We start from the raw sequence: 288,358 nt of genomic DNA on the forward strand, positions 1-288,358 counted from the left end.
TAAAATATATTGTGTTGAATCATTTTCTCATAAACTTTTTGTACAGTGTGCAGATTATGATATCATTATGTCAACATGTTGATAAGTGATATGTAAAGAATATCCATACAACAGCACTACTAAAATAAAACCAAAATGAAATGAAACGGAAACAAAGCATAATTTGCACAATTTCTATGCTGGCTAAAAGATAAGCAAAGCTAGGCATCTGTGCTAGTGTGGCTTATGCTGGGCTTGGCACTACAGAAAGTGCTTCTTCCCTCTCAGTAGAAGTGATCCGAGTGATACACATGGGGTCTTTGAATATATTAGAATGGGAGTGAATTTGAATCTGGCCATGTGTGTATGTTGGTCATGGGGAAATATTGTACCTGACAATTGTTTTGCCATACACGCGGCAAACTTAAGTTATGCTTATAAATTTGATATATACATGTATATACATGTATGTTTGAAGCATTGTCTTAATTAAGCACAATAAGCCCTCCATGCACAAACCAAACACCAGATATTGTTTGGTTCACTGCTTCACTAGAAAGATATCAGATGTATACTATTTTGGTACCCATGAGAGGAAATCCAATATAGTTGATTTCCCATTGCATTACACTTGGGCTATATGGAGACGGGCTTCTCTCTGTCTAGTTTATTTGGACTTTACTGTTAAATGCAATAATCAATAGATTTAAATAACCAGTTTTTTGCCTGAATTTTGCACATTTTATCTTGCATGTCTGGTATGATATTGTTTCTGGTGAAAATTGCAATTTGTTGTCACAGCTAAAGGACAGAGGAAAAAATCTTTGAAAGCAAGTCTTCAAACAGTTATGCCAGTTAGCTGTAACAGCAATTGCCAACCATCCCAATGGCATCAAATCTACACATGCATCATTAAGTTCTATGGCAAGAGCTTTCACAACTTTCTTTTATACAAAATAATGCACCTGAATGGGGTGCTACATCTTATGGAACATTTCCTTTGACACATGTATACTGTGATGCCATTTTTCCTATCCATGTCCATCATGTTATAATATGTTGACTATCACATGAATGCAAGAAGGCAGGTCTAGTTTACGTGCCAAACACGATTATCATGGCTACTGATGCGGTTCTTTGAGGCAAATGCTAATCTCTGACATTTAGAGCCATATTTCTAAAACAACTACATAATAGTATTTAAAATAGCCTAATTTTGTACTGTATACTTTTTAGTGACTGATATGGAAAACAAGATGGCTATTGCACTCAAGTTTATTCTTGGCATTTTTGGTGGGGTAGCCTTTTGTGGTGTCCCACAGTCCTTTTATTTTCAACTTGTTCCAAGTAAACCATGTCAAATTATGTTTCACGATGCAAGAGTAATTGCGACACTTTCAACGGAAATTTGCTGGAATGATTTGATTCGCACAAATCATCTGTGTAGGCTTTGAAAAGGTATGATAATCAATTTTAGTTGATTCACACAAATCTATTTCCCAGTCCAGGTTAACTAAATCTCTGTGAGATCAAATCTGTGAAGTCATAAACTTGCACATCTCAAATGACCATCACACAGTCTTTTATTGCATTTTCATCATTCTGGAGTGCTCGTTAGCTTATTGGTTAATCATTGCACATAACTATCTCTAAACTTGCAGACAAGAGGGATGTGAAATGGGTAAATGGTTGAAGAATTTGGCAAGTCATGGTTCAAATGAGGGACAAGCACCAGGCACAGAGAGCAAGGGAATATCAACCAATACTTTGCTAATTTCCCTGATCCACCTGTATAACCTTCTTGCATTCATGTACATATGTGATGATGTTATGTGATCATGCATTTACAACCATGCCATTTTGTGGGCTTCCCATGGAATCACTACTGACCAGCTGTAGATTATGACCACTAGACGGTGTTGCACCCTGCGACTTTAACCGCACTTCAAATACTTCTTCTATTGCCTTCTTGAAGCACAGGAAATTATAGTCTATCAGACCTGTACAAGAAAGAGGAGATTCATACAGGAAAGATAGAAATTAATGATGGGTATTATTCAACAAGTTACAGGTTGTGAGGCAGAAAGCCTTAACTCACAAAGGATTCATTTGTGAGTTGAGGCTTTCTTGTTCTATACCCTCAAAGTATATGAATTCAAAGAGTGCTGTTATGGTTATATAGGTGATCTGCTAACTTACATACATAAACACATACCCTCTATGCACAGGAAAACATAAACAGACAGGAATATGCTGGTAGCACACCCATGTGCAATGCACACCTCTACAAGTTAAACACTGGCAATCGTGGACAACGCTATACTACTTGGATTTTCACTCTCCAAATGCAGCCACACATTTTGAGTTTTATTGGGGTTGTCATGGACTGTTTAGGTTTTTACCACTGGAATGCGGACACACCCTATACATGTGAACATTGTTTGAAATGCACCATTATACTCTTTTTGATCTGGTAACACCATCTGTGTCTCCAGTTATACACACACTCACCTTGCCTATCAAAGTTGTCTTCTCTGAGTATACATACAAGCGCTAAGTATTTGTTGACTTCTTTTAGGTACAGTATTGTAGCATTGTTCAATTTGATTATTGAGCTGGATTCCGCATCATATGCGCTCCCTTCACCATCTTCACTTAAACTGGAATGGAATGGATAGAAAAAATGATCTGCAGATTACCCATGTACATAGGCGACTACAATGTTTAAACACACAGGTAAGGAACCAGTCTATTGACATGCTTCAAGAGGTAACAGCACTATACCATTTTTCACTCTGATGTGGCAGTATCGTCAGTGCATATTTCACTGGCGTTCACTCAATGCGCTGGCGTACACCCTGACACGTCACTGCCACATCAGGTTGCAAAATGGTATATCAGCATATTACCACTACACTGTTCAATGGTGACCCAAGCTTTTCGCACGGTATTGTGGATAACTTTGCTGGAGCAACTGTTTCTTCAAGTCCATTTTGCATTAATGCAATAAATTTCACATTGCCCAGTTTATTCACTAACAAGTTTTATCTATTTCCTTTTTTTGACAATTCTTGGTATTGTAGTCCCCAGTAAAGGATACAAGAATCAAAATCTGTTATAATAGATACTTACCCATATATACAAGAAACATCTATGACAACATCTATCATATCACAACATAATTCATAGGATTGCATGTCTACAGGAGAACTGTCTGTTGCTATGTAAATCTTGCTGACCACATCAAATAAGAATGCTTTCTCTATGCCGGAATTCTGAAAAGTAAAGAAACAGGTTACCGTAGGGCTAAAAAGAAGCTTAAATATCCAAGCTTTGTCTAAAACATTTCTATTCTTTATGATGCTAATTACCTTTCTTAAACTTGAGCAACCGCTAACAGCTGAGTTGACTTTAGGCAATTCTTACTCAACAACAGTCAGTCAAAAGACATGTAAAACTATTACATTTGCAATGACATATATGCCACACAAGTAAAAAAATGTTCTGGATATCTTAATGCGTATGGGTTCTCTTACAATGATAAACATGACTTGTTTTCCACATACATTGCACTCTCAATCACCATAATAATAATAATAATCTTGATGAACCGTTTTGGGAAACTTGATTACCAATTATCATGAATCAATGAGTCAACTTTCAGAAAGATGATGTATTAATTTTGTAAGGGCAGGTATTTAAGCAAGTAGATTAATTTAAAATTATGTACCCACCTGTTTGGCAACATGTCTAGATCAATGTGAGCAATTCAAATATCAGGCTTGTACATTGTGTGTTATTGATATTTGTTTGTAACTTTTAAGAATTGCTGGTTGAACTGGCTAGTGACATACACAGAAAACAAGCTACATGGTCAAACTGACCCTGTAGGTTTACACCGTTTATACTTACTGAAATGAGAATGTTGAGTAAGTTTTCTAATGTTGGCAGCTGAGGAATGAGTTTCTGGACGACTTTACTAAATGCTTCAAATATAGAGTGGTCATAGATACTGGTCAAATAGAAACTGAAACAAATCAAATGAAAACACAATGTTTAAAAATTACATTACATTAGGTGTGTAAGTATGACGGTGTGTATAGGTTTTTACCAGTCTCCCTCCTCCTGTGAAGCGTGATTGATTGCTGCGATAGTTAACCTATAGTAATTTATCATACTGATCGTATATATATTATATATTTTTTTCAGTCAAATCAAGCTTGTGATCTTGCTAACCTACCTAAGGTGAATACTTTCTAAACCAGCATCTTGTCAACCTACCTAAGGTGAATACTTTCTAAACCAGCATCTTGCAGATCATCATTGGCCCTTTGGTGTATGTCTCTCTGTGTTTCAATCTTGTGATCATCCGAGAGGCCATCTACTTTATGAATGAACACCTCAAATTTGATGTTGGGGTTCACCTTGTACGCCCTAGAAACTGTTGCATGTAGTTTGGTTAATGCATCCATGTAGTCATCCTGTGGACAATAAGACAATGGTTCAGATGGAAAACATAGTACCGTAATCTAAAGGCTGCCTACCTTGTCTTGTACCCTGTTAGGGTGAAACATATCGAAGGCAATCTCCTTTTCTTCATTATTGATATAGTCCTTAAATTAATTTCGGTTTACCCCGCACACTCTTATGCGTTAGATAAGAGCTATTTCATAGTTGGCAGTGGTGATACAAACCCACCCTTTTTATTTCAAACCCACCCTTTTTATTTTATACCCTTTATATCAAAACTCAGAAACCCACCCTTTCTAAGCGTGGTTACTAATCATAGATATTAAAGTGGTTAAAGTGGTCCAGGAGGTGCAGATTTGCATCCAAAGAGAATTACATATTGAAGTTTTAGATGACCAAACACTACAGAATGGGATTTCAATGTTTTTTGTGTTTCATTTAGTGCCATTCAGTCGGAAATTACAGTAAGCTTTGAGATTGCAATTGTTGACTTCTAAACCCACCCTTTTTATCAGTGACCACCCTTTATATTTGGACACACATTTTAACCAGAAATTTTTCAAACCCACCCTTTTATGCATTTTGTGGACCTCTCAAACCCCACCCTTTCTAAAGTGTGGGTTACCAACAGTGTTGGGTATGGTAGTATGCAGTTAATTCCAGAATTATTCCTTCATTTCTTGTAAATGTTTATAAACTAACCTGTGCATCAATAACAAACACTAATGCTCCACAACCGCCAAATATCGTCTCCGAGTCAAATGTTGGATCAAAGAAATCAATCTGGCCTGGGAAATCCCAGATTTGAAATTGAAGAAAAGAACTATTGTTGATATCTGTGAGGATTAAAATCATCAAAATTGGGTTATACATTGCAATAATATAAGCTTAAGGTGGGTTAGAGGGGAGTATGCCCTAGTGGTGATTGGACTCAAATATTGAGACTTAGTTGACACACAAGAGAAATGTTATGGTATAGATTCTCTGAAGGAGATCCCAAGGCTTGATATAAGAGATGCCATTTTTACCCCATGTGCATGATTTTTCTCAGGAGGTGGAAAATGCCAAAAACTTTCGTTTTGATATTATTAACCTTAAAGCCATAATGTGCGATCTTATAATTTGAAATTGGTTAATATTTTTTTTAATGTGATTTCGCTATATTTGTAATGTTTACACATGTCCCGAAACTTACACCTGAATGGAATCAGCCAAATTTGTTTTTGTTTGTAGGTCAACAGACAATTTCCGATATAATGTCATACCGTAATTCACACATCAAGTCCCCATAGAACTCCATATTAAACGCCAAAACAGAAAGCGGGGTTTCTTTTACTTTACCTTGTTAGTTCTGTTCAAAATGGACAGAGCCTCTTCTTAACTTTATGATTAATATTATTTCCAAATTTTGGGGACAAAATCAAAATTTGACAGAAATCGTACATTATGGCTTTAACTCAAGAACTGCGAGACCTACAAAATATAAATTCAATTACTAGCTTCCTTGACAGGTTTTTATGGCTAAAACTGGAATAAATGACTACTGCTATCCTACTAGCATTTTAGCCTCAGGTTAAACATTTATTTCTGATAGAAGCAAACTGCCACTCACAATGATCCTGATCTGTCAGTATAACTAGGGTTATATCACATAAACTTGTTCACCATTGAAGGCCTACAGGTTTACACTGCTTAGGCAGATTTATACTCACCATCTTTCATGATTTTGTTGGTACTTTCTAAAAATAAGGTTTCATTGGGTGACATCTTGTGGAAAACTACTTTTTGTATGGACGACTTTCCGCTCCTGTAAATGTTCAATATGATTGAAAACAAATTAAGGACCTTACATTTTATGATCAACAAAAACAACATGAATGTAAATAATAACAATATTCAGCAATAAACATCAATGACAACAACAAAACCATGCAAATGTGTATTGATGGAAATCAAACTATATCTTGTATTCAATAAATATTTCAAACAAGATCACCAGTTTTGTTTTGTTTTAAAATAAAGAAAACAAAGTTACATTCTCTTGTAATTCTAATGTTTTCACCAAATATAATACCTAGCATGCCATCAATATAATAAAATGAATATATTGTTTAGTCTCCCCTATATAGGAGTCCTCACAGTCAGAGTCTTTGCACTGGATGGCATAAACAATATTACTTTGTTTATTGCGGGGGGGTTTGTCCTTGGGATGCACTAGTTTCTGTCTCAAAGTATTGCCCGGTTTCAAGGAGGCGGGGATGTTGTGTTTCGAATATTCGCTTAAGCTTCTCCGAAACCCCAGCAATGTATGGGATGGTGATGTTCCTTGGACAAGTGCTCCTTGTGGCAGAGGAATCAGACGAGATGGATTTTGATTTCTCGTGAGGTTTGAGAGCTTTCTCAAATGTCCAGTTCTGGTACCCACAAGTACCTAACGCAGATTTGAGGTGACACAGGTCAATAGTCAACAACCTGGTCAGTCAGCCTGATGATGCGTCTTGGATGAGACGCGATACTGTCCAAAAATAGTAAGTCCAGATGAACAGATTTAATATTCATTTTATTATGTTTATCTACCTGGATGACTGAGAATATTCACAAATTTATGCCATCAATAATAAGTTTTTAGAAGTTTCAAGAACTACCTACCGTCTTAATCCCATGAGGAGAATCTTTGGTTTTGCATCTGCTGATACCGCTCCAGCCTCATCATCATGGTCATCTGGTCCATAACCAAATTCTTTTGGGAAGGAACCAACAACACCATAACTCCCTCCAAATCCGTCTTCATTGTCAAACGACTAAAAGATAAAATATATGGAAAGTAAATAGTAGAATGGGTGATAAAGACTGATGGTGTTTGTTTTTTATTTAAAAAAAAGTTTAAATACAAATGCTGTTCTACATTGATTTTTTCGCATCTTAAGTAATTAGATGTTATTTGCGGTCTGCTGTGTGAAATTATGCAAATCAGAAATCACTTTTTCTAGATCATTTTGGACATCACCATTTTATTGGCCATACCTACAGTATACTTGAAAAGTCTAGCCATACATTTTGTCACTGATACTATTACTAGTATTAGCTTCACATTCAAGGCTAGAGTTTATTGCTATTGAAATCTAGCAGAAAGATGAAGCACGACATCGATAAAGTGTTTTAAAAGCAATGGAAGTTCAGAAGTAAACACAGCCGATCACGACAGGCGATCATAAAAAAATGTTAAATATTAAAATTGCAGTTCAACTTAATTTTGGAACATTTAGGCAACCTTCAAAATAACTATCATCCAAATTTGAACATTGAATAGGGAATTTTGAATTATGTATCCTAGACAATATACATGTAGGTGCATTTAATAGCGGATCTTGGTTCCTACGTTAGTACATGATGTTACTCACATGTCATAAAAAAATGTACTCCGGTAATAAATGGTACAAGAATACAGAAAATAACATTTTTGCATACAATATAATATGTACTATATCGATGGAATATATGACAGTGATTGTTGAGGAATTAATTTGCTTGATAGAATTAGACCGTCTGACCAGCTAGTATTCTCCTCCGCCGTCAGTGTGAGGAATAACACAGTTCCAATAATTGAAACTCCCCGCTCCGACGGGGAGTTCCAACAGGTGCTGTGTATATGTTTGTATGTGTTTAATGTGCTACCCATTCACACACTTAGCCGTCGGTACGAAGAAATCGTTGCTCCAAAAATGATTGCAAATTACACATTTGTAATCATTTTTCACCACAAAATATGATATGAAAACACAGGTGAGCAATGTATGAATATATGGAGAGGTGTTCAGGTTGTTAATTATTGTCAATATTAATATTTTGCGATATTTATAATGAAAATAATTAACACTCTTGCCACCCTATGGCACCTTCTACAACTTGAGAACAAGTCCTCAAACGTTCGAAACTTGTAGTTACTACAACTGGGAATAACACGGGAAGTTTTGAGTTTTATTTCAACTTGTGGTGTAGGAAGGCGAGTGAATTTGTGATGAGGTTTTCTTGTTTAAACAATCCGATAGTAGGATACATCTATCTACAGGATTTCTGGGTAGACCAATCAAGACTGGTATCGCGCCCAGTGGTGCAGTATCACATCCGGTGCAGTAATAACAAAACACAAATACACGGCCCACCACCATATGTGCATGGCAAAGATAACGGTGATTAAAAAGTGCAGGAAATACAGATGAGGTCTAGAAGGAGGCTGGACCAGCTGCTGAGGAGACCTGGCCAATATACAGCTCTGGTATCCCACTGGTTTCAGCTTGGTTGGTGCATGCATTGAAGCTCTTGACTGTTGGTGATTGTATGGTTGTGATAGGTAGACTGTTCCATTTTGGTATTGTTCTTGGGTAGAAACTGTATTTGTAAACATCAGTCCTGGGTGTGATTATGGTGTACTGGTCACTGTGGTGGCTTCTGGTTTTGACAACTATTCTGCTAGGTTGAGTGTAGTGACTGGGCACTTCCATCTGTACTTCTTGGTGGTGGATTTTGTACATCATGGATAGCCTGGCAGATTCTCGCCTCTGTTCCAAAGATGGTAGATTGAGGTCTGATAACATGGCGGTTACACTGGTTTTTCTGCGGTAGTTGTTGGTGATGATACGAGACGTAGGTCTTACGCATGCACGGTGGTGTTCTTGAAATCATCTAGAAAAAGTAGAAACGCTTCATTCGCTGGTATCGTTTCAGGCTGTCTTACTTACTGAAGGTGGCCCGATGTACGGATGCACAAACATTTTGTGGGACCATGCGCATTTCCCAAACCAGGTTTTACAGACTAGACGCAGAGCAAATGAAGGGTAGCGGGACGCCGGGAACCCTGGTACATACAGATATATTTATGATACTTGCTTGTCAGTTGTAAGTGAATGCAATGAACAATGTGAATGAACATGATTGTCAAAAAATTGTGAACATTGTCATTGAATGCAATTTCATGAATCATGATTGATTTCATCATGAATGATTGGAATAACATTGAACTATTTTGTTACATCACTCTATTTACACGATTATATATTCAAAACATTATGACCAATGTTACCAATCACTAAAATCGACCAAGGAATCTTTTGAAAAGTATTCATTACGTTATTTACATTTTGCAACACAAAACAACACTCACCATTTTCACACACACTCACTGATGTCGATTTGTCATGTGATTTTAGGCTCGACCATAACACGATTTTAATTTTATTATTTCATTTATAAATGCAAGATTTAGATTATTAAGATTGAATACTATTTTTAGTTTAATTAAAATATTTAAACGATGTTTTGCTGTAAAATAGTACGAAAATAATGCTAAAATATAAACATAAATTCCAAGATATCGAATGAGCCAAAAGTAACCCTTGACCGGGTCATTATAAGGTCAAAGTTGATTTTTAACTTTTCTAAAAGACAAAAATAATATTTATCATTTATCACTTTTTTCATGCAGCATTTACCAAAAATCTGTTACATTAATAAAATTCTCGTAAAAACAGGTAAAAACTTTACTTACAAATGCTTAAATATATCATAAATTCTAAGAAACTACAAATTATACATATTTTTGTTTTCAATAATCTAGAAATGTTGCTCAAAGCCAAACCTGAGGTCAAGGACGTTTTGTTTTTCAGGGGCTCAAAAAGAAAACATTGACATCTGATGTGCAAGTGTTGTTTGTAAATAATACGACTGATGAAACATAATCTCTTTGGTGTAGGTGCTAGGTGTGGCAGTTCATTTTCCTGCAGCAGATATTTCTAATGTTCTAAAGGTTCACGGATACTTTAGGGAAAGCAGGCTGAGAGGAGACTCAGCTCAAGACAAGAGGGATCACTGTCACTGAGACTCGGCAAGATTGAGACTGAGAGAGAGAGGGAGGATCGAGCTCGAGTCTCGAGAAACATTTTCGAGAAAATCTTGACTAGGAAAGCTAGGAAAAGTCTGGGAAAGAGGATTAGGACCAAATCTCGCATTAATTTTTTACATGGCTCGTCTACTTGGTAAGTCAAATGATTGCAAAAGATCCATTATTTACTTGTCAATCTGCTTGTCTGCATGTCTGTGACTCGACTGACTGTCACTGTCACTGTGTTTAATGTATTTTTTTAAATATTTTAAATAGTAATACTTACTAAGTTATCAAATTAAACTTTAGCATGAAGGTTAAACATTCTTGTAATTTAGTCATGCAAACATATTTTTTATTCCTTCGAACAAGGCTTTATTTTGTTCCAAAATTCATGTTTTTATCGCTATTTTTGTTTGACATAAACTAAACAAACGTTCCAAATTTATAGTTACCGTACTACAAGTACAACTACTGCAGCCCAGCGGTCAAATACGACAGTATCGCGTCGCTAAATGCGATGCAATTTCTATCAACTGAGCTATGCACTTGTCCAAAAAAGTGCTATACATTATTTTGTAGCTAATTTCCAGTTTTCATGAAGCACACCTGGAATTCCCAGATAAAATAAATGTCCACATTGCACACACTAACTTAAATGCACAAAATCATAACATGTGTTCCTGGTGAATACCAAAAAGCAAAAGATTGGTGACCTTCATCAGCTATATTTCTTCGGGAATGAAATAATGTTGAGAAAATATGTTGAACAAAAATACCATTATACATATATGTAAATATTTCCTTGAATAGCCACTTTTTTCAACCAAGATGTTTCAATTTTGCTGATATTTCCATGCTATCTTGAGTAGTAAGCTAACCAAGGTACACGGGGACAGGACAGGTAAATGGCGAGTTAAGGATGGGTGAGTTAGAAAAATGCGAGTTAGTCTCAGTTAGATTGGCGAGTTACCCCCTGCAGAGATTAAAGAGTGGCCCCTGCTGAGAATACGACAAGTCCCATCAACAAGTTAAGATTTTTACACCAAGTCCCGCTGGCGAGTTAAGATTTACAACAAGTCCTGCTGGCGAGTTACGGCAAGTCCAATAAGCGAGTTAAGATTTTTACAGCAAGTCCCATTGGCGAGTTATGATTTCAAATACCAAACATGCCAAATGCTTTATAATATATGTTTAATTCTCACCATCTGTTGTTTTCTGCCATTTTTCAAGAAGGCTAATTATCACTTTGCTGGTTTTAAATAAATAAATGTAGCGCTTTATGCCGTAAACAGCCTCAAAGCGCTTTACATTTATTCTGCCATCATTATGCCGGAACCATGTTTGCCACCTACAAATGGCGCAGGGTTCATCAGTACAACGACTGTGACTACTGACTAACCCTTAGAACAGCTTCCCATTGCACTTGGGTGGGGTGAGGCAAGCGAGGTAAAGCGCCTTGTCCAAGGGCGCAACCCGGTAGTGGGACAGGGACTCGAACCCACGCACGTCGAGCAAGCTCTCAGATTATGAGTCCAAGGCGGTGACCACTGAGCCACCGTGTCCTCTGAATTAATGATGATTCAGGGCACCTACATTGTATGTTCAGGGTAATGTATTGGGTAACCTTTGAGCAAATAATAATTTTAAGCAGGAACCACTTGTCAAAGAGGCCCAGCAATGTAATATCAAACAGATCTGCAAGTATGGTGAGAGTACATGGATAATCAATTAATATTTACAAGGTAAAACATAACTTTCCAAATTGAAGACCTCACAGGAAAATCCTACATCAAGTCCTACATGTAACTCGCCAATGGGACTTGATGGTGTTGCTGTAACTTGCCGGTGGGACTTGACAGCATTGCTGGGGGACAGGTAAATGGCGAGTTAAGAATGGGCGAGTTAGATGAAAAGCGAGTTAGATTGGCGAGTTACCCCCTGCAGAGATTAATGAGTGACCCCTGCTGAGAATACGACAAGTCCCATTGGTGAGTTAAGATTTACAACAAGTCCTGCTGGCGAGTTACGACAAGTCCCATAAGCGAGTTAAGATTTTTACGGCGAGTTAAGATTTTTACGGCAAGTCCCGCTGGCGAGTTACGATAAGTCCCATTGGCGAGTTATGATTTCAAATACCAAATGCTTTATATTATATATATTTAATTCTCACCATCTGTTGTTGTCTGCCATTTTTCAAGAAGGCTAATTATCACATGCTGGGTAATTAATGATGGTTCAGGGCACCTATGTTCAGGGTAATGTATTGTAACCTTGGAGCAAATAATAATTTTAAGCAGGAACCACTTGTCAGAGAGGCCCAGCAATGTAATAAATATATCAATTAACAGATCTGCAAGTATGGTGAGAGTACATGGATATTTATTATAATATTACAAGGTAAAACATTACTTTCTGAATTGAAGACCTCACAGGAAAAACCTACATCAAGTCCTACATGTAACTCGCCAATGGGACTTGATGGTGTTGTATAACTTCGCCGGTGGGACTTGGCGGCATTGCTGTAACTCGCTTACAGGACTTGATGGTGTTGTCGTAACTCGCTTGCAGGACTTGACGATGTTGTCGTAACTCGCTTGCAGGACTTGATGGTGTTGTCGTAACTCGCCGGTGGAACTTGTTGGTGTTGTCGTAACTCGCCTTTAGCTTACTTCGTGGGGGGTAATTGACAAAAAACCTAATCTCTGTGGGGGGTAACTCGCCTTTTTAACTCGCTTTTCTTTAACTCGCCTTTTCTTAACTCGCCTAGTTACAGCTCCCCATTGCTGTAACTTGCTTACAGGACTTGATGGTGTTTGATGGTGTTGTCGTAACTCGCTTGCAGGACTTGATGGTGTTGTCGTAATTCGCTTGCAGGACTTGATGGTGTTGTCGTAACTCGCCGGTGGAACTTGTTGGTGTTGTCGTAACTTCGCCTTTAGCTTACTTTGTGGGGGTAATTGACAAAAACCTAATCTCTGTGGGGGTAACTCACCTTTTAACTCGCTTTTCTTTAACATGCCTTTATTTAACTCGCCTAGTTACATGGTCGTTAACATTTTGGTGTTGGTAATTGGCAAAAATCTGGTCGTAAACCCGGAAGTGAACAGGAAGTTTTACGGCAAGTCCCACCGGCGAGTTAAGATTTTTACGGCAAGTCCCGCTGGCGAGTTAGGCTTTTTACGGCAAGTCCCGCCGGCGAGTTACGATAAGTCCCATTGGCGAGTTATGATTTCAAATACCAAATGCTTTATATATATATTTAATTCTCACCATCTGCTGTTGTCTGCCATTTTTCAAGAAGGCTAATTATCACATGCTGGGTAATTAATGATGGTTCAGGGCACCTATGTTCAGGGTAATGTATTGGGTAACCTTTGAGCAAATAATAATTTTAAGCAGGAACCACTTGTCAGAGAGGCCCAGCAATGTAATAAATATATCAATTAACAGATCTGCAAGTATGGTGAGAGTACATGGATATTTATTATAATATTACAAGGTAAAACATTACTTTCTGAATTGAAGACCTCACAGGAAAAACCTACATCAAGTCCTACATGTAACTCGCCAATGGGACTTGATGGTGTTGCTGTAACTCGCCGGTGGGACTTGACGGCATTGCTGTAACTCGCTTAAATAGGACTTGATGGTGTTGTCGTAACTCACTTGCAGGACTTGACTTTTGTGTTAAAAAATTACTTTAAAAGTGCCAGTTATTCGCACCAAAACCAACCAAATACTAACATATAAACTGCGAAAAATGTGAAAAAATGTTAGTCATTGTCTTACCAATAGTAACACTAACCAACAAGTAATCATAAAGTCCATAAATCATCATTAAATTGGTATTATTGACTTGTTGTGGAACTACTTTCCCACAAGATAAAAACCGTCAAAAAACTCAAATTACTTAGAACTGTCGAACATCTCATTATGATTATAATTTATGCAGCGATAACAGGTGTAGCAGCATCATAGCGTGCATGTACAGACCCAGGTTGGGTGTTTGTACCAACTACTGAAGGTATGAGATTATTTTAACTTTGGAAAGAAACAGCGAGAACTTCCGAAAGTGTTTTCCAAAAGGGAAAATTTAGGAAAATATTATTAGATTAGAAGTACTTTTCACGTAATTTCAAAAAGCTATGCTTATTGTGGTAACAGAATATTTAGAAAGCAACAGGAAAATAAACAAATTAGCTGACAAACAGTCGTAATGTTGCAATGCCACCCCTGTAGCGACAAATGCAGTAGTCTAGATGAGGTCAGGTGACGTAGGTTGGAGGTGAAAGTTAATCGTACATGCACGATGCAACACGTTCATGAGCATACCATGGAAAATATGCACTGCCGTACCGGCATGTTTACATATTTTCATGCACAGCAAAACATGGAAACAAACGAAGATCGCTATTGGAATATTGAAGGTTTGAGAAATTATATGAAGTTTCTTGTGCTGTTGCTGGAAAGTGGCAAGTGAATTTAATTGAACAGAAAAGTTAGGCCTATATTACAGCATTTTATGGTTAAATATTTGCATCGCAAACGTGCGATACAGTGTAGCAATTTGTATCGCAACAGTGCTGGTTTGTGTAGCAAACTGTGATGCGATGCTGGCAATCACAGGTCCTGTAATCATGCATTATAAATACTAAATTGCCACCAATCTTTCACCCGATTTTTCAGTCCAATTTTAACCACAGATAGTCGCGACTATAGTCGTAGTCGCGACTATTTGCTGTCGACTAGGAAAAAAGTGATAGTCGCCCAACTCTAGACTTGAAGGTGTTGTCTTAACTCGCTTGCAGGACTTGATGGTGTTGTCGTAACTCGCTTGCAGGACTTGATGGTGTTGTCGTAACTCGCCGGTGGAACTTGTTGGTGTTGTCGTAACTTCGCCTTTAGCTTACTTCGTGGGGGTAATTGACAAAAACCTAATCTCTGTGGGGGTAACTCGCCTTTTAACTCGCTTTTCTTTAACTCGCTTTTTTTAACTCGCCTAGTTACAGCTCCCATTGGCGAGTTACATGTAGGACTTGATGTAGGTTTTTCCTGTGAGGTCTTCAATTCAGAAAGTAATGTTTTACCTTGTAATATTATAATAAATATCCATGTACTCTCACCATACTTGCAGATCTGTTAATTGATATATTTATTACATTGCTGGGCCTCGATCTCTGACAAGTGGTTCCTGCTTAAAATTATTATTTGCTCCAAGGTTACCCAATACATTACCCTGAACATAGGTGCCCTGAACCATCATTAATTACCCAGCATGTGATAATTAGCCTTCTTGAAAAATGGCAGACAACAACAGATGGTGAGAATTAAATATATATAAAGCATTTGGTATTTGAAATCATAACTCGCCAATGGGACTTATCGTAACTCTCGCCAGCGGACTTGCCGTAAAAATCTTAACTCGCCGGTGGGACTTGCCGTAAAAATCTTAACTCGCTTATGGGACTTGTCGTAACTCGCCAGCAGGACTTGTTGTAAATCTTAACTCGCCAATGGGACTTGTCGTATTCTCAGCAGGGGTCACTCATTAATCTCTGCAGGGGGTAACTCGCCAATCTAACTCGCTTTTCATCTAACTCGCCCATTCTTAACTCGCCATTTACCTGTCCCCTCCCAACAGTGTTCGAAATAAGCACTTATCCTCTTGTCCTCTTGTCCAAATATCACTGGGGACAACCATATTGAGATATGTACAAGTTTATCCTCTGGACAACCACTATATTTTACCTCTTGACACATTTTGGGGACAACCTGAAATGTTTTGAGGACAAGCAGAATGTATGCTTTAGTTGTCCTCAGGACAACCTCCATATTTTCCTTATTTCGGACACTGGTTCCCAAGTTCATAGTTCGTCATTTCAGTGTGAGTTTTAATCTTTCCTAATGATTTTAATGTGAATTATCATTTTAAAAATGACCTCTAATAAATGCAACTATTTGAGGAAATACGTTACGGTAGGGTGAAAACGTAATCTGGTTTTATTGTTTTTTGATTTGAAGTTTCTTTTTTTCATCTGTGGTATTCTTGCTGTTCTTTATGGTCATGGAGCTACTTTACCAGGTTTGCGACATTATTTTCAACCTGCAATCCTTGTGGTATAAGTACATTGTATTATGGCCATGTGTTGTTTTAACTGGTGTTCCCAATAGGGTGGTGTTGTTTCGTTAATTTTGAAGTAAAAAATTACTTATTTGTAAGAAGTAAACAACTTTAATCTGTTTCAATACTATCAAATGTGCATTAATTTTAAAGCCTGGAAATTTTTCCTTCATTTGCTACCATATACCAAAGTGAATATTCTATGATTTTAATTAAAGAAGTTGTGAGTAATTCAGTAAACAAATATGCAGTGTGGTGCAATTGGGATGTACGGAATTGGGATACGGTTTGCATGAAGTCTATGGAAGAAAATGTGCACCCAGTTCATCAAGGCTAAATAAGAACAATGAATAAATAATATTAATTAATATACTGTTGTAAAGCTATTCAGTTGTACTCTACATGTACATGTACTTTTAAACCAAATTCAATTGTTTTGTGTTTTTGTTAACGAAGTATTGTAATTAACTAATTAATTACCCCATAGACCAACAGTATATAGTTCCTGGGACACGGATCGTGCACCATCTTACATTGAAACACTCATAATTTCAAACTATAGACCCTATCATAGCAAAATTATACATTTTCTTGAAGGAAAAAGTATATTCTTCTCAAAAATGGTATCCATTTTCCAGTAGGGGCAAGTCTTAAAAGCAGTCCAAGCAGTAATATTCCTGTATTTTCCACTAATTTTTGACTGAAAATTTCGTAATATGTCATTCCGTGTATCAACTTACATCAACTAGGGGCAACCTTTTCAAAGTATACATAGGTGATAATAATAATAATAATTCACATGTACATGTACGTATACACAGTCACCATTTTGTGAAATATGAACATACATGTACATGTCAGGTCGAACTGGCCATCGGGTCATTGGACGGACGGGTTGACGTGCAGTTTTTGGATCCCGTCCTGGCTATAACCCTGCATGTAGCCGCATAAACACCATGGAAAAGCTTTAACTAGGCTTAGAAATCTTTTATAAATTATAATATAATTAACTTTTTATGCGCTATAATTACAAGCATTTAATGTAGTTACAACTGACATGTGTTGTTTTGGATTAATTACAATGTACATACTACTATAAAATACAAATAAGAATGTTCTGATACGTTCGGAGTCAAAAAGTGCCTGGGGCAGACTGCTGGGTGTGTACTTTAATTTTTATATTCCATTATAGAAGTTAATTTAAAAATGCATTTAAAATGTGTACAATAATATACTAGTAGATGCCAGTAAAAGCAATTATTCTGAGATCTTCAAATTTTACTTTCACTCATTCTAAATGCATTAAGAGTCAATCTCAAAACAGTTTGGTGGTACCAATATGGAAAACTGCTTCTGGAAAGAATACCAAAAAAAAGCAAAAACCCTGAGGACTGACCTACCCAGATTTTCCGCTTTGGAAATTTTTTTTTACTTCTTGCCAAAATCATGTAGCGGTAACCTAGTTCAGCCGATTTTGTTCCAAAATTTGTTGATTTTGGCTGAAAATGTTTGAAAAAATGCAGAACATTTTCATCAAAATATGTTTGCAAAAAAATCATCCAATTTTTGCCAAATTTTCAAGCTTTTGGTGAAAATTGGCCAAAAAAAAAAAAAAATCCTGACCAACCCTACTTGAAAAGTCTATTCGCCTGTGTTTTTTTCGTCGCCTCATATAGATGTTCAGTTGCATAGAACAGCTTCCAACTTCAGCAATTTAAAAAAATTTAAGTCTGTAAGTTTTTGTAGTTGAGCTGAACAATATTGCGTTTTGTTTTGTATCATGTTTGGATAACTACATTTCTATATTTTTCTAGCATATCAGGTCTCTCAGAGAAACCAGTACATTTGTATTGGTGGAATTTCCTGAATTACATGTATATACAATTAAATAAATATAAATAGAGAGGGCGGCCTATCTGCTGTGTCCTGGCAGGACATCAGTCAATATGAGACATTAAATATTAAATGCGAGGATCCAGAGGATACATGCCTGAGAAATATATAATAAATAAGGAAATGGAGCTCAGACAAACTGGCATTATAATAAAGGAGAGAAAAAATCAGAACGGTTCGGATTTGAACCAGCGTGCACCCACGATTGCATGTCGTTGAGTTCACCACCACACGCCACAAACATCCCATTTACATTATGCATGAGGGCCCTCATGCATATAATGTAAATGGGATGTTTTATTTTAAATTAACTTTTATATTATTATATGGAACTACATTTTGTTTATCCACATGGATATTTTTTTTTTTTCTAGCATTGAACAGGTCTCTCAGGGAAACCAGTACATTTGTATGTGGAATTTCCTGCATAAATATAACAAATAAATAAATAAATAGATATTTTGTATACCATGATCTTCAATACTTCAAGGATTAATTAAGGGGGTACTACACCCCTGGCCAATTTTGTGCCTATTTTTGCATTTTTCTCAAAAATTATAGCGCATTGGTGAAAGGTAAGATATGTATATTATAGGGGCAAAGACTACAACTACTGCACTGAAAATTCAGCAACTCAAGTCAAGTAGTTATTGATCAAATATTGGTTTCCCTCATTTTTGGCTGTAACTCCACAACTGTTGTCTGTGCTGAAATAAAATTTACAGTGCAGTAGTTGTAGTCCTTGCCCATATAATATACATATCTTACTTGTCACCAATGCACTATAATTTTTGAGAAAAATGCAAAAATAGGCACAACATTTGGCAAGGGTGTAGTACCCTCTTAATAAACTCTTGAACTTGATTTCCTGTGATTGTCATTGCAAGTTGTAATAGCGCCCTCATGGATACAATGTAATGATGTTTTATTAATTAACTTTTATATTGCACAACTTTATATTGGAATTAACTATCCATAAAGATATTCTTTCTAGCATCAGGTCTCTCAGGGAAACAAGTACATTTGTATTGGGGGAATTTCCTGAATAATAACAAATAAATAAATAAATAAACAGATATTTTGTATACCATGCTCTTTTATACTTTACAGGATTAATTTATGAACTCTTGAACTTGATTTTCTGTGATTGTCATTGCAATTTGTAATAGCGCCCTCATGCATACAATGTAATGGGATGTTTTATTAATTAACTTTTATATTGCACAACTTTAAAATGGAAAGAAGTTAAATCCTTATAAATACATGTATACCGGTACAGACATCTGTCAATAAAATGGCATGTATTTTGAATACTGCATGTACATGTAGTCATATTTATTTATTTATTTATTCGAACATATGATTTTACATCAGCGGGCGTTCATACAAAACATAGAACAAGGATTTAATTAACATGAATACATATAAAAAAAACTTTAACGTAAGAATTGCAATAGTTCCCAAATATACAATATATGGTTTGAGCATTGGCAATATTCTTATGTACAAGATGTACTACCTTAAGGTAAGATGCAGTTTCATTTGCAAATCACTTTGGTTAAATAGTTCCCAAATATCAAGACAATTATTATTTACAAGGGAATTCTCCAGTTCTTATATTCATCATTGCAAATATTCTTTTTAGTTCATTACAAAGGAATAAGAAGTGATTGGGGTTAGTTGGAACACTGGGTAAGTTGAAACATTGTATTTTTTTCTGACACAAAACATTAATTTGGTAAAATGTTGGCACCTAGTAATAGGTATTAGTAAGGGTCATCCACCAAATTAGCAACAGCACTGATGCCCCACCAGTGTTGGCTTGGGAAAGGAATATCTGTTTTTGACTTGCTGACTAATTTTATACCCCTCAGAAAAGATGCGTTATCTCCATGTTGTTTGAAGATTCAGGGATTATTTTTGAGTATCATAAGCACTAGTAGTAAGTCCCAGAATAATGTTAAATAAAAGTTTTATTGTATTTCTTATTTTGTGTAATGAACTTTGAAATGTAAAAATAGGCATCGGGGTTAGTTGAAACTTTTGAGGTGGGGTTAGTTGAAACGTGAAAATTGCATAGAAAAATATGGTTAAAAATTTGACTTTAAAAAAATTTGTAACATGTTCACCATTTCTTCAATATGGTTAAAAAGCAATAATACAAGCAAAAAGTGCACACAGAAAGTACTTTTTATAATATTTTAGGCTTCTCATATTTTTGTCCATGGTGACACTCGTCACCTTGTGTCCAAAGTTTTGACCAGCTCCCACATATTTATTTATTCATTTTTTCACACTGATTGTATGTTAAAGGGTGTCTTCAAGGGAAGTATAACCCTAACAACACAATAATAATTATTTTGAAATTTTTACAAGCCATGTTTCAACTAACCCCACCCTATGTTTCAACTTACCCCAGGGGTGGGGTTAGTTGAAACACTCTTTTTCAAATTTTCAAATTGGATTATATGAATAATCATAAGCAGGTCCAATAAAATTTAAGGCTGTATTTGTAGCATGTATGTATATGTTTATACTGATATGGTTAGTGTTTCTTGAAAGTAATCGGTTTGCGTTAAAAAGACGATTTTGTGAAAAATGTTTCAACTAACCCCAATATTGTTGGCTGGAGACCAATTAAATATATATTATGTGTTCAAGTGAAAGTGTGTTTGAGCGGAGTTTAAATTGAAGCGTTGTCTCGAGTCCAGGATGGTCCTTGAGGGTATAATAATCATGAATGGATGATTTTGAATTAACTTCTTCATGCCAATTTTTAAAACGAAAATATTAATGTTGTTTTGCTTCATAGAGCTGACCCAATGCAAATCATAGTATCCTTCAAGTAGTGAGGTTGCTAACTATCTTTTAGGGGGTACTACACCCCTGGTCAATTTTGTGCCTACTTTTGCATTTTTCTCAAAAATTATAGCACATTGGTGACAAGTAAGATATGTATATTATAGGGCAAGGACTACAACTACTGTACTGAAAATTCAGCAACTCAAAGCAAGTAGTTATTGATTTATTGATCAAATATTGGTTTTCCTCATTTTTGACTGTAACTCCACAACTGTGCTAAAATAAAATTTCCAGTGCAGTAGTTGTAGTCCTTGCCCCTATAATATACATATATTACTTGTCCCCAATGCGCTATAATTTTTGAGAAAAGTGCAATAATAGGCACAAAATTGGGCAGGGGTGTAGTATCCCCTTAAGTAGTACCCAGGAGTAATACTAGTACACAGTCAAGATAAAGCCAAGATGTAGACCACAAAGACGTAAAATGTGAGCAAAAAACAGAGGAAAACAATGAAAGTATACACCAAAAGCATTTCAATAATTAAAAGCAAATAAAACCAACATTTAAAAGAAAGCAAATATTCAAATTAACCAGAACTAGCAAAAATTGAATAAAACTAAAGACTTGAAATTAAACATTTATTGGGTTTGGAAAATGCACAAAGCACAGAATAGCAAAAGATGAATTAACAATTGCAAAATAAATTGAAGATCAAAATGCAAATGTAATAAACACACAAAAAAAGGAAAGTCCTCACTTACATGTAAGTAAACCACACCATCAATCTAACACCTTTTCAAAATATAACAATTAGATTGATACAATTCTGTGCTGATCAATCTTGTTAGCTCCAATTTACTACCGATTTACCATTATTTGCTACCAAAAACTTTCGATTGACAAAGATTAATGCCAGTATTTGAAATTTGGTGCATTTTCGTAGTTGCAAATTAAAACGACCACATACCCAGCAAACACAAAAATGTTTTCGACATCATTTGCAAAAGGTTAGAAAAAGTTGCCAGAAAATGTTTAAATGTCAGGTTATTTAATGGGAAGAATAGAAGATTCAAAAACAATTTTTGATAACTTACTGCAAACATTCTAACATCGTTAGTTAAAGGGGCATTTCGTGATCCACAGCCTCATCCCCCCACTTTTCCCAAAAAAGTTGAGATTTTTATACCACTGGATACCTCTGGCTACATAATGTTTATGTACCAAATATTTCTTGCAGATTAATTTGTTTAGCAAAATATCGCTAAATTTGAATTTCGCTTCTGGTGCACCAGAACGAAATTACAACACATTGTCTATGGAGCAGTGTAATACACATAATCATGCATAACTCGCAAAACGCAAAACATGCAAAATCGGAATCAACTGAAATTTTGGAAATAAGCTTTTTTCGTGGATATCTACTGAAAAATGTCATAAAAAGAGGATGCTAGGATCACGAAATCCTCCTTTAACTGTTGGACAAAATATTTGGCAACAAATGTTTTAAAACATTTTGAACACATTTAAAAAATATTTTTGTAGTGTATTTTCATACAGAATGTTTTAAAACATTTTCATGGCCTTCATATAACTCAACATTTTTTATTAAAACGTTTTTACCAAAAGTAAAAGCCCAAAATATAACCTGTTTAAAGCATAAATTTTTAAAAAGGTTTTGTGTTTGCTGGGTAATCACCATTGCTAAGCTCGCTTGCCCACAATGAGCCCTCGGATGAGCCCCTGTACCCATACAGAGCATGGTTTATTCAGTTGTAAATGTAATTTGAAATGCATATTGATGAGAATGAACGTTTTCAGCCCGGGTTTCTAGCACATAAAAGGGTGGGCATTATAGCGGTTGTTCCGGGCTATATGGCATGGTCACATCCCACATTTACCTCAGCTCTGCTTGGTCCTTATAATTTGCAACTTTTGAAAATGCACCAAATTTCATATACAAATTTCAATCCTGGTCAATTAAAAGCTTTTGGTTTATAGCAAATGTAGTATCAAATTGGAGCTAACAAGATTCTAAGTGAGGACTTTATTTTTAAAATGGCATCAAACTATTTTACATAAAGCAACACCTGGCATTTGCACTTGAAACTGCACAAGGCACATTATGCAATATGCAAAGTGAATTCAAAAATTCTTTGGGGTTTATTCTCCCCTAGCGCCAGCGGAAATGGAAATATGGGGTCTTTGAGAGCTGATGGCATATCCATAAAAGGGATCTTTGGGAGCTGTGAACCATCAAAATTAAGGGTCTTTTTTTTTCTGGTTCAGAATTGCCTGAAAAAGATGGAAATTGGAGGAAAAAGCAATTTGGGGTCTTAGAGCCGAAGTTATCATAATTGATGTGGTCTTTGAGCTCTCTGTTTGGTCAAATTCAGGGGTCTTTCTGAGCTGCAGGGTCACTTGGTGTTTCTGGGGAGCATACCCATATATTCATTTGTATTACATGCCCCGTACAGGGACTACCCTATCACTTGGAAAAGAGCAGGGCAAGTAAAACTTCAAATTGAGCAAGTGGATTTCCATGTGGAAATCCTGCCAGGTCTGGTGCATGACCCCCCCCCCCCTCTCTTTCAGGAAAAAGAAATTAAAGCAAGAAAAAGAAGAGTATAGTGAAGAGGTTATATGTGTGGCAAAGTTTTAGTTTCCCATGCAACAGCACTCAATTCAACTCAACAAAAACCACAAATTGCCTTCTCATCTGGTTATATACATATACACGTATGGAATTTTTCACAATAAAATTGTCAATTTGAGATTTGACACATTCCCACAGCTTAGAAGCAAAATGAATTGACTGATTTCCTTACTATTTTGAAAACAGAAACTTGAGATTCTATCTATTTGTATTTCACACTGAATGCAATTTTGGAAGAACTTGTCATTTGTATTCAACATCAGATGGCGAGTTAATTCAGTGGGGCCAGAGAGAGCAACATTCTCTAGTTCTGACTCCTACTCGCACCTCTACTCACTGCTATATAGGTTATATTTGATATATTCATACATTGCTGCTTTTACATCATATCTGATGAGGGAGGCATTTGTTACTCTGTTATTCAAACATTCATGGGTGGGAGAGGGTAGCCTATATTTCTTTTGTGGGTGACACTTTTAAGTCGAAGTTGTGTTTTTATCGGTTTGTGTTTATTACATAATTTATTTGTAATTAATTATTTGATTTGCTTATATTTCCTTTTATTTTTTAACTTTTTAAAATATAATTGTCTATAGCAAAACATGCTCCTCTTTTATAATTTACCCATACATCACATCACATGCCATATATGGTCATTTTTAAGTGAACATGAATCATTAGTTCTCGGAACTGATTAATGCTTACACAGTTGACCTAATTACCTTTCTAATTATTCAAGCATTTATAGTAAACCACATTCCATTTGATCCTCTCCCCCATCACTCCAGTGGTATACCGCATTTTCTTTCATAATAGATCATCCTCATCATCTCTGGTAAGTGCAGCAGCATCTTTCTTGTACCACGTGTTGTTGTCCTGTGGTCATATGACAACCCGACCGGCCAGCCAGGCAACATCATCAGTGAGTAACTGGCTTTCAGTCCCTACCGGCTTGTATTGTATCAGACGTTAATTCAGGTGCAAGGCTTTGGAGTGCTAAATATATGTCTACATGTCTGTACTCTAACACAGGTGAAATATATTCTGTGAAGACAGAGAGCTGACCGGCCGGCCGGTCCCTTGTTATCTTGGAAGTATTTCTTGTATTTGATGATGATGGAATATGTGATAATATTTCAATTTTGGATGATAGCATTGATGGTGAGTTATGTATTTTATTCTATTTTCAATAACAGAGTAAGAGGTAAATATATCACTGTCCCCTCAGGTGCCTCAGTGTTGTTTGTTGATGTGACTGCTTCTTCCTCTCCTTGCTTTTGAATATTATTTCCCTATTTTGAGGTCAGCCTGCCTAGTAAAGAAATCATTAAACATATATACATTAGCTGCCCAAGGTACAATTAGGTACAAAAGATAATGCTGGGGTGTGCGTTTGTAGAAATGTGCATGTATGCGCAAGCACTTATACCCCTTTATTGATGTTACAGGTACATGGATATGCACCAAAGAAATTTAGACATTTTATTTACAAACTAAATATAACTCCTGATATCCAGATATTACGGAAAATAATACACAGAACTTCGCTTTATTTACCTCTTTGGTATTTTATGATTTTCAAATAGAAATATTATTGCATTGATTGATTTATACCATGTTGAAATATTCACTCAGAACATCTGTCTACAATATTCCAAACTGAATATTGCATTCATACAAGGTGATGGCCTTCCAAAGTAAATTGCAATATCAATATTATTGTCAAAAAAACACCAAGACTAATGACTAGGATTTAATTAATTTGATGATGCAATAAAATCTTAATGTTGACAGTTTGTTTGATCTGATAGCATGTGATTTCTATGCAAATTGTCCAATGACATGCAAATATGATAAAACAATAAAGGTAATTTGCCTAGCCTTATTCGTGGTACATCTATTTGTTTTTGATGAGACATTCTTTGCTCAAAAGATAAAATTCTATTATGTCATATAAAAGGATATGTGATTCTCCAATTAAAGTCATGGAAATTTTGAACATATCAAATAAATAGGCCTATATGTTTAAATTCTTTATAGGTCTCGTTTGTGAAGGTTGTCTTTATATGTACAGGACTATCAATTTCTACATGTATCTGAATGGTGAAAACTTGGGATAAACTACTTATTTTAATTTTTAATTGTACAATTAAAATTAAGCCACATTCAATTCACTAAACTAGTTAAGGAATGAGAAGCATTTTGGTATTATCAGTTTTAAACAGAATGATCACCATTGAGTAGACCCCTATTATTTAAAAAAGTCTTTTTGATAGAAATGTTGTGGTTTCTGATTTATTGGTAATACTTGATTTCAGGATAACCTTCTGGCAGGTAATCCTCTTCCAATCTTGTCTGTCCCATACATTGTACTCCCATTGTTATTTGCTTGTTGGAGATCTATACCCGTGTCTTTTGGTATCAGGTCCTTCCATCTTGTTGGAGGGATATTCCTGCATGGTTACCTACATCCACAAATGTCTTGAATGTGCTGGTATGATAGATAGTCTTGGCATCCTAATATATTAATGTATTTAATTTAGTCAGATCATTGGCAATGGCAAACAATACTTGGTATGCATTATTTTGGCAGACCATGTTAAAGTGAAATACATTCCAGGCAATATTTTTTTGGGAAATGTATAGTCTTCCTGCAGTTGAGTTGCTCCTTAAAACTGGGATGATTGCGTGCAAAGCCCAGGAAAATGTGCAATAATTTTTACTCTTATTTTGGTCCATAATCAAAGTGAAGTTTGATATAGACAGGTTCAAAAAGAAGATGCACACAATAAGTTGAGTCAATTTCTGCCTGATAGCTGAGCTGGCCTACCCTGTATGAGCCATCTGAAGGGGGACACTCTGCTCCTCGTGAGCTCCCATGCCACCTGCCCCACATGACTAAAATACTAGTGCTGGGAAAACAAATCATTTAAAGCCATATTGCTGAGGAGGACGCCCTCAATATTTTTCAAAATTCTTTTTTTACACGATTATATTGTTCTTTATGAAACCAATATACCCTGCAAAAATCAAGACTCTAGGTACTCTGTACTACTGTAGTACTACTGTAGTTTTGTCAAAATCCGAGATTTTGAATAAAACACAGGAACCATCATTTTATTATTATGATAGAATTATTTTACTCATGCACAATATGTATTTGGCGTGCGGGGCGTTGATCTACACAACTAAGGATCGTACCATAACACAACGGGAGGAGTGATATGTATTGGCGACCGGCGCTGGTAGTAAATACAAATTATATTTGTATTGCCTTAGTTGTTTGGCTCAAAAATAAAAGGGTATATATCATGACAGTAAAAGCTAAAATTTTATGGCAAAGAAATGCTAATCTATTTGGCATGAAAATGTTATACGGCTTTAATGAAATTGTTAATTACATTTTGAAATTCAACATTTTCCTCATCAATTAATTATTGCTTGTTATACATGACCTTACTATTTCTCCACTCAAGCCAGGACTTCAACAGCATAACTGTTTGTCTCACATCCTTGTTGCCATGGTAACAGATCTAATGGGAAAATATTACAAAATTAACTGTATTCATTAGGCATTGAGGTTGTTGTTAAATTAGTGTAGAGCATGCTTGAAATAAGTTGCTATAGCATTGATATAAAGATAAAACCATTATCAATTGGTAGCTCACAGGCAAGTCACAAATAGTGGCACAAATCTGAAGCATTATAATTATGAGTGTACCATAGCGTACTTAACATCTCAGAGAAGGTATTGAATAATTGAAGATGATGCAAAGAACTCAATGCAAAATTTGTTTCAAATCCTAAATAATTGTAAACATACTGGCATTTATCGGTGTTGTCTGAATCTGTGAGATCATTAGGTGACCAATCTCTTGTTTTACAGCACATCGTTGGTATAAACCTTGTATTAAATTTTGCATTCAGGAAATAATCTATTGAAAGGCATTCCTGTCAAGAACGAACGTGTAAAGTTTGTTGACCCGATGATGCATGCATACATGGAGACATTGCAGTGCTAAATATTGATCAGTGTGTATGTGTGTACCAGGTTGTGTAGTATGGGACGTCGTTTTGTGTGTGGGACGTACGCTGTGTGAGGATTCAATCAGAGCTTGGAAATCAAATACATGGATGTAGGAGTGAATATTATCACATGGAATTATTATCACCGGCCGGGGCAATATAATGTGTTAATTCAATTGGATGGTCATTCCGCTATGCATGTATAACAGATTAGATAAAGATAACAAACATCGGCTACGCAGGATTTTATGATGTGTCCGCATCGACCCGCACAGGTGATGTTGTTTTCTGTTTTTAAAGGTTATTTTTAGAATTTTGTTAGTGGAATTTAAATTTATACAGATCAGATGTTCTCTGGGCATTTATTCTATTAAAGCAAGCACATATGGTTGTGATATGGCTTTAAAAAAAAATTACCAAGTGTTGTTGGTTTTAATGTGTAAATATTGATCTCTAGAGAAGGGGTATTCTTATAGAATAAATGATTCAATTTTAGAAGAAAAAGTCAATTTTGATAAAGTGTTACTAAAATACAATATTGGAACCAAATATTTATTTCAAGGCATGATTATTGTAACTTAGTTTTGTCTGAAACACATTTGAGCAAATTGGGTTTTTTTTTGGGGGGGGGGACATAATATTATAATTTACATAACTGAATGATTAACATAAGAATAACAATTAATAAACAGTATGATATTTTTTTAAGTTTAAGCATTATTTTACAATAATAGCGCTGCACATAATGCAATGCCAACTGAGTGAACACAGGCAACAAAAATAGATAATTGATTTCATTATATAAGGTAATTAGTTTAAAGGTAATGCATGGTTGACATTGTGTATTCCAGGTCATTTAAAGTAAAACAAGCTAATCAATTTCATTTCTGCTCCAGCCAACGTCTTTTAATATTTTAAAAACATCATTAAATAACTGATGTTGAGGTACATGTAGAAGAGATATTACTGGTTACAATCATTTATAATTGAATGAATTTCTGTGTATATATTTTGCAGCATGATACACACATCTTTGTGATTTGAAAAGAAACCTCATCATTGGGCAACAAAAAAAAGTGACTGACCCAGATTTTGCATTTTGGTGATCTTTTTGTTTTTGCTGTATGGATGTTTGCTGTTTTTTTGTTTGTTTTTTGTTGTTTTTTTAGTTTTTTTCAAAAGCAGGGGTGTGAGAGTTAAGATTAAAATTTGAATTTAGACTTAAGGGATCCAAAATGAGCGTTTATTGCATTTAGACAGTATTTTTTGTGGGACATGAGAGCACCTCAGACCTATCAATTGCATTCTGAATACTGAAGCATGTCTTTCTGATATCAAATAATTTTCATTTTTTAAAATCACAATATAATACAAATTTTATGACAAATTATAAAAATTTGATATTTTTCAAATTTTGATATATAACAGTCCTCGGTAAATTATATAAATCGAATGATATATTCTTAAAGTGTATGTAGCAGGGAGGAAAAGCCGACGGTCAATTGAAAATTTTGACCTTTCATATTGAAGATATGGATTTTTTTTCCCAAAAAGACCTAATTTTTTTGGGTGTTTTGGGAAAAAAAAATCCATATCTTCAATACTGAAAGGTCAAAATGTTCAATTGATCGTCGGCTTTTCATCCCACCTACATACATCGTTAAGTATAAATCATCAGATTTATAAAGTTTACTTCAAGTACTGTTAAATATCAAAAATATCAATTTGTAATGATTTGCCATAAAATGTGTATTAAATTGCGAATTTCAAAAAATGAAAATTATTTGATATCAGAATGACATTCTTCGTGTTCAGAATGCAATTCGATATGTCTGATGTGCTCTAATGTCCCAAAATAAATACTGTCCAAACGTTCATACCCCAGCCCTTAATGATCTTGATTTTTATTGCTTTTTCTGCACTTCCTCTGCACAAACCTGAGCTTTCCAAATTTCAGACTCTGTGGTCACTCACACCCCTGAAAAGTAGATTAATTTTGAAAGAACAAATGTGAGCAAAGCACTTGAAATAATTGCACAGATTTTGATGATTTTTAAAGGTAATTTGCAAAATTACAAAGCCTGACCAAGTGACCCTACTTGACAGGTCCATTCACCCATAATATAGAAAAGGTGTCTTTTCAGTGCATATTGCCTAGGCATTAAAACCCTAGCATTAAAAAGGTATGTTCTAGACAATGTGCATTTTGTTTTTAGCAACTAAAATTCATGATTTTTTTGAAGAAATTCATGAGGAAATCATGCCAAAACTTATGGCAAAATATCTGAAGAAATCATTTCCATTTAGTTTTACACACATATCTGAAATTACAAAATTTACCATCAAACTTACTGGTGATGGATTTGATCCGGCAAGGGAATTAATTGACATTCATTGATTTTTGGTATTAGTGGCCTTTTAAAGGTTGGAAGAAAGAAAACATGAAAAGTAATATGTTGAAAGCTCAGCCATATATCAGGCAATTAGGCGACAAAAAAAAAATGAAAACCTGTATGTTTTTTTGGTTTTTTTTTAATGATCCAAAAAATCACCAAAATCGGTCAATATTTGCAATAAAAATTGTTCCTGAAATTGTGGAAATTTGGGTCGGTATTCATTTATACAGGAAAATGTTTTCCCAATTTGTTCAAAATCAAGGTCGGTCGGGCCCATAGAGTGTATAATAATCATTATGGAGAAAAAAAGGAAAACAGGGGAGTAATGTGGGGGGGGGTCAGCTCACTCAGCTGCCCTCTCTGGCCTAAAATACCAGGGCAATATTGTCCAAATGATGTAGTGTACATCATCCTTTGGCCTGATTTTAGGCAATTAATTGTCCTAATTTTGACCCATTTTAGAGTTAAAAATTGCATATTTGGCACGATCCAGTAAAGTAATTTTAGTAGCTGATCAACGGGACGATTTGCACATTTTTCCCTCTTAGCTCAGTATCCCCGGTATACCCCTGTGAAGAAGTCACAATCATCAGTACCAGAAAAGTGTATACATGTAGTCTATAAAAATAAAAAATTCCTTTAAAAAGGAACAGGGCAAGCAAATGAGGAACTGTCAAGATAGTAGTTTCCCAATTCCTAGCAATAATACATTATAAATGTGCAATTATGTTGTCTTCATAGCCAGCCTGACAGTGTGCCATTAAGTATATCATTGAATGTGCAATTGGCAGTTCTCATTGAATGTACATATATTTCCTCTAAAAGTGCATTGACTGTATTACACTCACTGTATACTAAGTATCAGGTGGATACTACATACTGATAAGAAAATTGGATACACCGATTGAGTGTGCAAGCTTTCCTACAATGATAATAAGTGATTAATAGAATATTGCATTCTCAGGAGGTTATCATTGGAATGATAATGGCTGACTTGGCTTAGGAAGGTCTACAATGTCTAATATTAACCTACCATATTTAATCTAATTAGTGCCTCACCCCAAATAAGTACCCCCTACAGAATATTTTGAGTGACAAACTGTCTAAGCACCCCCTTTTCAATGCACCTGTACCCGGGACCTGTACACACCTGTACTAAAATTACATCAAGTGTGTGAATAAAATTTAACAATCTTTACTTGGAATTATGATGATTTTAGATACATTGTGTTTTGAATGTTTATGCATGTAAAATGCCAGTTGTATTTTTCATAATTTTAATTAGTGTTCCCTAGAAATGACTGATTTAAGTACACAGGTGCTAATTAGGTTGAATAAGGTACTCCAGTGAGATTTTTTAAAATGGAATTCAATGTTTGTGATTTTTTTTTTACAGTTCAGACTTAAAGTCCCATTCAGTGATCCCAGCGAATGTGTAAAAAAATGTTTTTTAAAATAAATTGCTTAAAAGTGAAGGATAAGTCATTCAAATTGTCATTTGAATTTTTGAAATGAAAAATTTGGCAAAAAATGAAGAAAACAACAGTATTGATGAAGTTGAAGTCCCATTCAAATACATGTAGCTAATTTATATACTGTCAGTATATAAATTACAGATTCATGTAAAATGTGTTAAATTTTGTCTTAAATACACAGCTTTCAGCTGAACCACTAACAGGCTATGTTAGCACATCTATGACAATGACAAAGGCACCGCAATCTGAATTTTGATAATTTTTACGATCGTCCAGATGAGCAAATCACAGAATGGGCCTTTAACTTTTTATATCCATGCATATGGTTTCAAATCAATAAATACATTTCAATCCGACGTGGGTCAAAAACATTTATGCAGACTTTTAATTTCACATATCTTAAGTTAGTCGCAAAATGGTGAAACTATAAAAACTGCAAAAAAATGTCATATAATGCATTAAATGGTAAGGGATGCACCATTAGATTCTCAGGGTGGGGGTAGGAAGTTTTTCAAAAAAAAAACTTCACCCACTACATGAGCACAAAAAAAAACTTTCCCTACCAACACACACACAAAAAAAAAATTCCCCCACCTAACTGTGTATAAATGCATGAAATAAAAAAATAAAAAAAAAACACAGCGAAAAATAAAAAACCTTCGCCAAAAAAAATTTCTTTCCCCGACCCCAACTTCCTACCCCCCTGAGTATCAAATGGTGCGTCCCTAATGGGTGAGAATTGAGTCTCTGTAATTAATTCTAAAATTTAATACTTTGGTTGATGTACACAATACATTTTGCTCTTATGTTTCTTCTCTAAATACTTTTATTATATCTTTGACCTAAGTTGAATAGGGAGGAGTATGAACAAACAGTTTGCATTTGAATTGGATAGTACAACTCCAGGTCCTATGTCTTTGTAATGATAATAAAAAGTGCATCATTGATAAAGGCAATTATCAAGGAAAGTGATTAATAACTGCCCTGGGATGTCCATCAGTGTACATGTATATACTCATTAATTTGAACATACATAATTGCATATAGGCCTATATTAAAAACTGTATGAGACAAAATTGACAGTAACTATATAGTTCCTTGAACTTCCTTGCAATGATACAAATATACAAAACAACAACTGTTACAGCATTACCAGCAGACCTGTTTGCAGGATTTCTTTTGTAATCTCCAAAATGTGGACCTTTTCCACCAAAACAATTGCTTGTATGTAGAAAGTAGACTTAACCCCCCCCCCCCCAAAAAAAGACTTTTTAAGGCTATGATGAACAGTTAACATTTAAAAGTGGCCCCTTTATTAATTTTTCATTCTAATTTGGTACCTCTTGAACTTTTTAACCCTGAAAAGTGGATTTTGATTTTCATCAGGGACTTTTTTGGGTGAAGTTCAGACCAGTATATACAATCAGATAAAAACTGATGGAGCCTGATATAGCAATCAGGGAGTTACCTACTGAAAATGTGTACCTGACATACATGTCCACCTTGACTAAAAACTTTGTACTTTGACACTTTAATGATACATTAGGCCAATGATAAATAATTGTATGGGTAGGGTTTCCTGATCAACCATAGCTCAGGACCCAGGCCCAAAACATGTTGAGGCATCTGAGAGACCAACCATAGCTCAGGACCCAGACCCAAAACATGTTGAGGCCTCTGGAAGCAAGTTGGAGCAACAATAACAAAGGTCGCCACACCTGTCACAACTTACTATCAGAGGAACTATAGAGATGTTCAAGTTTGAGATAGCTTGCATTGTTTATCACGCAAAAATAAATCACTATAAATGAAATGATTTTGTGATTGACCGACTCAACTTTTCCAGCAGCATGGAACCATAACCAAATTTATTTTTCCATGGCCTTACAGTGGCATGACAAGCTATGACACAGCATTCAAACATTTCACACACTTAATTTCACATTTACTAGATTTGTTAAAATTGTACCAAGATGCAGCGTAAAAACCGGTCTTACACCAGCTTAGGATTTGTGCGATCTTACACCAACATAGGATTTATAAGAAAAAGACGGACTCGTTCATTGAAAGCAATCAAAGTTGGTGGCTGCAAACAAGAGGAAGATAGTGGTGTCTGGCATGAGCTGAATAGTGCATTGGACTCTGTTGATGGTATGTTATTTTGATCAGATTGGGAGAGTTAATGCTGTGTTGTGATTCCTAATGAGTAGCTTAACCTGATTATTGTGCCATCTGGGAATAGGTAGTTTGTTTATTATGATGTTCAAAACACATACTCACTGGTAAATAGGCAATGTATGTTTTGAGATGCAGCCAAACAATTTGCAGATTCTTTATTTATTCTGTTCTATTCAAATCTTGTAAACTAAGTATTCAGTGTTGTTGTATTTTTCAGCAAAGTGTTTATTTTAACTTTGATCCAGTATTATTTTTAGTTGACTCGTTGTTTGCACTATGTGGCTGGAATCATAGACCCTATAAGCTATAAGCCTAATCTTCATCTCTAATTCTCTGTAGTGACAAAAATGTAGGCATTAATTTTAATGTGAGTGAGAGTAATCAATCTCTTAACAGCTCTCCTGAACATCCTCAGGAGAGTGATGAGTTGCTCACCTGAAATTCTTCAAAATCATGTTGTTCAATCTAGACCTACATCCCTACTCTGACAGCTCTCCTGAACATCATCAGGAGAGTGATATGGTGATTCGCCTGGAATTCTTCTAGGTCACTCAGTGATGTTCAATATTATCATGATTATATCAATCACCTATCTCTCGAGAACATCACCAGAGTTGAAGTATGTGTAGATCCCCTACAATTTTCTAAAGTCAAAGCCTGAAAATTTCAAAATGTTCACAATTATTAAGCCCTAATAGGCCTATTCATTGCCAAGCCTCGAAATAAGCAGGCACCCAGGAACCATTTACCCAATGGTAATAACATTTTGGCTCCTGGTCCACACCAAAATCAAGTGAACCAAAATTTTTTTTAAAACAAAAATTAGAGCATGGTAGTTGAACCGGTTTTTGTATTTAATGTGTGCATACTGTGCAATTAAAATCTAAATGACTCCTAGCTCTTTAAAAATGGCTCCTGGTTCACTAGATAATCACAGATCTGCTTATTTCCAGGCTTGTTCATTGCCACTGACCAATTACCAGTATTTCATGTCAGAATAGTGTAATTTATTCTTACAACTAATGTAGGAAAAATCTTTTGTATTTGATTATCTATTATAAATGGGTCCTGATGCAATTATTGTACTCTTTGGGCCGGTTTCACAAAGCATGGTCAGGTTTCCTTAGCCATCAGGCTTAAGACCAATTAGTCCTATACAGTGCTTACAATTTCATATCACACATCACCTAGAAATATCAATCAATAAAATGGATTCCTATTGGTAGGGCTAGCCTGCTGGCTTAGGAAGTCTGACCACTAGCCAAGCTTCAAGAAATCGGACCTTTGAGTTTAACTTTACCAGGCTACCAGGAAAGTGCCTTACCACCCTGGTTAAACTTTTCCTAGACAAAACAAACCATAATTCATAATGCCAAAATAGCTCAATCAGTTCCTTTTCAAAACTCCGCTATTTATTCATTAATATCAACTGAACCATAACAAGTCACCAGAGCCACACAAGCTGTGACAACCAGTGTTCAATACCTGTGTTACATAAAATAGCAACAACTCTGTGTACAACAAAAGCTAGCAGAGAAGTGAAACATTTCAAAGCTACCAAAATGCTTCAAGTTCCAATTTGGGCCACACCACCGGCTCGGAATAGGAGTAAGAGCATGGGAGTCATAAGGATTCTTGAACATTTGAAATCGTATAAAGACACAAGTAAATGTGAGAAGGAAGATGAGTATCAAAGGGATCGAAGATCGGCTAGTTTCTGTGTTATTGAGGATGGTATGTAGACCTATATGGTTAAAAATGTGGTACTGGTACTGGTAGTAGATTTCTATGCAAGTTTTATTTCCTGGAGTTTTGCCAACCTGCTTGCATATGCCTTTTATAAAGTGGAAATTTCACTTGGTTGATTATTTTGTTCAGTTTTGGATAGAGAATGTAAAGTTGTATATAGCATTTGCATTAGTCACGTCTACAACAAAGTAAACATTTTGACTATAAATAACCAAGAGTTTGTCATGGATTTTGGTGATTTTCAAGTGCATGATTAATTAATGAAGCTTTAATTAAAGCCATATTGTAACATTTTCAAACAAAATAGATTAGCATTTCTTTGCCATAAAATGTTAGCTTTTACTCTCAGATATATCCCCTTTTATTTTTGAGCCGAACAACTACGGCAAAGCAAAGAAAATGGGAATTTACTACCACTCCTTCGGTCATGTTGTGGTACGACCCTTTGTTGTGTATATCACCGCTCGCATTACGCCGTGTAATGCATTTCTGTGTGTTATGAACATCGTGTATGCATTCAACTAATAATTCCATCGTAATAATAAAGCCGGTTCTGGCGTGTTATTCAAAATCTCGGATTTTGACCAAACTACAGCACCTAGAGTCTTGATTTTTGCAGGGTATATTGGTTTAATAAAGTACAATTTAATCGTGTAAAAAAAGGAATTTTAAAAATTCAGTGAGGGCGTCTTCCTCAGCAAATGTTATAATATGGCTTTAAGTTGGGGGGGGGGAAGTATACTCATATATATAACTTATATGGGGATGGGATGTGTCACTCTATAGAGGGTCACTTTTTGCAAGAAAACCTTAAACATGAGCCCTGATTTGAGAAAAAGAATCTCTAAACATGGGTCCTGATTTGAAAACAAAATTGTCAAACACTGTCAAATCAGTGGGTTTTTTTTTTTTGTAAAAAAAAATCCCCAATCCTGAGTCCCTGTCCAAACGAAATTCAAGTACCCCTGCAGGGGAAACTACCATATCATGATTGTTGTATCACTTGTAGATTTTGTTGTGGGAGAGAATTTGGATCATTCTGATACTACATGTAGCATGTTGTGTAGCTTAGTGTGCTTACATTGTGGTTGCTATTTTCATCATGTTGATCTTCTACGACTTCTAGAGGCTAGAATTTGGTAAGGTGAAAGTATTTGGAACACTGCCAAGCCATTTTAAATGTGTTAAAGTGAGTTTTATACATGTAAACAGTTAGCACTTTTGTGCATTTCCAGAACCTGATCAAATAACTTTATACAGACAAATTACATCCTGGTTGATACTACCATAGGCAATATTAGTGATAATCATGTAGCAAAAATGTCATGAATATAAAACAATTCCAGAAAATGTTTTAATGTAAGACAAACAAAAGAATACTGACCAAAATTTTGGATTTTCAGAAAAAAAGTGTTTTTTTTTCTGTGTTAAAATCCTTGCTACTGAAATGGCTAAGACACAATTAAATGCAATTTAATGAACAAATGAATGGAAGTTAAAAGGAGGAAATGGGAGTTTGAAATATTCTGTGTTTGGCTTCTGGTTAAAGGCTTTACTTATAGTTTATATATGTACAGTTTTAATATAGAAAATAATTACAATGCAGAAGTTTGTGAAATTTGTGGTTTTGTCTAAATGCAGTATACATAATGTGAATTTCAAACGCTTCAGATCTGTATGTAGCAGCTTACTGCAGCTGTAACTCAAAATTTTTGTGGATCTCACACATCACAGGTTTTGAATAGAAAATTACTGAATTCTGATCAGTTCTTCCCGGTATGACTTTGATTGCAAGTTCATTAGCTCTCTTAATTCTATAAACTAAAATTCTGTCATTTTGTTTTTGTTTTTTGAGAAACTGTTGACCCATTGCAAGAGCTTGGAAGTGTGTGTAAAAGTAGGCTTATCCAATTTGTTACTGTTATATAGTTTGACCTGTATTCAATTAAACGGTTTTTTGTGTAAATGTACTGTACATGTATTTCTTTTCACCAAATCTTACTTGGGTCACACCAAAAATTGCCATTTTTATGTAAGCCTCTCTGATTTGATAACTTTTGATACAGGCTGGATGTATAAAAGTGCAATAGAACTTTGATTTGATCATAACATTCCCAATTGTACAACCTCATGTTGTAATTTCTGCATAATAGCAAATGTTAAATTACTATAATATATCCCTATGTAACCTTTGAAGCACCCTGTATCATTTGTGAAGTGTCCTGCATGATTTGCTGACTGGGGAAATTACGTCGAAATGGCAAAAAACAACTTTGCTCTGCAGGAAAGTATGGCATGATTTAGTCATTATTATACTAAAGGAGCAGTTTATATATAGATATCAATGAAATTCTTAGAAAGTAATTCCTTGGCTCTGTGCACTGTTCTGCAGGTATGAGCCAGTTGAGGTAAAAGATGATGTTGTAAGTCTTTGTAAGTTTTTAAAATACATTTTTAAGAACATGTTAAGGGATCTAAAATGAGCGTTTATTGCGTTTCGACAGTATTTTTTGTGGGACATGAGAGCACCTCAGACCTATCGAATTGCATTCTGAATACGAAGCATGTCTTTCTGATATCAAATAATATTCATTTTTTGAAAATCACAATATAATACAAATTTTATGACAAATTATAAAAATTTGATATTTTTCAAATGTTTGATATATAACAGTCCTCGGCAAATTATACAAATCTAATGATATATTCTTAAAGTGTATGTAGCAGGAGGAAAAGCCGACGGTCAATTGAAAATTTTGACCTTTCATATTGAAGATATGGATTTTTTCCCAAAAAGACCTAATTTTTTTTGTGTTTTGGGAAAAAAATCGATATCTTCAATACGAAAGGTCAAAATTTTCAATTGATCGTCGGCTTTTCATCCCACCTACATACACTTTTTAAATATAAATCATCAGATTTATAAAGTTTACTTCAAGTACTGTTAAATATCAAAAATATCAATTTTAATGATTTGCCATAAAATGTGTATTAAATTGCGAATTTCAAAAATCAAAATTATTTGATATCAGAATGACTTTCTTCGTATTCAGAATGCAATTCGATATGTCTGATGTGCTCTAATGTCCCAAAATAAATACTGTCCAAACGTTCATACCCCAGCCCTTAAAGAACCATTGAATTTGCAAGTGTGTGTAAGTGGTGAGGTATTTGAATTCCTCATAATTTTGACAATAAGTAAGGTCATAGCATAACTTTTTTCTGTGCTATTGTGAAGATCTGGAATATATTGTAACGCTCACCGGTAGTATACTTAACATGGTTAAGCACAATATTATGATGCACGGTCATAATAGTGCAATGCATCTAAGGGTCAGTATTAGTTAACTTTGGTTCCTATGGTAACTAGCAGAAACATGACCTGCTTATTATTACAAACTACCGGAGAAGTACTTGGGTCAATAGACCAATCACAAGATCAATGGATCTAGTAGTTTGGGATAATAAGTACGTCATTCTGCGCTTGCGCAATAGGTCCATAAAAGTGTATATAAAGGGACAGAAATTGCCAACAAGCATGCAATCACGGTTGCATCTCAACTGCAGGACAGTCAAGCCAGCTCCGGAGGCGGTCGAATACCACAGTCTACACAGTATCCAGTCCCTCGAATAGGAGAACCAGTACCGAAGACCTACTAGGCTAATATTACGGAGGTTCTCCCGGGAAGGATACAGGGCCGACAAATGGTATACACCCGCCTCCTTCGAGCCAGTACATATAAGAGTTCCCCATAGTCCACCAGTCTATGTGAAATCTCCCCTAATAAATAACCAAGATATAGCAATAGTAAATGCACAGTTTCCGCCTTCTTATTGTTGCAGAGTATTATTATATACATCCTAGTGTACCCCTACTTGTGGCCTAACCGCGAGGTATCGACGTTACAATATTAAGAATTATCCAAAATTAGCATCACCTTGAATTACTATCTAAAAGTGCATTAACTCATAAGTTATGTATACACTTGTATTATTTGTTTTATGATCAGACCATTGACCAAAATCAATAACATTTGATAAATTGGTCTGTATCAAGCCATGGTGAATTTTTGACAGATTTGAACCTTGGAACTCAAAATTGTTAAACCACACTCTTATCATTTGTAATTAGTTCAACAAAAATAGATGTTTGGTTTTATCCTAAATAAATAATTAACTTTGCTGTTATCGTTGTGAAGACTAGCCTTCATTATATTGATTTCAAAGAGTACAGGTTTGTCAAATGATGTCTGCATTTACTAAATATTGGCCATTTTGAATTATATCAATTAATTTGTTTCATCTGGACTTAGTGTCTTTGAAGCCAAGATGTTTTCAGAATCCTTCACAGAGGACGGTAAGTTTTTGATTCTAGTATAATCAATTAGGTCTGTATCCTAAATATGATACAGATGCTCACTGGCACACATGTGCCTGCACATGTACACATCAACCTACACCATGTCCCTACTATAATCAAATGTGGATGTTGGGTAAGCCTACATCATCTGTGCCTACATGTACATACAGTGAGGATGTATCTGACAGTGGGCACACCCAGGGACACACCTGGCCAAACTGCAGCAAAGTGTGGACCATCTAAGGGTATAAAGCATCAAATGCAATTTTATGCTATCAGCAATCCAATCATTCCAATACATGCAGCTATAAAAAAAAAAGGCGAGGATAGTCCTTCATCGCTGGTGCGTCGAAGTGTCCTTGTTTTGCACAGTAAACACACCCAGTGCTCAAACAAGCCATCTGCAGGCCCTCATCAATTTTCACGGGTCCAAACTCATGTTGAAAACTTTGAGGTTACTGATTGAAGTCCTCATTTGTGACACTTTGTTTGACATTAGACTTCCAAATCACAACATTAACAGGTATTATGCCATTGATGATGTTGAAGTCTGCATTTAATTTGTCGTGCTGACATTGGTGACAAAAATTTGCTGGCTTTGCTGGCCGGCAGGGCAGAGTATCAGTGGTCCTGCAGTGATTTTCACAAGTGTTTCGCACTGCAAGCATTGCATACCCCTACACATGTCTGTCTGTGTCCATGTAATTCTGCATGTACATGTAAGCAATCAATAATAAACTTGGAAGTCTTAACTCAATCAAATCTGTCATATGCATGAAATCATATCATCAGCAGTAGTGCGGAAAATGTTGTGAAACAAATTTCATAAAGTTCAACTCTTGACTTAAAGAAATAGACTGATTTCATCATCATCATTATTTATTAAATTTGGCCTTGCGTCATACACCCACACTGTCAAAGACAATAGGCCTATACACTGTATTTGCAATGTCTGCTTCCTCTGGTTAATGCATGGGACTCATAATTAGCTCAGCTTCTGAGTACAGATGAGTCCACAAAAACCATGACCTACACTCTTTGAGGTACTCATCAGGCCAGTGAATCCTGGTCTACACAGCGGTCATTGGACTTTTGCAATAAGTGGATTTAAGCCATCATGGTCAGTAGGAAGGGTCAGTCATAGGACTTCGGGGACCAGATGGTTTGTGCCCTAGTCACTAGAATTTTAGTGATCACTGGACTTTTGTCATCTCATGAAGGCTTGGATTAAGAGCGACATGTTTTGTCTGATACATTGTCTTGGTGCACGCCTCATTAATTAAGCTCTTCCTAATCGGAATTTACTACCAGCGCTGATGATGCCAATGCATGTCACTCTGTCGGTTGTGCTATGGTCCGGTCCTTTGATGTGTGTATGACCATCCTGCAGGCCATGTACGACTAATATTTCCATCGTAATGATAAACCGGCCATATTGCACCAGACGGTTTATTCAAAATCTCTGATTTTGACAAAACTACAGCATGTAAAAGTCTTAATTTTTACAGGATTGGTTAAATACTGAAGTACGTCTTACATTTGTGTAAAAAAACAGAATTTTAAAGAATATTGAGGGTGTCCTCCTCAGCAAATGTTATAATAGGGCTTTAAATTGACTTTGCACAACTGAATACTTTATTCTGATACACCCTGTATAGCAGCTGACAAGTGTATGTGTATTATAAAATCATAATGGTTTGCTCTAGTTGCTTAGACGCTCGGATAGCCTGAAATAGGGACAATTCTGCTATATTGTTCAAGGACTGCCAAACATTTTAAGCGCTGTCTGCCAGCCATCACATGTGTAGAATGCATCCACGTGATATGGCATCAGATGTAGGCAGGTTAAATGGGATGTTTATATGCCTCATATGGATTATTATTATGTTGATACTGCAATAGACCAGTTGATTATATGTCATGCGGTACCGCTGAGAGATGGCTTCATAAAAATACTACCCAAGCATTCATAATACATGTAGGTAAATATGGTGTACATATTAATTGAGGATTGCAAGATATATACTGTGTATCTGTCGTAATTGACAGATGGAGTTGACAGTGCAACAGGATGATATTTATAATGCGTAATTGATGAATTATATCAATATACTGCTTCCAGGTAGGTTAATGGGAGCATGTTGATATTAATTATGTGTGATTTGATTGTACACATGTAACAATCGGGTTTGATCTAAATCATTGATTCATTGTTAGACTCTGTGTTTAATAATTTGAGAAATGGTATTGTTTTTATACCAGTATAGACCATTGCAATTGATGTATTATTTACTTAGCATCATCTGAGTGATTTTGTATTATGTTTGATTTAGATGTTATTATATATATGCCAGTATATGCATTTTTCTCATGATTTGCATGAACCATAAAATATAGCTAAAATGAATGTGGACATTATAATCTGTGGGGTTAATATTTGAATCCTAGAAACAATGAAACTACTTTAATCATTCAAATGAAGATTTTGTTACCTCTCACATACATAATCAAATTAAGTCTATGTTTGGATGATGGATAGATGATGTTTGCATGTCTGCCGATATATTTGCAGGCATACATGTAGTATAGTAGTGATATTGATATCATCTCAGCTAAATATAGAAACAGATAGTGATAATAATTTTACCCAAGTTGTGCTATATGCTAATGGCAGCTAGTCGCTGATACCATACATTTTATTGGAGTGACTCATAATTGTTATTTCGATGAAGTAGGCGTATTATGATCAAAATAATTTCATCTCATCAGCTGTTACAATTACTGGTATTGATGATTCATAATTTTGTAGGGGGCCTATATTTTTGTATTTCTATATAGGCCTATATACAATTCATGTTTTTATGCAGTCAGTGTTCAATATTTCTTTCATGTAATAATCAAGTCATGTTACCCGGGGCTTAAGGCTGTGGTGTTTGCATCATAAAGCCAAGCCGGTTACTTCATGCACTTCATGTTTAAGCCGTATATGTGACATACGACATGATATGAAATCAAAGATGGTTTAGTCAACACATGACATAAATTTTGTGACATAATGGAGGTAAAGATATAATAATTGTGAAAGCTGAAAGTTTTCAGTGTTCATAATAAAATGTATATCATTATCATTATATTGGGTCAAAAAAAAAAAAAAGTGTATTACTATCAAGTGAAAAGAGCTAGAAAATCAAAAAGGTAAATGCAGTTCTGTAGGCTTCAAAAGTTTCTCTGTGTATTCATTATGGTCATGCACAAATTGTGTATGTATACATGAAGATGCATGGTGGTGATGACAATAGCAATGACCATGATGATGACAACAGTGATAAATGTTGGCAATGATAATGATGACGATAACAATGATAATGTTGATGATGATAATGGTAGTGCTTTTGATGATAATGATGACAACAATGATGCTATTAAAGTCAAAGCAATCTTTCCAATATATGTTTGTTCCTCTAGTCTAAGTTTATTTGTTGAATGAGTTTCATTACTTTCATATGATACATCTTTAATAAATAAGTAACCAACCCATGAAGTAGAACTATGTGTGCTATGAGACTTGTCATTAATATCAGTCATATTTAATAGATTTGTTTGCACAGACTTGACACAACACATCCTATATCTATCAGTGATGGATTAATGTTGATAGAGCTTGCTATCACCTGCAATATGCTTGGATGGATATAGCCAGCTAAAATTCTGTGAAATTAATAACAGGGTAGATATGACACAACATCCAATGGGGAATAACACAAAACATATAAACAAAGTTAAAAACCCGACGTTTCGAAATGAAAAACCTTTCTTTTTTCAAGGGATAAAATAAGAGACCTAGCTGCTCTCAATAAAGTGGAGACCAGCTCACAGAATTTTATTCTGTTGGTAAAAGTGGTCACTCTGGGCACATAGGACCATGCTCCAGCAAAACGTTCTGCCCACCATTATTGAATTAGCTGGCATTGAAAGTGTGCATTAACCAAACACTCAGAGAGTTCGATTTAGAATTTTTGAGTTGCATTTAGAGTTAGAGTTGCATTTAGAGTTAGAGTTGCATTTAGAGTTAGAGTTGCATTTTAGAACTCGAACTCATAAAAAGTAAACATTCCTCAGAATGCTAGTCACTCACTCGCTATTGTTATACAAGGCTCACTTAGTCATTTAATTAGGCACTGCACCAATCAAATTTGGTGATGAAAATTAGCAAAATTGTGAAATATCAGAAGAAACCCGTAATGCTTGATACTATATTTTTATTATTTTAAATCCTGGTGATAAACTTATGCTGGTTTCATACTTTCCTGCTGCTTTCCGCTTTGCCACTCTGAAGATGCTTTTGCTTCACTGCTCAGTCGCACCAGAAATGCTAGCGGTGACCACTGCAAGCCAATATATCAATCATTCTTTAGTGAACTAAATTAGTTTGAAACGTTAAAAAGTTAATTTCAGGTCTGTAAACATCAAGAATCCCACACATTGTAAATTATAAGTTTATAAAGCACAAGACAAATAATCTGGAGGTAAGCTATCCCGTATACTATTGTGCAGGGCCAGTATTAAGCGGGCAGTCACTTTTTGAGAAATTTGTTACGCTTTTCTTTATTATCTTAATTTAAATTTGGGCATATATTTGTGTTTTGGCTGCCCCACATTGTGATAGCTGCCCCACATTTTTCAACCTTGCTACGGCCCTGCTATTGTGCCCTTCAAAAGTTACATGCAAAATTCAAACATTGCAGATAAAATCATAGACAGTGTTCTCTCTACTATCTATATGCTTTAATATCGTTGGCATTTGACCCATATCGCTTTAAATTTGTGAAATATTCATGCAATGTCTCATCCAGTATACATGGACAAGAAATGGTGGTAGTTTTTAAATAGAACAGCACATTAGCCAATTGACTTTTTTTAAACTTCTCCATGACGTTGGATTTACAATATGTGTTATTGATGACCACTTAAGGACATCGGAGAAATACTTTGGGTAAATGTCAAAGAGAGGAAGTATTAGGCTGTGGTGCCTCGTTTATTATCTATATTCAATATTCATTGACATTTTGTACTACTGTTCTGTTAAATGTCAGAAGTATGAACAATCGCACAACATAGGATTATCAAGCCCATAACATGGCCTTGATAATACCAGTAATCCTAACACCCTCAAGACTGTGCACATGCCACACCCACAGCCAAGGTTTTTAATCTCCTTTAAAAAATCCAATGGTATCTGTAGCCTGTCGGATGTACATGTATTAACATGGTTTCAATTGCGAAAATAGGGGACTTAGTTTTCCCTTGGTACTGGTTATGACTTGCTAACTGTGGTAGAAATACATCCAAAAATACAGCATTTTAATTCTCCTTTTGGGTACTTTCTGCTGTGGATCTCATCATCACAATTGTCATAGGCAAATTGCTAGGCTAGGGAGGTAAATACAATATTTTGCTTTGACAAGTATACATCAGAAGGATGTGTCCATTTATGGATTTTATTGACTGTACACACACAGCGGCATGGCTTTAATAACAAGCGTCACTTGTTGTTTTTGTTATTGGACTGAAGATGAGCAAGTAGCACATGCTACAGCCTCAGCTTGTACACATAAAGTGCAAACATAGGTATCATTTGATAATATTATGGATCTAGCTCAGAATATAATGAATTTCTTTTGCTTGTCTCTATCTCTTCTTTCCTCCATAGATGAGGGTTTTATTAAACTCTGATTAAAGGTAAGTCAGGTAATTCATTTTGCCAGTGTGCAGCAGCTGAGTATTCTAGTCTATTAACCCTGCAGTGTGGCTGATGGCTGACTGTCACCAGCAAGTTTCAAAATGCAATTGCCAAATATAACATTTATGGTTTATTTTTAAAGAAAATAACAAAGTTGCTTATAATTAAAATATAATTATAATTGTGTAAATCACTTTTTATAACAATTACGCACACTTGACATTTCCATATTGAGTTTGCATTTATAGCAGCAGCAGTAATATTTTTGCATGTAATTTTCCAATTTATGGGCAAAACATTTTGCTTGGCTGAAACAGTTGATTTAATTAGTTGAATTAGTCAGTAATTATAGTTGAAAATTTGTTTTGGTTTGCATAGTACCTGTTGCATTGTTAATTATTTTGACACAATTGTTTCCTTTTCTACAGTATATGCTATGTACATGCATGTTAATGACAGTGTTTTTGTTGGGTTTTGGAATGGCTTGATTTTGTAGTATAAAAAAAGTCCCCAAATGTTCAAATATGCGAGTGTAGCAAGCAAAAAAAGCAGGTTTTTTATGCCTTTTTTTGTCAAAAAAGGTCAAAATTTTGGGAAGAAGGTCACTTTCACAAAATCCACCCCTACAAAAATGTCCACTTTTTTCAAAATATGCACCCCCAAAAAATAAGGCAACTTTTCATTCAATAAAAAACATAGCCACATGTACAATGTATGTAGAAACTCTATAAAATGCATGTAATTTAATTTATTTGGCTTGTAAATGGCAAAAATTATTTGTTTTTGATACTACTTAAGCCAATAAAGTCCAAACTTTGTGTTAATTCACATTAGCACGGGCTAGTCATGCATTACATGTATTTGCATCCAAAATGGTATCTTTTTTTTTTTTTGTGCCAATTATAAGCCAAACAAACTTTAGGTTTATACCAAACATATTTAATTGAATCATGTTCAGGAAATGTTAAGGTCTGAAACTGTTTTGTATGCAAATGCATGGGCTATAGTTCAAAATGATTACTATGTCTTTAAGGGGGTACTACACCCATTGGATTTTTTTGCGGGTTTTCTGCATTTTGTGGAGAAATGAGAAAAAAAAATTGGTCAAAGTGGTATGCAAAATGAAGGGGCAAATCTTCTCGCTTCTATTGGTGGCATCGGTATCAATGTAGCTTACATGCTTTTAAAGGTAGAAGCTCGGAAGAGGTACATAGACCTCGATTCACAAAATCGAGTTTCTTTAGAATTTCAGAATTGATACCGTTAATCCAATCACTCACACTTGTTAAGCATTTGTGACAGACGCTAAAAGTATACAAATTATTTTTGGGGAAATTAATTAATTATGCACAGCTTTGAAAACATTAATATGCATCAATTTCATGTTATCAATGAAATTAAACTTATTTCCCCTTTTAGTTGACAATGATATGCAAAATTTGTGTTCGCAAGGCAGCATATTTGTTTCAGGTTTGATAAGGTTGAAATTAAAGAACAGTAAATGCCTTGGTTTTCAGTATTAGGTGAATTTTTGCTCAGTTTTCTGAGGAAATACGGGAAGCTTACAAAACATGATTTATAATGCATTTGTAATGTGAATCGGTATGTTCACAATGATAACAGCTAAATGGGACACCCTACTAGTTCACGTGTATTAACAGTTTCAGTCACTTACCTGTACCGCATGCTGAAATCATTCCACTTTAAGAAAATCCATTATAAATCCAGTATAAATCCATGAAACTCACTGTATTCGCTTGACGAAAGACTTCCGCATACATTTTTGTACAGTCGCCATGATTTGGTTTTTCTAGCGGTGGGCGATTCGATACCATTTTGGTATCGGTCAATTTCGATACAATACTTTTTATTTTTATGGAACGAGGCCTATTGAAAACAAAAATAATTATTCAAAATTGAAAACAAATATTAAATAAAAAATCTTTCATTCTCTATTAGCGACTTCAGGTAGCGAATAAATTGTGTGTGGTAGGCCTATAGGGACCGTCGACCGTTCACAAACACTTGCTGGGGGGGGGGCTGAAGCAAAAAAATTCATCACACAAATTTTTCGGGGCCCCCTTTAGCCTACAGACCTCCTATTATTGACATTTAAAAGTGTATAGAAACTAGTTTACGCTAGGAATCCTCATTTCATACAATTTTTAACAATGTTTCACACACCCGAAGTTTTCGTGTTCTTGAGCATTGTAAAGTTGCAATGTTCGAATCCAATCAAAGTAGGCCTAATTGCAAATCTTTTACAAAATAGTTTACAAACACCACGGTTATATGTTATGAAAGATTTGAAACTATAGCCAATTTATTGGTTTTGTTTAATGTTTACAATTAATTTCAACACAAAAATTGTGTTAATAATGTTTTAAACTTAAATTGTCAACAGAAAGAGTCAGCTGATCATCAGGTTTTATGTCTTCTTTTAACATGAGTGGAAACAAAGGAACCCGAAGAATGTGCAAAGTTATTGACTTCGGCTAGCATCTTAAATTTAAACTCCGAGTCAAAAATAAGCTTTGTTTCATTAATTAAAAAGAAAGTTGTAAAGTTGTTGTATCTTGTTGGTAAAGTGAAGTTTGCTACTGGTTTTATTATTACCTGTGTTATGCGATTCGAAATCCCACAAAGAGTAAGTAAGTTCGTTATTAAATGTGGTAGGCCTCAGTACCCCCCTCCAATCCCCAACATAGGCCTACACATGGACTCAATAAAGGCGCGGATTCAGGGGGCTGACGCCCCCCCCCCCAAATAAATAAATAAAGAGAAGAGAAGGGGAAGAAAGGAGAAAAGAGAAGAGAAATGGAGGAAAGGAGGAGAGAAACTAAATTGCACGTAATTGAGTAGGCCCATGTGTAAATAACCGCACAGTCGGGACGATTGGAAGTAGGTCCTATAGAGGCCTGCGACTAGGCATTGCTTGAAGGCGGTCCTCGTCCTAAAAGCACGTGAAAATTACTGCATGGTCCGCCGATATGCAGGGCCCTCACATTTTGCCACCAAAGTCAAAAAATTAAGACGGACTCCATAACGACTTCATCGATTTATGCATGCTTTAGTAATTGCCAATCTCAAGTTTTGCAAATTGATTTCGGGCCCTTTTTCTGTTTAAAGCAATTGATTCAAATAGTAGTGTAAAAACAATGCACCTCGAATGGCTTCAATTCGACCTTCATTTTGTAAATTTTTCAAACTTCTCAGGGGGAACATCCCCTCAGACTCCCCAACTCATGTAGTGGATAAACATATGATCATTTTCGCTCTTCTTCCAACATTTGCAAATTTAAGCCCAATTTATGCGGTATAGGCTTACAGGGAAAACTTGTCCAAGGAAGGTTTCATGGACCATCATTTTACAAATTTGCGGCTTTTTCAAACTAAAATTTTACACACTAGTACCAAAATGGTCCACCAAATCACTTCAATTTAGTCTTCATTTTACCCTCCCCTCGTAATCGATATACAAGTGGCCATTTTCGCTTCTTCTTTCTCCTATTTATCTTTAAAACAATTTATAGGCCTACGATAATAGGGAATTCGAAACTTGCCAAGTGTGGACGGTCCACGAAAGGCTCTCACAAATTTTCGGCCGCCAAACTAAAATTTTACACTAGTATATAGGCCTTGGCATAATAGTGCCAAAATTGTCCACCAAATCGCTTCAATTAGATCTTCATTTTGCACACGTTTTTTTTTTTGTATTTCTGAGGGGGGAACACCTCCTCAGACAACCCCTGCGTCAGCGCAAGCGCGCTCCGCGCCATTTTTTTTTCATTTTGTTTTATTTTTTCTACAAATTCACCCAAACCCCTGACTGCTCTAGTTCGACAATGGGTACCAAAAGCTGGTATCGCCCATCCCTATGAAGATTGACTACGTACTCTCGCTAAATAAAAAAATCCCTTAAAAAGGGATGAATAAGCGTCCTTATCAACCAATCAACTTTTAAGACAAATAGGTGAAAAACGATGTTTTTTCATAATTTTTTTAATTTCACATGATCCGTGCATATATCGCCTAGCTATAAATGAAAAAATATTTTTTTAGACCAATCAAACCAATATATGGGTGTAGTACGCCCTTAACTAGGAGTCTGGGAATAGCATGGGAAATTAAAAGTATTGACTCTAGTGGTGAGTAGTTGTAGTGTCAATATTGTTAGTCTATACATTTAGATTGAATTAGAATCTTTGTGATTGGAAGCTACTTGTACAAAAGAATATCCTATTTTGAGCGTAATTATATCGGCCTGACTTTTAAAAGCCTGGAAAGTAGTGTTTTATTGAATTACTTTTGTAAACAGAAATAGTAACATACTAAAATATTTGAAGTCTTTCGAGTTGGAATTTTCAAATGTCAAATTCAAAATGGTATATTTTAGGTGGTTTTGCATAGGAAAATTCTACAGGTTTGAAGCAAAATGCTATTCAAGTTTTAGGTGGTACAAGCTGTATAAAAATGATTACTGCCTACCATTCTTTACTTTTACCGAAAACCTGCTTTTTCCAGATGCAACATTGGATTTATCTGAAAGTGATTTAATATAGTATGTTGTTTACAAATTAGGTAGCTCTATGTTACATTTTGATGTGGAGTCTTGTCCATAGTCACTGAAAACCATCACTGGGTAACAATCATTGTAAAACAGCCTGTATAGCAGTTTTTACAATCTAAGTAAAAGATGCCCTATGTCTTTTAAACCCTGAGAATGCAATGCAATATTTTTCAACTAAACATAATGCTCTGCATATTTCACAATTTCTCAAGCAATTGTTGATCATTATATGTAAAAAATAAATACAATTAAGAGAGACAGACTCAATGGCTCATGTCCCCATCACATGTGTGATGCATGTGATGAGCCATATTTAACTAAATTGTGTGGAACTTTTCTTGTATTATATTGTCTGCAACATGAAAACTTTCATATCTCAGGAGGTAGAAGTCAATTTCGATTGAGTGTGCAGTCTATTCTGCCCTCTTGAATCTTGAGTGGGCAAAAATATCAAATGTAAAAATGTGAGAATTGATATTGTATTACAAAGGACTTGTGTACGTTGATCTTGTCATATTTATCCACTGTCACCATTAAGCCATGTCTCATTTTACCTCACACCTTTAAGTATAGCAACAAAGCATTCTACAGCATCACGCATTTGAGTAGAAATATGGAGAGATTCAATAAGATTTCAGCCTAGGGGAAAACAATCTTGACATGCCTGAAATGCTTATTACAAAATCAGAAAAAGTTGAGAGCGATCAATAGTCTAAAATCATGTGACCATATGTATTGTATAAAGGTTTGATAGAAATATGCATGGTTACATATGGGTACCCGGTAATATCTGAGACTGAACGATTGGAAAAGTCTTGATTGTCACAACAACTGGGGACATGTTGATATTTAAATGCTTTTCGCCCACTTACATCTAAATTTAGTAATTCCTACAAATGTTGATGTAGTTGAGGAGTTCTTGAAAGGTAAACATTGGATTTAAGAACAGGTGGTTTTTAAAAGCATGGCAAATGTTGTCGTTGATCCAATTGTTGAAAGAGATTGAATCATTACTGTAAAGCATGAAATATTCATGTGCATGAACATTTAAGGAATTTTGCCAGTGACATGGATTTGCACAATTTTCATACTCGCAAATTCATTTTTTTTTCTTAATTTGTATAAATTTAAAAAAATGTTCCAATTTTACAAAAATTACATGCCACTAAACTGATGAGTCTTTTCAAAAAAAAAAAAAATTTGTGCTACAACAGTAATTGTTACTTTTAAACTTGAATTTGATGAGTGTGATGTGCATTATATATCTGGAAGCTTAAGATAGCAAAGTTGCTATCTTCTGAAGATAGCAAAAGTGCTATCTTCTGAAGATGGCAAAAGTGCTATCTTCTGAAGATAACAAAACGGCTATCTTCTGAAGATAGCAAAAGTGTTATCTTCTGAAGATAGCAAAAGTGCTATCTTCTGAAGATAGCAAAACTGCTATCTTCTGAAGATAGCAAAAGAGCTATCTTCTGAAGATAGCAAAAGTGCTATATTCTGAAGATAGCAAAAGTGCCATCTTCTGAAGATAGCAAAAGTGCTATCTTCTGAAGATAGCAAAAGTGCTATCTTCTGAAGATAGCAAAAGTGCTATCTTCTGAAGATAGCAAAAGTGCTATATTCTGAAGATAGCAAAAGAGCTATATAGTAGATTTGACAGAATATGTAACTGCTGCTCACAACTTCTGATCTATATACAATCTACCTACATGTATATACATGGACTGTGTAACTATTTCGAAATATTTTTAGAAGACATTCGGTCGTTAAATATGCATAATACAGACCACATGTGAACAACATACACTAACACACCCTCACACCCATCCCACACAAGCAGGCATACACAAGTTTGTATTTTGGTGTCTGATATTTGAATCTAATTGTGTCAGAGAATATCTTTAAGGCCACTTCCATATTCCTATACAAATGATAGTAATGGCCTAGCAGTATTGACCGTATACATATAATTTTGTTAAAATGACCTTTTTGCTGAATCCAGAAAATATGTAAGAAACTCAAACACAACAGTAGTCTTACTCTTTATAAAGTTGTAATATGCATTATATAATTGTATATTCTAATGAATTTTTCCCCACATTTATATTCACTTGTTTATGGGGGAGGGGCTCTTAAACATTGCAGCCAAACAACCTGACTTATTCTGACCTCTTTTATACATATATCTCGGTTATCTGTATAAAAGATTTTCAAACAAAGCATCTTTTTATGGTCCCGAAGAACACTGGAAGAACAACTCTTTGTTGTGTACAGACTGTACAGCATTGTTATGTACTAAAATATTTTCTTTACTTAGGACATTTACATGTTCAAAGAATTATTACATTTGCACTTAATATCCAGATTTTTTAATTTATCCAGCCAATGCTAGGTCCCATCATGAGGGTTGACTAGACTCTAGTCTGGAATATGTAAGTAGTATAAGTCAGGGTATAAGTTTGAGAGTTCTGAAGATAACTTGGTTTGCTTGATTTGGGATAAATTTACAATCATATTTAAAAATGCAGTGGGTAAAAACATTGTTTACTTCAGCTTAAGATTTTCAGTTCAGAAATTAACCACCAAAATCATGAAAATAAAAAACATCACAAAAATTTCTGGATAATTATACAGCAACTTCATTCCTTTCTTAGATACAGCTTGACAAATGTTTGTACTGTTTGCATTTCACTTAAGTGTCCACCGTAGTGCAGACTGCCAGGGCATTACGTGCTATTTTTATCCTAGCCTAAGTGGTGTTTTGTATTTTAACAAAATATCACTGACTGTGTTTATGTATTCTTAGCATTCACGTCTTGTGGGGTTATGCTCAGGACGGTATATTCATTGCGATTACAAAGAAGAATGTGTAGCAACTATGTTTTACAAATTTATAGTAAACTTATCATGGTTATATCATCTTCCTATTGTTATATGTCTGAGGATTTTATAGCAGTTGTCAGGCTGGAGGTAATGTGATACTTACACAGCAGTGTGAATAGATTAGGAGTATTCTGATATTCTTTGTAGAGATTTTCAATATTTCATCTTATATAGCCAGCTCAAAACAACAGGTCTCTCTATGTATCTAATCTTGGTCCTTGTCAATTAAACGTTGTCATTTTTGATAGCAATACACAAGGTCCTAGATTGCTGGTACTAGGATGTTGGCTGGGTGTGTGTTTGTTTGACATTAAAGTCACATTTATAGCAATCAATATTTAGATTCAACTCACATTAACTGAATGAGTCTCTAAACTATATTGTAAACATACAATTTTCAACAGATCCTGAGTACACATAAAAAACACATGCATTTGACATGCCTTCACCATGTTCACCTCTAAATTCAACATTTGCCCTAGTTTATATTTAATGGCTGTAATGTAATATAATGTAAGATTAGCTGATGTGGAAAATAAGTTGACCCAATTGTCAGACCAGGGACTCCCAGATGGCAGAAATCTAGCACTTATGCTAATGATTTGGACTCTTCTTTTATTAAACAGTATTAAAGCAAATCTGAGTAGGAAAGAAAAATATTGAAATAAAAATTACTAAGTGTTGGCATTCTGACATTTCTGCTTGTTACTTCAGCAAATTAATTAGTGGATGATTTAGTTTTTAGTTTAGATAGTTATAAATATAAGGGATCAAGTTAACCAAGTTGCTTTAAATAATCATAATTTCAACAGCACATTTAGGGCCCTCTCCATAAAAGCTCTTCTAAGTCTCTGGGGTTTATATTGAAGTATCGTCATAATCATTGAAAATAAGGTCAATGAAGAATTGTGGATTACTTTGTATATTTTTGTTTGTTTATATATATATGTGACCAACATTATACCTTTAGTAGATGATGATATGCAACCAATTTTTGTTTCTTAATAATAAAAATTGAAAGCATTATTATAAAATCGCTAACAAAAGTTTGTGTGATTGATATATTGTTTGTTGGATATAATATAAAATGCTACTACTGGTATAAATTTACCGTAATGTTTGTAATAAATGCCCGGAGGCGTTTGCATTCTCCTGAAAGGGGAAAAATATGACTTCCGGAATTCGCAAAATACAATTTTTGGTTTAAAATTCAACATGGTGGCGACCATACAGGTGCCTGCTAGTACAAATACTTACGATGCTTACATGCTGTGGCATGGAAATTTCCGCATTTCAGTCACTTTTTCTTTGTTAAAAGATAGGAGGCATTTATTAGAGGGGGAGTGTGTATTTTTATTTAATGGTCTTTGAATGCTTCAATAATACCACTTGTATGGCCTGAAAATAAGATTATTTGTTTGCCCATATCTGACCAACTAAAAATTTTGAAATTTCAATGAAGGTATTTATTTGTTATTCAAATACCAACCCTAATTTTGGAAATGTGAGAGAACACTATGTCTTCTATATATTAAAAAAAATTATTGTTTTTTCTTGTTGTTATGCCTGAATCTTAATTTCATTTTTGCCAACTTTGGGCTAATTGGATTAGATTGTGTCACATGTTAATTGTCTTCATTTGGCACTGCCCCAAGTTTACGCTACATGCATTCCGTATTTGTTCCATTAATCGCCCATAAAGCTTAACAAAGTTATTTTTGGTGGCGCAGATTTTTTGTTGGTTTATTGTTCACATAATTGCATACGTAAAAATAGCCCAAAATATTGATTTTATGTGTAGACTTTTCCGTGTTTGATATGCTGTTGATCCTGCACATAATGATATATGATCATTGTGTTGGATCCGGCACATAATAATGGAGGATCTTGTGTAGTAAAGTCGCTTTGTGGGCGCTTATAGGGGCATGGGCGATAAATGGAACGAATATGGTACCTAACATTTGCAGCAATTTGAAACTTAAGGGGGTACTACACCCATTGATTTTTTTTTTGCATTTTTTTTGCATTTTGTGAAGAAATTACAAAAAAAAAATTGGACAGAGTGGTATGCAAAATGAAGGGGCAAATCTTCTCGCTTTATTGGTGGCATCGGTATCAACGTAGCTTACATGCTTTTAAAAGTAGAAGCCAAAAGGTGGTACATCACTGATGATTTAAATTCACTTCATTTTGGAAAGCTTACTATCAACGGATTTCGTTAAAATTTTGGATATGTGTTGCTAACACGTTAGGGAAATAAAGTTGATATGTAAAATGGGAATAAGTGGTTCCTGATTTCTTTTATGACTTCATGAACTTGGTGCTCCACAACTATCAAAAAGGAACTGGTTAAAATGCTTCTATTTTCAATGTTGAGCTATATTTTGTATTTTTAACTTGCGACATTATTTCACTGAAACTTAATTAAGCCACAGGTAACAGGTTACCACAACCATACTGCAGCAATGTTGAAAAAATTGTATTTCTTGTCACCTATACCACCATATTGGGTAGTTTTCCGTAAGCTTAACGTTTGTGATTTTGGTAACTATTTTATATTTATTTGTGAAATCCGTCTCAACTCTAGGCATTCTAAATTGTACTCACCATTTACATCCCAAGGTATATTAGTATATCCACCTTGCACTTCTCGATATATATCCAGTTAAAGACAGAATATCAAAATTATTCCTCATTATGATATCACAAACTCCCACGTGTATTCAAAATTGATGCTTAAATTTGACCTGAATCAATTGACCTATAACCTGACATACGGTGACCTAATAGCCTTTTCTTCTCCTAACAACACATTATAATATTATTGACTAATGACTATACATCCATTGTGTAAGTGTTTATATATTTTGCATGCACCACTAGATTTTCTATAGAGAGTATAACAAAGGATTTAATGTATTCTATTCATGTACCCTACTTGAACATGCTGGATAGAATAAATCATGGTTTGTTATGAAACACGCATCTGAGTAACTAGGATACAGTAAACAAAATATATATAGGGCTAAAATGACTTACTACAATTGTTTAAAAGCACTTTTTTTCTTCTTTTTTTTTCATTTTTTTTTATTTCACATGATCCGTGTATATATCGCCTAGCTATAAATGAAAAAATATTTATTTAGACCAATCAAACCAGTATATGGGTGTAGTACGCCCTTAAAACTCTTTAATTTGAAAAGTTAATACAAGCTTTTACCCATGTTCCAGCATAAGTATTAAAGCATCTAAATCTACGCAATCATTGACCTGAAATGGACCCAGGTGTTGTAGCTGGAAATAGCATCAGAAGTAATTGGTTTTGTAATGTTTGCCAAATTTGACTCTAGTCAAATGACATTATGGTGTGAGAGGCTGGAGACTGAGGTTTGTGTTATGTCACACAATTTAAGATGTATGTCTAGAATAGTTGTGTCCACATGAAATGCAGTCAGAGTGAACTCAGCTCATCTCAAGTCCTCTAAACACAAGGTGTTTTCAGTATTATTTTCCTAACTGCCCTCAGACTGAGTCCAGTCAGACGGCAGGTCATGATCTATGCATTACGAGGTCACAGTTTCTATGCTCGCAATTTCTCAACCCAGTCACCGCGCTGATTTTTCCGAAGTTTGTCGAAGTAAAGGCCATCTTAAAACCATTTTCTGATAGTTATGGAGTAGTCATCAGTTGTATTAAAAGCCTCAAAAGTATGTTTGTAGGTTTTCCTTGTCTAATCATGCAAAAAACTGGTATTCATAAAATATTTCTGGAAAATAATTGCGTTAAGATAATATGTTAAATTTGAAGGTTTCATGAACTGTGCCCAAATAAACCGTGGACCTGACCATTTACAACCTTCCCCTAGAAAATAACCATAGGTAAATTGCTCATAAAACATTGATCTGTCAGTTAATAACAAAATCAGAAGTGTTCAACGGTTTTCATTAGGACAAAAATGGAAGTGAAAGTGTATAAAATTACGACTAGATCGGCTTTTTACGCCATATAGAATATTATGGAATCTGCACCCTCATAAACATGACAAAGTCGGGCAGTATCACAATGGATTTTTGTCTAATAAAGCCATTGCGACTTTATTCATGTTTTGTTGTAGCAGGACTGATATTACACACATTACCACGAGTCAATCCGATCGGTTGAATTCACGCCTGTATAAACTCCACGCATACGATTGGTTCTATGTCCTTGTCTACTACAAAAGCAATATTGATTGATTCCGTGGCTTCCACACAGACAAATTTTGACAAAATATTTTATATGCGTTTTTGGACTATTTTGTGTATTTGACTGTTTGCAACGTTGATATGATATGATTTTCATGGCTTTTGGAAGGGAATGGTGTAAAGTTTGTACACTAAAAAAACCAGAAGTATCTCTCTGCTGGAGGTATTCTTTAAGACAAACAAAACTACCTGACTTCGTACCCAAAAATTGAGCAATCTCTTTTGTTCCAAAAATCACATTTCTACAATTTCACAGAGGATAGACCAAGTCAGATGCACTCAGCAAAAAGAAACCAAGGCCTGTATCTGTGACCGGCCGGTTGACTGAGTCAGAGTAGACTTCTTTTAGAAGCTGTAGACTTCCATTAGAAGCTATTAGACCATAAGGCATTGGGAAGTTTGATTGATTTTGACTTGCTACACATTGAAGGTATGTGTCTCACTGTTTTCTGTTGGTGTTTCCTGTAAGTTTACTCCAGAGTAAAGGATTTACCTGTTAGCGACTAAGTGAGGGGTTTACCTGTCACCAACATGGTGGGATATGGAGCATCATCATGTCAGTCACTTACAGCTTACAATTCTTGTAGGTTCTTTCTCATCTGAACATGGTGAATATCAATCTGATCCCCTCATTTGTTCATCGGAATCAAGAACTCATCATCAAAATCAGACTTATTAAGTTACTTATAATGTTGAGCAACACCTTTATGCGTAGTCACAGCTTAGCGAAGAAGAAGTACCGTAGATGATTTCTCAAGTGATTAGCTTCACAAAGCTGTAAACCTCACCCAAAAGACAAAAATGACCAATATCATTTTGCTTCTTGCAAACAACTTTTTGCAAATGACAGCATTAGCCAGCAGCATGAGTTCAGTTTTCTAATAAGATGCTAATAAAAGTTATCAAAATTTACTGATTTACTGATTGTTTCCTTTTTTTTTTTTTTTTACAGAACCGCCCATTCGTAGACTGAGTCGTAGTGCCGAGAACCTCACTACAGGCACAGAGAGGCTAACATCAACACCAATTCATGGTCGGGCATCCCCACCAGCCCCAAAGCTTACACTGGGTGAGTATACTGTAATGATTCGCCTAATGGCGCACGAGTTAACTTTGCATTATAGTCAATTTAATGTACAAAAACAGAGCTCCCTCCTCTGAAAATGCTAACAAGAATTAAGAGTCTGTGCCCTTATTTGCTCGTGGAATTTTCATGGGAGGGTACTTTTAGTTTGTATCTTAGATTCCAGTTATGTCAAGGGAGTTCATATGTGCTATTAGGCAAATCTTTATGGTATTGTATTCATTCATCTTTATTTCATTCAAAAAACAAATAAAACAGCAACAACAGACATGTTGGTGCTTAGATTTGAATGTATTAACACCTGTCACACTCTGTCACACTCTGTCACATAAAATGAGTTTGAGAGCTGAAAGGCTCCCCTCTTTAAAGCCAACAGTGAAGGAGAACTGTAGTTGCATTGGTTTAGGAGATAGCAACTGATCAAAAAGAGCAGTAAATTGCCCTCACCATATCGTTTAAGGTGATATATATGGTAAGTTATCACTCCCACTTGAATCAATAGATACTTCCTATTTCTGGAAATTGATTTAAGGAGGAAAAGTAACATCATATAAGACAAAGTGTTAATGGTACTGTCCACTTCCAAATATTCCCATTTTTAAATGAAAGCCACACTTCTTCTTAATTTATTGTTCCAATCTATCATGGCTACTATATACATACCTTGTTAGGTTTAGTCCCAACTCAAAGTCTACACATAAGTAAAACAATGTGTGATTGTACAGGTTTATAACCCGGGTTTATAACATTAAATTGCCTGCTAGAAGTTCAGTTTATTTTTATTTTCACTGCACAGCTCTTTTCAGAGCCATCTGTATGTATAAGCCAGAGGTACATGTAGCTTACTGTATCACTTCAATGTCTCCACATTGTCTGTAGCTCTTTTCAGATAATTGTAGACAAGGTGAATCTACATGCCATAATCCAAAATACAATGTCCTACAGATAACAGGCATACTAATACTGATACACTATTGACAGTAGCTCTATCTAGTCAGAGCCATGGCAGAAACTCTAACCAGTCAAGATACACTGACGCTTAGATTTTGTACTGATATGCTCAATGCTCATGCTATGGGCTCGTAAATTGCACATTGAAATTGGAGGGAACTAGGCCATGTCTATGTTGACAATTTCAAACTTTCCCAACAACAAATTGAAGCTATCAGTTATAAACATGATAAAGTCAAGGTAAATTGGTTGGTCACACTTTTCAGTACTTCCTGGATTAACCAACCAATACCTCTTTCATTAGGGATTGGCCCAAACTATATAGAACTGGCTTGGCTCCTCTGATCACGATGCCCCACAAACAGTCTGTTTACCTTCACAACGGAAGCTAACATGCAATCATACACATACAATCTTGGAAATAATTGTGCGAACACTTTCAAAGGCCTAATTCAAAATGGTTCCCCTTCTACCCCTGTACAATGTTGGCATGCCCAATAGCCTAATATGCTCATTCACAATATCGTGTTTGGTTTAGCAAGAGGAGGGGGTATGCATATGATGAACATTGAGACAACTCTATTATTATGATTCTAGTTTCCAGTGACATATATCGTGCGCACTATACAAAAAAGAACATAGGAATTAGAGTAGGTGTTCACACAATTTTTTCCAGGATGTTAGGGGAAGAGGAGCAGTTACAGGACAAGTGCCTTGCTCATGGACATAACACAAACAGATGCACTAGGTCCCACCTGAACACGCATTCCCACAAAAGAACTAAACAGGAAATATTTATTTTCTTACAAATGTTTTTGAGGAAACCATGCTAGTTTACATTGTCTTGTCACTGGACTGTATCCTTGATTAGCATGTGCTGTTAAGTACCTACATTGTTTGGCATATTAGAAGACAGATTATACTATCTTATCATATCCTTATTATTTCATTCAAATACAAACAAGAAGCAAATATTACACACAACATTTGAATGTGATTGTAACTTTGATATCTAAATAAAAAAACCTTTCTGTTGTAACTGTTGGCTTTCTTACCGCCTCATTAATAAGATATCCCAGTAATTTGGATAAACTATTCAAATCATTAGTATCACCCTCAAATCAATTTGAAATCTCATGTCAGAAATAGATAAAACTTCAACCCAAAACTATTTATAGGTTAGGTTTTATTAACAAATACATCGCAGCCAAAGGCTGAATTGTGTTCCGTATTACACAAATACATCAATAAGTATATACATAAATACAACATTATACAAAAACAGACCAAGATGAGAAATATCAAAATGTAAGCAACCAAAAAACAAAAACTTTGGATGGAGTCTGAGGATAAAGAAGAAAAGATGGAAACCAGTTTATCCTAAACTCTCCCAATACAACAGTAGGCGTAGTATTAAAAACCGACAGCTGCTCACAATCAAAGGGAATTTAAAGAAGTAGCAAACCTGTATACTCTGATCAGCTCGGAATCGGCGGGAAATGTTAGGCTTTTACCACTACATCGAAAAATAGATCCACATTAAGAGTGATATAATTAACCTCTCTGGTCTATATTGTGTGTGTTAAAAAGTAGGCAAAGTATAGGACTTTAATTAATAATTTGTGATACTCCTGACGAGTTGTCACAAGACAATTCTCGAAAGAAAATATATTGATATTAATCCGCGATGTTATAAGGCCTGCCAATTACAAGCTGATCAAACTATATCTGCTTGATCAAATCACATAATATTATGTAGACAAAGGTCATCATTTAATTAATGAATCAATACCAAAAAATTTGATATGGAATTGACAAAAGGACTCCAGTATTTTTGACTGGGCAGCCTAATGTAATACATCCAATTGCTGTTTAACTTGCCATCAGCTGGGACATTAATGAGTTCATGTTGTTGCTAAGTATGATGGGATTGAATGAGTCATTGTGGTTGAGGGTGACTCTCCGACACTCGGCAGTTTCCACGGTAATACCTTGTTGCTTTTGATAGACAGATAATACAGACATGTATGCATACAGACATCTGTTTTAAAACCGTGGTTGATTCACTTTATGGAGATGTATATTTTGTTGGTAAAATATTTTTGGGATTACAGAAAAGCAGGGAAAGCAATATTGCTTAACAAAACATTTTCAGCGTTTTATCCTATTTCATAATATTACATATACTTCATTGAAACATAGAAGAAAGAATGTGTATTAATTTAAAACTCGTAGTCCAAACTCGCTTGATTTTTAAAATGAAAATGCTGAAATATTTCGCAGTATATTCAGTTACATGTGTACAGATGCCTGCATGCCGTGCTTCATGGAACTTGCATTAATTATTTATTATCCGCAAATACAGATGTAATCTGTCATGCATTTTATTGAACATATTGATTAATAAATTTTGAAAAATGACAACCAAATTGTAGCCTAGCCATTAAAATGCAGAGCAAGGCTGATAAAAATAGGCATGATTTATCGTTGTAGATGTGAACCTATGTATGCGTATTGTATTTTGGTTTTTTTTTACGACATTGCATAACTGGGCATTTACAGCAGAGACAAAAAAAAAGATCATTTAGAAACTGCTGACGGAAGCACCCAGAAAGCGAGTAACCTCCCTGCTAAAGCTGGCCTTTGATCTAATGGCTGGAATTTGGGCAAGAAGAGAATTCCATAATTGGGCTGTAGATGGTAGAAATGATCTTTCATGGTTTGTTTGCTCGAATCAGTGATCCTCAACTGGCGGCAAGCGTGCCACTTGTGTAGCATTGCTGCATTCCAAATGGCGCATGATGGCTAGTAAGGGGAAAAGTGCATGTACCTTGATTTTAAAACAAGAAATCAGGTCCAAGAGAGCCATCCTATAAGCCATTTTTAAAAGGCTAAAATCCAGGAGCTTCCTGAGGCAGCACTCTTGGACCCCATGGGAGAGTTGTCTATGGACCCCACCAGGGGCCTTTTAGGTAGACCTATGAATCCAATTTTGAGGTTAGGGCTCATATTGAAATACCCTACCACGTTTTCACACAGAAAGAAGACAGGATTCCCCTCGCTAAGCGCGCGCCTCAGGAAAGCTCGGTCATAAAACGGATGGATTATATGCATCAGTGATACACCCTGCCCAGGATTTTAACAAAAGAAGGCTAGCACAGGAAAGCTGCAGGATGGCGCACACCTTCCTGTGTAAGGGAATTTCAATATGAGCCCTTAGTTTTTTTGTATGACATGGTTTTACCCCCCCTCCCCAACATCTGTAATTTTCTTCTTCTTTTTTTTTTCAATTTTTTAAAAACATGAACAGGTTCCAGGTTTGTGGATTGAGAACCGCCCTTGTTTTACTTCTGTTACCCAAAGTAATCATGCAAGCCGGCAAGACTTGTTGAGAACCACCTTGCTTTGTTAGAAAAATAAATTATCATTTGAAAATAAAGAAATCTTCAATAAATTTGTTTCTGTGTCTGTCAGTAAAACAATTTTTGAAAAATTTAATTTTTTTCTTGTTACTGTTTTGATATTTTGTATTTACTCATGACGGGTAGTGAAATATGGAGACAATGTGACAAACAAAATGTAGAAGGCAAATAAATGTTATAAAGCCAAGGAAACAAGATTTTTTTTACCAGGTTCGCTGTCGCAAATAATAAAGGAGACAAGTAAAAAAAGTGATCCCCGTCTGGGATTTTTTTAGTTGACAAAATGTCATTGTTTTCCGAGTTATAAAGCCAAGTATTGAACACAAATAAAGTTCATAAAAACTTTCAAACCAAAATTAAACAATATCAAAAAGGTTGAGTGAAAAAGAGAAAGACACTCACAATAATTATAGTTACACATTGCAAACTAGGTGTATACATGTATCCCGGGCATGTATCTGTGTACATGTGTTAGTCTCTATCAAGTTAACATTGGCTTTGAAACATGTACTGAATCAATTCAGCATTAACCAATTAGCACTCATATTTCACACAATAAAAACGTATCAAAATATTTCCGTAGCAATAACAAGATTGCTTGCGTAAATAGTGTTGTTTATCTAGCAGAGATTGCAGCACCAAATTATCACCAACATTTCTATAATAATATAGGGCAGCTGTAGGGTCATAGGGACAGTTCAATCCCATTAATAATCAAGTGCTAAAATTATCAATTCAATTATCATTAGGAGCAGTATATGTCTGCAAACAGTGTTTGCACAGCCAGAAAATTGATTTCAATCGACCTCAATTGACATTTCTAGGTTGCGTGACTGCAGGGTTTGATTGAAATAGATATATTTTTTTAGTTTGCATTCACATTCACATTTATAGGGGCTGTGCAATAATTATCTCTCCTCCTGGCTGGTGTGGATAAATTTTAAAAAGGCCTGCCAAAAATGCTTGACTCCTCTCAACATGCTAAAGAAATCTTGCCCCCTCTCTGCCTGCCAAAAATTGCTTCCCCCTCCTCTCAGCCTGCCAAAAGTCCTTGGTGCCCCCCTAGCACACGCCAAAATTTTGTAACCATTTTACCTTAAATGGTCTATATTTTGACTTGCAACTCAACAAACATGCATATATACACACACCACACTCCACCAAAATGAGACATTATTGAAAGTTGCACTTTTTTTGTGGAAAACTTAACCAGTTTTACATTTTGGCCCCTTAAAAAAAACATGCCCCAGCAAAAAAAGGTCTGGTGATGCCACTGCACACACATATTGTGCACCTGTACACCTGCATTACCCACCCACGCTCTACTATGTGTAAAATATCAAAACCCAACTACGGACACATGCTTGAGGTGTTTTGTGCTATATACGTGGTTAAGATTTCATGATCAAAGTCAGGAGTGACCCAATGTTACACTAGAGATTTCTCATGTGTGTATCCACATTTATTGGTGTTTACAATTGCACACCTTCCAACACACCACACAAATACATATAGGTAGGAATCTAGCCGTCCCAGTACACACTGAAGTTTTCCTCTTTCCATCTCTCTAAATTCTTTCCTCCTGGTGAATGCTGATATGTAAAAATTAAGCAGACTTGCATTTACAAAGGAAATGTTGCTTTCCCATGCCATATTTTAGCGCAATCCAGAAAGCGCATTTCAGGCATGCAGTTGTGATCAGAATATAAATAGCATCAAAACAGCTGTGCCAACTATTAAACCTATTCCACTGTATCAGGCATTTCATAAAACTGTTTTATAGTGCCTCAAAGCTGTTTTCAAAGTGAGAAATATGAAAATTGGTAGTTGGTCACAATGAAATATGGTAAGACTTGCTCTGTTTGAGATGAGAGCCTCAGTAGTTTTGATGTCATTGCCTGACATGTATTGCTAAATTGATCATAAAAAAGTTGCTAATATCTCTGTCTGAAGTAGTGGAGAGATGACAGACAGACAGACACACAGACAGGCAGGCAGGAAGACAAGACTGAGACAGAGACACTTTAGTTCACATGTTTCAGAAGTCATCATGTAATGAAAAGATAAATCCTGAAAACAAACAAAAAACACAACTGATTGATATCTTAAAATTTAGTGCGGAAGCTTATTTCTGTTGAGATGCACCAGAACACAGGGACGGGTTAGGACAGTCAGGAGTTAACACCCTACCCTTCTCAAAACTGACTACAAGCTACATGTACAGGTATGACTCTTTTGTACATATCAGTATCACTGAAGGACAGGATTTTCTCATGGTTCATGCACCATACCTGGGGCGAGTGGTAGTTTGGAATCGAACCTGGGACCTTGTGCACCAGAACCATGAATTCTCAGCACTGAACCATGTTGTTCCAAAGTCGAAAAACAACAGCAATGAAAAACTGTGTAGTGTTTAAAAAATACCAGAGAAAAATGTTATATCAAGAGGTAACATTAGGACGTTCAGGTTTGCACAACGGAACATTTCAAAATGTCAGGTATCCTGATTTATGAACACCATTGCCTGTGCTTGAATAGGTTTGTGACATGAAAAAGCTATGTCTCATACTAAGGTGGTTAGCATATCCACTAGACAAGGTATAGATGACTATATTTGCATCATGTGAGTTAAAAATAGACACTCCTCCTCTATCTAGATCATCATTATGTAGCTTCCAGCAAGGCAAGGCAGTATGCTCCGCAAGTTTGTTTTCACGTCTCATGCATAACAGGCTGCCATGGTCATAATGGCTGAATTACCCTCAATATACGTACCAAATGACAATGTGTATACGGTAGCTAAACTGTTAAACTTGATTTGCTGTTCCAAATTTCTGAAAGTTTTTTCACAATGTAATTCAGCTTCTCATTTTCAATGCTCTTTCTCAAGATTCACTTTCTCAGAATGACAAGTAATATTTTGCTGTCTACCTACCATATATTACAATACCTGTCAAGCTCATAGTGGCTTGGATTCTTGCCCGGGGTTATCTTGCAGTCTTTAGCATATTTTCAGCTGTAGGTTTGCTCATTAAATGTTCCACCATACAAGAATTAACCAATTACCTCTATATAATTACATTATTTTTTAGGCACATCCTAAGAACCACTGTTTCATAACCTGGGAGGATATATGATACAAACTCTCAAAACTAGTTATGAGAACAAATATACTATCGATGAATGTATTCAACATAATTATGCTCAGATGAAGACCTTATGCAAGAAAGTTGTAAGAGAAATTTTTGGGGACTTTGATTTCTTAATGGAATATTAAGTAATGCACACATGTACTATTTAAAGCCATATGCATATGTATGCAAATCTTAGACGCAATTTTAATTAGTTGAAACAGTAACTGAATAAACAAATTGAAACACAAAAATCACTGAAAAGTTACTTTATGATGTTATTGCGCTGACAACATCGATTCCCACATTGACAGTCAAATGTCCCACAATTTCTTATGTATTATTTTACTCTTCACAGGCCTGCCAAGATAGTTGAGTTTACTTGTTTATTTGGAGAATTTATTCAGAATTTCATAGCAGAAATAAAACTCAACTATTTTAAATATTGTAAACATTGCTCATACTGCCCACAGGAATATGTGATAGTGATGTGTGCATTGACATTGGCTGTCATGATATTTTGATTAAATTTCAGTTGTATCCTCATGCATAATGAAGCATAAAATACAGCTGATAATCCTTGGATAGAGATGTACTCATTAGATGTCTCTCATACATGGATGATAAAATAACCTTCAAAAACTAAGATTTAATTGAAGTCTTCTATTTTTGTTGCAGGGTTCAAGGGCTTCTTCACACGCAAGAAAGAAGGGGAGATCTCTGGATCGGACATCTCTGCATCGCCGTTGTCTGCATCAGACACACACCCGGTTTCCTATGCGGATAACATCTATAACCCGCCGGAGAGACCCAGGGCATTTAATAGGGTCCTACAACAAATACGGAGCAAACCGGCCATGTAAGTATATTGGTAAATGGAAGTATTGAGGATTTGAAGGGAAAAAAAAGGTGAAGATTGAAAATTGGTGCAGGTATTATGGGCAAAATATCTAATTCTCGATCATGAGATCCAATGTGGATATGCACAGATAATAATAATAATAACAGGCTCTTATATGGCGCCCTTAACCCAGAGGGTCTCAAGGCGCTTATATTTACGTCAAGCATTCTATGCAGAGACCACACGCTTACAGATCAAACAGAGCTTTTGACAATTGACTAATCACATTCTTCGGTTCAGTCATTTAGTTTGCGCGATTGTGTTACTAGTATTCCACAAAAAGTATGGTGACGCAACAGTACGCAGCAGGTATGTCCTCTCATGATCGAGAATTAAATATTTTGCATATAGTATAAAACCTTGAAGTAAGCATCACTCAGAGTTAGGCTAGTATCAAGACAGGGATTATATAGCTTATGAAATAAAGATGTCCTCAATGAAGTCTTAACAATAGGCTAATTTGTGTATGCTTACAATACCAGCACTGTCAATTTGCAATGTACTGACACACAACTATCCTTGCTGATAATGCTGGAATCATCTGTTTTCTGTTAAAAATTACATGTTTTCTATCTAATATTTGTAGGTAGTATAATGGGCTTTTGTTTAAGTGCATGGGGTACTGTTAAAGGTGAAATTTTCATGCTACATTCATTATGTGGTTTTCAACTCTTTTAAGCTTTATGAAGTGTTTATATATGAAATGAGCAGAATTGAAAACAAGCAACATTTTTTAAAATTATTGTTGCAAAAAAAAAAAAAATTTAAACATAAGGGTCCGTATGCACAAAAGAGTTAGACCGGGTCTAAAGTTAGACCTGGTCTAAGTGGATTAGTTCCATCAGGAATGGTCCATTACTCCTATTTCCTTCCTAAAGTAGCTAGCAAATTCTAAAGATTTAAATGCAGAGTTCAAAAATAATACAAAATATCTTAAGCAAATGTAAAGGAAAATGTCCTTTCTCCTGGGACTAAATTCCACTTAGACCAGGTTTAACTTTAGACCCGGTCTAACTCTTTTGTGCATACGGACCAAGGGGATTTATAAAGTGCCTTTTATGAAGGAGCATTCACAGAAGCAAAGCGAGATAAGCAGCTGAGAAAAGAGAATGTGAACAATCATGGGAAACAGGTGAGATTTGAGAAGATGTCTGAAGGTTATTGCCTTGGTTATGGATATTAGTACATCGTTGGCAATTATTCTCTTCCTCATTAATTGCTGCAAAGACTTGGCACAATTTTTGTATGTGATTATCAATCTTTGACCTTGTATCCTTGCTTGCTCATTCAGGAGTCGATCCGATGGCAAAGTCTCCAGCAGTAGTAGCCTCTCTAAACCTTCAGCAGTTCGCACAGCATCAGATGGAACCAGCAGTGACAATGAAGTGCCTGCAATCAAAGAAACCAAAGATGACAGCAACAGACCAGTCAGGAGTCGAACCCCTCTCCCTTTTGTTGTCAACAAGGACAAGGACACAGACAGGTCTATCCAATATGACTCTGACTTGGTAAGGATAATCATGATAATATGTTGTATTAGGTTCATCTGGATTGTCAAGAAAAACTGTTTGATGGAATTCATACTATCAAATCCATTTTTTTCTTGGTGACATACAGAGTCTTAGCCAGAAATCAGAAACCACCCGTCCAAGCAGATACCAAAATTGGACCCACAAATATAAAACAACTTGTCTATACCCATGGAAGGGTCACTGGGGTCAAATATGTCCTGATTTGGCCTTTACATGTCACTCTGAATTAGTCTCAAGTTCATATCACCTTAAAATCATCTGTTTCAGAGCTATGACATCTGTAAAATCCATTAAATCCACCCATCTAGAATTAGATTAGCCCGTCTTAAAGACGGGTGGATGCATGGCTGGCTAAGACCTTGGTTACATACCTTGTTACAGTTTCATGCTGCACTTCATCAGACTGGCAATCTTGCTTCTTCTTTTCTGAAGTTGCTGCCTTTGGCAGTACCAGAAGCTTGTCAAAAATATTCGGTAGGAAATAGTTCCCTTCATCTCTGGTCATGGTGGGAGGATGCGAATATTAGATCAAGGGAGACCAACAGGAACAACAGACAAATTAGAGAGGCAGTTTGGATCAAGCGACAAGGGCAAAACACCATAAACAGAGATGAAGGGAAAGTCTTAATGAATATATTCGACCAGCTACTTGCGCCACCAATGGCAGCAACTTCAGGAAAGAAGCAGCAAAGTTGCCAGTCCAATGAAGTGCTGCGTAGCAGCATGAAACTGTAACAAGGTATGTCACCAACAAATGGATATGATAGTATGAATTTCCATCAAAGAAGATTGTCAGTGCATCATCGGTAACCAAAACTAGTAAAAGTTCCCAAATTAATACACACAGTTTTAAGTTGCTCCTCAAAATGATTCTAATGAATAAGAGATTGAGGATTCCAATTCTGATGTCATGCAACCTTTTTATTATCTGCTATTTTTGAACATGTGTGTAGATGGTAAGAATAATGAACATGTTAAATTGGAATATATGGTTACTTCCTGGATTGAAATTCTCATCTGCCCTGTGATATTGCTTTCAACTAGTCAACATCTGGATGATTTAGTAGTTTGTGCTCATGCAATTAATACAGCGCAGTATCATCTCCATTTTAAGACTCCAAACCACAACACACTCCAAAAATTCAAATTAATTCTTACAGAAATAGTACCATGCTTATTGTGATAATTGTATTGTGGTATATATATTTATTTTTAGCAATTTTCCTTTCAAAGTGTTCATAATACCTTCTCAGTTGAGAAGAAGCAATGTCATTTGATTGATAGATATTTGCTCTAATGGAGTTGATATTTTGCTCAAATAAGATTGTTAAGCATTAGACTGCTGATACGGACAATGCAATGCCATCTTCCTAAGTCAGTTCTTGCAGGGAAATATTCTCTCTTATATTTGAAAGTTAAATTATCAATGTCATTATGACAAATTTGTTGCAATAGTGTCATTTTGAATGCACTTATAATTAGCATGGTGTATGATTGGCTTGACTGCAACTAAATTGCATAAAACTTTGAGATTATGTCAACCAACTAGTGCAATCTATAAAACTAAGCATTTAAAAATCTAAAACCAATTTATTATATTCTATTTAGCTATTTTAAAAAGTCTTAGATATCTACAGAATTTGCAAGGAAACCAAGATTATTATTACACACTTTTGCTTAGAGGCCTGTGCATTCCATACTTACAGGGTTGCAAGTGTGATTTGTTTGTTTGTTTGTTTGTTTTGTATGTTGTTGGGGTTTTTTTTTTTTTGGGGGTCCTGCTTGTTTGCATGCTTGATACCTTGAATGCAGCACCTTCTGTTGAGTGTAGCTGAGTTGAGGACATATGAAAGCACATTAGGAACTCATATAATCTTGTCAAGATTTCTTAAATCCAGTTAGGAGTATTGGAATTGACTGCTGATGATGGCAGCTTCTTTCAGTTGTCAATTTCACAACTTTTTGAGATATTAAATTCAATTTTCAGAAAATCTTATTTGTGTGTTTGCTTTCTTGCCTATTTCCTTGTTTGTTATGTAGGCCTATATATATGCCAATGTGGACTTTATGGAGCGTGGGGTTAGCACCCCTAAAAATCAATAACACAATTTCATGAACCCCTCAAATTAGGACCAATCCCAGCAAATAAAAACAATTTTGCTTGTGTATTTCTCTTTTTTTTTAATGTTTAACATTGTCAAGTGACAATTTTGACCCCTAATCAATGGATTGTTAAACTAGATTGATTTAAATTGTAATAAACATATTACGTAATAAACTCAGTAGGTCACTTTTTCTCAATGGTATTGTTTTTCACAAGTGTGACAAGATACCATATGACTGAGTTTACATCATGGTCTGTTTTGACACTCTGTTCATTCATATTGAATTGAGTAAACATAGGATCATTTTGTAATCAATTTAGTGCACATGACTCCTTACATTGAACCTGTAACAAGTTTGTTGGTGTTGACTGAAGAAGCTATAGGGTTCATACATTATAGTTGAACTACCTTGATGTGGGGATATTATATTGGCCTTAGCAATGATAGGTTCAGGGGAAGTAGGCCTACACAGAGGCCTACAAGTGCCAGAACAGAGACGTTACTTGAAATCAACCTGTAGAAATGTTACATGGAAAGCGATGCCTAATAGGAATTCTAAACTAAAATATCAGGTAAATTTTCTGGGAGTTTGTATAGGAATGGTTAGGAATGCGTGTGTTGGGGGCAGCTTATGTGAGTTAGCATGTGAGTCGGGGTGTGTGTGTGTGGGGTTGTGTTTGGGGGTTGTTTGAGGTGTGGTTCTATTCTCACTGTGGAACTTGTATGAGTATATGCTGCTGAAAGGCTGTGGACTGTGTGATCAAACATTTTATCCTCTCGTTTTGTGTAACAAAACTACACAAGTAGCTTTAGAGACTTTGTATATAGTCTTACCTAAGTTACCTTGCTCCCAAGTTCTACACTAAGACTGAAAACATGACTCTGGTCCGAGTCATGTGCTGAGTCTGTTCTTGAAAGTAAGGATTTGGGAGTTGGTCTCAGGCCCTTCAACACTATTAAGAGGTGTTGAATTATTACATTGGTAAAATATATCTGAATCTGATAGGTACTCTCAACACCTCCTTCGGAGGTCAGACGAGAGGAAGTTGAGGGGTGCTTTCGGTTACTTATTCTCGTTGGGTGCTTTCTTCCTGGCTGAAGATGTGCTCAGCCACGGCTGTCTTGAATTGTGTAGATAGTTTAATGTCCACTAGTTGTTGCGGCAGGTTGTTCCAACTCTTGGTTGTGAGTGGGAAATATGAGTTCATGCATTGATCAGTTCTTCCTGTTAGTCTACTGTAAGATTGATTATGGCTGAGGCGTGAAGATTTGCGTTTGGACCGGCTGCACGAATTGCGTGTGCCGGGATGGCTACCTGATTGTTGACAATCTTATGAAACATAGATACACATGCGACTTTCCTCCGCAGGTGGAGTGGTTTCCAGTCTAGTTTCTTCAGAATGGTGGTAACGCTGCTGGTACGCCTGTAATCACTGAATACTGAATCTTGCTCCTCTTCTCTGGATGGTTTCAATTTTATCAGTCAACTCTTTGGTATGAGGATTCCACACTGTTGAGCAATATTCTAAGTGGGGACGGACCAGTGTCTGGAAAGCTTTTGATCTTAAATTGCTTGGACAAGATCTCAGGTTCCTTTTGATGAAACCGAGAACCCTACTAGACTTAGCGGTAATCTTGTTGATATGATTATTCCACTTAAGGTCTTCAGATATCTCAACACCTAGGTACATGTGTGATGATGTTTGAGCTAATATGGTGTTACCTAATTTATATTGATGAGTCTTTGGTTTCTTTGAACGGGATATCTTAAGCACATAACATTTGTCAGGGTTGAACCTGAGTTGCCAGTTGTCTTGCCATACAGAAAGGGTGTCAAGATCATTCTGTAGTGTTTGTGCGTCTGTGTCATTTTTAATGTTTCTATACATCACGCAATCGTCAGCAAAAAGTCTAATTGTTGACTTTGTGTTCAGAGGGAGGTCGTAGATAAAGAGCAGGAAGAGTAATGGGCCTAACACGGTGCCCTGTGGCACGCCCGAACGCACATCAACATAATTTGAATGCTCTCCATCAACAACCACCCTCTGTTTACGCTTTTGTCAAGAAATTTTTACCCAAGTATGCGTATTCGGTTATTCCATATCTGTCCATCTTCAGTAATAGCCTTTTGTGGGGTACCGAGTCGAAGGCTTTGCTAAAATCCATTATTATTGCATCTGTTTGTGTGTTTTTGTCAAGTGAAGTAGAGAAATCATGCACTGTTTGGAGTAATTGTGTCTCACATGAATGTTTAGCCCTAAAACCGTGTTGGCAACTCGTTAGTATTGAGTGTCTGTCCAGATGTTTCATTGTGTTGCTGTGGATGATGTGTTCTAAGATTTTGCATGGTATTGATGTGATTGACACTGGTCTATAATTAGCTGGTGTTGTTTTGTTACCTTTTTTGTATATGGGTGTTATATTAGCTGTTAACCAATCCTGAGGCAGGTTACCAGTAGATAAAGATTTGTTAAACACCAGTGTGAGTCCTGGGGCAAGCTCTTGTGCTGCCATTTGTAATATTCTCCCTGAAACTCCATCGGGTCCAACTGCCTTATTTGGCTGCAGCTCCTTTAGTAGTTTTTCTACTCCGTCACTGTTGATCACCATGTCAGGCATAACTGGGTAAGTGTGTGTGGTGATGTTTTTCACCCTGTCAATTGGATCCTCGTTGGTGAATACGGACTCAAATTGTCTATTTAGTATGTCTGCCTTCCCTTTACTATCTGATGTCAGCCTTCCATTCTCTTTCAGGCTTTGTATGCCAACTGTTTCAGTTTTGAGTTTCTTGATAAAGCTGTAAAATTGTTTCTCAGACTCAAGGCATTTGTTGCGCACATAATCAAGATAAGATCTCTTCGTGCTTTTGTTCACATCTTTCCTAATTTCTCTAAACTTCTCCCAGTCACCATCTTTTTGCGACTCCCTTGCCCTATTGTAGGCACGATGTTTCTTCCGAAGTTTACTTCTTATCTCTCTGTTGATCCACGGAGATTGATGTTTCTTTGTGATGTTTTTGGACATCGGTAAAAGTTACATCTTACCTGATGATCAGTAGCCTCACATACCTTGATCTGTTTGTAAGGGCATTCTTTCCTTCCTTCCTTTCATTCATTTATTTGATTATTGTCATAGATTTCTACATGCTAATATCAACTTTATATTGTGCTTTTATGTAATATGATCATATCAGAAAGTAAGAGAATTTTACAGTGTTTAATGTGTTAACTTTTTTTGTTCTTAACAGGGAGAGCCACTTGGCTCGCTTCCCAGCATGCAGTATGGCTCAGACAACGATCCCCTCGATGAGACAGACAGCGGTTCAACAACCATTGATCCCACAAGGACACGACATCACATTGAGGAGACATTACGCAAGATAGAACGAACCAAAGAGCTCATTAAAGCAGAGCAAAAAGTCAAAGACGGTAAGATAAGAATCATGACTCTTATTCTTGAATCAAATTACTGGAAAAGTGCACATTTTCACGCTGCATTTATTATAATGCGTTTTGGCTTCCAAGCAACTACCTTAAAAATAACAATGCGCAAATTATATATTCCTTTTCTGTATCAGTCTGTGTAAGCTTAAAATCACAAATTTAAATCAAATGGCTCAGTTAAAAACTGGCAAAATGCAAAAAATAAATTGTGCAAATATTTCCACTGCTATAGCAGTTGATTTCAATGAATAAATTTTTCAATTCTGAAATATTGTAGCTTCTAAAAAAAGTCTATTTCTAGTTGGACCCTTGGTTTTCACAGACTTTGCAATTGTGAATATTGAGTGAGATCAATTAAACTAAACGATACAAGTGCTTATGATTGGCTTTATTTTTGCTGAACCATGAAATGGTATCAGCCTATAACTGTCTATGTTACTAAGTTACTAGGTTACTAGGTCCCTAGGTCCCTAACTAACCTTTTGGTCTGAAATGGACATATCTCTAAATGCCACGAAGGTGTGACCCCATGAGTGGTGTCATATGAAAGAGAAAAACATAAAGAATATAATAAAAATATTTCCAATCGTCAGAGGTCATCCAGGGGTCACAGGGGTAAAAAAAGGTCATTTTAACCGAAAATGCTCCGATTCAGCTTAAATTTAAATGCAATGATCCTTATGACATTCTAAACATGTGCAAAATATTTTAAAATTTATTTAAGGTCATTAAGGGGTCAAAGGTCAAGTTTTTCAAAATGCTCCAATTGAGCTGAAATTTATATGCAATGATCCTTATGACATTCTAAACATTCCAAAAACATTTTAAGATTCATTTAAGGTCATTAAGGGGTCATAAAGGGGTCAAAGGTCAAGTTTTCAAAATGCTTCAATTGAGCAGAAATTTAAATGCAATGATCCTTATGACATGCTTAACATGTTTTAAATATTTTAAAATTCATTTAAGGTCATTAAGGGGGTCATACTGAGGTCAAAATTCAAGGTTTCAAAATGCCACGATCAAGGTATATTAAAACGGCAATGAATGAAACAGTCTTATTAAAATGAATACTATCCAGCACAGTATTGCTGCTTGATCAGATCGTCACAGTCACCCGCCTAACTTAGTGCCCTTGCAAAGGGCACAGTTGCTCTAGTTTATTTTATATTCTTTACTTTTCCTCTTTTATTAACACCACTCGGCCGGTCATACCTTTGTAGCATTTCAAGATTATGTCCATTACAGACTCCGGGTGACCATGGGGTGACAGTGGTATAGGCCTACCACAATATACTGCTGAAGCCACATGGTTCAGCTATGGTGCGGTTATCGCTCTAGTTACTTATATTCTGTAGAGAAATTTCAGTATTATTGGAGAGATAGGCCTCCTATACTGTTAACTATTTGTGCAATTTAATTATTTCCCTTTTAGTGTAAATTGTTCATCTTGCATTATTTAGCAGTAAACATTTACCCGTTAATATAAATTCTTAGAAATATATGACCATAATGGAAATCTTTTTAAAGCAATGGAAACATGTTAATATTTTTAAGTGTTACTGAAAATGACATTTGACATTTCAAAACTATGAACCAGTAAACCTGTTGCAGTGTTCAGAATATTAAATAAACCAAAATCATTGCATTTTATAAAGTTTCATCAAGTACAGTTTATTATAAATCGGCCTCAGATCTGCCGACAAAGCAGACATGACATCAAAAGAAGTGTTGTTGTAAGCAGTCATTGACTTTTAACAATCTGGTTAAAAAAAGGAAAGCCAGGTTCATTGCCTTATATTGGGAGATAATATGTGTCAGAAAATTGTCTAAAAAATACTTGATGGGTGAATATTCCCTGCACCTGTTTGCAGGGGCATTGAACCCTACCTATTGAAAATAACGGTTTAGTAATTAATAGTGTCAATACAGTATGGAGTTAAATTAATGCTTGATCATGTTTTATGTGCAAAGATAAATCCTGTTGGGAATAGTGTTACATAAAACAGGTTTCTAAGGCTTATGGGTGATGCCGACGAGGTCATCGGTAGATTCAAGTAATTAGTATTTCCCCCTTAGCTCATTGCATGGTTGATAATAGTAGCTCTTTTGACCATGCATAAACTATGTAATGTAAGTCAAAAGAATATTAAAATTAGCTTAACATAAGGTCACTTTATATGTCATAAAAAATGTTTTAAGAATACTTAATTATTAATTGTAATATTTTCTTGTTTATTTACAGATAATGTAACCGAGTACTTGGCCTTAGCAGAACATGCAGACAAAGTGCAGATTTTGAGAATAAAACAAGTTTTTGAGAAGAAAAACCAAAAATCAAATCAAACAATGGCACATCTACAGAAAAAGCTAGAAGCATACCATAAAAGACTAGTAGAATTAGAAATCAATGGCTATGTTGGTCCAAAGAAACCCAAGGAAGTATTACATGGGATGTCACTAGGGCTAAAGTAAGTAATCAGTGTGGGTAATCTGAGAGATACAGATGAATCCGACAAGCCAAACTAGCTTATGCGCCGCATGACAGGAGCGGTAAACACTGCAAGCCTATGATACTGGCATCGCGTAAAATGGATGGATGGTCCCCAGCTATGGCCACCAGTGAGGTGTAGGAATTTGGCTTGTTGGATTCGTCTATAGAGTTGGGAGTCGAGTTGAAATCTTGCTAAAGTGATCTACTGCTAATCTGATCCTGAAACCAAGCAAGTCTGGGTAATGTTAAGGGGTTCGTGCAATCCATCTGCTATATAGCTACCAATGTTACATATTTATATGCATATAATATAAAATGCAGAAATTATCAAATGTCTATAGGGCAGCTATTGCATATAGGGTCTTCTTACACTATCCAATTTTTCACCCTGATGTGGCAGTGACGTCAATGCGTTGAAGCAGCTGTTTCATTTGTGCATCTATGTGGTGTCTTTAAGCATGTGCATGTGTACACCAGTACTTCGAGCGAATGCTAGCGCACTGACTTCACTGCCACATCAGGGTGAAAATGGTACAACTGCTTGATGTTATTCTTGTTTCTGTGCAAACCATTTCAAGATAGTGATTACACCGGGGAAGATTGAGGGTCAAGGAGTTTCGTCAACCCGTCTTAACTTATTCATTTTGGACTAAAAAAGAAGGGAGGGTGAAAAAAGTGGAAACTATTGGAATCTTGTAAGAAGAATCAATATTATTATTAGAAGAGCAAATTCAAACCAATAATGTAAAAGAGCAAATTTTTAGCTCAAGTTGCACTAATTTGTGGCCCTTGTTTATTTTGTTTCAAGTAAACAAAATAAGCAATACCTGCACAGAATACAAGCTATACGCTGTCCGTTAGGGTTAATGTTTAGGATCGGGTTAGGAGAAGTTAGTGTTAGAATGTGTGAGTATTCTTGAGTTATTCTTCAATCTTAAAATAGGCTACAAACCAATAAGTAATCACACATTTGTCTCTAATAATGCTTTCAGACTTCAGACCTTATTTTCATTAATAAATGTCAAGAATAAGGTACAAACCAATAAGTAATCACACATTTATTTTCATAAATAAATGTCAAGAATCCAGGTATGCATGTGTGCCTCAAAATTGTAGTCCAGCCTTCACTGGCATATTTTAAATCACAAAGTGGTCTGAGATATAAACCACTTATAGGAGAATGGTTAGATTCAATTAGAACTTGCAATATGACCTTACTTTGTTCTACATCAACCATATCATGTTACCAAGTTCTGCATAGCCATATGGTGTGTGCTTAATGAAAATAAGTTGCACATTGGATTTCTATACTGGTGGTTGTTGGGTGAGGAAGGAAGTGAGCTTATTTTGTATTATTTTTGTTTGTAATTGGATATAGCTCTTGGATTTTTTGAACGAAACTGAAAATGTTTGCTTTCAATAATATGACAGGAAGGAGAAAAAAACACATGTTTTAACAAAAGCGTGTTCCTAAGCAACCATTTTTACCCAAATGGAATGAAGATCAGAATAGGCTATTCCAGTTGAAATCCATACACCCCCAATGGAAGATATGACCTTAATCTTCCACACAGGGAGTGAGAATTTCAAATATAGTACCTGAATGTGTGACTGCATTTGAAATCTATACTCCCTGCATGGGAGATTAAGGTCATGACTTCCATAGGGGGTGTATGGATTTCAATTGGAATAGCCCAATACACACATTTGATGTCAATTGAATATGTGGTTATTACAGAAAAGATGTTTCATTCATTGAGGGCAAAATAGTATGCCTCTGGATTATTTTGACATGCTGCAGACAAACATGTTTTTAAATATGTTTATAAATTGACTGCATTCTGCCTGTAATACACACGCAAAAAGCCACTTACTGTTCGCTTTTGGGCTTTTGGATAAATACCAGAGATACAGTGTATAGTGGATTTACCTTTGTATTACGCACATGACTATTCCGAGTTTGGATTCTTGGTCCGATTTCTCGAAGCTTGGCTAGTGGTCAGGCTTCCTAAGCCAGTAGGCTAGCCCTACCAATGTGGATCCATTTTATTGATTGATCTTCCTAGGTGATGTACGATTTGAAATTGTAAGTACTATAATATAGGACTAATGGGCTCAAGCCTGATGGTGTAGGAAGCCTGACCACTAGCCATGCTTTGAGAAACCGGCCCTTTGAGTTTATAATCTCTTGGTTATTATAGAAAAAACAGAAAAAGATGTGGTCTTTCTTTGCTGTCTTTTGCCAGAGATAAAAATGCTTATTATGACATTCCATTTCACTGGGTTTCAAATCAAACAATGAAAATACCATACATACAAATTGTGAATATGATGTTGTAGACATGCAACACGTTTTCCTTGACCATGAGATTGTCTTTTATTTTTTTGTTTATATAGGGGTGTAAGAGACAACATAAAAGAAGGAATTACAGGCCTATCAGGGTAAGTGTTACTGGACTGAAACTAATGTTTGTTTAAGAAATCTTTCAAACTTCTTTTTATACTACTATCTAAATAGTAGTGCTAGCTACTGTACCTTTTTACATACATCCCATAATATTCTTTTGCAGAGGGTTGTTTTCTCTAATTTCTGTGCATTTCAACTTTGAGCATGGTGCACATGTGAGAATATCATCGGCAGAAGTATGTACCGCTCAGAATACTGTATTATGGGATACAGTAAAAAAGGTCAATATTGGCTTTGACAAATGATAAAAGTTTGATGCATCCAAATGTGAATAGTAATAAAAAAGATGACATTTTTGCATCATCATCATAATGTATTGACACTTATCATTTCAATAATTTATTTAATCTATGCAACAAAATGTTCAGTTTTTATTAACTGTTATGTTAGGCATTTAACAAATATCTTGAATGTCCTTGTTCGAAGATGATTGTATTAATCTTGAGCAATAATAACATTGCATTTTCACTGGCATTGCATCAAGAAACATGTTATTTAAGCTACTATTAAGTAATAGCAAAGTTTGCCTGTTTCACACAAGAGTTATATATTAATGCATTTGCATTATGTTTAATCACTCTGAAGCATATTTACAGTTGAAAAAACTGAAGTTGTGCGTAAATGTTTAAAACTATTGCCTTTTTCAAAAGTTGCTGTGTCCATATTTTTCTCCTTCATAAAGTTACCAACAAATTTTATATTACAACCCCACACTTTACCATCTCATAATTGGTCATCAGAAACACCGTTAAATATAACTATATTAATTGACCAATCAGTGACCAATTGCTAGTTTACATAATCATGCATATTCATTTTTCTCAGGGGTATGGCCGACAAAATAGGTGGTGGGTTAACAGGTCTCCAAGAATTTGCCCACAGTGCAAGCAGGCAAGTTGACTCCCCTAGATTTAGTTAAAGGAGAATTAGTCGTTGCACCTAGATCAGTCTTGTCGCATGTGCTTGTTGCCATCCATTTACGGTATTTTTGTTCCATTTCTTAAAATAAAAATGCGCAAAAAATGTCTCCCTTGCAAGGTTGCTGTCTTAGCTAAATTAAAAAATAAAATAAAAACAAAACCAAGTGTACTCAATACTCATATGCACTTGTTCATTGATGTCATCAATTTTCCCTGAGCAAAAGTTTCAAAAGATGTAGAATTGGTTCTGCCCCTTCCCCCCTGCAAGTATGCATTGCATGCCATAATGGACATAATTGTGACACTGTGTTTCTAATTATTTGCAACATGTTGATCCAGGGTGCTGATGCACAGCATCATGACCCTTATGGCTTGTAATACAGAGTACACACAATGAATAAAGTTTTGCATGAGCCACGCATGTCAAATTTGATTTGAAAATCATCCTTATCTATGCACAAAAAAATTGGTCAAATTCCATTGATTCCTGGCATCGTAATTTCTTAAAAAAGAATCTCATTCAACTCGCCCCCTCCCAAGTAGTATCAAGGTTAAACTTTCTGTGCCAAGCGCTATGGGGAGTGCTGTTCAGATGGTTCTGAATGTGAAGTATAATGAGATACATAGTGGTGATAAAGTCACAGCACCTGGTTCACGGTTTGTCACCTAGCTTACATGGTGAACTATTGGAAGAGAGTCCACAGCGCTGCACACAGAAGAATTAACCTCAATGGTGTTAATTGCAGCTATGGGTGTGGTATGTTCAACTTACTGATGTCTCAATGGCAGCAAGATGGGTCCATTTGCTGCTGTATATATGATTGTATGTTCAGTAGAGCATGCTGCATGCACACTTTCACTTGCATAGGGCATGCACTGTGCATTGAGTGAACTCATAACAGGCAATCATATACACAGCAGCTAGATGGAGATACGCCTTTCTGCCGCTGAGCCATCAATTCAAGTTTTGAGTATGATTTACCCATATCAAATTTTGCACACTTGCATTTTAAAGCACTCGGATGAAAAGGTTAACTTAAATGCTGAGGGTGTTTTCCTTGGAGGACTTTGACATTCTACTTATTAAATTTGTGGTGTGGGTTTTGGGCTATCTGTCACAAACAGGATGTTTTGATGGATATGAACTCATTAAATTTGTTGAGCACTAAATAGGCAGGCTTATAACACCTTGGGTTGAAATAGAATGGCACAAATAGTTAGCCTAGCACCTGGTGTACTTTGCATATTGCCTGACTGATGCATGTGTTTTTGTAAGTTTGTGCAAGTTCAGATTTCATTGACATGTGCACTAATATAAAACAAGCATTTTTTGCATAAATAGAGTTGAACAAATAATAGGTATACTTAAAAGCTAACAATATCTTCAGATGCCAACATTCCAATTTGTTAAAATTTTATATTCTACTGCTATTATCATTTATTTGCTGTATATTTTGTTTCCATTAGTCAAAAATACCAGGCAAGTGTCATGCTATATAGAATAGGTAGTGTTTTTGAAGATGGATTAGTGAAAATCCTCACCATATCTTATTAGTTGTATAATTTTGTCAGAAACTATAGCGATAGTAGATTATATCATTACGAGATTGACACACTCTCAATGTCTGATTTGAATTTGTCTCTTTATTAAATTCATATCATGCATGAATTCTCTTGAATAAGTGAACATGTTGGTGCTCTTGTGCAGCATATCAATTATTTTTGTGATCACATGATATGTGGGGGAAAGAGGGGGCACACATGGTTGGTTAATAATACAGTGCGCACAGTGAATCCCAAGTTTGCCAATAATTCATGTTCCAAAGAGATGAATCCAAACTCATAATGATATAAAAATGCAAAGTAGATAAAAGAGAAAACATTGTTGGGTGGGTGACTGATTTGTTTGTTTTGTTTGCTTTGGATAGAGACCCATGTCTGCTTAATTTGGGGGCATTGTGGGTAGGGCCCTGTGTGGTAACGCGAAACCTGGGGATCCATCTTTCACATATTTACCAGTCTGGTATGGGCAGGTCTGTTTGGATTCTCTCGGTCGGGCTGACATCACAAAGGGGAAATAGCCTTGTAAAACCAGTGTGCGCATGTGCAGTTCCCCTTCTCGAGCTGGTTGCTATGCGCGCGCTTGTGCAAAGGGGACAATGTTCCCGGATGTCCGACCGAGTGAATCGGGCCACTTTACATTCATGCTGCTGTGGAAATAAATAAATAAGAAAAAAAATCAATGTAACATTTCAGGAAATGCAAGCCCGGAATGTTGCAAGTTTTCATCCATTTAAAATACTCCTCTCCTTATGTTAAACTGTAAGTCTCTGACACAGGTGATGCACTACACTGTTCCTATGTAATGATTGCAAGTTTGCAACAATTTGCGAGTAAGAACTGAATCTGACGAGTCGCTTCGGAAGTTCATAGACTCGCTATTCCTGGCTATTGACATAAAGGGACGGTTCGGTTTAGAAAATAAAACTTGCGGGTCGGAATTCATAGGTTTTATCTTAAAATGTTCGGGTTGGGTTCAGGGTTAGATGGGATGTGGAAGTCTGGGATCAGGGCAAAGAAAGTCCAGACCTGCAGGGCTCTAGTTGTGGATGCATGGCTACCAACAGAGGGAGCACTGGTGTTTGAATACGAACTGTTGAAAGGATAAGAGTTCTGGATTATAAGTTGAATCATCCTGCACCATGTTTGAGCAAAAGTGATTAGTACTTTTGATGCAAGCACAATAATAGTTATCAGACAGCACACAACATTTTCTTGCCTCCAGCATACCACCATTATAACATGTTCTTGGAGAAAGAATTGCATGGTGACCAGAATTACCTGGTAGAAATATTTTAATGTTGGTTTATTTTTCTTCCACATACCCCACAGCTCACCTCACAAACTGCAGTGATTCACTTTGGAAAAAGGAATATTGAATATAATTGTGATATCTCACTGTCCTGAGCAATTGCACTTTTTCCCGATTGTAATTTTGTGAAGCATGGAAATTAGAAGTAACCATATGACATTTTAACAACCAATAATATAATTAATTCAAATGTCAGTCGATTTCATCATGAAGCCACGTGGCCTTAACATCTTGAAAACATAAAACATGTTGAAGTCTCCCATGTAATACAATTTTGAGATAAATACAACAAAGCACATATTAACTCTCTCCACGCTGGTGTCGACTGCAGACGACAAGTTTCAATTTTTTTGAATTTTTCAAAAATTTCAGAATTGTAAATTGTCATGACCATATTTGAAATCAGCATGAAAAATACATTAAAATGAGTACAAACAAGCCTAGTATTGTTCATGAAAGTTCATCTGTGTTGGTATAAATCATGATTTTGATTTAAACTTTTGATCCAAACACAAGGAATTAATTCCTACCTCGGAATTTTCAGATGGTACTCCATCTTTCATCAGCGAGTGAGTGACTGTATCAGGTCGTGATCTTTTGACCTTTGACCTGATAACAGACTCGAGACTCCTGAGCCAACCAACCATCTCTCAACAAAGACGGGGCCGGTTCAAACTCTCAGGAGTCTCACGAGTCTGTTATCAGGTCAAAGGTCAAAAGATCACCGATGACCTGATACAGTCACTCACTCGCTGATGAAAGATGGAGTACCATCTGAAAATTCCGAGGTAGGAATTAATTCCTTGTGTTTGATCAAAAGTTTAAATCAAAATCAAGCCTAGTATTGGTTCAGAGGTTCTTAAGATAGCTCTTGATATTTTGAGAAAATTTCTCAAAACTTGGTCTTTTTATGTTGAAGCTTATGACTAGCACGCAGAGCATTAATGTATGTGGTTACTATTTCAACTTGCAATTTTACACTGGGTTTATGTACATGAAATAGCTAATTGCTTGCTTCCCTTTACATGTTTTGATTGCTTGTTATATTTGTGTTTGTGATATCAGTATAATTATTTTGCTAATTATTGGCTGACAGTACAAAGCTTGGCTTTAATAAGAATCATTATCATTTTGCTTTTATTAAATCATTGAATTTGTTATGTAAAACAATTGTGATAAAATCCTTGCTATAAAACTGTGGTTCAGAATTATATGTCCAACTTGAGCACATACATGTACCCTATGATAGAATGTGCTGAGTTTATCAGCACATCAAATTAGAGTAAATATGCAAAGATTATTGTATTTTTAGACAACTAGGTTGTTTGATCACTTAACCCAATTGTTCCACAGTCCAGGGATGGCATAATTCATATTTTTGTTATATTCAGGAGAAAATATATTCAGATGTTGATTTCATCTGATGTTTGAAATTGGTTACATTATTCTTGTGATTTGCTACTAACAAACTCCTCTCCCATCTTCATCATTTGGTTGTTTTCATAGTGGTGCTCTCTACCAAAATGGAACTAACACAATATTATGAAACCTTATACCTGGTAGGGTTTTTTTCCTGGCTTAATTTATGTCAGTTTTTAAAGCCTCAGATTATGTCAGAAAAGGTGGTATAAAAATGGTGGCAGTTCAGTTCAACAGTTTTGTGTTTTCCATGGAATGTATGAATAAAATGTGTTTTCATTAATTATGTTATCTTATACTGTTTTCCTTACAGTGCCGTGATTGCCAAACCCAAAGATTTAGCCAACAAAGTAAAAACAAAATTAGGCAGTGTAGATAATATAGACAATACAGGTGAGTCCTATGGAATTCATTTCATGTCTGCCTCTTTCACTTTCTATATCCCAACTGATCCTCTACTCATTCATAGTTTTCTTTGTCTCTCTTTTTGTGTGTTCTAAACTGAACCAGCAAAAATCATTCATTCTGTCTTGCGTAGGATTATGGTGATATTGGTCTTGAAATCATCACAACCCTGCAGAAGGTATCATTCATTCTTATGGATTACTTAATTCAGAATAAAACCTTGAGTAAATGACCCATAAAACAAAACCTTCTGGCTAATCCATATCGACTTTTCATGAATGTATATGGTTAAATTAATTGTCTGAATCAAGCATTTTGTGAAACAACCTTTGGAATGTTGCTTGGTTCCACAGAATTAGACAAAGAGAACTGGGATTCAACAGCCATCTTGATACAGGCATGGAGCAAAAAGTGGGGGTATTCAGTTTCCCTTGGGATGCGCTTGAGGCAATGCAAGCACGACATGGATGATGGGCACTTTTGAGAGATGCACAGATGTTCATCTCCGCACACCGTTGGCAAGGACCTGAATACCCCCAATTTTCTCTCCATAGCTGATGGCGCAATTTTGTGGCGATATAGGGAGTCCCGGTTCTCCTTCTCTAATTCTGTGCTTGTGGTTCTCATTGCATAAGATGTAAAAATCATTCATGTCTAAAATATCTGGATACATTCATGCCCCAAATCAAGTCAACATGAAACACTCACTTGACCCTATAAATTACATATCATATACAGCTCATACCTGTTTTTTTTTCTTTTTTCAAAGAAGGAAAACACAGAGATAAAGCAAAACATAACACCAGCAAATTTGATGTTGCAGTATATTTTATTGTTTTTTACTTCAACTTAAGCTCAGGACAATTTGTGTCTGGCCAGAATCATGAATCATTGAACAAAGGCTACTGCTTTAATCCCAAAACACACTGATACATGCAAACACTTTGATTTATTTTAGATCTACATTGTATTGTAACATGAAGTCTCCCAACATTTGCAATGAAGATTGATGGTGAATCAATGTCTTTCAATCAAATTAAACTCCAGGATTTTATCCATGTAACCTATAGGGACTTTCTGGTATCACCTTCATCTGACCACCTTTTTCATCCACTCACCATCCAACACTTAATTAAACATTGAGTGCCAATTCTTATTCAACATTAATAAGCTGCATAGCACTTTATTTCCTGCTCATCAATGCCTCAAGTATATTATCATGGTACAGTTTGGGTTGCAGTAGCAATCTTGCCATTACTCCCCATTCCAGAAAAATACAGCACTAATTATTAGTATTATCCTGTTAGTGCTTGCATTGCCTCAAGCACATCCCAAGGGAAACCGAATACCCCCACACAATGACTACAACACATTGTAAAATACTGCTTTCCCCCCTACAAATTTGTAATAGAAAACCTGCACTCCATGAATGATTTTACATGCATCGGGTGACTATAATCATGGTGTTTCATATCATACCATACTAATTATACCAGGTTTCAGCCGTGTTGTCACTCTCTACATCATTCTCATTCAGAGGGAGCTTGGATTTAAATGCAGTTGAGACAATCAATACTAAGATTCACCAAGAATTGAACAGGGCACCTGTGTTATCAAACTGCTTCATATAACCTCTTCAAGAATGATAAAGTGACATCCTGGCTGAAACATCATCATATTTATTGATGATATTTAATTATATCATCCCTTATCATATCATAGATGAAGATGATGATTCCGATCACCATCCACGATCAGACCACCACCACCATCAGCACCAGCACCACCGTGAACAAAACAAATCAAGAACTAGTTGGTACACACCAATGCCTGAGAAATTGTAAGTCAGTCTTTATTATTATATAGTTTATCCAAAACCAATGTATTCTGTTGTAGATGAAGAAGATAACCACCAACCCTATGGTCAGCAACAGCAGCCTCCCAGTGGTCAGCAACAGCGGTCCTTGTCACTCCCTGTTACAATGACTAAGTTGTAAGTCAACAGATACACTAACAGAACAGTTCTTGTTTGTCTATGGTGATAGCGTTTTTTGCAATAGATTTCAAGTGGTAAAGTTAGGTCTAAAATTTGACCTGAAGTATTTGACAAATTTCTGGAGGTACTACAGTGTTCATGCTATTGGTATTCTCTGTGGCCAAGTTTACCAAAAAAAATCAATTTGATTCAATTTTATATGTTTTCATCTCACATAACAAGTTGATAGGCTTTCTTGATGGGAATTCATAATAAGTTATAGTATTTCTACAAGTACACCATCGTCTATCACAGTGTCAGTACATACTTCATTGATTTATCACCATTTGTTACTACATGGTAAACACCACATGGTAAAACCTAGCTGTCTGTATAATGTACACTCTACCCTGGGCATGACCACTTACACAGGGATTAGTTGCAACCACTCACACAGGGACCGGCTGGCTGCACAGTTACTGTGATAACCGACAGTGTACTTGTAGAAATAATTCACCCAGGTTAAATAAGAAATTAATATAAACATGATACTGATGAGTATTCCTATTTGTTAAAGTAGGAATTGCCTTAAAACAAACCATGAAATACACAATTTGGTTCCATACTTTACGGCATATAGTGGTTTTTGTAAAAACCTTTATAAGTATTACACCCCTGGCCAATTTTTTGGCCTATTTTTGCATTTTTCTCAAAAATTATAGCACATTGGTGACAAGTAAGATATGTATATTATAGGGGCAAGGACTACAACTACTGTACTGAAAATTCAGCAACTCAAAGCAAGTAGTTATCGATTTATTGATCAAATATTGGTATTCCCTCATTTTTGACTGTAACTCCACAACTGTTGTCTGTACTGAAATAAAAAATTCCAGTGCAGTAGTTGTAGTCCTTGCCCCTATAATATACATATCTCATTGTCCCTAATGCGCTATAATTTTTGAGAAAAATGCAAAAATAGGCACAAATTGGCCAGGGTGTAGTACCTCTAAGCATCATTTGAATCATGTAGAAAAACAAATTACAGAACTGTAAATAATGACCATAAAAATGAATTTTGTTACAGAGATGGCGAGGAGACGTCGAGTATAGCCACTTCGAGTTCTATCGCCAATGGTGTCTTCCATGTAGGACGAGTAGAAGATGATGATGCAGATCATAATCATCATCACCATCCACTGGCTAGCACAGTGAATCTGTTGCAAGCCACTATGCAAGAGGTTACAGCTACAAATTCTAGATTACAGAAAACTATAGAAGAATTAAAGGTTAGTTGTGTTGAAACAAGTTGATGAGACAATTAAATATACATCAATGAAATTTAGACAGAATTTAATATGGAAGTTATAACCAAGAAACAGAAGTAAAATTAAAAACCAAAGATTAGAATTAACCCTAACCTGACTTAGTCTCACTAAAGCTCACTGTGAAAACTACTGCACATGCATTCCATGTGATGCGATGACGCAATGGGCCTAAGTCATATATACCCAGGGAATCGCTGACCTGGTCAGCATAACCCCTGTCGGTGATCTTCTGTGTGGCATGCGAGGGCTCCGAGATTCAAATCCTGGGGGTGCCAAGTGACTTCTTTGTTCATCTTCTCTCCTTTTTTGTTTCTTCTTTCCATTCTGATAGCAAAAAAACCATTGGTTGGGGTAGGGTTAGTTAACATGTTTTTCCTAGATTTACGCCTTCTTAACCCTAACCCAACTGAGTCTCACTCAAAAAACCATGGGTTGGGTTAGGGTTAAAGTTCTCCCAAATTTACGCCTTCTTAATCCTAACCCGACTGAGTCTCACTCAAGAAACCATGGGTTGGGTTAGGGTTAAAAGTCTCCCAAATTTATAATAATTTCTCTAGATGACTTGATTACAAGAGGAAAATTATTTGAATTACCAGTAGAATAATATTCTCAGCTAAGCAGAATCTTAAAGGATAGATTTTTGTGTATAAATGATGGCAATAGCCATGCCATTATCGACGAAAACAAAACAGACCTGACGACAATGCTGCAAATGCACGATTGAACAGATTTTTTGTTTTTAATTCTTTTTCGCACTATTTCAGAAAAAAGGAAAAAAATATATTTCCTCTTGCAATATGTACATTTCAAATGAATGTAAAAAACTTTGGGTTAAAAATGGAGAGGAAAAAGAGAACTATTACCGGGTATTGAACCGGGTACCTCATGGGTAAAACATAACGCGCTAATCAATTGAGCTATTTAGCCGGCTTCGTCCATGATGGAATTTTTAGAGCTTATATACTACCGCTGTAAAGCTGCAGTCTCCCGGGGAGTCTCCTCAGCAGTTAGTGTGGTTCGCTCTTTTCACAGAATGTGAATGACGCAAAACAAAAGTAGCTGTTGAGGAGACTGATTATTCATTCTTAATTCCCTACCCAGAAATCCAAGTACTTTTTAGTATTTAGAAATTGGTAGTTTGTAGAGGCCGATGTTTTCATGATTTCTCCGGAAATACATCGACTTGGGGCGCCAAATTTCAGGATAGTAATGAGAAAAATAGTATCTATTATGTGATACCAAAACCTCATCAACAATGAAAAATATCGGGGATGATGCTGTCGATCGGGTTACGGACCTTTAATCCACTGCTTATGTTCTCGTATATATGTTTGAATTTATGAAACAGGATCAGCTACAAAACCAGTACCAGTACTTTAACCAAGCCATCCAAGAAGAGAGGTATCGAGCAGAGAGATTAGAAGAGCAGCTGGCTGATTTATCAGAACTACACCACCATTCCTTAAATAATGTGCAACAAGAGCTTAGCGGTATAGAGGAGAGATTGGAATATAGGTCAGAGGAGAGGGCCAGAGATTTACAAGATTCAATAGAACAATGTGCAACAAGAGTAAGTAGTGGATAGTAGTTGATATTATTCAACGTTTCTTTTCATGAGATTCAAGCAATTAGATTTTTGATGAGTAGATCTCATAGATATTTTATGTTGACCTTGAAGAGCGATGCAAAAACTCCCAACTCAGATCACATGGACTGTGGTATAAGTTAATGAAGCTTTGTCTATAGACAAATCCAATTTCACACATTCCTACACCTCTGGGTCCCCGTCGGTTATATCCCACCTAAAATATGAAATGATGCGTCCTTGGCGGGGATTTTAAACTGTATTTCATCACCTGTGTTAAACGTAGACAATAGAATGATGAAAGTGTACAACACAATACAACATAACATCAATTTTTAAGCAGCTTGAATCCACCCAATTGGGTAGTCACAACACCAGTTTGGTGCGCCGGGGACCCAGTCATGACCAACTAAATTCTGACCATCACTTGGCTCGGTGGATTTGTCTGTATGTATTGCTACTAAATATTATTTTGTGATGGGTGGATAAACATCTTGTATGTACTGAAGTTCTAATTTTATATTTTGCTATATGCTTAATTGCAGGTATCCAAGATTGAATTAGCCCAACAACATCGAGAAGTGATAACACTAGAAGGATACCAGAGTGCTAATGCCAAAGCACTGTTATCCAAACTCATCAATGTAGTATTAGCCGTACTTGCCGTATTACTTGTCATCATTTCAACTGCCAATAATGCCATCTCACCATTCTTGTCATCAAGGTAAGCCTTACCCACACAAAATATGATCAAATAGCCTGCTGTGCCTAAGAAAAAGTCACTGTGCTTTTAACAATTTGGTTATTATGTAATTACACAAGTATAAGCCTGCCTTGAGCTATAAGCCCACCCCCTACTTTTCAATAATTCTCGAAACAAAGGTGCACTTTGGTATAAACCCAGTAGTAATTTTGACCAAGTTGTTAAACAAAATCAATGCTTTGCCCTCACATGTAAGAACAAATATAACAAAATATACCGTACTTATATAACATCAATATAGATGATTTGAAATTACTGGTACATCGGACATGAATGTTATACAAATTGGGAAGATTGTTTTTTTTTTGTATTTTTAAATTTTAAGTACTAGCGTCTCCCTGGTTATAAGCCCATCCCCATTTTTTGGAGTGAAATCGCACAACTATGGGGTGGGTTTATACCAGAGTGATGTTGTGTTTTATGGTCACTTTATCCATTGATCCTGTGTAGAGGAAGTGTAGCAGATCCAGCTTCCATTCACCAAATAAAATTATTTCTTCGCTAAATTCAGGCTAGACACTCAAATATTAGGATTTATGGGGGCTTTCTCCATCAAATTGAAATTGAGTTTATGGAACCCTGCCTTTTGCTAATTCTCATCATTGAAATTATTGCAGTTATTATTTTTTTTTAATGTGAAGCGCATAAGGAAAGCTAAGAAATTAAACCAGACCTTAGAAAGTCATTTTACTTTTAAACAAAGATTGTGCTAAAAATAAAATTTCAACCCATTTGTTTTGATTTGACATAAAAATCATTAAAACAATGATATGCGATATGCAACCCAGCTGTTAACACTTTTGTATATTTTTATTACACTATAGGGGGCGCTTTATAACAACACTTGTCATCTGTGTGGTTTTGGTCATCGTATGGCAACGTAGAGAACTCCTAGAAGACATTACAAGGAGCTTTGTTGAAAACTTTCAAAGTATATTCTATGTACGGACGGGATAAATCTTGCATAACTACCACTGAAGCATTTTGTGTCAACTTATTCGTCCTATAATATGGATTAATGCATTGATTCAGAAATGAGGAGTCATCAGCTGAACATCAAGTTGATAGTGAGCATGTAGCTGATCTTGTGTAAGAGGCTATTATGTTAAAGACCTGTATCATGCGGCTTCCTCACATGGCTGTATTGCATCTATGGATGAGCATCTGTAGTAGATCTTGTGAAAGAGGCTGTTGAAGACCTCTCATCATGTAGCAGTGTTGCTCTCATGGCTGCATTATTGGATCAATGGATGAGTGTGTGTGACGTAGTATTATCTACATGTCCTGGACCCAAAGTTTTCTACCCAGTTTATACAAAAAACATTTGTGGTGGATCGTATTAAATCATCATATACTTTGCGGCATATTGATTTAATTGTGTGTGTGTTTCTTTGGAAACCAAATTTAACAAAAACATATAAACACATTATGTGTGTGTGTAAACTGTGTATACAGCGCTGCTGGCAGCATTTGGTCGCTTTGTGATTGCACTACCTGTTATGTAGAGGGGAAATGTTTTTGACGAGTGCAATATTGGAAACTGCAGATGATGTATATGGAGAAACTGTGAGCAGTGCTGCTGGGCAGTAACAAATATGACTCTATGATTTGTGACTAATATATGGCCCTTGCAATGGGCTATTTGAGTTCAAATCTATACACCCCTATGGAAGACATGACCTTATCGTCCACACAGGGAGTGTGAATTTCAAATGGGGTTACCTTTATGGGTGACTCTGTTTGAAATATATATCCCCCTGTGTGTGAGATTAAGGTCATGTCTTATGTAGGGGACGTGTAGTTTTCAACTGGAATAGCCCAATATTTTGTATGCAGTAATTTCAGCAACCACAATGTCGGTCTCAACACTTTTCCCATTACCATATTGGGAACATATTAAAATATAGTTTAGGATTTTGGATGTTATTCCTAAATATACCAAACACTTTGTTCTCAGTTTCCATTTTTTTTTTTAATTTAGAAAAATATTTGTGGTCCACTGTATTATGATGCATATCAATCATATGGCTTATAGCACAACATGAGACACCTTTGAACTATGGACATTGACAGAAATTATAAATATGTTGTGAGCGCAACATTTTTTATATAATCTACACACTTCTGTGAAGTGTTGTGTGCTTACATTGAATGAAAGGGCATTATTATTAAACAGCTGTTTCCCAAAGAATTTTGTGAGGAGTTTTTCTGCACCTGGATATAAGTGAATGTAGAGTGAATAATTACCACTGTCATAATAGTGAAAGATAGGGTAAAGGATGTAAGGTTTGATGTTATTAACATGGGGATAATCTACATGGGAGAGTAGATCTGCATTAAAATCTGCCACTTCCATAGCTGACAGAATTTTGCATCATACTGCACTGTGTCGGTAAAGCTTATAGAGGCCTTGCATGTGACGTATCATCCTGTAAATATGCCGGACTACTCAAATGCATTCAACAAAAGCATGCTTGCAATCTACCGTGACAGTTCGTCTCACACACATAACCCTGCACTCCGCCATAACTACGTTGAAGGACACCGGCTCAAATCCTTTGTTTGGAGCCAATCGATAATTTCATGCAGGGCCTCTATTACCACAAAGATTTCCCAGCATGACTTCTACTGATCTTGATTTGGTATAATTTGGTTCACCTCAAGTTTGGTAGTGACGTCAATGCTTCTTCGCGGTTGCGATGCAACCGTGCCAACAAAATGCTCATGTACTTGTGTGTGCACACTTAAAGCGTTTAACTTTACGCGCGCGATTTGATACTGCGGCATGGGAAATATGCACATACGTCACTACCAAACTTGAGATGAACCAAATTATAGTGTCTCATTGATGCAGATTTACCACTTGTAGATTTTTGAATGCAGCTCAGTTCTTGAAAGTTGAACTACTTGTGACCCCTGTGTCAGAACTGTGTTACTTTTCCCATTTTATCCGTGATCTATCGACCTCGGTTAAGTGTTTGGGAACCCCTGATGTTGATAATGAAAGAAATGCATCTAATTATAAACATGAGTTAAAAGGCAGTACAGTGTGTGAGATTTATATCACAGAATTATACCATTTGCAAGTTGATTTCTTTTTCTTTTGTTGTGGAAGTAGTGAATATTCATTTCAAGAGGTTATCAGTGATTTGCAAAACCAGAACATCCTAAAATTCATTCAAATTCAGTTTTTGCATTTTAAGGAACAAGCATAGATTTGCTAATGGAGCGGTCATACGGCAAGAAAGCAACCTGATAGAGGCAAATCTGACATCAAAATGAAGATTTTAAGATTTGTACACAAATTTCTGATAATCCCGTTTATTGGTCAAAGTTGATTGCTAAAAATGCAAAAGATAGGTTTCACTTTTATAGTGCCAAATGTCATCTGTATCTTTAGCTGTATTTATTTAAAAATCTCTTTCATTTTTATTCCCATAACTTGGACAAAATTTCTTGTTAGGTTGATACAAAACCTATTCATACTACTCTACACTTTATATAGCAGATATATAGCCGATTCACTGAAAATGGAGCCATCATGATAGACTTAATTTGCATAGCAATGTTTCAGCTGAATTTGAAACAGTAGCAGAAACAGAATATTACCACATGCATAGTTTACCGTTGGGACTTTATTCAGATGTGTGTATGAATATGGACAAGGCTTGAGCATTATACATTGTACCCTAACTATTGTCACACAGTACAAAATGTTTGATGGTTCTTAACTGTGGAAATCTTTCATATAATGAAAGACAGAGATAAAAAAAGACTAAATCGCGTCTGACGTCAGGGCAAAGGTGCACTGTGATTGGTTGCCGACCTGCGCAGTACGGCATTATCTGTTTAGTTGTCAGAATTTTAGACGCGAACTAGTCTTTTTATACTGTTTTTCATTATAGTGGGAGGACTTGCATGGCTTTTGAAGAGTAAAAGATATATCTATTAATAAACTCAAATTAATAATGTTTATGTGCAATTAATGTTCCTTATTTTGATGTAACCCCATTACTTTGAACAAACTAATCTAGTTTGTAAAACCTTTGTAAAAAGGAGGAGCACTATGAGGAATTCATTTCTATTTTATTGCATTTTGGCTGTTGTGGAGCAGAAGTTTTTTGTGTTTCTGCCTTTAAAAAATGCAAAAATACTCAAAAACATTAAAAAGGTGCACTAAAATGTGAATTTTAAAAGTGAGTTCTCCCTCCCCATAAGCTTACTTATAATGTGAAAAGTAAACATGCAGTTCTGTAAATTATACTCATGGAGAGTTCCATTATATGAGGCTCAAATTGGACCAAACTAAAACATTGCTGTTCTTCACTTTGCTTCTTTGATGACCCAGGCAGTTAGGCATGCATGTAAATGCACAAATCGTTTAAGTCTAATAGGGTGACACTGTAGCAAGTACAGATAGTTCAGGGGTGTTGCTGACACAATAGTGTCATCATTCCAAATACATAGTATGTACCCCTTTATCAGTTAAATAAAACTAAAATGTATATACTAATGTGTCAAAACATTAAAAAATAATGACTTATTGTTAAAGACCCATTCAGTGATCCCAGCACAAGTGTAAAAACTCAAAATTATTTATAAATTGCTTAAAAGTGAAGGAGAGGTCATTCAAATTGTCATTTGGTATTTTTGAAATGCAAGATTTGGCAAAAAACGAAGAAAACAGCAGTATTGATGAAGTTGAAGCCCGTTTAAATATATGTCGCTAATTTATATACTGTCATTACAGATTCATGTAAAATGCCTTAATTTGTCTTTAAAATACACAGCTTTTGGCTGAACCACTGCCAGGCTATGTTAGCACATCTATGACAATGACAAAGGTACCAAAATCTGAATTTTGATGATTTTTACGATCGTCTGTATGAGCAAATCACTGAATGGGCCTTTAAACCAAATTCTCTATTACAATTGATTAATTTGCCTTTAAAAAAAGGGCACTTTTTTTCTATTCCACACTTCATTTAATAATAAAATGTGTGGGTTTTGGGTTGTTTTTTAATTTTAAAAAGTTACTGGAATGATACTGTTTTTACACATGTATATTTGCTGTTCATCACATTTATGGAATACCTTATGTCCATGCAGATTTCAAGGGTCTTTAGATATTACTGGTAAGCATTTAATTTGGGGGTTTAGAAAATTTGAAATCGTTAATTGTCAAACCTGATTATTTTAATATCATTTGCTAGACGCTAGTAGTAATCAAAAATGGCGCAAGTATTTGTATACCAAAATTGTTAGTACATATAATTTGCAGTTGTCTATGGAGGTAATTTTTGTGTGTAAATATCAAGCAACATATTTTAATACATTTGTGCAAAATATTTTTATAAAATAATCTTTGCTGAAATCATAGTTATTATCATACAAAAGTGTGATCAGTATTTGCTAATGTTATTTAGTTGATGTTGGAGTTTGTTAAGAACTAAATTAAAAAAGAAATCAGTGCATGCATGTTGAGATGTTGGTGAGTCTGATGCACAAGTCCCAAGTCAGACTCGTCAGCATCAAAGAACTAGGCTTTACACAAGTATGCGAACCAAATACATTCATTGTCTATTTCTCAAACAACAAATGTAGCTTAATAGAGGTAGTCATTGTGACGTCAACACCGCCATCTTGTGGGTACGGTGTGCCTTGTTGCTAAGACGTCACGCGATGTGACTTCCGCATAATCGGGGTCATAATGTCTAACGCATGACATGCAGAACGGCAGTACCCACAAGATGGCGGATCCCGCGGAAAAGGCTGACAGCCTCTATAACACCTAATCTATTTTTTATTTGTTGTTATAAAATAACGAATGTTTTGATTTCCATGATCCAGTGTATATTTGGAACCGAAGAGAGTATGAATAATGCAGTAGTACTGTACTTGTAATCCCATAATCATTCACTATGGCATGCTATTTTTCAGCTTGGCGAATTGGTGACATCAGTGCACATATCATTGGGCGCAGTTTAAAGGGCTAGACTGCTGGCATGCACACAAACATGTTTAACCCTAACACCCAAAAATCTTACAAAATCTTACGATGAAAAATTCTGCGCATGCATGAATCCCAGGGTCTCATGATAGCGCGCAATCACCCTAAGTGTTATATAAAAGCACGGAATTGCTGGCGGGCAGCAATAACCCATGTATCTACCGGTCCATGATCGTGTGGTTGGCATGCGGGGGGTCAAAGGTTCGAATCCCGGGGGTGCCAAGTCAAAATTCTTCTTCTCCTTGACTTTTTTGGATCTTCTTTGACTTCCGATCCCAAAAAGCAGGGTCCAGTGTTAAGGTTAATGATGCCACAAAGATGTGCGGGAAACAGCTGCCTTATTGCTTTGACATCTCCGACTCGCCAAGACATAAAATGGTATAGTGGTACTCTAAGTATCACACCAAAGGTAGTAATGCATGATCGTGTGTGTTCCCATAGAGAAGGGATTCAGCTGTGTATTGGGAGGAGATAATTAATTATTGTGCAATTTTAACCCTGGTTTTCTTTCTCTTAATGTTAAATATTAATACATGTGTTATCAAAAGGTGTTTTGTGTGTGTAGCAATGCACTATTTTGCAAGAGGATAAAAACAAATAATTAAGTCTGAGACTGCTCTTTGTAGCCAAAAGAATTTAACCCCCTGGACACTACTGATCATCTAACAGAACTTCTGATTGGTTGATAACTTCAAATGCTCATTTCAATTGCCAATTATGAGTAGGCTTTAAACTATTCATCATGGTCAAACTTGCATTTGCAGATGATCTTACTAATACCCTCACAATATTCATTTTGGCCAATCCGCAGGTAGTTCTCATGGGGTTAAGGACATTTTATGCATTGCTGTTAAAACAATTTATTTTGAATTATCCTATTGTGAGTTATGTTATACTGACATTGCAGCTTTGATAAGGTGGTGTGAAAAGTATTGTATGATGCTAGACCAAGAGTGAATGTAATCCATGTATGCACTTTCCCTTCTTGTCTTGGTGTCAGGTGTGCTTCTTATTGTGTTTCCCAAAATTGGACATGTAATTTTAATCAGATTGTGTTTACAGCTTTGGTGGTGGACAAGGAAACAAGATTCCTTTTCAAAAATTGGCTTATTTTAAGTGACCATCATTTACTTGGGCAGTGCTGCATGTGCGATCTACCGATAGTCGGTAATAGTATTAAGCCACTCCCAGTTCACAAATGATAAGTGTGTGCTCCGCCTAAAAGAAATCCTGCTTCCTAGTTTTTGCTAACCTGTATATTACTTGCCACCCCAACAATTCATTTAAAATCATTTTCAATAATTTGTGCAAATTTGATTGATTTAGAATTGCTAGTGCAATATGAAATACGTATTTGGATGCATACATGTACATTGCTGCATAAACATGCCAAATTATAAAAATTCAAAAACAAGCTCCCTTACTCCAACTCTTCTGTCAGTCATTTGAGGTTTGAAGATTTGTGGCATACTTCAAGATGTATGTTATCATTTAATTTTACTTCAGTTCAAAAACTGATGCATCAAGAATTTATAGTTTCTGATATGTATACTGTTGTAAAGCACAATGCATACTTTAAATTGTAGTACCATAAAAATTTGCCTTTGCCTTAGGGCAAAGTCCACATAGACTAGAGAGCTCTCTCCTCAGAAAATCCCAACAAGAATTAAGGGTTTGTGCCCTTATTTGCTGGTGGGATTTTTACAGGACACATTTAATTTGATTAAAATTCAACTTATGTCAAGGGAGCTCATATGTGTGACTCTTTATGGTATATGCATACAGGTTGATGTGATATGTCGGGTCTGGATATTGAATCTGTGGATGCAAAATGGACCATATGGAAGAACAGGGGAATACTTAAATTTTCCCCTGAATATGGACCCAGTATAAAGAAGAAATAAACAAACAAACAAACAAACCATGCAGGTCTGCAAGGATCTGGATTAATTCAGATCCAGATAGAGTCAAGTTCAAGTTCAAGTTCAATTTTATTAAATACAATCAGGCCTTTGGCCCATAGTATTACAAAATATTTTGCATTATAAAGCATCACAAATACACAAACAACACCACAAATTATTTTAAATAATTATATAACTTGTATGAGAAAAACAGTATACTGATGAATAATTTTTACATGTAAAGTATTACCATTAACATGATTAAGTTTTAACTACACTATTTCTTAGACTGAATGCATGATAAACAAATGCAGCTAAGCTTGCCAAAGTGTTCGAGTCTTGAGTATTTATTAAAGAATAAAACTTTTGACGGGTTGGACGATTCAAAACCCAAACAGGCAGGTATCTTAAACGCAAGCTGGTGAAAAAATTGCAAATGAGAACAAAATGGAATTAGTCCTCGATATCCCCTGTTTCACAAAGGACACAAATGCGACATTCTCTATCAATATTTTGAATTCTACCCGTCTCAATAAATAATGAGTGACTCGAACACCTCAACCGGCTAAGGGCTTTTCTATGAGATGAAATTTCAACAGAAAACAAATATATTTCAGGATTAAGGAGAGTTTTGAATTCTCGGTATGTACATAATTTATCAAGTGTGCAAACATCGGCGAACCACTCTTGCCTGGCTGTGTCTCTTAACCTGGAGTCAAATCTATAAAGTACTGGAATTGACCAGATCCTTTTTAATATATCAGATCAATTACAGATCCATTTCAATTTGGATCTATCTGAATCAAACCAAATTAGATGTATTTAGGCCATGTCTATCTAGATTAGATCAGATTTAGATCAATTTCAGTTTGGATCTAGATTACTACTACAGGTCCATATTGAAATTGAGATAAGATCAATATAGATCTGCTTCAGTATGATATCTACATCCGGATCCATATAAATCACATTAATCTGGATCAATTTGCACCATGTGAATAGATTAATGTAATTGTACACCACTGCAAAATCTTGCCTCATTGTAAAGATCACTCTCTTCCATCCAGTTTCATTGATTTAACATTTTAAGTTTAGTTTTGTATGGTTGATATCATCTAATTTTGTAATCATTTATTTTGGATATATCACTCTCTATAATAAGCTAATGTAATGGTGTGTTGCCAGCTTGCTCCACAAATGTGTTGTATTTGATGTTGTTAAATTTTACCAAGAGGCTGATAATTTTTGTAACTATGCTAAATGGGATTGTGGATTTAATAAGTGATAAAAAATGATCAATAACAGTTATATTAACATGGAGTCTTGGGTAGGTTTTTTACCATCTACAGTTTTGATAATTGTAATTAATATGTAAGATTTTAAATTTTATATTGTGAAATGATATGAATGGATGAGAAACATGTGTGGCAGTGACATTTCAGATCAGTTTCAAAATTAAGATATGTCCTTTTCATCTGATTATTTTCTGAAATAATTTCAATGTATGATAATTGTGAAATACAGTATGCTAAAATCACTGACTGATTTTCACAAATTTGGACAAGTTTAGGTTATGGGATGGGCGTTCATAATAGCATGGGTGATATTCTAATCAATTTCAAATATAAAGGAACAATTTCAGCGCTGTGCCATATTCTGTATCCCAACCATTTTGCCTGCCAGTGTGGGTCACTGCAGTTAAAGTTATGTGTCATTTCAAACCAAATGTGTGCAAGAATCCACCTTGAATGGATAAAAGTCCAAAGATGTATGCTTAGGGATAAAGCTAAGGTGCTATAACAGTTATGTCACTGAGGTCATGTGGGTCAAATAAGATCACACGGGTCACTAAGATGGTAGGCACACCACAGGCAGTATTTTTGTGTTTTCACTTCTGTGACATAGTTTTGTGGTCTCTGCTTACGGAAATTCAAGAAAACAGCAGATATTTTTATCTCAGAAGTTTCACTGAGTCTTTTAGGAAACATTTTCAAAGTATCAGAATCCCATCAGGTCAATGTGGAGAATACTAAAGTTTGTTCGGCTTATAATTAGCGAAAGATTTTTGTTTTTTTGTTACTGTGCACGTCCCAATTCTAGCACACATAAATTCACATAAGCATGTGTCAGTCATGCATTACGAGACGCACAACTAGCATAAGTGCTGTGCTCAGCTGCTATTCTATATCAATACACTGTCTTATTTTTTCACTTAATATAAGCTGAAGAAACTTTTAGCAGGGGTTCTTTGTGGAAAGTGAGTTTGGAGATGTGCAGCAGGTGCTTGTAACATTGTCAGACTCTTAGGATTAGAATCGGGTCGTAAATTGTAGAAACTGATTTATATGAGGGGTGCTTTTTTAAAATTTTATCAAAAAATCTGGAAAAAGTGTAAACTTGTTTTTGTTTTTATATCAAAATTCAAGTTGCAGAGTTAAAGTCCATAAAATGAGTATATTTGTGGTGTCTCTTTTGTCAAATTTGGACGGTATTTTCATAACCCCAGCGGCACATCTCCACCCACTCCACAACTAAGACCCCCAGGGATATTAGGCACTTTTATTTAATTACCAGACTCAAAAAGTACACTTAATACATTTCACCTTCATGCAGTGTGTTTATATATTTGACATGATCTGATCAATTCAGATCAATATAAGTAGCAAAAAGATATAAAAACGTCTTTACTTAGCAACCAAGTGGGTGACAGTTATGTGGGGATTTCAACATTGGCAAGTATAGCTACTGAGCAAGTTAAAATTGAGCTTAATTAACAATTATCAAATTTTCTGACTTTGGTCTAAGTGGATCAAGTAATATATTTATGGTACCAATTATTGAATTGGTACAAATGGGTACACTCACTTGGATATGATAGGCTCTCTGTCATACTGGTGTCATACATATTATAGTTATGTAATAGGCCTATACTAGTGTATGTGTTATAATAAATACCATGTATTACATTGCGGCATGTTCACACACACACATACTCGCAAAAAATCAGCCAAATTGGTTTTGTTTTTTTGTTCTTATCTCAGCCTCATTGTTTAATATGTTTTAGCATCCTGCCAGGCTGAGACACTACAAGAAACATGCACCCCTCCCTGCCTCCCCCACTACCATACACACACACATACCACATAAAGTTCAAGTATTAATATTGGACATGTTGCAAACTTTTGTATTTACTTTATATCATAATGATAAATTATTGTGCATAATACATGCAGATAAGTGTATATGTTTGAAAGAAATCAATTTAAAAGAGAGAGTTATACAAGTGTTGCCATTAAAATGCTACATTTAATTGATGTGTACATTTTTATTGTATTGCATATCTGTATATATGAGAGGTTGTAACTCTATTTATCCTCACACATATTAATAAAAATATTCCTTGTGAACATTGTCACATAATTTATGGTGTGTTCATGTGTGATTATTTCTTCCCCAATATCTAAAGGTGTTTAAAAATATAAATTCAACTTAAATTTCAAGTTTGTGAATGCATGCGCGTATTTTTTTGGGGGGGCTTTGGGGGCGCCAGCCCCCTGGGGTAAAAGCAGGGGGCGGCCAAAATGAAAGGGCGGCGGAAGATGAAGGGGCGGCAAAAACAGGGGCAGCAAAAACGAAGGGGGCGGCAAAAAGAATAAGTAAATAAAAAATGGCGGAAAAATTTGATAAAGCATAACAATTTTTGAAAAAATGGTACTATACATCAAAATGTGCTGCTTTTAGGGCGCTAGCGCCTGAGACTCTTTTTTGGTTTTGGTTTTTGTTTGTTTTGTTTGTGTTCTTCACTTTTTCAAACAACCGAGAAAAAAATTGGGTCAACCTCTTCGGGCTGTTGAGGAAGGGGCGGCAAAATTGGATTTTCTTCAGCCCCCCGGGGTTGGGGCGGCCACGGTACGCCACTGGAATGGCAGTAGGTTATAGATTCCTTCAATTTATAAATGTGACCAATGATGTAGCGTGGGTCATTATGTTATTACTGGGACTGCCTTTTGAGGAGAGCAAGAGCAATTGCTCTATACTGCTCTCCTTAAATCTGATATAGGAGAGTGATTTTTAGCTCTCTTCAGTTGGCCTTTCTCTCCTTACATTCTATTGTAGTTTGCTCTAAACAGCTCTCTTTGAAGGCTCCAGAAGAACTATTTAATGCTCTCCAGCAAATTCCTGTGCCCCTATGATGCTACGCCACTGAATGTGATCTTGTTTGGTCACCGGCTCTGCAAACAGTAACCTTTTTGACAGGGCATATTAAAAACTTCTCTGACACCCATCTTGAAATATTTCTTTCTGATGGGTCCTTGAACCTTGTATTAGTTTTCTGCATATCTCTTAACCAGTTTTCTGAAATGAGATTGAATCTGCCAAACATCCCATACCCACCTTTTTTTATTCCTTAAAAATATTTATATTTTGCTATATGAAATATTCTTCTAATGGGAAAATTCTATCATTCTTGATTTTTAGGAAACAAATAAAAACCATTGAATAAAGTAAACTTGAATATTCATAGGTATACAGGCGCGTAGTTTAGTGGCGGTGCCAGGAATTTTTTTCTGGGGGGGCATTGAGGGGGAAAAGTGATTTTCAGGGGGGGGGGGCACAATCACCAATTTTTGTGCAAAATTGCAGCAAAGTATGGAAATTTTCGTTTGGGTTTTTACTGGGGGCAACAGGGACAAGAGTTCTGACTGGGGCATTTACCCCTCATGACCCCCTGTGGTGTCGCCACTGACATAGCCAGATTTCTTGTTAGGTGGGATGGGCCACAAAAGAATTTTACACTATTTTGGCCTATATATGATAGGGTTAAAATTTGGTAGGAAGCAGGCAGCACTGAAGATACACCAGGCAATTTTTGGGAGCTTCTTTGTCTCCCCCTTTTCCTTTTCCTTTTTATTCCTTCCCCCCTTTCTTTTTCTTTGCCTCCCTTATTTTCTCTTTCATTTTTGTCAGGGCACTCTTCTCTTTCAATCCCCACCCCCTGACAAAAAATCAGTAGCTGAAATTTTTCTTCTTTATGTAATCCCTTTAATCACTATGGAATTTGCATTAAAATCATTATCTGGGATTAATTATAGGCTAAAATTCCCCCTTCTCATTTAAACATACCTTTTTGCCCAAAACTGATGATGCAGACTGAAAGTTGTTAGGGGTATTTGTTCACATAGGCTTAGGAACCGGGGGGCTCAGCCCCCTCAATAATTTTGGCAGGGCCGTAGCAAGCGGGGCGGCCGGAGATGCCATGACCAGCCCATTTTTTGAGAAATTTGGTATGTTTTTCTTTATATCTTTATTTCAATTTGGGCATATATTTCTATTTTGGCCGCCCCATATTTATGATGGTCGCCCCACATTTTTCAACCTTGCTACGGCCCTGAATTTTGGTGCGGGGGCTGGAATACCTTTCAGCCCCCCCCCCCCAATCCAAGGTGAAGTGTAAAAATTGTGATGAAATAGACGGAAAATTGGTCTTTGTGACCTATATTTTGCAAAATTTTTCTGACTGCGAGGGGGGAAACACCCCTCCCGCACCCCCAGTGTGGCCCACAAATCATTTTTTTTAGTTTCAGCCCCCCCCCATGTTGAAAATCTTCCTAAGCCAATGGCATACCAGAATACCGTAAAATTTGTTTGCGCCTTTTCCAAAAATTGATCATGATGCAATAGGGATGGAATATCAGTTCCTTTATTTGATACTAAGTAAGTTTCTATGACCTGATTTTCGTAGAACTCCCTTTCTACCCACCAGCCCCCCCCCCCCAACCCGGGGCACTCAACTTTGGAAGTGACGGGATGTGTGGACAGCAATTCGAAACTTTCGGTGAGAGCCTAGACACCGAAAAAGGGGGTCTTTCAGTGAGAAGGTTCCAAAAAGGGGGTCTTTCTGTGAGACTATGGAAAATCTGACCAAAAAGGGAGGTCATTCAGTGAGACTGGGAAAAAATTTGAAAAGTTGATAAAAAATTTTCAAAAATTTTCAAATTTGAAAAAAATAATGAAAAAATGGGGTCATTCAGTGAGAGATTATCAGAATTTTCCCCTCGCTCTCTCACTCGATCCGTGTGCCTCTCACTTGGCCCCTCTCCGCGCCGCTCACTCCCCTCCACAAGTTTCATTCTTTCCCAAACTTACTGGAAGAGTTGGTCAACAACTACTGGGAAGTTCATTGAACATGATGAATATAATTATTTTCAATTCCCCAGGCATGTCATTCACCCTCACTCAGGCTACCCACCCCCCACACAAAGGTGCCTGCCCACACACACTATCAACATCAATCTGCTGCCCCCGTGCTCAGATCACTCAAGTCAGGCGTGATAGTATAGAAAGCCATAGCTGCCAAATTCAAACTAAGTTGAATGCTTGGTGGAGTTTGGGTAACTGGGGTACCAATACCTTTAGGGGCTGTGCAATAATTATGAGCCTGGGGGGGCAAGAAATTTTGGCAAGCCGAAAGGGGGGGGGCAAGCAATTTTGGCCAGCCGAGAGCCTGAGGGGGGCGATTTTGGCACACCTTTCAGGGGCGCCCGTTAAATAAAACGCTCTAAAAAGGTTTAGGAAAACAGTACGGAAACGCTTTAATATGCAAATTTTCCTGCTCACTGCACTCGCAACATATATCTAGACCATTTAAGGTTTGCAAATAGGGATCCCCAACATTTGGCTTGTGCAAAAGGGGGGCGAGAGGGGCAAGCGATTTTTGGCGAGACATTTGGAAATTTAACCCCGGGGGGCTCATAATTATTGCACAGCCCCTTACTGAGCAGGGAGGGACCAAAAAGGGGCGGGGAAAACGGCCAAATTGGGGGGGATTTTGGCAGACTATTTTACCACCCTGGGGGTACACATTATTATTGCACTGAGTCACAATCTGCCCACACCGACCCTGGCATATTTTGCATTTGCCCGTAGTGGTATATAGGCCTAGGGCCTATGCATAGCATGGGGCCGGGGGACTTAGTGACTGTTTCCCCTGACATGTTGGAAAAGAAATCGGCCCAACCACCGCCCCGCCACTCTTTAAGCTTCTTTAGATTCTTCAGCAGCCTGGCAAAAAATCTGAGGTCACAATTTTACCGTCACTGCTTGCTCATTTGTCGGCATCAGGCCCGTACGCAGGATTTTTTGGGGGGGTGCTGATTTTTTTCCAAAGGGGGAGGGGCGATTTTGTGAAAAGTGGACTTTTCCCCTCAAATTTGGACCTTTTTTGACCAAAAAACCTGATTTTTTTGCTCGCTACGCCCGCAAGTTCTTAAATTTTGGCACTTTTTGTATACATTTGCAAATTTGGGGAGGTGCAGTCGCACCCCCACATCCCCCCCCCTGCGTACGGGCCTGGTCGGCATGTTACCAATTAAAAGTGCGCCTAAAGAAGAACAGATGATTGTGTTTTCAACTGATTGAGTGTCTTAGGTTTAAAGAAGAAGAGAAAATCCCCAAAACAACATGCATGCTGCATTACTCTTGGAGCCCCTACTGAATCAGCCAACGATTATAATGAACATTATTATCATGCATATTGCTGTTTTGGCAAGCCATACTTAGGTTCACCTTTTCGACACCCAGGGCATGTTTACAATTTACGTCAGCATACTCAGCAATCGAAAAGGAGTTCGTCTAAATGTCATCACTGACAACTTACTATTGTATGTTTACAGGTAGGTGGTAAGTGTTTGCAATGCTAAATTTCACTTTATGAATTCAATATGTACAACATGAGCATTTAGTGATCTCTCTCTGAAATTTATGAAGTACTGTGTGATCAGCTCAAGGATCAGCTTCTCGTTGGCAGCGCATGAAGGCTTTTGTTTTGGTGTGAATCAGTGTGCAGTGCATAGCTAAAAGCATAGCAGGTGGTATCAGTACATTGTAGTATTGTCCTACAGGAGTGTGCAACGTCTATGTGAATAGCATTTTTGTGTACATTTTAGTATACAGTAAGTAACAGTGCATGGTTGTACAATATATATTGTTGTTTGTGCTGTGAATTTAAGAATTTAAGTGTTTGAGCTAGTGTACTGTTGCAAATATAAATGAATTTTTAAATAAATCTATAAAATATAAATTTAAATATCAAATGGAGGTGAATCGTGAACTCGACCCGGACTCATCTGTCAGTCCGAGTACTGCAGTGATTTTTCTCTTGAAATTAGCATTGTTGCATGTTGGTAGTTTTTGATCTTTTGCAACAGTATACTAGTTTGGAATGTTCGAGTTGTGATCACTTTGAATCAATGTTGATACAACCGTTTTACAACATCGAAGTTTTGACGTTGAAATTTCAACCTGATTTCAACTAACCTCTAGGTTGAAATCGGGTTGAAATCAGGTTGAACTCCATTTCCAAATACAACGTGATTTCAACGTCGAAATTGATTTCGATGTCAAAATTGATTTGGATGTCGAAATTTCAATGTGATTTCAACGCAAATTCAACGTCAGATGTGCCCACTCAGACAGGGTCTAATTCTGCATAAAACCGGGCAACGTTATTTCTATAGATCTGCTGCATTCAAATTGCATTGTATTGCATCGTAATTTCATTTGTGTCTATACTAATTATGTTAACGCAACATGAACTCACATGTTTTCAAGCAAATTCGCCGCTAATCGGTGATCAAAAGCGATCGGAATGTTACAAAAGTATACAGATCGCATTCAGCTTACTTCATATGAGATGATCTTTGGAAAAATACGGCATAATTTGTCTTGGTGTTTGCGGAATGCCATGCAGTAAAATATTAATACGCTATGGCAATTCATGATTGACAACTAACAATCGGCGTGTCCTTCAGTATCCTCCACTGTCAATTTCTTATCCACTCACTAATCCTCACAAAAGCTTTGTGTTGATTACGTAATGTGTGGAGGCAAATTGCAATAAGTACAATGAAATAATGAGTAGGGCGGGCTCCGAGGCGGGTTTCTTCTTCATCTTACGTAACAGTATTGTTCTACAAAAAACCCGGAAGCTTGTCGTTTGGAGCTCTAGCTGAAATACAGCAAGATAATGTAAGATAGTAAATGTAAACCTGTATTTTAGCTAGAGTATCTCGAGCTATGCCCACTGGGCAAGTTGCTCATAACAAGATTTTGCATTTGCTACTCTTCCTCATATATTCCCATTATATCCCATTTATTTTTATACTGTCTAGCTATATCATCATCATTTTTGTTGTCATCATCATCATCATGTGTCATCTTCATTGTCATATGCTAGTCTGTGTCGTCATGGTACGGTATCATAAAATTGTATGTGATGCGATCAAGCAAAATCAGCCGCAATTACTGTAATTCAGAAATATTGATTTTGAGATACAGTCAAACAAAGGAAATATTTTTTTGTTTCCTGTTGACATTTTGGAACTGGAACTTCAATGGGATTTGCTGCAAAATCCAGCTTTGTAAATGCTTTTTAGGGGCTGTGCAATAATTATGAGCCCTGGGGAGGGTAAAATTGGGGGGCAAGAAATTTTGGCGAGCCAAAAGGGGGGCAAGCAATTTTGGCAAGCCGAGAGGGGGGGTAAACGATTTTGGCACCCATTCATGGGCGCTTTTATATAAAACGCTCTAAAAGGCTTAGGAAAACAGCACGGAAACGCTTAAATATGCAAATTTTCCTGCTACATCTTCGCCATAACATCTATCTAGACCATTTAAGGTTTGAAAATTGGGATCCTAAAAATTTGGCATGTGCAAGGGGGGGGCAAAGAATTTTTGGCAGGCCGAGAGGGGGGGCAAGCGATTTTTGGCGAGCCGTTTGGAAATTTTACCCCCCCGGGGGGGCTCATAATTATTGCACAGCCCTTACTAGATAAGAAACTGAAAATTTAATATTTTCAAGTTCTGACTGATTTTGCTTGATTGCAAGCCGATAAATGCCATTTTCAAGCTTTTTGTGTTAGACACAAACATCTGCTAGCTTTTAATTGACACCATACTTTCAAAAAATCCAATGTATCATGTATGAAACTATGAGCAAAGACAGCACAGTCATATTTTCTTTCTATTAATGCTCTTTTTTAGCTATATTTGGCTATTGGTTTTTTTGTATCTGAACTCTTCATACATGTATGTGATGTGATCAAGCAAAATCAGTCGGAACTTGGAAATATCAAATTTTTAGTTTCTTATAGGACAGTAAAAAGCATTTACAAAGCTGGATTTTGCAGCTGGATTTTGCAGAAAATCCCATTGAAATTGAATAACCAGTTCCAAAGATATGAGCAATTAAAGAGTTTCCAAAACAATAGGAAACATTTCGGTTTGGCTATACATGTATATCTCAAAATCAATATTTCCGAGTTCTGACTGATTTTGCTTGATCGCATTCCATATGATGTTGATCATATCATTTATCATCATCATCATTATTGTCATCATCTTTGTCATTGCTAATTATCATCCAAACCCAACCGCCTCAACCCCCCCCCAAAAAAAGTCAAAATAAAAAAGAAAAAAAAACTTTGAAATCGGCCGGTTTTTGAAGAAAAAATTCTTTAAAAGGGCCACCTTTGCCTCCCCGCACCCCAAATAAATCATGGCTCCGTTATCATAATCTCATGAATCATTGTTGGCGTCATCACTTAAAGCCATATTATAACATTTGCTGAGGAGAACGCCCTCAATAGTTTTTCAAAATTCTGTTTTTTACATGATTATATTGTACTTTATTACACTAACATACCCTGAAAAAATCAAGACTATAGGTGCTGTAGTTTTGTCAAAATCCGAGATTTTGAATAAAACGCCGGATTTGGCGCTTTATTATTAAGATGGAAATATTAGTCGAACGCGTACACGATACAACACAGTACGTGCATTGCGTGCGGGACGGATATACCGGTACATATCAAAGGATAGTACCGTAACACAAACCGACAGAGTGATACACATTGGCAACATCGGCGCTGGTAGTAAATTCCAATTCTTTGCTTTACCTCGGTTGTTTGGCTCAAAATTAAAAGGGGACATATCTGATAATAAAAGCTAACATTTTATGGCAAAGAAATACTTATCTATTTTGAATGAAAATGTTATAATATGGCTTTAATTAACCATATCACATTCAAGAATGTTGAGCATATCATTATCAGGCACGGATCCAGGCCCGGCGAGGGTAATTTTTTTTACTTAAAAAAAAAGTTTGTTGGGGGGAACCCTCTGTTTTTTTTACATGTTTTATGGAAGATATAAAGTGCATCGGGCAGGGCACTGAACATCCACATAAAATGGTCCACAGAATTTGACCTCTATTTTTAATCCTGCCCCCCCCTCCTGTGCATAATTGGATGCCCACTTTAGCTTCTGTTTTGGACACCTGTACACTATTTTAAGCAATATTAACAACAATAGTGCCAAAATGGTACATAAAATGGCTTCAATTAGGCCTTTATTTTACATTTTTTCCAAATACTGAGGGTACATCCCCCTCACACACCCTCTGCATGTACATGTATGTATAAGAAGTGCCCATGTTGACTTTATAGGAAAACATGTCAGTGATGTCAATTATTGATTGTATTGAATTTTACTTCATCAAGGTAATTTCTTAAGCTATTGTTTCAATAAAATTGGTGGTCTTTATTTATTATTTTATTTCAGCACAGACAACAGTTGTGGAGTTACAGTCAAAAATGAGGGAAACCCAATATTTGATCAATAAATCAATAACTACTTGCTTTGAGTTGCTGAAATTTCAGTACAGTAGTTGTAGTCCTTGCCCTTATATACATATCTTACTTGTCACCAATGTGCTATAATTTTTGAGAAAAATGCAAAAATAGGCACAAAATTGGCCAGGGGTGTAGTACCATCTTAAGTAGAATCGGGCATAGTTTTTGAACCTGATTTAGGAAAGAAACCAAGATATTACTGATTCTAATGCATATCACATTTATGCTATGACCCCTTTTATTTTTTTAAAAGCAAAAATGCAACTGCTAATCATGAAAGCCAATTTTACGCGATACAAGCTTGATATGCGCGAAAATGACAAAAGTGACCAACTCCTTTTCAAGAAGTTTTTCTGTTAGCCAAGATGTTACTGATTCCACTGCATATAACATTGTTGCCATGATCTCTTTTAAATTGCAATTGTATAATTTTTATTTTTACCGTCTGAGAGCTTTATTTTGAAAAAGTTTCCAATTCAGGGAGGGGGGGGGGGGGTACTCAATGTGCCTGAGAAAGTGGACCCATCAATGTACCAATTTTTCAAGAAATTTGGACCAATCAATATACCAAAAGTCAAAATTTTGGCTAAATTGAGGCAAAATTGGGCTAATTTCCAATGTTTGAAAAAATTTTGAAAAAAGGACCCATCCATATACCAAAATTGGCCTAGAAAAGGGGGTTATTGATATAACAAAAGGCCAAAAATGGTACCCATGTTTGCGGCACATCCCTGTATAGTCATTTGTACTGAGTACCCCCGGAGGGGGCATGTTTGTTTCAAAACAAAGCTTTCAACAGCTGTATTCGATCCAATCGTAATCTTTACGAGTTAATGGAGCAACATGCATCAATAGGTATTGGATGGGGAATTGTCAATGAAGTGTTTCTCCGATGGCTAAACGTAATATTTTAAAACTCGAAAACATTTGGTGTGGACTGAGAGGTCAATTGTTGATTCACCATGCCTGTGTGCTTCTTTCACTGCTTCTTTCACTGCTTTTTATAAGGCATCAGAGACAGCAACACTGACTGAGCAAGATGGGTTCAAATAAGGTTTTCTTGTGGGGTTAAATAGATGTGAGGGGGCACATCCCCATAAAACACCCTCTGCATCTCAGGATGCGATGGTGCTTCATGGTTACTCAGGCTACAAAAGCCTTGTATGTATGTACTCAAAAAGGTGGCAGCAAAAACTGTGCATGTGCCCCCTTTCCAAAATTCCTGGATCCTGATCATCCACCATTGTCATTAGATCAGTGACATAGCCAAATGTCATACATTGTAGCAATGTTGATGTGTACCACTCCCATCCGTACACACATTGTAGCCCATAAATCCCTCTTTCAACACAAAAAAGAACACTCAACGCTGATGGTAATTTTACAAGTTTTTCACATTACATAAGATATAGAATTATGTTTGAGATCAAATATAGCATGGATCGAAGCAATAAGCATATATTTTTGGCTCATGGTACACTGCGGGTTGACACCCCCCAATCAAAAAGCTATGGCTAATTATTCTCATGACATTTTTATTTTAACCCATTTTAAAAGCAACATAATTTTATTTTTGATTGACTTTGTCTTATCTTCGTATTCATCTGTTTTCTATATAAACAGCTGATAATTGTTGTACAATTATGTTCGTAGTCAGGCTCTTTATTCAGAGAGTGTCACTTACATATATAGATACATGTATAATGTGTTTTGTCTGCTCATTGTCTTCTCTTTTAAATTCAGATAAAAATCAAGTAGACACCAAACATCATGGCTGCAATCCCAACAGCTAGTTTCTTGGCTCCTAAGAGTTGCCATGACAACATGATTAAGAGTGGTAGATTATCACCAAGAGCATCACCATCATCACCGGTAGTAACACCTCCAGGTAGCCCCATGGCAGAAAGACAAAGTAAGTAACAAATACAAATAACTTAAAAGGGCATATCGTGATCCACAGCATCATCCCCACTTTTCTCAAAAAATTTCTTGCAGATTAATTTGTTTAGCTAAAATATTGTGAAATTTGAATTACGTTCCGGTGCACCAGAACGAAATTACAACACATTTGGCCATGGAGCAGTGTAATATATGTATAACTCGCAAATGCAAAATCAGAATCAACTGAAATTTTGGGAATATAAGCTTTTCTCTTGGATATCTACTGAAAAATGTCATAAAAAGAGGATTAGGATCAGAAATACTCCTTTAAATAGCTGAATGGGTGTTGCATACACAACTACATCAAATTAGAACCTGTTTTCCTGTTGTATAAATTTAGAACTGCAGAGTGTGACTTCATTAATGAGCAATTCTCAAGTCAAAACAGCCGAGGTAGCCCCATGGTAGAAAGACAAAGTAAGGAACAAAGAAATATATTAATAACTTCAATAGCTGAATGGGTGTTGCATACCCAACTACATCAAATTATAGAACCTGTTTTCCTGGAGTATAAATTTAGAGCTGCAGAGTATGACTTCATTAATGAACACAGTTCTTCTCAAGTCAAAACAGCCAATATTGTTTTCAAACGGGTAGTTTTTTGATGGTAACTCTGTATGCGCAATTGCGCAGTTACCAACTACTAATTTACTCAATGATCTTTTGTTTTGTTCTAATTATTTTCAGCTTCACCATTTGCTAAACACAGTCTTCTAAATAAAATCAATTTTGGACAAATTCTACACAATCAAATAAAACACAACAACATGCAACCAACAGTAACGACAACAGCGGGTAAAATCCCTCCTACCGTACCAGTAAACACCAACACCGTGCAGGATCCACCTGAACAGCCACGTCTAGATCGTAGACAGAGTGATTTCTCACCGGAAACTGTGGGTATGTCAGCATAGAACCATCCAGAATACAAAGTTTCTATTGGGCATTATACAGTTTCTGATGACTCTGTCAGCATATTAAAGCCAAAGGCTAACAACTCAATACTTTGTATCCTTGGCTTCAATTTTGATGAAGTATTTAAAAGTTGCACTTCACCTTAAATGGAACTTATGATATGGAATCCAATACAAGGACATTGTTCAAGACTACCTACCTGTGTGAACTTATGAACTATGTGTTTTGGCCTTTTGGGTACCAAGTTATATTTAACATGGATGTCAACAATACAGGTTCATGTACAGACTTTTGACCACATAATCAGATTCAGTCTGGTTCAGTTCTAAGGTGGTAATTTGAAGCATGGTAAGTATAGAAATGCTTAAAAGCAGTGAAGGTGTGCCATAAACTAGCTAAAAGCAATATAATGAAATCAACTCTCATACATGTGTTGAAATATGAATTATGCTAAACTTCTAGCCTCACAAAACAATGCAATTCATTTAATTAGCTACTTTAATAGTTACTTGACACTAACTAGTTTGTGTGACATCTCAGAATGTTAAAGTACATCTAGGTCAATTAGTTGTACGCATTTCATCTTCAAGGTTGCAAAATACATATTGTAGTGAAGGTTTTGATGAAATCTAGCCTTTCTGAAAGGCCTGTAGGTTATTTTTCCCACTAAAACCATTGTATCAGTAAACACTCAGTAGTTGGAAGAGTGCTGCTTGGACAGACAGGCACTGGGAGGAAATTCTGATGAGTTTTGTTACATAATGGCTGCATATAAGATGTTTTGAACAGTCTTACCAATGTATGTTTACAGTGGTGTGGTGGATCCAGGGGGTACCTGTTGCCCCTTTTAAAATTAAAAAAAATTATAAAAAAATTGTAACAATATTTTTGGCAATTTTGATCACCATTTTTGCAACATTTTGTGACTCTGAGGGTGTATCCCCTCAGGCATCCCCAGGATGACCAATATACAGTTGATGTAAAATTGAGCAAAGTCAGTCAGAATCTTTTTTTCATGAGTGGGTCCTCTTTCAAAAACCTGGATTCACCCCTGGTGTATAGTAATATACAGGGAGGCATAGTATCTTGCACAAAGTGTAGTTGTAAGTGTGCTGCATAACAAAAATTGTGTGCTTACCTTGAGGATTTTCTTTACCACTCTTTTGAGAGTTTGTATAGTTGACATATATAGGTTTATCTTCTCACAGCAAGATTCTTGCACATAAAAGTAGGAGGAAAAATAATTTGCCCCTCAAAGCATATAGAGAGAACAATTTTATATAATCGTCATATTAAATGTTACTTTTCTAAGGTCAATCATGATTCAAAAATAGTTTTCAACTTTAGTACCCGGTATAAAGTTTAATAAGTTGGTAACAACAACTTCTAACAAGAAACGGGTCAGCATTACTTAGAACTTAATTCAAGTTTTAAAATTCTTGTACATACAGTATTGATTCTAAAAAGGGATGGAAAATATGGCTTATTAAATCTGATTATGGTATGTAAAGATTGGTTTCAAAGCCCAATTGACTTAGCAAATGTTACCTCTGATTAGAAATTATGTCTTTCAAGATTAAAAGAGTCAATCAAATTGCAATGGTTGCTGAAGTTTTTACATGATGTTATTATAAAACCATTACGTATGTGCTATTATTGAAATAAATAGGAACAATTAAATTATACATTTGTGTAAAGCAAGGGCCCCATATCTTTTCTGTGCAGCATGATAGAAAGCCTCTCTGAACAAAGAAGAAAGAAAATAATTTATGGTTTTGCGGTCTTTAAAATTAAACATTCTTGTGTTACCGAAGACAACTTAAAGTTCTTGATAAATTAAGAATATAACAACTTGTCTTTTCTTTATATTATGTACAAAATGGGACCCTTTCAATCATTTACAACATACTCATCATTAAGACATCATGCTGCAAATTATGCATACAGGCACAAATTACAAATCAATGTAGGCCTATTCATTCGATTCAGCGAACAGTACAATATAATAGGAAATGATTATACTCTAGACTAGGTGAAATAATGGCAAAACATGTGTGCTGAGCCATTCTAATTTATATTGCCAATTTTTTAAATACATCCAACCTCCTTATCCAGACCTCTTTTATCTGGATATCTCTGTTATTGGAATGTGTGATCTTCATAGAAAAACATGTTTTTTAATGCTTTGAGACCTTAATTTCATGCTCTGAAGCATTTAGAAGGATAAGTATGTGGAATACAGCACTCATTACCATTGGGTGTTATTAGTATTACCTCATGGAGTAATATTTTGTTAAAGCCATAATGTGTGATTTGCTTCACAGCGACGCCCTCAATTTTACTCGGATTTCTACTTTTTGCATAATTATAATGCCCAGTGGTGTACTAAAATACCATGTATAAAAGACTAAGCCTGAAGTGCTTTAATAACAGTAAAATTTATTTTTTTTATAATTATTAAAACCGGGTCGACCCGGTTTTATTCAGAGTTCATCGATCGACTGCTTGCTAGCATCTCCTGTGGATGTCAGCTTATGTGTACACACGCGATGCTCCGTGTAGTATTACATGCTACGATCGGCGAGCGTAGTACACGCATTGTAGGCGTTGGAATGAAATCGCAATTTTCTTCATTATACCTCATTTGTTTGGCTCGAAAAGGGGATAATGTGATCAGTGAAAACAAACATTTAAATAGGAATCTATTCTTTATGCAAATCACACATTATTGCTTTAATAAATCAGTGCAGAATTACACATAATTCACTTATCCGGATTTTTCACTTATGTGGCCAATGCTAAATAAATGGTCCTATCATGGCTGGATAAGAGAGGTTGGACTGTATAGTGTACATGTACAAATACAATCAAAGACCTTCAATTGAAGATCCTTGATACAATACAGTGTTAATTCCTATAACCATTGATAGTTTTATAGATAGTATCATAATGATAGCTTTTGAGCATTGTGTAGAACAAGGTATATGTCCAATCTGCCTCAAATCTAACAATCTGAAATATTTTACCAGATAGTGGCTTTTAAAAGTATTTTTTTTCAATAAAAATCTACAAATTTTATGCAAGTTTGAACATAGATAGAGTAAATAATATACATGTGTAAGCATCCTTGTTGTATAAAAATCACAAAATATTGTTGTAGGAGTCACAAATTACATGTACATGTATATGTATAATCTAAATGTGTATAACATGTGAACTTATTGGCATAAATGAAACAATGTAAAATATAACAATGGAGGCTGGAGCGCCAGCTGTATGCACTTGTTTGACGTTAATTGTATTTATGTGACTGCAATATTATAAGGGGCAGTTGCTATATTTTGAAAATGTACATTACTTCACCTGGCAAAAGATGAAAACTGCCTAAATGAATGAAGGAAAAAAGAGCCAAGAAACACTTTTTGAGGATTTTAATGAACAAAATTGGAGAGGGTACTTGTGCAGAAATCTGTGTTGATATGAATTTCATCCATACTGCATGTTAAGAATTAAGCATTACTTGTAATGTGAAATTATCACATTACAATGTAATATTTTGAGATTTCTTTGTTATGTGTAATGTGAAATAACCAGGTGCTAGGGTATTTTTTTAAAGTTACCAAAATTATACACTTATTTGTTTACAAATTTTAATGTGCAAATTTTTGTTTTCATAACCAACTCAATAAATATTATTTGTTGCTGCATAGCTTAAACATATTTCTTATGTGGTATTACCCATAGACCAAATTAAAGTAATCCTTTCCACTGATCTCTTTATTACCATCAATGGACCAATTTAGTGCACATGTTAAAAAATTTGTTACGATTACAGTCTCTGAATGATCTTATTTTATCTCAGAATAAAAATATTTTATTTAAGTTTTATTTTGGGTTTGTTTTATAAATGTAATGGGAAGTATCATGTGCTTGTAACTTTATCAAAATTTTGATGTACAACTTTATGTACTAATATTTTTGTTTTTTTATTATTTCTGTTTTTTATAGCATGGTTATTTATAGTATTTTTTATAGCTTTATAGACCAATTTAGTGTACATACATTATGCGGGTTTTGTTATGATTACCAATTCTGAATTTGACATTTTATTTTAGCATGATACTCCCTAATTGTGGATTTCATTTTCTCTGACATACTGACTACACAAAAGTGGATAATTTCATAATTTTAGGGGTTTTTGGGGGTAAGCTCCGGGGGTAAGCTCTGGAGGGGGGGGAGATTTGGCAAGAGTTCTGACTGGGAGCATTTTCCCCATGTTCCAACTGTGCAATAACCATAAACACTATAAAACATCCAGTGTAATCATACACATGAGTCAACTCTTCAAACTCAAATATGTAATAAGAACTGGAAATAAATAATAATTAAACTTGCTCCAGGGGCCTGGATCACGACTGAATAATCAGACAGACTCAGTGATTCAAATGAACTATTTCCTGACTCCTTTGAATAACTCGCAATTATTTCCTGGCTTTGTATTTCTGTCAGGAAACCTCATTCCAAAATGACACATTCCAGCCCGCATTTTCACTGAACTTATAACATGGAAACAATGTCATAGTACTGTCTGTCTGGCGGTAGTAGCCCAATTCAAAAATCAAATGCTCATTTACGTGATTATGTTACAACATATAGCCTTTTGAACTTTGCTTTTATACAGCATATGAAATAATCATGATTTTGAATGTACCAATAATACATGTACTCATTAAATTACTTATTATGCATGACTATAGATATAAACATAATTTTGAAATAGATTGGGTTTTTAATGGGTTTGCCAGCCTATTGGACCAGTGGCGTAACTAGGGGGCACTGTGTGCGCATTTCAGCGCAAAATCAATTGAAAGAACATTTTAAGACCGATATTCAACTTCTAGTAACCAAAATTAATTAGTGGTAGGCCTTATTTGTCCAAAATTTTGGGCATGGAAGAATTGGGGAGGGGGGCATTATGTCACAACCCCTAGCTACGCCACTGCCCGCGTCTAAGATATTCTCGGGTGGTGGGATAGGGGCGCCAATTTTGTTTCTTGTCCCGGGCACTACCAGCCCTAGTTACGCCACTGTATTGGACACATATAAAACTGAACTAGCTTCAATACTTGTCCCATTGAACCCTTAATCTGTATTAGGGACACAGTCATGAAGTTTGTCTATGGTCACCTGCACACATCCATAAAATTGTGCAGAAAAAACTTTTTTTCCTCCTTTTTTTAATAGTTTTTTAAAGAAATTATCCAGCAAAATCATTAACAAGTCCGAAAATAATGGAAAATCATGAGAAAAAAAAATACACACCACATTCCATTTCCAATCTTCGTTGAAACTAGAGACAAACCTCTTTCTTTTTTTGTCTTATAGATATTTGTCATAACAGTGTATTAATCAAGCATTGTGAATATTCACTTATTAAATGTTATTTTTATTTCATTTTTGTTTGTGTTGTATGGACAAAGTACTGTAATTGTGTCCTACGTGTATTTATTGTAAAGAATTGTATTATTTGAAAAATTATGAAGTAAGTCCCTCTGCATGAAGGTCATCATGTAAGAGGACTTTGCATAAATGTATTTCATGTATACATCAGTATTAACCCCGTATAATGTACATGTAGTAGCTATTTTAAAACAAAAAATATGTTTTAAATTAGTCAGTTACCGATATAGATTGCATTGTACAGTATAATTGTCCCTGAAAAAGAAATAAAAGAGATCAATGAACCATTGGTTGTAGTGAGTGATTTGTATGTATTTGTAAACTAGTGTTGACACTGGAGGGAGGGGATATCCCATCACACCCACCCCCAAACTACCTTACCACCATTGTCAAAATAAAAAAAGGTCCACTTTTTAGGCCAAAAATATCAGTTTTTAGGCAAAAAGTGTTTAATTTCACCCCTAAAATGTCACCTCCCCCCATAGATGTATGAAAAAATTGTTAAAGCCATATTATAACATTTGCTGAGGAGAACGCCCTCAATTTTTTTTTTAATTCTGGTTTTTACACGATTGTAATGTACTTTGGTCAATAAAGATATTCTGCAAAAATCCAGACTTTAGGTGCTGTAGTTTTGTCAAAATCCGAGATTTTGAATAAAACGATGGAACCGGCGTTTTATAATTACGATGGAATAAACGTATCAACACGTAATAACACGTATGCACAGTACGTACACCGCGTGTGGGATACACAAACACACACCCTGAGGATCGTACCATATTACAACCATGGGAGTAACATGCATGGGCGCTAGTAGTAAATTCCAATTTTCTATGCTTTACCTCACTTGTTCGGCTCAAAATTAAAAGGGACATATCTGACAGTAAAAGCTAACATTTTATGGAAAATAAATACCAATCTATTTTTACAGAAATGTTATAATATGGCTTTAACACTAAAAGATCATTTATCCGACTTAAATTGGCCCACAACACACCATATTAGGTTAGGTATAGTTTGATCAGCTCGAAATAGGCGGTAAATGTTAGGCTTTTACCACTACGCCGAAAAGTAGAACCACATTAAGAGTGATATTAGTTGACCTGACTGGTCTTTATTTTGTGTGTTAAAGAAAATAGACAAAGTATGTAGGACTTGAATTAATAATTTGTGATGCTTCTGGCAAGATGTCACAAGAAAATTCTCAAAATAAAAATATGTTGATATTAATCCGCGATGTTATAAGGCCCGCCGATTACGAGATGATCAAAGTATAGTGTATTCTGTCTATCTGATATTGTTGTGAAAACATGCCAAACACAAAAGTACAATGATTACCAGTATGCTGTAATCACAGTGGTTAAAGTTGCAGACTTGATGTTGACTATGAGGTATGCAAACTTGAACTGGATCCAAGTAGCAAGTTTATTGCCCTCATATGACCAAATAATCACCTTCATTGTCTAGCAATATCATGGGTGAATCATTCATTGGATGCGTGGAATTGCTATGATACAAATATATATCATGCTTCAGTCTAGTTGAAAGATTTAAATCTTACACAGATAAGTTTGTTTATCCAATGACTGTCTTTGTTGGCAACAATCCCAAAAGACTATAAATTGTTGAAAGCAATCACAAACAACTTTATCATTGTTGACAGCAATCCCAAAAAAACTCTGATCAATCCCAAAGACGTTGTAATTGTTATGACAGGTATAAGGCTGGTTACTAAAATTTAATAATATGGAAGTGAACGCAACTGGAGATTATAGAAATTGAGGATATGGGATTGCTGTCAACACTATAAATAACAAAGTCTTTGAGATTTTTGTCAACAATGACAAAGCCTTTGGGATTGTTAACAGTGACAAAGCCTTTGGGATTCTTGTCAACAATGACAAAGTCTTTGGTATTGTCACAATGCCCAAGCCTTTGGGATTCTTGTCAACAATGATAAAGTCTTTGGGATTGTTAAAGGAAGTGTCCGGCAATCACAACATTATGTCTTATATGTTAGAAAAATAATTATTATGCACGAATCACATGGTTTTATTTAAAACAAACTCATATTAAGCATAAAAGCGAATAAAACAGCAATCTCTCAACACGCGATATTCAAAATTCCAGCGCCCAAATTTTCTAGAGCAGTGACGTCATGGTTATTTGTGCTCAAATGTCGTCAGGCTTCATTGAATTATTAGGACGTCATTGCTCTAGACAATTTCGGCGCGGGAAGTTTGAATATCGCGTGTTGAGGGATGGCCGTTTTTATTCGTTTTTATGGTTAATATGACTTTGTTTTAAATAAAACCAAGTGATTCGTGCTTGATAATTATTTTTCTAACATATAAGACACAATGTTGTGTTTGCCGGACACTTCCTTTAACAATGACAAAGCAATGACAATTCTTGTTAAAAATGACAAAGTCTTTGGTATTGTCACAATGTCCAAGCCTTTGGGATTGTTGTCAACAAGACCAACCCTTTGGGATTCTTGTCAACAGTGACAAAGTCTTTGGGATTGCTGTCAACAATTTTGTCAACAATGACAAAGTCTTTGGGATTGTTGTCAGCAATGACAAAGTCTTTGGGATTCTTGTCAACAATGACACAGCCTTTGAGATTCTTGTCAACAATGATACAGCCTTTGAGATTCTTGTCAACAATGACAAAGTCTTTGGTATTGTCACAATGACAAAGCCTTTGGGATTCTTGTCAGCAATTTGGGATTGCTGTTCCAACTTTGATGCCACCTGTGTCACTTTCAAAGAGGTCTTTGAGTGGTTTGATGAGACAGGTGTCCTTGATTACATATTTATTTGCTCTATATTGCATTCAAACCCACAAACTTCCTCTGACACTGAAGGAATTTATTCAGTGTGACATCACAAGGTGTCACTGTAGTTGGAACGTTTTATAACAATGATGACAAAGTCAGTCTTTGGGATTGCTGCCAAGAATGACACAAGTGTTTGGGATTGCTGTCAAAAATGATAAAATCTTTTGGGACTCAACCTAAACAACTAAACTTTTAAACCACCACAATTGACTAGTAGTAGCCCAAGTCACAAATTGATAAATAAGACGTAGTCTACCAAATGTCTAATTCAAATTTTACATTCTTGACGCTGAAATTGCAAAACACGCTTTGATCGTGATACCACATTTAATGTCTGTACCCCAAATTGATGATACTGGCAAATAACTAATTTTGCTTGAACTCAAAAGATGAACTTTTTGTCCTTTTGTACCATATTTCCATCAAGCAGACATGTAAATATTTTGTACATGATGGCATGGGGAATATCTCAGACTTTGATACATCAAGCAGACAGGTAAATATTTTGTACATGATGGCATGGGGAATATCTCAGACTTTGCTACCTCAAGCAGACAGGTAAATATTTTGTACATGATGGCATGGGGAATATCTCAGACTTTGATACATCAAGCAGACAGGTAAATATTTTGTACATGATGGCATGGGGAATATCTTTGCTACATGTACATCATGCGTCATGATTTTGTAAAATATCCGCAAGTTTCAATGATGAACTTTGATACTGTAATGTTTGTTGTTGAAAACATTGTTCAGTAGTCCTTCACCCCTAATCATTGTAGTGCAACTACATGATTTACTCGAGTTGTCCAAAGGGGTTATGTTATGACAGTGGTTAATTTGCTTTCAGTTTAAAATCTGAATTCAGAAAATAATAGATTTTCTAGAATTTTCGAAGTGTTGGTATTGTTTGTATAGTCCAGTCGGTTTAGTTGTTCACTTTTGGTGAGGGTATCAGAATAATATCATGTATAATCTGAAAGTGGTAGGTAGCATTGTGAATCGGCTGCTATGAATCAGGATTGTGATTTTCCGTGTACAGACCACAATGACAAACAAGATACTGCATTCAAATCCATTATGTAGATTAAATGTGCCTTTATTTTTCATGCAAAGATACATACACATGAAACATATATGCTTTTATTATTTCTTGCAATTAAACATTTAAATTACCGTACTGACGCAAGTATAGTCCTACCCCGTTTTTGGGTTAACATTTTTCAAAATTGGGGGGTGGGACTATACTCGAATTAAAAAAAAAAAAAATCATGTCATACTCTATTAATGATTTCAAAATACGTATGCGTAAAATTTTTTTTTTTTTAATTTTTGAAATTTTTCGAAAATTTGGGGGTGGGACTCTACTCGAAGGTTGGACTATACTCGCGTCAGTACGGTAATAGTTACTTAGTTGTGTTGAATTCTCAAAACCAAAGAAAAGATAAATAATTTCTTATAGACCACTTGACATTTGATGTCATTGCCTGGCAGTATGTGTGCGAATCATGGCAATTTCAATTATTATTTGCCCTGCAGTGTGCATACACATCATAGTTTGCTCAGGGCACGTGCATTTTAAATAGCCCACCACATTTCATATAGTACAAGAAAGCCATTGAACAGTGTAGCGGTTCATTCAATCATATCGATACACCAGTCCCTCGCCTTTGTTGATAAACAATGATGTAAAGTGGTCTATATTTTTAAAGGTAAACTGATATTGATATATTTCATAAAATATAATATTTTAATTTCCTTTACTATCCAAATAAAACATTTGATTAAATATATGATACTGAGGGTGTAACCAGGCCCTTGCCACTCCTATACACACTCATTACAAAACTGTGTGGACAGCATAAGGCATGAACTTTGTGTAATAATGCAGTAAAAAATAGCAGTAAAATGAAGCTACCACCAGCAATATAGCCTTCGTAAAACTTGCTAAGCATGGAATAACTTTGCAAGTTGGCCCAACAAAATAATAAGCCAATATCACTATTTCAGCTCACTCAATATTTGACTTAACTAATGTGATCCATTGCAATAAAACATGTCAGTTGCCTCAAAAATATAAATTAAGATAAAAACTGCTTTTTTCTTGATGACATCTTATACATTGACATCAGATGTTGAATATTTCGTTTATGTGACAAATATATCCAGATTTCTTTATTTTTTCATAAATATGTTAGTTTACGTTTGGAAAATTGAATACAGCTGCATGTGTATGTAATACTTGTACATTATAGACACTCATTGAGATAAAGCATTTGTGAAGATACCAAATTGTTGGAGCCAGGGGGTACACCCAGTCAAGTTCAAATGTTTATGTTATCATATATAGTTTGATCAGCTCGTAACCGGCGGGCCTCATATCATCACGGATTAATATCAATATATTCTATTTCAAGAATATCCTTGTGACATCTCACCAGAAACTTCACAAATTATTCATTCAAGTCCTATACTTTACTTTCCTCAACACATTATAGACCATACAGGCCAACTACCGTATTGTTTGTAATAAACGCCCCCCTCCAATGTTTCTGTTTAAAATTGACAAAAATGCGAACATTTCCATGACATATCGTGTAGTGTAGGTAAGCTTAAAACTTGCATCAGTCATGTCAGTCACGATCGCTAAATTGAATGAACAAAACCTATTATGACTCAACTCCCATCCATTTCATTGCCTAATTATGGTAGAATTTCACTAATTCCATGCACTTACAGGTGTAATTTTCTTGTATTCCCCACGAAAATATCATTTTCCTTGGGCGCCACCATCATGTATAGTGTAAATCCCTCCTTTTAATAGGAGCACCATCGGGAAATTGAACACAATTTTTAAGCTTTTATCACTGACAATTCACTTCCAATAAACGCCCCCCTTTTGGAAAAATGCAACGCCCCCAGGGCGTTTATTACAAACAATACGGTATATCACTCTTAGCTTGGGTCTATTTTTCGGTGTAATGGTAAAAACCTAATGATACCCGCCGATTACGAGCTGATCAAACTATATATATCATATTACATCTATTACATCCAAATGCTATAACAGCTGAGTCTGTGTCCCGCAGACTAAGCTTAAGATACAACCACATTTTAATATTTTCAGCTACAATATTCACATTTCAAATTCCTTCATGGATCTCATGATTATTCTGAAAATTAATTTTACAATAATTGATATTAGTTGTTTTCAATACTTCTCACAGAAATCCATTACACATTTCAATTTCAATAGCAAATATCTTGTTTGAAACTTTTACATTATTTAAGATTCATGCCAGTTTAAACATAATTAAAAGTGTTAACATTTCATATGTGATTTCCATAGCAGAAAATATCACCAGTGTCTAAAGGTTTATCACAAGAAACAGGCCAAAAAGAAAAGGGGTGCAAAAACTCAATTAATATTGATTGAGAAAATTTTAACCATTTTTTTGTTTTGTTCTGCATTCTCAAAATTCACAAGTTGGGTAATTATCATAGAAAGCATCATGACAGCAGAGTGTCCTCCAATAATGGAAATAATTCATAATGTATTATATCAGTCAAATAAAATCAGGTCTGCAAAAACAAATGATCCATTTAAGTGAATTCAATTAAATTCAATAGTGTGTGTATGGCTTTATTATTTATATCCACAAAATGAAATACCATAAAAACTACCGAGCGCTTTTGAAAACATGCAATTGTACCAAAGTCCAGCACTTTACCAACTGAGCTAATGGGGTTGAGACACAAGTTTGCAGGTTTACTTGTTCGTATGTGTAACAATGATTTGCTCAAAACCCTTTACACTTTTGTGGATGGGGCTCTTCATGTTTGCATGTTTCAAAAGCGCTCGATAGTAAGCACATACTATGCTAATTATCAAGTTTTTACGGTAATTAAGTTATGACATGATCTGATCCATTCATGCATATCAAAATGTTGTAAAAACAACTAAGCATGCTAGATATACAGGATTCCAATGGATTGTGAACAATTCTATTTTCAAAATCACCAAAATCAACTTAAGTGGATCAATATCATGTCATGTTTTAAAAGGGCATTTTGTGATCCACAGCTAGCCTAATCCCCCCACTTTTCTCCAAAAAAGTTGAGATTTTACCACTGGAAACCTCTGGCTACATAATGTTTATGTACCAAAAATTTCTTGCAGATTAATTCGTTTAGCAAAAATATTGTCAAATTTGAATTTCGTTCTGGTATACCAGAACGAAATTACAACAGTGGCCTATGGAGCAGTATAATACACATAATCATGCATAACTTGCTAATGCAAAATCGGAATCAACTGACATTTTGGGAATAAGCTTTTTTCGTGGATATCTATTGATAAATGTCATAAAAAGAGGATGCTAGGATCACGAAATCCTCCTTTAAGCATGCAAAATGTGATTCAAGTCCACACAAATTTTGTCAATTCTTGTCCCGTATACCATTTAGATAGCTGCTGCTCCTTGCTCATCTAACCCAGTCTCATCATCAGTAAGATGGAGATCATCTAACATCTCTTGAAGACTTATCTTAGGTGCATCTTCCTCCTCTGTATCACTCTGCTCAACAGGCACCTTGTTCTTGTCTGCAACAACAACATTACACATAATACAAAGTTATTTGGATACAAAAGTGCTATCCATGATACTTATTTAACCCTCTTAACAGACCCTTAATGGCGTAAATGATTGAAGCTGGGTTGCTATGTTTAATGGCGTACCTGTACACATTTATTATCCTAATATTTCGCCCCTAAATTGGTGTAACATCACTTTTTGAATCATTGATGGCAAAAAAAGACAACAGAGGTGTCCTTATTTAATACCCTAAATATTTGCCAATAAATGGTGTAACATCACTATTTTAACCATTAGTGTTATATCTATAGCCTACCATTGGCCCCTAATTAGTAAAAGTGTGGACAACCCTGTATGCTCATTATGTTTTGATGAAAGTGTGGTGAAATATTTGATCCAAAACACAATGCTTTACACCCAATATTTATTGAACTCACTATGAGTTTTAAAACATTGTACTCGGTTACGTCTCGTCCAATATTTTAAAACTCATAGCTTGACCAACAAATATGGGCTCAATCAATCGATCCAATTTTATATCAAAATTCCACAGTGACAAAAATTTTACCAATGTGAATCCATAGCAATTTCATATTCGAGTGATTACACTTGGTTATGGGCATCCATTTTGAAATAGAACCTATGATTGTAAATGTGACCCGGGTCTACCAGTACACACCCACAAGACCTGTGTTACAGAAGGAAACTTCAGTATAATGTGTACACAGATTGTTTTTAAATTTATAATCTTTAACTTCCAATTTTGGAATTTGCTAACACCTAACAATTTACATCATATCAATATGCGATTGTACTGTCACAAAATATTGTAGTTTTCAGCACCACTTCAATTGAAATATTTTGAGGTGCACCAACAACCTTTGTCCGATGAGTAGGACCTGATTTTTTTTATCCATAAACCGTCTATATTGCTCAATTAAGATGAACTGCGAAAGGACACAAGCCACGAAACCATGGACTTTCATGGACATCCCCAAAAGGACTGGGCACACCCTTCAAGGAGCTGTGTCACACGAGAGAGAATACATGGGATAATACAAGTCTAATCAAATAAATTGTGACTTACAAAGCGTTTCAATGTGTCAATAACACATCCAAAATAATCTTACCTCTGTAAATGTTAATGTTTCTTCTATATTCTGTGTCTTCTTCCAAATCCTCCAAGAAGCCAATGTAATCACTGAAAGTATTGAAATGACATCTTTAGTTTACAAAACACTAACAAACTTTCACTAGAAAATGTTGACAAGCTTAAATTTGCATTAGTTTTCTTCAATATCACTTTGTGGGACAATTTGTCAAAGTTCAATTAATGTGACCATATTTGACAAATGGGTTCAATACCACATCCAATATGGCACATCTGACATCAAAATTGAGGTTTCACCTTAATTCATGCATGAGAATTCCAGTCAAAAGTCTGGATGATTTGTGATGCAATTTTATTTATTTCCCGGCCATGTTCAGGTGTTTTTCTAATTTTACATGCTTTTCCAGTTTTTATTTCAACACTTTTTCATGAATGCGTATTTTTATGCCTGTTAAAGGGGAATATTGGTATGTTATCTTTCCCTGGGTAAGATCTGACAGCAGGCCAGACCATGGCCAGAGGGTAACATGAGTAGGTTTATTCACCTTGATGGCAAGTATAGTCTTGCAAATATGGGCTACTTTCCCCTAGGCAATCCAATATGCCATGAATTAGTAGAACTACAACTGGTACCTACTGGTCATTTTATACTCCTATTTCCATATCTGTTATTTTTATGTGCGCCTTACCTACAAAATATCTGAAACACCTAATTTCAAACCCTTTGTGCTTTAAAATCTAATTGATGCAATTTACATGCTTTTTCAGTTTATTTTTTCATGAATGTGTATTCTAATGCCTGTTAATTGGTTCAGGCATTCTGAAACACCCTAATTTCAAGACCCTTTACCCTAAACCTAATCAATGTCATTTAGCAGTGATTAACCATATGCATGCTTACCCATCAGCACTATCAGTATCCATGCGTGCATCATCCTTGTTTAGACCCTTGAGTTTCCAATTCCTCTTACGATGTCTACGTACTCTGTCGCCGTAGTGTTTCTTCACCAACACTACATCTGGAAGGTTGTCTGGGTTTATCTGGTGGCAAAAACAATGGTGATTACTTCAAAATTCAAGCTCAACTGGGTAAAAGATATAGTAGAAACCAAAAATATGCCAACTTGATACTGCTTGCTATTACAATCCTTTTATCTTTTTGTTTACAATCCTTTATTTTTGCAAGCTTTAGAGTCTTTGCATTGCAATTAAGCTTTATCCCCTAAATACCATCATTCACTACTTCAGGGTACCAGATTTTGAATATGGTCTGTGAAAGGCGACATTTGAAGCCAGCACAGATATTGCCAGTATCGTAGCATGACTCACTCTATGGGTGGGGTAGGGGTTCACCAACATGAATGGGGGGGCAAGCTTGATTGGAGGGGCACAGGCGATTTATTTGCAATCCCCTCCCCCATGCCCCTATGACACTAAGTCACCGACCATGAATAGGGGGGAACTGATTGGAGGGGCAAAGCCATTTATTTAATGGGCAATCCTCTCCCCAAGCCCCTATGACGCTAAGCTACTGCACATTGCCATTGGGCCTCTAGAATAGTACATGATGGGATATAAGGTCTAGGGTTGATTTGCTCTTAATTTACAATTCTTTAGATGTCAATTCCCTTGTCACAAGTTATGTGCAAAAATTCAGTTTTGAAATTTTATTGTTTAGATTTTACACATTCTGCCACTGATTCAGCCGATTTCTACACAGACAACAATCAAAAGCTTGCTATTTTGACCTATCAGCTTTCACTTTAGATATTCTACATCAAATCTTAATTTGGGATCTAAAAAAGTGTCAACAATAGTAATACTGTGTATCTAAATAATATAGGGAGCACATGCATCCTACATACCATCATTATGATCATTTATAATTACCTTTTCTAAGTTAGCATCATTAACATTGGTAGATGCCATATCAAAGCCTAGTACAGAGTCTCCAGCCTTCAAGATATGGCCAAGGTGAGTACGACAGTGATACTGTGAATCAGTTACTCCCATATCCTGAGCACGCATTACCCAAACATCTGACAACAAATGCTGTGGGGACAAAAACAGGTAAGAAGTATATGTTTGATAAAGCTTTTAAGTACTAGTATTATGATTCAAGATGAATAGCTGGGATTGATATCAATAAATAGGCTGTATTTTTGTACAAGTTTGCCTTTTGTTGTTTACAACTTAAAAGCAAGAAATTTGATGATGCAAGCAGCGACATTCCATATTGCCTGGAACCTATGACTTTCTGGTAAATATGCCATTGGCTCAGCTGTTGCGGGAACTAAGATTCAAGAGATCAAAAAAGGAACTGGGTGGACATTCCGGATCATCAAAATCCACGATGGAAGTACTCAAACACCAATGCAAATTAAACTTTGGGGAAAATATGCTGAAAATTGATGAAGGAGACGAACTTAGCATTTAAAATTTAGAAATTGATACCAGGAGTTTAAATTCCTTACAAACTACAATATTGACATCAGTCAAACAAAATGATGAAGAGGTAACCATAAAAAGTGGACAAGTGGAAATTATTGCTGCAGAAGATAATGAAGATACACTGGCATGTATGACAAAGGATGACAATACATTTGAGATTCCCATCGCCATTTTGCAAAAGGCAAATTTAACACCAAGCCTATTTCTGTCGATGATTCCTATGAAAAATGGAGCGAATGGGCTTTTATGCCATGTAAGCAGCCCCCACCACTTAACACAGTGAGTGAGTGAACTAGCTAGGTCACGGTCCAGTGAACACAATTCCATTCAATCTGAATTACAGGCATAGTTGAGTGATCACAGTTCTAATCATGCATACCAATGGTCTATTGTTCCATCTACTATGCTTCTATGTCGTATGTGTGAATGCGATACCAGATGAGCCACAGAACGAACTCAACAAGGAACCTGTAGGCCTACTATTTACACCAGTGCCAAGGCGGAATGTTACTGTTGTTAAAACTAGGGGTTCTTAAAGCAACCGATGTCGTACTATGGAAATTCATCTAGCTCATATCATCCGTACAGACAAGTAACTCTTAGCAATGATGTTCAAGAAAATCCAGGTCCTGTTTCTAATCCATGTGCTTCATGTGAACGTCCAGTAGCAAAGAACCATCGCTATGTTTTATGTGACACTTGCATGAAACCCTGCCATGCCCTAACTTGTGGTAGACTATCCCTAACCGATTATCAAAATATCACAAACTGGACATGCCCTCGCTGCTTGCTACATGAACTTCCTCGATACTTTGATGAAGAACCGGATGTCCATACACCAGGAATTCACAACTCTTTTTCTATCGCTGCTAACTTAAAATCTATTAAAGGTTTAAGAATTATCAATTTAAATATTCAGTCACTCTTCTTCAATTAGACAAAATTAAATTAATTGTACTCGAAAGTGATCCTGACATTATTGACATCACGGAAATGTGGTTACATGATGGCATAGACGACTCTGAGGTGCATATTCCCAACTACACGATGTCTCATAATGACCGTGCGGATGGGTACAGTTGTGTGGCGTTCTACATTCATAACAGGCTTGAGACAAATTTGATTCATCTGTCTCAACCTAAGCCATATAAGGTTGAAACCCTATGGATGAAATTAACCCTGCCTAACACCCGCCCGGTCCTTATTGGCATCGTGTATGGATCTTCAGTTTGCAATGAATATTTTGAGAACCTGGAATTGGTTCTCAGTGAAATTAGCAAACTTAGTGTGGCATCAAGAACACCTGCCTAAATCCTATGTCTTGGTGATTTCAATTGCGACATGTTAAAGCCTAATGAATGGGAATGGAAAAAGCTTCGGTCTATCATGTATACATATCAATTAACTCAAATTATTACCAGTCCAACCCGTGTGACTCAATATTCTGAAACATGTATTGACCATATCTGGACCTCTCGTCCAGAAATGTTTGTTAAAAATGGTGTCATAACTTTTCCATATAGTGATCATTCGCTTGTGTTTGCTCTGAGAAAATCACTGAAGCTTGTGAAGGGTCCTTTCCGCAATATAAAAGCAAGATCATATCGTTCCTTTGATACTAGTGCATTCATAAATGACCTAAAACATATACCCTGGGGTAAAATTGAGGTTTCGGATAACCCGGATTTAGCTTGGAATATTTTTGAAGGCCTTTTTATTCCAGTTTGTGATAGTCATGCACCCTTTAAGGTAGGAAACTCGGTTCCCACACGTCGGCAAGGAAAAAATTATAAAAAATATTCTGCCTCCTGGTGCACACCTCTTGATTTTTATGAGTAAACTACACATCCCAATGCTTGAAACCACAAAATATTTGAGCTGCTAATTTGCATCAATTAATGAATATCAATTAATTAGTTTAACCTTAATTTTACGACTAATAATTATTGCTAGCAAAAACTTCAACTCTGATTCCAACTTTTACTATTGGAAAAATTGTAAATAAATATTATCTAAAATCTCTCGCCAGCTTTTTCGCCCAAGTCCATTAATTACGTAATAGCACGTGTTTCTAGTCTGTGAAAATATTGATGTCATTAAAAATTTATTTCTGCTTAAAGAAGCTGAAAAGTAACAAAAGCTGGCGAGAGAATTTAGGTAATCTTGTTATGTTTAACTTTCAATTTAAAAAAAGGCTACATTAAGTCAATTTTTGTGACAATAATTCTGAAATTCCCCTGTTTTAGGCTTTTTTCACGGAAAACACTTTTGCGTGTATAATTGTCCAAATATTATGTAACAGGTGGCAAATTTCATTCGTAAAGAAAGATCTATTTATAACAATTAATCTCTGCTACTTTAAAAGTCTCTGACCAAAGTCTAATTCTTTCACTAGGTGGGGAAACATTATTCAGATAACGCCCTCAAAGTTCTGTAAAACTTTTTTCCGCTAAAACGGGAGTCAATAATATTGCCGTAATTTTGCTCGCTGCCGTTTTCTTATTCGTGACTCATGATGCGTGTTATCGCAATTGGAAAAAATTTGTAGGCGATGCCCGACGCTGCGTGGGCTCCTTTAGTTGTAGTTTCTACAGCGTTCAATGGGACAGGTCTGGCGAAATCATGAAATTACCAGACATGTAAAACCAAATAATAATGGTTCAGTTATAGAAACATGCATATCTCCACTTCATTTATGACTTTGAGGTATTGGATATTTACCAAATTGACTGGTAAGTTAATTGTGCGCACGTAAACTAGTGAAATTGGGAGCCAAATAGCTCCGTATTTTATACAAGCAGTGTGTGTGTGTGTGTGTGATATAGGGAATGCTGCACAGCTTAAGTGACATGACAAGACAAGAGCCGGCCGCTGTACATGAATGTGTGAATTGTGTCGCTCACTAGAAAGCACTGATAATTTCATATATTCCTACTGTACAACTCATAGCATTAAAAAAAAATTCCCAGAAAATTTGACAAAAATGTTCAATGAAACTACGGCTACGCTACGCAATGTTATTATATTCTATTCATGCATACACGATACTATTGTTATTGTGCAATATCAATGAGACGGCTAAGTTAGTGAAAATTAACATTTAGTTTTTTGCTTTTTTAGAAAGATTTAAATGATGCCCCGATCTGTAATTTGGGGAAGATATTTATTACAGGATAGGGCACAATTAAGGAAATTTTGAGGGGATTCGGTGCATGACACGATAGCCGACGATCCGACCTTAAGCAGATCAAGATCCCAAACAAACCTCCTCCCTGGTTTAATGAAGAGTATTAAAGATCTTCAGAGCTTAAAATCCAAGGCTCATAAAACTAAGTCTGAGAATGATTGGGCAGCTTATAAAGCAATACGAAATAAGGTCATCAATTTAGCTACCAAGCTAAAGAGGGAATATTTTGAGACCTCAATTAGGGAAGCTGGTACAGATTCTCGTAAACTATGGAAAACCATTAAGACAGTGATTCCTGCTTCTCAACATAAACCGATAAATAGCTTAAAGGTCAAAGATGCAGTAATTAATGATGGTGAGATAATTGCCAATGAGTTTAACAGCTTGCCAACATAGGCAAGGAGCTCGCTGAAGCCATCCAGGCTGACCCAGTCCTTGAGGATCATCCATGCATAGGTGCATCATCGGAAGCTAGACAGTTCTGTTTTTCCAGAATAACTGAGGAGGATGTTATAAACTTCTCAGAAACCTTGATGGTGGTAAGGCCACTGGCCTTGATAACATCAGCCCGAAACTCCTCAAGGTTGGTTATGAATATCTGGCTAAACCACTGGCTTATATCATGAACCCAAGTCTGGCAACCGGTATGGTTCCCTCTGCATGGAAAGTAAGTCGTGTGTCACCGATCTTCAAGGAGGGGGATCCCCTTAATACTAGCAATTATAGATCAATCTCTGTTATACCTGCTTGCATGAAAATCTTTGAAAAAATTGTTCACACCCAATTATACAACTTTGTTGATAGTAATAATATTTTGTCTTCGAACCAGTCAGGATTTAGGCCAAAGCATTCCACACAAACGTGTCTTGTTAATGTCTCTGATTATTTGCTTGATAATATGAGCTCAGGTCATTTTACAGGTGCCGTCTTTCTGGACCTTAAAAAGGCCTTCGACACAGTCTATCATAATGTTCTTGTTGAAAATCTTCAGAGTGTAGGAATGCATGGCGTAGAACTTGACTGGTTCTCATTGTATTTAAATAATCGTTTCCAAATAACCAAGGTGAGAGATCATTACTCTACCAAGGATCCCATAAATTTTGGCATCCCTCAGGGGTCAATCTTTGGCCCCCTGCTTTTTACAATTTATATAAATGACCTCTCTAACCACCTTAAGAGTAATAATAATAATAATAATGAGAGACTTAATAATAATGAGAGATTTAATATAGTACTGATTCCAAGGTCTATTTATATGCTGATGATACAGCCATTTTTGTAAAGGGTAAATCAGTCAAAGGGATTAATAGAACTCTTAATTCAGAGCTGGATCATATGTGACATGATCAAGGGGAATGAGTCACATGTCGACCCTGGTCGAAAATGAGTTTTACATATGTTTCTTAAAAGGACATTTAGAGCTTTCAGAAACTGAAAACCCCATGTTGATAAGACTTTTTGCGAAGTAACATCAATTTATCAATCGCAGAAAACAATATAAAACAAAAGAATTTAAACACTTTCTTTGCCAATATGTCAAAATCAATATTAGCGACATCCGACTCATTTCCCTTGATCGTGTCACATATTTCCAAATGGTTGCAGAATAACTACCTCACTTTGAATGTCAAAAACCAAATCCATGTTGTTTGCAACTCACACAAATTAGGCAGGACCAAGAGTCTCTCAATGTTTATATCAAAACGACCCCATCGAAAATGTAAATTGTTTTAAATATCTTGGCATTTGGTTAGACCCTCTCTCACTTGGAGTGTTAACACCGATAAATTGGCCTCTAAAATAACCAAACGTGTCGGTTTGCTTAGGCGTGTTTGCAATATCCTCCCGAGGTGGGGAACATGCTTGACTGCCTTTAGGGAAACAAGTATTTTAAGTACAGATTCTGCCTGAATCCCAATCACCCTGCCCACATCTTTAAATATTGGAGAGTCACACTGATTTGCTGCTAACACATGGAATTGGATGTCCAACATTGAATTAGTGAACCACATGCTTGGAAAGGTATACCCTTTTTCCTGAATTTTGGCATTTTTGACACCCTAAACAGGTACAGCGCTGTACTTGCCCAATGCTGAAAAACAACCCTTTTTACTTGTTTTTATACCCGAGCATGGTGTCCACCTTGAAATACAAGTCCCCCCCTGGATTGTAGATTCAATGTGAATATCAAATCAAGATACCTTCTGTGACCTTGCTCCTTCTCCCTTTACATGACGTCTATCTTTATCTTCAAGTCTCTCTATTTGTAGAACTATGTATTCTGTTAATTGCTTTGAATCGCAGATTGTTTGGAATGGACTACGCCAAAATGCAGGACCTGAGATCTCACCAACTGTTGACAGCAAGAATAGGTAAAACAGTACAAATGTTAATGTCAATTGAACTCACCTTGTCATCATGATAATGTTTAATAATTTTATCAACAATTAATTTAAATAAATTTTAAATCACCCAAGTTGATATTTTATCAATATTACTCATTCAAGATTATGAGTATATGTACAAGATACTGAATGAACACTGCCAAATATGGTTTTGGGATGAGTGTGGGATACTAAGTACCGATACCATGGATGTCCGAGGTTCCTAGAGTGTGTTTGTAGATTGACTGCACTTGACTGTGTAGGTTGAGTCCGTCTTGGATAGTAAAAACTTAACCATGTATTGGTATCTCATCAATTACAACAGATTGACATATATCCACATTACCTTGTAAAGTATTTGGATCCATGACTTGTGCAGTTGTTGTCACGCGAGTACATACACATATCTGACCCATGTTACCAAGGGAATGGCCCAGCTTTTTGGGAAGGCAAACTACATCATCCTGAAATTCAGAAGAATTCATTAATAATTGAAAAATTAAATATGATTAATATAATTATTACAGTTAACTTTGAATATTTATTACATTCCAAAGGTAACCTTTGAGGCGGACAACACATTAACCGATGGCCCCACATAAAAAATGTTGGTAGCAAATTTAAAAGCGTAAAACCAGAGATATTCGAACTTGTCAACTAGTATTTGTTGTCCATTTGTAATTTTAATATCTATTGGGACATCATATACCGTATTCATTCCAATAAGCGCCCAGGGTGCTTAACAAAGTCATTTTGGGTGGGCGCTTATTTTTTACATGGTTTGCTAATTTTATCCTAACAGGCGTTTATTAGAGACATCAAGTAGTACCCATAAATGGCTGATTTTATAGGATTTTGTAGATTTGAGAATGCCCCCCCCCCTCTCTCTTCTCTGCACCCATGGATCTGCTTGAGGCTATCACAACTTGGGACATCATCTTAAAATATGTTTTGAAACATCACTGCTTCAAAGATTCATTTGAAGTTTCTATCAAATATGTGCCTCACTTGTCAGCACACTGCTATAAATTGCATGTGAAATTCATGTTCAACCATTAATTCCTTACCTTACACACAGGCACAATTTCTACAGAGAATGTATGCTTGTAGTTGAATGTGTTACTATGTACATCATGAGAGAGCAACTGCTGGGAGGTCTTGTATCTGAAAATAAAAGGTTAACATTGTTTATGAAAATATTCTTTTACAATGTAAATGTAATTATCTCCAACTAAACTGAGCTCAAAAAGAAACTTATAATATTTTACAACGCGTGAATCACAAGGTCATATCTTAAAATACTGTCAATCAAAATGAACCAAAATTACACACAGGATTACTTTAATACTCTACTCAAAACACATGTCAATAACCAAGCAGTTGTCCAACTGACACAACAGCAAAATGCACTGTCATGGGACAGCTTCCTGGACTTCCTCCACTTTCACAGCCCAACATTTGGCACCCAGCACAAAAAATCTGTGAGAATGCACACAAGATCCTTGCACAGATGATAAAACGGTGCTGCTTCCTGCTTTTCATACACTTTTTTCATGAAACAGGGCTGGGCTGTGAATGTGTTCCAGGAAGCTGTTCCATGTCAGTGCATTTTGCTGTTGTGTCAGTTGGATAACTGCTTAGTTACTGACATGCGTTAAGAGTAGAGTATTGAAGTAAACCTGTGTGTAATTTTGGTAGACTTTGATAGACAGGATTTCAAGATATGACCTTGTGAAAAATTATAAGTTTCTTTTTGAGCTCAGTTTAGATGTATATTTTAAGTTGTGATGAAGATTCACAGGATTAACGGATGATTGCGGTATACCAGTGCTACCCTTACCTATTTGTCAAAAATATTCATGAATCACTGAAAAAGTACTACTTTTACACATAAAAATAGTGTTATTTCACTGCAGTGAAATTTTTGACATTTTGAGATTATGATGTGATATTTCTACCCAGTTAGGTTACCCTAATAGAGTAAGGTTTGAGTGATGTTTTATTTTTATAATGCAAAGCAATTATGCTGTATTATATAGAATGGCTTTGATATGAGTTCAACGGCTGGAAAAGAATTTGTTTTGTATCATTATATAAAACAAATATTGGCCGCCTATGTTTGTGCAATTAACATTGTGCTATATTTTTTTTTTTTACCATTGCACGCTCATGCAATCAGTATTTGCAAGATTTTACTATTACTAAGTCCACTAAATCAAGACACAGCTGTATGGTTTTCACTCACCTGCAAGGCACTACGGTCCTGAGGAAGTCCACCATCTTGCGTGCATGGTCAATGCATGAGTAGAAGAAATCCAAGCCTTCATCATGTTGTTTGATGTTCAATGTATTAGAGTGTACATTGTGTTTTAGAATCAGTTGCTCCAAGTAGTAGAATGTCTTCTTGTGTGAAGTCTAGAAGAGACAAATCATATGCAACTGAGGATGAGACTTTAGGCTTTTAATTTATGTTTATGACAATTAACGAGACTTTTAAAATTGAGAGCACTTTGGTTATTTTATTACCTCTCTCTGGATTGTGAACCCAATAATAGTCCCCATATCACAAATAATATTCTGTCTGCACATGCCTTGTGGCTTATAACCAAAGAGTTGACAACAGAAATGCCCACTTACTTTCTGGCGGAGTTGTACTACAGCTTTCCAGAAATCTTTAGCCTCAACCCTGTGACAATCTGTACACATCTGGTTCTGCACAGTAAACTCAACGACAAACACTTGCTCCAAAATGGCACCACCCATCACCTCCTTCTGAATTGTCAACTTGACTTTGATACGTTTGGAGTGTGGCTCTGTCCAAATAAAACCTGCATCAACCAACCGCACCTATAGGGTGGAAAAATTGTTATGGTAATACCGTAATTGTGTTTTTTTGTTATTTAAACTTACATGGCATAATTTTTACAAACCAGAAAGAAACATATACACCTATCCGTCTTCGCCATTACTGTGGTGTCCCCGATGTAAAACTACAGTGTCCCAAGATCGGGGGTTCCATCCATCATTTATTGTGTGCTATACAGAATCATACCCGGGATTTGTATACAACAGTCATGAGTATTGAATTAAGAATCAAATTTCCCGCTCTGGTACATCTGGGTTGCCATCAATAGAGGGCCAAATACAGTAAACACTTCTCGGATTGGTGTATATGTTCTCTTTATTGGACAACACACAAGTTACTGTATGAGTGACATAAAATTTGAAAATACACTTCCACATTCACTCGCTCACGCAGAAAAAGAGCCAATGATTCCTTTTTAAAGCAAATAAATCAAATGTGTTGCTGAGTGTGCACAATGTGTGCCATTGTGTGGATTTACTTCTTACCTTGGCTAGTCCCTTGATTTTCTTGAGACACAGTGCCAGTAATTCTCTTGATTCCAAAGCACAGGCTACCCATATTGCTGGTGGCTGCAGGTATCTACCAATGAAAAAGATAACAATATTCTTAATTGAAAGTGTTACTTGCTTTATCAAAATTAACTTTGCATAATAATAACTTAATACGAGTTATCATTTTGTCAAATTGGCAAGCTAGTACATTTAGACACATGAAAGAATGGAAAGTAGCAGAAATCTAGGATTGGTTCAACTATTTAGATTTAATAAGAAGAATCTATTAAGAACTAATCTTTGACCATGATATGCAGACTTTATTCAAGTCAGTTTCAATATACATTGTAATTTACAATATCCATTACCTTTCACAAGCTTTGCAGAAGTAAAGAGTTCCTTGTTTAGGGATTCCCTCTGTAATATCCACCTGTGTTCTCAGACAGGCTACACACATATTGGCTGGGTTGGGTGCAATCGGTATTCCACATTGGCAACACAGACTGAAAAGAAAAGACACCAAGAATTTATATACTGCTGAGCAATGTATAAAATGCAGTAAACTATCTGCATATAAAGACAACAGCAATCACCGCTTAGTGTATTGAATTTCCAGTTAGTGTATTGAAAACAAAACCTGGGTTTTACCTGACATTGACAACAAATTGAATTTTCTTGTAATGGCAACATCATATGGGGTACACTGAGCATGCGCAAATCGTAAAAACGTGGAGAATAGAAACTCTGTGGTATCTCATATCGTGTAAATGGTATGCTTAGGTTGAGTCGCTAGTCGCTTGGCCTATCTCGAACAAAATCGCCATGAGTAGCTTTTGATAAAAAGAGGATTCGCCGTACTATCACAGCAATTCTTGACACGAAGATATAGGGATGATGATGCTGTGTGGCATGATTGGTGAACTATAAACATGATAAAACGCCAGGGCATGTTAGTGGGGATTATGCACTTTCAGTTTCCCACGCGTGTGAATGGGATTTGGATTGCGTACTTTCTCTATGTTTAGTGAGCATATTTCTCCAATATTTTGAGAGGTGGACGTCGAATTTTCTATTCTATATTGTTAAGGCACTTGAAACTTGATTCTGAGTTTAGCGTCCACCGCCCGCGTTATGAATTTTGTGCCGCGTTTGAGATGTAAAATCTGAAAATAATTCATTATTTTGCAAATTACTACTAAACCAGAAAGAAAATTTGTTCTGCACAATTTTTAAACCCTTTTTTTTTGTATTTGAACCCTTCAAAAACTATAGAAAGCCTTGAGAACTATTAGATGAATCCATCTAAATATTTTAACATTAAAAATATACAGGTTTTTGACCCTTGCTCTATCCAATTATTTAATACCTTTGGGATACCAGGGTAGACAAAAGAGAAATCAACCTAGCCAAAATGTTTTTACCAGATGGACATTGTTGATGTTGTAAATAATTTAACTAGGAAAGACCCAGTTTTGACAAATTTGTGCCAAAAATTTATTTCATAATGTTCTGCATGATTGTTATTTTTTCTATAAATGAGTCAATCCCCCCCCCCCCATTTCCCCCCATCCTCAAATGTATATGGAGAGGTTAGTACAAATTGGAGTGAAGAAGACTGGCATGGTATACTTCGGAATACATTTAGTTTGTTTTAAAACTTGAAAAACAAAAAGCAAGATAATTATACTTTTATAAATGTTTACGTGTGTTTGTGACATAATATTGCGACTGGCGATACCCAATTAGAATGGACAAAAGCGCATAAGCATTGGTAAAAGGCCGCTGATAATGAAACCTTGAAAATAATGAATAATGAATAATGAAATAGTTGCCTCATTATGAGCTGAAAAAAATGGGACCCTAAACTCAACATCAAGTTTCAATACGGTAGCCTTATGTCTTTTGCCAATAGTATGTTTAAAGTTGTAATTTTGTGTTTTTGATCGCAAAGATCGGATATTTTTATTCCCGATTCGAATTCTGAACCCTTCACAAGGGTGCAGAATTTGCCAGAACTTTCACGATAATTTTGCCTTTTTGGACACTAAAAATTTGATCCTTAATTTTGTTTCAACCAAGTCTTAAATTACCAAGCACAATAAGGTTGGTACCACTTTTATATTGATGATATTATAAATTTCTGACCTGCGCAAATCGTTAAGTGTGTATTTCCCATTGACATCCAAAATGGCGTAAGCCAGTCCTGAAAGGAGTATTTCGTGATCCTAGCAGCCTCTTTTTATGACATTTTTCAGTAGTTATCCACGAAAAAAGCTTATTCCCAAAATTTCAGTTGATTCCGATTTTGCGTTTGCGAGTTAGGCATGATTTATGTGTATTACACTGCTCCATAGACAATGTGTTGTAATTTCGTTCTGGTATACCAGAACGAAATTCGAATTTCACGATATCTTACTTTGCGAAACGAATTAAGGGACCGTTCATTATTTCTACCGGAGGGGGGGGGGAGCAGACAGAAAGTCACTGCCGAAAACTATATGACCCCCCTTCTCCGATAATAAAAACCATATGACCCCCCCTCCGAGCTACATGAAAATCATATGACCCCCCCACCAACCAAAATAGAAAGTATTGCTGCATGCTGCAGAGGAGTGGGGTCTTTGTAATTTTGGTTACAGGGATGTGCCACACAGACCTTAATTGAATGCTGACTTTCTCGCATCTGTACCATTTTTCATCACCATGTATCAGTGATGTCAGTGTGCATTTCATTTATATTATAGGCACAGCTTCAAGTAGCTATAGTGGACACTTAAAGCGCCTCAACGCATCACGTCACTGCCACATATCAGACTGACAAATTATGCCTTTAAAAGGAATAAAAAGTAGTAAAAAGTAGAATAAAAAGTAGTATCTTACCATAAATCAATGATGTACAGTGGCATATAGATTTCTTTTTGACATGGGGGGGGGGGGGGGGTTGGAAAAAAGTATAGTGAATCCAGCACCTTTTGGTGGCAAAATAAGTTTATGGTTCAAATGCGCGCAAAGCGCTCGAAAATTTTTGATATTTTAAAGCTAAACTGATGAAATATGGTGCAAAAGCGGAATAAATGCGCGCGAAGCGAGCAGGAAATTTGCACTTTTGGGGCTAAAATGGGCAAATATGTGGTCAGAAACCTATATTCAGGCGTCAACATGGGGGGGTGATGATTGATGATTGTATGGAGCATCCTCCCTGGCAAAATATTGGGGGGATCTACGCCTATGTTGATGTATCAATTGGACTCAAGTCCACTTTTTGCCGGACTCGGACACCAACAGACTCGGTTCGACTCAAACTTGGACACAGATCCATGTAAAATGTGAAATGATTATCTAAAAATGTCAAAATAGATCTCAAATGTGATTCAAAATTTGTTGTCATAATGATGATGATGTTATTTTTCTATATATGTATTTGAATACATTGCCCAAGTTTACTGTCATGGTGGTTTAGGCTAGTCTTTGTAGTTTAACTAGGGTATGGAAATGACACCTGTGTGGGGTGGGGCCTTGATAGTAAAAGAACAAAGAAGAGTCTGACCACAGCATTACTGTGCAGCAGCTTGCAATTCTCTATTACGAAAATGGCAGTGTACATGTATATTTATGAAATATGGTTCAAAATTTCAGCAAATTTGTATTGTACATTAATTGGCAAATTAGAAGCAAAATCTAGAATTTTTCTCCATTTTTTGGAATGTTTTACCCAATGACCCATTTTTTCAAAATGATATAATAAATTACTTACTTTTGGTGCAAATTTATGTCAATTCACACCGTGGCATGTGAAAAACAGGTGAGGCCCGACTTAAGTCCGGACTAGGACCAAAGTGTCAGCCGACATGCAAAGCGCAAATTTAATGGTCAGGGGTCATGGGGCAATGTTCCAGATGGGGGTCCAGGGGCGAAGCCCCGAAGCTCTAGGATTTTGAGATGCAAAACCATCTGACCCCCCCCTTTCAATAACTAAAAACCATCTGACCCCCCTTTTTGCCTGACAAAAACCATCTGACCCCCCCATGTATTCTCCCGGCCCCCCCTCCGGTGGAAATAATGAACGGTCCCTAATTTGCAAGAAATATTTGGTACATAATATATAAAACATCATCATGTAGCCAGAGTTTTCCAGTGGTACAAAAATCTCAACTTTTTTTGAGAAAAGTAGGGGGATGAGGCTGTGGATCACAAAATGCCCTTTTAATATGTAGGTACGGCGTATAGGCATGCGATCACACCACCTCAATGCCTTCGGCAAAATATTTCCCTAAGTTCAGGTGTGCCATTTGCGCATGCGCGAAAGTAGTTTGATTGACAGATTTCACCTCTGACCTCGATCAGCTGTTTTTACGACAGTCATAACACTGACAGAAGTATCCAGTTGCGAAAATCGAATTATTTGCCTCATTTTAGCGACGTGCTTGGACTAGTTTGCAATAGTAATATTAGTATTCAATTCACTGAATATTTAGAGAAGCAAATGACATGATGGATAAGGACAGTTTAAGGCCACGGACATCGAATATACCACGAAAACTAGCTCGTTCACGTAGCGTTTCGTTGTCCCACTGGCCTACTACACGTAGATTGCCTGGCGATCGGAGTGTTATCGCCAGAGCACCTCGGACTACACGAAAACATGACGAGATTTGTCCCATTCACCACTGCATCACACAGATCTGTTGTTCATGCACTGTCATGACTGTACATTCATGATCATTGCAATACAGTGTATGTCGTGTATGTGTATACCGTTCTCCTGGCTGAGTATGTTGGGTGTGTTGTTTGTACCTCGACTCTGCAAGGTGAGTTTCTTTTTATAACTCATTAATTTTTTTAATGCACAAGTAAAACTAAACGACACAACATTAATTTTAACTGGCAGTGAGGATTCGCTATAGTATAGACGAATCCAACGAGCCAAGTCATGGTCAGGATTTGGTCGGCCATTAGGCCAAGTAAAATAAAAAACATGTTTCACGTCCGGTTTTCGAAAAAAAGGAGGAAGAGGGTCTTTTTATTTTCTATTTTTTATCGCAAGATTGGTGTAAATATCCAATACTTAGAGCTGTTTTAGCGTACAATCCGTACATAGAATAATGCCTGGAAAAAGGAGGAGAGTTACACCCCTCAAATGATCACAAAACCTTCCTAACGTGTTTCTTGTATCTTAACAAGGCTATAGAAAGCATCCTAACTTCCTAGACATATATTTTGAAAAGTTATAACCAAATTTCAAAAAATAAAAATATATTTGAAGAAACCTCAAAAAAGGAAGCGGGAGGGGACGTGAAACATGTTTATTTTTTTATTTGGCCTTATTAGGGTCCCTGCATGCACCAAACAGGTGTTGTGAGTGCCCAATTGGGTGGATTAAACCCGCTTAAAATTTGATGTGAGATTCTTTTGTGTTGTAAACTGTCATCATTCTTTTGTCTGCGTGTAACACGGGTGGTAGAATGCAGTTTAAAATATCCTTCAAGGGCGATCATTTCACATTTTAGGTGAGATAGTTTGGTCCCCGTCATGGCTATGGCCGCCATTAAGGTGCAGGAATGCGTGAAATTTGATTCGTCTATAGGAAAATATGATTTTGACTTCATCTTCAGTCTCAATCCCAACCCACAGCAAGTGAGCAAACATAAAGTCTTGATTTTTGCAGAGTATGTAGGCCTACTATATGTTTACAAAGCAATCGTGTAAAAACAGAATTTTGAAAAATATTCAGGGCTTTCCCTTAGCAAATGTTACAATGGCTTTAATTACAATGTCATACTGTATTGTCTTTCCAGAAACTGGCACACGAGAGGTCCATTCAGCAAGGCATATCTTCCAAAAATCTGAACTATAAACACACGCTGAAGCAAAGCACCTGCAACCTAACAGCACAGCTTTCCTTATTGAGGAGGATGTAAGTAATTTCATTTACAAAGTTGTAGCCAAGGGGTGCAGCACACCACACAAAATGCCAATACCTTATTCCTATGTGTTCCTATATTTAATTCTCAGGCACGACAGGTATATATGAAATGAAAGTGCCCTCTGACAAAAAAATAAAAGAGAAAATCAGAAGGGCAAAAGAAAAGAAAAGGGACAAGGAACCCTTTTCTACCGAAATTAACCTGATCATGACCGAAAATAGTGTAAAATACTAAATTTTTGCGTACTACGTCCCAATAAAGCCTTTTTAGAAGCTCAAAGACATACAACCTCTCTATGTATAATTGTATGATGCAACTTTTTTTGCAATGCAGAGTTTTTTTGTGTACCACCTAAGTTTTATTTTGCCCTCCTTACTAAAAAAAAAAAAAGATGGCTATGCCCATGAAACTATGCACGACTAGTAGACTTAGTAAATTACAGATTAGTGCTTTAAATCTGTCTCCGCTCTCACAGTTCATAAAAAGAAATTAAAATTGCAAAATGATTGCAAGTGACTACTTTTGACTTTATGACCTTTGACCTCACACCTATTGAAATAGCATATCATGACTCTGCTACAATAATTTATCATTTTGGAAGGAAAATCTAAAAATTTAAAAAGATAGTACATTAAGGCTTTAGGGAGTACTACACCCCTGGCCAATTTTGTGCTTATTTTTTGCATTTTTTTTTTAATTATAGCACATTGGTGACAAGTAAGATATGTATAGGGGCAAGGACTCCCAACTACTGTACTGAAAATTCAGCAACTCAAAGCAAGTAGTTATTGATTTTTTGATCAAATATTGGTTTTCCTCATTTTTGACTGTAACTCCACAACTGTTGTCTGTGCTGATATAAAATTTCCAGTGCAGTAGTTGTAGTCCTTGCCCCTATAATATACATATCTTACTTGTCCCCAATGCCCTATAATTTTTGAGAAAAATGCACAAATAGGCACAAAATTGGGCAGGGTGTAATACCCCTATAAGGCACACAAACAGCCTAGATACCATAATCCTGATAATAATGTGTAATAATTAATCATTGGCTATTATTTTATTTTATTCCAATTTCCAGGTGCAGCAGTACTACTGAGGATACTGGTTTCGTGAAAGACAAAGAGGATGATGGTTTGGAAGTCAACAGCTGGCATCTGTTATCTGTCGCATCACTCGCTAGCCGTACTATAGGGCTTTTTAAACACACTATATCCGAGAACTGCTAAAACCCACTAACCGCTCCACCCAAAAGGGGAATTAGCAGTCTGGGTTTAGCAGTTCTCTGGATATAGCCAGGTTTTACGATATAGCATGGTTTTGGACCACCACAGTCAAAAGGCCGTAGTAGGGCTATCACTCGCGTGCATTGAAAACTTTCCCAACATTATGTCAACAATTAAATTTTTTGAAGAAAATCTTTTCTGGAGGGTGAACATTTGATGAGAACTTAAATACTTGCATAGTAATTTATGTAGTGCATAAACTAACTAGTAAATGTTTGCTCCAATTATTAAAATAATAAGGACCTCAACAAATGACTCTGACATCATGTGATGTAATCGTAATGCATAGTTCCTTACAGGCTGTAAAAGTTGCATGGAATTATTGGAAATGTTCTAGGCACTTTTCTTTGGTTTGCCTCAAATTCAGCAGTGACGTCAATGTCTTTTCATGGCTGCGCCACACGAACCACCCTTTTTTGCTACACAATTAACTATACGCACACGATTCAATACGGCGCCCACTAAAATATGCACCTACGTCACTACTGAACTTGAGGGGAACCAATGTATAGCCAAGGTTCCCTAGTCCAAAAATACGGATCGCTAGTCCGAAAAAATAGGAAATGGTTCACAAGTCCAAAAATAAATAAGGTTTACAAGACCTTAGCAATGGAAAATCTGCAGCCATTAGGACTAGCGACCATTTTTTTCTTGGACTAGTGACATTTATGACTAGCGCACCTTAGGATTAGCGGATGCAGGATAGAGTAATTGTAGACCAAATTGTTTAGTAGCTGCTACTGGTTTACCTTCATCCCCGTAAATATGATGAGTATCCAGTCCACTAATCAAGGGTTTAGGACAGAAGGCCTAACTGCAATAGCTGCCCCATAGACATTTTGATAATTTATCTAAAATATGACACTTGGCAGCTATTGCAGATAAGGCCTCGTTAATGTCTGTTATTTATTAAATAAATAAAAGAAGACCCTACATGTAAACCCTTAACATAAAACTAAAATAAAAGAAGGTCCTACATGTAAACCCTTGACTTATAAATGCTTTTAAAGGAGTGTAAGTGTTCATAGTTTATTATTGGCAGACACTGTTTCTTTCATGAAAGCTGTGACTGTGCATCAATGCCTTCAGGAAAGACTAGCCGATGTCAGTCAATGCTACAATGTAGTCTTTTGTGAAGGCACCATATTAACACACAAGCTGGACTCGAATTTCAGTCAGGGCCATTGCCTGCAGTTTTTCAGTTTTGGCCTTTGTGCCCTGATCTTTGTTAACTTCAAGGTGTTCTTCATTCCTCTTGACACGTGGTGCCAAATGGCCTTGACAAAGGGTCCCCCCAAATGAAGGTCTGAACAAAAGCCTTCTCAAAAGACTAGTGGCTGCCAATAGACTGTAAATAAATGGTCTTTTTGCACTCATTATCTCATACTTCATTACTAAATGTATTTTTACACCTATTTCTCTGGTACATAATTATTAGAAAGACAAGAGTTCATGAAATAAACAAAAATGCATGGTGAATATGTAGCTTTGATCATTGTTTTAATTTATTTTGAGATCTGTAAGGAAGTGAAAAAATAAAAGCACTATTTTTTTTTTAAAAAAGTATGAAGAAGGAAGTCCAACAAACCAAAACAGTTGAACACACCTACTTAATAGATAATAAATGATGGGGATTTTTTTACTACATGTATCCTCTATTGTGTGATGGAAGATATCCAATCAAAAGTCTGCACAAAAAGTAACACAGCTGAAATATGCCTATAAGTTCAGAACTAGTAATCGTTTCCACAATATTTCTACATAGAAAGAAGGATGATTTATTTACGCTCATTTTGATACCCCATTTGTGAAATGTCGTTCAATACTGATAACACAGTACATAGTGCTTTTAAAGAAAAACCACAAATTTAAAAGTTGCCATTTACAGCAATCAATGGTTTCAATCAATGACTTCATATCAATACAAATAACCGCAACTTTCAATTCGAGGTATTTTTCTTTAAAAACACTGCTGTGTTGTTATTATTGAACGAGATTGGACTAATGGGGTATCAAAATGCGCGTAAATAAATCATCCTTCTTTCTATGTTGAAATATTGTGAACACAATTATTAGTTCAAACGCTACAGGCATGTTTATAACAGCTGCGTTACTTTTTGTGCAGTCTTTATTTTTATAATACAATTCAGCATATTCCCTCTAAGTGATTGTGATCTGGGACAAATCCAAAATTGGATCTAATCTATTAGAAATATTCAATCTAGAATTCAATCTTATTTGATTTTTAATCTAAAAACATTTGGATGGATTTAAAAAAATCTAATTTGAATACATCTAATTTGATTTTAATCTAAGGGGTTAAAAATCAATCTAAGCAATTTTAATCCCATATATTAAAATTGAATTAGATTGAATTCTAATCTATTGGATTGAATATTTCTAATAGATCTTAATAAATTTTCACACATTCTGTTACACCTAATTTATGAGTCCCGACTTTCAACACAAGTATTGTTCTTCAATTAGTGAGATTGAAGTGCGTTTCTGAATCCGGTCATTATTTCAGTCCTTTTTAATATTTCATTTGTTCCATGACTTCCATCTGCCTCCGCTGCAAAATGTGACATGAAATGGCTCACAGTGGCATTGGTTAATGGTGTCTGGCAGTTGGTTGTTACTTGTACAGTGTAGCTCTGACCTTTTAGTAGGCCTGAAAAAGAAAAAGAAGATTTTAGAAAATTTGTCAGGGTAAAGCTGGGACAGTGGCACAATCCCCCGCATGGGGCTGTTACAGCGGCTTGGTTTGAAATCCTTGCCCACCCACTTCCCCCAAATGAGCACATGCATCTGTATTCCCCAGCCCCCCCCCTTGGCGGTGGTGGCAGATTTACCCCCAGCTAGCTGTTCCCTTGATTGCAATGAAAGTGTAGTTTTGCCACTGGTGCCCCCAATTCCCCCTCCACCATCGGTTGCACACCACAGGGTTCATTTATGTGCCATATTAGGGGCTGTGCAATAATTATCGGGGGTAATAAAATGTCCGAACGACCCACCAAAATAGCTTGCCCCCCCCCCTCTCAGCCTGCAAAATAATCGCTTTCCTCCCTCTTTTGGCCTGCCAAAAATCTTTGCCCCCAACACATGCCAAATTTTTGGGATCCCAATTTGCAAACCTTAAAAGGTCTAGATATGTTGCGAGCACAGCGAGCATGAAAATTTGCATATTTCAGCGTTTCCATACTGTTTTCCTAAGCCTTTTTAGAGCATTTTATTTAAAAGGCACCCCATGAATGTGTGCCAAAAATTGCTTGCCCCCCCCCCCTCGGATTGCTTGCCCCCCAATTTTACCCTCCTTCCAGGGCTCATAATTATTGCACAGCTGAGCCCTTATAGGTATAAGGGGCTATCATTTTCTTCAGAAGGGGGGGGTCATGAATATACTGGGGGTCATAGAATTTTAAGACCAAAAATAGGGGGTTATAATTTTTGTAGCAATCAAAATAGGGGGTTATAGAATTATTAAGGGCTGGCGACTGGTGTAACTTTTCTTACACTTTTTTGAACAAAATGTGCACACAATCTTTATACAATGCAAGATTTTTGCGCTCTCCGTGCGCCTTCTTTACGCTTATGGTCAAAAATTTTAACGCGTTTCGTGTACTCCGCTCTAAAATTTTGACAGAAGGGGGGGTCCTAAAATTTTTTGACCCACGATAGGGGGGTCGTAAAAATTTTAGCCCGCGATCCGCGATGGAGGGGGGTCATAAAAAATTGACTTCAGTCACCGACATATTCATGACCCCCTGCAAGAAAATTACATCCCCTGAAAGGTGAATTCAGTCAAATTTTGCCATCAAACACTGCATCATTTTATATCAAATTAAACTCCTTGATTATAAAGAAAGCCAAAACTGAAAATCGCTTTGTCATAGCACTTTCCGTAGCAAAATTACATCTTGTCACAGATTGACTTTCATGATATCATCAAAAACATTCAGCCAACATTAGAAGCTTCAATTGGCAAAACAAATCAGGATCTAGGCTCATGATGGAATTTCCGGCTCATGACAGAGCAGCTTTTCTACGGTGCGGGAACTGCTATCAAAATCCCGCTAAAATTCCATGTGCGATTCTCTCATTACAAAAATAAATCATATATTTGGGTCAAGTGAAGTATTGACAACATATTCATATAGGTTTCCTTGACCGATCTTTTTCTTTACTGAGGAAAATTTACAAAATATTGTTGTATTTTAGCCTAGTCGTAAGAGATTCCCATTGAGTTTACATGTACGAACCTGTTATTCCCACCTAGACCATGCCAAAAACATGGCCACATTTCAACTCGATTATCTACCAAACTGGTCATAGATCTCCAACAATTTTTTGATATGACATAAATGAAAGTGTTACTTACCTAATGTATCCATTTTCAGTCGAGATCTATGACTGGAATTCCTGTAATTCGTTGCCAAATATTGGTATTTTCCTCATTTTGCACCACACAAACCAATGGAAAAAGTTACTTCCGGGTTGCCGAGAAGGCAGGGAAAGTAGGCGGGGCTTGTGAGAACAACTTCTAGAATCGTTTGAGTCGGGACGGTAGAAACACCGAGTGCATTAAAAGTAACGAACCCAATGTGGTGGTGTGGCATGCGATAGGACTGGCAAGCGAGTCTCACCTAGGGCATGTCATGTGTCATGACTCATGCTAGCTCGTTCACGTAACGGTTTAGTTGTCCCGCTGGTCTATCGGAGTGTTATCGTCACTCGTCAGAGCACCTCGGACTAGACTCATGCATGCATGCCGGTACTCAAAAATGTTCATTCATTTAAGGGATCTAAAATGAGCGTTTATTATGCGTTTGACAGTATTTTTTGTGGGACATGAGAGCACCTCGGACCTGTCGATTGCATTCTGAATACTGAAGCATGTCTTTCTGATATCAAATAATTTTCATTTTTGAAAATCACAATATAATACAAATTTCATGGCAAATTATAAAAATTTGATATTTTTCGAATTTTTGATATATAACAGTCCTCGAAGTAAATTATATAAATCTAAAGATATATTCTTAAAGTGTATGTAGCAGGGAGGAAAAGCCGACGGTCAATTGAAAATTTTGACCTTTCATATTGAAGATATGGATTTTTTTCCCAAAGAGACCTAATTTTTTTGGGTGTTTTTGGAAAAAAATCCATATCTTCAATACGAAAGGTCAAAATTTTCAATTGATCGTCGGCTTTTCATCCCACCTACATACACTTTAAGTATAAATCATCAGATTTATAAAGTTTACTTCAAGTACTGTTAAATATCAAAAATATCAATTTTAATGATTTGCCATAAAATGTGTATTAAATTGCAATTTCAAAAATCAAAATTATTTGATATCAGAATGACATTCTTCGATTCAGAATGCAATTGCATGTCTGATGTGCTCTGATGTCCCAAAATAAATACTGTCCAAACGCTCATACCCCAGCCCTTAACTTAAGACGAAATTATAAATATAAAATTGCATTATAATTTCTGCACTATCCATGTATCATCATGATCATGTTCTGGTTCTGGTTCTGGTTGATTACTCCAACTAAGCGGGATCCCGCATCAGCGCCAGCGTCGGAGGAGGTGACCTAAAGCTAACTTGAGGTGGAGTCGGTGTCGTCAAAAAGGTCGCGGAGCCTTGATTTAAAGATTTTTGAATTTGGGGCGTCGAAGATGTGGTGTGGTAGGTCGTTCCAGTGCTTAACGGTCCAAGGAAAGAAGCTGTTGGAGTAGATGGTCGTTCTGGTTCTCGGTCGTTGAAATGAAGAAGGATGGGTGCGTTTTAGTTGTCGTGTAGGTCAGGTCAGGTGGGGTTCCCAATCAACATCCACTAGTCCACCGTTGATTTTGAACATCATAGCAAGTCTAACGATGATACGTCTGGTCTCAAGATCAGTCCAATTCAGGGATGAAATCATAGCTGACACGCTGGACTCACGTGAGTAGTCGTTGAGACACATCCTTGCAGCTGATCGTTGAACCATGTCGAGCTGATGCTTAGCTTTTTTGGTGCTAGGGTACCACGCGGTGGTACCATATTCCAATTTTGGTTGGACAAGGGACAAATACATATACAGTCTTGATTTCACGTCCGGGGTACAGGATTTGAAGTTACGACGAATAACACCTAAAACTTTTTTGCATCCTTTTGTAACTTTGCTAATGTGAGAATTCCATTTAAGGTCGCTACTAAAGGTGATACCAAGATAAGGATGGCTTGATGTCACTTGAAGAACATTTTCACATAGCTTAAATTATAAGGGGTGATTGAAGTAGATACAGACTTTAAGGTACATATTTCGAGGTGCATAACAGACACAAAATTTGTGTCATAACAAACACCAAATTGGTGTCGATGACCTGACATGCATGCATTCTTTTGTGATGGTCTTTCAATTTGTGCCGAGTGTCCTTGGCATACTTGACTATGCTTCAGTGGTCATGAAAGGATTCAATAGATAACCTCTGCCCCACTAATCCCCAGCTATTGTCTGAAATTGCACCTCGGAAGATATATTATAACAACTCAGTCCCTCAAATGATAGTCATATAACGACCAAAAGATAAATGACTGACTATCATTGAGGACTGAGTTCCGCAGTCTATGATTAGGGGGGTCACATCATTCTTTTATCTACAATATAAATGTTTGGCATTAAGTTTTTCAGAAGCATTTTGCAAAATGATGAAGATAGCAATTTAAATGGTTCAAATTGGATAAAGCGTTTTCGAGTTACGCCAATTTAAAAGTTCCGAAAAATGGCTGTTTTTTCAGCATGATTTTGATAAAACGCATGTTTTCGACAATATGGCATGTTTGAAGACTAAAAAAAGCAAAATTATATGCTTCCTATGTCCGATTTTCACTTAAAGTTGCTGTATAACTGAGTCTTTCAACATAGATATGTCAAGAGGTACATCATTTGCTTCAGTTTTTGAAAAAGATTACTCCAAATATGGACTAAAACACCAAAATCAAGGATCGTCGCACTCTCATTTTAACCCCTTGCAGAATAAAATTGCAGATTTACGACAATCTCAGATTAAAAATATGAATTGTGAATGGCTGCATTTACACTAAGCCAACTCTAACCCTTGGGTTGAAACACAAAAACAACAACAAAAGCTTCATGTGCATCAAAATATTGTGAGAAATTGCCTCCAAAGTGGGAAAAATCTAGAAAATCAAGGAAATTGCCGCTCAATGTAAAAAAGTGCTACAGAATGAAACAGCAAGTTACGGACACCCTCGGAATAAAAATATCAACTTTGTACATCCATATTCAAGGTAAAACAACTCTAGGACTTCAAGTTGGACCACTGCAGTAGATAAAAACAACAAGTTGGTCATAATATGTTGATAACTACACTCCAGAAATGGAAAAATATGAAAACTTCACAAGTAAGGTCAACAATTTCTATGGGAAAATACACAGGAAAATGGCCAAAAAACAAATGTTTCAATATATTGCCATTTTTAACCCAACATCCTAGAAATTTCTTGTTTACGCTCAAAAGAAAGATATTTTTGTGGAGATTCAGGAAAAGGAGTCTCAATTTGATTGCACATGTGGCACACAGTAGGGTAACTCATCATCTACAGTCATCATATCAAAATTTCACCCTTGGACAGCGTTTCCTATGGGAAAATACACAAGTTTCGGGCAAAAAAACATCAAATTTTCAAATTTATCGTAGAAAAAAAAACAAGTTGTGCCAAAATAAAGATACATTTCTCATGGTTCAGAAAAAGTAACTTTAAAATTCACTACATCGTTGGCACCGGGCCGAAAAACTCACTTTCTAAAGGCAATTTCTTAATTTCTTCTGCGGATCCAGACACTGGTCTTTGCTGATAAATAATCTGGTGCTTTCACAGAGCATAGCCGTGTAAAATTCAAAAGGTCAATAGACCTAAAAATATTTTTTTTGTAACTACACATATACTAAATAAATATTTGAAAATGTTTAGGTCTCTATGAAGAAAACAATTTGATATTTTTTTATGCTCAAAACATGCCATTGTTCATTTATGGGTCGTATGCAGACACCTAATGAGCTAATGTGTGACCCCCCTACTATGATTGAACTTTTGAAGGTAACTTTTTGGATGTAAAATGCATTGTGTAACACTTTTCTGTGTTAAAAGACATCAACCAGTCAGAGCTCCATTTGGTTAAGGCATCCAAGTCACTCTGAAATAACTGCGTATCTTGATCAGAGTTAATTTCCCGATATATGAGAGCATCATCCGCAAATGTTCATGTGTTGATGTTCTGCCTGCATGGCCTGGTTGTCATGGTTGTTGAATTCGACAGGCATGAATATGATGACAGCTGTATCATTCATAATTTGCATCGTTAATGGTTTAATTTGAACATGATAAGAATTTGTAATGGTCTTTAAGTCTGTAACTTACATCTGCCCTTGAGTAGGCTGCTGCTGTTGATCCATGTACTCCATTATTGCTGAAATAAATCGTTGCTCACGAGCCGATCCAATCCACGTTTATCAATATCAGTTGTGCAATATCACCGACTGACCATGTAAACAAGAATTCCTTTTAAACGTACTAGAGGGCAGCAAATAAGTTGTGGCTTTAACAGGGGGGGGAAGGAGGATTATGGCCTGTTGACTAACTGAATACTACTATCGCGGATTCAGGGAAATATGATTGCACAAATACGCAAATTAACGTGGTGTAGGGATTTTTTGAGCACCATCGTTAGAAATATAAAAACAAAGAGAAACATAGACATTCATTTGATCTGCCCCATTTCATTACATTCTGAAATGACTCTAAATTAAAACCATAGGAAGAAAAAAATAAAATCTAAATTTTAGCCATATATATTCCAGTATCTATGGGCCGTTTTCTAGAAAATTTACCTTTTGTAATAACCTCATGGCGTCAAAGTTCACTCACAGGTCCGGTCAATGTTGCTATGTAAGCGATCCGTTGAGTCTGTTATTGAGACTGTAAATTGTGTCGATATCGATTACCCCGGCAGCAGACGACGTTCGCAGGAACCTGAATCTCGACCTACTCCCCTTAAATCTTTATCACGTAATGAATACGGAATAAATCACAAACATTAGGGGACTAGATCGGGTTGGAGGTTATTGCGGATCCTTCATCAGTTTTCGGCTGTGATATTCATGTAGGGTCCTATATCATAATTAGGCCTATTATAAATCATATTACATTACTTTTCAGGGGAGTTCTTGAATTCTATCTTATTTATTTATTATATATTTTATTCATAATCCAGGGTAGCACAATTCAACCAAATAGCTGGTCTAACGGGGGCCCTGCGATACATTTACACAACATTAAAATGCAACAATTATCAACATGCAATTTATATAAAATAGGCCTAGCCGGACTGTTACAGTAGGCCTATACAGAAATGCATACAATTTTCAAAGTAAATAAAACACATCATTAACAAGTACATGCTCAGAATCTTGGATTCTAGGCCTATACCTCCAAATCAGTAGACATAGGCCTACTCCCTGTACTAGCTGTAGGCTAGAAGTATTAACCGGAGGTCAGTGGAGGGGGGTACGGGCCATGAATAGGCCTAGGCCTATATAGGGGGTCATAAAAATATGGGGAAGGGGCGATTTTGCACTAAAATAGGAGGTCTTGATAGCCTATTTGGGATTGGTACTAGGCCTATAATTGGCCTAGGCCTAAATATTGTTTGAAAAATTAGTTGATTTACAATCAAAAGGCCTACAAAACTTTCGCGCGCTTTCCAAATGGACTTTAGGCTTAGGCCTAAGGGAACAAAAGAGACCCATAGGCCTATTATAGTTCAGATGTTTAGTTATATAGGCCTAGGAATATAATTAAACACCTGAACTTTGTGGAATCTAGGTCTATTATAGGCCTAGCTAGGCCTATAGGGGCCTAATAATTAAACGGGAATTAAACGCCTGAACTTTGTGGAATCATTTGTGCGCGGAAGGGGTGTCATAACAATTTTCAACCAGAGATAGGGAGTTTCATGGGGCCGTAATTTGTTTGAACCGGTCATTGTCTCTGGTCACCGACACATTTTGGGATTTTGAGCCAGAAATGGTGCAATTTGCTCATAGGACCATTGCATTGTATTTGAACGATTTATAAAAATAATCTATAGGCCTAAGCCTACCACTCATGTCCCCTCTCCCGGTGTGGATGAAAAACTGATAATCTAAATCTCAAAAATGGGGGCCGAGCAAAACATATAGGCCCATTGCAACGTTTCCGTACTGTTATAGGTGCCATGCCCCATAAATGTGTGCCAAAAGTTTCCCCCTCATTTCAACCTGCCAATAATTCCCCCCCTTTTTTTTCTTGCCAAACAAACCCCCACCCCCTCCATTTTATCCTTCCCATGGCTCATAATTGCATAGAGCCCCTAACCATTTGTTTGTTATTTCTAATTGGAGCGATGTATTAAGTAATTATCATAATCGGCTCGGGTATCTGGAGAAAGGAAGATTGGGATGGGGACAAGTTTTGCCGAGAATAAGTTTGGTATAGGCCTATGAATAGGGATGGGGTATGAACGTTTGGACATTATTTATTTTGGGACATTCAGTGGCGTACCGTGGCCGGTTTCAGGCGCTAGAGCCCTAAAAGGAGCGCATTTTGATGTAGGCCTATAGTGCCATTTTTTTTCAAAAATTTGTATGCTTTATCAAATTTTTCCGCCCTTTTGTATTTACTAATTCTTTTTACCGCCCACTTCGTTTTTGCCGCCCCTTCTTCTTCCGCCGCCCCTTCATTTTTGCCGCCCCCTGCTTTTACCCCGGGGGGCTGGTGCCCCCAAAGCCCCCCAAAAAAAAAAAAAAAAATACGCGCATGACATTAGAGCACATCAGACATCGAATTGCATTCTGAATACGAATGTCTTTCTGATATCAAATAATTTTGATTTTTTGAAATTCGCAATGTAATACACATTTTATGGCAAATGATTAAAATTGTAATTAAACAGTACTCGAAGTAAACTTTATAAATCTGATGATTTATGCCCCCCCATGGATTCATTCAGCGAACCCTGTCAAGCTTTTGGTTAAACAGGAGCCTAAATAAATTGGGCAAAATTTGGGGATAATTGCACAATTCTGGTTGACTCAAAAGGATAATTTGGTGAGAGCTTATCTAACATTAGTTCAAAACTATTTGAGTGGGTCACTGGGTGACAGCAAACAAAAAAGAGGGTCGGTCATTGAATGAACATTAATTGAAAAATGTGGGTCAATAGGCCACACATCACCGTCACCTATTTCAGGGAGTGCCCCCCATATCAGTGATTGTCCCCCGCATTGTTCTACAAAATATTAAAGCGGCTCGTGCTTTGATTTGAAAGGCCTACAACAAAATCATATCTAGTGATTAACCTCTAACATGTCTAATTTTGGAGAGTTCTACTAGCCATGAGACAATTACTATTAAAGATCTGTAACACATGCTTTTTTATTAATATTATTTATTGTTCACATTGTAGCTTTTCATGATTTTTACAAATTTCAATATTTATGACAATATCAGGTATAACATATTTTATTATTGTATGTACACTAGAAAAATTTTAATAATGATAAAACCAGATTCGAAATAATTATTCTTACAGACCGAAAATTGAAAAAAATTGAAATGTCAGATAAAAATGCAATTATTGGAAAGCCTGACACTTGACTCGTTTCAGTCTCCCATTTGTTTTTTATCAGTCGAGATACACACAGGGGTCGAAGCCAACCAATTTGCATGTACTATATGAACGATAATTGTACAAGGATTACTTGGCGACTTAAAAATTTGAAGAAAAAATTCGCCTTCGGCTTAAAAATCCGGTAAAACTTGAAAATGTATGAAAATTCAGCTCAAAATCCAAGATGGCGGCCGTAAAGTGAAAATTGTCAGAAGAAGAAAACTAAATCGAAGCCAAGCCATTAACATGTCTGACATGATAGGTAATTACATACAGATTAATTAGGGAATTCAAAAAATGAAGAAAAAATTAGTCTTTGGTTTCAAAATGCACAAAATGGCAAAAATCCAAAATGGCGGATATACGAATAAATGATCAGGGCCAACACCTGTGTTATACAATACATGGCAGATTGGTTTGTGTGGTGCTGGGACCATGTATCAAAATGATTGGTACCATCAGTTTATGGATGAGTCTGACACATCAACATTTAACTTGAGATCCAAATAATTTGAAAATTAACTGCCATAAAAAGTCATAAACTATACATTCTGGACATTTCAAGAGTTTCCAAAGTTGCATTTGGAAAAGGCAGGCTGTTCGATAAATATCCAAATTGACGGGTACCACATTTTGATAGAGCCTGTCGTGTGGGCCCTGTTCTTACCAATGGTCAAATCATCAACATTACTTCCAAACTTCTGTAGAGTTAGAACATCCAAGGCATCATCATTGATCACTAATCTTGCCGTAAAATGGAATGAACAGGACCAATGACATTGCCTTGAGGAACACCTTACACCACCATTGTCTTAATATGAAGTTGTAAGTTTTTTTTTTATTTATACACTTGGAGTTGCCTTCCAACATTTTCTAAATAGCTGTTTTTGCTGTTTGTTTTGTAGTTGAGTCACTAAACTTGAGTCTCGAGTATTCTTGAGGTTGAGACAAGTCTTTTGGTCTGAAAATTGAGAAGAATCATAACATATTTAGTGAAGGCATAGACTTTGTGCTGAAATGCATGAATATTTTCCAAACTTGGACTTTTCAACAACAAAAATTGACATAAGGCACTATAAATGGTACATTACAAACATTTATACAATGTATTTTCATTTTGAAAACATTTCACAACCACATCAACTTACAGGTTTAATTTTAATTATTGCTACTACATAATTATTTACTTGTACCTGAGTCCACTTCATTCAAGTCTGAGCCGAGCCCAGTCCATTTATATTTGAGTCACAGCCAACTTCAGGTCCAAAAAAGCTATGACCTACACCGCACAGTTGACACTTGAAAAACTCAACCTATAACAAGAATACAAACAACAACTAAATGTACAAAACAACCATGATAATTAGTAGAGAGGCCACATTTTTTGTACATTATTTTTAGACAAAGGTGCCAGCCAGGTTAGAATTAACCATTAGGCGACGAAAAAAAGAAACCCTGTTCTACGGGCGGACAGACCTTTCAAGTAGGGTCGGTCGGTCTGCCTTTTTTTTTTTTTTTTGGAAATGACCCAAAAATCCCCAAACTTTTTAAATAATTTGCAATTTGAGAAAATACAAAAAAAAAAAAAAAAAAAAAACATTTTGTTCCTGAAATTTCCGAAATTTGGGTCAGCATTCATTTGTACAAGAAAATTTTTTTCCCCAATTTGTTCAAAATCTGGGTCGGTCGGGCCCGTAGAACAGGGTTTTCTTTTTTTGTTGCCTTAGAGACTCATCCTTCTGTTTAACCCGGCTGGCATTTCCAAATGAGCTGAGATATTTGGGTTGAAAAATGCAGTTTGTGAATTTGTTAGCTTTTTTTTTACCAAAAATGTCACTTTGAAAGTAAATATATATTCACATTTGTTATGGAGCATACATGTCACACGTGTGACAGTGTATTCAATATTTGTTAACAAAAAAAATGCATCTTTATATCTTGATGCAACATTTTGGGAGAAATGCATTATTTTGATGAGTTTGCATAATTTTGACCAAAAAAAATAAAATTTAATTTTTTTTAAAGATATTTGAAATAAAAAGTATACCAATAGACTGGTATGAATGTGTACATCAAAAAAGTCAATAATGGCAACTTCCTGAAACCAAAGGTTTTTGACCTAAGACCTCTTGAAAATCAAATGTCAACATAAAATCGTTTTGGGCAGTTTTGTCATCAAAAATCAACTGAAAAATGGTGGGAAACATGGTTGCTATCCCGGGTTGCTATGGTAGCTGAACAACCTGTGACTTCTACAAATATCCTGAAATTGTGGTACCATTTTTAACATCAAGAACATCAATTGTAGTTAGAGCTTTTGTATAAATTGTAGGCCTATAGCAACAAAACAAATTTTTAGCAATTTTCACCCAAAAATTGCACTGGCAATTTACAGCCAAAAACAAGCATTTTATGCCGACCTTTGATTTTCAAGAGGTCATAGGTCTAAAACATTTGGTTTCAGAAAGTTGCTACAATTGACTTCTTTGATGTACACATTCATATCAATACAGGTATACTTTTTACTTCAAACATCTTTAATTTTGTTTTTTTCCATAATTTACCATTGTAAAATTAACTTTTTTGGGTCAAAATTGTACAAAATCACCAATATAATGTATTTCCCCCAACTATTACATCAAGATATATAGATGCAATTTTTTCATTAACAAAATATTGAATATATGTAGGGATGTAGCTACAGTGTGGGGTGGTGGGTGGCACTGTGGCAGAGCCCACCACTCAGTTTTGGAGCACACCAGTCAGCTGCAACTTTAGCACTGGAGGCCAACATTGCACTTTTTATTGGATTAGTCAAGAATTTGGTCCATTTTGGCAAAAAATTGCCAAATATGCAAGATTTTCATTAATAATAATAATAATAATAATAACATAGACTTATATAAGCGCATTAAGCGAAGGCATCTATGCGCTTTACAGCAGGCAAGATAAAAGCCAAAAAAACAGGCATACGATAAAAACACTAATAATAATTACAAGAGAAAAACTAGCTAAAAAGTACATATTAAAGCAATTACAAGCTACAGTAAACACAAGAGAGATTATTAAAAACAACCACCGATAATATAATACATGGCGGCGAAATTGGCAACGGGTTGCACAAGAAACATTGCAAAAACATGATTACGAAGAATTATACACAGTTTTAAAAATATGAGTCTTTAAGCGTGATTTGAACTGAGTTGCAGATTGTGGAGTCCTGAGTAGGAGAGGAAGCAAATTCCATAGCTTTGGCGCAGCCGACGCAAATCCTCTTCCGTAAGTGACAGTTCTACCAGGAGCTTCTTGGAGAAGATGAAGCGACGACGAACGCAAAGTTCGATTAGGTTGATACTCCGAAATTAGCTCCGAGATGTACACGGGTGCCTGACCGTGCAGGGCTTTATAAGTCAGAAGCAGAAGTTTGAAAACAATTCTAGCATGAATTGGCAGCCAGTGTAGCTTGCACATGACAGGGGTGATATGGTCACGCTTCCTACTCAAAGTGATGACTCTAGCCGCCATGTTCTGAATGCGTTGCAGCTTATTAAGTTCTTTATTGGGAAGTCCATATAGAACGCTGTTGCAGTTGTCCAACCGGGATGAGATGAACGCATGCACCAGTTTCTCGGCGCTTGCTTGATCCAGGTAGCGACGAATTTTGCCTATTTTTCTGATGGCAAAGGATGCGCTTCTACACACGCTGTTAATGTGACTGCTCATAGAAAGAGTATTATCAAGTAGGACTCCAAGATCACGAACTACCTCTGAAGGAGATACGATAGTGTCACCAATGTTGATGTCTCACGCTTAGCAACGTTCTTGGCAAACCGTGATTTGACATGAAGTAACTCCGTCTTAGAGTCATTAAGCTTGAGTTTGTTATGTGCCATCCAAGTACGAATATCTTCAATACAATCCTCAAGTTTGGCCAGTGCTCTAACACGATTTGATGGAGTAATAACGAGATACAATTGCGTGTCATCAGCGTCGATAGACTGCAGAGGCCATGCTTCCTGATAATGTCCTCAATTGGAGCGGAATAGAGTACAAACATTTCAGGGCCAACAACGGAGCCTTGAGGGACGCCCCAATCAAGTCCAGTTGAATCGGAAACCTCACCATCGATGATCACACATTGTTTTCTGTTTACCAAATAAGACGCAAAACCATTCATGAGCCTTCCTGACACACCGTACCTTGAACGTAGTCTACCAAGCAAGATATCGTGATCTACCGTGTCAAATGCCGCGGATAGGTCAAGTAACACGAGGATGGCTTCACCGTGATTATCCACAGCACATAGCAAATCATTGGTCACACGAAGTAAAGCGGTCTCAACGCTGTAAAACTGCCTATAGGCAGACTGACTGTTGTTGTATAGGTCGTGTTCTTTGATGTACGCTTGGAGTTGACTCATGGCGGCACGCTCAATAACCTTCCCCAGAAAGGGGAGGTTAGATACAGGCCGAAAGTTATTTAAGTCTTCGATGTCGAGATTGGCCTTTTTGAGCAAAGGGGTAACAAGAGCTTCTTTGAGGTTGGCCGGAAAGACCCCCGTTTGAAGAGATGTATTTACAATCAGAGTGATTGACGGCAGCAGTTCAGGTAAGTACTCTTTAATCATGACGGCAGGTAGAGGATCAAGGGGGCATGATTTTACACACGACTTCTTGATAATGTCGAGGACTGCATCACAACTCAGTGGTTGAAAGTGTTCGGCTACTCTGGCAAACAATGTCAGAATTAATATCTGTCATGGGAGTGGATTTGACAGACATATCATCCAGCAAATTCAGAACTTTCCTGATCTTCTGGTCAAAGAACTTACTAAAGCGGTTAGCCAAATCTTTCTTAGAGCTGTGTGAAGGGAGAGCTTTAGCAGGTTTGTAAACAGTCAATCTGCTCACAAGCTTAAACATCTGACGAGTGTCACAAGCGGCGATTTGAGTACAGTGATAATCAGTCTTTGCACTGTCAAGAACTTTCTTGTACTGGCGACATTGATCCCTGAACGCGTTCTCATCTACAATAAGCTTAGATTTTAACCACTTTCGCTCAAGTTGTCGTTTCTTGCGTTTTTCATTCTTGATCGAGTCATTGTACCAAGGTGCTTGTGGTCTCAGGGAGACCTCACGAGTCTTGAGTGGCGCATGATCATCCAGAAGAGTATTGAGAGTAAAATGCCACCCACAACAAAAACTATCCTAGCTACAACCCTGTACATCTGACATGTATAATTCTCCACAGCAAATATGAATTATGAAGTTCATACTTAATTTAGTTTCAAAGTTAAAGCTATTTTAATATTCACATTTTTGGTAAAAATGGTACTCACAAAAACTGCCTTTTTCAACACAAATATCTCAGCCCATGTTACTTTTCAGAAATAACAGCCAGGTAAAATTATAAGATCGGAGTATGTAGATAAATTTTAACACCATTTAGAAGCATGAAAACCTCAAAATCACTGGCCTCTCTAAATCTCTTGTAACTTGTTCCCGAATGGTTTGAAAAATAGGGTGGGCTATAGCCAAGGTGGGCTTACCCGAGTGGTTACGGTAATATAACAATTAAAATTCACCTTTCACAAAATATCAATAGAAAATGTATGCTGAAGACCGAAGTTCTAGTTTGCCATTTTATTCAGCAAATATTCAGTTTACTTTTATTGCCTGAAAATTAATTTGTTATAGGTCGAAAAAAATATTGGTTCTCGTCCCCGCCAAATTGTTTAATTTATTTTTTAAGACTTGGAATGCTTTAGAAAAATGTTTTAGGTACAAACAAGTTTACTAGAGAACAAGGATCACTTCCAAGTTTTTTTGTGGTACTCTAGTGGCCGGGTTTGTCCCTCAGAATCTCACATTTGAAAAAAGAAAGAAACAGGGCCTCCTCCTTTCCTCAAGCACTGTTGGAAAAGACAGAAAACTACTAACAATGCTAATTTTACATTGAAGAAGAAAACTAAACACCTCCCTCCCTGAATCCCTCATCAATTCATGAAAATCCTCTGGACGAGAACCAAAACATTAATTTTATATGGCCAAGTTATCATTTCTATCTCAAATTACATGATATGAAAGACAGAGGATATAACAGTTCATTGGCTTAGGAAGATTTTCAACATGGGGGGGAGGCTGAAACTTGAAAAAAAATTGTTTGCCACACTGGGGGGTTTCAGTCAGAAAAGACCAGGTCACAAAGACCCATTTTCCCTCTATTTTATCACAATGTTTTAACTTCACCTAGATTTATTGGGGGCTGAAAGGTATTCCAGCCCAGCACCAAATTTATTGAGGGGGCTGAGCCCCCAAGCCACCCCCTTCCTAAGCCTATGCAGTTCATGAATGTGTTACTAGTACAATGTAGTATATCACAGACATAACGTATTATACTTTGTACTTGTAAGATCATACTTTTTATGATACCAATTCCAAACATCTTGGACAAAAGTGCAGTGCATAGTGAATGAGTGATTTCACTGATTTGTGAACACACACCTCTAATGGTACATATACATGCATCACAGTACTACCAGTGCAGTGCCCTAATAAGTGTACATATAGCTCAAGAAACCATTAAAACCATGTATTTATAGATGTGGAAATAATTTTACATTATACAAGTTGGGTCAGGGGCGGACTTCATGTATTTTTGCAGAGCGGCGCTTGACTTGGCTCTAGCTCCCTCTATTGAAAATTCCTGGATCCGCCCCTGAGTCGGGTCAAATGGTCTTAGAGTCAAGTCCGAGTCACCAGAGTCTTGAGTGAAATCATTGAAGTCTTGAGGCAAGTCATTTGGAGTCGAGTCAATCCAACTCAACTCAACTCCAATGACTCGACTTGTTACAAGTCTTTTTTAGCAGTGCTCCTTCCCATTCAAAACAAACAAAGTTTAATAATGTTTAGGAAAGAGAACCATAATCTTTGTACTGATTTCCAATTGTAGATCAGCGTTGTGGGTTGATTTGATCTTGGGCAACTAATGTCATAGGTGACTTCCACTCTGGTACGATATCCAATTGCCAGGAGTAGATGATGCTGGAGGGGGGGGGCACAATTTTTTCCGGGCCATCCGTCTCTGGTTTTTGTTTGTTGCTGTAGGCCAGTTTCTTCCAGACGTGCAAGTTCATATTCTGTAAAATGAAATAATTAAAGACAATACTGTGATACTTGTAATATTTGGCTATTCCAGTTGAAATCCATACACCCCTATGGAAGATATAGGTCACCAATTCAGGTAACCCTATTTGAAATTCACAAATCACACTCCTTGTGTGCCTCGTGGAAGATTAAAGCAATAATCAGGGGTGTGAGTGACCACAGATAAAAGAGTCTCAAAATTCTGAAATTTGGAAAGCTCCTATAGTTTTGTACCGAGGAAGTGCAGAAAAGAAATAAAATCAAGATCAAAAGTCTGAATTCAGATTTTAATCTGAACTCTCACACCCTGAATAATGCGCAATTTCAATCATAGATTCTTATTTGCTCCCATACAATGTTAGTTTTAACTTCGAGCCAACAAATGAGGTAAAACAAAGAAAATTGCTATTTCATTCCAGTGCCTGTAATTATCATCAACTGGAATATGGGTATGCACGCGCACATATTTATGGGTAAGCACACATTTTTGTGTACGCATGTACATGCGCAAGTGTTTGTTGACTACGCACACACAAGTGACTCCACTTTGCAGGTACGCATGTACGCAAATATTTGCGGGTACCCGCACGCACGCAACTTGTTATGCTAGTGCTACTCACTGCAAGTGATATGCTAGCCCGAATGCAAAGCAAAGTTAAGGCAAGTCTAACATGCTATGCTAGAGAAATACTTCACTTTAGTTCAGAATCAGTCTTCAACACACCACTATGTACTGTGGCTCAAGAGCCACGATTTACAAAATGTATGGGCTGCAGGCAGTGACTTCTCATTTGAACTGTATGTGTCATGTGCGTGGACTAGTACGGCCATAAACACTTGCAAACGCATGTGCGTACCCATAAACAATTGCGTGTGTGCGTACCCATAAACTATTAAACACTAATTGTGTGCATAGACTGCTGCCCTCAGTCGTCAACCGTCTGGATTGACGACTGAGAAAACTACGTGGAAAAAAAGTGACGGATTTTGCAACAGGATTCCTGTGGCATAGAGCATGCGCAGTTGTGTCCAAATTGACCTTTTGACCGAGTTTGTTGTTTTTAGAAGTTCAGAGCGCGATCTTGTCACAGCGGCGCTGTACAGCGACGCGATACGCGAGCGCCGCTAGTCAGTCGCGCTACGGGCGCACAACTGAAGTCGCATTGAATAGTTTTCAGAAGTCCGTCATGATATTGGCTGTAAGATAATCAGTCGTCACTACGAAGCATACACAGTACATGCGAAGTGTAGACGGCTGATTGGAATTAGTCTATTGTGTGCATACCAATAAACGCACACATGTGTGCGTACCCATATTAACACTTGCAAATACATGCGCATGTGTAGTTTTTGTGTACTGTACCCATAAAACAGTTGCACACGCATGTGCGTGCGTAGTTGCGTACCCATGGCCATGCCAAGCAATCTCCCATTTCATGGTTTATTTTAGTCGAATGACGGAATCCCACCAGGTATATTATTCATTGTATAGTATACTATAGCTACTTACTTACCGAACATTCATGTCAGAAGTACTGTCATCATGATCAGCCCATGCCGCCATCGCCATGATGGCCATGTCCATGCTGATTTTTAAGCCATTTCAAATGCAGCCATCGGTCGGCATCCTGGAATGGCCGGGGATGCATGCATTGCTAGTCATTGACATTGCCATTGCAGTGATGGTCTGGTGTGCAAACATGCAATGCATGTGTCGTACCCGGGGTGTCGTAGAGTCTTCTTCCTGGTGTTCTTCTGACATGTCTGAAGTTAGCTCGTTCACGTAGCGTTTTCGTTGTCCCACTGGCCTACTACAACGTAGTTAATAACGTAGATTGCCTGGCGATCGGAGTGTTATCGTCAGAGCACCTCGGACTAGTCTGAAGTTAGCATGATTAATAGTATGAGTATCTGGAACTCTTGCAGTTATCTCAACTAAAAATACACATAATCCATATGCATGCATGCATGACATAAATATGGGTATATTTCTGCACCCTTGGCCGGCATTACATCCTGAAAGGATCCTGCTGAGTATCGACGTAAACGTAAACCCCCGGCGTAAACCGTATTCACGCAATGATCGCCATTAACAATGTTTTACATGCATGACAGCTCGACAGTCATGTTGCATGTCATTGAATTGTATTGAAATTGTATACGAAAATTGTCAGTTGCCGGTTCGCTTTCTGCAGTGATTTGACGACCTTTTATGGGCAAAATCTCTCAAAATCAAAGAGTTGCGTTGTGCCCATTTTGATCTATGTCCCAAAATCTTTACATATACGAAGTTTTAAATCATGAACATCAGGCAATGTTGACTTTTTTTGGAATTTAAAAACTGTGTTTTCCGACGACAAAATGGCGGCGTTTTTACCAGAGTTTTTCCGATCCAGTCTGGATCATCCAGACCGGCCTGGCAAAATCTGATCACGATTATCGATTAGGACCAGGGAATAAATAAAGGGTTGCCAGTCATCAAGAAATCCTCCGTCCCCCCCTGGGCTTTAACTAGTAACAAACGCACGGCGCATGCGCGAGCCGGGAAATTCAGTTTTGGTTTTGAAACGTAAACAAGGCCGAATATCAAAACAACTCCATGCAGAAAATCACTTCTTTTTATAAAACTAAGCAAAATTACAACAATTACTTCAGGGAATATAAACACCAAAGTCATATCTACCACATATGTCAAAAAGAAGTTGAAAATTCTTCAGATAAGCGAGAAAGGGTCGAATTTTCGGTCAAAAAAATTTCCAAAAAATCATATTTTTTTGCCTAAAACTTGGCCATAACAAAATTCCTGTACACCACCAATTTCATGATTTTGTTCTCAAAATTAACTGAGTAATCCTCATAGTGTTTTCAAGTCAATTCCCCGGGAGACGGAAAAACGGACATATAGAAAAAAAGATATTTAATTTTATTTAATTTTATCCACAAATTGACACTTGAGTTCGGGCGTTGCAAACGTGCCATATATGTGTAGGGACCGAGTCTACAGCAAGCTTGAACTTCCCGGCTCGCGCATGCGCCTTGCGTTTGTTACTAGTTAAGTTGTGGCTCCTGGCTAGCCTATCTCCGTCAGGCCCTATCGCGGCGGCGTCCTACTTTACCCACAATCCTGTTCGTTTTTACCCATAATCCTGTTCGGCCGCGAATAGGGCCTAGCCTGAATCCTTCCAGGCCCAGAATTGCGGCGTCTTTATATTACCCACAATCCTTCACGTTGCCTTATTCAGGGCCTGAATTCGTAACATGAAAAATTTTGGTGCACTTTTTTTCGTCTGGAGCCAGAATTCTGGCTCCACGAGCATGCGCAGTAGGAAACTTTTTCTCATAGTCTCCAACACCGCCAGTTTTGTTCCGCTCAAACCATTGCAGCTGAGGCCCGGGTTGAGGAGACTATGTCATGAATAAGTAATGAGTTTGCGTCATAGCTTGCATATTGTCGAAATCTGGACAATCATAACTGCAGCCAGCGGTGTATAGACAGCATTAATTGATTTTTGCGGGGACTTTTGGAAAAGCAACAGTTTAAGTTTTAAGTTTAATATTTTTGTTTTCAATTTACTTTCATTGCCACAAATCATTATCATTCTTATTCTTTAATATTCTTCTTATTACCATTATTAGTAGACCTTTTTCCAAGGGGGGGTTGTGAAAAGTGGACTTTCTTCCTAAAATTTGGACCCCGGATTTGGACCTTCTTATTTAGACCAAAAGTTCGAAACTTGAATTTTGGCTTGTTACGCTCACAAGTTGTGATATTTGGGGACTTTCTTTTTATACTTTTGCAAAATTAATTTTTTACTTTTTGGTTAAAAAGAAAACCAATCACAAAATGCCCTTCTCTCGACTTTCACTGTAACTGATTCCCCAAAAACCCAGAAAAAAAATCACGCTGTACATGTAGTCCTACTACTTTCAACCAAGGTCCAGGGATGTTGTTTCATATCAGTCTCTAAATATTTCAACAAAACTGATTGCAGAATTTTGCCCTATGCCTTCATTAAGATTTCTCAAAAGCAACCGCAAAAAAATCGGGTTTATATAAAGGGCATTCAACGTTTTAATAAATAAATTCAACTTTGCACTTAAAAAAAAAAAACTATTGGACATTTAAAAATGTTTTTCTTTTTTGGCAGAGTTTTTCATGTAAACACGTCTTCATGACCTTATGTTCTTAGGGAGTGTTCATGACTTCTTTGGTGGGGGTGTAAAATGTGGGGGATCAAAAATATTGGGTTCTAAAAGGGGAATAAAACCAGTCCTTAATAGCGGAGGCCGGGATAACAAAATTGAGGGTAAAAGTCCGGGGTAAGATGTACCAGAAGGCATGCACATTTTAATTCTTTTAATTAAAAATTGTGTTTCATTTTATAAATTCTAACATTTACAAGTTTGTGTTTTTTACTGGAAAACGTATCACCGAATACATCAAATATTGATTAGTCCTGAAAACACACAGATACCGGCACATGTTATATTTCTTTTCATTTTATTTTTCTAACACATGACTGATACAAAAAAGGATAACAACTTGATATGGTCAATAATGTTTAAACAAACATCAATTTATTTTAATTGAAAAATACACTAAGAAATGTTGCATTAATAAAAAATCCATAAAAAATTGGAGGAAATAAAACTGCTTTTAACATGAAGTACCTGATATCCAGATTACTCAGTTTACTTATTTTTGAAAGTTGCCACGTCCCCAACTTTTGTCCAATCTGCAACCCTAATAAACTATGACCAAAGAGGCCCAGCCAATTCTGAACACCTTTTCATGAAATTGAACATCACTCATCACTGTCAGGGCCTAGATTTCAACGAGCATCACAGAATCGATTCTCGTAATGATTCTTGTAAGATTCGGTGCGAGAATCAAAATCTCTCTTTGTATCATACAGTAAGTGCAGTGACTAGGATGGATTTTGATTCTTGCAAACCAAGGCGAAATCTAGGTTTCGACTGTGCTGATTTATACAGAGCCCTCGAAGTGACATGGAAGAAAAAAACGGGGTCTGAGATAGCCTTGAGATAGTAACTCAGAGTCCAAGATAGTAATTCGAGGCCCGACTTAGTAACTCGGGGTCTAAGATAGTAACTTGGGGCCCAACTTAGTAACTCGTGCCCAAGATAGTAACTCGTGCCCCGAAATGGTAACTCTGGGTCCCCAAACTACTAGTCAGGGCCCCAATTTACTATCTCGGACCCGAGTTACTCTTGGACCCGAGTTACTATCTTGGACCCAAGTTACTAAGCCGGACCTCGATTTTTTTCTTCCATGTCACTTTGGGGGCTCCGTAGTCAGTGCAGTTGAAATTGCTGCTTTTGGAAGTAAGGCATTTTGTGATTGTGATCCACAGCATCATACCCCCCCCCCCCACACAAAAAAAAAAAAAAGGATTTTTATACCACTGGAAACCTCTGGCAACATTATGTTTATGTACCAAGAATTTCTTGCAGATTAATTTGTTCAGCAGAAATATCATGAAATTTGAATTATGTTCTGGTACACCAGAACAAAATTACAACAAATAATCATGCATACCTCGCAAATGCAAAATCGGAATCAACTGCAATTTTGGGAATAACCTTTTTTGGGGGATATCTACCTAAAAATAATATAAAAAGAGGATGCTAGGATCACTAAAATTGAAAATTAACATTATCTAATTATTGTCCACTGTTTAATACATACAGGTACATGTATAACCTACACCACATCCCTCTCTTCTAGGTTATTTATTATTTATTTATTACTATAATTCATAGTCTGTAAAATGGGTACATACATGTACAAAAGTCATACGTAGCTTAACAGGGTAAGGGACAGTTATTGGCAAGTTAAAAATGGGCGAGTAAGAGCGAGAGAAAATGGCAAGTCAGATAAGTTTAATATCCCTGGTCCCTGCAGAGGTTAAAGATTGATCCCTGCTGAGAATACGGGAAGTCTCGCCATTGAGTTAAGATTTTTGGCAGACGAGTTACGACAAGTCCCATCGATGAGTTAAAATTTACGGCAAGTCCCATCAGCAAGTTATGGCAAGTCTTATCAGCAAGTTAAGATTACAATTTGATTTAGGGTAAAATGGATTTTTTCTCATCATCATGAACCTCAACTATAGAAAAAATATTAAATTTGTGTACATCGTGGAACATTCAACTACGCTTGTTACTCCGCAACTAATCATGCTAACTACACGCGCATACAATGCTACGCGTCCATATTAGCGAGGCTATCTGCGTACAACTGCTTACTACGCACAGCCACGCAAAGAGTATGTTCCACGATGTACACAAATTTGATAATTTTTCTATAGTGAAAGCCATTTTCCATTCATCATTACGGCATTCCTGTAACTCTCTTACAGGACTTGATAGCGTTGCTGTAGCTCGCCGATTTGATCGTGTTGTCGTAAATCGCCATTTGGACTTGATGGCTTTGCCGTGACTCGCTGGTGGGACTTTGATGGCTTTGTCGTAACTCATCTTTAGCTTACTTTGTGGGGTAATTGAAAAAACCACACCCTAATCTCTGGGGGGTAACTTGCCTTTTCTTTAACTCGCCTTTTTTTAACTCGCCTTTTTTTTAACTCGCCTTTTTTTAACTTGCCTAGTTACTACTGTGTCCAGTATTTGTTGACTTAATTGTAGTCCACATTATCATAATTATATATTATGAGTTCCACTGTGTGGTAAAACATGTTCCAAATTAACAGTGATGGCTAGTGGCTACCAGCCAGCTAGTCCACTAAACCTAATTGATAGGTAGGCGTGAGGCCGTAACAGCCATATGTTGACAATGTCTTTTTCTGTCGATAGTTTTCCCTCGAAGTTAAATTCGCTTGATTTTTAGTTGAAGTGCCGTTGAAGCTATGGAGCATTTACCTGTCTCTTGCTTAAGCTTGTTGCTGCAGGTGGTTCCTTCCAATAAGTTCATATTTCATCTGTAAAGAAAAATAACCAAAATATCAATTAAAATATTTAGATTTTAATATTGAACAACCTACAGATCCCCAAAAGTGACATAGAAAGAAAAAATATCTTTGGGCCTGAATTAGTAGCACGGGCCTGACCAGGGTTGTCACCAGGACCCAAATAGTACTGGTTAGCATAGCGAGCGAAGCTCTCGCGCCTCGCACTATCTTTTTAGTTGAACGCTAGGGATCGGGGAATAGGCTTTGAGGGTACCACCCCCCTAAAAAAAAATTTCTTCCTCTTTTTATGATGAAATATCATCATCCACTTCCGGAAATATAAAAAAAAAAAAATTGAAAAAAAAAACTTAAAAAAACCCCAATTTAGTGAGTGCCATACGGCCCAGTCCAGCGTGGTGACAACCCTGGGCCTGACTATTAATAAGGGGCCCATGCTACTAAGCATATGTACTAAGTCAGATACTATCTTGGGGCTTGAAGTTACTATCTTGGGGCCTGAGTTACTAAGCCAGGCCTTATGGCCTAATCCTTTCATCAACCAATATAGCAGTTACTCATGGACTGTCTTTTGGAACTTGAAGGAGAGCAATAAATAGCTCTTCATGAGCCTTCAAGGAGAGCCGTTTCACATGTCAAACATCACTCTCCTATATCAGATTTAAGGTACTACACCCCTGGCCAATTTAGTGCCTAATTTTGCATTTTTCTCAAAATTATAGCACATTTGATACAAGTAAGATATGTATATTATAGGGGCAAGGAGTACAACTACGGTACTGCACTGAAAATTCAGCAACTCAAGGCAAGTAGTTATTGATTTATTGATCAAATACTGGTTTTCCCTCATTTTTGACTGTAACTCCACAACTGTTGTTTGTGCTGAAATAAAATTTCCAGTGCAGTAGTTGTAGTCCTTGCCCCTATAATATACATATCTTACTTGTCACAAATGCACTATAATTTTTGAGAAAAATGCAAAAATATGCACAGAATTGGGCAGGGGTGTAGTACCTTAAAGGAGAGCAGTAGAGAGCAATGCTCTCACTCTCCTCAAAAGGCAGTCCCTGGTTAATCATAGTACATGTACATACCAGCTTTTTGTTGTACCAGTACTGTTGAGTTCATCACTATACATTCTGATTAAAAGCCACCACCTCCTGAAAACAGTTGCTGCAACGTAACTGTACAGTTCACATCAAGTTGACATCACTGGTATCACCTAGTTGGGAAAATTCAAGAAACAAAATATTAAAATGGAGAAACGCTTTTACAAGAACAAACATGTTTCACTGTGCCTCCAGGTTTCTGAAATTGGGCTGCTCCATGCTGCAAGCCCCAGAGTTACATATATGGGAGGCCTAAGTACGGTACCAATTCAAAATATATTTATGGAAATTGTTTTACCATTTATTTGCACACAAAAGTAAACTGCGGATTTACTGCGCACCTTTTAGATAAAAATTTGATCATTGCATCTGTGTGTGACTTGTATGGCATGCGAGTTGTGTTGGAGATCAATGGTGGTGCATCCGTAGTGTACGTAGCACACGTATTGCAATTTGGCATTTTGCCCATTCATGCCTAAAGGCTAAACTATGATCAGCTCATCATCATGTGTGAGATGGGAGTCAGGACTAACTATAAAAAAAAGCCCAAAATTTTCCGCTTTACAAATGTCAAATTCCGCTTTTTTCCGCCTTGTAAATTTTGCGATAAAAAATTTTCACAAAAAAAAAGCCTTACGCCTTAACATTGGAGATTGTCAATTTCGCACAAATAGCATTTGATTTAAGCATTGCTTGCGACCACCTGCATGGCAGTGCGTGCATGCCATTCTACATACACAATTACACATATCAATACCATGTTGTTTCTTGTTACAAGTCTTATTTGTTCCACCTTATAAAAACCGAACAAACTTAAGGTGCCCTCAAAGATCATGTTGTCCGCACGGGGTTGTCTGCATCCCAATTTAAATGCATGAATGTCACTCTCCTCAAAAGGCAGTCCCTGGTTACTCATTGTACATACCAGCTTTTTGTTGCACCAGTAGTACTGTTGAGTTCATCACTATACATTCTCATTAAAAGCCACCATCTCCTGAAAGCAGTTGCTGCAACTGTACAGTTCACATCAAGTTGACATCAGTATCACCTAGTTGGGGAAATTAAAGAAATAATATCTTAATGGAGAAAAGTTTTACAAGAGGGGCCTCTAGACTTCTCGCAGAATTCACATAATCATGCGCCAGTCCTGGATTACACAACGCACAACTAGCGTAAAGCATTCATACACTCCTATCAAAGCAGCCAATCAGAAAAGTATGAAACATGCATTGATTGTGTATATTGTGCATTCTCGTAGTCTACGGCAGTGTTTCATGCGTGTTCGTGTCACATAGGATTGATTCATTTTTCGGGCGGGTTTATATTTGGTTCTAATTTCCAACATTTTGAGTGATAATTTGTTACATAAAAAAGTTAAAATTATGTGTTTTTTTTCTTGTCGTATATGACATGCGCTTATTTTGGGGGCTTTGGGGCCCAGCCCCCAGGGTAAAATCAGGGGCAGCGAAATTGAAGGGGCTGCAAAAACAGGGGTGGCAAAAACGAAGGGGGCTGCAAAACGAATTAGTAAATAAAAACGGGGCAGAAAAATTTGATAAAGCATACAAATTTTTGAAAAAATGTTGCTATACATCAAAATGTGTTGCTTTTAGGGTGCTAGCACCTGAAATCTTTTTTTTTTTTTTTTTTTGCTCTTCACTTTTTCAAACAACCGGAAAAAAATGGGTCAACCTTTTCGGGCTGTTGAGGAAGGGCAGCAAAATTTAATTTTCTTCAGCCCCGGGTTGGGGCGGCCACGTAGGCCCTACGCCACTGTATGAAATAGATTAATAAACACATATTACTTAGGACCTATTGCTCGAGAAATTAGGCAAAATAATGCACTTGCGCTGATGTCGATTCGCTAATTTTGTCTTCCCCTTTGGGGCTCATGCATTAGACGCACCAGCATCAGCGCATATGCATTATTTTTCGAGCAGTAAGTAATACGCATTCATAATTACCTATAATTATTGAACCCCAGGCCTTGCCGTTTGACTTTTTTTTTGTGAGCGATTGCTCGCCACCGCTCGCCCTCCCAAAAATTTCTAGTGAGCGATTTTCCACTCGCCATGGACACTAAATATTACTCACTGCGAATCTCACAAAATCAGCCAGCGAATTAAGTGTTAAAACGATTAATAGAAAGGTACAAATATTAGTGCCTTTCGCGTGCATTTGAACGTGAATTTTAAAACCGAAACTCTTATTTGAATATACCCCAAGTGTATTGTGAAAATTCAACCATTCGCGGACTATCATTCGCGTAGGCCTACCATCAACGACTCGGCTTTAAAATCTAGACAGCAATGCCTGGCGCTCAATTGCTTGCATGCCATATCAAATCAATTGTCATTGATACAGGTTGTTTATGACTGATGTTTTTCGTGGCCTGATCCCGGGCCTGGCCTAGCCTACAATATAAGAGTGAATCAGTCATGAGTCACGACACTGCTCTTGTTTACGGTGTAAAAGATGGCCTTATAAACCATGCACACTACACGTGAAAATAATTGAAATAACTTCAGCTTTTATACTTACATTGTTTACCACCAGTGCCACTGCACCGCACCGTGAACGTCGAGGCTGTGCATAGTCAGTGCATCCATGTCACTGTGGTCTGAGACTGAGCGGGGTCTGTGGCGACGATATTTCCTTCTCAAAATCAAGTTAAATATTGCGATCTGACGGTGTGCAATGGACTCAATATGTTACAAAACCACAAAAGTTTCACCATGATGACTAAAAATCGTGCAAAGTTGATTATTTTGGTTTAAAAATGGGAAAATTGTAAAAACTACTAATGGCGGACGCAACAGAAATTTTTTTAAACATCAGCTACCAAATTTGCTGGCAAAGAGGTTTATTCCCTGCATCGGTACTCAGCTGTTTGTTTTCAAGCTCGCTTTATGTGTAGCGAACAAAAGCTACCCAAATCAGCCAAATGTCGGGCTTTAATCAGGGCTCCGTTTGTCTTTATATTCCCATGGTAGCATCATGAACGAAGAATGGGGCACAATAGTAGCTGAAAGCAATGACGTAATCAAAATCTACTAAATATTCATATTTTAGCATTTTCACTGCACCAATATTGGATTGTTGAACGATTCAGTCCTCACCATCAGCACAACCCGATGACCGTGCGTAGATGTTGAAAGGACTGGAGGATTTAGTCTAAATAGGGCCTGACAAAACTTGTGTGTTAAAAAGTGTAGCACTTTCTGGCAGGATTCCTGCCATTTGAGCGTGCGCAGTAGTGTCCTGTTTTGTCATAAATATCAGCGGTACAGGTTTATTGTGCCGGGATCGTGTCATAAACTGTGTCGTTGGTGATCGTAATTTAACCATTTAATCATGTATTTCATGATTATTTTGGAGGAATCGCTGCATTTATTTGTTCAGAATAGCTTCATCATCAGTAAAAGGGCATGCAGAACCCCGGTGCAGAACCGGCCGGGTAAGGGCTTGTGTTTTCAGACACAGACATGATCATGTAGGCCCGGGCATCATGGCATGTAGGCCGAATGCAAGTTTTCATCTACCGTCAAGTTAGTCAGGTATTAATTATGGATGAGTATCCGAGATCTGCAAGAAAGCTTATGCACAAGTATGCAATATTATCGGGTTTCTGATGCCTGGCCCTGAGAATACTGACTGCTGAGACTGATCATGCCGAGGCCGCAGTGCAGTGTGTAAAAATATTTACTCACAAAACTGAGTATAAGCTTCAGCTTATAATAAATTACTTTAAAAGGGAAAGGATTAGGGCCTATGAATATGATGTCATCCCGGATGTTTAATATGTGTTTGTCCAGACCGACTTGTTTTCAACAAAAATATTATTGCCATTATTGGTGTCCATAGGCATAGTTCTACCATTTTGCAACCTGTGAGGCTGTGATGTGGCAGTGAGTAGATGTCAGCAGTGACATGACTGCGCATTTCATTGCATTTGGGCGCAGCTTCAAGTTCAAATAGCTAGCGTACCATGAAATTGCTGGTGTACGCCTGCACACGAGTAAGGACACCACATAGATTGCTGATGTGTAAGTGAAAATAGCATCACTGACACATGGGTGAAAAATATAGCCTAGGAGTACAGGACTCTTTTAAATTATACTAGGCCCCTATAGTGTCTGTGACTACTATATGGCCTAGGCCTAGTAGGCCTATATACATGATTTAATGTTAAAACTATGATATGTGATGTACGACTGCACAGCTAGGCCCGACATTTAGGCCTGCGACCGAATTCAAATGATTTTTGGAGTTCTTGTAGTTGTACATGTATGCCCTAATACGAAAGTAAAACTTGTGTCACAATCGTTGATCGTCGGCACCACACCGCATCGCAAAGCAACACAAGGTCCGTTCATACTACCACCGTATTTGCGATGCGTTGAGTGCGACGAGTTGCGGTAAAAAGTAATCGATATATCGGCATCGCAAAGCAACGCATCGCAAATGCGATGCGGTGCGTTGTCGCACTGCATCGTACTGCAAAATACTGCATTGCGATATCGCAATGAAGTTAAATACATTTTAACTTGGAAATGTGACGAGTTGCGTTGAGTTGCGGTAAAAAGTAACGGGTAATCGATATATCGGCATCGCAAAGCAATGCATCGCAAATTATCCGGTGGTGGTATGAACGGACCTTGTGTGAGTACTGTGGATCTGGTCACAAGGATTTCTTCATTTCCCTTGGAACTAATACCCAAAAAGTGAGCGCTCTAAGTAAAGGTTCGTTCATACTACCACCGCATTTGCGATGCGGTGCTTTGCGATGCCGCACCGCATCGTACTGCAAACTACTGCATTGCGATATCGCAATAAAGTTAAATACATTTTAACTTAAAAATGCGACGAGTTGCGGCAAAAGAATTCGATATATCGGCATCGCAAAGCAACGCATCGCAAATGCGGTGGTAGTATGAACGGACCTTTATACTAGAGCTAGCCTCAGCTAGGGCTAGGCCTATGTCACACCTTTTTATGGTACGGTACATCATGATCTTATCATGAAGGTCCGTTCATACTACCACAAGAAATTTGCGATCGTTGCTTTGCGATGCGGTGCGGTGTCAAGACTGCATCGTACTGCAAACGATATCGCAGTAAAGCTAAATACATTTTAATGTGATGTAGTATCAGGTAATTCAGGTTTCTGATGGTATAAAAATCTCAACTTGGGGATGAGGCTGTCAATCGGGTCACAGACCTTGAATATGTCAATTGCACAAGATACGGTATGTGTTTTAAGGGTTTAAATGGAACTTCTAGCACTACACTATGCACTAGTGGTCAACTTGCATAAGTTGGTGGTGGTGCAATTCCACCCTTAGTAGCTTAGGTTCCGCTCTTCTATCCTTTTACGTGCCTGATGGATGGTCATATGTCTACGGAGCCCCAAGTGACATGAAAGAAAATAAAATCTCGGACCCTGGGTTACTAAGCCGGGCCCCGAGTTAGTAAGGCGGGCCCCGAGTTACTAAGTGGGGGCCCTGAGTTACTATCGCGGACCCGAGTTACTAAGTCGGGCCCCGAGTTACTATCTCGGACCCCGGGTTACTAAGTCGGGCCCCAAGTTACTTACTCGGACCCCGAGTTTCTAAGTCAGGGCCCAGTTACTAAGTAACTTGGGGCCCGACTTAGTAACCCGGCGTCCGAGATAGTAACTCGGGGCCCTGACTTGCTATCTCGGACCCCGAGTTACGTCAAGGCCCCGAGTTACTAAGTTGTGGCCCCGAGTGACTAAGTCGGGCCCCGAGTTACTAAAGCGTTGCCCTGAGTTACTAAGTCATTTAGTAACTCGGCCCGAGTCATGGCCCAAGTTACTAAGTTGGGGCTCATAAATAGCAGCTGCCTCTTCATAAGTATTCAGGACTCATTGTGTGACTAGTTCTGTGGTGCGAGCACTGAACTAAAATCTTGGTAGGGGTGTGCAGTGCAGAGTAGTCCCATTACATAACTTTAGGAACTGAATTCAGACAAAAAAGGAGCATCTGAAGGGGTTGGAGTGTTGTTGTTTTTGTCACTTTGTATGATCAGGGAAGTGATGATATATTGTAAGAGAAGAGTCAATCTGGTCACAACATTAATGATTTCTTGCATGTTTTTAATAATAAAATGCTACTTTTTCTTTGTTATTATTAGTGGTGCAGTTTGATCCGGTTGTGAAGTGTGCACTTTTTTATTGTTTATTTCTTAATCATAAAACTTAGAAAAGATAAAACAGGTGTTTTAATTCTTTTTCCTTTTTTATTCCTGTACTTGGGACTGGTGGGGGAAAAGACACACGACAGAGATGTAAGCCACTTAAAAAACTCCTGTGAAAGGCATGAAAATTCCACGAAAAAGAACCAAACCAAAACAAACCCAGGAAATTTCCGAAAACTTACATCTCTGGTACAAAGAGAATAACCACCAGCCCCTGCTCTTAATCAACTACTGCTCATACAATCAAATCACACATTATGAAAGTTATTTTAAAATTAAATACGGTACATGGAGATGATCTGTGTCCAGAAGAAAGTGAATGCACATGGCAAGAAGCACGGACAGCCAAAAAGCTGGGTAATGATAAACACAGATCAACCCAATAGGTGCATTGACATAATAATAAGGCTGGCATTTTTGGATGGGCTCGCGGGTACCCGCCCGAGATTACACTGCCCGGTACCCGAAATTTAATTTTTTTTTTTTGTTTTGCAGTGTCCCTGGACCTAGACGTAAATGCTAGGATCATTCATGGTTGACCCAAAAAAAAATTTGCACAATGTTTTGTGCATTTTTCAAATTCAATGCATTTTGATATCATTAATAGAGTATGACATGAAAACAAAGTATAAATTTTCATATTAAAAACACAAAACATCGTCAACCATGAATGATCCTAGCATTTAGGTCCAGGGACACTACAAAACCGAAAAAATAAACTTTTTTTTGCAATTTTGGGTACCCGGTTACCCGCCCAAAAAATGCGCCGGGTACCGGGCAGTAAATTACCCAAAAATGACACCCTACATAATAAACAACAAAATCATGAAGAATAATCATTATTCATAAGAAAACAACACCACCCAGCAGGTGTTTTAATTCTTGTAACTCTACATGCATTGCGATTATGATTCACAATGTATGGATGTAGAGTTACAAGAAATATAACACCTGTTTTTGTGACTGAACATCTACAATGGGATTGGTGGCAATTTTTTTGGAATCTTTAATGTAAAATCTGTAACTTCCGATTATGAGCATGAAATCTGCCATAGTCTTGTTGGACTTGGATTCGAGTCTAGGCTCAGACACAAATGAATTCGGAAGTGGCTGACTGACCTGGATACAAATGGAATCGCTCTGACTCAGATGACTGAGATGAGGTGGACTTGGATAAAAATCTGACCCAATCTTTTATTTCATTTATTTTGATGAACCCTGCAGGATACTGTTACTGTTAACATCAGTAAGGAAAACTACGGTATGAATTTCACTCCTGGAGGAATGTGAATTAAGAGTTACAAAATCGCTTCTCTTAAACAATGATTGTGAATGTTACAATTGGTCTTTTTCATATTTTCAGTTCAGCAAAATGCCAGCACCCATTGCTTGCTAATCATTCATCTATTGTTGCTGTAGGCAAAACTTGTTATAGTTGAAATCCATCTTCTTGATCTGCAAAATAACAATAAAAAAGAACGCTAAATCAATAAAAGTAAAGAATATTGATATGCAATCATGTACGGTATTACAGCATGTTGGCTTTCAAAATCGTAACACATTCCAATTTCAAAAGTTGTTGAAATAGGCTTAAAAAATTGCTTGATTGGCGTAACCAGATGACCCATTTAGCTGAACTTTTCTTCTTTTAAAAAATTTAATTCATTTATTTTTCATTTTGCTAAAAAAAAAAAAGCCAGGATCGGGACTCTTTTGGGGGTCGGTCGGGCTACGCCGATCAAACATTTTTTTAGGCCTCATGCAGAAGTGGTACGATGAGGCCTCATGAAGGCCCCTCATTTGAACAGTTAAAATGTTGTTGTTTTTGCACATGTAACAACACCATTCATGCATTTTACACTATTTTTGCCCATGATCAGGGTGAATATTGGTGGAAAGGAGCTCCTTGCCCCTTTTCTTTTTACTTTTCCTTTGCCCTCCAGATTTTCTCTTTCATTTTTTGTCAGAGGGGCAGTTTTTTCTTTCATTTTTTGTCAGAAAGGTAGTTTTTTCTTCCATTTTTTGTCAGGGGAAAGCCTGGGGCACTGTGCCCCTCTGCGGGCATACTCGGCCTACATTGGTTATTTGATTTACATTTTTGTCTTAATAAACACAAAACATTTTGGTCTAAATAACACAAAACTTATGACCTGTATGCATGACTTCCAGTTCAAAATTCAATATGGAAGTGATCATATCTTTCTCTCACAATGTTTTTTGTTGTTTAATTTGTACATACCTGATAATTGATTGTCATCTGAGTTGTGAAACTTCAAGTTGCTGAACACTATACAGTATACAGTCATGTTGTGTACTGAAAAAACAAACAATACAAAACATTTAGTAGTCTTGGTTTATTTACATTTAGGCCTATTTTTAGAATTCATAAACATTGACCATAGTATTTTTTTTTACTTGCTTCAAGTTTGATAGTTAACATCAGTTGGGTCTACTTTCAGTGTGCCACCTCCAACAGACCACCATTGTATGTGTACGCTCTGCGGCTGAAGGATTAGGTTGGCGTACCGTACCGTATTTGTTCCATTAACCGCCCACCTACATAATTTGTAGTGACTTTACATCAAGCAAACTGATAATATTACAATATTAGTTCTGCCCATGCAAATCTGAAACATATGACACACCACGATGATAGATGAATATTTTGGACCTTTATTTACATATTCTTGGCCTAAGAAATGTAAAAAATCAGCGCCCACCCAAAATGATTTTAAATGATTTTGTTAAGCGCCCTGGGCAATGGAACGAATACGGTACCTGTGATTTGATAATTTGTTGCAATCACCAAAATGCGCACACTATTAAGACCCTACACCTTGAGTTTGGTGACCTGGTTTCAAAGAGTTCCAAATCAATTCAGAGCGGTGTCGCTCTGACGTATGAGAACAAAATACAATTGTTGGAGTGGTGCTGCACGGAAAGAGTGCCATTCAGAGTCATGCCACTGCCGCTCAGTGGTGTGCCGCTCAGCTTGCAGACAAGTACAAATGGCACGGTGAAGCGTCATGCCGCTGAGCGGCAAAAAGTATGAAACCCCCTCCAGCATTAGGCGAAAAAAATAAGACTCATCTAGCTAGCATCCTGTTGGGCGCAGTGCTTACGCTAGTTGTTGTGTAAATGCAATGCGTGACTGGCGCACGCTTAATATTAAATGTAAATTTACGCAAGCGTGAGTTGGGACTTTATTGACGCACGCAACAAAACCCGAATAATTTCCGCCTTATATATAAAACTAGATTTCGCGGTTCTCGGGTTGGGTGGCTCTTGTGACTATCTCTCATTACCCAACACCCGTTACCCATATAGGCCTACTTGCCCTGACCTTTTAAACTACTAATAGGCCTCTGCACGTGTGCCGTTTTGGAATCCGATGAGATGCACCTGCACGATTAACCACACTGTAATGCTTTCCGATGCTCGCACTTTTCGCCCATGACGCCTGTGGGTATACTCCAGCGCACTACGCGATAGCTCGCCGCGATACGCACCGCGAAATAATGCCACGCAGCGACGCGATAGCGCAGGACAGACGGACGGACACGCCATGATTAGTATTATGATGCCAGTATTAAACAAACCAGCAGTACAACCATACAACGTCAACGCTCAACAGCTGAAGTTGTGACAGTTCAGACTTCTGTCCGAGTAAACTTACCACAAACGGCACAAATCTCAGACTAAGAGTATTCACCCATTCATCTCTGGTATGTCAGGTTGCAGTGCAGGGCGGTGGAGAAGTATTTTGACGATCAGGCTCATATCATTTCACATTTTCAGGAGCACCTGCAGTTTTCAATACACATTTATGTGCATGTGTGTATACTGTATAGCATGCATGCATTGCATTGTCATGATTGTGCCATCCCCGGTTACGATATTTGTCCTTATCAAATATACGTAAAATTGAGCACTGTATATGCCCAAGTGGAGTCCAGGTGTGCCCACTTACTCAAAGTTTCTACACGCTTCATTGAAATTCAAGAAAGATTAGTAAAAGTTATCTTTTTAGGGAAATTACATTCGAAATTTACATCTAAGCGACAGTAAAAATAAACTGAGCCAGCGCAGCACGACGTAATTTCGGTCTTATATGCTTGAAAATCCATATTCATGAAGTGACGTTTCATGACGTAGGGGCAAATTCTACTGCTACACTCTATGCGCTATATTTTTGTCAGTCTCCGAACCGGCACAGAGAAGCGGCCGTGCGCATAGGTTAGGTGACTGACGGATTTAGTCTAGCTCCTGGCTCCACCCAGGCTGGCTCCACCCACTGCCTGGCTCAGAGCCTGCAAACTAATTGGTTCGGGCTGGGACTGGGTCTGGGTGAACAGAAAAAGATGTATGGATGTGCCAGGTAGCTTAGGTAGGCCTACTAATGAACTTTTTATTTTATTTCATTAAAAATGAGAAAACAAAAACAACACAACAAAAAAAACACACAAGAAGAGTCTTTCAAAAAAGACACAATTCACGGATCAGGTGTATAGTAATTTGTTCTTTAACTTTCCATTTTCATATCTAACCTACTCTGCACTGATCTGACAATAAATTAGTGATTTGAGGCATAATGACTCCTACATCCTGACTCTGGCTATATAACTCTCCATCCAGCAAGAAACTCATTATCGCTATCATAGCTTATTGAAATTCAATTAATATAGGCCTACCATGCAGATAATAACCTTGGCCCAATAATTATTTGGGATCCAATTTAGATAAGCAAACATTACTGGGTAGATAACAGGAATTAAGTTTTGTCAGTTGGAAGGAATTGAGTAAATCGCCTGTATCAAAATAGCAGTGTATTTTTCATATATGCAGTAATATGCTCAGCCTTAGGCCTATCACAAAATAAACAATAGCATTGACCTTACCCACCAATCAGTAAAGCCTATTATAATCATGTGATGGCTCAATCCAATAGTAAACATGCTTAGAAAAAAGGCAAAAAAATAGTCCTGGCTGCCATTGTCTCAATACAAGATAAGATGTGCTAAAAAGTCCTCGTTTAGCATTTCTTTGCCATAAAATGTTAGCTTTTACTGTCACATAGGCCTATATCCCCTTTTATTTTTGAGCCGAACAACTACGGCAAAGCAAAGAAAATTGGAATTTACTACCAGCGCACATGTCGCCAATACGTACCACTCCTTCGGTCATGTTATAGTACGACTTTTTGTTGTGTATATCACCGTCCCGCACGCCGTGTACATACTGTGTGTTATGAACATCGTGTATGCGATCGACTAATAATTCCATCGTAATAATAAAGCGCCGAATCCGATTAAAATTATTCCAAATCAGCCAAAAATGTCAATTAAATTAACCATTAAAATGAGCAGAAATTATCATAATCATGCATAAATTTGCATAATTGTGCAGAAATATACATAGTTATGGGGATAGAAATCTGTATATGAATGATGTAAATTTAAGGGGAAGCTGCACCAGGATTTTTGTGAAATAAGGGTATTTTTGTCATTTGATGTTTTTTCTAAATTAAAAATCTATAGAGTTTGGGCCTTTATTTGCTTTTTATTTGATTCAAATCGGACATTTGGTTCAGAAGTTGCAAGTAATCAAAGGGAACAAAGTGACGCGAAAAAGTCGCGAATTGAATTTTGTCCTATACTAATAGGCCTACACGTAATGTATTTCTTATGTATTGTATTGTTTTCAAGAGGCGATATTTAAGGAATTTCCAGCTAAAAATTAATTTCTGAATAATGTAGGCCTAATATGTTTATTGCCTATAAAGAGTGCTAATAATTAGTATAAATGTTATTGTTGACAGAAACATGATTTTATAATATTTTACCTGCTGATAAGCTTAACCCATCACCTAAAGATCATAAAAAATGACAAGATATTGGCATAATCATGCATAAATTTGCATAATTGTGCAGAAATTTACATAATTATGGGGATAGAAATCTGTATATGAATGATGTACGCATAAAAATGAATAAAAATCAGTCTAAAATGTCAATTAGATTAAAATTTAAAATGAGCAGATATTGGCATATTCATGCATAAATTTGCATAAGTGTGCATAAATGAACATAATTTGGGTCTAGAAATCTATAGGAATGGTGTACGCATACAAATGATTCGAAATCAGCCTAAAATGTTAATTAAATTAACCATTAAATTGAGGCAGAAATTATCAAAATCAAGCATAAATTTGCAAAATTGTGCAGAAATTTACATAATTATGGGGATAGAAATCTGTATATGAATGATGTAGGCCTACGCATAAAAATGAATAAAAATCAGCCTAAAATGTCAATTAGATTAAAATTTAAAATGAGCAGATATTGGCATATTCATGCATAAATTTGCATAAGTGTGCATAAATTAACATAATTTGGGTCTAGAAATCTATTGGAATGGTGTAGGCCTACGCATACAAAATTATTCCAAATCAGCCAAAAATTAGCAGGAATTATCATAAGCATGCATAAATTTGCATAATTGTGCAGAAATATACATAGGCCTACCCAGCAAACACAAAACGTTTTCGACATCATTCGCAAAAGGTTATAAAAGGTTGTCAGAAAACGTTTAAATGTCGGGTTATATAAAGGGTATATTAAGAGTATAAAACGGTTTCATAACCTTAAAAAACATTTTTTGATAATATACTGCTCAGCAAACAAAAATGTTTTACAGAAAACGTTTAAATGTCGGGTTATATAAAGGGTATAAAAACGTTTTGATAACATTCCAAAAACATTTTTGAAAACTTGATACAAAACATTCTAAACAGAATGTTATTTTAGGAGATTGATAAAATATTTTGCGAAAAATGTTTGCCCAAAATATTTGCAATAACGTTTTAAAAACGTTTTCATGACCTTTATATAACCCGACATTTAAATGTTATTAAAAACGTTTTTACCTAAACCAAAAGCCAAAATATAACTTATTTAAAACGTGTTTAAAACGTTTTTGTGTTTGCTGGGTAGTTATGGGGATAGAAATCTGTATATGAATTATGTACGCATAAAAATGAATAAAAATCAGCCTAAAATGTCAATTAGATTAAAATTTAAAATGAGCAGATATTGGCATATTCATGCATTAATTTGCATAAATGTGCATAAATTAACATAATTTGGGTCTAGAAATCTATAGGAATGGTGTACACCTACAAAATTATTCCAAATCAGCCTAAAATTTCAATGAAAATTAACCATTAAAATGAGCAGGAATTATCATAAGCATGCATAAATTTGCATATTTGTGCAGAAATTTACATAATTATGGGGATAGAAATCTGTATATGAATGATGTACGCATAAAAATCAGCCTAAAATGTCAATTAGATTAAAATTTAAAATATTCAGATATTGGCATATTCATGCATAAATTTGCATAAGTGTGCATAAATTAACATAATTTGGGTCTAGAAATCTATTGGAACGGTGTAGGCCTATTATTCCAAATCAGCCAAAAGTTTCAATTAAATTTACCATTAAAATGAGCAGGAATTATCATAATCATGCATAAATTTGCATAATTGTGCAGAAATTTACATAACTATGGGGATAGAAATCTGTATATGAATGATGTACGCATAAAAATGAATAAAAATCAGTCTAAAATTTCAATAAGATTAAAATTTAAAATGAGATATTGGCATAATCATGCGTAAATTTGCATAAGTGTGCATAAATTAGCATAATTATGGGTCTAGAAATCTATAGGAATGGTGTACACCTACAAAATTATTCCAAATCAGCCTAAAATTTCAATTAAATTAACCATTGAAATGAGCAGAAATTATCATAATCATGCATACATTTGCATAATTGTGCAGAAATTTACATAATTATAGGGATAGAAATATCTGTATATGAATGATGTACGCATACAAATGAATAAAAATCAGCCTAAAATTTCAATTAGATTAAAATTTAAAATGAGCAGATATTGGCATAAATTTGCATAGGGCGTGCATAAATTAACATAATTATGGGTCTAGAAATCTATAGAAATGGTGTACGTATACAAAATTATTCCAAATCAGCCTAAAATTTCAATTAAATTAACCATTAAAATGAGCAGAAATTATCATAATCATGCATAAATTTGCATAATTGTGTAGAAATTTACATAATTATGGGGATAAAAATCTGTATATGAATGATGTACACATAAAAATGAATAAAAATCAGCCTAAAATGTCAATTAGATTAAAATTTAAAATGAGCATATATTGGCATATTTATGCATAAATTTGCATAAGTGTGCATAAACTAACATAATTTGGGTCTAGAAATCTATTGGAATGGTGTAGGCCTACGCATACAAAATTATTCCAAATCAGCCGAAAATTTCAATTAAATTAACCATTAAAATGGGCAGAAATTATCATATTCATGCATAAATTTGCATATTTGTGCAGAAATTTACATAATTATGGGGATAGAAATCTGTATATGAATGATGTACACATAAAAAAGAATAAAAATCAGCCTAAAATTTCAATTAGATTTAAATTTAAAATGAGCAGATATTGGCATATTCATGCATAAATGTGCACAAGTGTGCAAAATTAACATAACTTGGGTCTAGAAATCTATTGGAATGGTGTAGGCCTACGCATACAAAATTATTCCAAATCAGCCAAAAATTTCAATTAAATTAACAATTAAAATGAGCAGGAATTATCATAATCATGCATAAATTTTCATAATTGTGCGGAAATTTACATAATTATGGGGATAGAAATCTGTATATGAATGATGTACGTGTATGCATAAAAATGAATAAAAATCAGCCTAAAATTGCAATTAGATTAAAATTTAAAATGAGCAGATATTGGCATAATCATGCATAAATTTGCATAAGTGTGCATAAATGAACATAATTATGGGTCTAGAAATATATAGGAATGGTGTACGCATACAAAATTATTCCAAATCAGCCTAAAATTTCAATTAAATGAACCATTAAATTGAGCAGAAATTATCAAAATCAAGCATAAATTTGCATAATTGTGCAGAAATCTACATAATTATGGGGATAGAAATCTGTATATGAATGATGTACGCATAAAAATGAATAAAAAGCAGCGTAAAATTCCAAATACATTAAAATTTAAAATGAGTAGATATTGGCATAATCATGCATAAATTTGAATAAGTGTGCATAAATTAACATAATTTGGGTCTAGAAATCTATTGGAATGGTGTACGCATACAAAATTATTCCAAATCAGCCAAAAATGTCAATTAAATTAACCATTAAAATGAGCAGAAATTATCATAATCATGCGTAAATTTGCATAATTGTGCAGAAATATACATAGTTATGGGGATAGAAATCTGTATATGAATGATGTAGGCCTACGCATAAAAATGAATAAAAATCAGCCTAAAATGTCAATTAGATTAAAATTTAAAATGAGCAGATATTGGCATATTCATGCATTGATTTGCATAAATGTGCATAAATTAACATAATTTGGGTCTAGAAATCTATAGGAATGGTGTACACCTACAAAATTATTCCAAATCAGCCTAAAATTTCAATGAAAATTAACCATTAAAATGAGCAGGAATTATCATAAGCATGCATAAATTTGCATATTTGTGCAGAAAATTACATAATTATAGGGATAGAAATCTGTATATGAATGATGTACGCATAAAAATCAGCCTAAAATGTCAATTAGATTAAAATTTAAAATGAGCAGATATTGGCATATTCATGCATAAATTTGCATAAGTGTGCATAAATTAACATAATTTGGGTCTAGAAATCTATTGGAATGGTGTAGGCCTACGCATACAAAATTATTCCAAATCAGCCAACATTTTCAATTAAATTTACCATTAAAATGAGCAGATATTGGCATAATCATGCATAAATTTGCATAAGTGTGCATAAATGAACATAATTATGGGTCTATAAATCTATAGGAATGGTGTAGGCCTACGCATACAAAATTATTTCAAATCAGCCTAAAATTTCAATTAAATTAACCATTAAAATGAGCAGAAATTATGATAATCATGCATAAATTTGCATATTTGTGCAGAAATTTACATAATTATGGGGATAGAAATCTGTATATGAATGATGTACGCATAAAAATGAAAAAAAAGCAGCGTAAAATTCCAAATACATTAAAATTTAAAATGAGTAGATATTGGCATAATCAAGCATAAATGTGCATAAGTGTGCATAAATTAACATAATTTGGGTCTAGAAATCTATTGGAATGGTGTACGCATACAAAATTATTCCAAATCAGCCAAAAATGTCAATTAAATTAACCATTAAAATGAGCAGAAATTATCATAATCATGCGTAAATTTGCATAATTGTGCAGAAATATACATAGTTATGGGGATAGAAATCTGTATATGAATGATGTAGGCCTACGCATAAAAATGAGCAGATAAAGGCATAATCATGCATAAACTTGCATAAGTTTGCATAAATTAACATAATTTGGGTCTAGAAATATATAGGAATGGTGTACGCATACAAAATTATTCCAAATCAGCCAAAAATTTCAATTAAATTAACCATTAAAATGAGCAGAAATTATCATAATCATGCATAAATTTGCATAATTGTGCAGAAATTTACATAATTATGGGGATAGAAATCTGTATATGAATGATGTACGCATAAAATGAATAAAAATCAGCCTAAAATGTACAATAAGATTAAAATTTAAAATGAGCAGATATTGGCATATTCATGCATAAATTTGCATAAATGTGCATAAATGAACATAATTTGGGTCTAGAAATCTATAGGAATGGTGTACACCTACAAAATTATTCCAAATCAGCCTAAAATTTCAATTAAATTAACCACTAAAATGAGCAGGAATTATCATAATCATGCATAAATTTGCATAATTGTGCAGAAATTAACATAACTATGGGGATAGAAATCTGTATATGAATGATGTACGCATAAAAATGAATAAAAATCAGCCTAAAATGTCAATTAGATTAAAATTTAAAATGAGCAGATATTGGCATATTCATGCATAAATTTGCATAAGTCTGCATAAATTAACATAATTTGGGTCTAGAAATCTATTGGAATGGTGTAGGCCTACGCATACAAAATTATTCCAAATCAGCCAAAAGTTTCAATTAAATTTACCATTAAAATGAGAATGGATTATCATAATCATGCATAAATTTGCATAATTGTGCAGAAATTTACATAACTATGGGGATAGAAATCTGTATAGGGAGGATTTACGGGTACGAGTGTAGAAATCAGTCTAAAATTTCAATAAGATTAAAATTTAAAATGCAGATATTGGCATAATCATGCATAAATTTGCATAAGTGTGCATAAATTAGCATAATTATGGGTCTAGAAATCTATAGGAATGGTGTAGGCCTACACCTACAAAATTATTCTAAATCAGCCTAAAATTTCAATTAAATTAACCATTGAAATGAGCAGAAATTATCATAATCATGCATAAATTTGCATAATTGTGCAGAAATTTACATAATTATAGGGATAGAAATATCTGTATATGAATTTGTGCTCTATATCATTCATTATTATTCTTGGTAGGTTTCCGCCTCACACCATCTGTGTTTCTACTGCCTTAACTTCTTTTAGTGTATTAAACCCTCTTGTTTTTGTGTTAAGTGTTTTCGTATCCATATAATTGTTGTATGTTGGTATTTTATGGCAGAAAAGTGTAATAATTGCTGTAAATTGATTTTAAGACATCATTCTCATATATCATGTACTTCTTGTAATTATTTATATCATACCCGTTGTGTTTATACTGATGTTGACAATCACCTAGATTGGTTTTGTTTCAAATGTACTGGTAACCTTTTCCCTTTTAACCATTATGAGTTCAGATTTGCTTTATTTTGTTTTGACAATACAATTGAGTTTAATCGTATGCTTAGTTTGAAATTAAATCCTTTAACTTTGAAGATATGTTTCGGACATCATCCAATGAATCTATTAATTTGAATGAGCACACAAACCCTCTCAATAATTGTTCTTATTTATTTGACAACGATATTACCTGTTCAGGTGATAATGATTTTTCAATTTTGCATTTCAATTCACGTAGTCTCAACAAAAATTTTGATAACATTCATAGCTTTATTTCTGGACTAAGTCACACTTTTACCATTATTTCCATTTCAGAAACGTGGTTAAATGATGACAATTTTAATATGATTGATATTGAAAATTATGTTCTCGTTAATGTACCCCGACAAGGTAGAAGAAGTGGTGGCTCTGCTATTTATATTCATGATTCAGTTGCTTACCGTGAAAGGGAAGATCTTAAATTAATTGTTGAATCATCTGATGACATCGACCACTCTGAGTCTGTATTTATTGAAATTTTAAATTCTGTTAACAAAAATATAATTGTGGGTAATATTTATCGTGCACATCGTACTAATGTAAATATGTTCCTTACTGACTTGGAAAATTGTGTTGCTAAATTGTCGTGTGAAAATAAGCAGTGTTATATTTCTGGCGATTTTAATTTTGATCTATTACAGTATACTAACAATAACACAATTAATGATTTTCTCAATATTTTTTACAATAATAATATGCACCCACTGATTGACAGGCCTACTAGAATAACACCCACTACCGCTTCTTTACTTGACAATATTTTTACAAACGTCCTCACACACCAAATAAAATCTGGTATTTTCGTTAGAGGCTTAACTGATCATTACCCTATTTTTCAAATTACCAAATCTATTCCACTTTCACACCCACGCCACCACCAGCATACTACATATCGTTTAATTAATCAAAATAGAATCCGAAATTTTCAGAATCATTTAAAACTGGTTGATTGGAATTTTGTTGAAAACATAGGTTCTTGTGAGCCTGCCTACATGGCTTTTCTTAATAAATTTTCTGATTTATATAACATTCATTTTCCTTGAAATCGTCTCGCTCTAGTAGTTCCAGTAGTCGTCGAACTCCTCGCAAACCGTGGATTACAACAGCTGTCCTTAAATCTATTGTTCGAAAGGAAAAACTTTACAGAAAGTATGTCGGTCATCCAACAGAGTCTAATAAAACGAATTATCATGTTTATCGCAATCGACTGACTTCTATCATTAGGTCTTCCAAAAAGACTACTACGCTGAGAAACTAGAGAATTGTAAAAATAACTCAAAACGAACTTGGAATATTCTAAATTCCATTCTAGGTCGCCAACATAGGCTTGATCTTCCAACCATGTTTAACATCAATAACGTTTCAACTTCGGATTCTCAGCATATTGCAGATCATTTCAATTCATATTTTGTTAATATTGGATCTAAATTAGCTAGCAAAATTCAACAACCAAATACTGATTTTCGTGAATTTTTAATTAATGCTCATTCTCCTGTTAACTCACTCTTTTTTTCACCCACCAACTTCGATGAAGTAGTCAATCTTTGTATGGCACTGAAGCCTGGTGCAAGCTGTGGTCATGATGAAATCAAACCCGAGGTTATTAAAGCAGTCAGCACCTTAATCGCAACCCCACTTGTCCACATTTTTAATTTATCAATGTCTTCTGGTTTTGTTCCCCACCAACTCAAGATCGCTAAAGTTGTTCCCATTTTTAAAGATGGTGATCGCCACGATTCTTCCAATTATAGACCAATTTCAGTTCTTCCTGCTTTTTCAAAAGTTCTTGAGCGTCTGGTCCACAAGAGGTTGTACAATTTTATTTCCCGATTTAATCTACTTCATAACTCCCAATTTGGTTTTCGTTCTAACCGTTCCACATCTATGGCCATCATGGAAGTCTACAATAAAATTGTTAACGATCTCGATAACAAAAATCACGCCCTTGGTATCTTCCTGGACCTCTCGAAGGCATTCGACACGGTTAACCATGATATTCTTTTTTTCAAAACTCGCTCATTACGGTATTCGTGGGAATGCCTTCGATTGGTTCAGGAGTTACCTTACTGATAGGTCCCAGTTCGTTAACTTTAATCATCGTAAATCAATTCATTTGAATACAAGTTGTGGAGTTCCACAGGGCTCGATCTTAGGCCCTTATTATTCATTTTATATATAAATGACATTGTGTTTACAAGTAAATTCTTCTCATTTGTCATCTATGCTGATGACACTAATTTATTGGCTTCACATAAAAATCTCCATCACCTCATACATTCAGCTAATATCGAACTTACAAAAATTTCCACATGGCTCAAAGTAAACAAACTTTCCCTTAATATTAAAAAGACCACGTATATGTTATTTAAAAACAAACACAACACGCGCTTAACGTATCCAGACACCATGTCAATAAATATTGAAAACAAACCTATCTCAAGGGTCTCTCACACAAAATTTCTTGGGATAATTCTTGATGATTCTCTAACATGGCATCAACATAACACTTATATTACAAATATTGTTTCGAAGTATTCAGGTATCCTTTATCGTCTTAAACACATACTTTCTGGCTCAACGTTATTTTCTCTTTATTCTAGTTTGGTTTTACCACATATTCAATATTGTAATATCATTTGGGCCGACAAGAATAATTGCAATTTACAATCTATTTATCTCAAACAAAAGAAAATTGTCCGTTTAAGTACCAACTCACATTACCTTGCACACACACAACCTTTGTTTAAGAGATTAAATACACTTACAGTCTTTGATATTTACAAATATCAAATTTCCCTCTTTATGTATAAGTTCAAAAGTGGCTTACTCCCAAATATTTTCACTGATTATTTTAAGAAGAGTAATACCTTCCATTCTTATGGAACCAGGTCAGCTGAACTGTATAGACCTCACAACTTCAGAACAGATCTTGCAAATAACACAATTAAAAGACAGGGTCCATTAAGTTGGAATGTAATTGATCTCAATATTCGTAACTGTAACACCGTTAAATGTTTTAGTAACCTGTATAAAGATTATCTTGTATCACAATATGAGTTGTAATTAGATTGCTTCGGATTTATCTATTGATCATGTTGATTTCCAATAAATATTTTCTTGACTTGTGTCCTCGTAAAACCATTATTTATTATCATGATTATACTGCCATTTGCCAACATACTTGTCTGTCTCACCTGTGTTGTCCTGTCTCGTTTTGCACATTGTAGTTTTGTCGCTTTATAATGTCTCTTGTCTCTGCACGTAGTATTTAAGTTAGCTCTCTCATAAATTTCTTTCAGGGTGGCCAAACTTGTACGAGCCTTGTGCTCTTTTTTGGTCATCCCTCCATTAATTGGGTTTGTTTCGATTTATATTTATATGATAAACTTATATGGTAAATAAAACTGAAACTGAATTAAATTAACCATTAAAATGAGCATAAATCATCATAATTTCAGAGCAGGAAATTAATCATGCATAAATTGTAATTGAAATTTACATAATTATGGGGATAAAAAGCTGTATATGAATGATGTACGCATACAAATGAATAAAAATCAGCCTAAAATTTCAATAAGATTAAAATATAAAATGAGCAGATATTGGCATAATCATGCATAAATTTGCATAAGTGTGCATAAATTAACATAATTATGGGTCTAGAAATCTATAGGAATGGCGTACGCATACAAAATTATTCCAAATCAGCCTAAAATTTCAATTAAATTAACCATTAAAATTAGCAGAAATTATCATAATCAAGCATAAATTTGCATTTTACATAATTATGGGGATAGAAATCTGTATATGAATGATGTACGCATACAAATGAATAAAAATCAGCCTAAAATTTCAATAAGATTAAAATAGAAAATGAGCAGATATTGGCATAATCATGCATAAATTTGCAAAAGTGTGCATAAATTAAGATAATTATGGGTCTAGAAATCTATAGGAATGGTGTACGCATACAAAATTATTCCAAATCAGCCTAAAATTTCAATTAAATTAACCATTAAAATGAGCACAAATCATCATAATCATGCATAAATTGCATAATTGTGCAGAAACTTACATAATTATCTATAGGAATGGTGTACGCATACAAAATTATTCCAAATCAGCCTAAAATTTCAATTAAATTAACCATTAAAATGAGCATAAATTATCATAATCAGGCATAAATTTGCATAATTGTGCAGAAATTTACATAATTATGGGGATAGAAATCTGTATATGAATGATGTACGCATAAAATGTACGCATAAAATTATGAAGATATTGGCATAATCATGCATAAATTTGCATAAGTGTGCATAAATGAACATAATTATGGGTCTAGAAATCTATAGGAATGGTGTACGCATACAAAATTATTCTAAATCAGCCTAACATTTCAATTAAATTAACCATTAAAATGAGCAGAAATTATCATAATCATGCATAAATTTGCATAATTGTGCGGAAATTTACATATTTAATGGGATAGAAATCTGTATATGAATGATGTACGCATAAAATGAATAAAAATCAGCCTAAAATGTCAATTAGTTTAAATTTAAAATGAGCAGATATTGGCATATTCATGCATAAATTTTTCATAAATTTCAAAATAAATTAACCATTAAAATGAGCAGGCTGGTATTATCATAATCATGCATAAATTTCCATAATTGTGCAGAAATTTGCATAATTATGGGGATAGAAATCTGTATATGAATGATGTATGCATAAAAATGAATAAAATCAGCCTAAAATTCAATTAGATTACAATTTAAAATGAGCAGATATTAGCATAATCATGCATAAATTTGCATAAGTGTGCATAAATTAACATAATTATGGGTCTAGAAATCTATAGGAATGGTGTACGCATACAAAATGATTCGAAATCAGCCTAAAATGTTAATTAAATTAACCATTAAAATGATCAGAAATTATCAAAATCAAGCATAAATTTGCAAAATTGTGCATAAATGAACATAATTATGGGTCTAGAAATCTATAGGAATGGTGTACGCATACAAATGATTCGAAATCAGCCTAAAATGTTAATTAAATTAACCATTAAATTGATCAGAAATGATCAAAATCAAGCATAAATTTGCAAAATTGTGCAGAAATTTACATAATTATGGGGATAGAAATCTGTATATGAATGATGTACGCATAAAAATGAATAAAAATCAGCCTAAAATGTCAATAAGATTAAAATTAAAATGAGCAGATATTGGCATAATCATGCATAAGTGTGCATAAATTAACATAATTATGGGTCTAGAAATCTATAGGAATGGTGTACGCATACAAAATTATTCCAAATCAGCCTAAAATTTCAATTAAATTAACCATTAAAATGAGCAGAAATTATCATAATCATGCATAAATTTGCATAATTGTGCAGAAATTTACATAATTATGGGGATAGAAATCTGTATATGAATGATGTACGCATAAAAATGAATAAAAATCAGCCTAAAATTTCAATTAGATTAAAATTTAAAATGAGCAGATATTGGCATAATCATGCATAAATTTGCAAAGTGCATAAATGAACATAATTATGGGTCTAGAAATCTATAGGAATGGTGTACGCATACAAAATTATTCCAAATCAGCCTAAAATTTCAATTAAATTAACCATTAAAATGAGCAGGAATTATCATAATCATGCATAAATTTGCATAATTGTGCAGAAATTTACATAATTATGGGGATAGAAATCTGTATATGGTGTACGCATACAAATGAATAAAAATCAGCCTAAAATTTCAATAAGATTAAAATAGAAAATGAGCAGATATTGGCATAATCATGCATAAATTTGCAAAGTGTGCATAAATGAACATAATTATGGGTCTAGAAATCTATAGGAATGGTGTACGCATACAAAATTATTCTAAATCAGCCTAAAATTTCAATTAAATTAACCATTAAAATGAGCAGAAATTATCATAATCATGCATAAATTTCCATAATTGTGCAGAAATTTACATAATTATGGGGATAGAAATCTGTATATGAATGATGTATGCATAAAATGAATAAAAATCAGCCTAAAATGTCAATTAGATTAAAATTTAAAATGAGCAGATATTGGCATAATCATGCATAAATTTGTATAAGTGTGCATAAATGAACATAATTTAATGGGTCTAGAAATCTATAGGAATGGTGTACGCATACAAATGATTCGAAATCAGCCTAAAATGTTCATTAAATTAACCATTAAATTGATCAGAAATTATCAAAATCAAGCATAAATTTGCAAAATTGTGCAGAAATTTACATAATTATGGGGATAGAAATCTGTATATGAATGATGTACGCATAAAAATGAATAAAAATCAGCCTAAAATGTCAATAAGATTAAATATTATAATGAGCAGATATTGGCATAATCATGCATAAATTTGCATAAGTGTGCATAAATTAACATAATTTGGGTCTAGAAATCTATTGGAATGGTGTACGCATACAAAATTATTCCAAATCAGCCTAAAATTTCAATTAAATTTACCATTAAAATGAGCAGAAATTATCATATTCATGCATAAATTTGCATATTTGTGCATAAATTTACATAATTATGGGGATAGGAATCTGTATGAATGATGTACGCATAAAAATGAATAAAAATCAGCCTAAAATGTCAATTAGGTTTAAATTTAAAATGAGCAGATATTGGCATATTCATGCATAAATTTGCATAAGTGTGCATAAATTAACATAATTTGGGTCTAGAGATCTATAGGAATGGTGTACGCATACAAAATTATTCCAAATCAGCCAAAATTTCAATTAAATTAACCATTAAAATGAGCAGAAATTATGATAATCATGCATAAATTTGCATATTTGTGCAGAAATTTACATAATTATGGGGATAGAAATCTGTATATGAATAATGTACGCATAGAATGAATAAAAATCAGCCTAAAATTTCAATTAGATTAAAATTTAAAATGAGCAGATATTGGCATAATCATGCATAAATTTGCATAAGTGTGCATAAATGAACATAATTATGGGTCTAGAAATCTATAGGAATGGTGTACGCATACAAAATTATTCCAAATCAGCCTAAAATTTCAATTAAATTAACCATTAAAATGAGCAGAAATTATGATAATCATGCATAAATTTGCATATTTGTGCAGAAATTTACATAATTATGGGGATAGGAATCTGTATGAATGATGTATGCATAAAAATGAATAAAAATCAGCCTAAAATGTCAATTAGATTAAAATTTAAAATGAGCAGACATTGGCATATCCATGCATAAATTTGCATAAGTGTGCATAAATGAACATAATTTGGGTCTAGAAATCTATAGGAAATGTGTACGCATACAAATGATTCGAAATCAGCCTAAAATGTTAATTAAATTAACCATTAAATTGATCAGAAATTATCAAAATCAAGCATAAATTTGCAAAATTGTGCAGAAATTTACATAATTATGGGGATAGAAATCTGTATATGAATGATGTACGCATAAAAATGAATAAAAATCAGCCTAAAATGTCAATTAGATTAAAATTTAAAATGAGCAGACATTGGCATATCCATGCATAAATTTGCATAAGTGTGCATAAATTAACATAATTTGGGTCTAGAAATCTATTGGAATGGTGTACGCATACAAAATTATTCCAAATCAGCCTAAAATTTCAATTAAATTTACCATTAAAATGAGCAGAAATTATCATATTCATGCATACATTTGCATATTTGTGCAGAAATTTACATAATTATGGGGATAGGAATCTGTATGAATGATGTACGCATAAAAATGAATAAAAATCAGCCTAAAATGTCAATTAGGTTTAAATTTAAAATGAGCAGATATTGGCATATTCATGCATAAATTTACATAAGTGTGCATAAATTAACATAATTTGGGTCTAGAGATCTATTGGAATGGTGTAGACCTACGCATACAAAATTATTCCAAATCAGCCAAAAATTTCAATTAAATTAACCATTAAAATGAGCAGGAATTATCATAATCATGCATAAATTTGCATAATTGTGCGGAAATTTACATAATTATGGGGATAGAAATCTGTATATGAATGATGTACGCATAAAAATGAATAAAAATCAGCCTAAAATTTCAATTAGATTAAAATTTAAAATGAGCAGATATTGGCATAATCATGCATAAATTTGCATAAGTGTGCATAAATGAACATAATTATGGGTCTAGAAATCTATAGGAATGGTGTACGCATACAAAATTATTCCAAATCAGCCAAAAATGTCAATTAAATTAACCATTAAAATGAGCACGAATTATCATAATCATGCATAAATTTGCATAATTGTGCGGAAATTTACATAATTATGGGGATAGCAATCTGTATATGAATGATGTACGCATAAAAATGAATAAAAATCAGCCTAAAATTTCAATTAGATTAAAATTTAAAATGAGCAGACATTGGCATATTCATGCATAAATTTGCATAAGTGAGCATAAATGAACATAATTTGGGTCTAGAAATCTATAGGAAATGTGTACGCATACAAATGATTCGAAATCAGCCTAAAATGTTAATTAAATTAACCATTAAATTGATCAGAAATTATCAAAATCAAGCATAAATTTGCAAAATTGTGCAGAAATTTACATAATTATGGGGATAGAAATCTGTATATGAATGATGTACGCATAAAAATGAATAAAAATCAGCCTAAAATGTCAATAAGATTAAAATTTATAATGAGCAGATATTGGCATAATCATGCATAAATTTGCATAAGTGTGCATAAATTAACATAATTTGGGTCTAGAAATCTATTGGAATGGTGTACGCATACAAAATTATTCCAAATCAGCCTAAAATTTCAATTAAATTAACAATTAAAATGAGCAGAAATTATCATATTCATGCATAAATTTGCATATTTGTGCAGAAATTTACATACTTATGGGGATAGGAATCTGTATGAATGATGTACGCATAAAAATGAATAAAAATCAGCCTAAAATGTCAATTAGGTTTAAATTTAAAATGAGCAGATATTGGCATATTCATGCATAAATTTACATAAGTGTGCATAAATTAACATAATTTGGGTCTAGAGATCTATTGGAATGGTGTAGACCTACGCATACAAAATTATTCCAAATCAGCCTAAAATTTCAATTAAATTTACCATTAAAATGAGCAGGAATTATCATAATCATGCATAAATTTGCATAATTGTGCGGAAATTTACATAATTATGGGGATAGAAATCTGTATATGAATGATGTACGCATAAAAATGAATAAAAATCAGCCTAAAATGTCAATTAGGTTTAAATTTAAAATGAGCAGATATTGGCATATTCATGCATAAATTTGCATAAATTTCAATTAAATTAACCATTAAAATGAGCAGGAATTATCATAATCATGCATAAATTTCCATAATTGTGCAGAAATTTGCATAATTATGGGGATAGAAATCTGTATATGAATGATGTATGCATAAAAATGAATAAAAATCAGCCTAAAATGTCAATTAGATTACAATTTAAAATGAGCAGATATTAGCATATTCATGCATAAATTTGCATAAGTGTGCATAAATGAACATAATTTGGGTCTAGAAATCTATAGGAATGGTGTACGCATACAAATGATTCGAAATCAGCCTAAAATGTTAATTAAATTAACCATTAAATTGATCAGAAATTATCAAAATCAAGCATAAATTTGCAAAATTGTGCATAAATGAACATAATTTGGGTCTAGAAATCTATAGGAATGGTGTACGCATACAAATGATTCGAAATCAGCCAAAAATGTTAATTAAATTAACCATTAAATTGATCAGAAATGATCAAAATCAAGCATAAATTTGCAAAATTGTGCAGAAATTTACATAATTATGGGGATAGAAATCTGTATATGAATGATGTACGCATAAAAATGAATAAAAATCAGCCTAAAATCAATAAGATTAAAATTCAAAATGAGCAATATTATTGCATAAAATGATAATATTGGCATAATCATGCATAAGTGTGCATAAATTAACATAATTTGGGTCTAGAAATCTATTGGAATGGTGTAGACCTACGCATACAAAATTATTCCAAATCAGCCAAAAATTTCAATTAAATTAACCATTAAAATGAGCAGGAATTATCATAATCATGCATAAATTTGCATAATTGTGCGGAAATTTACATAATTATGGGGATAGAAATCTGTATATGAATGATGATGTACGCATAAAAATGAATAAAAATCAGCCTAAAATTTCAATTAGATTAAAATTTAAAATGAGCAGATATTGGCATAATCATGCATAAATTTGCATAAATGAACATAATTATGGGTCTAGAAATCTATAGGAATGGTGTACGCATACAAAATTATTCCAAATCAGCCTAAAATTTCAATTAAATTAACCATTAAAATGAGCAGGAATTATCATAATCATGCATAATTGTGCGGAAATTTACATAATTATGGGGATAGAAATCTGTATATGAATGATGTACGCATAAAAATGAATAAAAATCAGCCTAAAATTTCAATTAGATTAAAATTTAAAATGAGCAGATATTGGCATAATCATGCATAAATGAACATAATTATGGGTCTAGAAATCTATAGGAATGGTGTACGCATACAAAATTATTCCAAATCAGCCTAAAATTTCAATTAAATTAACCATTAAAATGAGCAGAAATTATGATAATCATGCATAAATTTGAATAATTGTGCAGAAATTTACATAATTATGGGGATAGAAATCTGTATATGAATGATGTACGCATAAAAATGAATAAAAATCAGTCTAAAATTTCAATTAGATTAAAATTTAAAATGAGATATTGGCATATCCATGCATAAATTTGCATAATTTGGGTCTAGAAATCTATAGGAATGGTGTACGCATACAAAATTATTCCAAATCAGCCTAAAATTTCAATTAAATTAACCATTAAAATGAGCAGAAATTATCATAATCATGCATAAATTTGCATAATTGTGCGGAAATTTACATAATTATGGGGATAGAAATTTGTATATGAATGATGTACGCATTAAAATGAATAAAAATCAGCCTAAAATTTCAATTAGATTAAAATTTAATATGAGATTGGCATAATCATGCATAAATTTGCTTAAGTGTGTATAAATTAACATAATTAATGTAAACTGGGCCTAGAAATCTGCATTATTTTTGAAACACTGAAGATGGGATATTTATCCACATTTAATGCATATTATTCTAAATTGGAGGCGACACATAAGAATCACAATAGGATATTATGGCAAGTTTACATAAATTTTTTTATTACATAAAACAAGAGTAAACATAGTTAGCATTTGAAACATTTACATACAAATATGGATATGGTATCCATTTAGTTTCCTATTTGGGACCGTGTGGTACTATTATGTGCAGCAGGAAATGTGTGGAGAAACATGATTTCATGTAATGAACTTCTTTTATAGTAGCCGTATCTACAGTTATGGAGGCTAAAAGTCAAACATCTACCAAAGAGTAATTATCACCCTTAATGAATTACCATTATTCCAAAACGGTTGATTGTATGCCAAATATGAGAAGCAGAATTTATTTCTGTGCATTTATATGGCACCTCATTTAGTGCAATGATCCCAATAGTTGAGAAATGGTACAAATGCACTCGTACGGTGATGGTGATGGGTTCAATGCACACCCACCTTCAGGGTTCCTGCATTTGACACATCAATATCTCAGTACATATGCATTATTTTGTACTTGTTTTATACAATTTCACTCTCAACAAGTGATACATGTTTATTAATCTGAACAATGAGCATTCTATTCAATAAATACAGCAATGTTCAATGCACGATTTAGCAACATTTCATTAATTAGACGTTATAATGATGTTAGACGTTATACTGTGCATCACTGGTTTTGCAGGTATTGTGAAAAATCTAAAATTTTGCTTTTGGAACCGAGAAATATTCTGATGGGCACAACATCGAAGGATATTCCAAGGTCCAAGCAAAATGTTTCTATTTTCACAAAACCCTAAAAATAACTGATGTAAAGTCATTCAACTCAATCATAACACTCAGTCGCTTTCAATTTATTTGATTCCATCTGAATATTACTGTATTTTAAAAAAACTACAATTTTAACTTTACTTTTAATTTTCTTTTTCAAAATTGAATAGCTGACGGTGCTTTACATGCAATGGACATGTGCAAATATGATAGTTGTGTGCATGCAAATTGTGTCTTTGTTTTGTTTCAGTCAAAATCAATCATTACTGCAAAAAAATACTGCCTTGAATAAAAAATAAAAAAATCTTGTAAATGTGGAATCTGGGGGTTACACTCTAAAATTCAAGGATTTAAAATAAATCCTAATGTCTGTATGCACAAAATAAGTTAGACCTGGTCTAACTATGGAGATCAGACTTAGGGATGGATCACTTTAATCTTTTCTTTTCCTCCTTGATATACAAAGGAATGAGGTGTGCAAGTACCAAAAAGTTCCTTCTCCGCAGAACGAACCTCCATAATTAGACCAGATCTAAGTTATTTGTGCATATGCTGACGTTCCTTTTCAAAACCACCCTAAATCAGCATTTTCTCTCATGCGGATGCTTACAAGTATTATTTTGACACAATCTGGTTAAACCAGGCTAAAGGAGGCAAGTTTGAAACAAACTAGTTGTTAATTTATCATCATCAACTTATTGCATTACCGGTATGCCAAAATCCATGCGACAAATACCATACCTGGTTAAAAGATGTGACCATAGTCTGACACACTGCTAGTCCAACATGTTGCTAGTCTAACACGCAGCTAGTCTGACAACACAAAAGTCCTATACTCAGAGGTGTGTCAGATTGAAAATGAAAAACACTGCGCTAGTCCGAAAATGAAAACTAATGTCAAATACTGTGCTAGTCCACAAACTGGGGCATGCCCACATCATGTACCTTCGTCCCGGGGTCACTCCCATTGTGGCCTGTACACCATCCGCGATAATCAACTTTTGAAAAGCACCCTAAACAAGGATTTAACCCTTGGCTATAACGACACCCTAAACAGGGATTTCATTCCTAACATCAAATTTCATACCCTAAATTTCATTTCCGCGTATTTAGAAATTGCAATTTTGCTACCCTTTTTTCCAATTTTTCATGTTTTTGACACCCTAAACGCGATACGCCAGTATCGTGCCTACCCACTAAAAACGACCCTTTCTACGCGTTTTCATTATCGCGGATGGTGTACAGGCCACAATGGGAGTGAACCCCCGGGACCTTCGTGCAAGCCGCATTTTGGCATTGGGAGATAAAGTGAATGTGTGAGGGAACAAAGCTGAGTGACAATTATATAATGCTGTCTGAAAAACACTTAACTGCACCAGTCCAAATTTAGTAAACACTGTGCTAGTCCAAATCTGGGAACCACTGCTAATCTGAATATTGAATCAGACTAGCGTAATGTTTTTCAGATATGGACTAGCTAGTGCAGTGTCAGACTGAAGAAGTGTTTTCTAGATTCAGACTAGTTCAGTGGTTTTACTTGAATGCTGCCTTTGGCATAGTTGGATTAATGATCACATTATACAGGCCCGTAGCCAGGATTTTTTGTGGGGGTGCTGATTTTGAAAAGGTGGACTTTTTTCCAAGGGGGGTAATTCTGTGAAAAGTAGAATTTCTTTCACAAATTTAGACCTTTTTTGACCAAAAAATCTTTAAAAATCGAAATTTGTGCAAATTCTTAAATTTTTGGACTTTTGGTATACTTTTGCATATATGGGGGGGGGGGGCACCCCCTGGCTACGGGCCTGCACATATAGGCCTAAAAATCAAAACCAAAACACTAACCATAGCCAGGATATTTATTTCCAAAATGTGAACTTTTTCCCCAAAATTAATTGCATGCATGCAAAGAACTGACTTCATGCACTGCCCTGAAATTATTTTGGAACTTCTCAGACATTTTTACAGGGGTGTATTACATGGCTATGGGCCTGCAGACCATGATTGCATTAAAAAGCTTTAAAAGGAACCAAGTTCAAAATATTAACAATTTACGTCAAATGCAAAAGCCATTGACAACTGCATGACAATGATGTTTACTGCTCTTGCTTTTATGTCCAAACATTAATGCCATAATATATGATATTGGTAAAATTTAAATTCTGTTATTCTTTGTCATATATTATGAAAGGTTTTCTGGTCAAAAGAACAAGGTAAAATGAAAGAAATGCCACTTACTATCTTAACTGTATTGTTCTATGGGGGGTTTTAATTAAGACTAATTACAAAACTGTTGTTTTCCTGCTAGTCCAATGGAATTGGCTAAATATCAGGTTTGAAAAAAAAATTAGCAGAATTCATTTTAAAAGATTGTACATTATGGCTTTAATGTATAAAGTTGTAGGAACTAACAAAAATATGTTCCAAACTACTTCTTTAAATAATACTAAAATGCTTTTAAAAATAACAATTCTAGTTTACTATACATTTAAAGCTGTATTCAATCATGTTTCACTGTTGTTCAACACCGATTAACAATGATGCGTCTGTGTCGTGCGTGGTTTACTTTGGGGCAGCTTTAGCTCTAAGTAAACCTCGCAGACGTGCATTGTTAATCTGTGATAAACAACGGTTAAACATGATTGAATCCCTTTCAACAACTAAAACAAGCTAAAGATTGTTTAATTCACATGATTCTTTCATTCGGAATGCCAGCTTGTCATTGCCACTCAACCTTACAATCGCCGATTTCTTTGTTGATATTGGCAATAAAACTACAGCATAAAGCGGTAATGTAACTCAAAAGTTCCAGGAATGACAAATTTTACGCACTCGTGCATAATGCGTACGATTAACATTGCGTTTGCTTATACGCTACTGGACTGGATTCACAGTCACCTTGGCTCCTGTACAAAGGTATAGATAAAGTTGTTGAAGACTTGATCAAAGCACAATGATGAGAATGTCAGGAAATAAAATGAAGTGGTGAGTTGCTAACAAATCTGTATTGTGATCAGCTTACATATAAACAGTTCACAGGTTCTATAAGTTCCCTTAAGACTCTTCAGAATAAACTTGCTCATAAACTTTAAAAAATAATACAAATTATAGTAATCTCTCTTTATTGAGGGTAAAAATAAATTATTGGTGGTCTGTTTTGTTTAACACATGGTCCAATTCACAATGTCAAACATGTTTGGTACATTTAAATCTCACAAAGCATGCAGAATGTATTCTACAGTATGTCAGACCTGCTGGATTGTTTGAAAGTCGCCTGCTATATATTCATTTCTTTATGCTGGTCACTTGTTTGATCCAAGTTAGGGAACGTTCATAAATACTTTGGTAGGGGGGGCTGGAAAATTTTGATTTAGGTATGTCAAAACTTTTTGACCCCCCCTCTGTCTGTATGTTAAACTTTTAGAAACCCCCCTCTTTATGGACTGAAAACTTTTTGACCCCCCTTTTGTAAACACCCAAACTTTTTACCCCCCACACACACACACATAATGAAGGTATACTAGTACTTAAAATACTCCACTCTTGTTTCCACTATAGGTAATGCTTTATTTTACTAGTACAGTGGATTAAACTTATACAGTTTCAACCTTGTTACAAATTCAAGCAAACAGATCCGCAATAAATTAATCATTTATCAGTGTCACTCTTACAGGCCTTATTAGGCCTAAATTGTCAGGACATCATAAAATATAAATAAATTGCTTTCAAATAAGGTCTCAAAAGTTATTGCATGGATGTATCAGGGGTGTATCCAGCTTTCTTGGTGTGGGGGATGACATTTTGCGGCACAGACGAAAAACAATTGCAGTTGCTTTACATACATATATACCGGAGCTTTAAAAAAATGCTTTACTGCGAGCGTAAAGTGCAAACATTTTGTATTTTACTCTATTTACGCCTATGATCGGGATTAAAAGAGCTTTATTAGACAATGTGCTGCCGTAGCGTACAAATTTGTATTTAACTTTTGGACCCCCCCTTTATGGGTGTCAAAACTTTCTTGACCCCCCCTTTTGCCATGTCAAAAACTTTTTGACCCCCCCTTTTTGGAAGGTCAAAACTTTGTTTGGCCCCCCCCCTACAAATTTTCCAGCCCCCCCACCAAGGTATTTATGAACGTTCCTTAGTTTTGGTCAATCAAAACTTGATTTGACTTGATCTTTTGGGTAGTCTCATCAGATGTTCCAACCACCTTGGTCTCTTGGTTTGTTTATGTCACTCCATTTGCTGCCATGGCCAGTCTCTTTCTCCTCTTTATATCATCTGGTGTCCAGATGAGTGCCTAAATATTTGCATTTTTCCATGCAGTCTTACCATTCCTTTTTATTTTGTATTGTTCAACCTTGTGTACTGACAACTCTTACAATGATTAACTTCAGAGCTTCTCAGCACTTCAGAACTTTTCACTTTCCACTTTTTGCAATGATTAAGGCACCTTATGCATGATAGAAAAACCTAGAAGTTTGCAGAAAATTGCTGACTACAATGTAAATCACCCTATAAGCCAGGCATCTCTGAAATAAAACGCATTTTAAAAGCTTAGTCAAATTTTTATATTTGTATAAGGATTAATAATCAAGGCCATATATTTTCTGTTTTTAGCCTTTTTTAATGTATTTAAGAATCTTGCCACTTTTTCATTTTTGTTCCGCAGGAACGATATGCTCAGATTGATCAAAACACCCAGTACCAGTTCTCATCATATCCTGTTTGTAAAACTTGCTTGAAGCGTGAATTATATGTATGAGAAAGAGACTGTAAAGAGGTAAAATGCTGCCTCTCGTACACTAGGTTGTCAAATAGTTGCTTGGTTTAATAGTCATGAAAGTGCATGGAGGCCAGGAGATGTAGCAGAGACAATCACCTCAGTTTAGTATGTAAGAAGGCATCTCATTGGTTCTGCTGTTTTACATCACAATGGCCGAGTTCTCAGTTCATTGACTCTTAATCTGTATTAACGTTATTGGATCTTGGGATGTGACAGCAAAGTAATGACAGAAATACAATACTCTCATACCCAAAGCCAACTAATATTTTTTACCATTTGAATTTTGTAACTTTACCTTGCAGATATTCGGCTAAATTTATAAACTGGTAATGATTTATGTGTATTTACTTTCACGAACTTGCCCTATTAAAATGAACAGTGAGTGCACTGCCCTTTGGTGGGAGCTCACCAAGGAAATTGAGTCCACAAGCATAGTAAACTGCATAGGCCTACATGCACTACAGTATTTTTGTGAATGAAGATTGAAGTAAATATTCTAAAATACTTTATTTTGTAAATCATTTAAACCATATGGTTTCATTAACACCGTTCACTATAAGATAATTCTTGAAAGTTCCACACAAGATTTCAAGTCTTCCACAGAATATATCAAATTTAATTCTACTAATTCTAAGCCAGCATTCAGCATAGACAGTTCTCACTCTGGTTCTCTCTACTCATATGCATTCAGCTAAAAAGATCTCCTCAAGTTCATAAGGTCGTTGTCCGAACTGGGCTAGGTACGTTGTCACAGCAACTAATGGATTCTACCACTTGTTTGTTACGCCAGTGCACCGGTCCCACAACATGCCATTTAACAACTGCTTTATTGCGTGTTTCTACACCCCATGCAAGTAGTTCAGCTAAATTATATCAATGTTAATCGTTTCCATGAGTCAAGAAAGAGTAGATTTTGATTTATTTTCAATACCAGTAGGCCATAGCGGAACGTTGTCCTTTTTAAGGACTCTTCTTGTTAAAATTCTTGTTTGCTTGGAAGGTATCAAGGGTATCAATCTTTGTCAATTTTGAACTTCTGGTAGCAAATGTGGTATAAAATTGAAGTTACAAGTTGCATTTAAGCACACAACCATATGAATCAAATTGTCATTTAACAGAGCAGCTGTATTCAGGTAGTTAAATCCGAGGTCAAAATTTCAACATTTTTGTGGTCTGCTATAGGCCGACCCATATCAGCTGGTTGTTCAATGTTTGATCCAAATTAATTTTTGTCAGCGACAACTCATTTTTTTCTTAAGTTGTTTTGCTGGTGTTTCTTCGGATAGTTTCATTTGATGTTCAAATCACTTTGGTGTTCTTGTTTTGCTTACTGGTTTAGTGTCATAGCTCACTATTATAAAGAGAACTGCTTCATTTGAAAGCAGAGAAGACACATGTTTTCATGACTATTGATATTTTCTTTAAATTAAAAAATTAGTTTGTGATTTGCTGCTATGGCCAGTCTCTTTCTCCTCTTTATATCATCTGATGTATCCAAATGAGTGCCTAAATATTTGCATTTCCCCCATGCAGTCTCACCTTTTTATTTCGTATTGTTTAATATCTTCATGTATAACCTTGTGCATTGACTCAAATAAAATGTAGATATTTATATAGCGCTTTATGCCGTAAACAGCCTCAAAGCGCTTTACATTTATTCCGCCGTTATTAGAATATGTCGGAACCACGTTTGCTGCCTACAAATGGCGCAGGGTTCATCAGTACAATGACTGCGACTACCCCTAAATAACCCATACAATGACCGACTTAGCTTCTCAGCACTTTGGAACATTTCACTTTCTGCAATGATAAAGGTCAGATGAAGACAACTTATGCATTATAGAGAAGGTCCCGAAAATTTTGCAGAAAACTGCTGAAAAAAGGCCACACATCTCTGAAATAAAACACATATTAAAAGCTTGGTCAAATCATTATGAAAAGTCAGATCCTGTTAACATTTGTTTAAGGATTAAAATTAAAATTAAAATCAAGCCCAAATAGTTTGTCTTTTAGCCTTTTCTAATGCATTGCTTTTAGAATCATGTCACCTTTTCCATTTAATTATGTTTACTTGGAAGGTATCAGGATATTCCAGTTTACAAGTGTGCAGACATCAACAATTTTTATTTTCTATCATATATCATACATTTGGATACTTATTGCTATAATAAGACTGCTTTGTTTCCATTTTAAAACTATTTTGACTTTGCAAACAGCTAATTGACATGGTATAATTTTCAGTATTTTTGCTATCTACTGCTGATAGCAATGACAAATTACACATATCACTAGATCGATGCATTACTGCATTACTGCATTTTTTCACTTTATTTACAAATGTTTTTATGTATTGAATAATAGAAAGTAAATATTAAAATATTGCTTGGACTTGAAAAACAACTGCATGATTCTTGTGGGTTTTGTTTTTTATTTAAAGGGACTGGGGAAGATATTGTGTTTCTCTTTAATTTATAAATTATCACTTGCCTCATTAACTGATTTGTTGGATATTTCAACAAATTAGAATTGTATCAAAGCACAGTGTTCTGATTTTAGTTTGGATGTAATGATTTAGAATTTATATATTTTACTCCATCAGCGCTAAATTGAATATATTATGCAAGTTTATGCATGTACTATGTATTAGGTATGGTTTGCATGTTAGTCACTTGGAAAGCAACCTTTATCCAAATCCACATCACCCCTGTGTTAGATTTTGCAAATATCTTCCGCAGGGGATATGAATTTCAAATGGAATGAACACATTCGGCAGGAGCTCCATTTGGATTTCATACACCCTGTGAGAAAGATTTAACCTTAATCTTCCACTGAAGGAGGATGAGTTTCAAATAGAGCTGCTAATGTACATGTTTCTGGCATTTGAAATTATATTCCCCTTGTGGAAGATATTTCCAAAATCTTCCACTTTGACACAAAAATAGGAAAGAATCTTATAGATTCTAAGCCTAAAAAGCCTGAATTGAAAAAGTTGCAAAGACTATCTCACCAGGAATTCCACAAATCATTCAAACAAATGATCAAGGTTAATGGATACCGCCTAACAGAAAGATGCCAATGTTGCAGTTCTTCGATCCAGAACCTATGAAATTTCTCTGGTAGAAAGAATGCTGCAAGGCAAAAAAATACAAAGCTTGTCAGTAGCCATAGTAGAAGTACATTTAATACAAGACAGGCTGATGATTCCAATATAATTATGTGTTGTTGCCACTGAGTATGTAAATATGTAAACATTCCAAAGTTTGCTCGAGGTACATACAGGCTTTCTCCATATTTCTCCATGGATGAGGAAGCTATGTGCAAAACTTGCTATTCGCTCACCACAAAATTTTCCTTTCCCTGCACAATTTCATTTCTCAAATTTGAGGTTTTCCGTGCAATTCTCTATGAAATGCAAATGAAAATGATCATTTTGAAGCGTCACAGCCATGCTAATCATTTGCTAATTTGTATCGTACAAGTGTTGCTATTACATTTAAAATCCAAACCTCCTGTGAAAGATTTTGTAAATATCTTCCACTTGACTTACTTACTTGACTTATTTTCGAGTGGTGTCCTCAAACTGTGATGGCTTTGCTGTCCTGAATTCTGCTGCTTCCAATCGAGTGTCATCTTTCAGAATGTTTACATAGGTTAAGAGTGGGTCTTCCAGGTTTCCGCCTCCCATGCTTGGGTATCCATTGAACCATTTTTGATGCGGGCTCCCGACTTCTAGAACAATGGCCAGCAAACCGGATTCTTCTTTTCCCTGATCTTCATCTTGTGGCTTATTTTTGGAAGATCTCCAATAGGTCTGCATTTGTCATATGTTACTTGGAAGATCTCTAATAGGTCTGCATTTGTCATATGTTACTTGCGCTTAGGTATTTGAAATCATCGACCCTGTACTACACCGTCATTTGTTGTGATGCTTTCTCTCTTGTTATTGTAAGACATGAACTTTTGTTTTACTTCCATTCATCTTCAGGCCCACTATTGCAGCTGAAGTCTCAACTCTGTGAAGCAGTTCTTGTTGTTTTCCTCAGACAACAGTGCAATGTCGTCAGCAAAATCAAAGTCTGTCACCACCACCGGTACAACTCTCTTGCTTCACCTCGCTTCCAGGTGGAATCCTAGCTCCTCTTCGCTTCCATCAATAGCCATTCTCAGTGCAAAGTTTCCACATTTACCTCCACAGTCTACATAGAAAAGAACATTAAAATTTGTTTAAGACCTGCTGCTCATTTTTGACAAAAAGCAATTGTCAAAAGTTTTACCATTTGAATATATCTTTTCATTCAACTTTTAAAATCTTATTAGATTTATTGGAATGACATGGTCATATCAAATCAAAGGCACATCTGTATACTTCCCCATAAACTGTTAAGCCTCCCAGCACTTCAAAGCATACACTTTCTGCAAGATAAGGGTCAGGAGAATCTAAATCTAATCTAACAAATACTCAATAAAAATTGCAAAAGCGACATCAATTTAAGAAAAATGGCTATGATGATGAAAACACAAATATTTATATGTGAATACAGATTAAACATTAAGTTACACATTTGATGATACTCTCATGGACTGGAATATATTTCAGAGGATGATATTGTCTAGAAGTTAGTTTAGACTTCTGATGCATAGAAAACCCATAGAGTCTTATAAGATTTCTAGAGTTGGGCGACTATCACTTTTTTCCTAGTCGACAGCAAATAGTCGCGACTACGACTATAGTCGCGACTATCTGTGGTTAAAATTGGACTGAAAAATCGGGTGAAAGATTGGTGGCAATTTAGTAATTTATAATGCATGATTACAGGACCCATGATTGCCGGCATCGCATCACAGTTTGCTGTACAAACAGGCACTGTTGCGATACAAATTGCTACACTGTATCGCACGTTTGCGATGCAAATATTTGACTGTAAAATGCTGTAATATAGGCCTAACTTTTCTGTTCAATTAAATTCACTTGCCACTTTCCAGCAACAGCACAAGAAACTTCATATAATTTCTCAAACCTTCAATATTCCAATAGCGATCTTCGCTCGTTTCCATGTTTTGCTGTGCATGAAAATATGTAAACATGCCGCACGGCAGTGCATATTTTCCATGGTATGCTGCATGAACGTGTTGCATCGTGCATGTACGATTAACTTTCACCTCCGACCTACGTCACATGACCTCATCTAGACTACTGCATTTGTCGCTACAGGGGTGGCATTGCAACATTACGACTGTTTGTCAGCTAATTTGTTTATTTTCCTGTTGCTTTCTAAATATTCTGTTACTACAATAAGCATAGCTTTTTGAAATTATGTGGAAAGTACTTCTAATCTAATAATATTTTCCTAAATTTTCCCTTTTGGAAAACACTTCTCGGAAGTTCTCGCTGTTTCTTTCCAAAGTTAAAATAATCTCATACCTTCAGTAGTTGGTACAAACACCCAACCTGGGTCTGTACATGCACGCCATGATGCTGCTACACCTGTTATTGCTGCATAAATTATAATCATAATGAGATGTTCGACAGTTCGAAGTAATTTGAGTTTTTTGACGGCTTTTATCTTGTGGGAAAGTAGTTCGACAACAAGTCAATAACACCAATTTAATGAAGATTTATGGACTTTATGATTACTTGTTGGTTAGTGTTACTATTGGTAAGACAATGACTAACATTTTTTCACATTTTTCGCAGTTTATATGTTAGTATTTGGTTGGTTTTTTTACAAATAACTGGCACTTTTAAAGTAATTTTTAACACAAAAATATACTTGCATTAGTCGACTTTTGGTTTTCAATAGTCGTAGTCGCGACTATCAGTAATAGTCGCGACTAACGACTATTGGCAACTTAGTCGCCCAACTCTAAAGATTTCATAGATAAAATGCCGACTAGATCACCCTAGCCCGAAACATTTAGCTCAGTCAAAGCCAGATCCTACTCATTTTTGATACAATCCAATGTCCAGGCCTATATTACGACTAAACATTAACCCAGAGTCCTATAAGATTTCATAAATAAAATGCCAACTAGATCTAGCTAGCCCAAAACATTTGAAAAGCTCAGTCAAAGCCAGATCCTACTCATTTTTGATACAATCCAATGTCCAGGCCTATATTACGACTAAACATTAATCCAGAGTCCTACAAGATTTCATAGATAAAATGCCGACTAGATCACCCTAGCCCAAAACATTTGAAAAGCTCAGTCAAAGCCAGATCCTACTCATTTTTGATACAATCCAATGTCCAGGCCTATATTACGACTAAACATTAACACAGAGTCCTATAAGAGTTCATAGATAAAATGCCGACTAGATCACCCTAGCCCAAAACATTTGGAAAGCTCAGTCAAAGCCAGATCCTACTCAGTTTTGATACAATCCAATGTCCAGGCATATATTACGACTAAACATTAAGCAAATTGTTACTACTAAAAATTAAGCAATTCTTTGTTTTTAAGCCTTTTCAAATGTATTTCCTGAATTTAAAGTTTCCCATTTTAAGTTTTGTCTGGAAAGTCATATCAGGAGATTCCTATTTACAGATACACACCCTTGTGTTTGTTCATCTTCAAATTGACTGAAATACTTTGAATCAAAATACAATCAAAGAAAGATTAGTAATATTTCTGCAAGCATTTTTGGTCTGCAAAATATAAGACAAATGATTATGCTTTTTACCTCATCCGGTTTTGTCCATTTATATAGTAAAGAGAGAGCATTGGGACTATCATGCTCCTTAGGTCATCAGTCTTCTTGAACACTGTTGAGGTGTGTAGCAAACTCCTTTATTTTGATGCCTTAGCAAAAGGTGTGGAAAGATGCCTGTAGGCCCTAAATGAAAGATTGAAAGAAAAAAGCAATATCAAACAATGTATTCTTTTTATCAGTATATTTCTACCTACCATGCTGGCCCAGATAGCTTTGATAAACAAAGCAAGAAATGGAAAAAATAGTGCAAGAGGAAGGAGAGAAGGCCACTCCCGAACACAATTTTGTACAATTTTACTCTTAGCCCTTACTTCGTGAGAAAGGAAATTGGTATTCCAATCTCAAGCCCAGATGCAAAGGCTGTGGTGTTATACCCCCTATGGGCCTGCCAGAAACCCCTCTCAGCCTGCCTAAAGATCCCCAATTTTAACGACCCATGGCTCATAATTATTGTACACGTAAAGAACATGCATCATTGGCTTAGTTATGAGTACACAATTAAACAACTTGTTTTCTTCAATATGAAAGGTCAAAATTTTCAATTGATCATCGGCTTTTCCTCCCAGCTACATACACTTTAAGAATATATCATTACATTTATAAAATTTACTTCGAGGACTCTTATATATCAAAAATGTGAAAAATATCAAATTTTTATAATTTGTTATAAAATTAATTTGTATTATATCGTGAATTTAAAAAAAAAGAAAATTATTTGATATCAGAAAGACATTCTTCGTATTTAGAATGCAATTCGATATGTCTGATGTGCTCTCATGACCCATAAGAAATACTTTCAAACGCTCAAAACGCCATTCCAGATCCCTTAACTTACTTACTTGACTTATTTCGAGTGGTGTCCTCAAACTTTTGTTCTCCATTGCTATCCTGAAGTCTGCTGCTTCCAATCGAGCGCCATCATTCAGAATGTCTACATAGGTTATAGTGGGTCTTCCAGGTTTCTGCCTCCCATGCTTGGGTATCCAATGAACCATTTTTAATGCGGCTCCTCACTTCTACTGATCTTGTGGCTTATTTTTGGAAGATCTCCTAGGTATTTGAAATCATCGACTCCTCTAGTACTACACCGTCATTTCTTGTGATGCTTTCTCTCTGTTATTGTAAGATATGAACTTTTATATAGTAAAGAGAGAGATGCTCCTTAGGTCATCAGTCTTCTTGAACACTGTTGAGGTGTGTAGCAAACTCCTTTATTTTGATGCCTTAGCAATAGGTGTGGAAAGATGCCTGTACGCCCTAAATGAAAGATTGAAAAGAAAAAAGCAATATTAAACAATGTATTCTTTTTATCAGTATATTTTACCTACCATGCTAGCCTAGATAGTGTAACAAAATTTGGGCTGAGTAATTAAGACAATATAGGGTATTTTTTCGCACAGAATTTTGACGGTTAATTTAGATAACGAATTAAAGGAACTGCATGAGTGTGACTGCAGTATGATTTTTAAAGAGGACTAGCCTGTGTTTAGGGAGAAGTATGCTCCGCCAATCATTAAACTTGGTCATTTTCTGTGTGGTTTGCCTGAAAAATCTTTATGATCTCTTCCCGCAAAATTAATAGGGCTGCTAAAGGACATGTCTTGAGCTTTCCAAATTTTCTTGTTTATTTATCTTTTCGCATGGTGTCCAATCCATCATTTCTGCAATCATGTAAAACCCGCATTGTTAACGATCAGCTGTTTCTTAATGTGTATTATTTTTATGTTATTATAGTGTTATGTGCCCTGAAAAGTTTTTTGGTAGTATGCTACTTACTGTAAATTGTAAGGTCATCAACTTTGGTCACTAATTAATATTATTTTGTTTGGCTGAAAGGTTTATGATTGTTTTTGGTTGAGGATTATTAAAAATAGTGATCTAATTGTGTACACAACCAATTTATTTAATTAATAGCAATCAGCAGAATTTGATTATGCATTGTTTTGTTTTGATATTTTGAAAGTTTATTAGTTTTGTTGTTTGGATATGTCATTTTGAAAGACATGATTATGGTAGGACTTTAAAATGTTCTACAAAGTGACAACATTTCTAAATTTAGAAACTTTTATTAAGGTCATCACTTGATCTTAGTTTATCTATTATTTTGTGTGTTTTTTTTTTATTAAGGTATACTTCCTCATAAATGTGTTGGAAGTGACAAATGTTGTTTTCATTTTGGAAGTTTACTTGTATTGCAAATTATTTGTGTTTCTTTCCCCAAAAATGCATGAGTTGTTCCAAGTTCAGTCAAGGTTTGTTTACATCAATTTTACCCCAGTCATGCTTTAAGACATGTGCCTATCTCATGCTCTCTGCCTGGTGACTGATTATGTAATGTGAGTTGACCTTTCCACTTTCTAGTATCATGTTGCTCTTATTTGCATAGGTCACCCATCTCTTTAACAAGGTCAATGCCACTCAGGGCTTATGGTTTTTGTGTGCTTTGGTGATAATTAAATTCGTAGTAGAGATTTAATAATTAGCATAATGCTCCCTTTGTTTTTGACCTGGTATGTTTGTCAGTCTAGCTCTGGTCTCCAACATGCCAGTTCCTTGCTAGACCACCTCCACCACTTTGCATTTGAGGACTTTTCATATAAAATAAATATATTGTTGTCAACAAATAGCTCTGTGTCATCTGTATTATTCTTCATTTTATCACCAAGTAGTATCGTTTTATATCACCATCAGTTTTTACAATGGAGACTTTATTAAAGAGATTACAGCAACTGGAAAGCAAAGTTAAAGAACTGGAAAATCAACTTGTGCATCATCGGCCTTGTAAATGCAGGAATGCAAAGATAGTGCATGATATTGTGACTCCTATTATTTCTATGCCATCTGATAATACACCAGTACCAACTGCAAGAAATGTTGAAGGAGCTGTGAAATGGTATAATGTCACCAAAGGCTATGGATTCATTACCAGGACAGATAATGGACAAGATGTGTTTATACACAAATCGGAATTTCTAAACCGAACCCAAAACACCAACGTGCTAGTGTCGGACAGGGAGAAATAGTCATGTTTGATATTGTCAATATTTTGGGACGGACTCCGGAAGCAGTGAATGTAACTGGTCTTGATGGCAAACATGTAAATGGTTGTAAACGACCGCTAAAACTGTTTCACCAAATGATTCATCAATGTGCAATACAAAACTTTCAATATCTAATTCAACAGTTGAACTTGAAGCTCCAATCACTTCATCCACCACAGCTGTTGACAAGTGTACAGGTAGGACCATGGAATCATCACTACCACTGAGTTTGGACATTTCAACTCCACCATCTGGGATGCCCATCTCCTCTCGTTCTCTGTGCAAGATTTCCTCTGCAAATGACTATCATCGTGAACGTGAACCACCACGTGTATCATCAGAATCTAAAAACTCTATTCCGGTCTGGAGGACATTTGTTTCACGATTTTCATCTTCGCCACTATAAATATATGCCAGAGATAACATGCTGAACTATAAAATATACCGAATTCATTTTTATACTGACTTTTGACTGAAAAATCGGACTATAAATTGCTTTTATTGTTGATATGAACTTGGGATATATACTTTCGTTTTGTTTGTGGGAAGAAAAGGTTTGTTTTGTTGGTTTATCTTAATGTCTGTTCAAAATAGTTTTGCAGCTTTGAAGTGATCCAAAATTTCACTTCAGATGACCCTGTTTACATTTTGGATTTATCTTTGTTTTAATATTTGTCTATGTGCACGAAAATGTTTTGGTGTAAAACCACGCTAAAACTAGCCAATTTCTAGAGTGTAAATATTTGTAATGTTTATTTTTGCCTCAATTTAAATCTGGTTTTAAATAACCAGCCCACGCGCCGACCGCTCGGAACCCCCATTCTTCTACAATAGCTTTGATAAACAAAGCAAGAAATGGAAAAAAATAGTGCAAGAGGAAGGACAGAAGGCCACTCCCGAACACAATTTTGTACAATTTTACTCTTAGCCCTTACTTTGTGAGAAAGGAAATTGGAATTCCAATCTCAAGCCCAGATACAAAGGCTGTTATGTTATACCCCCTATATTGGGCCTGCCAGAAACCCCTCTCAGCCTGCCTAAAGATCCCCAATTTTAACGACCCATGGCTCATAATTATTGCACACGTAAAGAACATGCATCATTGGCTTAGTTATGAGTACACAATTAAACAACTTGTTTGTTTTCAACAACAACATCTTCTATGAACATTTTTACATACCTTAAAGTCAATTGCCTTTAGTGTATCTATTGGTTAACTGCATGTAGAGTGCTATAACAAAAACACGCATTGGCCACAGTTGTTGAATGCTGTGTTGTTCACTGCTGCATCATACTCTGCCGTATCAAGCCAGTCATCTTTGTCATCTTTTTATAGATTGTCATCTTCATCAATACTGGGATTGCCTGCCTGAGGAAATTAAACCTGTAATTTCAAATAATAGTTTTAATCTAACTAGACATGACAAGTGAAACTAAGTATTACAGGAAATTTGGAAGTAATGCATCATATAATTTTGCGTTTTCTATTGCAAAGATTAGTTAGTATTTAATACTAAGCAAGCTCGGTCCCTGTGTGTGATTGTGATTTACTAATAACATATTAACATTTATGTATAAGTACATTTGATAACATAACCACCTTAAATGCTGCTTTCATGTTACACAGTGTAACATCAGGGGTGTTCAGAAATAAATTTTGCTGGTATGGCCCGATTTACCTTTTGCTGGCACCTGTGCATGGCAACATAATTGCCACCCTGGCTAATTGGATTGAAGACATCCCTCCCCCACAACAACCCAGGTTTTTTCCAAGCTGTCCCACTTACCAGGAAAAAAGCACACGAAAATTTGAAAAAGTGTGTGCGTAGTGCACGAAAGTTTGCTATTTCAATGTTAAAATTTGGAGATGAACCAGACTCACCGAGTCAGTGATCAAAATTTCCAAATCTTCCACTGATCTGCTACTAATAAAAAGAACATTAACAGGACAAATGTGCATGAAACGCGCAAAAAAATTGCAATTTTAAATGCTGAAATTGTGCCAAAGGCGTTTTACAACTATAAATTTGGTTACTTTTGTCCCGTTATTTTGATCCAGCCAAGGAGGTTTTTTCAGGCATGAGAGGAGTTGCCCTAGCACTCATAATGATTAAGGCTTACATATAGAAAGGATGGAATTATTATATTTTTAAGATTCATGTTTAAGTTTGAGATGAAAAAAAAAAAAGGAATTTCCAATGGGACGCCTCACAGATCTACTGACAGAATGGCTTTACCAAGATAAATGCACTTTATGCAATTTGGCATTTTAAAACCCTAACACTTTTGATAAGTTAAAGAAGATACGAAAAAGGAGAGAAGATGAACAAAGAAGTCACTTGGCACCCCCGGATTCAACCTTTGACCCCCTCGCATGCCAACCACATAATTACGGACCGGTAGCTACACAGGTTATCACTGCATGGGCAGCAATTCCATGAGCATATAACACTTAGGGTGATTGTGTCATCGCAGACCCTGGATTCACGAATGCGCCTGGCCAACATTATTGTAGGCCAACAATATAGCGGCCCAAATTACAAACTTATTGTAGTTTTTATCCCCTCGCTCTCATGGTGAAGTGAGAGACACTCATACTCTAACCCCTTGTACCACACCCCTCCTCCCTCCTCCCTTCTCTCTTCCTTTCTCTTTTCCCTTTTTTCGATCGCCAGGGGTGTCAAGAACACTTTTCATACCTTTTTATATACCCTTTGTATATATAACCCAACATAACAGATGTTTTAGAACAATGTCGAAACCGATGTTTTCTAGGTATGTCTTACCTCAGTTTCTTTTTGTCTTGACCTCCTCTTCAATCTTGATCATCTTTTGAACAGGCAACAGTGATGTACATGTAGCGGGTTTACCAGAGCTTGAGAAAGGCATGGAAGTATATTGGTTCTCTACAACAGTGAAAGGCTGTATCCACTGATGGGGTTCAGGAGGGATTCTCTCTTCTATTACTACTTCTAGTTATGGTATGTGTTGGGTCATACAGCTTCACTTCATGATTTCTGTTATCATATTTCTGCTACATGAAGGAGTCCAGCACCAGCAGTTGTATTTTGTTGATATTCAGTGTACCTGCAAAAATCCCAAAAATGAGACAATGGTTGAATTAGTTGAATGAATGGATACTTTTAAATCATGTGACTTCACAAGGGTTACAAGACTAGTTGAGTGGATCCAGTGTTAATAATATCCTTCACATATTTAATGAATATGGAGTGTTTGATATGACAATGTAGTGACACAGAAGCTAGCTCACAGATTGTCATCTGGAATCTTAGTTTAGACCCAGATACCAGGTTATTCAAGTTCTCTAACCCCATATAAGACACACACGCCTACACCCAACCCCCCACACACATCTAGACCCAAATGCCAAGAGCAAAATTGTACAGATTTGTTGTGAATGAACATTATTTTCCTTGCTCGCTTCCTTCTTTCTTTTCTTTTCATGCTTGACAGCTTGGTTTGAGTAATAGCCTGGTCCCATCAGGACCAAAGCATGTGTTCATCCAGACTGACTGGTTAAACAAACAAACAAATAAAACAAACAAACAAATATCGCACCCTCTAGTTAATTGTGACCAGATGTAAACAAGATTTTGAGCCGAACAAGTGAGGTAAAGCATAGAAAATTGGAATTTACTACTAGCGCCCATGCATGTTACTCCCACGGTTGTAATACGATACAATCCTCTGGGTGTGTTTATGTGTATCTCGCACGCCGTGTATGTACTGTGCATATACATGTTCGACTAATATTTCCATTGTAATAATAAAACACCGGTTCCATCGTTTTATTCAAAATCTTGGATTTTGACAAAACTACAGCACCTAAAGTCTTGATTTTTGCAGAGTATCTTTATTGACTAAAGTAGATTACAATCGTGCAAAAAACGGAATTGTTATAATATGGCTTTAACATAAATTGAAACAGAAAACATCTGTACCAACTGGTCTTTGTTTTGTGACGGTAAATTTTGTATGTTTAGATCAAGTCACAATCGTATGCCCGAAAACCACTTCACGGCAGGTGCATAGTCCAGCTGCAAGTTGTTCTTTTATAAGGTTACATCAGGAAATCCAAATTCATTCAAATTGATGTCAAATTCTTTCTCAACATTCCTGATTTAACAAAATTTTGAATTTTGACCCCTGTATTACCTTAAATATCCCACGGATGATAATAGTTGTCCCAAATGTGCAAAAGACTACCCCTTACCCTAACTTGCATATTTGGTTTTATTGTACATGGTGGTTCCGATTCATTCTGCATCACCCAGAACAATAATCAGCAAAAGAACATGTTTCATAAAACTGGCATAACCATCATATATGGCTTTCTTTGCAGCTGGACTACTGAGTCGGGAACACTTAACGGATACAAGACGAATGTTGAGGGCCCTGCTCCTCAAGACAAGACACCCCATGGCCATTGGCCCAGCTTACAAAGGCTCAAGAGGGTCACAGACGTTAGAGAACACGCTGTGCATCTGTTTATGTTCTCGCCCACACCATAGCGGGTAACCAAGTGGCACAGTCCCCTCGGAGGTGACATAGACGAAGGACATCGTGTAAACCAATCCCTCGCTGGCACTATGACATTCAATAGAGGCATCGTACTTCACGGCATCTTCCCAGACAAACGATACAAACGCTAACATATATTGTATAGGAGGGATGCACGTACCATAGCAATGTACTAATTTTGAATTTGCTTATTTTTTTTTACTTTTACAGTATTTTCTAAATTTGGGTACATATTGACAGCTAAATAACAGCCTTGCTTCAACTAGAATTCCTAAACCAAATCAATATAATTGAATACCTAAGTGGGAGAAGGGCCCAACTTCATCAAAACTGTTTTTGAGATATTAAGAAAAAACTTAAATATTTGTAAAAGTTTTATAGGCGGAATGTTTTCATCTTCAAGGGACTTTTAATACATGAACATACAATATTACATACATTCAAAATTATATATGTTTCCATGGCAATGTACAGTTCTTAATACAAGCTGAAGTTGGGCCCTTCTTCCACTAATATATTATAGGTGCGAGTTCCGTAAGCAGATGTGTTATAAATAGCTACAGAAATTTGATAATCATCCATTAATTGCACAAGTAGAAGCATGAAAATATGTTAGCAAGAAAGTTTATTGTAGTGAAAAGCAGATTTCTTGGATGAACAAAATTCCTCTTTAACCCAATATTTGTGGAAGATGGGCCAAACTCCATGGAGTTGGGCCTTTCTTCCATGAAAACCATGATTAAGTGTACATGGAAGACTATTTAGAGAGTGGATTTTGGTTCATCTGTCACACACAAGGAAGAACAGTTGCAGGCAATAAAATGCTGGGTCTAACTCATTTTTGTAAAAAAAATTGAGTTGGGCCCTTCTTCAATTCAGGTATTGTGCCCAACCTCAAAATGTCCGAAACCTTATTGTGCATGTACTATGATAGTTGTCGCAAAATAAAATGCAGTTCCTAAAGTTTCATTATTGATTTTGTGTTATCATTAATCAAGTCACCATCCTCAACACCATCCCCAAGAGTCATATCACCTTCATCATCACCCTGACAAAACATTCTGACATCTTGTTCCAACTTGCCAATTTATCTGTGAGAGATCCTTACGAAGTCTCCATAAGAGCCAGTAAGATTAATCAAGACAATAGGATATGTTGTTGAAACTGGTATAGAAGAGTCTTGTATCACAGACAGGAAACTCAGAGACTAACCCAACCTGTCCAAGCTATGCATAGGAGAATAACATCAGCTGAAATGAGCTACAGGGAACCATGCTCACACAAGTCAGGAATCTCTTGCGCCGATGTGCTTGCAGCGCACACTTATGCACTTGCAGTGCACAGATGCCCTTGGCTCGCACTAAGCACTTGCCCCTCACAAACCAAGCCAAACTGAGCTTCTGACAAAGGCCAGGTAAGGGTATGGTAGGGGTACCTGATCAGGATGCTGGAATCTAGTGGGTAGTCCCACATTTGAGACCAACATTTACAGGAATGTTGCTGCCGGGGGTCTCAACTTTGGTTTGGGTAGGGATGAGCGGCTGATACCTCAAAAAGTACCCGACCGTAAACCAAAGGACTAGAAATTCTACCAATTTTTTATAAATTTTCGCAAATTTGTGTAAAGAAAAATGTGCACTTTTTTGAGAAAATTTTGAAGAAAAAAACACCCATTCAAATTTTCATGAAATTATGGCCATCAATAAACCAAAATGGCTGAAAACCCACCTAAGTCTAAATGGCTGAAAATGTACCCCAAATCTGTCGTACATCCCCATACCCTCATTTCCAATAAGACCCTCCCTCTTGGTTTTTGCTGTTCAAATGGGTCATGTTTTTCATAGAAAAACGACTAGGTGCCAAAAACATAAAAATTCTACGCCGGGCAGTCGGACTTGATGACCAAGCACTACGCCGGGCAGCCGGACTTGATGACCAATGAAGATGGTGGGATCTAGAGGGGTGCCCACACTTGGGGAAAACATATATAGGGATGTGCTATCCAAATAGGTTTATTTGCCAAAACCTTGACATGGATCAGGCCCATACACAGAATTTGTTTGGGGGGGTGCTGATTTTGAAAAAGCATACTTTTTCTCAAGGGGGCGAAAAAGTGGACTTTCTTTCCAAAATATGGACCTTTTTTTGATATGAAACCCATAAAAAACCTGATTTACATGTAATCTGTAATTTATATAGGCCTACTGACAGCTACATGTATTTGAATGGGACTTCAACTTTGTCAATACTGCCGTCTCTTCATTTTTTGCCAAATTTTTCATTTCAAAAATACCAAATGACAATTTGAATGACTTATCCTTCACCTTATTAACAATTTTGAATTTTTTTATATGATTGAATTCACTGAGATGCAGAAAACCATACTCTGAATCAATTCTTGAAGAAATTGTGTGCAGAAAAATAATCAATTCTGAAGAAATTGTGTAATCATAGGGCCAACACACTAGCTACTAAAAACTTTTTCTTTCATTTATTTATTGGATTTTGGTCTAATTGTAGCTGAGAGTTTATATTTTCTGATATTTATTTTTTTCTGAGGAAATGGTGTTCATTGTCAGATATACACCCTATATGCATATTTTTGATTGGTAAAATTGGAAAAATTATGCATGTGAATAAGTAACTAAAATTTACTCCAGTCGGCATTATTTAATTACCAATTTTACGATTAAGGGGGTACTACACCCCTGGCCGATTTTGTGCCTATTTTTGCATTTTTCTCAAAAATTATAGCGCATTGGTGACAAGTAAGATATGTATATGATAGGGGCAAGGACAACAACTACTGCATTGAAAATTCAGCAACTCAAGGAAAGTAGTTCTAATTTGCAATTCAAGTTGCATAATTCCACAACTTTGTGCTGGAAAAACTTGCATAAAGAGACAATGCCCATGATTTTGTTTCAAATGGATACCGATAGTTGTTAGTTTACATCTTAGCTTTACATTAAGTGGCAAATTTAATATCCCAGATTACTGAACTCACAGAGGTTGCCATAAACATTTTAGAGAAGAATATACTGCTCCCGTGTGTATCATTCAGCAACGCCAAATTTGCATATGCAAATTAGGAAATATGGTGGTTTGGAAAAGCTTCTCCTACCTTAATCATTCACTTACCAAAAATAGTTTACATTCATTATACTATTCAACCTGTGCTGTTAATATACATGTTCTGCTGCTATACATTAAAAACAAATTTGCACAAAGGCATTTTGCATCATTCCACAAAGCTTGCCCTAGAAGCTTAATTCATTTACACAAAACCCGAAAGAATTAAGCCCATAAATTTGAAATCTTGAATTATAAATTTTGAAACATGATTTAAAATAACATATATTTTGATTTCAATCAATCTACACTTTAAAAGTTGAATAACAAGTAATTAAATAACAAATAAATATAAAAAATATATTTAAATGCTGAAAGAATCCATGTGTTTTGTTTCTTTGTTACTTTTTAAACGTCTTTCTGACTGTCTGCTTCTTCCGTTATGTACAAGATACACCAAAGTGCAGTTGCACTGGGTTGCAGAATTGTACAGATAAAAAATATCTGCCAGGGATCGCTACGTGGACATTTCTGCAATGACCCCTGAGGTATGTGCATCTAACTATGGTGGGGTGGGGTGCAGCACTTAAATATACCTCCACTCCCCTTGCGTGACAGGTAGTACTGGGTTACGTCGTACCAGTAGCAATTTCTTGACCTGACCGATCTCGATCGACTGTGATTCTACCTGGGTCTGTTAATTATTTTGAGCAACATTGGGGCCTATGTGTTTTAATTGTATTTGGGAAATAAATAAACATAATAAAGGTATGGCCATTTACTGCTACATGCCAAAGGCAACATGCTAGTGAATTCATCTCCCAACTAGGGCAGGAAATGTCAGTATCCCTGCACTTAGTAACCCCTCAAAACTTTGTATCATTCCACAAAGCTTGCCCTAGAAGCTCAATTTATTTAAACATAACCCGAAAGAATTGAGCCCATAAATTTGAAATCTTGAATTATATATTTGAAACATGATTTAAAATAACATATATTTTGATTTCAATCAATCTACACTTTAAAAGTTGAATAACAAGTAATTAAATAACAAATAAATAAAAATATATTTAAATGCTGAAAGAATCCATGTGTTTTGATTCTTTGTTACTTTTTAAATGTCTTTCTTGCTGTCTGCTTCTTCTTCTTGCATTATGTACAAGATACACCAAAGTGCAGTTGCACTGGGTTGCAGAATTGTACAGATAAAAATGAATGATCTGCCAGAGATCGCTATGTGGACGTTTCTGCAATGACCCAGAGGTATGTGCATCTAACCATGGTGGTGTGGGGTGCAGCACATAAATATACCCCCACTTCCCTTGCGTGACAGGTAGTACTGGGTTACGTCATACCAGTAGCAATTTCTTGACCTGACCGATCTCGATCGACTGTGATTCTACCTGGGTCTGTTAATTATTTTGAGCAACATTGGGGCCTATGTGTTTTAATTATATTTGGGAAATAAATAAACATAAAAGGTTTGGCCATTTACTGCTACATGCCAGAGGCTACATGCTAGTGAATTCATCTCCCAACTTGGGCAGGAAATGTCAATATCCCTGCACTTAGTAACCCCTCAAAACTTTGTGAAAAAACTTGACATGTGTTTCGTTTAGATACCTTGAACAAAAATGTGGCAATTGCGGTAACCACAACAGGAAGGTAGTGCATTTTCAGTTTTTTGCTTTTCAGATTAAAACCGCTGGAGCAATTCAACTGAAAGCATAAACAATCAGACCACGCCCGGGATCACACCCCTTTCAATGAATGCTTATTATTGTTATTTAACATGTTCTGAGTATAAGTACTTCAAGTTAATAACTTTTATACAGAGCTATAAATACAACTCAAAGCATGAAGAAATCAAACCATGCCCTCTAAATTGATAAGGTTTTTAAATGTTCAAAGTAAATTGTATACAATGAATACTTATTACTATGATCTGAGTATATAAGTGCTTCACCCCCAAACAAGAACAGTTATCACAGACTGGATGTTTTTGAAATGAGATGCCTTGGAGTTTCCTTTTTCAGGGTTTCTTCAATAACAGCTGTGGCATATATCATTAATAATAAACATGTATTCCCAAGCTGGTTAAAAATTGCTTATTTTGAATTATCTTTTAGGTATTGAATTTAAAATTTAAAGCAAACATTGCTGAACATTAATGAAATTTTTTGGCCTTGGGTTGTTGCAATCCATAACAATACCCTTTGCTCAACTTCAACAAAGACTCATTCAGTGAATAATTAAGTAATTTTTCCTCTGTTCTTCCATGAGACCCAGTGAACGAACAATTAGCAGACCACATAGATAAAGAATTAAGCCCATAAATTTGAAATCTTGAATTATATATTTGAAACATGATTTAAAATAACATATATTTTGATTTCAATCAATCTACACTTTAAAAGTTGAATAACAAGTAATTAAATAACAAATAAATATAAAAAATATATTTAAATGCTGAAAAATCCATGTTTTTGTTTCTTTGTTACTTTTTAAACGTCTTTCTGACTATCTGCTTCTTCTTCTTGCGTTATGTACAAGATACACCAAAGTGCAGTTGCACTGGGTTGCAGAATTGTACAGATAAAAATATCTGCCAGGGATCGCTACATGGACATTTCTGCAATGACCCCTGAGGTATGTGCATCTAACCATGGTGGGGTGGGGTGCAGCACTTAAATATACCTCCACTCCCCTTTATGCGTGACAGGTAGTACTGGGTTACGTCGCACCAGTAGCAATTTCTTGACCTGACCGATCTCGATCGACTGTGATTCTACCTGGGTCTGTTAATTATTTTGAGCAACATTGGGGCCTATGTGTTTTAATTGTATTTGGGAAATAAATAAACATAATAAAGGTATGGCCATTTACTGCTACATGCCAAAGGCTACATGCTAGTGAATTCATCTCCCAACTAGGGCAGGAAATGTCAATATCCCTGCACTTAGTAACCCCTCAAAACTTTGTATCATTCCACAAAGCTTGCCCTAGAAGCTCAATTTATTTAAACATAACCCGAAAGAATTGAGCCCATAAATTTGAAATCTTGAATTATATATTTGAAACATGATTTAAAATAACATATATTTTGATTTCAATCAATCTACACTTTAAAAGTTGAATAACAAGTAATTAAATAACAAATAAATAAAAATATATTTAAATGCTGAAAGAATCAATGTGTTTTGTTTCTTTGTTACTTTTTAAATGTCTTTCTTGCTGTCTGCTTCTTCTTGCGTTATGTACAAGATACACCAAAGTGCAGTTGCACTGGGTTGCAGAATTGTACAGATAAAAAATGATCTGCCAGAGATCGCTATGTGGATGTTTCTGCAATGACCCAGAGGTATGTGCATCTAACCATGGTGGTGTGGGGTGCAGCACATAAATATACCCCCACTCCCTTTGCGTGACAGGTAGTACTGGGTTACGCTGTACCAGTAGCAATTTCTTGACCTGACCGATCTCGATCGACTGTGATTCTACCTGGGTCTGTTAATTATTTTGAGCAACATTGGGGCCTATGTGTTTTAATTATATTTGGGAAATAAATAAACATAATAAAGGTTTGGCCATTTACTGCTACATGCCAGAGGCTACATGCTAGTGAATTCATCTCCCAATTTGGGCAGGAAATGTCAATATCCCTGCACTTAGTAACCCCTCAAAACTTTGTGAAAAAACTTGACATGTGTTTCGTTTAGATACCTTGAACAAAAATGTGGCAATTGCGGTAACCACAACAGGAAGGTAGTGCATTTTCAATTTTTTGCTTTTCATATTAAAACCGCTGGAGCAATTCAACTGAAAGCATAAACAATCGGACCACGCCGGGATCACGCCTCTTTCAATGAATGCTTATTATTGTTATTTAACATGTTCTGAGTATAAGTACTTCAAGTTAATAACTTTCATACAGAGCTATAAATACAACTCAAAGCATGAAGAAATCAAACCATGCCCCTCTAAATTGATAAGGTTTTTAAATGTTCAAAGTAAATTGTATACAATGAATACTTATTAATATGATCTGAGTATATAAAGTGCTTCACCTCCAAACAAGAACAGTTATCGCAGACTGGATGTTTTTGAAATGAGATGCCTTGGAGTTTCCCTTTTTCAGGGTTTCTTCAATAACAGCTGTGGCATATATCATTAACAATAACCATGTATTCCCAAGCTTGGTTAAAAATTGCTTATTTTGAATTATCTTTTAGGTATTGAATTTAAAATTTAAAGCAAACATTGCTGAACATTAATGAAATTTTTGGCCTTGGGTTGTTGCAATCCATAACAATACCGTTTGCTCAACTTCAACAAAGACTCATTCAGTGAATAATTAAGTAATTTTTCCTCTGTTCTTCCATGAGACCCAGTGAACGAACAATTAGCAGACCACATAGATAAAGATGTGGTCAAAGAGCAGACATCATATGTGACACAGACGTCATGTTACATGTCACTACAGCCCAATCCGAGCTCCTCAATTTCCCAATCTTGCCAAACATTCAGCAGATTAGTTACAAAACTACAAAGTGAAGCTGCAGAAATGGCCTACAAAATAGCTCCTTAGATTCAACACAGGGAAATGCAAAACTATGCATTTTGGAAATGTCAACCCAGAAGTTAATTACATAATGCATGGTTTTACACTTGGAAGCCATACAGGAAGAGAAAGTCCTGGGTGTTTATCTGACTAGGGACTGCAAGTCGAGTGTACAATGTACCAAAGCAACCCAGAAGGCACTAAGGAGGGTAGCAAACAAGTTTGATGTAAAAGGAGAGCCACAGTTTACAAAGGCAGGTTCGTAGTGTTATGGAGTATGCCTCATTATGCTAGATGAGTGCCTCAACCACCACCCTGAAGCTCCTTGATCGACTTCATACAGAGCAAAGCATTGAGGATTATTGGTGTTGTCGAGCAGCAGGCAAGAATGGATCTTAACATCCCTCTTACATCACAGACAACAGGTGGCTGCTGCATCTGTGCTCTACAAGATGCACACCAGCTTGTGCCCACCAGACTTGAAAGCATTGCTGCCCAAGCATTATGTGATCAGACGAGCCACACGCACCAGTCTCTCAATGCCAAGTCATGCACTGACTGAGCCAGTCTCAAGAACCGCAGAACTTTCGTCCATTTTGCAGTCCATGTTTGGAATGGACTCCCAGACAGTGTAGTTGGAGAGATCACTGATTATGGAGCTCAATCCGTGTACATCAACATCTTTCAGGATGATGATTTAGTAGAGGGTTCTTGTCACTCTCCTAAGCTGCTGTGAATCATTGATTAGCCCATAATGATTACTAATAATAGTGCCCTGTTGCCTATATAAGGCCATGAATTATCTGCGGGTTAAACATACATTCAAATTCATTAACAGAGACGGTGTCACCAACAGAGCTTACATCACACCACACCTGGAATACTGTGTTCAAACTTGGAGTCCTGGATTAAAGAAAGATCGAAACACAAAAAAAAAGTTCAAAGGAGAGCTACTAAGTTGGACCCAGATATCAGAGACATCGGATCCACGAGGAAGAAGTGGTTAGTGCACTTTCATATCCCAATGTTTAAGGCAAAATTAGATATTGGATGAGAAGGATGTCTTCAATAACATCTACACATAACATCATACACATATGCATATTACGTCGACATCAGTAAACCATGTATTCCCAACCTGGGTAAAAATGTATATAAAAAATCTTAGGGTATTGAATTTTAAACTTAAGAACAAACATTGCTGAACATACTAATGAAATGTTGGCTATCATGCAGACAAAAGGTGTTTGCTGTATTCAATGTTAAAATGTAAGAATGTGTTTGTTATCTAATATTGCAATATCATCCACCAGTGCAGCATAAAGATATGTACTTGAGGAAGCCAACTATCAAAGTGGTGGGTTGCCATTTGTGTATGAATTAATTCATGTTTAAAAACGTAGAAATTCAAGTTGTTTATTAAAGAGTCATCAAATTTGAATAAAAATTACTAACCAGGGTTGTAGCTACAGTGGGCTACACTCAGTTTTGGAGCCCACCACTCAGCTGCAATTTTAGCACTGGAGTCCACCACTCAAGAGGCCAAAATTGCACCATTTGAGTGAATTAGTCAAGAATTTGGTCCATTTTGGCAAAAAATTGCCAAATATGCAAAGTTTTCATCAAATGCCACCCAGCACCAAAAATATCCTAGCTACAACCCTGTTTCTAACCAAGTGCTAATGATCACCTCAATAAGATTACCCGTACATGTATGTAAATCATACTTTTGAAGGGCATCTTGGCCAGAATAGCAGTGGGCGAAAGCCCTTTGGCCAATTTTCAATTTTGGCCAAATATGCAAAATTTTCATCAAATGCCACCCAGCACTAAAAATATCCTAGCTACAACGCTGTTACTAATCAAGTCCTAATGATCACCTCAATAAGATTACCCGTATATGTGTGTCAATCATACTTTTGAAGGGCATCTTGGCCAGAATAGCAGTGGGCGAAAGCCCTTTGGCCAATTTTCACTGTCAGTAGATTTCCCTATTCCAATGTTGCGTACTTTGAAGTTTGATACATTTTGTGTATTCCAAAGTACTATCAATCCTTAAAAATAGTGTTTCAATGACTATAGAACTGTGCATGCAGTGAGGATGATTGAAATTTATTTATAACAAAATTGATAGAAACGTTCATGAAGATAGATTAATTTCAAAGGCAGTGATTATGATTTGGTGTAGAGTGGACCTAAATATCCCGTGCTGTGTGACTTTTGGCATTGTCTATGCATCAAAATACTGGGCTATTCCATACACCCTCTATGCATGGTAGACATGACCTTAATCTCCCACACAGATGCAGGATGTAGATTGAATGGAGTTTTTTTTTGACATCTTAATTTTTTGACATCTTAATTTAACCTGGGTAGAACATTTTTAAAAAACACTTTTCTCCCAAGATGCCAAGGGTAGGGTGTTTGGATCAGGCATATTTTTTTTGCTGCCAAAGACAGCGGACTTGTTTTTTTTCTCCTAATTTTAATGTACACCTTTATACAGAGTTGGGTGGGAACATTTTGTTTTACTCATCAGTTGAGGCAAAATTGTATTTTTCATCTCACAAGTGAGCGAAGGCATTTAGGGCCTACCACCATATTTAAATTGTATAGCCTATGGGAAACAAACATGTTTTTAAGGATGTTTTGCTTTACTCTAGAGTATACATTAAACACTGATTAAGTGATTTGCATGTTTCTATCTGTGCTTTATAGACTGCCATGACACACAGCCTTAGATATACAGTGATGATTTAATGTAGTCGAGTGGACCTAAATGGCCCAGGCTGTGAATTTTGGCAGTCGGAATCAGTGCTTAAAGCATACTCCAGGGTATACCCATCATAAAGCTATATTTGATTGGTGCAGAAGCAGCATTAAACAATAATGACAATAACAACTTTGATGAAGATTTGGAAATCCATGTTTAAAGATTACCATGGTTACCTCATCTTCCTTGATATGAATTTGAATGAGTAACAAGTTACAAGAGATTCAATGTTTGGTGCGAAGGAGTTTGGTGTACATCATTTCAGAAATTGTGAATGGTGAATGATGAAAGGTTCCAAGTTCCAGTGATGTTCTAAAGTCTTGGGCAGATGGTTGAAGAGGTGCAGAACTCCAGTCAATAAATCAATATTATGCAGAATTCCTATCTTTTGATTGCTGCTAGAACTGGCTCACAAAACATCAAAGTTCACAATCATGCATGGGGCGCCTGCAGAGGTCTGCTCTTCCCCACGCTATCAGTTCAAATCTCAAGATCTTGGTGAGACTGTAAAGTTGCCAATGAAAACGGTGATGAAATGGTGATATTCTGTAGTTTTTCAGTTCAGTTCAGTGTTATTGTCAGTGAGTGTTTTACTTCATAATGGATGAAATTGAATTCATCATCAGGATAGTCTTCAGGATTTGTAAGTTTTCACTCCAATTTGAAAAATCTTGCAGTAATTCATCCTTCATAAGTTCTGTAGTGGTACACTAAGATTGTTAGTGTTGCCCTTCAAAGATGAAACCGTTCATAATTTGACAAGGGTCTTCAATTCTCAAGTTTTTTAAACATCAGCATCCAAAGTTGTGTAATTATTGGCTATCATGCCAGTTCAAATCTCAAGATCTTGGTGAGACTGTAAAGTTGCCAATGAAAACGGTGATGAAATGGTGATATTCTGTAGTTTTTCAGTTCAGTTCAGTGTTATTGTCAGTGAGTGTTTTACTTCATAATGGATGAAATTGAATTCATCATCAGGATAGTCTTCAGGATTTGTAAGTTTTCACTCCAATTTGAAAAATCTTGCAGTAATTCATCCTTCATAAGTTCTGTAGTGGTACACTAAGATTGTTAGTGTTGCCCTTCAAAGATGAAACCGTTCATAATTTGACAAGGGTCTTCAATTCTCAAGTTTTTTTAAACATCAGCATCCAAAGTTGTGTAATTATTGGCTATCATGCCAGTCAGTCCTTTTTTCCAATGATGACTACACCACAGCGTATCTCTCCTGTCACAATAATATCCCAATTAGAATATTTCACAAGCTCTACAAATCATGCTCCCCTTTATACATGGCTATATGCAACGGCTTCATTGAGTCACTGCTATCCATTCACAATGGTAATTCCTATCAACACTTCACCATTCACAGAAAGCCACCAACTGCTTCTTTGTTGTATGTCATTATTGCTTTTAATTCACAAGTTAATTAAAGATGGACAAATGTTGCTGCACAAAATCATGGACTGAGAAAGGTGCGACAGCTTTGACAACAATGTGTCTTTTGATGTTTTTTTATTATAATTATATTTCCATGTAAGGCCAAAAGTCAGTATCTGCACAAATCAAATGCAAGCTTCCTACTAAGGGACGCACCATTTGATTCTCGGGGGGGGGGTAGGAAGTTGGGGTCGGGGAAAGAATTTTTTTCGCCGCCAAAGGCAAGTTTTTTTTTGTTTAATTTCATGCATTATACACAGTTAGGTGGGGGAAGTTTTTTTTTTTAGTGTTGGTGGGGAAAGTTTTTTTTTCCTCATGTAGTGGGTGAAGTTTTTTTTTTTTTTTTCAAAAACTTCCTACTCCCACCCTGAGAATCTAATGGTGCATCCCTAATAGTTTTTTTCTCACTTGAGTCTATGATTACAACATATGGTAAGATTCAAACTACATCATATGAGGAATATTTTTTCATAACATCTATAATACCATTTTTCACCCAGATGTGGCAGTGACGCTAGTGCACATTTCATTGGGCACAGCTTCAAATTGCTAGCTTTCGGTCAAAGCACTGGCATAGACGTGCACATGCTTAAAGATGCCGAATAGATACGAGCGCTAAGCAGCCGTCTCAACTCATTGACATCACTGTCACATCAGGGCGAAAAGTCATAAATATAAGTAAAAATATTGTGTGACTTAATGGCATTTTAAATCATTTTAAATCATGTATACCCAGCATAAAGCTGCATGTGACTGATCCAGAAGCAACATTAAACTTCTGCATGACAATAATAACTGACTATTTGGGAGAGTTAGAGAATTCTTACCTAAGGCTTGAACACTCACAGATCATATTCTCCCGGCTGATGGTGCAGTGCCCACTTGGGCCTTTTTTTTTTTTTTTTAAACAGCAGCCAAAGTGCTTCTTTGTTGTATTTAAAAGATTTCACCTTGTTTTAGTCATAAGTTAATTAAAAATTTACACATTTTGCTGCACAAGCTCATAGCCTGAAAAGTGCAACATGTTCAACAACACAAGTTGTATGGTATAATTTTTTTTTTTTTTATGCAAGGCCAAAAGTCAGTACCTGCGCAAGATCATGGACCTGAGAAAGGTGCAACATGTTTGACAACAAATGTGTCTTTTGATACATATATTTCCATGTGAGGCCAATAGTCAGTATCTGCACAAATCAAATGCAAGCTTCCTACTTATATTTATTTTCCTCACTTATGGTAAGAATATTCAAACCACATCTTATAAGGAATATTTTTTCATAACATCTATATAATTTTTCACCCTGATGTGGCAGTGACTTCAGTGCACCATTTCATTGGGCACAGCTTCAACTTGCTAGCTTTCGGTCAAAGCACTGGCATAGACGTGACAGGCTTAAAGATGCGAATAGATACAAAGCAGCCGCCTCAACTCATTGACATCACTGTCACATCAGGGCGTAACGTCATAAATATAAGTAAAAATATTGTGTGACTTAATGGCATTTTAAATCATGATACCCAGCATAAAGCTGCATGTGACTGATCCAGAAGCAACATTAAACTCTGCATGACAATAATAACTGACTATTTGGGAGAGTTAGAAATTCTTTACCTAAGGCTTGAACACTCACAGATCATATTCTCCCGGCTGATGGTGCAGTGCCCACTTGGGCCTTTTTTTTTTTTTAAACAGCAGCCAAAAGTGCTTCTTTGTGTTGTATTTAAAAGATTTCACCTTGTTTTAGTCATAAGTTAATTAAAAATTTACACATTTTGCTGCACAAGCTCATAGCCTGAAAAGTGCAACATGTTCAACAACACATGTTGTATGGTATAATTTTTGATGTTTCCATGCAAGGCCAAAAGTCAGTATCTGCACAAGATCATGGCCTGAGAAAGGTGCAACATGTTTGACAACAAATGTGTCTTTTGATACATATATTTCCATGTGAGGCCAATAGTCAGTATCTGCACAAATCAAATGCAAGCTTCCTACTTATATTTATTTTCCTCACTTATGGTAAGAATATTCAAACCACATCTTATAAGGAATATTTTTTCCATAACATCTATATAATTTTACACCCTGATGTGGCAGTGACTTCAGTGCATATTTCATTGAGCACGGCTTCAAATCGCTAGTGTTCGGTCAAAGCACTGGCATAGACATGCACATGCTTAAAGACGCCGAATAGATGCAAGCGCAAAGCAGCTGTCTCAATGCATTGACGTCACTGCCACATCAAGACAAAAAAATGGTAAATATGGAAAAATGAGTAAAAATATTGTGTGACTTTTGGCATTATTTTTATGGACGATTTGAATCATTTAATTTTGAAAGCACTTTAAATCATGTATATCCATCATAAAGCTGCATGTGACTGATCCAAAAGCAACATTGAACATTAACTTCTGCATGACAATAATAACTTCGATAAGGGTTTGGAGAATTTGCCTCACAGAATATTTTTACATTTTTTTTCTTTTTTTTTGGGGGGTTTTTTTTTTTTTTTTTAATTATTTTTTTTTTTTTTTTCTTTTTTTTTTCTTTTTTTTTTTTTTTTTTTTTTTTTTTTTTTTTTTTTCTTTTTTTTTTTTTTTTTTTTTTTTTTTTTTTTTTTTTTTTTTTTTTTTTTTTTTTTTTTTTTTTTTTTTTTTTTTTTTTTTTTTTTTTTTTTTTTTTTTTTTTTTTTTTTTTTTTCTTTTTTCTGTTTTTATTTTACATCTTATTCTGCATGCATATATATATTGACTATGCCAAAGTGCCAACAACTACACGATATCTTATCACCAGTAAACCATATCATTACCACAGTTTGAAGAATAATCTATCTTGTAGTATTTCTATGCAACAAAGACCATATTTTTGGTATACCTTTCAACAATCAATAACATTTTTTTTTTTTTTTGAATGTGATGTTACTGTATCAAAAATGAAGTTTAAAAAATACCCAAATTCACAGTGCACAGCACTGTCTTGAGTGTGTTAACAAAGGAGATTAAAGTATGTATCATATAGGCCTACCCATACAATGCAGTCAGTTTCAAAAAGAGTAGGGTGTTTACCCCTAACTGTCACAATCACTCCCCTTTTGCTCACAGGGAGCCTTTAAGATTAGCATTTTTTATTAGGATACCCTTCTGCATAAGCAGAAAAATCAAAATAAATTGTAGTAATGATTAAATTTTACAACCATCTGTTTGAAACACTACTGCATAATGAACTTCGGAGCAAAAAGTGAATTAGATCCCCTACTTCAGAAATTTGGATAAAAATAGAAGACTATGCTAAGCTTTCCAATATTGAAGTGATCAATTTTACAGGGTTTGCCTAGATGGTAAACAGATCAATGAACATTTCTGAAATCCAAATGTTTTGATGATTCTTCAGAGAAAAAAACATGAATTTTACTATAGAATTTGCCTCCCCCATCCTGACATACAATGCAACCCACTACTTTGTTATTACTGATGACTCTTCAAATTGGAAGATGAAATATCTAAAACGTGAGTGCGACCTGTAAAACATAATTTAACAATAATATACTTGTAAAAAAGCTTTAAAATGTTTGTATTTGGGAAGCTGACCACAGTAAATCATTCAGTCAACAGGGTTACATATGTCTATCAATGAACATGCACACACATCACATGAAAAGACAGGTGACAGCTGGAAAGACCATTATAAGCTACCATGGATGCTGGGTAAATAGCCAGGAGTGGATTGCTCATTAGTATACCTGTGAAACCTGTGGCAAAGAGTGCTTCTCAACATGGAAGGCCTATGTTCTCAAGCAGCAGCCGGCCAGCACACCAAATCCACTGCATGAAGGCACAGGAGAGTCCAAAGGAGTAGTTGGCGCTCAGGTCTGCACTCCTCAAGTTGAGGTCAAATTTTGAGCTATGGTTATTGCATGGAGTACACTGAACTATGCCATTTCATGGAAATGAGATTTCTACCATACATGAAATTCATTCAGATTTTACAAAAAAATCCACTGTCACCATCCAGGATTTGAACCTAGGACCACCAGTTTTGAATGAAGCTGGTGCTCTACCAACTGAGCTAATGGTTCAGTGATTTTATTTTTATTTTTAAAAATCCAAATAAATTTTATATGTGCTAGGAATCTCATTTCCATGAAATGGCATAGTTAAGTGTACTCCGTGCAACAACCATTTGACCTCAAGTTGTGGAGTGCAGACCTTAGAAGCGCAAAATACTCCTTTGGACTCTCCTGTGCCTTCATGCAGTGGATTTGGTGTGCTGCCGGGCTGCTGCTTGAGAACATAGGGTAGGAGGTAGGAGATATACAGAAAATGAAGCAATATTTCCAGAAAGTTATCTGACTCCACAACAAAGTTAACCATGGCACAACAAGGTAGATAGATAGGCTGGGAAAGAACCAAAAATGGACATTAGATGGAACAAACTCCAATAGTGCATCCAATTTGAAGGCAATGATCCTGTGTTGGTAGCTTCAAGGGTTCTAGCTTTGAAGCCAGGCCCTTATGCACTCTATTTCAAGAGACTTAGAGGTCATGTAGGGAATAGCTTTTTCTGGAGGATTTTATCATTTGCCTCTATGATCGGGTTGATCCCACGCCGGGATCCCACGTGAGCCTAAGGGCCCCAAATGTCAAAAAAAACAACAAAAAGGGCCAGTCATTTTCTTCAGAGCTCAGAGATTGTGCACAGATTGTATATACCTAATAATCATATTGTTATATAATATATATGAGCCCCATATGTTATTATGGGCCAAAACAAAGGGCCAGTCATTACTTAGTAAATAGAGCAGCTACAAATGCCCTATGTTGCACTGATAGCATACATTGTATGAGCATTATATCTTAGCATATGTACATGGACCACAGAAGTCAAACATAATTGGGCCCAGAGTCAAAAATGTTAGAACAAAGGGCTGGCTGTTTCTCATAAATAAAGCATCTACAGCGCTCTAGTATACTTATTGCATGTGAGCATTATATGTCCTTGTATGTACATGAGCCACATAGGTCAAATATATGGGCCCCAAATATTAAAACAAATGGCCGGCCATTTATAAAAGTAGCTTTGGGGCTCAGTTTTGGTACACTGATAGCACTTGAGCATTATCAAATACAAAGCCCTCTAGTTTTTCCTCTTTTTTAAGAATTATAAGAGTCTGGAAGTATCCCAAGTAATGTTTCACATGAAATTAATGAATTAGTTATTTATAACTATAAAAATCATGAACTTGAAGCACTCATACTCAGAACATGTAATGATTTATAAGCATTCATGTAGCAACATCCAAATAAAAATTTACACTATATATTCTTCGGACATTTAAAATCTTATAGCAATTATCAATTACCATTACTCCCAGGTTGGAAAAAGAACATTGTCATAATAATAATTAATAAAACGGTATTTATCCACGCTTTCTGAATACTCACATCCCTCAAAGTGTACCATGGGTCGATATGCTGCCAAGCTCTTAAGCTTAGGGCAGCGCAAGTTGACCTCACCTCAATGCTGAGTGTGACAGGCCCTGCGCTTTACGAAAAGGCCTGCAACTTTTACATCAGGGTTTTACATTATATTTCAGGTATATTTCAGGTATATTATATATCCCATATTTAGGCACTATTTCATGCTTTTTTCACAAAGTTTACAGGCTAGCTTCTTGAGTGGCATCTCTGTGCAAATGTTGGTATTACTCAGTATTTTGCACCCAAGGCTGTAAATTAATTTACAAGAATTTGACAGTATATGACCAACCTGAATTATATTGACCTATTTCCCAAGTATGGGCCTAATTAAAATGTTTATTTCGCCAATTCTTAATGACAAGGGTTTTTTTTTATTTTGTTTTTTTTTGCAACAATGGGGCATGTAGAATCACCATTGGATGGTGGTGTAAAGAGTAAAAAAAGTCAATAAAATCAAAACAGATAATGTATTCTTTCAACATCGTAAGTGTAGATTGATTACAGGAAATAATTATCATAAATTATATTGGTCCTAAAATACAACACCTCAGTGCAGCTCTAAGGTGCCCCTAAGTCATCGATTTCAATTTCATTTCAATGGAAGGTGGTAGGTACTTGGATGGGGCCAACAGTTCAGCGATCAGGAAGATACCTCTCAAGTTAAACTCAAAGGTGGTGACCTGTGATACTACAACATCCGTTTCACAGGTCAATGATCTTTTACCGCCAGATGATCAGTAGCGCTGATAATGCATTTAGGATTGGATGTGAAAATTTCCCACTCAAAAATAATCCAGTTGACTAGATTATAGTTCATATATCATTATTGTTTACTACCTGGATGACTGATAATTACCGCTCTTTGATATTGTAAGCATTAGCGCTGGTGCTAACTATCGGCGTTATTAAGAGCCAATCCCACACCTCCTACCTAATGCCAATTATCGGTACCTAGTGCCAAATAGTGTGATGAAGTGTTTTAGCGCTTTATAACACCATGCAATTATCTGTACCTAGGGCTCATTAGTGTGATGTAGAGTTTTAGTGCTACTAACACTAATTATCGTTACCTATATGCTAATTAGTATGATGTAGCGTTTTAGTGGTAATAACACTAATTATCGTTACCTAGTGCTAATTAGCGTGATGTAGCATTTTAGCGCTAATAATGCTAATTATCGCTACCTAGCACTCTGCCACTAATTTGATCAATTGAAAATGCTCCGGTCAGTGGGCGTAATTAGCGCTTATAAAGCTAATCAGTGTAATGTAGCATTTTAGCGATAATACCAATCATTAGTGGTACCTAGCACTTTGATGTTGATTTGCCCTAGTAGCTTGATGTAGCTTTTTAAAAGCGCTAATAATACATGCTATTTAGAGCTGCACCGCTTTCTTCAACAGGCCCTGTGCTTAACGAAAAGGCCTGCAACTTTTACATCCGGTTTTACATGTCCAGATATTGCTTGTCTGGTACATCATCATTTTTAGGCACTATTTCATGCTTTTTTCACAAAGTTTACAGGCTATCTTCTCTGTGTAAATGTTGGTATTACTCAGTATTTTGCACCCAAGACTGTAAATTAATTTACTACAATTTGACAGTATATGACTAACCTGAATTATATTGACCTATTTCCCAAGCTATAGGCCTAATTAAAATGTTTATTTCGCCAATTCTTAATGACTTTTTTTTTTTTTGCAACAATGTGGGGCATGTAGAATCACCATTGGATGGTGGTGTAAAAAGTATTTAAAATAAGTCAACAAAAACAAAACAGATAATGTATTCTTTCAACATTTTAAGTGTAGATTGATTACAGGAAATAATTATCATAATTATATTGGTCCTAAAATACAGCATGTTCTTGAGAAGCAATTTTGAAATGTTGGGATAGCAATATTTCATGTTTATTCTCCATGCTTAAGATGTGAATAAGAAAATATTGTTATTTTGGGGGGTATTTTTAAGTCATAAAAAGTTCATATACAACAATGTCAGATGTGAAAATACCCACTGATCATCCAGGATTTGAACCTGGGACCTTCGGTTATCAAGCCGATGCTCTTCCAAATGAGCTAATGACCAGTGAATTTTTTTCTTGTCATTGATGTACATGGTATTTTGGACCTAAAAATATCCCAAAATAACAATACTTATTATAGCACATCAAAAGCATGGAGAATAAAAATGAAAAGATTGTGATCCCAACATTTCAAAATTTCTTTCCTAGGCAGTAGGCATGCATGATGAAGTCTAACGTACAACACCTGTTGCTCTACAGGTGTTCCTATTTAAAGATTATAAACTGTCCAAAAGCTGGAAATACAGGGGCATATGGAAAGAGCTTGACGATGAAATGTCTCCCAGGTTGGAAAAAAAGGCACCACTAGAAAATCTTGAAGCTTTAAACCACCCTCTACCTCTATGCACGCCGCTGGCTGCACTGTTCACGGCACTTACAGTTAGCAATCATTATGGTTTTACCAGACTGGCCAGACTGATTGTTTCTTTTCCCAATGTTCCGATAGCTGTTGATTTCATACTCTTTGTAACATTAATAGAATATTGGGATGTATTATAGAAAGACATAATTATTAATTATTTATCACATATTTAGGCACTATTTCCTGCTTTTTTCACAAAGTTTACGCTACCAGGTACTACTTGATATATGCGCTGTTTGTGCATGCATCCCACATGGTGTGATGACGCAATCGCCCTAAGTGATATATAGGCACGGTTTCGCTGGCCAGCTTAAGCCCTTAAGACTTGTGGCAAAGTGTCACCGACCAGTATGTGCTGGGCATACGAGGGGTCTCATTTCTTGGTTTGCTCTCATTGTTCGTGGCTTCGGAGAGTTCATGTTGCAAAAAAGCCCTAGAAGGCTAGGGTTATTAAGGCCCCCAAAAGTTTTTTTTTCAGAAACCTGCATGGCGAGTGTGTGAAATTGGATTTGCGGCATAGACCTACCGCATAGATCACTGTTTGATTTTTTCAGTTACAGCAGCCACACATGTACTAACAGCACAAGGTGAATTGTATAATAGTTAACTATTTTTGGTAATTAAATGATTAAGGTAGGAGAAGCTTTTCTACACCATCCTAATTTCCATATATGCAAACTCTGTGTTGCGGAATAATGTACATAGGAGCAGTATTTTCTCCACTAAAACATTTTTGGCAAATTGTGAGTTTAGTAATCTGGTAAATAAAACTTGCCACTTGGTGTACATCTTAGGATGTAAACTAACAACTATCGTTATCCATTTGAAAAAATCATGGGCATTGTCTCTTTATGCCAAATTTTCCAGCACTAGGTAACATTGTGGAATGATGAAAAGAGAATTGCAGGATGGGACATTATGAAAGATTTGCAGAATTATGCTCAATATTTGGCTATACAAAACATCTTATAAGAATGATTTATTTTAGTTTGGGTTCCTTTTTAAATCATTGCATTTACTTATTGTTTCTAAGGATTAATGTACATGTACACAGATGATCATCTCTTACACACACACAAGCGCGCCATACAACGTTAGTTAGTCGTGTGTGCGTATACCAGTTAATCATCCATGCACAAGAATTTTTGGGAAATTGCTGTATTCCGTAAATTAAATTTGGGGGAGGGGCAATTAAGGTGTAAGTGCATGTTGGATACACAAGTATGCATATACAATTAGTCCATGATATTAATCATTTGATAATGATTTTTAAATTATTCTTATGAGACCTTTTGTATTGAACAAAGTAGAGGGCATTCATCGCCTCACTCCAGAATTTAAGTTACATGTGTGTAAAATTATAATATTATTGGCATTTACAAATTTTCTGCTATAGATTAGGTACAAAGTTAATAATATAATAGTTTAAATTACAATCAATTTAAATTACTAATAAATATTTATAAGATCTTCATTCAATCAAAATATTTTACAATTACATCATGAAGTACATGCCTTTATTAATCTTGAACATTTTCAAATAAATGGCACAAAGAGTTTCAACATTTCCATGGAAAATTATTCCCCATAGGGTTATGCAGGGGGCAAAATTTATTAAGTGCTATTATCACTTCTAATAACCGGGGTCTAAATATTTTCATTTTGATGGGGGTAGGACATGTGCTAAGATCTTCCTTTTCTTAATTTTAATTTTTTGCATACATGCAGGTGTCATATGTTAGACTTAATCATGCAAAATAAAACTGACCTGAATGTTCTTGGTAAGTAAGTAATTTTTAAATGTTGGAATTGCAATCTTTCATTTTTCCATGTGGTTTTTGATGTAGATAAGTATTGTTATTTTTGGGTATTTTAGGTCATAAAGTCCATATAACAATGTCAAACATGAAAATAAACCCCTGACAATCCAGGACTTTAACCTGGGACCTTCGGTTTTCCTACCGATGCTCAACCAAATGAGCAAATTGATCAGTGATTTTTTCTTGTCAAAAACTGATGGAATTTCATAACAATACTTATCTACATAAAAAAAACATGGAGAATAAAATTGTGAATTGTGATCTAAGGCCATTTAGGGGTAATGATCCCCTTTAAAAGGCTAATTATCATTTTAAATGTAAAGTAAAGTTACTTTAGCTGCATACGTTGCATAAACTTGTTGCCTACGTGGCTTTAGAGACAAAGGGATTGAAGCCCTAAGCTCTATTATTCGATAAGGCTAATTATCATTTGTTGCATTATATGGTTTGAGAAACAAAGGGATTAAAGCCCTAAGCTCTCATATTCAAAAGGCTAATTATCATTATTAAAACTTGCTTAACTTGACTTAACATGCTTCCACTTTTTTAATGGCTTCAAAATTAAAATTTTAATAGGACTCAACATTTTCATGGAACTGCAAGATTGTACTGTAATATGCAGTGCAACTACTTATAATGTTACCAGGTAACTTTTTAAAGATACTTGGCCTTAATAATAAAACACCAGTTATTAGATATACTTTGAATTGATAATAGGACTTGGTGAACTTTACCCCCTGCATAACCCTATGGGGAATACTTTTCAATGAAAAATTAGAAACTCTGTCATTTATTTTTATCCCAAGTCTAATGTTTTAAAAAGTGACACCAATCCTACAGTCAATCAACAAACAACCAGTATTTCATAGCCAAAATTATTAAAAAACAATACTGATATCCAGAATTTGAGAACTTTTGCAGCCCTAGCTACGAATCACTAACACACTACTTTTTTCAGTTAAATTTTCGGGCGGGTCCCTGTCAACTTTTTTTTATGCAATATTATCTCTAATTTATAATATAATATTATTGTTGTATTCCTTTATAAACTGCATTTATATCTTGTATTGTCCTGTTGTTTAATATGCCTCATGGATGTTTGAGCCTGGTCATGTACCTTCTCAACCCTCCTGTCTGGCCTTAGATGTATTCTTTTCTATAGAGCTGTTTTGATGTGTATTATGAATAAAATTGAAATGATGAAAGAGTACCATAACATATTCTGCGACACCCACATACAAAGTCATAAATCAAGGATAACATTATTTTTTATCAAAGTGAGGCATAACATTTATTTTCAAAGAACTCCCTAGCCTCCCCGATAATATCTAATGGTGCGTCCCTAAAACCCACGCCTATTCACATTTACCAATCAAAAGAAAATATAGTTTTGTAGTTTCCTGTATTTTTGTACAAGTTACTTTTCAATTGAGGGGCTCATTAACTCCACATTGAGAGTAGTTCTGCATGAGTGATCAATAACAATTGTGTTATTTAATTTGTTCCTATTTTGGGTAAGGGCTCATATTGAAATTCCCTTACACAGGAAGGTGTGCACCATCCTGCAGCTTTCCTGTGCTAGCCTACTTCTTTTGTTAAAATCCTGTGTGATTATAACACTGCAATTAGCCACTTAAATTAGGAGCGCGTTTTCCTGGATAAGATTTTTATTCACATTTGTCAAGCTTGAAGTTCTGGTGTTTTTATGGTCATCAAGTGTGGCTGCCCAAGCGCAGAATTTTTTAATTTTTGTCACATGAACCCTGTTCACATTAGGAAATTTTCTTCTTTCGACGAACCTCGAACGAAGATTAAAAATAGTTTTTTCCTAATGTGTACGCACTTTTCTTCCTTCAACGAAGATTAAAATTGCTTCGTTCAACAAAGCTAAAAATGTTGTTTCGACGAAGGAATACTTCATTCGACGAAGCTAATTTTGTAATGTGTACGCTCGTTTCATTCAACGAAGGAAAGTGAGCATGTGACAAGTGACCTTCGCCGGTTTTAATAATAACCGGGCATTAATAGCTTCGTTCGAGATTTGTTAATTTTCATGAAATGTGTACAGTGCAATGTCTTCATTCGGTCTTCGTTCAGCGTAATGTGTATGCATGCTTAATTAGTTAATCAAGATTAACTTATCTTCGTCGAATGAAGAAATTTTCTAATGTGAACAGGGTCCTAGTTGTTTTCCTATGAAAACATTGACGACCTATTTGGACAGCAAAACCGGGGGGGGGGGGTCTTATTGGAAATGAGGGTATGGTGATGTGCGGCAGATTCGGGGTACATTTTCAGCCATTTAGACTTGGTTAGATTTTCATCCATTTTGGTTTATTGATGGCCAGAATTTCATGAAAATTTGAAAGGGTGTTTTTTTTTTCAAAATTTTCTCAAAAAGTTCAAATTTTTCTTTACACAAATTTGCAAAAATTTATAAAAAATTGGTAGAATTTCGAGTCATTTGGTTTACGGGCAGGTACTTTTTGAAGTATCAGCTGCTCATCCCTACCCAAACCAAAGTTGAGACCCCCCCGGCAGCAACATTCCTGTAAATGTAGGTCTCAAATGTGGGATACCCACTAGATTCCAGCATCCTGATCAGGTACCCCTATCACATCCCTACCAAGCCTTTGACAGAAGCTCAGTTTGGCTCTGTCTGTGAGGCGCGAGTGCAAAGTGCAAGCCAAGCGCATCTATGCGAACCGCAAGTACATTAATGTGAGCCACAAGTAATCAACACAAGAGTATCCCGACAGTGTGAACTCAGTTCACATGTAGTTCAATTCGCCTGATGCTATCCTACTACACGGCTATCCCAGGTTAGGTTAGTCTATGAGTTTCCCATGTCTGTGACACGAGACGATCTCTACCATTTTCAAGAACACACCTTTGCAGGATCAATCCTCCTGGTTCTTGATATCGACCAAATAAGGTACTCTACCAGACAAATTGGGTTATTGGAAGAATACATCAGAATGCCTTGACATGGATACCGAATAATGATGATACATGATAATGATCCGACGATGAGAATCAGATGAGAACTATCATGATGATAAACCAAAATCAATAATGATATTTCCTTCACCACAGGCAACACTGGATTGGTGACAAATACCAGTGGCAGTAAGATTCATAACTGGCCTGACATAAATACAACCCACCCCACTTGTGGGAATCTTTGGGGCTGTGCAATAATTGTGAGCCTGTGGGGAATTGGGGAAGGAAATAAATTTTGGCCAGCTAAAAGGGGGAAACATTTTGGGCAAACCTGTTGGGGGGGGCAAGCATTTTATGCACACTGTTTGGAAATTGTAGCCCCAGGTCTCATAATTATTGCACAGCCCCTAATAGAACCCCATGAAGTTGATGAAAGAAAGAAATAATAGAACTAGAGCTACTATGGCTCACAAGCCACGAATCAGGTGATGGCTTCTGATTGACCTCATTAAACCTTTGACCTTGGGTAAACTCAGGTTGACTACTCATGCTCTCTCAAATCAATGATAATCCACAACCAGGCTTACTTTAACATTTGACCTTTTCTGACCTTTGACCTTTGTGGTTGCACACTCCCAAGTGTCTGGGATCATTTTCTGCAAATTACAGCCTGAGCAGAGCAACTTAAAATTTGACCTGACCTTTGACCTCAGATGACCTTTATGGTTTCATACTCCCAAAATGTCAGGGATCATTCTGATTGACCTCATTAGACCTTTGACCTTGGGTAAACTCAGGTTGACTACTCATGCTCTCTCAAATCAAGGATAATCCACACCCAGGCTTACTTTAACATTTGACCTCATTCGATTTTCTGACCTTTGTTTTGACCTTGGATGACCTTTGTGGTTTCACACTCCCAAGTGAAATTACAGCCTGAGCCGAAAGCAACTTAAAATTTTACGTGACCTTTGACCTCAGATGACCTTTTATGGTTTCATACTCCCAAAAGTCACGGATCATTCTGATTGACCTCATTAGACCTTGACCTTGGGTATACTCAGGTTGACTATTCATGCTCTCAAATCAAGGATAATCCACACCCAGGCTTACTTTAACATTTGACCTCATTTGACCTTTTCTGACCTTTGACCTTAGACCTTTGTGGTTCTGACACTTGAAAGTGAGTTTGACAAAAGAAGAAGTGATTCGAGGGTTTCCCAATATACAGGTGGTGCAATGCACCACCTACATAAAAATGGAGGAAAAGAAGATGCAGTAGCTGCAAAGGCAGCCAAAGAGAGGAGAAGAGAATGAAGCTATGTAAAACAAATTGAGGTTCTTCATATAATACCACTCGGGATTGTTCAAAAATACTTTGGTGGGAAAGGAGTTTTCAACCTTGGGTTATCTCTTTTGTTCTCTATTAAAGTCCAGACCTAATTTTTTTTTTTTCATAATTTTGATGTCTAGGCCTAATATATTTTTTTTTTATCATTTTGATGTCTAGGCCTAATGACTTTTTTTTTTTCATAATTTTGAATGTACACCATGCACTTATAGCATATTCATATAATTCATATATTTTGTTAAAACAATAAATTTAATTGTGTCCTCTATTAGGCCTGCCAGTTTCATTCTGCCAAATTTTTAACCTAGCCATTTAAATGTATTAGTAATAAACCAAACTAACTTGGGTCGGGAGGGAGGGGATGGTAAACATTATTTTTTATTTTTTACACAGCCTTGGGCCTAAATTTTTCATTCAGCTACATTTTGAGGTTTGTAACTTTGCTGTTTATTAAAAATGTATAAGTAATAGTCATAAACCAACTTAACTAACATTGATCTTATTTAACTTTATATTTTTGATATCTAGGCCTAATAACTTTCTCTAAATTTCAATTTGCACCATGCACTTATATAATAGTGAGCCTGTAAACTAATGACTTGAAATCAATCCTTTTTTTTACATTAAAATCCGATTTTGTTTTATTACTATATATACTAGTCATTGATGTTAACAATACTGACTGAAAATACGACTTAGGCCTATATTAGCAATTTCCTGTAATTTGCTTGATAGGCCTATAATGCCCTAGATGATCCTATTTGAACAGTGCTTTCAGATTTTGTTTGTTAAACTATTTTCTGTTTGTTTCCCTTTCTTTTATTATGTTTTCTTTCTTTTTTATTTATTATGTGTTTTATTTATTTATTTTTCATTTACCTGGAGGTCGGGGAGGGATGGTAAACATTATTTTTATTTATTTATTTTTTTTACACAGCCTTGGGCCTAAGTTTTTCATTCAGCTACATTTTGAGGTTTGTAACTTTGCTGTTTATTAAAAATGTATTAGTAATAGTCATAAACCAACTTAACTAACTTTGATCTTATTTAACTATATATTTTTGATGTCTAGGCCTAATAACTTTCTCTAATTTTCAATTTGCACCATGCACTTATATAATAGTGAGCCTGTAAACTAATGACTTGTAATCAATCCTTTTTTTTACATTAAAATCCGATTTTGTTTTATTACTATATATACTAGTCATTAATGTTAACAATACTGACTGAAAATACGACTTGGGCCTATATTAGCAATTTCCTGTAATTTGCTTGATAGGCCTATAATGCCCTAGATGATCCTATTTGAACAGTGCTTTCAGATTTTGTTTGTTAAACTATTTTCTGTTTGTTTCCTTCTTTTATTATGTTTTCTTTCTTTTTTGTTTATTATGTTTTATTTATTTATTTTTCATTTACCTGATACTTTTGTAATTTTCAGTTTTTCATGTCTAGGCCTTCTCAGGGAGATAGAGTTAGAATGAGTTAGACCCAGCATTTTATTGCCAGCAGACTGTTCTTCCTTGTGTGTGAAAGATGAGCCAAAATCCACTTTTTAAATAGTCTTCCATGTACACTCAATCCTGGTTTTCATGGAAGAAAGGCCCAACTCCATGGAGTTGGGCACTTCTTCCACAAATATTGGGTAAAAGAGGAATTTTGCTCATCCATGAAATCTGCTTCTCACTACAATAAACTTTCTTGCTAACATATTACATGCTTATACTTGTGCAATTAATGGATAATTTCCAAAATTCTGTAGCTATTTATAACACATCTGCTTACTTAACTGACACTTGCAGTATATTAGTGGAAGAAGGGCCCAACTCCAGCTCCTATTAAGACCTGTACAGTTGCCATGGAAACATAAATTATTTTGAATGTATGTAATACTGTATGTTCATGTATTAAAGGTCCCCTGAAGATGAAAACATTCCATCTATAAAACTTGTCCAAATATTAAGTTTTTTTCTTAATATCTCAAAAACAGTTTTGATGGAGTTGGACCCTTCTTCCACTCAGGTATTCAATTATATTGATTTGGTTTAGGAATTCTAGTTGAAGCAATTAGATTTGTTGCAATATGTGTCTAACTTCCCATTATACCTACAAAAACAGTTGAAGAAATAAGTTTACCAAAATGTGGATCTTCTAAACTATATAGGTACATTGCGTAAAAGTAAACAAATTTAACGCCCGCCCACTAATTTTCCTCACCACAGACAGCATTGGCTTAGTGATAAATACCAATGGCAGTTGTTTCATAACTGGCCTGACTGGCAGACAAAGTCTTACCTTGTGGTAAAGTGAGAGCTAGGGGATGGGGAGAGTAAAGTGAGAGCAAGGGGTAGGGGAGAGTAAAGTGAGAGCGAGGCGGTAGGGGGAGAGTAAAGTGAGAGTGAGGGGTAGGGGTAAGGTAAAGTGAGAGAGTAGGGGTAAGGTAAATTGAGATGGTAGGGGGAAGGTAAAGTGAGAGCGAGGGATAGGGGGACAGTAAAGTGAGAACGAGGGGACAGTAAAATGGACATCCCCAGGCGACTACAAGCCCCCCTACTCTACAAGCTGGGGCCCTACCCATATCTCGAGGGTTGTGGACATCCCCTACCCATAGGAGGGACAGGACAGTTAAGTGAGAGCAATGGGGGGGGACAGTAAAGTGAGAGAGGTGGTAGGTGGAGAGTAAAGTGAGAGTGAGGGGGTAGGGGACAGTAAAGTGAGAGCGAGGGGGTAGGGGGACAGTAAAGTGAGAGCGAGGGGTAGGGGACAGTAAAGTGAGAGGGAGGGGTAGGGGTCAGTAATGTGAGGGCGAGGAGGTAGGGGCCAGTAAAGTGAGAGCAATGGGGTGGGGAGAGTAAAGTGAGCGGGTAGGGGAGAGTAAAGCGAGAGTGAGGGGTGGGGGAGAGTAAAGTGAGAGGGAGGGGTAGGGGGACAGTTAAGTGAGAGCGAGGTGGTAGGGGGTCAGTAAAGTGAGAGCGAAGGGGTAGGGCGAGAGTAAAGCGAGAGTGAGGGGGTAGGGGAGAGTAAAGTGAGAGTGAGGGGGTAGGGGGAAAATAAAGTGAGAGTGAGGGGGTAGGGGACAGTAAAGTGAGAGCAATGGGGCAGGGGAGAGTAAAGTGAGGGGGGGTAGGGGAGAGTAAAGTGAGGGGGTAGGGGAGAGTAAAGCGAGAGTGAGAAGGTAGGGGGAGAGTGAGAGTGAGGGGGTAGGGGAGAGTAAAGTGAGAGCGAGGGGAAGGGGGACAGGCAAGTGAGAGTGAGGAGGTAGGGGGACAGTAAAGTGAGAACGAGGGGTAGGGGGACAGTAAAGTGAGAGCAAGGGGGTAAGGGGACAGTAAAGTGAGAGCGAGGGGGTGGGGGACGGTAAAGTGAGAGTGAGGGGTAGGGGACAGTAAAGTGAGAGCGAGGTGGTATGGGTAAGGTGAAGTGAGAGCGAGGTGGTAGGGGGACAGTAAAGTGAGAGCAAGGGGGAGGGGGACGGTAAAGTGAGATTGAGGGGTAGGGGGACAGTAAAGTGAGAGCAAGGTGGTATGGGTAAGGTAAAGTGAGAGCGAGGTGGTAGGGGGACAGTAAAGTGAGAGCAAGGGGTGGGGAGAGTAAAGTGAGAGCGAGGGATGGGGACAATAAAGTGAGAGCAATGGGGTGGGGGAAAGTAAAATGAGGGGTAGGGGAGAGTAAAGCGAGAGTGAGGAGGTAGGGGAGAGTAAAGTGAGAGTGAGGGGGTAGGGGAGAGTAAAGTGAGAGCGAGGGGTAGGGGGGACAGGCAAGTGAGATTGAGGAGGTAGAGGGACAGTAAAGTGAGAACGAGGGGGTAGGGGGACAGTAAAGTGAAAGCGAGGTGGTAGGGGACGGTAAAGTGAGAGTGAGGGGTAGGGGGACAGTAAAGTGAGAGAGAGGAGGTAGGGGACAGTAAAGTGAGAGCGAGGTGGTATGGGTAAGTAAAGTGAGAGCGAGGTGGTAGGGGGACAGTAAAGTGAGAGTGAGGGGGGGGGGAAGTAAAGTGAGAGCGAGGGATAGGGGACAGTAAAGTGAGAACAAGGGGTATAGGGAATTTTTTATTTTTTTATAAGGAGAGATGGTTGTTTTTCGTTTTTATGGTTAAGGGTTTTCCATCGTCACCCGATTCGACTCGACTATTGCGCCTCTTTTCAACGCTGCGTACTCAGCGTCTTTGCTCGTCAGTGTTGCAGACATCGCAGAGAACGATGCGTGTTGTGCGTGTCAATGCTATTTTTGCGCACCAGCGATAACCAGGGCCACAAAATAAAGAAAACAATGTTTGCTGAGCGCAAGAAAGGTGGCCGCTTAAATATAACATGTAGGCCTACAAACCAAATCTTGCCAGCGTGCTTCCACTGATAACGGACCTGGACCCCTCCCTCCAAAGTAGGCTTACGACAGTAGGGTCCAATAGATGGTATGAAGTTATAGGCCTACCCAACAAACACAGAATCAAGTTTTTTTTTAAACATTAGGCCTAAACGAGTGTTGGATAAATTGGCTAATTCGTTTTAATAATATTTTGGCCTAAATGTTGGGTAACCACTACCGGTATATTATAGGCCTATTATTAAAGGTAATACGTTTGTAGAATGTTTCATAATGAAACGCACCACACGACAAGTTTATAATCCAACATTTATATCTTTAAAGCATTTTGTGTTATGGGTAAAGACTTAGGCCTACTACGTGCACTGAATTCATAATGCATGCGATATAGACAACACCATCAAAACTATTCAATTTCAAAAAAATGTGTCATACATTTACAAAAATAATATCATAGCCTAATAGGCCAAATGTTTTTCTACAGCTATAGGCAACCCAGTGTTTAACTTTGCTTTAATTGAACTGCTATGTGATATGAATCCACCTGGAGATAATTCCGTATTATATAGTTTTTGTGACCAAAAAGTTTTCCTCTCGGTAAACGGCACTAAGCATGCTAAGTAGGTCTATGCCTATAATAATTGTAGGCCTATTATAGTCAAACACTTCCGGCCATGGTGTCAAACGCTTCGCTTTAACATGTTTAATAAGTCCTCTTTTTGGTCGATCGAGTCGGGTGAAAGCTGAAAATTCCTCACTTTGTGTAACTTGATAACTCTTTGGTCCAATATCTTTGCAGATTGCAGAATGGGAGTCTTTCTCATACCCGTTTTTGACCAAAATACACCAAATTAGTAAGAATATTAAGGCATGAAGTCTTAATAATCGACATCTTTAGAATAATTGTTCCTATTAATTATGGTAACTTTTAGGTAACTTTTTTACAGTGAAAACTTTCCTGCCTAAACAGACAACTCCTTTTTGTGGCCATATGCGTAACGAACGCTTATCCGCATCAGATCGCACGTGTATACCAGCGCGTATGCATCAAAATATCCATGTACGCAATTAACTACGCATGGTGTCGCAGAAAAAATGCATTTTTGACCTATTTTGGTCAATTTACGCGAAAATAAGGTCCGGTACCCCCAATTCTTTTTGCACGATTTACAGAGCTTTTTCTTTTTCCTAACATATATAAAATTTAAAAAAAATTTTATCGATACAATTTTTTTATACAACACAAAAGGTGGCATATTTTGGGTAAATTGCTGATTTTGCCATTAAAGTGTACAGAGATTTTTGGAAATGTACACCTCTTTTAAAACGGCTGTAGCTCAAAAGTTAGGTCCGGCACCCCCTTTTTTTTTATATGTTTAAATACTGATTTAGTATTTAAACATATATTAATGTACAAAATATGTCCATTTAAAAAAAATTGGTCACTAAGTTTAGTTACGACGGTAAACCCTTAATATTAAAACCATGTGATTCGTGCTTGATAATTTTTTTTCTAACATAAACTCCTCAACAAAAGTTTTTTCAAGCATTTGTCAAATTATTGGTGACATATTCATATCATGTTGGATATCAATGGATAGCTACATTATCCTCCCCTTTACAATGGCACCCCATTTGAAACAATAACATTCTTCACGGCTGAATACACACCTTGTGAATGTAGTAGGGTCTCAAAAAGAATTTGCCAAATGGACCATTCTGTGCAGTAAGCTGCAATCCCATATCTTCACAATCCGTGACCTAATGCAATCCTCCAAGATGACACCGCTCGCCCCACATAGCTACTGTAATCAACGACTACCTACAGAATATGGGAGTACAGACAAAATGGTCTGCCATCAGGCAAGACCCGGGGGCCAGACCTTAACCCGATTGAACACTTGTGGGACCAGCTTGATCGTGCTGTGTGTGCCAGAGAAGCCCATATGTAACCACATTGAATGACCTACGACGAATCCTTTTTGAAGAATGGAATGCCATTCCACAGTAACGTCCCACGTGTAACCAGGTCGGTGAGCAGCATGAGGTGACTATTGTGGGTTTTCCACCCGCTATTGAGGTTAGTCGCTAGCGTTGTTTGAACACAGAATAATTGGCAAACTCAGCCGTAAAACAATGTTATTGTTTCAAATGAGGTGTCATTGTTTCAAATTAGGTGTCATTGTAACGGGGGGGGGGGAGTATTTTGTTTTTTTGTCAATTTTCTATAAGTGTATGTATCTGACTTTCTGAGAAATTGGAGAGCCTGTGAAATCACTGAATGGTTAACCCTATTCTAAGTGGTTAAGTGATGAGGGGCTGTGCAATAATTATGAGCCCTGGAAGGGGTAAAATTGGGGGGCAAGCAATTTTGGCTGACATTTACATCAGGAACCTTGCCACCTTTTTTAATAGAACGCTCTACAGAGGCTTAGGAAAACACTACAGAAATATACATATACAAATAAATATGCAACATTTCACATCAAATATCTAGACCATGTAAAGTTTGGGAACCCAAATATTTGACATGTGCAAATCGGGGGAGAACAACTAATTATTACACAGCCCATAACATTTTGCACTTAACTTTCATTGTCCTGATCATGCTCCAAATACTGCTTCCACTGAAAGTGATGATGATCTGTAATGATACAAAGAAACCCAACATTAGAAGTCATGAAAGTCATAATCAATAATAACTGTATTCAATATAACTAGAGACATGGGTGCCTCTCTGGGTGTTTTAACCCTAACCCTATAATTAAAGACAGAGATAAAAAGAATTTATCGCGTCTGACGTCATCTGTCAATCAAACTTGAGCACGGTTTGCTAAACTCGGCGGTACAACCGGGCGCCTTAATGTTAATTTTGCACCTTAAAACATGCAAACCATCTCAAAAGTTAGGTCTTTATAGTAGGAAACTTTCTTTGGGGAAGGCATCATGTCAACAATGCCTAGAACAGCTGCTTTTTGCCTTGTAAAGTATGTAATTTTTCGCCATTTGCTGCTATTCCTTTTCTCCGATCAGCACCAGATAGATCGGTCTTCCTTTACTGCGCTGATTAACCTGTGTAAACCAATCAAGGATCGTAATTGACAGTGACATCAGACGCGATAAATTCTTTTTTATCTCTGTCTTTAATTATACCAGTGGTTTTATTGCTATCGGAAGGGAAAAAAGAAATGAAAAGGAGAGAAGATGAGGAGAAAAGTCACTTGGCAACCCCAGGATTCGAACCTGGGACCCCTCGCAAGCCATGCAGAAGATCCCCAGCATGTAGCCACACAGGTGACGTTGGCCCGGTTAACGATTCCTGGGTATATATGACTTGGGCTGATTAAGGTCACGTGGAATGCATGCACGCAGAGTGGTTTTAATAGTGAGCTTTAGTGAGACCTATAGTTGGGTTAGGGTTAAGGAGGCCTAAGTCTAGGAAAAAGCATGCATATTGATGCTTTAAACACTTGATCACTGTTGGCACCCAAAAATTGAGCCTCCTACATAATCATCTATTTGGCATAATATTGGGGGATGGAAGTTGGTGTACAATCCACGAGGTGGAGTATAGAGCCTGTCAGTGTAAAGTCATATGGCTGTGTCAATGCATAACAGGTGCGTGGCAAGCTGCGCCATGTGCGTGGTGTCCAACGCATGAACATGCATATCATTCATTCCCCCCAGTTCCTAAGCTTATGTCATTTGTGCTCACAAGATGGTAAAATGCTGACAGCCTCTATAAGGAGCATCTGGAGATTTGAACATCTATTCGCTTCCACAATATAACATTCCTGAAAACAAAGATGTGCAAATATATCAATTTTCAAGCTCATCAATATTGATGTGCTTTCACCTGGCCTCAATTCTCATGCCCCTGAATATTTTTTAGCTTGCCTTCCAAGCCAAGCTCTATCACTTGTTTCCAGCCTTGGAAGCATTTTGACCTTTGAACCAAAGTAGAAAGAAGTTGGAGACTTCTTAACATGTCCTCAGTAAAACAAGTTTGCAGGATAATCATAATGCTTAGTATTTAAGTGGTGGATTTACAGGCTAAAAAGTAGCATCACTGCCCATGACATAATTCATTTAGCTCTAACTATAACTAACTAAGCAATAAACTCTTTGACTTCACCCAGGGATGTAATAGTAACCTCCTTTTTAGTCATTTACCTCATAAAGTTGTGTTCAGTAGTGATTGTTTTTGCTGAACCATGCCTATATGAGTGTATCTTACTTACTACATGTACCTTCCTTACTATTACAGACTGACTAACCTTTTGGTCTAAAATGGGCATATCTCAAAATGCCACTAAGGTATCGAAGGTCGTAAAAGATAATCCGATAACAATAGCTTGACAATAGCTATCAATAATCCATTTCGAGTCCCTTCATACACCGTCCCTGGTTTAAAGTACTTGCTTAGTTTCCAAAATAATCTCTGTCAATAATTATATTTTGTCCTTGGACATGGAACAAAGCAGTGTGAAGAATATTTTTACATGAGTAAGAGAGATTGAGTAATACCATAGTCTACGGCATAGCTCCCGGGGTACTGCTATATGTATATGGTGTTTGTCTGTCGTTTGGGATAATGGATAGCTTTACTGATTTAATGTGGGTGAGCTGGTCAGGGTTTTCTTTAAGCATTTTGCTGAAGGGGTATTTTCAAATTTTTTTGACCCTTTCAATTGTGAATTTGTCCTCTGAAGGAGTCAAAAACATTGCCCAAGGGGTATTTTTATAATATTATTTTTGAAGACATTTTTAACAGTATGTGTGTTTTTGGAGCCATAGGCGTAGATCCGGATTGGGGTGGTTGGGGGGAGGGTCTCTCCCAATATTTTGCCAGGGGATGGTCCATACTATCATCCGCCAATGTTGACGCCTGTATGTGGGTTTCTGACCAAATTAACCTCATATTTGGCCATTTTAGCCCCAAAAGTGCACATTTTTGCGCGCTTCTCGCGAATTTATTCCACTTTTGGGGGTGGGGCAATTTTAGAAGAAAATAATAATATTAAAATATGCCCCCTGAGAAGTAAGAAACTTTTGCAAAATGAAGACCTAATTGAAGCAATTTGGTGGATCATTTTGGCAATATTAATGTGTAAAATTTTAGTTTAAAAAAGCCGAACATTTGTGAAATGAGCAGTCCATGGAGTATTTCGTAGACGTCAAGTTTTCCCTATTATGGTAGGCCTATAAATTGTGTTAAACATAAATTGGCAAATGTCAAAAGCAGAAGTGAAAGTGGCCATTTGTTTAACAATTACGCAGGCTGATTTTCCCCCTTAGAACTTGGAAAATTTTGCAAAATGAAGACCTAATTGAAGCGATTTGGTGGACCATTTTGGCACTATTACTGTGTAAAATTTAAATTTGAACAGTTGAAAAGCTGAAAATTGTGAAATGCCGGTCCATAACGGCTTTCGTTGTCCTACATATCGGTAGTATAGGTCCTAAATGCCAAAAGCCAAGAATAAATACACAATATCAGGTGTTTCTCTATTCAATTCTTGCAATATCTGAACGCGTCGTTTTCAAGATTTTGTGCGCATTGGACTTTGAGACTAGGGATTTGAAGGAGTCAGAAAAGTGCCTGAACGCGTAAATACGCGTGTTTTGTGCGTTAAAGAAAACCCTGGAGCTGGTAGTAGATTGGTACTGGTCTAAATCGATAACTAAAATAAACCTCTGGTAATATACTGGGTTTTGTAAAACTTTTGTAAAATGCGTACATAACTTATTACCAACAACTTGCAAAGTATACGATTTGTTGAATGAACATTTGCAAAACATCAAGGTATTATTTTTCAATAATATATTGATCTAGATAATGAAAATTGATTTTTAGGTTGCCTGACCAACAATACCTCGTCTACCCTTAAAGTGATGAAATATAATGACAACAAACAAAATTATTGTTAAAATGTGAACAAACCACAATAAATTCAAGCTGCACTCAAACAACTTTTAAACAGGCAGCCAAGTATTACATTTAACCAATCTTTAGCAAAATATACATACATCTATATAATGCATCTTTGGAATAATGTTATAACAGCTGAGATATGGAAATAGAAATCAATTATAAAATAGAGCATAAAATACCTGAACATAATGTGGGTAAATTATCACACACAAAACTGATGAAAGAGATATTTGATGGATGTACTTGCCTGCTTGTAAAAAAAAATATATACAATGTAGCTGATTGAGCTGGATTCCATTAATTGATATTAAAGCCCAATTGCGTGCTCCTCTATGAATGTCAGGCATAGATGTTAATTTGGGTTTCAATCCTCTCAATATTGGTATCCTTCACTGAAGAATTTTGATATATAGTTTATAATTGGCATGCCATAGATTTCTCCTTCACATTTGACACCACAGTGCTATTGGTATAGAATAACAACAGAGCAGAGCTGGGCCAACAGTTTTTGTGTCTGTTGACGACTTGACTACTGATATCACATCAGCAACAACAAAAAACTGAATAAGTTATGGGGCATAAGAAAGAACCTGATTGGATGGATCTAAAGAAAGAAGAAAGAAGAAAGGGTAGTATTAGCAGCTTGTTGCTATTATATAACATCATAACAAACTAAACTAGAAAGATGTTAAGAACATTAGCAAGGCTTTTTATTCAGTCAAGTGCCCATCTAAGTGAGCCAGAACTTTAGAGTGGGGATGAGATGATAGCACCTTCACACCCTGATGCACATCTAGAATTCTGTTTCTGAGACAGATTTTAACTGAAACAATCCAAGAATGGAAATGTTGAGCCCTCCCCACCAAGTCAAAGAAACTGGAGAGGGTGAGAACTGAGGGCATGAGTCCATAATGCTATATGTTAGTTGTTTGCGGGTAGTAAGTGAATGTTCAAAATTACTTTGGTGGGCAAATTTGATTTTTTTTGTGTGTGTGTACAAAATATTTTAACCCCCCCCCCCACCCACCTTTGCAAACCAGGATTTTTTTTATTCCCCCATGTTTGGTCCAAACCCTCACCTCCCTCCTGATTGGTGTAGCCTATATAGTGAAGAGTTTCCAGCCTGCACAGTGGATTAATGAATTTGCTTCTGCCCGAACAGCCAAAGAACCGGACAGCCAAAGAACCAGACAGGCAAAAAATGAAAGAAATAACCAGGCAACCATTTGAATGATAACATAAGAAGAAATTCAAATTAAAAATTGAAAAAGTAATAGGCCTATGATTAATACAAGATGAACCTTTCATTTTGTGACAATTTATATGAATGAGCATTCTCAGTGGTAAAAGTATAAACAGCAATACTGTTCAATTCATGAACCTTGTTACAGTGATACCCAATTTGAACTTTTGTCCACGTTGTGTATCAGGATATCGTCAGTAGATAAAAGCATGCACATGATGTAATTTGACTTATCTTCAGTAGATGGTATAATATACTGCGCCAGCATCCACTACTCAAAAACTCATCCACTACCATCCCATCCATTTTGACACGATATTGGATAGGCAAAAGACAAAATGCTATCTTTTATTCTCATTCTTATTCAGTTTTAGTGGATGGAATTTTTGCTAAACCATAAAATGGACATATCTTTAAATGCCACGAAGGTTTGAACCCCCAAGTGGTGTCAAATGAAAGAGGAAGAAGTAAAGAATATAATAAAATTATTTTCCCACCCAGGGGTGGCACTCATAGTAAGCCCTGGGTCAATATTCATATGGTCCTTTTCATATCTCAAAATACCAAAAAAGTATGTACCCCCAAGTGGTGTCAAATGAAAGAGAACAGAGTAAAAATTATAATAGAAATACTTTCCCCACCAGGGTCACACTCCTCATAAGACCTGGACCAATATTCATATTTTGGTTCCTTCTCAAAATGCCAAGAATATATGCAAGAATGTATTCAAATTATTTTTCCCACTGGGGGTGACACTCTTCATAAGACCCAGGTCAATATTTCTATTTTGGGTCCTTTTCCATTATGACACCCGAGTAGTGTCAAATGAAAGAGAAAAAAGTAAAGAATAGAATAAACATAAATTTCTTACCGGGGTGACACTCCTCGTTAGACCTGGTTTTATATTCATATTGTGGGTCCTTTTCATATCTTGAAATGTCAAGAAGGTATGACCCCCCAAGTAGGGGTGAAATGACAAAGATAAAAAGTACAGAATATATTCAAAATAATTTCCCCACCGGGGGTGCTAATCCTCATTAGACTCTGGTAAATATTCCTATTTTGGGTCTCTATCTCAAAATGCCAAGGTGTGACCCCCGGTGACAGTGCACAGTGGTATACCACAATCTGCCGAAGCCACATGGTTCATTCAGCTACGGTGCGGTAACTGCTCTAGTTAACGCGGCTGTGTACTCTAGCCATTGTTTCTTTCTCAAAATTGACTTTTTATGATATGTTTGTACCTTGTTATGTTTTTTATAAATACAAGGAATGAAAATCCAGATTTGTAAACTCCAACTGCAATATTTTAAGGATTTTATTTCACTATTCCACTTTCGTGTTTGAAATTGAAAAGGAAAGAAAATCTTTGTTGTACCAGCAAGGTACACGCGCAACAACTCATCGCGTTGCGTGTCGCGCAATTTGTTAACGCACAAATACGCGACGCTTATCTGCATCTTGTGGCGCATCTTATGGAAACACCACGGAAGCACGGATTTCACAAAATCCTAGTGGTCAAATGGCTCCGTTTTAGCTGATAAAATATGGGTTTTTCAAGTTCTTTCCCCGATTTAAATATCAAGTTATGAATGGATTTCGCTCAAACTTCTCAAGGGGCTGTGGATTTACCCGATGTTCACGTAATATAAGTTACAAAAGCGAAAACTGTCGCATTCTCCTGTGAGATTCGATGAAAGTGCAAAATGTGACCACTTTAAACTTCAACGGCCATTATTTCAATGTTCATTTTCTCGGTAAAATGACGATTTAGGTACACGATAACTCAATAAATACAGCATCTATAGGTAAGCAGATATGATCATCGTAAAAAGCATGATCGACTCAAGAAACGGTTTTCTCATTTTTTTATATTTTGGTCTATTTCCGATTTTGGGCATCATTTTGTGCAAATAGGCGTTTTTGAATTTTAAAAGTTCATTTTGATGCCTTATATGGTCAATATCTCAAAAATAAGGCCAATATCAAAAAATAAAAAAACCGTTTTTGGAATGGAGCCTCAAGATCGAGCTAAAAACAAAATTAAATATTTTGGAAAGAGTGTTTTTTTGTTATGATGTACCTAACAAATATTGCCAAAAAAGCCACTTTTTTGTAATTTTCTTCAAAATTGTTGTTTTTACCCCAAATCTGTATTTATATTAAGATTTATTGATGTCTTGCCTTCATAAAAATGTATACTTTTATGTGTTTTGCGTGCGAATAATTACAAAGTTATTGCACTTTTACTACATGCATGTCTGAGAGTACACAGCCACCTTAAATGTAAAACTGCTTTTTTGCAACAAAAATAAAGTTACTTTTGTAAGGACATCCCTGTTGTTTTAAATGAACGAAACCATCATAAACATCTCGCCAGCAAACCACGTTCTTAGTTCGCGAATGCACTATTGCGTGATCATTGAGGATCAACAAGCGCCGATGTTGCCCGATCGTGTGTGTGCTGTCTTATATCACTATCCATTATTGTGTGACATTATACACCCAAAAACCAATCAAATCATGTGAATTCAAGCCACACCCACTGAATAAGAAATGTACATAAACATTCACACTTTTCACAGTATTTTAAATATTAGCTATATTAGGTAGCCATGGTAGCAGCATTTACAAACTAATATGATATGAGATAGCAATATATTTACACAATGTATACATGAGATATCAGAGTGTTCAGCAACTTCACACTACGGGCTATTCCAATTGAAATCCATACACCCTATGGAAAAAGTGACCTTAATCTCCCACTCAAGGAGCATGAATATGGGATTACCTGACTGGATGACTCCATTTGAAGTTCACCCTCTGTATGGGAGATTAAAGTCATACGTCTTTCATATATAGGGGGAATATGGATTTCAACTGGAATGGCCAATGCAATATGATTTATCAACAGCAGATGGTCTTGAGAACAAAGTTATAAAATCATTTCTCATCTTGCTGCATGTATTATTTCCAATGATTAGAGACATGACTTACCATCTATTTAATCATCCCATGTGAGCGGTACTGCAATGGAGTCCATCTCATGTAAGATAGTGCTGGATTGTTACCAATGCCACTTCCTGATGTCCCAGTCACAAGTCCCCCATGTCCTTGTCCGAGTCTTTAATGTAAAAATATCAAGAACAGGGTTTTTACCAATTGATCATAATTTCAAACCCATCAAATCCTTCCATTAACGAAGTTTGGCCTTAAAACCATATTGTAACATTTCCTGAGGAGGACACCCTCAATATTTTTCAAAATTCAGTTTTTACACAATTGTTACGGTATGTACTTAAGTAAACTAACATACCCTGCAAAAATCAAGACTTTAGGTGTTGTAGTTTTGACAAAATCCGATATTTTGAATAAAATGACTGAATAAGACGTTTAATTTTTACGATCAAATTCTGTGACGCGATGTTCAGAACACTGTACGTATAGTACATGGCGGATGGTGACATATGAGTTGGCATAAAAATAGCAATTTTCTTTATAATATTGCCTCATTTTATTGAGCCAAACGAGGTCATCTGATAGTGAAAACTAACATTTTGTGGAAAATAACTACAATTCTATTTCTTATGGAAATGTTACAATATGGCTTTCATCAATTAAGACATAAAATAATCAGTAAAATCTATTATAAATTACTGAAACTGGCGAATTGGTGAGGCTAAAACTTTTGCAGTTTACATTATTTCGGGAAACAGACTTTTGCGATGTGAAGAACAAGGTTGTGCGCACTTCAATAAAACATCAAATTTTGTTTTTGTTTATTAGGGTTAAGGGGGTCAAATTAAGTTAATTAGTTCCAAAAGCATTGAAAATGCCTTTCAGCCTAAAATAACAATGCCATTTTTTTTCACTTGCACACTCAATTTTGTCTCATGCTCCGGTCCCTGCATCAACTATTACAAGACATAGTAGAAACTCATTAACATGTATTTTTTTAGATTTAGATTTATTTATTTGAACATACGCTTTCATAACAGCGGCACACGCATAAAAACAGCGATGCGTTCATAAAACATTCATAGATACAAAAGAAATGGTAAAATTACAATTAAATATAATACGACAATAAGCTACAATAGAAACAAAGTTTGAGAAAATTAAGACGTCATACCCCCGGGGTCATACCCTATACACTCACCCACCCCACTCCACTATACTTCCCTCACACCACCCCAGGAAAGTTCTTTCTCGACTAACCTGCAGCTGCATATACCACCCACCCCACTCACATATTGTAAGACAACCATCAAGGTCCCGAAAAGACAGAACAAAACATGGCCAGCGGTCTGGTAGCCGCACTTGGGACATGGCAAAGATGGCATTGATTTTAGGATGCTACAGAACCCATGACCAAATGCCCAAAGATGGAAGTGCAAAGGGCAAGTGAGGCGCCAGGGCCCTTTTTAGTGCTAGTACTACAATCTGCTTTGTTTGTCCAAGGAACATTGATGGTAGGCCTACTTCGGCATGCATAAATTGTACACTAATGTATACAAAATAAGATTAAGAATGTCAACACAATGGTTTTAAAACTTACTAAGAGCAACTGGAGTAACATGAATAAATTAAACATAAGACAAGAACTAAAACTACAATATTCTAATTTGTAAGAACAATAATATATACATGTAGTTACATAAACACTGTGTACACAGGGCTCATAAAATTGATGCATCTTAAGAACTTGGTAACTTAAGGTTTGTTCTGACTGTCCAAGCATGTTTCAAGAATGATTTACAATACATGTCAAATAATTCATCGATCTCTGAACATGATTCAGGGGATAACATTGAATTCGTTTAAAATATTACTCCCCAAAATAAAGCTTAATTGAGTATTAGTCTTGCTACTTATAAAAATATCCCAAATAAATTAAGTAACCAGCATTGCAAAGATTCATCTTTAAGAGAGCGCAACTCCACTTCATGAGTATTGTTCAGTGACTTACAAGTTAGCATGAAGTGTGAAACATCTTCTACACCATCATTACAAATTGAGCAAATACCAGATATATTAGTGTCCCATGTGCTAAGTTTTCTGTCCAACGGAAGTGTATTGGATCGTGCTTTAAACTTCAGACTTGCACCGTAAAAATCTAATTTATCAAGAAGATACTTTTCTAATTGATACGATTTTTTAAATTGAACATAATTTGCCAGAGATGATTTTTGACATGCTTCTTCATACCACTTACAACAAGTGTATTGATCATACATATGATTGAAAGTATTTAGCCACGCCTCGTTTTCCGAGTGGGCATTGAAACTTAAACTCGTTTTGCTATCGTTTAGAATGTTATTAATCGATTTTAACCATTTCCAACTTAATTCACCAGCAATATTATTTGATACAATGAAAAGTGCATTGAGTAATAATTTAGGCCATCTATTAAATTCCATGTTCTTAAGTCTAGAGAAAAACTTGACTTTTGCTTTGTCGTGAATGCTCTTAAGATCTGACCAGCCTAAGTCTCCCAATAGGGCTGCTGCCGGAGTGTTTCTGGGCGCTTTAAGAATTGTCCTTGCCATTTGGAGTTGTAAAGAATTGAGCTTTTTGTAATCACTTGCGCTATAGGATGAAACCGCGCATGCATAATTAATTGCCGGCAGAGCTAATGACTTCCAGAGAACATCACCGTAATAGACCCTATTGAAATCGTCCTGGTTATCAATAATTGATTTAATATATCCAATTAAACGATTTCCCTTTTTAATGGTTTCGGATAAATGAAAATGATCAGACAGATTTCTAGTAATATGAACCCCTAAGTACTTATACGTGTTAACTTCAGAAATGTAAGTATCACCAAGTTGCCATAATTTGTGAATATTAATACGTTTACCTGTAACAAGGACGTTAGACTTATCGTGATTAAAGTTAAGACGCCATTTGCGAGAGAATTCTGCAGCAATATTTAACATACGCTGTAAGTCATAATCATTATTCGCAATTAAAACAACGTCATCTGCCCAAAATAAACATTTAATATTCACACCCATAATATGAATACCTACATCATATTCATCAAGCATTTTAGATAACTCATTAATGTATAGACAAAAGAGGATTGGTGATAAGACACAGCCTTGTTTTACGCCTTCTTCTACATTGAAAAAATCAGTTACAATATCACCCAACTTTACATTACATTGTACATTCTGATAAAGACTATTTAAGATATTCCAAACTCTTCCTCTAATACCAAGATTCCAAGCAACTGACAAGAGGCCATTCCTCCACACTGTGTCGAATGCTTTTCGAAATCCAGAAAGGCCATATAAGTTTGTTTATTCTCGGCAAGTCTCGTGGCGGCGATGCTTTTAAGAGAAAACACGTGATCATCACATCTGTGGTCCTTCCTAAAGCCTCCCTGAATTTCCGACAATATGTTGTTATCTTCGACAAAGTTGGAGATGCAATTTGCAATGATGCGGTTGAAAATTTTTGAAACACAAGACGGAAGTGTAATTCCCCTATAATTATTTAAGTCATTTTTATTACCTTTTTTGAAAATTGGCACTATAATCCCTTTATTCCACTCATGAGGAGTGCTTTCTAAATAAAGGAAACTATTAAATAACTTAGTTAGTGAATCGATCATGCCTTCCCCTCCGTTTTTAAGAAGCTCGTTTGTAATCAAGTCCAGTCCAGGAGACTTATTATTTTTCGCATCAGCTATAGCATCTTTAACATCATCGTGTGTAATAACAATATTATTTAATGAAACGTCAGTATTTAAGCCTACATTTGATTCACCATTCTTTATTTTACCAATAATTGTTTCAACATCATTAAAATTATCATTCATAACCATGTCCATTTTACCAAGTGTATGCCAATAATGCATAATGCTTTGTTTCATAACAGACCTGTCGGTAACTACCTTGTCAGAATTATCTAATTTAAGAGCCAAAAGATTATCCCTTTTTTTTAGTACCTCTTAAGTTTTTCCAAAAGTCCCTTGAAGAGGGACCCCTGCTTTACAATATTAACACTTCTTTCAAATCTCATTTGAGTCATTTTCTGGTGAATAAGAGTTTTCACACGTTGTTTCTTAATTTTATAATCCTCCCAAAGTTGATCACCTTTTCCTTTGTTATCACTGTCATGTTTAGACCACCTAAGATGATCTTTACAAGCCTGTTTCCTTTCCTTTATGGCATCATCAATAGACTTACACCACCATTGTTTGTTATTCTTTTCATTGCCTTTAAAACCAATTACATCAGAAGTAATATTGATGAGATTATCTTTCCAATTGTTCCACAGAGAATCGACATCCTGGGAATCATTTGGATTCCAATTCGAAAACCATTTACAAGTGCATTTTGATATGATGACCAATCTTGATCTTTAGAAATATTCCAATGATTATTGGTTCTTTTGTTTTCATTAGACTTCTTGTTAGCACTATTGAATTTGAATTTGTGCCTCGTTATAAGCATGTTATGGTCACTGCCTAAATTAAGATGACGCTCTTCGTCAACAAGCATATCAATGATACTGTCTTCTGTAACATGAGATGAAAGAAAATAATCAACTAATTTGTCAACATTAGCACTGATGTATTCTGTGTTCAACAGTGTCTCTTTTTATGGAGAACCTATAGTCAACAGTATAGAGTGTTTGTTTATTGAATTAGTTTGTAAGTGAAGCTTTTGAGTTGAAGGACAAATGGGTGACTTTTTAACAATTTCCCTGAGACTTCCCATAGGAACAGATCATGGTCAAGAAAAAAAAATATCATGCATCAGATGCTATTTCCCGTTGGATGCCCCATTCCTTTTTAAAAGAAGTTTTATTTGGAAGCAAATCACCTAATGTGTTTCAGGAACACTGCATGTCAAATTATTTTGTTGAAGTTTTCTATACAGATGCTAGATGCCTTGTCACTAAAGTAAACAAATTACAATACATTGTGGTCTTGCTAGATTTTGTCACGGAATCTCATATCCCAGCTTTATGAACACCAATTTAATTAGTTTGTAAAAGATAATATACATTGGATATGTTTATACACACATTGCTTGGTTATTACAAGAGTCAATAAACATTTAATTAACTATAGAGAATGGACTTAATTTTGTGCAGTGTAGTTATTTTCTGAAGTAAATTGCCTATGAATAGGTTTCTATACAGATATGCCTAATCACTAAGTGAATTCCATGGTGTGTAGATTTGGTATTATAATGATTTTTCTAGGGAAGAGTAGAAGATGATCAAATGGAAGAGAAATGTGTCTGATTGGGGAAGGTGTTCTGACAATCCAAATATAAACATAGTCCACCTCAAATGACCTGTAACAATTTGTGATTGACATTACTTAATTCACCTCAGATGACTTTGATCTGACATTCAACATTTTCGCGCTTACACCAATCATATCCATAACAATTTAACTCTTACAACTTCCTGTCAACTCTCTAATTTAAAACTCTAAATTTCTGTCTGTTTGCCTTTTCTGTCTTGAACCATTTTACACTACAGTTTATTAAGATAAGCAAACATTGATGATCCAATCATGGCATTAACGTACATTTTGGTCGTCAGTGTTTTAAAATACAACAATGTAGAACATGTATAATTAATATGTCGTGTTGTTTGCATGCAGTTTACCGCCCAATTGTGCCACCATATTGTAACTTTGGCAATAACCGCTATATAGATTCTATGGTAATTAGTAAACAAAAGCCATCAGTTTAATAGGCCTCGTTAATTGATCTTATCACTATGGACCACAAGAGTCTCATCCCAATGGCATAGTCCAATAACCTCAATTACATAATCATAGTGCAAAATTTGACCTCAAGTTGCAGAGTATGAGTTTGTGTACAAAGGATGAATGTACAAATGTATTAGGGTTTAAGAACTGTTCCCATGATAGATGAGCATGTTGTGGATCCTAGTGTATGGTCAAATGTCACCGTCTATCGGGTTCTAAGGCACACGGCAAACTGGTTGAACTCATACAAAGGTCAGGATTTATTTGGTGTTGTTATAAATCCTAATTTTGTATTTTAAACAAAGAATATACGCTCACCATTTTATCCCGTGCATATCAGAAAACAATAATAAAATAAAATCCAAGCAAATTGTGGTTTTATTTCTGAGCTGGGCATAATTTTAGCAAAACAATTGCGAAGTCAATCTAGCAAGAGTGAAATTAGAAGCTTTTCACAAAGTCATGCATATATATTGTGGCGCCTCCGTAGAGGGCGCCACAAAAAGGCTACAAAATTGAGTCCTACACTGAGCAGTCTCACTCAGGATTAAATGTGCTAAATAGTAATTGACATGGGTAGCAGGATTAGATCAAGGCACACAAACGAAGGTATGAGATATTAGGAATTATTTCCTAGCCTCATAACCACAGGGTTGGTGGGTTACAACAGCTATTCGAGACACAGGGTATCTAAGGGATAAACTGTGCATATGAGATGTGGGTGCAAGTGGTATTAACGTTCACTGCAGCGGCGTGGCTGGGATTTTTTCCAGGGGGGGGGCCTGTATAGAGCCCAAATCCACCAAATTTCCCTGCACTTGGGGGGGGGGGGGCGGGGGCCCAAATAGACAATTTTTGCCAGGCTTATTGATAATAATCGTATGGTATTGCATATCGTATGGATTCCCCATCTCTCTGCTCCTCCTCTCCCTCTCTCTCCTCTCTTTTTTCCTCTTTCTCCCTCCTTTTCCCTCTTTTTTCCTTGCACTAGGGGGCGGGGGCCCAAATAGGCAATTTTTGCCAGGGGGGCAGTTGCCCCCCCTGCATCCCGCAGCTACGCCACTGGTTCACTGGCGTGAACAAAGAGGCTAACGGAATTATTTTTACAGGGTTGAAAGTGCATATTATTTGGCAATAAAATGAGACCACAAGCATGACAATAACTTCTTGCTTGGCAGAGGTATCATCATTTAATTTGAGTCGAATTTGGGAAAATGTAACATCGCCACCTTTTTTGGATGGCGAGTTCAAGACGCACGACCATAAAAACACATTTGGACAATTTGGACAATCAATAGTTTAGTTTGGTAAACAATTAAGGGATCTAGAATGAGCGTTTATGGCGTTTCGACAGTATTCTTTGTGGACATGAGAGCACCTCAGGCGTGTCAATTGCAATCTGAATACTGAAGCATGTCTTTCTGATATCAAATAATTTTCATTTTTTGAAATTCACGATATAATACAAATTTTATGACAAATTATTAAAATTTGATATTTTTCAAATTTTTGATATATAACAGTCCTCGAAATAAATTTTATAAATCTAATGATATATTCTTAAAGTGTATGTAGCTGGGAGGAAAAGCCGACGAACAATTGAAAATTTTGACCTTTTATATTGAAGATATGGATTTTTTCCCCAAAAGACCTATTTTTTTTGGTGTTTTGGGAAAAAAAATCCATATTAAGTTTACTTCAAGTTCTGTTAACTATCAAAAATATCAATTTTTAATGATTTGCCATAAAATGTGTATTACATTGCGAATTTCAAAAAATCAAAATTATTTGATATCAGGACATTCTTCAGTATTCAGAATGCAATTCGATATGTCTGATGTGCTCTAATGTCCCACAATAAATACTGTCCAAACGTTCATACCCTTCCCTTAAGAGATCAACATTTTGTTGTGATCTTCAAGTCTATAATGAAAACAACATTTGTCGCTTCAAACACATTTACGAGGAAGTATATCTTAAAAGTAAAACACAAAATAATAGATAAATTAAGATCAGGTGGCGACCTTAATAAAAAGTTTCTAAATTTAGAAATGTTGTCACTTTGCAGAACATTTTAAGTCCTACAATAATCATCTTTACAAATGACATATCCAAAGAACAAAACTAATTGAACAAACTTTCAAATGTCAAAAACATAACAATGCATAATCAAATTCTGCTGATTGCTATTAATTAAATAAATTGGTTGTGTATACGATTAGATCAATATTTTTAATGATCCTAACCAAAAACAATCATAAACAAGGCTCATTTTGGTGAGACCTAAACAGCCAAACAAAATAATATTTTCACGATCAATACACAGATCAAAAATAAGTCCTATCATTGGACAAAATCAAAACAAAGATGCATAAACTGCAATCTTAAAACAAAGTCCCTTATATTAGGCAAGATCAAAAGATCTAAAACATATCATAAACATCTACATCTAAAATTGTCTTTGCAACAATTAAATCACAATCATGGAAAATTAAGTAACTTCAATTAAGAAACATGGTATACATGAGCACTTACGTTAAAATTCCTATCTTGAGCCTATTTGTCTTACTCTACAAATAATATCTTAAAACTACAAAATTTCATGGGATGGTATTCTCATACCGGTTACACATGCAATTTACAATGTAATCTCTATGGGAAAGTCATTTATGTTACTGTGTGTTTTTTACAAAGCCTTTTCAGAAAATCTGTGTACTTTGGATTTTAAGCAGAACTTTACCCACCGGGACTTTGCCCCTAACACACACTGTCAATCATACTTGTTTATCAATCCAATTTAACAGATAGTTTAAATTTCGTGCCAGTGCAAAAGTGCCGCAAATTCCACAGATTGTTGTGTACGGTGTAGTGAATGGTAATGGCATGTGCTAGGAGGACTTAAACCATAGTGAGATCTGGACGACCAATCACAAGCCAGATCCATTACATCATGGCCAATTTCAGTACCGGTAGGCCAGAAATTTGCCTACTGCATTGTTTGTAATAAACGCTCCCCCTCTAATAAACGCCCCTTCAATTTTTCCGTGAAAACATTGACAAAAATGCAAACATTTCCATGCCATAGTAAGCTTGCATCAGTCATGCCAATCTTGTCAGTGACGATCGCTAAATTGCATGGACAAAACCTATTACGACTCACACTTCCATCCATTCCATTACAGATAATCTAATTATGGTAGAATTTCACCAGATTCTTGCTTGATGATGCACTTACTGGTGTAATTTTGATGTATTTTACCACGAAAATGATATTTTCTATAGGCGCCATAATACTATAATTAGTATAGCCGTAAATCCCTCCTTTCTACAGGAGCACAATCGGGAAATCTACAATTAACCTTCAATAAATGCCATGCCCCCCTTTTGAAAAAATGCAACATCCCCCGGGGCGTTTATTACAAACAATACGGTATCTTGAGAGACCCGTATTAAGAATCTTATATTTAACTGGAATCCAGTCCAAAAAGTAGTCCACTTGGGAAGCTAACAAACAGATGGAGAATGGTCATGTAGGGCAGTGGCGTACAGATCGGGTGGACAAGTTGCTACCATGACAAAAGGTTGTAATGTAATGTGCAATTTGGCCCAGTGTTTAAGCAGTCTTACCAACCCAGTGTGTTACAATTACAAAGGGCAACAAATAAACACAAATCTCGACCGGCACACAAACTTGGAATGTGCTGGCATGGGAATCGAACCCACAATGTACCAGTCACAGACGGATGCTCTATACTAAACTGGGTGGTTGAAACTGGGTACTAATGTAGGCAGTCGAGGTATACAAACACAATACAAAAACAATCAAATACCACATAAGTGCATGTGAGTTTGTATTTATTTGTTTTCTTGTTTATTGTAACTCTTTGGGTTGGTAAAACTGTCTTTGTTTTAATTACAATTCATAATTCAGTTTCCTCTTCTTGTAGCAAGCAATCATTGCCCATTGTGTTTATAATGCTCTTGTGCAGGATTATATACCGTCTTAACAAGTTTAGACCACAATTTATTGTCCAATTTGGATTATTTTGCGTTAAAATAGCACTTTTGTGCCAATAAAGTAATTTTAGTAATTGATCAGCATGATTATTTGGAAATTTTGTCCCCTCCCCCATGGCCTAATATTATTATTTGAGTAAGTTTTTCATTGTACCGGTAGGCCTAATTGATAAGATTTCTAACTGACTTACCATCCACTAAATGTCAGCGGTACTGCATAGGCGCACCTCATCCTAGTGTCCTGTGATCAGAGTTCCTCAGTGATGTGCTTGTCCTGAGTCCTCTATGTCAGAAACTATAAATGTGAAAAAATAAACAGGGTTTTTACCAACTATTCATAATTTACCCACATACAGGCAGGGGGGAGGGGGCTGGGGCGGTGATTGTATGGACCATCCCCTTATATCCTCCCAAAAAGAACAGGGTTTGATGTAATGCATAAAACTGCTATTTTGCATTAGAATCAGGTAGGTGGGATTTTCAGGGCACCGCCATTGCACTTTTTGCAACGTTTGTTAAATTATCTATGCCCGTGCAACGGGGCATAGATATTGTATTTGTTGTGTTTAGTCTTAGCTACCTGTATTTGCAATGATAACAACCCAAGGAAACTGATCACTTGACAAAATTTCCCTTAAAAGGGAATGTGTAGGCATTTGGATATATTAGACCACTTAAGTGCAATATCAGATATTTATTTAGTAGGGTTGGCCACGGTCAAAAAAATTTTTCTTGCTGAGGTGAAAGGACTTTGGTTGGAGGTTACAAAAATGCATTTAGAAAATTCAGCTGAAGTCCCGTTGCCATGGCAACGGCCCGCTTTGTGTTTTTTACAATTTTCGCCTATTTTGGAGCTAAAAAAGTGAAAATTGCCCTTAAAAGGGCGCCTCGTTGCCTTAATATACAAGTTGGTATTTAAAAATAAATTGTATCATTAAAAAGCCCCATCCTTGTTCTATCTACAAACAAAGTTGTGTTTAGAGATTCGTTTTTAAATATCGATTTGGACCTGGCAACACTGCAAGTTTTTCAAATTTGAAAATGCCATTTTTACCGATTTTAGCGATCTGAAAAAAATAACTTTTGCGCTCACCTAGGATTTTGTCGTTATGGTTATTGTTAGAACATACCTTGCCCCCAACATATCTAATTCTAATAAGAACAGCTTGGGGAAATTGATTTCTCTAAGGAAGGTGTTGCCAGAAAAACATACATTTTGTAAAAATTCAAAATTCTCATAAAAAGAAAATTTGCTGCATTTTGCCCTAGATTTAGCACATGTGATGTAATGAGTTGTGTGTAGAGTCAGTTTATCATCATGTTCAACTATTCTGAATGTTTTGAAACAATATATGAAGTTTAATTTTAATGCGGTGTTGCCAGATGCCCAAAATTATGAAAGCTACATTACGCCACATAGCCCAAATAGGTCTGAGTTTTCATGTATGAATCTAGTCAATCCAGTTAAATCACGGTCTATTATTATAAATCATTTTATCATAATTTCACCTGTTCTGAATGTTTGGAAACAAAAAAGTTCATCATACAGTGTTGCCAGATGCCAAAAAGTAGAAAAGATATATACAATTCTGGTTAACCCTGGGCACTATATTTTCATAAAAGGAATTTTTTTTTAATTTGCCCCGAATTTAGTAAATGTGATGTAATGAATTGTATGTAGAGTCACATTATCATCATGGACAACTATTCTATATGTTTCGAAACTTTAATTTTAATGCAGTGTTGCCAGATGCCTAAACTATAAAAAAAAATATGAAAAGTTTTTATGTATGATAAACAATTTCTTTGATGATGCATCTAAAATACAATTAATTTATAATAAATTACGATATGACCCCTTTATGTTAACCTATCTGTTTGACAGTTGTGAATGTTTAACATAGTGTTGCCAGATGCCAAATACTAGCAGACATAGGAGGATTTTGCAAAAAATACACCATACATGCCATACAATCTCAGAGCTTTTTAAACCTTGTACTTTACTTAAAGGAAGGGGTATGAACGTTTGGACAGTATTTATTGTGGGACATTAGAGCACATCAGACATATCGAATTGCATTCTGAATACGAAGAATGGCCTTCTGATATCAAATAATTTTAATTTTTGAAATTACGCAAATGTAATACATATTTTATGGCAAATCATTAAAAATTGATATTTTTGATATTTAACAGTACTTGAAGTAAACTTAATAAATCTGATGATTTCTACCTAAAGTGTATGTAGGTGGAATGAAAAGCCCACGTTCAATTGAAAATTTTGACCTTTCGTATTGAAGATATGGATTTATTTTCCCCAAAACACACAAAAAAATAGGTCTTTTTGGGAAAAAAATATCCAATATGAAAGGTCTAAATTTTCAATTGATCGTTGGCTTTTCTTACCCAGTTACATACACTTTAAGACTATATCATTAAATTTATAAAATTTACTTCGAGGTCTGTTATATCTCCAAAATGTGAAAAATATCAAATTTTAATAATTTGTCATAAAATTTGTATTATATCGTGAATTTCATAAAATGAAAATTATTTAATATCAGAAAGACATTCTTCGTATTCAGAATGCAATTCGATATGTCTGATGTGCTCTCATGTCCCACACAAAATGCTGTCGAAACGCTCAAAACGCTCATTCCAGTTCCCTTAACCACTTTAACATTGACATAAACTTTCCAGTAAACATGTTTACAAACAGAATTGTAATTTCATTTTTTGCATCAGCCCCCCTAACAAGTGTTTGTGAACGGTCCCAGGGTTTCAGTTTAAACAAATAGTTTAAGGGGCCATATCATAATTTATTATAATTTAATTGTATTTTAGATGCATCATCAAAGAAATTGTTTATCATACATAAAAACTGGTCCTATTTTTCATAGTTTAGGCATCTGGCAACACTGCAAGTTAAAGTTTCAAACATAGAGAATAGTTGTCCATGGTGATAATGTGACTCTACATACAATTCATTACATCACATGTACTAAATTCGGGGCAAATTGGAAAAAATGTCCTTTTATCTGTTTATGAAAATAGAGTGCGCACGGTAAACCAGAATTGTACCTTTTCTACTTTTTGGCATCTGGCAACACTGTATGATATGATAAACTTTTTTGTTTCCAAACATTCAAAACAGGTGAAAATTATGATAAAATAATTTATAATAATAGACTGTGATTTGACTGGATTGACTAGATTCATACATGAAAACTTAGACCTATTTGAGCTATTTTGCGTAATGTAGCTTTCATAATATTGGGCATCTGGCAACACCGCATTAAAATTAAACTTCATTTATTGTTTCGAAACATTCAGAATAGTTGACCATGATGATAAACTGACTCTACATACAACTCAATACATCACATGTGCTAAATCTAGGGCAAAATGCAGCAAATTTTCTTTTTATGAGAATTTTGAATTTTTACGAAATGTATGTTTTTCTGGCAACACCTTCCTTAGAGAAATAAATTTCCCCAAGCTGTTCTTATTATATATGTTGGGGGCAAGGTATGTTCTACCAATAACCATAACGACAAAATCCTGGGTGAGCGCGAAAGTTAATTTATCGTATCGCCAAAATCGGTAAAAAATGGCATTTTTCAAATTTGAAAAACTTGCAGTGTTGCCAGGTCCGAAATCGATATTTAGAAAACGAATCTCTAAACACAACTTCGTTTATGATACAATTTATTTTTAAATACAAACTTGCATAATAAGGCAGCAAGGCGTCCTTTTAAGGGCAATTTTCACTTTTTTAGCTCCAAAATAGGCGAAAATTGTAAAAAACACAAATCGGGCCGTTGCCATGGCAACAGACTTCAGCTGAATTTTCGAAATGCATTTTTGTAACCTCCAACCAAAGTCCTTTAACCTCAGCAAGAAAAAATTTTTTGACCGTGGCCAACCCTACTAAATAAATATCTGATATTGCACTTAATAAAAATTCCCTTTAAAAGGGAAAGCCAGCCTCAATGTAGAAGAGGTCTTGTAATTAGTTTTGGTCAATGTGAAAGGCATTTTTAGGATCACGCTTACATCTACATGACAGTCCACCAAACCATCAACGATGAGAACATGCACACTGAAACAGCAGAAAACATTTATTCCTAATCTCATGTCAACTCTTTTAATTCATTACATGTACTCCACTTAAAAAGGTTATCATTGTGGGACATGGGGTGTGGTTGGTGGGTGTTAATAGGTGTTAGGGTGGGTTAAGGGTTATCACGATTTGTAAGGGGTGATATGGTGGTCACCATTGTTTTAGATTTGGCGCCCAATTGGACGCTTTTTATTTTAGGTGCTATGAGGATAATGCTTATATATCAATCAAGGCTTTTAGCAAGGGCTTCCACATGACGGTCACCAACTTTTGGATATGTCGCTTTTTTATTGTATGTGCTACGAGGATAATACTTATGTCAATTAGAGCCTTAATTAATGTACGATTTCCGTCCAATTTTGATTTTCTTATTCTTTATTCAAAATGTTGAAATAATATTAGTAATAACTGACGGGAAGGGTTGCTGTCCATTTTAGGCTGAAATAACAATTAGGTAAAGTGAAAGAAACCGCACTGGTTATTTTGGCCATTTAACACGCAGTTCTATGGGAGGACATATTATCATAATTTTTAAATTATGATAATATGTCAAACTTTGCTCTTTTGACCTACAAAAACATCAAATTTGGCCGATTCCATTTAGGTGCAAGTTGGGACATGTGTAAACATTACAAATATGCAAAAAAAATCAGGTTTGAAAAAAATTAACCAATTTCATATTATAAGATCGTACATTATGGCTTTAAAGCTTTTAACGAGGGCATCCACATGATGGTCACCAAGTTTTTGTTTGTGAGCAGGGTAAGGGGGTCACAGGCATAGATATTTGTGTTTGCTCAAACACAGCTGTGCCATCTAGTATTCTGTTGATTTTCAAATTTGGATATAGTTACATGTATTTTTAGAGCAAAGGTTACCTATTTTGAAAATTCTAAATTTAGTGCAATTGTATAACAAAATTTAGATGTGATCACCAATCGTGATCAGCTGTTGGTGTCATGCTTCATCGATTTCTATTAAATTTCTAATGCAATGGACTCTAGCCTTGAAAGTCAAAAGTGAAGCTATCAGTTAACAAATTTGTACTTTTGGGGGGCGGGGGGGCAACGTTCCCGGCGCCACCCTCAGGGTGATGCCAAATTGACCAATTCAGCATCGATTCTGTGCCCCTCCATGAGATGAAAGTTAAAATTTTCACACAATTCGCACACATTTCAGCACACAATCAATTGAAAGACATTTTAAGACCAATATTCAACTTCTAGTAACCAAAATTAATTAGTGGTGGTCCTTATTTGTCCAAAATTTCAGGGCTCCAATTTTGTTTCTTGCCCCGGCGCTACCAACCCTAGTTACGCCACTGCCTCTCACTCAATGATGACACCCTTTTTTGTTCTACTGAACTCCCTTTTACCCAATATAATAACACACTTTTTTGTTTTTCTGTCACCGTCTCCAAAAGAGCCCCTTTTTTCAAGAATTTTAGACTAATTTCATACCGAATGACCTGGTTTTTTTTTAATTATTTTATTTTTATTATTTTTATTCAAATTTTTAAAATTTTTAAAATTTTAATTACATTTAAAAAAATGTTGATGAATAGTTACGCCACTGCCTCTCACTCAATGATGACACCCTTTTTTGTTCTACTGAACTCCCTTTTACCCAATATAATAACACACTTTTTTGTTTTTCTGTCACCGTCTCCAAAAGACCCCCTTTTTTCAAGAATTTTAGACAAATTTCATTTTATTTTTATTCAAATTTTAATTACATTTAAAAAAAATGTTGATGAATTTTTGAAAATTTTGTATCAACTATTACATTTGTACCCCAAATGTTTCCCAGTCTCACTGAAAGACCCCCTTTTTGGGTAAGATTTTCCCTAGTCTCACAAAAAAAACCCCATTTTTGGGGTCTTCTCACCAAAAGACCCCTTTGTTAAGAGTCTAGGCTCTCACCAAAAGACCCCTAGTTTCGAACTGCTGTCCGCACATCCCCATCACTTCCAAAGTTGAGTGCCCCCCCCCCCCTGTCCCGGGGGCGTTCTATAGTTGAAATACAAGAAAAAGTCAGATTGTAGATCTGATTTTAGAGCATCTCAAAGCTACCCAAGTCACAGGTCCTGACTACAATTTATTTCATTTAAGTCCTGGTTGTCCTTGATACAAGCACAGATCCTGGATCTGTGATACCATACTCGGCCAGGCATTTTCAAATGGATATGGGTACCGTCCGCCTAGCCTTTAACACATGTGATATCGCCGGATCAACCACAGTTGCCCACCATTTCCCCGGGCCATTTTCACAAACCTCGGATAAACTCCCATTCATCAAGCATAAATTCTTATATCCTATGCTATCTTCCAAGTTATTATAGATATATTATGTTATATGGAAATCTAGAAGAAGTTGATGAAGCATGACACTAAGACAATTGAATACCTGAGTGGAAGAAGGGCCCAACTCCATCAAAACTGTTTTGGAGATATTAAGAAAAAACTTAATATTTGGAAAAGTTTTATAGACAGAATGTTTTCATTTTCAGGGGACCTTTAATACATGAGCATACATTATTACATACATTCGAAATTATATATAATGTTTCCATGGCAACGGTACAGGTCATAATACGAGCTGGAGTTGGGCCCTTCTTCCACTAATATAAGCTAATACTGCAAGCTCCAGTTCCGTAAGCAGATGTCCTATAAATAGCTACAGAAATTTGGTAATTATCCATTAATTGCACAAGTAGAAGCATGTAATATGTTAGCAAGAAAGTTTATTGTAGTGAAAAGCAGATTTCATGGATGAACAAAAATTCCTCTTTAACCCAATATTTGTGGAAGAAGGGCCCAACTCCATGGAGTTGGGCCTTTCTTCCATGAAAACTCATGATTAAGTGTATGTGGAAGACTATTTAGAGAGTGGATTTTGGCTCATCTTTCACACACAAGGAAGAACAGTCTGTTGGCAATAAAATGCTGGGTCTAACTCATATTTGTAACAAATTGGAGTTGGGCCCTTCTTCCACCCAGGTATTTAATTGGAAGTTCGGAAATAAACACAGCCGATCATGACAGCTCGGGTGAATGCATCAAAATAGGCAAACCTTGCCCGAAAAGATACAGTTGACTCATCAAAATAACTTTTGACATCCAGTTTTATAAATCAACATGCCCTATAAAAATGACACCGCTGATCTACTGTTCCAAAAAGCAATAGCACAGAAGCGGTCTCGGGCCTTGAATGCTTGCAAATTTTGAAGATAAGAGTTCTTTTTCTCGAGTAAATTAAAACATAGACATGAATTAATAATGGTAGCATGATTGGCAAAATTGCAACATAAAAGGTGAATTCAAATTTGCCATCCAATCGCATCATTTTATATCAAATTAAAGCCCTTGAGTAAGGAAAGCCAAAACTGAAAACTGTTTTGTTATAGCGCTTTCCATAGCAAAGTTAAAATTTTAATGCATCAATTAAAAAATAAAACAGCAAAGTCTTATGTCGAGCAGCAGTGTAACTTAGACTGGGAAGTCAGTCTTCAATGATAATCAGTAATTTATCTTTTGGTCGTTACATGACTATCATTTGAAGACTGAGTTCTTATGATACATCTTCCGAGGAGCTGTTTCAGACAATAGCTTGGGATTATTGGGGCAGAGGTCATCTTTTGAATTCTTTCATGATCACTGGACACTCGGCGTGAATTGAAAGACCATGTTACTCGCCACAAAAGAATGTCAAAGGTCAAAAAACACCAATTTGGTGTCTTTCCGCTCCTTGGAATATGATGCTTAAGGCCTATGACTGTGTGTAACTGCTATCAAAATCCTCTAAATTTCCATGTGCGATTCTCTCATCACCAAAATAAATCATATTTTTGGGTCAAGTGAAGTATAGCCTAGACTAGGTCAGATATTCATCATGCGCATATTTGGGGGGCTTTGGGGTGCCAACAACCCCTGGGGTAAAAACAGGGGCGGCCAAAATGAAGGGGCGGCGGAAGAAGGGGCGGCAAAAGGAATTAGTAAAGATAAAAGGGCAGAAAAAATTTGAAAAGCACAAAAATTGTACTATATATCAAAATGTGTTGCTTTTAGGGCGCTAGCGCCTATAATTCTTTTTTTTTTTTTTTTGCTCCTCACTTTTTCAAACCACCAAAAAAAAATTGGTTCAACCTTTTCGGGCTGTTGAGGAAGGGGCGGCAAAATTGAATTTCCTTCAGCCCCCGGGGTAGAAGCGGCCACGGTACGCCACTGTTCATGTCAGTCATAGACTTTAAGCATCATATTTCGAGGCGCGGAAAGACACCAAATTGGTGTCGTATGACCTTTGACATTCTTTTGTGGCGAGTGACATGGTCTTTCAATTCACGCCGAGTGTCCTTGACGGGCTTGATTATGCTTCAGTGGTCATGAAAGAATTCAAAAGATAACCACTGCCCCAATAATCCCAAGCTATTGTCTGCAACTGCACCTCGGAAGATGTATGGTAAGAACTCCTGAAATGATAGTCATGTAACGACCAAAAGTAAGATAAACTAGATATATCGCATCCCTGTAAGGCTGCGAAGTCCAGCCATGACCTTAAAAGTGACATCTGATGATCTTGAAAAGATGTGAAACACAATTGCATTTTCGTGAAAGATGTAGGCATTAAGTTTAATAACAATCTAGCTAATAAAATAATTTGACCTTTGTTGGCCTCTGATGACCTTGAAATGACCCCCATTTTGTTTTAAATCATATCAATATTATATATTCTAATTTAAAGTTAATTTGGACGAATTTTGGAATTTTATCCCTTTTGACCTTTGGTTGACCTCAGGTGACCTTTAAATGACCTCCATCATATTTTGAATCATATTGTGATCACATATACTAATTTTCATTCGAATCGGACACATTTTAGAATTCTACCCCTTTTGACCCCAAAACAGACCCCTCCCCATGTTCAAGCCAAATCTGATTATAACCCTATATGCACCCAATGTTATAGTCATTTTGGCATTATTCTGATGATCAAAGCACTTAGTATGCAGAAAATATTGAATTTTAAAGTGATTTTCAGTAATCAACCATTTTTGCCCCTTATGACCTTGAACTCAAAATCTGTGAGGACCCCATAGACACCAGCTAATGTCAATGAATATGTGTCAGTCGTATCTCCATACCATATAATCTGTAGGAAAAGAAGCATTTTGAAGATATTTGGTTATGTACCGAAATACCCCTTAATGACCTTTGACCCCAAATCTGTGAGGATCCCATAGGCCCCGGCTATAGCCAAGGTCAATGTGCAAATCTCAATACTGTACCATGTAATCTGTAGAAGAAGCATTTTTGGTAAAAATCACATTTTTAGCCAAAATTACTCATGCGTGACGTTTAACCCCAAATTTTTTAATTAAATTTAAAAATTCTACTACCGGGGTATGTTTAGTTGTTGAGATAAAAATTCTTGAAGTTATTTAACTAAAAACAGGAAGTGACCCCTTAATGACCTTTGACCCCCAAAATAAAAATACCACGCATACATCAGGTAACACTGATTCATGTATGATGATTATATTACTCTGGTCTGTTTACATTTTGAGATAAAAAATTTTAAAATTTTTGATAATTTTGGTTTTTGACCGGAAGTAACCCCTTAATTCCCTTTGACCCAAAAACTGTAGGCATCCTAAAGACCCTGGCTAGTAGCGATGCATGTGTGCTAATGGCGACTCTCTGCTATGTAATTTGTAAAGACAGTGATTTTTTGAATATTTTTACAAATTTTTCAGACTTTTACCGAAGTGACCCTTAATGACCTTTGATCCCAATTCTGTGAGGAACTTTTAGACACTGGCTATAGATGATGCATGTGTGTAAGTGACGTCACGGTGCTATGTAATATGTGGGAGGAATAGCATTTTTAGTGAAAATCCAAGTTTTGGCCATAGACCGGAAGTGGATGACATTTGACCGGAAGTTGATCATGTGACATCTGTGGCACCACCAAACGGTTCTACTGACCATTTATGGTCAACATGCCTGAAAGCATGTGGCTACGATGGCCGATTATGATAATGTTGACAGAAGAAGAAAGAAGAAGAAGAAAGAAGAACGCGGTAAAAAGAATGCACAGCGCCGATGGCGGCTGTGCAAGAAGAAGAAAGAAACCGCTGAGAAACAGGAGTCCAGCCCAGACATAGACCGTAAGGTACATATTTCGAGGAGCATAACAAACACCAAATTGGTGTCGTATGACCTTTGATATGCATGCATTCTTTTGTCGAGAGTGATGGTCTTTCAATTCGTGCCGAGTGTCCTTGGCAGACTTGACTATGCTCAGGGGCGTCGCTAGACCAATATGATTCGGGGGGTGTACAGTATGGTTTGCCGACGGAAATTTCTTGTAATTTGTTGACCCAAATTTTTTTTAGCCAGGACGGTGCTCAGAAATCTAAAAGTGGGGGGGGGTGTAGGATTCAAAAAAATTTTCAAAATTTTTTTTTAACTAGTTAACTATACCATTCACAGTATGTCTATTACGTTACAACAACACAATTTCATAACACATTAATCTGTTATATGGCTCTCACAATTTGCCGACAATCACACATACCTTTGACTACATTTGCCGACAGTCACATGGTTTTGCCGACAGCAGTCAAATTTAGCCGACAAAATTGTGTAATGGGGGGTTTCCACCCCCCCCCATACCCCCTCTAGCGACGGCCCTGACTATGCTTCAGTGGTCATGAAAGGATTCAATAGATAACCTCTGCCCCAATAATCCCAAGCTATTGTCTGAAACTGCACCTCGAAAGATGTATCGTAAGAACTCAGTCCTCAAATGATAGTCATATAATGACCAAAAGATAAATGACTGACTATCATTGAGGACTGAGTTCCGCAGTCTAAGTCCAGCCGTCGCTCGGCTGGACTAATTACTGACTATCAATCATTGAGGACTGAGTTCCGCAGTCTATGCTATGTTCATGTAAGAGTTTCCTTGACCTATCTTTTCTTTTAATTTTCTATGTAAAATATGTATTGTGTTTGGGCCCCGGTATGAGCTAATTTGACTGACTAGCAAATGTGTAAACTAAGGTTTGCCTATACAATAGCAGTGGCACTGAATTCACTTTCATGATGTCAATAAATGATACAATTTGACATACTGCCTATATAACTATAAGTAGGGATGACCAATGAACCATCAACTTGATTAGAACACTCCCATAGACATGCAGGGAGCTCAACTGTGCACTGCTTGCACATACATTTCTAAATTGATCTCATTCTTTTATTTTTCAATATTTTTCTGTAAAATTTGGGGAAGTTACTGCCAATTATATTTTGTAACTATCTTGCAAATTACAGCAACATAATTTATTTTGTTTTTCTGTAAGTGCGAGTCAAAATTGGTCCATCGCCACAGTGCGCTTTAATTGCCAGTGGCTGAGTTTAGCACTGCTCAAGAATGGCACAAAATATTCAAATCAGTAAGATCAGGTGAAAAACGTGGCCTACTGAGCTGTAATTTGGCAGAGTTGCCAGTAATACCTCTATCATACCCTCTGTAAAAAGGTTAAAAAATTGAACAAGTAGATCTCGAGTTACAAATTAAATCACCAGCTTCCCTTTGGAATTTTTATATTCCTTTCAAATCATGTTAAGAAGACACCTTTCTGAACATAAATGTGAAGTTTCGTGCTCATTCGATGTATTGTTCACCTGATCTTAAGGGGGTACTACACCCCTGCCCAATTTTGTGCCCATATTTGCATTTTTCTCAAAAATTATAGCGCATTGGGGACAAGTAAGATATGTATATTATAGGGGCAATGACTACAACTACTGCACTGGACATTTTATTTCAGCACAGACAACAGTTGTGGAGTTACAGTCAAAAATGAGTGAAAACCAATATTTGATCAATTAATCAATAACTACTTGCTTTGAGTTGCTGAATTTTCAGTACAGTAGTTGTAGTCCTTGCCCCTATAATATACATATCTTACTTGTTACCAATGTGCTACAATTTTTGAGAAAAATGCAAAAATAGGCACAAAATTGGACAGGGGTGTAGTACCCCCTTAACCCTAAACGTTTTCTTATATTTAGGCCTATAACATCTACAACTTGCTGCTGGCTATACCTTGTTTAGGACTTTCAAAAGAAGTACCTGAATGTGCAACCATAACTGTTTCAAAATAGCCCGCGATAGTCATGCAGGTAACTCCGAGGTCAAGCATTGAATTGGTTTGAACAAAGATACTCATAATGTATTGAGTGCTACTTTGGTTTGAATGAGGAATACTACAGGAATACACATGAGCATGATGAGGATAATCTCTATTGTTGTGAATGAGTCAATGACCTTCAAAACTTAAGATTTTGTTTACATACACCTACTAATTGGTCATATTAAACCCAACATTGAAATTCTTGGTTGTGAAAAAAAAGTTCACCTACTTAGTGCAATTTTGATTTTGTGCCATATCGGCTATCTTGGATGATTTTTGGCAAATGTCCTCTAAATGCATGATTTCAATGCCTTGGTTTGAAAAAATAAGTTATGCCAGTGACTAGTTAAGTGCCATTTCATAAGAAACCCCTTTGATACTTTCACAATATGCTTGTTTCATGTTTGCAAATATGTTAAAATAAAGAAATATATAAAGGTAAATATATGCTTATGCCAATTTTGCTCCCAACTGCTATTTTTGGACCTTGTCATTTTATTTCGCTCCAATGACCGGTCAGAATGGGAAACTTTGATAATTCATAATTCAAAAAGTTTTTGACCGATTTTGACCATTTAACCACCAAAATACTTCTGTTGATTAGTTCTACTCAGAAAACAATCTTTTGTAGCAATAGGGTCAACATGAAATTTTGATGGTTATCCCTACTATAAGCTTACCATTTTGGGGTATCCTAGAATCCAGAATCGTGACGGTGCGGTACGTAACTTGGCCCATGCGATATTATTCAACAAAATAAGTTACAACACGTATTATTACAAGGACTGAGAAGAGAGAAATTGGCTTTTAACTTACTAATGGCCACCAATTGATGGAGCATTCAAAAATTCGCGGGAGAAATTAAAGAGCTTCTCATCAGCAATAATGCGTTCTTTATCTCCTTCACAGTCGGTTAATACGTCGTTCCTAGCACTGGTCGCGTCGTTGCTCGTGATGGCCGTTTGCAGTCTGGGCCCGAGACTAATCTCCATTCTGGCGTCATTAGGGACCGCTCATTATTAATGTGGGAGGGGGCCGGGAAAAATGTAGGGGGGTTATGTGATTTTCACTTTGACAAACAGGGGGGGTTATGTGATTTTATTTTTCGTGATAGGGGGGGCATGTGAAATTTAATAGTCATTCACTATTATTTAATACGAAGTATCCTGGAAGGTCTTAGTGCATATAGGGCCTAGTACCGGTAACAATATCAATACCATACATAATTGTCTAATGACTTATTTGCACAAATTTGTTCCCTTTTTGCACCATATTTCACCATTTTAGCTTCAATAGGGCAAAAAATTGAGCGCTTCACGCGCATTTGTACCATAAACATAGTCAACGGCCAAATTGTGCTGGATTCACTATACTTCAAGAAATTTGCCTACCCCATCCCCCCCACCATGTCAAAAAAGAAATCTACGCCACTGTCACATGCTACACACACAAACCACTCAGACACTCCTCACCATATGCAAGCACACACCCATAAATTTTCTCCCCAAAAGTAGATCTATTGGCATAGGCGTAGATCCCAGGGGATGGGGGGCAGTAAATCCCCCCAATATTTTGCCAAGGCCGGGGGTGGTCCATACAATCACTCCAAAAATTGCGCATGAATTTATTCCACTTTTGCACCATATTTCATCAGTTTAGCTTCAAAATGACAAAAATTTTCACACGCTTCGTGCGCATTCCTACAATTAACTTATTTTGTCGCCAAAAGGAGCTGTATTCACTATGACTTCAAGAAATATTTTCAAACCCCATCCCCCAATGTCAAAATTCCAATCTCTGACTGAATTAATATTGAAGTTTGCTTGAAGGGGGGGTTATGTGATTTTGTTTGATTCAATAGGGGGGGTTACGTGAAATTGATTCATCGCAATAGGGGGATTTGGTATTTTTCACCCATAAAGCTCAACATTTTCCCGGCCCCCCTCCCGCGTTAATAATGAACGGTCCCTTATGAACGTTCCATTCGCTCACAGGGTATCTATGCAGTTGCGTAGCTTTCCCCTGAGAGAAGTCTGTCTCTTGCCCCCTTGCTACCCCACCGATGTTGGCCGCCCTGATATTTAAGATACAGTAGAGCTAATCTCATAGGCTATGGAGCCATTTCAACAGGACCCATATTTTGTGGGAAAAGGTCATTGAACTTTTACACGGGGTCAAGTTCAAAAATGCTCGGACTTGGTTTTAAAAAAACAACAATAATTTATTGTGTTTATCTAGTCATAAGGATTCAGAAAAAGTATAGTTTGGCCATCTACGAATTACGGTTATGGAGTTAGGGGCAAATATGTAACATTGTGCCCTCACTAGGTCGAATTTTGGCTCCACAGGGGGTGAAAATGAAAATTGCTCCGATTTTGTTGAGAATGGTCTCAAACTCTCTTTGTTTTGCCATGAGAAAGCACTCCTTGAGAGTTATAACTATTCTTTTCTCATTTCTTGTAACAAGATTTTCTTGTAACAACCATTTTCAACAAAATCAGATCAATTTTATCTTTTTGAATTTAGATCATCTTCACCAAAAATACTTGAAATTTGGGCAAAAATCAGGGTTTTTAATGATTTTGGAGCAAAAATTTTAACCGTTTTAAAAGTTGGTCAAAATTTAAAAAGATTTAAAAAACAGGTCCTATTTTTATTTTTATTTAATTAATGATTTTTTTTTGACTCGAGAACATTTTTTACGTAGACCGAAAAAAACCCACCAAACAGGTTTTTAAGGATTTTCTCCAAAAATGAGCATATTTGCCCAAATTTAACCTCACAGATGAATTCATCAAGTCTTTGCCATTCTAAATAAGCGTACTTTTATATACTTTAGACCAACAAAAGTTTTCCGTAATTCTTTCGTTAAGGGGGTACTACACCCCTGGCCAATTTTGTGAATATTTTTGCGTTTTTCTCAAAAATCATAGCACATTGGTGACAAGTAAGATATGTATATATTATAGGAGCAAGGACTACAACTACTGTACTGAAAATTCAGCAACTCAAAACAAGGTAGTTATTGATTTATTGATCAAATATTGGTTTTCCCTCATTTTTGACTGTAACTCCACAACTGTTGTCTGTGCTGAAATAAAATTTCCAGTGCAGTAGTTGTAGTCCTTGCCCCTATAATATACATATCTTACTTGTCCCCAATGCGCTATAATTTTTGAGAAAAAGGCAAAAATAGGCACAAAATTGGGCAGGGGTGTAGTACCCCCTTTTAAGACCACCCTTAAAACCTGAGACCATAATGGTCTCAGCTTACAACATTTTTGTGTTTTGGGACGTCATATTACTGCATATATCGAAACTTCAGCTTCAAAATGACATCCACTACTCCCGATTTCAGAAAAATATAGCACTAATTTGCTTGGATTTAAAAGGAGTAACAGAGGAAGGAAGGAGAGGCTAGGGGACAACGAAGAAGATCGTGATTAAAATGAATGTAATGAAACGACTAATCAATCGTTAATAATTAAAAACTCGATCGAAAAGTGGTGATGCATTTGCAAATTGCATTTATTTACGAACCGCGAAAGACGGGTGACCGCTAGTATTATAGTAGGCCTAGTATTGATATATTGGAATTCCAATTTCCTTTCTCACGAAGTAAGTGCTTTGTTTATCAAAGTTATCTAGGCCAGCATGCATTTGATTAGCCTACACCAGCAGCGTAGCCAGCAGGGGGGGGGGGAAGTGCCCCCTGACAAAAAAAAAATGAAAGAAAAAGTGCCCTCTGACAAAAAAAAAATGAATGAGAAAATCATGAGGGCAAAGGAAAAGAAAAAGGGCAAGGAGCAAAATTCAGGGCCAAAATAGTGTAAAATGCAAAAATTTTCCGCGCTACGCGCGCAAATTATAACATTAAGCCCTTTTTTAGCCGGATATTAGCCGGGCGAAAATAGTGTAAAATACCATTTTTTTCGCGCTACGCGCGCACATCATCCCAATAAGGCCCTTTTCGGGAAGCTCGAAAACATACAGTCTCTATGTATTGTATGATGCAACTGCAATTTTTTTTCGACACTTTTACATGTGTCCTGTGACTAAATTAAAAACATCTGAAAGGTTGAGAAGCAAAAACTTAGGCCCTGCCTGATTATCATATCTTAATGTTGCTATCTTAAGTAGATAGCGCATGATTAGCAATGCACATACTGCATTAATTTGACTCAGAATTATATTTAAACTTGAATTATTTCACTTTTAATTGGTCAAGATATGCTAGATCGTTTGCTAAGAAAGACTGAATATCATGTAAAATGGTCTTTTTAAACAATTTCTGCTCCCTTAAGAGATCACACCACTAAATCAGGTCCAACCCTATCTGAGTGAAGAAATAACAACTGGTGTTTTTATTCGCTGACCATACCAGGTGCATTTTAATGGAAAAAAAAGTTTGAAATGAAGGTTGATGTGCCTATTTTTTGGTGATAGTTGTGCTCTTTGGATG

At 36.1% G+C, this 288,358-nt stretch overlaps 4 protein-coding genes and 4 long non-coding RNA genes across 15 annotated transcripts in view; 3 read left to right on the forward strand and 5 right to left on the reverse strand.

Annotated features, from left to right (window-relative positions):
• The window catches only part of LOC140158612 (ras-related GTP-binding protein C-like), a 16,696-nt gene extending 7,037 nt beyond the window's left edge, over positions 1–9,659 (reverse strand). Inside the window, exons 1-9 of one of the 2 annotated variants that reach the window (XM_072181773.1) lie at positions 9,611–9,659; positions 7,099–7,250; positions 6,162–6,256; positions 5,152–5,285; positions 4,261–4,460; positions 3,892–4,006; positions 3,112–3,254; positions 2,491–2,639; positions 1,870–1,979 (exon numbers count right to left, since the gene is read on the reverse strand). In XM_072181773.1, coding sequence (XP_072037874.1) covers positions 1,870–1,979; positions 2,491–2,639; positions 3,112–3,254; positions 3,892–4,006; positions 4,261–4,460; positions 5,152–5,285; positions 6,162–6,256; positions 7,099–7,250; positions 9,611–9,613 — 1,101 coding nt within the window. In that variant the 5' untranslated portion in view covers positions 9,614–9,659. Of the gene's footprint in view, positions 1,980–2,490; positions 2,640–3,111; positions 3,255–3,891; positions 4,007–4,260; positions 4,461–5,151; positions 5,286–6,161; positions 6,257–7,098; positions 7,251–9,610 lie in introns of both variants that reach the window. The other variant, XM_072181772.1, reaches the window with a different exon arrangement.
• Positions 9,660–10,326: 667 nt separating this feature from the next.
• On the forward strand, positions 10,327–91,874 carry LOC140158613 (transmembrane and coiled-coil domains protein 2-like). Of its 3 annotated transcripts, none has more exons than XM_072181776.1 (14): positions 10,327–10,481; positions 58,374–58,490; positions 66,688–66,868; positions 68,202–68,418; positions 73,795–73,975; positions 76,233–76,458; positions 78,879–78,923; positions 79,774–79,839; positions 84,473–84,552; positions 86,287–86,404; positions 87,627–87,828; positions 89,216–89,437; positions 89,998–90,176; positions 91,040–91,874. In XM_072181776.1, exons 1-14 carry the CDS (start codon positions 10,466–10,468, stop codon positions 91,170–91,172), a joined length of 1,983 nt encoding a protein of 660 aa, XP_072037877.1. In that variant the 5' UTR covers positions 10,327–10,465; the 3' UTR covers positions 91,173–91,874. The 3 variants fall into 3 exon arrangements, with proteins under 3 accessions (XP_072037877.1, XP_072037875.1, XP_072037876.1); XM_072181774.1 differs by lacking the exon at positions 10,327–10,481 and adding an exon at positions 35,376–35,609; XM_072181775.1 differs by lacking the exons at positions 10,327–10,481; positions 79,774–79,839 and adding an exon at positions 35,377–35,609.
• A 13,791-nt stretch (positions 91,875–105,665) lies between these two features.
• LOC140158614 (uncharacterized) lies at positions 105,666–112,704 on the forward strand. Of its 3 annotated transcripts, none has more exons than XM_072181777.1 (3): positions 105,666–105,809; positions 111,563–111,731; positions 112,448–112,704. In XM_072181777.1, the coding sequence occupies exons 2-3, from the start codon at positions 111,590–111,592 to the stop codon at positions 112,672–112,674; spliced, it is 369 nt and encodes a 122-aa protein (XP_072037878.1). In that variant the 5' UTR covers positions 105,666–105,809; positions 111,563–111,589; the 3' UTR covers positions 112,675–112,704. The 3 variants fall into 3 exon arrangements, with proteins under 3 accessions (XP_072037878.1, XP_072037879.1, XP_072037880.1); XM_072181778.1 differs by having other exon boundaries at positions 105,667–105,802; XM_072181779.1 differs by lacking the exon at positions 105,666–105,809 and adding an exon at positions 105,842–106,081.
• A 9,945-nt stretch (positions 112,705–122,649) lies between these two features.
• Positions 122,650–153,816, reverse strand: LOC140158617 (60S ribosomal export protein NMD3-like). The gene is made up of 12 exons (XM_072181780.1): positions 153,708–153,816; positions 138,434–138,568; positions 138,060–138,153; positions 137,346–137,555; positions 136,954–137,123; positions 135,776–135,872; positions 135,055–135,172; positions 134,526–134,677; positions 128,577–128,738; positions 127,588–127,727; positions 126,706–126,776; positions 122,650–125,583 (listed from the first exon to the last, which is right to left on the reverse strand). The coding sequence occupies exons 1-12, from the start codon at positions 153,749–153,751 to the stop codon at positions 125,444–125,446; spliced, it is 1,533 nt and encodes a 510-aa protein (XP_072037881.1). The 5' UTR covers positions 153,752–153,816; the 3' UTR covers positions 122,650–125,443.
• LOC140158616 (uncharacterized) lies at positions 143,882–145,749 on the forward strand. Its single transcript, XR_011859802.1, has 2 exons — positions 143,882–143,979; positions 145,071–145,749. It is a non-coding gene; the product is annotated as an uncharacterized lncRNA (long non-coding RNA).
• Positions 153,817–170,955: 17,139 nt separating the features above from the next.
• LOC140158618 (uncharacterized) lies at positions 170,956–175,020 on the reverse strand. The gene is made up of 4 exons (XR_011859803.1): positions 174,739–175,020; positions 173,123–173,245; positions 172,183–172,310; positions 170,956–171,100 (listed from the first exon to the last, which is right to left on the reverse strand). It is a non-coding gene; the product is annotated as an uncharacterized lncRNA (long non-coding RNA).
• Positions 175,021–178,592: 3,572 nt separating this feature from the next.
• LOC140158619 (uncharacterized) lies at positions 178,593–182,273 on the reverse strand. The gene is made up of 3 exons (XR_011859804.1): positions 182,093–182,273; positions 180,656–180,730; positions 178,593–179,871 (listed from the first exon to the last, which is right to left on the reverse strand). It is a non-coding gene; the product is annotated as an uncharacterized lncRNA (long non-coding RNA).
• A 24,213-nt stretch (positions 182,274–206,486) lies between these two features.
• Positions 206,487–218,305, reverse strand: LOC140158620 (uncharacterized). 3 transcript variants are annotated; one of them, XR_011859806.1, is made up of 8 exons: positions 218,059–218,305; positions 214,677–215,094; positions 213,808–213,960; positions 210,677–211,321; positions 210,133–210,253; positions 208,665–209,019; positions 206,672–206,871; positions 206,487–206,620 (listed from the first exon to the last, which is right to left on the reverse strand). It is a non-coding gene; the product is annotated as an uncharacterized lncRNA (long non-coding RNA). The 3 variants fall into 3 exon arrangements; XR_011859805.1 differs by having other exon boundaries at positions 206,487–206,871; positions 218,059–218,302; XR_011859807.1 differs by lacking the exon at positions 214,677–215,094 and having other exon boundaries at positions 206,487–206,871; positions 218,059–218,296.
• Positions 218,306–288,358: the final 70,053 nt, after the last annotated feature.

This window comes from Amphiura filiformis, chromosome 8 (assembly GCF_039555335.1).
Source record: "Amphiura filiformis chromosome 8, Afil_fr2py, whole genome shotgun sequence".
Classification (NCBI taxonomy): domain Eukaryota; kingdom Metazoa; phylum Echinodermata; class Ophiuroidea; order Amphilepidida; family Amphiuridae; genus Amphiura; species Amphiura filiformis.

Bases quoted from the DNA above. Each gene is read 5' to 3' on its own strand.
- LOC140158613 (XM_072181774.1), top strand. From the start codon at position 35,438: ATGCTTCAAGTTCCAATTTGGGCCACACCACCGGCTCGGAATAGGAGT. The intron at 66,869-68,201 runs GTAAGTATATTG...TTGCTCATTCAG, and splicing joins ATACGGAGCAAACCGGCCAT to GAGTCGATCCGATGGCAAAG. The intron at 78,924-79,773 runs GTAAGTGTTACT...CATTTTTCTCAG, and splicing joins GGAATTACAGGCCTATCAGG to GGGTATGGCCGACAAAATAG.
- LOC140158614 (XM_072181777.1), top strand. From the start codon at position 111,590: ATGGCTGCAATCCCAACAGCTAGTTTCTTGGCTCCTAAGAGTTGCCAT. The intron at 111,732-112,447 runs GTAAGTAACAAA...AATTATTTTCAG, and splicing joins CCCCATGGCAGAAAGACAAA to CTTCACCATTTGCTAAACAC.
- LOC140158617 (XM_072181780.1), bottom strand. From the start codon at position 153,751: ATGGAGTACATGGATCAACAGCAGCAGCCTACTCAAGGGCAGAT. The intron at 135,173-135,775 runs GTAAGGAATTAA...TCTGAATTTCAG, and splicing joins AAATTGTGCCTGTGTGTAAG to GATGATGTAGTTTGCCTTCC. The intron at 125,584-126,705 runs GTAAGATTATTT...TTGTTGTTGCAG, and splicing joins AAACATTAACATTTACAGAG to ACAAGAACAAGGTGCCTGTT.